Source organism: Cavia porcellus, unplaced genomic scaffold, assembly GCF_034190915.1.
Source record: "Cavia porcellus strain 051 isolate PalLab524CR breed Dunkin Hartley unplaced genomic scaffold, mCavPor4.1 scaffold_6, whole genome shotgun sequence".
NCBI lineage: Eukaryota > Metazoa > Chordata > Mammalia > Rodentia > Caviidae > Cavia > Cavia porcellus.
Window position 1 is genome coordinate 103163099 of NW_026947489.1, and position 254811 is coordinate 103417909.

The 254811-nt window shown below is 43.4% G+C and overlaps 3 protein-coding genes, 2 long non-coding RNA genes and 1 pseudogene across 7 annotated transcripts; 3 read left to right on the forward strand and 3 right to left on the reverse strand.

The window, feature by feature from the left end:
* Positions 1 to 9932: 9932 nt before the first annotated feature.
* Ctr9 (CTR9 homolog, Paf1/RNA polymerase II complex component) lies at positions 9933 to 34573 on the reverse strand. 2 transcript variants are annotated; one of them, XM_003465698.5, is made up of 25 exons: positions 34357 to 34573; positions 33052 to 33150; positions 30591 to 30830; positions 30139 to 30256; positions 29555 to 29644; positions 26858 to 27006; positions 26281 to 26388; positions 25280 to 25387; positions 24930 to 25166; positions 24483 to 24572; positions 24245 to 24373; positions 23946 to 24129; positions 21456 to 21544; positions 20538 to 20723; positions 20204 to 20291; positions 19897 to 20045; positions 18118 to 18234; positions 17820 to 17965; positions 16465 to 16536; positions 15833 to 15968; positions 15560 to 15703; positions 14481 to 14635; positions 13491 to 13587; positions 13220 to 13332; positions 9933 to 11004 (listed from the first exon to the last, which is right to left on the reverse strand). In XM_003465698.5, the coding sequence occupies exons 1-25, from the start codon at positions 34399 to 34401 to the stop codon at positions 10572 to 10574; spliced, it is 3522 nt and encodes a 1173-aa protein (XP_003465746.2). In that variant the 5' UTR covers positions 34402 to 34573; the 3' UTR covers positions 9933 to 10571. The 2 variants fall into 2 exon arrangements, with proteins under 2 accessions (XP_003465746.2, XP_063107980.1); XM_063251910.1 differs by lacking the exon at positions 34357 to 34573 and adding an exon at positions 33795 to 34077.
* Positions 34574 to 34632: 59 nt separating this feature from the next.
* On the forward strand, positions 34633 to 36302 carry LOC134476592 (uncharacterized). The gene is made up of 2 exons (XR_010048426.1): positions 34633 to 34819; positions 35513 to 36302. It is a non-coding gene; the product is annotated as an uncharacterized LOC134476592 (long non-coding RNA).
* Positions 36303 to 97459: 61157 nt separating this feature from the next.
* Positions 97460 to 210018, forward strand: Irag1 (inositol 1,4,5-triphosphate receptor associated 1). Its single transcript, XM_063251918.1, is given in 22 exon segments — positions 97460 to 97583; positions 137629 to 137700; positions 137703 to 137785; positions 152917 to 153014; positions 153988 to 154058; positions 156029 to 156202; positions 158109 to 158186; positions 158791 to 158843; positions 158990 to 159034; positions 160161 to 160778; positions 162718 to 162796; positions 176200 to 176323; positions 179956 to 179986; positions 182129 to 182269; positions 183032 to 183163; positions 184583 to 184721; positions 190220 to 190269; positions 190796 to 190903; positions 192989 to 193053; positions 200093 to 200212; positions 201370 to 201504; positions 206715 to 210018. Coding segments are annotated over 22 exon segments (2727 nt in total). The 5' UTR covers positions 97460 to 97516; the 3' UTR covers positions 206959 to 210018.
* Positions 167434 to 178017, reverse strand: LOC106026723 (uncharacterized). 2 transcript variants are annotated; one of them, XR_010048428.1, is made up of 3 exons: positions 177743 to 178017; positions 172699 to 172815; positions 167434 to 171906 (listed from the first exon to the last, which is right to left on the reverse strand). It is a non-coding gene; the product is annotated as an uncharacterized LOC106026723 (long non-coding RNA). The 2 variants fall into 2 exon arrangements; XR_001200297.3 differs by lacking the exon at positions 172699 to 172815 and having other exon boundaries at positions 167434 to 170165; positions 171535 to 171906; positions 177743 to 178000.
* A 7774-nt stretch (positions 210019 to 217792) lies between the features above and the next one.
* On the forward strand, positions 217793 to 231419 carry Lyve1 (lymphatic vessel endothelial hyaluronan receptor 1). Its single transcript, XM_003465696.5, has 6 exons — positions 217793 to 218065; positions 222233 to 222401; positions 222523 to 222662; positions 228116 to 228412; positions 229118 to 229196; positions 229736 to 231419. The coding sequence occupies exons 1-6, from the start codon at positions 217981 to 217983 to the stop codon at positions 229908 to 229910; spliced, it is 945 nt and encodes a 314-aa protein (XP_003465744.3). The 5' UTR covers positions 217793 to 217980; the 3' UTR covers positions 229911 to 231419.
* Positions 231420 to 245272: 13853 nt separating this feature from the next.
* Positions 245273 to 245773, reverse strand: LOC101787759 (chromobox protein homolog 3-like; annotated as a pseudogene).
* Positions 245774 to 254811: the final 9038 nt, after the last annotated feature.

Below are 254811 nucleotides of genomic sequence, written 5' to 3' on the forward strand. Positions count from 1 at the left end.
CATGACGGCGCACGGGGGAGGGAGAGGCTGGGAGGGCGCATGGGGGAGAGCTGGGAGGTGGCCCAATGCAGCGCGCGAAGCTAGAACTGCTCGAGGGGCGCAAGGATTAGAAAGCTGATTTAGGAACACAGCTGGGTTTTTATTAGCCTCCTGGACCTGTTGTAAAAGTTTGTTATCAAATTGCCTGATATAATTCTGTGGGTCAACAGAGAAGCTACCTAATTTATGAGTAATCTGAGATAGGTCAGAAAGGGAAAAAGGCACATGGATGTTAACAAGTCCCGGGGCCAGCTTGCTCCTGAAGTGGCAGCAGAGGTTGAGGAGAAGACTGAGGAGTAGAGGGCCACTGAGCAGCCATCCATCTGGTAGACTCATGTGAGCAATTATCTGTTGGCTATAGGGCTGCTGCTGATCACCCTGGGACGAAGAAACACAGGCAGATGGCGTCTCACTGTGTGCCTTGCAGTGAGAAAATTGCTGTCAAGAGGAGCCACAAGGGGGCGCCCATTGACCACGAGACCCGTACGAACATGGCGGCACCCTGTTGCCATGTGACCTGTCTGAACATGGTGGCGCCATCACGTGGCAGAGGGTTGCAACATACAACTGTTCCCTGGGCAAGCTGGAACAATCACGCGGTCTGCTGGAAGGACATAGTGACCGAGACCTAGTATGGTGGGCGGGCGGTGAGAATGCTGTAGGGGATAGAGAATTCTCAGGAGAAGAAGAAGTCAGAGATTGCGAGGAAGTGCTAACAGAGGGATTAGAGCTGCTGGGAGAGTTATGGGTCCCGGGAGACAGAGGGGAAGAGGATCGCACAGCGGGAGATAATGGTGAGGAACCATTTTGGGGTAGGGAGGCGGCAGCCAAGAAAACACCAGAGCGCAGGATGGAAAAGTTTGCGGCGTGGTAGAGTTAGCTAAAAGTATCTGAGCTGGGGATTTAGCTCAGTGGCATAAGCGCCTGCCTTGCAAGCAGGCAGTCGTGAGTTTGATCCCTGGTACCGATAAAAAGGAAAAAGACAAAAATAAAATAAAATAAAAGTATCTGAGTGGGAGCACAAGACTTAATGAGAGATGGCCATGTTCTCAGAATAAGAAAAGCCTGAATATAAGGGAGTTCTAATAACTTGTCACCGGCCTGACAGAAATCATACAAGTTCCTGAGAATGCAGGGGTCAAATGTTCCTTCCTTGGGCCAACAATTGCCACTAAGTGGGTAGGTTGGCCAGACCTCCCAGCAGTAAAAAGTTAATTGTTTAGTTTTTATGGTATTTTTAATTTTTCAAGTACATAAATTGGAAATTAGGCATTGTAAAGGCGTCTTTTGGGAGTTAGAAAATACGTTTCCCATGACTGATTCAGGCAAGAAATAAGCCGTGGTCCAGAGAACAAGCTGTCACTCATTTGTGGCACCACACGGCAGCTAAGGTTCCAAAAACTCGTATATTCCAGTCGTCACTGAGAGATTTACGAGTGGAGCCCATGTGGGGTAACAGTTTTGCCCGTGAAAGCACAAGGCTTTAAGGGAAGTGAGGGCCTTTCAGTGTGGGTGGTCCAAAAACCTCTGCTTTGGGCTATCCGAACTCAAAGAACGTGAGAGATTTTAGAGTGTGGACACAGGTTTGCCCAGAAAGAACCCTGCCCTGGGCTGTCCTAAGGACGTGAAAATGCCACAGAACCACACGAACGGGGAGAACAGTCGACTTGGGCTGCCCAGTGCCAAGAGTTCCCCGGGGAGTGCTCACCTGAAATCAATCTGGCCGATGGTGAGTGTAGGTGGCTGGCGACAGGGACGTCTCAGGAGAGGAAAAAGTGCAGAATTAATCCAGGATGTTATCTGGTTTGTGAATCAGCTGGGGACTCAACTGGGTGTGTCCCAGGAGTCAATCGCCTGCCAATCAAGTCACGGCACCAAATGATACGATTATTTCTAAAAGATGAAAAATATTTCCAAAAGATGAGAAGTATAAAACAAAAAGAGGCCTTTATTCTGAGAACACAGAGAGAGATGACCAGCATCCCCCACCGCTGGAGTCCGGCGATCTCTCCATGGAACATGTGAAGTGAGGCACATAAGTAGCCTCGGTTTGGGGTGGAACCTAAAGGGGGGCATTAGGGATGCACAGGTAGCCCATTGGTCCTAGGCTTGGTGCCATAGGTAACTTTCCAGGAGCGGGAAGATGGCATCACAGGTAAATTCCTAGGGGTTGGGGAGATAGGAGCTTCCTGGTTCTGGTTGAGGCTTTCCTGGCTACAGACTCCTGTCTGGGCCAGAACCCTTTCAGAAACAACCATCCAGGATTTGGAAAGTGGCTCAGAAACAAGCCACTGGTAACAGATTTTGTGTTGAATTGGGATGAAATTATTTTACATAATTGATTTATTAAGTGAAATATTTATAGACATTAAAGTATTTCTCCTCCTCCACACAAGTTTAGAAATTGAAGTGAGTTGATCTTTTGGGCAGAGAAAAAGCCTGTGCAGTGCACATGGTGTCATATTGAGGACCCTGTACACTCCGGCATATACGCTATTTGGGTTCGAAGCCCAGTTGTTTTATCTTGGGAAATGCTGAGGTGTGAATCAGACTGAGGTATGCATGTCCTGTGGGACTGTGTTGTCTAACGGTATTACTTTTAAAAAATATATTTTAATTTGAAAAAGTTAAAACAAGGGAAATAAAACAAGAAAACCCATAAAAAATAAACCAGTGTAAGTGATACAGGACTTCAAAACCTTATGAAACCACCAAGAGTTACCATAATCCCTTTTGTTGTCTTCAAAATAGCTACAGATACTTTCAGATATAGTAAATATCAGATTCTGTTAGAATAGAATAGAAACAATAAAGCCAAAACAATGAATGCAGTAAAGGCCTTCAAAACAGACCACTAGTAAATTAAAAAATGCTACCATAATATGTCTTATCTTTCAAATAGCTGCTCCTGCCATCAGATTTAACATAACCAAACAAAATAAAAGAGAATAAAACCCAACCCAACAAAACAATGAAGATGACATGGTTTCACTGTCTGGATCGCTTCCTGTTGAGGCTGGATCTTTCTCCTCCTCCTGCAGACTCTCAGAGAGAGGCTTGAGTGTGGCTGTCCCCACTCGGCAGTAGCCAGCACGTGGACTTGCTTTCCCCATGTTACTTTAAAAAGACACCAATAACAATGTGCTGTGGACAGACAATTTCAATCCTCCCATGTCCTGCTCTGGTGCCACAGTGCAACAGGGCACTGGAGAAGGGCTCACCCAGCCTCCTGTCCCAGGAACAATGCCTCTCCTAACACCTTCCCTTCAGTAAAAAGACCTGCAATGTTGCCAGGGCTGCAGGAGAAAGCATCCCTGACAACCCTTCACGCCACCGCCCAGACACTTCACCCATCTTCCCATCATGGTTTGCTCCTGCCTCAGCCCACCAAAGGCCCAAGAGCCGCATCCACCTGGACCTTGAACTTGTCCACACATGAGCTAAACCTTCCGATTTCTCCAGCCCCGGCCCTCTTGAGACCTCAATCCACCCCTATGGGGACCACAGACCATTGCCATCAGATCTTTCCCTCTGCAGTCTTTTTGCAGCATCCTGGGTGGCCCACATCCGCTTTGCTTTTTACCAGTACCTTCTAGCTACTTCTTTCTTCCAAAGACCAGTTCTTTTGGTGTTCGCACTATCAGAGTTTACTGCCTTCCCCATACTGTTCACTTTCTTCCTCTTGGAAACAACCACTCCATACCTTTCCTTCTTCCCTAAGCCTCCTCTGATTCTTCCTCCCTATTCTTCCTTGCTATCCTTTGAGAGGGTCTCTGTCTCTCCAATCCCCACCTCGAGCTGATAGAATTGCTTTGCCAGGCCTTTAAACCCTGGTGAAAACAGTTTGCATCGGTGTCTCCCAGCATGGGTGGGTTCTAATGCTGCCTAAACTCACAACTCAAGCTGAATCTTTTATGATGTTCATCAGATAAGCAGAATAGTTGGTCTCTCTCCAGTTCCACTGAATCAGAATCCTAGGTGAGCCATGGGCCCGCTAGAATGTTTTTGTTTGTGTTTTTGCCTATTAGAATTTGATGAGTCAACCCAGGCTCCCTTGCCAGCCACCAAAATTATAGTGGTGCCTCGGTGCACAAATTCCTTTGCACCATTATGGTCTTAATGAATTCTGTAACCGGAATCACAGAATTAATGTTCATGGACCAAGAAACGGTACCCAGCCAGGGTGAACTGGGCCTCAGCTGCTACCTCAACTGGGAAGTAAATTCTACCCCCCACCCCCGCATCTGTTTTCCTACCATCTAAGCTACTGCGTGGCCCAACTTTGCATCACTGTGATAAAATATGAGATAATCAAGTTTAGAGGAGGAAAGATTTATTCTGGCTCATGCGGCCCCTTTGCCTCTGGGTCTGTGGGGGAGCAGAACATCATGGAGGAAACTTAAGGTAGCCAGAGCATGGGACAGGAGCAGGGTCCCAACATCCCTTTCAAGGGGACCTCGCTTCCTTCCACCAGGCTCCACCTCCTAAAGGCTGTACCACCTAACCGCACCACAGGCTGGGAACCAATTCTTTGCATGTGACCTTTGGGAGACACTTTGGATTCAAGGCATAACAAATACCACACTGCCAACAACTTCATGGAAGCCTGACTCCCTTCCTATTACATGGACGAGGGGTCCCAGTTCCTCCCAAAGGTCCCTTCTCCTCACACCTGGATTCATTCTCTAGGACCAAAGAACTACAAAGCATCTGTCCCCACATCACAGGGAATCAGGGCTCACTGGCTGCAGCACAACTGTCTTGGCGATCACGTTGCCAGCTCATGTGGAGACAATGAGAACTTCATAGCTGCCCTGAATAGGAGTGGATCAGATCAGCTGTTTGCAATGTGAGATTCTAGAAGGAAGAGAGGAGGATCAAGAGGATAAGAGCTTGAGTTCTGCAGTTTCAGTGAAGCCTGAAGAAGGCTGTGCACAATTCCTTTGCTAGAGAGTGCAGATAAGAGCCAACAAGGAGGCTGCAGGCTGCTGAAGCCGGGCTTTAAGGTCCATTAAACCAGCCCTGGCATTTGTCCCTCACCTGATTGCTCGTGGTCAAGGAATACGAGTGCTCCCTTCTTTCACCTCCCTGCCCCAAGGGTGCTTCTTCCCCTGCCCCACTGCCGGGGCTGCTCCTCCAAGCCGGAAGCAGCAGATGAGACAAGCAAGGGGCACGTCTGCTGGCTCTCCCAGGCCGGGACAATGGCAGCTCAAGGCAGGAATGTGGTCCCCTTCTTTGCAGTTAAGGAAATTGGAGGAGCAGCTCCCATGGGAGAAATCAAGGCAGTATTGTTTCAAAGAGCAGAGCAGTTCAGAAGAGAACAAAGCTTTTGGCATAGACTCCTGTCCGGAGAAGATGGTATCACAGACACTCCCACCCCACTTAATGGGATCCAGCATGTCTAGGACTAAGGACCAATTTACATCTACTAGGATTATGTCCAAAGGAAGGATAGTTGGACCCAAACGAGAGTGGAGTCCGCTGAGCAATGAGAGCTCTAAGATGGTCCGCACCTGCACTCTGTAGCCTCCCGAAGAGGCTGGGGTGCATTTGCCCAGGCTACCACTCTGCCCCATGGAAACACAACTCCAGCAAGCCGAATCTGCTTTGACACGTGGTAGGAGAGAAGGATGAATTACCAGGGATCTCAGAGCCTAGAGGACAATTCTTTTTCATTGCTTTTTTCTTTTCCTTATTTTGGCAGTATCAAATCCAGGCCTTCACCATTAGCTAACATCCCCAGCCCTTTTTTATTTTTCATTTATTTATGTATTCAGGTTTTGTTTTCTTTTTTCCTATTGGGAATCAAACTCAGGACCTCACATTTGCCAGGCAGGCGCTATAGAGCTGAGTTGTATCCAGTTTTATTTATTTTTTATTTTTTTTAAACAGGGTTTCACTATGTAGTTTAAGCTGGCCTTGAATTCATTATGTAGCCCAGGCTGGAATTCAACTCACAGCAATCTTCCTGCTTCAGCCTCCTGTGTGTGCTGGGATTACAGATATGCTGCCACACCCAGCATTTCTCCTTTTTTTTTGAGACAGGGTCTTGCTAAGTCACTAAATTGCGAATGCTGGTCTTCAATTTGCAATCTCCCTGCCTCCGCCTCCCAGAGTGCTGAGATGGCAGGTGTGTGACCACACCCTGCTCCAGCCTCCACTTTTAGATATGAAATTCAATTTTAAGAATGAGATCTAAATGAGCAGCTAGTTTTATGTCTGGTCCTTTGGAACTGCTGGAAAAGGATCACTGTTCTCAAGTTTGCTGTCTGGTGGGGATGCACAAACATCATTTCCATCCACAGGATCAGAGCAAGCAGGGTAGAGCCAGAGCCCAACCACTCGTTTGGGTCCAACTATCCTTCCTTTGGACATAATCCTAGTAGATGTAAATTGGTCCTTAGTCCTAGACATGCTAGATCCCATTAAGTGGGGTGGGAGTGTCTGTGATACCATCTTCTCCGGACAAGAGTCTTTTCAAGGCAGCACAGAACAATGACGATGTCCTAATTATAATGCCACAGCAGCAGGAGAGAGCTGTCTGCAGGTGGGTGTAAATCCTTCACTCAGAAGTACCATGTGAAGGAAAGGAGAACAGTACAACTGAAAAAAAAATAATGGGAAGTCTCTGGTAGGGTGCAGGTATATTATTTGTACCTTTTCTCACACCACGTGTTCTGGCTCTGTGTTAAAAAGTATGATTAAGGTGAGTCTTTGATAATACTGAATGTTTTTTGTTTTTGGTACTGGGACAGAATCCAGGGCCTTTACACTGAGCTATATCCCTGCCTTTTTTAATTTTTTAAAATTTTGTAACAAGGTCTTGTTAAACTGCTAGTTGTCCAGGCTGGATTGAGACTTGAGGGCCTCCTGCAGCTCCCCAGAGTGCCGGGATGACAGGCGTAGCCAATGCTGAGCCTCCCTGCCCGTCCCTCACACACTCAGCTACAGGATACAAATCTCTCTCTTTGTTGAATCAGATTGAAACAGAGGTTCTACAGTTTGTCACCAAAAGCTTTCTACATGCCATAGGGCTATGAAGCATAGTTTCTTCATAATTCATTGGACTACAAACTTCTTTCTCAACGAATGTCATATGGGACTAGAGAGATCTACTTGGAAGATGACAGTGGAAGTGACTAAGTTTTGTGACCCAACAGTCCCACTCTCTAAAGTGTTCTCTTCCCTGTCTAGCTGTGGACTTCACAAACAAGCACATATTTGCCCCGGAATCATACAGAAGTAGCGATCTAGGACTGATCAATTATATTATGGCAAATGCAGAAAAATTTGAGCTAGTTTCTAAAACTCAGTACTTTTTTAAAGGTGACAAAAGTTACTCAAAAAAACAAGAGCCAAATAAATGTTCATTTTATGAGCAATAATAGAATATGTAAGTATTATTAGCAATAATAGAATATATAAGTATCTATGAAAATTTAGGGCTGGCACGGCAGATGTGCTATTCAATCATGTGGAACAACAACAAAAAAAATACCTTGTTATTGATGCAGCCGAGGTACGGACTCACCCTAAATTCTTTGGCAAGGTCCAGGAATGCTAAAAGGATTCCTAACAGCTTTATTTCATAAAGATAGAAATGTGAAGGGTAGAAAGTGAAGTGTTTTGCCACATGGACTCGTCAGTCAGGCTCAAAGACTGGGCAGCCTTCCCATCGCCATGGTCTGACACAAAGCGAGTCTCTGAGGGAGCCACAGTCTCTATTTATTCAACCCCAAATCAGAGGCGCTGTCAGACATCTTGCACTTGGTTTGTCTGAAGCGTCTGCCCTTTGCCATGTCCCCGGTGCTGTGTGTGAAGCATTACCTTGTCTAACACCTACAACCTTTATCAAAAGGTTGTACTGACCACAGGCTCCAAATTCTAGTTTGATGGAATTCTCCTTAAAGAGATCCTTCTTGCCTCTTGGCAACTTAATACTCCCAGACATGGAAACTGTTCATTAGCAGAAACAAAACAAGGGATACTTAAAAACTCCAGGAAAGCTACATTTCCTGAAGATTAAAGATATTTTTTCTTAAAAGGAAGTAGGAAGAAGCATAATAAAAGGGTAACTTATTAAAGCAACACAGGCCCAGTCCCCATTGGTCTAGACAAGCCAAACATGATGAGTAGTGCCCTTCAGAACTGGACGATCATATGTAAGATCTTATTTGAGATGTATAATGTTTTTACTGCTCAGTGTGCCCTCATTCATAATTCTTCAACAATCCTGGGAGTTAGGAATAACCTTTTGGGGCTGGGGATTTAGCTCAGCGGCATAAGCGCCTGCCTTGCAAGCAGGCAGTCGTGAGTTCGATCCCTGGTACCGATACAAACGAAAAAGACAAAAAAAAAAAAAAAAAAAAAAGGAATAGCCTTTTGCTATAGCAATAGTTGTTGGCTTAAATACCTGTTATAAAAATAGTAACATCTAGGGGATGAGGGAGCTAAGGTTTCAGATTCAGGATAAAATGATTTTTTCTTATTAAATTCAATAGCTCTAATTTTATGGTTGTGTTGCTTGGTCTTTGAATTAGCATCAAAGAATTCAAATCACATTCTCTAATTATGACAGGTCCAACAGAAGTTTCCAAAACTTAGTATAGAAGAAATGGCTTGAGCAAAGTGACCTGACTAGGGACAGTCACTTGACCAAGGTCACATAGCTTCACAGCCATCTGAAGCAAGATTCCAACCCAGGACTCATGGAGTCCATTTATCTCTGCTTGTAACCACTTAGTCTACATTGCCTTCCAACACCAGGCTACTGGACAGAAGGCTGAGTTTCAAAGGCGGCAGCAGCAGGCCAGTCCCACCAGGCAGGCTTCCTTTGTCAGAGGGGCTTCTCACCCCAGGTCATTTCTGAAGGAAGCTGCATGTGAAGACACCCCATGGTGCCTTCTGAGGTGGACCATGTGGCCAAGGGAGAATACTGCTTTCTGCTACTCTGGACATGTGTCTGAGACAAACAAAGGCAGGACTGACTCCAAAACTGCAAACAGGACTGTGTATGTACTCAAATGCACCTCAAATGCCAAAGCCTGCAACAGGGAGTCGCTGGAGGAATCTCTAAAGGCCAGCCTGCTGGTGAGCTTTCCCTCTGTGACTGCTTGATATGGAGGCATCAGGTTGGAAAAGCCTTTTAATTTAGGTAGATTCTTCTCACCCTGGGGGTTTCATTTCAAACCCAAGAATGCAGAGAAAAGGGTGCCAGAGACCTGGGTCCTGGCTTGAGCCTCCAATGCCACCTGCACACACATCAGTGCATCTGGCGCTCAGGCTCTCATCCTTTCCCAGTGCAGTGGGCTCTGTTGGTGCTCGGACGCCTCCGGCCTGTGCCTTCTCCTAGCAACGCTCCACTTCCCCAGGCTCCTGCCCTTCAGCAAACCTTACCCTGCCTGCTTCCCCAACTGGGAACTGGGCCAAGGCTGCTGGTCGTCCCCCACCCTGTGCAGACCCAGCACCCTCTTCTCACACCTCAGAGACAAGTTTTTCTTTACTAGGTTTTTGAGGGTAGCAAGACATTTCACCTCTGTATGGTCAATGTCTGCTAGCACATTTATAATAAACAGAAAAAATTACAAACTGTTACATAAAAACATTACTCCTATTTTTTATTCTTTTTGGTGAGTAGCAGGAATCAACCAAACACAGGACCCCACACTTAGCTACGTGGGTGCTGCACACTGAGCTATTCCTGGCCCTTACTCTTAAAAATTGTTAAAATTCGTATTATTAACTTCTTTTATCCTCAAAAACACAAGTCAGAAGACTCACAAGATCCTTAAGGAAACCACTTCTGGCTTAATGTCAGTTCTTCCAAATACCTGCTTAATTTATGCTAAATTTTCACATACAAACGTTGAACAACAAAAAGAGGAGAACACATGAAAGTTGGCGAAACACTTTTACTATGGGGCTTAGTGGAGTTTTTTGCATCCTACTGACAGGAAAAGCATTTTCATACCTTCTTCTCCCTAACGCAGTATATACTTGTGGCTTCATCTGCATGGCTGCAAATTACACTGTGAAGAACACTTTCTTTTCCTATGTCCTTTGGTGCAATTATACATGGACACCTCCTACTCCAGGAAACAAAAATATTCCCAATCTAAACTCAAAGGAGAACAAAGATATCAATACCAAGTTTCTGCACCACTTGGTAAAAAATTGCAGTGAGAATCCGAAAGGCGCGCTGCTTAACATACAAAGAAGGGCCCTCTGCCGCGGTTTCAGTCAAACCTCCGTAGGAATGCTTTAGCATCTGGGTTTATTTTTACTGCGGTTTTCACATATGACAGGTGGAACTGTACCACAATGAACAGTCTCATTTGCACAAGAAATTCAAATATTGGACTCTAGTACGGGAAGTCTCTCAGGCTTTAGTAATATACAAACAGATAGAAAAAAAAAGTTGCCTTAAGAAAAATTTCACAATTGTTTGACTAAACATCTGAAACATTTTGTATCACAGCTTTCATATATTAAAAAATTTCCTCTAGAGATGAAGCTCCTTTATGAAATGAAACCTAGTCGCTATCATCTGAGCCGCGATCGGAGCCGCGATCAGAGCCCTCGTTGTTGGATCCCTCGGCTTCCGACTCGTTTCCAGAGCCCTGGCCCGAGCCCTCGTTGTCAGACCCGCGCTCGGACTCGCGCTCCGACTCGGCGCTCGGGGACGCCGGGCGAGAGTCGTTCTCCGAGGCTGCCGAGGGGCTTCTCCCCGACTGCACCGACTCGTTGTCAGACTGCTCGGAGCCCGAGAGCCTCCTCTTGCGGGCCGGCTGGTCGCTGTCGGAGTCTTCCTCTTCGGACTGCTGCCTGCGGGCCCTCGGGGGGCTGCCGGCCTCGCTGCCGGACTTGTTCTGGTTGTCATCCGAGTCGCTCTCTGAGGAGGCCCGTCTCTTGGACCGTCGCTCATCCTCTTCTGAGTCACTGTTGCTGTTGCTGTGCCTGGGGTGTCTGCGGGAGATGGGGGGTTAGAGCCTCACTGGCTGGGAATGCAGCTTTACAACACAAGGGCACTGTCTGTTCTGTGGCTTGGCCAGGGCAGTGGTTACACAGGTGCTGGGTTATGACAGCTGTGCTCTGTGCTACTCTATAAAAGATTTTCACCATTAAATAAAAGCTACAAGTCAAAATACACACAGGGAAGGAAACTTACAACTAGGTCCTGTCAGGTACCTTCCATCAGAATGAAGCATTTATTAACTCCAAATACAAAACTGTGCAAAGTGAGGGATATCTTTATCTTTGTAAATAAACAGCCACAGACAAGGTAAAACCTAGAATCTCAAATGGCTTTCCAGACTGACAAGTCCCCAGCTGACAGTGGGACACTTCCCTGTCTACGGCCATCTCTACTCTCACACACCGCAGAAAAGTCACTCTTTCTGTCTTGGGATTTGCTACTATGTGAGGCCCCGGGCACCATGAGGAGACTTCCTCTGGACAGAAGCGGGCTTGGGGTCGCCAGCTTGTTTATGGCTGGTCCTGAGCTCCCACCTCACACTTAATACTGAAAGGAATAGGAGTGTGCTTGCTTACGTGGTGCTGAGGGAGCCCTGCCTTCCTGGAGGCCAGAGTGTGCTCTTGACCCCCAGGACAGCTGCTCTGGGCACACACACTGCTGTGGCATTTCCCACAGTTTTGGTGGAATACTCAAGAGAGGAATATATTCCTCAGGAAAGGAATATTCCTATGGATTGAAGAAAAGCTCTTTGGGCATAAATCTGAAAGCTGCTGCCAGATACACATCCCATGAGTCACTCCAGGTCACTCTGCAAGCACATGAGGAAGAGTGACTAAGAAAGGGACACCGTGTATTCACTACAGGCCAGGGGTTCTCTGCGATCCAGTTCACGTCACTCCATCCGGCTAAATGCGCAAACTATGCAAGTGGCTCAAATAAAATTGGCTTTGACCTCGGGCACAGCCCAGGCAGTAGCCCAGCATCACACTGACATTTTTACCTTTATGTTTTGCCTACAGTTTGTGTGTGCGGTGCTGGGGAGTGAACCTAGGGCCTTAAGTCATGCCCCAGCTCCTCTATCTTCATTCACATTTTAACCAGGTTTACTCATTCTCCTGAGCATGCAGGCCTCTAACCTCCACACCAGAGTAATGAGAGGCCAAGGGCAAAACTGCTTTCAGGAAAAGCAATTCGAGTTTGTGGCAGCCAGTCTCTCTGAGCAAAAGACAGCAGCATCTTTATCATGGTTTTCTATAGATCTCCACATTATGGGGCCAGTCCCCCAGGAGCAACCTCAGCCCCTTCTCACCTCTAACCCACCAGGAATCCCCTTTCTTCCTCTAAGACCCAACTCTTTTCTCTCCCCAAAACCATCTTGTTAACAACTTCTGCCATCAACAACTCCACATAAGGTATGCTCGCTAGGGCAATACATGCAATACTTCAGTGTTATCACTTATCTCATGATAATGTGAATTTGGTTGGTTATTCTCCACTGCCTCTAAAAAACAAAACAAACTCCCAGGACATTTTAAGGGTTTCTGTCTTTTTCTCCCTATTCACAGCACTGTACACACTGTGTCACGAATGGACATGATACCACAGAGGAACATGGGATAGTACAGTATTGAGAGTTCTTGTCTAGGAATTCAAATGGGGGCGCAGTGAGCTGGAGGCAAGGCCAGGCTGTGAGCGGAAGGAGAGTGCTCTGTAACAGTCTGGGGTAAGCCCTGCAGGAGAGGGCTGCAGCCAGTCACCCCCGGCCAGCAAAGAAACAAACAGCCACGGAATGCCCGTCTCTACAAGGCCAGGGCCAGTCTCTCACAATACAGTCAGTCAATAGCTGGGCATCAAAGGACAGCAAATCTTCATTTAGGAAGATGTCATTTAGGAAATTTCAACTAAGATCCTTGAAATGAAACTTCAAAGTCAGTTTTCTTTTTTGAGGGAGAAATGTGTAGTAGGACAAAATGACAGGGCTGGAACAAGGTATCTACTAAGGTTTCTCCCAGCTACATAATGTCAAGGTGCTGGAGGGAAAACATTTTGGCACAGTGACCCCTCCTAGTTATTTTCAAGTGTCTGTCTTCCTTCTTATGAAAACAAAAAGATCAGTATATTTTCCTTGTAACAGACAGGCTGATTAGCAATCACTTTTGGTTTACCCACATCATTAGGAGAATTTACCAAGGGAAAGATTCTTACCCTTCATCAGCAATTTTCAGTTTATCCTCATCTGAAGAATCATCACTTGATGATATTATGGCTTTGGATTTTATTTTTCCCTTCATTGAAGGAGGTAGTCGTTCTGGCTTGGGCTAAACAGAATGTCACATTTAACAGATTAGTCAAGACTCTTAGATGAATTAGGACATTTTATAAACTGGGTTTGCATTAGAGATGCAATCATACAGACCCTCATCAAGCTGCAGGGAAGGCCAAATCTGGATTCCAAAAAACAGTATTACAAACTTACAGCCTTTTTCTTCTCTGTCTTCAGTGGACGGCGCTTCTTCAGTTTGGGGCCGTTTTCCGCTTCATCATCATCGGATCCTTCTTCTCCCTTTGGAGGCCTTAAATAATAAACACGAAGGGTTTGTCAAGAGCCACTCATGTCTATGAAGTCTAAGACTACTTTGCCATCAACTTTTCCCCTTCACTATGGTGCAGACCTCAGCCGCACTGGACACTCCTGTGACACGTCTCAGGAGTCTGCAAAGGCCATGCATTTATGCGAGTTCCTGGACTCAAGTCACTGCTGAGCTTCCTCATCCACCTGTGTCTGGATCGTGCCCTGGTGGGGTGACTGCCACTGTGAGGAGAGACTCAGGCAGGAATCTGTGTGTGTCTGAATGAATCCACTGAGTTCTTTCCCATGTACAGCTGGCCAAGGGTTGGGAAAGATGGGTCTGGGTAATACAGCTGAATGGATATTTCTGGACAGGACAGCAACATGAGGCAGGAACAGGACAACCTGGAGGGCACCTACACATGAGAGAAGGGCAGGACACTCTTTCTTTTAAAGCAGATGATGCCAGGTAGTTTTAAGGGCACTTTCAACCATATTCACATTTTTATGACTGGCAAAATCACAAGGCGGGCATCACTACTGCCACTTGTACAGAGAGCCAGGCTCAGAGACTCTGCCAGGACTGCACATGCATAGTGAGTGTGGGTACAATCCAGGTTTCCTTCTAAGTCACACACATTTTCCAAAAACTATGACACTTTTATAAAGACACGAGAAAGGCACAGATGACTAACATGCAGCTCTTAGGAGGAAAGCTGTGCAGACACAGGGGATTTTGTAATGGGGTTTATCTTAGGATTAATGTAACATGTGGGCACAAAAGGTCAGACTGTGATCAAGTGGACTGCAAGTCATCATAAATTCTAAACGTACAGATTCAGAAGGCGAAAGGTCTGTCAATTTTATAAGGCCATTAAAACACTAATGCGGCATTACCTTCTCCTCTTCTTCTTCCTTCTCTCACCGCCCTCCTCATCTTCGCCTTCTGGCTCACTACCACTGCCCTTTCTCCTCTTCTTCTTTTTAGACATCGGTAGGTCATCATCAGTGTCATCATTGACAAATTCATCAAATTCACCTTTCTTAGAGCGCTAAAATGCAAACAAGACCACAGTGAGCTATTTACTGGGCTGGAGTAAGGCAGTGGGCCTCCAGAGGGGAAAGAAGAGGCCATGTAGTATTCTACCAGTCATTTGTAAGTGAAGGATTTCTCAATGAGTCACATGAAAGGGCTTGGCTAGGCCCATATTTCAAAGACTTCTAATGGGAAGAATGGCTCAGCTGGTTAAAGATTGGTTGTATAAAATCATCAACTACTGAAGAGGTCACTACAATGTAAAGGGCACTTAGCTAACCTTGGAATGCATTTCCAAATATATTCAATTCAGGATGAGGCTATGTCCCAATAAATCACACTGCAAGTTAATCAATTTTATACGCTCAAGCCACCAAACATCAAAGTGAACACCACTGTCCACTGCAGAGTACCATGTGTTTACCCTCGTTAGCCTGTGGCTGGACTGGGAGCTCTGGTTCTCTGCTGCTGTCCGGTATACACAAGAGAATATCATGCTGCATATAACTAGCCCAGGAAAAGATGAAAATCATAGAATGGTTTTCGAATGTTTATCATTTTTACACCACTGTTAGGTCAAAAAACTGTACACTGAACCACTGTTACGTGAGCAAACCTCTGAGCTGATATAATTCAGTGGCACAGCGCTCACCTAGCATACACGAGGTCCTGGTTTGATCCCCAACTCTCTCTCTCTCTCTCTCTCTCTCTCTCTCACACACACACACACACACACACGCACACACACACACGCGGTCAGACTGTTTGTCATCTGTACTAGACACCACTAGATGATTCCGTGTTGGAAGACTAGCCCTTCGTAAAGGAGGAAGTTAAGAACTAAAGCTAAGAACCAAAGAGTAAATTTAACCAATGATCTTCATTTCTGAAGGCCACAAACAGGCTGACGTCATCATCGAGAGCAGTAATCAGGTCTCACCCGTCCACCACCGCCTCGTTTCTTCTCTTTTGTTGCTTCAGTCTCTCCAGTAAACATAAGAATGTTTTTGGTCTTTTCCACATACTGGGCTCGCTGTTCCAAAAGTTTCTTTTGCTCTTCCTTTTCTCTGAGGCGTTTCTCTTCCTGTGAAGAAAAAAAGCAGAGAAAAAATTATCATGGCTACATGTGTAAGCAGAGGACTTCTTGCCGTAACGCAGTGTTTGTAGGCACACAATCCCTTCACTGAGCATAACTGAACAATACAGCAGGTACCTGTTCTTTAAGAAGCTTCTGCCTCAGCAGCTCCTTTTCTTGCTCTTGTTTGGCCCGCAGTTCCCGCTCTTCTTCATCCTGCTTGCGCGCCCGGGCCACGTGGTACTGCGCCTGGCTCAGCAAGTCAGAGCACTGCCTAGGAAACAGTCCCAATTTAGAGAAATGTGAACACAGCTAGTAATTTATCCAAAGGCTCAGAGGGTGTTTCCTCACATATGTTTAAACAATCTGAAGCGAGATGACTAGACGGTATGTATGTGAAGTCTTAATCAGCAAAATTAACTTAGTTTATTATAAATCAATACACTGATTCTGCTGTTCCTAAACTGTCAACATCCTCTCAGAGCAGAGCTGCAGATTCCCAACATTATCTTTACATGTGATTCAATGCAGCAATCGTATCTTGATTCTGATGGCAAAGCTGACATCAGTGAAAGAGAAAAGTACTTTATTTGGACCAAACTGATTGTACCAAATTCCCTGAAAGGAAAAGCCCTGGTATAGGGAGACCGTGAGAAGAGGGTGACACTCAGGCCTAGAGGACCAGGAGCCCCTATCCGTGCTGTGACCCTTTCAGGCCACTCCAGTATCACTGCCTCCCTGAAAGCTGCCTCCATGAACAGTACTGTTACCTGGCTTCTGTAGCAGCAAGGGCCAAGTCGAATCTCATTTTATCTCCCACTTTACTCAAGTAACTGAAGGACCTAAATGGAAAGAAAAAAAAAAATTTTTTTTTTTTTTTGGTGCCGGGGATCGAACTCATGACCTCATGCTTGCCAGGCAGGCACGTAAGCCACTGAGCTAAATCCCCAGCCCCCAAAAAAATATTTACTAAAAAAATTCTAATGATATAAGGCCCTTGAGATTTTTTAACTGGTTCTCTAGAATAGTTTAGAAAAAGAAAAAGAATAGCTTGAGAAAAGGCTAACATATTTACTGACTTGTTTGAATATATTTAATGCATGAAAGACTATATATCAATAGGCAAATCATATACAACTTATCTTAGAAAAGATTCATCAAACTCAGTATATTTAATAAAATGAGTTCATCAACAAAGACAAATAATATAAAATATTGTCAGTAAATTCATAAATAAAAATCTGAGCAATGACATTTAATACACTAAATTTACTCAGTATGTCATACATGGGAGTTGGGGGGCTTACTCCATGAAAACACAATGTACCATAAAAGGCAAGAAATGCGAACAAGAATGTAAATACAGCTGGACAAAACCTGAAGCAATGCAAGCTTTAATTTCACGACACACTGAATCACCAAACAAAAACTACAGAGTTAAATAAACTTTGAGCTGAAGGAATCTATTAAGTAATATTTAAGAGGTTATAGCCAGGCATGGTGGCGCACACCTGTAATCCCACCACTCAGGAGACTAAGGCAGGAGGACTGCTGCAAGTTCGAGATCAGCCTGGGCTACAAAGTGAGCTCAAGGCCAGCCTGAACTGCAGAGGGAGACTCTGTCTCAAAAAGAGGGCCCCCACCCCCAAATTATAAGAGGTTAAGATCTAATCCTTGCTCAGTGAAAATCAATAACCTCCCATATGAAGACACACTAGTATAAAATGTAAAATCAACATAAAGGAGTCTAGAAAATTTCACATGTGTAAAAATGCTGGATCCAGGCACTTGAGGGCAAGGTACCCAGTGAGTTCTAGGCCAGGCTACAGGATTCAAATCTGGAAGGATCTTGGTTTGGCACCACCTTGTGGCAGTGCCTTCTTTGGTTTCCATGCTAGAATTCCACAGTGCTAGAATGATCCTAAGGGCTTTTTGCTTTTGTTTTTTAAAACTGTGATCTTAAGGATTGAACTCAAGGCCTCACCCAGGCTATGCAAGTGCTCTACCACTGAGGTACATCTCTAGCCTCTACCAGTTACTTTTTGAAGATAGTGGTTTTCAGGGCTTTTTGAGACAAGTTTTAAAGAAACAAATCATTTCAGGGTCATTTTCACAAAATCTTTACCTGTGTGCAAGTTCCAGTTCTTTCACAGCATTAAGGACTTCCTTCAGATTACTTTTTTCATCTTTTAGGACAGAGGTAGCTAATCTTTGCAAGACCAAGGCCACATTAAACATAAGAACTGTATCACTGGGTGCCACATGTCTGGCCTGAAAACACAAGGCATGTATTTCAGATGATCTAATCATATGAAAAGGATTTGACTGAGTGCTAGTCAGCATGGAAACACACAAACAAAATAACTTAAAAATACAACGCAGAATAGGACTGGAAGGGAAAAACATCAACTTCTCCCTATTACCTTCAGCAAAGTCTGCTTGCATTCCTGTAATTTGCCACACTTGAAGAGGGCCCGAGCCAAATAGAGTACAACTTCAGTATTTTGGTGCTTATAGAACTTTCTGAGGCAGTTTTCATACTACAGAGAAACAAAAAGTTAACTACAAATATAACAGCAATTAGGAGACATTGTCATTTGTAGCAAAATTTCAAGCAATTTTAAAGCTCTGAAAAACAAGTCTACTCTCTGAATGGCTGGTTTCAGAGAATAACTTGGAAATGACTTGACATTCATCAGGATACATTCCTAAAACACAAAAATCCAATCAAAGAAAAACTAGAAACTTAAAACAGTTTCATTTTTTTCTCTCATCTGAAATGTGGTCTAACCCAAAACTCCCCTGTATATGCCCCATCCCCCACCACTCTGCTGGTCATGAAACCTCGGCCTCATGCATGCTAAGCAAGCACTTCATCACTGAGCGACTCCCCAGCTCTGGAAACCCTTTTCCATGTCTTTAGTGATATTGTCTTGAGCACATTAATTGGTCTCGTGTTGGAAGCTTACTTCTGGATGCTTTCAGTTATATTCCCTAACACCTTTCTTTAGGATTTGTGGAACCTACCAGCAATGAGCCTAAGAATCCTTACAGTTAATTCTGTTTGTTAATATGTTACTAATACCAACACACTAACACTGGTGTTCATTTTGACATACATATGGCACCTTCTGAGCACAGAATACATCCTGTCTTAGCTAACTGACAAAATAATTTTACCGAAAATGTTTTATTTTCTCTTGAATATCATTATTGATTAATCTGCATTTATAAAAGGCAATACTGTCCCTTTATAGATCAGGGTGGCTCTTCTCAAATACTACAACCTCTGAGGTTATCATATGAAACTGGGTTCTGGAGTCCCTCTGTTGAGTGGACAACGAACCAGTATTTTTTTTTTTTTGTCTTTTTCATTTTTATCAGTACCAGGGATCAAACTCCCAACCGCACACTGCAAGACAGGCACTTTATGCTGCTGAGCTAAATCCCCTGCCCCGACCCAGTCTTTTTAGAAAAAAAGTAAACCACTCCCCAAGCCTGGCTCTTTTCTTCTACCTCTTCAAGAAGCTTGTTCTTTCTGACCATACTACCTCCCAGCACCCAAGAGCCTCCTTAATATTTATTATGATCTAACCCAAGGAGTGTACTATGATTTCAAGTTCCACCACTCAAGAAATACAAGAAGTGCAACAAAAACTCAACAGGCAGAAAACCATATCATCATGGAGTTTTTCTTTTGAAAAACAGGTAATTTAACCTTAATACAGTGGTTGGTACGTGAAGGTTCAACCACTTGGGAGACTGAGATGGGAGGATCACTTCACCCCACAGACATGAGACCTGCCTGGACAACAGAGAGACCTCATCTCGAAAATTTATAGTTTCAGAAAGTGAGCAATTATTAAATCCTACTTTTTGATAAGTACAAATACGTTAGGCATGTTCATACTAGATCCTCTCAAAATTTTTTTGACATAAAGGTACAATTAACTCCACTTTATAGATAAGGACATTGGGTCAAAGAAGATGTTCTTTGTCCAAGGAATGTAATCAGTGGAGGAACCAGGACTCACATCTGTCTGGACTTCAAAGCCTGGTGTTATCAGTATGTAATTATCTGCTTCTGAAGTGCCACCATATCGGGGGAGATGGCACACAGCTCCGCAGCAGAGCTAGAATGACTGAGAAAGCATTTGTTCAACGAATGTGATGGTAAAGTATCTTGAAAAGCAAGGCATTACCATCTGAACAGCACTGATGTACTGCTTCTGCTCCACGTAGATGTGCGCTAAGTTCAACCATACATCGCTGATATCTGCTGTTGCTTCTCTTACTTGGGCAAATACATCACGAGCTTCACGGAAATATCCTTTGTGGGCCAAAACAGCTCCTGAAATATAAAAAGAGCACATTTAACTGCAGAAAAACAACTAAACACCCAATGTTAAAGTATCTACAATGGCTACATTTGGAGAATGTATCCATAAGCACTGCTCTGAAAGCATGAATTTCACAGATCATTACGGACACCAAATCACCTATAATCACCTATGCCATTAGCAGCATACAGATTCTTCGCATCGTTTCTGAGAACTTGTTTGTAGATGGCCAGGGCACGATCTTGATGACGCTTTTCCTAGAAGAAGAAATAAGTGATGGTTAAAAAATTCAAATAAGAATGTAGACTATCACTTTTGTTTGGAAATACAAAAAGGAAAAAAAAACTAAAAACACAAAAAGAGATTACCTAGGGCTGGGGATTCAGCTCAGTGGCTCAAGCACTTGCCTGGTAAGCACAAGGTCATGAGTTCGATCCCTAGTACCAAAAAAAATAAAACAAAAACAAAAACAAAAAAACCCCAAAACTACAAAAAGAGATTACCTTTTCTCTGTCTCGAGTGGGCTGATGCAAAGTTTGGAGCCACACGTTGCCAAGGGCTAGCATGGAGTAGGTGTCGCTCTGGGTGGATGGCTGCTTCAGTATCCTCTCAAATTTCTTCTGGCCTGGACCCCATTCTTGTTTTGCCAAGTGAAGATTACCAATCAAAGACCAAGCATCTGGATGATCCTGAAATGAAGAATCAACACCTGCAATTAGGACTGAGGGAAACCAATCCCCCTCCCACCATACTGACAGCTGAAGAGGTTTTACAGCCACATTACAACAGCGGTTTTCAAGCTGACAGTTGCAAAATCAATTTAGCATGTAGTTATTGGCACACATACTACAACAGAATAAAGTAAAAACATCAGTATACTCCATGTTGGTAAGAGCAAATAATGATTTACAAAACGGTTTCTTTCAGCTGTTTGCATAAATACACATATATATGTCTACTAGCGTACAGCATAAAACTTTTCTTGCTGTGAGCCACAATCAGAAAGTTTAGATGACCCACATGTTTCTATTCAAATTGCTAGGACACCACATAATTACACAAACTTTTCTCAGGGGCACTGCACTAACTAAATCTCAAGAGAAGAAAACTTGACAAGACATCAATGCACCTATCAGGCCATATTCTGAAGTATGAGTGAAAGGACAGGATGAGAAAAGAGGAGGAGGAACAAGTAGGGGAATATAAGACATTTATATCAAAATATGGTCCCCATTATTACATGGCTAGTAATGCAACCCACTATACTGTTTAGTATTTTAGTAAGTAAATGAGAAAGAAATCAACCGACAATCAAGTAAGAGAGATGCCAGTGTTATTAGAAACTTGAGAGTCATAAGAAGATTAGGGGGTAAAAAAATGAAAATAATTATTTCTTCAACCTAAGAGTGAATACTGCCAACCTGATTAATCTGAAGAGCTTCCTTAAACCAATCTGAAGCCTCATAAAAGTTTCCTTTATCTCTGGCCATGGCTCCTAGCCGCAAATAACCTGAAAACACACAGTGAAAAGTTTTTAATATAATGGAGCGTTATTCAGTCATTGAGAAGAACGAAATTTTGTCATTTGTAGGAAAATGAATGAAACTGGAGATCATCATATTAAGCAAAATAAGCCAGACTGAGAAAGACAAACATTGCATGTTGTCCCCAATATGTGGACTCTAAAAGGATGACAGAAAACTATTAGAAAAGTGGAAGGAAGTAAGAGTGCAGGGGAGGGATACAGGACAGGGCAATGGGATCAAAAGATATGTACTGAAACCTAATATTTCATAAAATCAACAGGCACTAATAAAAATTAAAATTAAAAAGTGTTTAAATTATTAGCCATAATAACTATGTAGCTAGGTTGGCCTTGAACTTGCAAACCTCTTGCCTCTGCTTCAAAAGTACTGTGATTACCAGGAGGCACCACCACACTTAGCTTTAATCATAATTTTCTGTTATGATTAAACTCACAACCTTGCACTTGCCAAGCAGGTGCTTATGCCACTGAGCTAAATCCCCAGCCTTAATCATAATTTTACTCACACTTTTAAAATAGCTGTGCTTTGTTACTACATCCATATAACAAACAGAAAAGCCTCATGGATGAATAAACATCAAACATCAATCTAACAAGTAAAAAGTTACTTTGTCACACTTAAATCTTGCCTTGAAATCTAAGATTGATCTCTTCCATTCCACCTCCTATGCCGGCACCTTGCTCCGGTTCCTGTCTTGAACCAAGTTATTTAAAAAGCTTGGACAAGTCTATTTCCAATTTCTCTCTAAGGTACACTGTCAGTTCCTTTTCCTTAAAAATCTATTTGTTATATGACAAAACAGTGGCAGCATAGTGTGCTAAGGCCCATTAGTTAGAAGAGTGACGATCTAACCACGGCTCTTTCTTTTGAATAACACAGTGTCACACAAATGTAACTCACTGGGACTGTTCCATGCTGCCTGATGGAACAGCTGTATGTGTGCCAGTGGAACAAATGAAAATTGTACAACTTTCATTACAGCACATGACTTTTTTTTGGTCTTTTTTCCTTTTATCGGTACCGGGGATTGAAACTCATGACTGCCTGCTTGCAAGGCAGGCGCTTATGCCGCTGAGCTAAATCCCCAGCCCCCAGCAGCACATGACTTTTTGTTCTTACACTTTTTCACTTTAAAGGAGGCTCTTCATGGCTTTTCATCAGCATATCTGTATTGCCAGCATCAACACTTTTGCACTTTGGGACTATTTATTTTTTAAGTAAAATAAGGTTTATTTGAACACAAACACTGTGTGATATTTGGGGGTGGTGGCACTCGCCTGTAATCCCAGCACTTGGAGGCTTAGGCAGGAAGATCACGGTGAGTTCAAAATCAGCCTGGGCTACATAGTGAATTCAAAGCCAGCTTAACTACACAATGAGACCCTGTCTCAAAACAAACAAGCCCCACATGATACCCAAGAATTGGTCTGATAACAGAAACAATTCCTAAATTACTAACACATAGGTAGTATATATGGTGAAAACATGCTGGACAAAGGGATGATTTACATCCTGGGCTGACCTGAGCAGGACAGTGTGAGACTTCATTATCCTATTCAGAAGGGTGTGCAATTTCCAATGTACTAGCCATTTTTTTCCTAGAATTTTCCATTAATATTTTGGGACCATGGTTCAGCGTGAATAAATGAAAACCGGAGACTGAAACCATGGATAGGGAGGTACTATTGTATGGTACATAAATTTTAAATTTCCAGTGTTTTACAACATATAGATTGTAAGAACTCAAACCAGGACACTTTAGCAATAAGAGTTCAAAGAAAAATTATTTCTCTTAGCATTGTAAACATTGTAAAAATGTTTATATGAAATCCAAACAGGAGTTACCAAGGAACATCCATTATCAAACATGCCACAGAGTGGTTAAATCTTAATAAAGACAGCTGAGCCACTGCATACGCCCACCCACTGAATATGATCCAAGTGGTTTTTATTTTGTCTTTTTCATTTTTATCGGTACCGGGGATCGAACTCACGACTGCCTGCTTGGAAGGCAGGCGCTTATGCCGCTGAGCTAAATCCCCAGACTCCTCAAGTGGTTTTTTAAGAATTTTTTTATTGGTACTGGAGGTCAAACTCATGACCACATGCTTGCAAGACAGGCTCTTATGCTGCTAGCTAAATCCCCAGTCCCTAAGTGGTTTTTGTTACTACTTTTATTTTTATTGCACAAATATAAGCGAACCTGCATGTTTTCAGACTCTATATCTGCCTTGAAGAAAAAGGGACATCAGAATCTTCACAAAATTTTCACTACTGGCACTAAAGATTTTTTCCCAACTGAGTTTTTGCCACTGTGGTGGGAATCCAGGAATTTATTACGTAAGAAAAGTTTCAAATTCTTACAGTCAACATAATTGGGATGTTCTCGTAAGATATTTTTGTACAGTTTTTCTGCTTCGTGGAATTCACACATTGCCTCGTACAGCCTGGCTAAATTGTACGATGTCGTAACAGAAATGGCATTATAGTAATGCTCATCGTGTTCAGCTTCCGCCTTTGCACGATCCAGTGATGCCAAAAAGTATTTCTATGAATAAAGGAAAATAACGCAGTTAAAACACTTAGTAGGTACACCTTAAAAAAAAAAAAACAACACTCAACTTGATCAGGCATAAAAGAAGGCAAGAGGTCCGGTTTCCTACCTTTGCCTCCCCTAGGTTTCCAAGTCTAAAATGGAGAGCACCAACATTATTCAGGATCTCAGGGGGAACGTCAGCTTGTACCTTCTCCTGAAGAATCCGGGTAGCTGTTCCGTAGGCTGAAAGGGCACCCTGTATTTTTACAGTAGACAGAATAAGGTATATGTGGAAATAAAGAGAGGTACTACATCAGGCTTACAAAAACACATTGTACAGGAGATGAAAAGCATGACTACAATACCTGTATATCAGTCTGTTCTAAGATTTGTGCCAGTTCAATCCATGCCTCAACATCATCAGGATACTGTTCTGTGACCTTCTTCAAATGGCCCTGGGAGTGGAAAAAAAAAATCATTAAACTAATGCCATCAAAGTAAAGGAAAAAAAGTGGCTTTTCCTTCCTTTTTTGGCTTTTTGAGACAGAGTTTCACTATGCAGTTCAGACTGGCCTTGAACTCACTTTGCAGCCCAGGCGGGTCTTGAATTTGAAGTGATCCTCCTGTCTCGGCCTCTTGAGTGCTGGAATAGGCATGCACCACCATACCTGGCCTAAAAGGTGGCTATCTTAACTTGTTTACCAAGCCAAATGTTTGTCAGAATAAACTCAGCCTACAAAACTGCTTCAAATGAGGGCTGGCAGGCTTCGGATGGCTAACAGAAACTAGGTAACATTTTTTAAAAAATGTACCTTGGCAATGTCTCTTTTTTCTTGATCTTCTGATGCAGCATAGAGAGAACCAAGAATTTTCATTGTTTCATAATTGTTAGGATAAGCTTTCAAAACCTTCTCAAAGCACTGAGATGCATTCTCTTTGTCACCTCTATAAATATACATTTGTCCCAAACCAAAAAATGGGAGCACAAAAGAGGATGAGGCAAACTGTGTGGCTTGATAGTAGTATTGGAAAGCTTGGTCATAATCTTCCTAAAATACGAAAATAAAACTAGATCAGTATGCATACAAGTGCTAAAGAGACTAGAAAAATGACAAATAAAAGAAAATGATAAAAATGAAAGGCTGTTATAAAAGCATCTTACCTGAACATGGAATGACCGAGCCAGCTGGTAGCAGCTTTCAGCTTGCATGGCCTCCACTTCAGTGTTGTGGAAGGCGTGGAGAGCCAGGTGCTGAACTTTACTGTAGTCCTGCAGAACAAGGATAAGAAAATCAACTGAGTGATGCCCTATGGTCAATCTGGACAGCTGCTTTATAGACAGCAACATTTGATTTACCTGTAAATACATTTTCATCTTCTCCCCAAATAAAAGTTCTTGGTACAATTTAGTATCTGGTTTCATTATAGCAGATTAAACTTTCACATATATTGTACAAAAATTTTGTCAACAAAATCTTGGACTTCATATTTTAAGGAACTGAAAATAGTATTGCTTCCACAGAAGTAGAGGCACATTTAAAAATGTACCACAAGTGACATACAAAAACAACAACAACAACAAAAATGCCAAAGATTCCTTGTTGGCTATGTAAGTGCATCCAAGTTCCAGCACCCCAGGGCCTCACCGCCCCGGAACCAGTGCGCTGCCTGTCGCACCACAAGCTACGCTCCACTGAGCCAACTGCTCAGGTGACTTCAGGGACCCGGCCGTGCCTTTCCCTTTCCCAGCCCGGAGTGCCGGCCTTCTGAAAGCCAGTGTCAGAGCTTTCGCCGTGGTCAAGAAGCCTCCTTTACCGCGCATCACTTCCTCATCTCTCCTCCCTAAGCGGGTGGAGACCTCTATTTTTATACTGACATTTGCTTTCATCTTTGTGTTTTCTGTGAAACTGAGCTTGCCGGGTGCACAAACCACATCTTCATCACCTCTGAATCCTTATCATAGCACTAGGCAGAGCATAAAGGGCCAGCAAGTATTAAGTGATAGAATGAACAAACAGACCTGCACCTGGGTAACTAACACAAACTCTAATTTGGAAAAAAACACTACTTTCTAATTTCTTTCTGAGTTAAAAACAAACATCTAATATTAAGTGCATTCAGGAAAATTCAGGAAAAGATTTAAGAATGAATGGCTTTTATTACCTTTTTGAAGAAAAAGTGATTTGCCAAGTGATTCAATACCATAGGGTTACTGGGATCAATAGTATATGCTCTGGAAAGAAGCTGGACACCATTTTTGATGGAATCGGCCTAAAAGAAAACAATGCAAGAGAGCAGAGTGTAAACATTATTAACTAACACCTTTTCTAAAGTGATTTTTATAATCTCAAGAAACAAGTGTGTACATAACCCTAAGCTCAGACATCAGCACAGTGCCTTAGTTAATATTCACCAATTAAAAAATTTCAATGAGTCACCACACTGTTCGACTCTAGAGGTTTTTTGTTTGCTTGCTTTTTTGAGGTAAGATCTCAATATGCAATTCAGGCTGGCATGGGACTTATGGTGACTTTCCTGCCTCCTCCTTCTGAGTGCTTGGATTACGGATGTGTAATCCAAGACAAGCCACATATTAAGGTATATAAAAAGATGCAAAACACACACATACGTGCATGCACACCCACATGCACGCGCGCGCGCACACACACACACACACACACACACTCAGCTATAAGCCTGATCAATCAGCCTGAAACAATGTAACTTTTCCTTCACATACCTCTTTATTGTTGAGTTCTAAAACAGCCAGTCCAACCAATGCACCTACACATTTGGAATTAAGTTCCAAGGCTCTGCTGAATGCTAGACGAGCTTTCTCCAACTTGTTAAGTTTCACAAAGCAATGACCCATTCCTAAACGAACTTCAGCTAAAAAATAAAAAAACTCATTCAGTAAGTCAAACTGGGCCATTTTTAGGTCTCAGTTATAAGAAGCTTAAATATTCTCCAAGGATGAGTTAGTATAACAACACTACATACTCTCTTGGCCGACCAAAAGCTGGGTTTCACTAGTGGTCACAGCGTACTATGCATCTTGACCTCTTTTCCCTCCAATGGGTACCCTTCCTCCCATGGAACAGAACACCTCTAATACTGGTATTCTTCTTGTAGAACAACACCTCTGCTACATCATACCCTCTTTACTGTACCCAGCTCAGTTTCTAATTTTTAAAAAGCAATACTGAAACAGAGGACAAAAACTCTACGAAGACCTTAGATACTGTGTGTGATTACCTCCACGTGCTGTCTTCCACTTCAGAAGTATGCATCTGCACGCTCCTTACCTCAAGGCCTTGTGACAGTACAAAGGGCCAGCCTCTCCATTGGTCCCTGGATCCCTTCTCACCAATCGGAGGACACAGCTCTAGCAAACCTCCACTGTTTTTCCCACATCATAAAATCTTTCCTCTGCACTGGATCACTCTGATCTATTTGTAAGCATTCTCCTATCTTATAAAAATCCTCTCCTAATGCCATTTCCCTTTCCAGCTGCCAATCTATTTCAGTTCTTCCCCTGACAGCAAAACTCCTTGCCAGATCTAACACCTGCTGCTTCGTTCCTTTCCATTTTCTTTCTCTTGAATTTACTGCAATGAGGGGCTCACTCTCACCATGTGAGTAAGAGTGCTTTTGTGAAGGGCACTCTTGATTTGTACACTGCTAGCTCTGATGATCAGTGATCGTGTCCCTATTTTACTTGGCCCAACAACAGAATGTGACAGTCACCTGTTTCTTCTAGGAACATTTTTATTTGGCTTCAGGGACACTGCACATCCCCTGGTTTCCTCCCACACCTCTGGAGGTCCTTTTGGCTCCTTGCTGATTCGTCCTCATTTTCCTAAGTCCTAAGTGTAGTAGTGCTCCAGGGTGCCATCCCTGAGCCTCTTTTGGTCTACACTCGCTGCACTGGTGTCTTCATGAAGTTGCACAGATCTTACACTATCTATATGCTGACGATTTCCAAATTCACTGCTTCAGCCCTGGTCTCTTTTTGGCCTCTTTACTTGTTTATTTGTTTACTCTAAAAAGATCTCAAATTTTTGATATCTAGAACTAAATCCTCTTTTTTTAAAAAAAATTTCTCTCCTCCCTCTTCTAAAACTAGATCCTCTTAAGTGATTTTCCAAAGGCAGTAAAATGCAACACTACCCTTGCAATTGCTTCCTCAAGGAGTCATCTCTGACTCCTGCTCTCTTTGCCTCACACCCCACCTATCCTCTCGGCTCTTCCTTCAAAGTATATCTAGAACCTGACCACTGGTACCTGATCCACTATTTGCACCCTAGTGTGAGCCACAGTCAGCTGTGACTGGACTGACTGAAACAGTTTGTCCCTAATCTCCGTTTCTGTCCCCACCCTCTTTTCCCACATCTCATTCTGGTCTCAACTCAGAAGCTCAAATGATCCTTTTGAATATAAATCAGATCCAGCAATTCTCCTGCCTACAACCCTCCAATGGCTTTCTACCTGTCAGAGTAAAAGATGAAGTCCTTACAATACTAGGATACTCTACATGAGTACCACCAGGTTGTACCTTTGATTTCATTTCTTAGGACTTATTTCCTCTTGTGCCTCATTCCAGATACACAGACTCCCCACTTATTTCTGAACTTGCTAGACACAATCTTTGTGTTTTCTTCAGTATTTGGGGTTGAACTCTGGGTCTCAAGCATGTTAGGCAAGAACTCCACCACTGGGCTACAATTTCAGCCTGTTTAAATTCTATTTTGAAGCAGAGTCATACTTAAGTTACCCAGGCTACATTGGAACTTGGGGTCCTCCTGCCTCAGCTTCCTTAGCTGCTGGGATTACAGGTGTGCACCACCATGCCCAGCCGGGCACACTCTTTCTCAGGATCTTTGTACTTCCTATGCTGTCTCTTTGTGGGAATGGTATTCTTCCACATATCTGCATGGCTCATAGTCTCTTTAGATCTTTACACAAATGTTATCATCTTTGATGAGTTTTCTTGGTCACTCTAAGCAAATCCTAAGGCTTTTTTTTTTTTTTTTCTCTATTCTTATTCTTGGCTATTGTCAATATTTTACAGGGTACATACTTTTTAATAAATTTAATTTTCTCTACTGGAAGCTGAATTACAGGGAAGTAGGGGTCCCCCAGCCTTTCATTCATTACTGTATTCCCAGTATGAGAACATGCCTGGCACATAATTGGAACTCAACAAAAATAGTCTAAACTAATGGCATTTTGGGGAAAAAGTAATACATAGGGGGAAAAGATTATAAAATGATCTACTATCCAACTTTTAAATAGAACACAACACTTCAGAAAAAAATAATCTTGATTCTGTCATTTCTATACTTTTGACAACTGAATGCATAGATCACTGCCAAATTTTCAATAGTTTAAGTTGAATCATACATAGCTTAGAAATAAAATAAAGTTTTTCTCTTACCTGGACATCCTGGGTTAGTACGCAATGCTTTTTTATAGTAAGCAAGAGCTCCTCTGTAATCCTTCTTGTTGAATGAAATACAAGCTTTACCTGTAATGATTTTAAAAAATAAACATGTACTATCTGATTAAAGAACACAGATCTGCTATACTGTACCATTTATACTGACTTTCCTACATTTAAGATACCTAACAATAAGAAATACTTGAAAATAGTGAACACAATTTCATAGTTGAGCAAGACATACTGATTTATACCTAAAAACACTTTATATTAAATATTATAAAATAACAGCTGAAATAGCTTGTAGTTCTCTAAACAGAAGATGTTTACTGAATCTTTGCACTTGATTTTAGCCAAAATGCCAAAAAGTGATGTTTACTGACTCTTTGGAAGCAAATAATAAGTTATTCTTAACTGGCATATATTTATTCCTGTAATTTCAACAACAATCTGCTTCATATTTAAAAGATAAAGCTCTTCTTTGCATTCTAGTTCAGTTAGTAAGGCACTATTACAAAGAGATACAGTCTGGACATATGTGAACAGCTAGGTTCCCACAAGGACCGCCAGAGAGCACTCACCAAGAAGGGCTGGAATATTATTTGGAGACTGGTTGAGTACAAAATGAAACTGTGCATCAGCCTGATCCATTTTGTCACCTTCAAGTAGACAGAAGCAGGCTCTTCCCAACAAATGGTTCTGTAAAACAATGTAACATCTTAGGGCTTTTCTGTACTAAAGACTAACCACAATTTTCCATGAATGTAAAATTAAAATGAAAACCATATAGAAAAGAGTTAGAACATAATATACATTTCTCTGTCAAGTATAATGTAAGCTTCAAATAAGCAATTCTTAATTACAAAATGAAAAATTACCTTAAAACACAAATCAACCTAACTCTTGATTCCTTCTCTATATCCCAATAATATTATTTTAAGAAAAATTCTTCCAAAAAACTCTATTATCACAATTTTACTTTCATGGTATTTTTTACCCTTTCATAAAGTCAAAGAAATCTGATTTATTTTACCTGATCATACATAATAATTTTATCAGCCATGGTATACAACAAGGTTGCTTGTGTAATAAGATCCTTTTTATTGTCTTTGTTCTTTTCTTTCCGAGCCTGTTGTACATAATAGGCTGCCAGTGTATCCAAGCAAGTCATCTGGTCTTTCTCATGGTCTCTATAATCCAAATTGCCATCTATACGGGCTGCTTCCAACAACTTTACAAACTCTTCTGTTTTTCCTTGCTTGTAGTATTCCAGCTATAAGGCAAAAGATTAACTTAGAATCACTAAAGCACATGTCCATATAAAAACCTATATACAAATGCTTATAGCAGTTCTATTTATAATAGCAAAACACTGAAAACAATGCAAATGATGACTAACAAGTAAATGGATAAACTAGTCTATCCATACAATGGATAATCTGCAATAAGAAGGAGTGAACTAATGATATATGCTACAATATAGAGAAATCTCAATTACACTGAAAGAAGTAAGACAAAAAAGCCCCAGCACATATTGTGTGATTCCATTTATATGAAAGTCTAGAAGATGCACACCAATCTTCAGCAATCAAGAGACCAATAGTGCTTACAGCTGGGGGATGGTTGGGAAAGCATGGATTAGGGTGATATATATATATATATATATATATATATATATATATACACACACACACATATATACAGTAAGCATGTATTCTTGAATGTGGTAAGGGGTCTAAAGTATGTATATATATATATATATATATATATGACAATGTATCAAATGGTACACTTCAAATATCTGCATTTCATTAGAGGTTAATTAGACTTTAATAAAGCAATTAAGAAAATTGGAATCACTTAAAATGATTCCAATCTACTTCTTATCTAGCAACAATTCACTTTAAAATGTTCAAACAAGTATTTCTTGAGAAAGAAAGCAATAATGGATTGGGTCTAGATCTATCCAAAATTATCTATGACTTTAGGCCTGCTGGGTAACTTCCCTGGGTACCTTTGTATGTAAATAGGTCAAGTAATAATCATTGCTAAACAAACAAACAAACAAAAAAACCCCAAAAAACTAAGCCGGGCATGGTGGCTCACGCCTGTAATCCCAGCACTCAGGAGGCTGAGGCAGGAGGATTGTTGAGAGTTCGAGACCAGCCTGGGCTACAAAGTGAGCTCAAGGCCAGCCTGGACTGCATAGTGAGACCCTGTCTCAAAAAGACAAAAAAAAAAAAAAAAAATCATTGCTAAGGCAGTGTGTCACAAATATAAAAGGAATATTCATTTATTTATTAAGTACCTCCTAAGAGATCACATGTCATGCCAAGCACTTCATATATATTTTCTCTAATCTGCAAAACCATCCTACGGAGAGGATCTTAATTCCCTCATATTTTAGATGAGAAAGCAGGCTTAGGATTTAGGTCATATGTAGATGGTCATACAAGTAGCTGGCAGCTGAACTCATACTTGAATGAAGGGTTCTCTAAACCCGAAGACCACACTCTGTCCCTGTAGTAACCTACATCCCACAATGTTTCATCACTTCAGTCTACAGCAGGTGCCATGCTAATCCTTCAACACTCCAAGTTTTGGATACGTGCTTTAAGGCATATGTACTTTTTTAAAAAAACTTATCTGTTCCCTTGTGGTTTAAAGAAATGTGTGACAAGGATCAATAGCTTGGTTGCTATGGGATGGGAAAACTTGACACTTTTAGTTTATAAAAGTATTTCTCTGTACAGCCACATCAAAGAGAAGAAATTTTTGCAGTTGGCTTGAGTACTGGGTGCAAGCCCAATTCCAAACCTACTTCTCCGACCCTTCAAGATAGTATGTATCTTAATCTAAAAGCAACTTGTGACACACTGGCTTAGCAATGATTATTACATGACCTATTCACATACAAAAGAAACATAGTGCCAGGAAACATGGTACATGCGAATGCGTATATAATCATAACTTCTCTTGTTGGATTTTCCTGGGAATTTTTGGTAACAGTCATATTATGGAGGGAATTAAACAAGACATAAAAACATAAGACTGATAAAAACTTCATCCAGAAAGCTTTTGTGGGTTAGCCTGGAACCTAATCACCTTTACAGTACTTTAGGAGAAATATTATACTGTTACAGAAAGCAGTGTTAATGTAGCAATGTTTATACTGTAGCAGTTCCTTCTTTCAGCATTATTTATACAGCAAGTGAACCAGTCTTCCTTGCATAATCACTGCACAATCAAAAATTCAATAAAGAGTACTATTTAATGTAAATGAATGTTGCCTTTACTAATATATACTAATTTACTAGTAGAGTAGCACATGAATTAGGCAAATGCCCTCATTGTTCCAAAATAATGTAATTAAGTTCCATAAAAATGGTATAATTACTTATCATATACCCAAGCTGGCTACTACTATATTGGAAAACATAAACGACATATTTTTCCAGTCAACAAATAGATACATTTGCTATATGAATACTGACCGCCAAAGCAATCCATATGTGCAGTTGTGTATGTTCCTGTTTCAGAATACTAATAACTTCATCCCCCTCCGGCAACTGATCGAAATCAAGTTCAATGACCTAAAACACAAAATTTAGGCTTCAGCTCTTCTTTTTTTCAAATTCACATTTTTCTCTGCTGCTTTTCTTAAATATACACCAATGTGCATATGCAGAGGGTAGGTACTCAGTTTCAATAAGGTCGACCTAATACATGTTAATATTTAGGAAACACAATAGATTATATATATGGCGATATTAAAGTAAAAGCATACAGAAGCAAATAATTCCTGCTGGTTGCCCCACACCACCAGAAATACAAAACATGCTTTGCTCAGTCAAAAGTAACAAAATAAAACTCTCCTTAATCTATAATCCAAGTAAAGTGCTGACAAACCGCCTGGAGACTCTGATGCCATAGTTCTGACACCTTGAGAAGCGAGACCCTAGAGGCCATGCAGATCTGAACACCACTGTACACATAAATCATGGAGGCAGCATTTGTGTCACAGATACTGCTGAATGCGGGCACAAAAACACTAATAGGAAAAATGTTCTGGAATAATAAGAGTTCACAGAACTGTGTGAGTACACAACTTGGCAAATATACCTGGATTTTGTAAGTGAATTGTATTGTATCTCAACACTGTATCTTAGACAAACAAGAAACAAACCGTACGCAATATTCAAGAAGAATGAATATTAAAGCTGAGAACCTTACTCACACAAACCATGCGGAGGGGGGGAAATTCTACCAGCACACAGTAGCTGCTAAGTCTCGGACACCTTGCCCCGCGGACTGAGCACTGTGCTGGCATAATGCAGCACGACACACTCGCGTTTTTAAGCCGGAGGGGCGAGTTCCTGTTCACTCCTAGCGGCAGATACCGAGTCTGGGCACCAGGCAGACCCCGGCGATAGCAGCGCTCATCTCTCCCATCCGCAAGGTGCTTCACAGTTTATTCGGCAAACTCACGCTTCAGCGCTCGCGAATTAGGACAATAACACGGTACTGTCAAAAACGAGCAGGCTGGATGGGAACTTGTGAGAACTCTCGCGGAGCGGCACCTGGCTGCAGGGACGCGGGGCTCACACCTGGGGCGGGTGCAGGGGTGGGGGGTGGGGCGCACGGGCTGGGAAGGAGGTGATCTGGGATTGGGCCAGGGGTTCCCACCTGGGATCCCGCGGGGGAAGGGTGCGCCCTCACTGGAAACGAAGTCAGGGGGCCGGGAGCGGGAGAGTCATTCAAGATCACGTCCCCTACCCCCTCCAAACCCCGACACTTACCTCGTCAGTGTCCCGGAGGGGAATCTCGATGGAGCCCCGCGACATGATGAGATCCAAAGGCGAACGGGCGTGTTGCCCCGCCGCTCAGCAACTGGTAGTCTTCGTTTCTGGCTTGTCCGTGGGCAAGCGACGGCTCTGGATCGGGTCGTGACTGCCGCCCTGCGGCGCCGCCAAAGCTCCGGCTTCTCCTTTCCGTCAGACGCTCAAACAACGAGCAGCGGACGGCGACCGGCCACTTCCGGAGGCCCCGCCCCCTGCCCCGGAAGCACTGCCGGCCAGCGAGCGTGTCGGACGCGGATCCTTCTGTGGCCCTGCTGTGTCCTTCTTTGCTCCTAGGCTGTCGCCGTGTCGGCTTCAGGTGGCCCGAGCATTCGAGGAACTCCGAAACCTGCGGCTTTGGAGCAGTCCAGGGCCGGCGCGGCTTTTAACTAAACCTCGGAAGGCGTGGCCTCTACACCCTACGGTGGGCGGGGTCTCGTTACGTAGCCTTTGTGGGCGGGGCCTGGCAGAGTAAATCCCAAGATCGCTGAATAATCCAGTTCGTTTATCCGTGTTGGGTGGTTGATTCCATCTCGGGCAGCTTTTCTGTGCGAGTCATACCGGTGTTACCTCTATGGCCGCTTTAAGTAGACATGTTACCATTAATTCTGTAGTTATGCAGTCTTTTTTTTTTTTTGTATCAAGAGTCGAACTAGGGACCTTGCCCCAGGCACAGACTTGTGCCTCTGAGCTATATCCTCTCCAATTCTGTAGTTATGATAATATGATAATGTATTTTTTAGTAGTTACTTGAAGCATAAGACCTATTAGATTGAGGACTTTAATAAAATCGTCGAAGAGTTTGTCTAAACTGGTAATCAAAGTTTGATTAAATTATATAATTCAATTAAATGATTATCATTTGAGTTAGATTGTGATCAGAGTTTTGACTGAATTAAAGAATTCCTTGAATAAGCTTTTTGTTGTTTTTTTGTATTTTTGAGACAGAGACTCAGTAAATAGTTTAGGCTGGTCCTGAACTCATGTAGCCCAGGCTGGCCTTGAACTCTCAGCAGTCCTGTCTCAGTCTCCTAAATGCTGTTATTACCGGTGTGAGTCACTGTGCCCTGCAGATTTTTTGAATAGGCTTGTAAATAGCCTCAATTTTACTTTCCAGATGTTTTCCAGATGCACCCTCTTCTTTCATCTCTGCTACCTCAGTTGAATCCAAAGGTTACTCATCATTTACCTGGACTACGGCTTTCTCTTTCTGTTTCACCCAGTATTTCATCTAGCTGGCCACAAACTCCAACCTGGCTTCAGCCATGTTACACACTTCTGTTTAAAGCATTCCAAATTGATTTGTTTATCTTCCCATTATTTAGGTAACTATTTCAGTATTCCTTGTCCACTACAAATACAATGCTGGAAAGTTTTCTAGTATCTGTATTATAAAAAGTAGAAAGCAGATTAAATTAATTTTAATATATTTTATTTAACTCAATATATCTAAAATACTGTCATTTCAAATGATGATATAAAATTTAAGATACTTTACTTTTTATAGTAAGTCTTGAAAATCCAGTATATATTTTACACACTGGATTTAATTGCTTAATTTTAAGTGATTCTGTATTTAGAGTTCCTAAAATTTATAGTTGAAAAAAGATATACTTTAGGGTTTTTTGCTTTGTTTTGTTTTGTGTTTTATTTTTTTCCTTTTTATGAGGGTCTGGCCATGTGGTTCTGTAGGGTATACTTCTGTAGGCCGGGCTACAGTATTTCTGCTTGCCCCTGCAGTGCAGGCTGGAGCTGAACTCTTATTTATGGCAGGCTGGCCTTGAACGCCCAGCAACTCCTGCCTCAGCCTCCTCAGTGCTGGGATTATAGGCAGACACCACCACTCCCAGCTCACATCTTTAGTTTTCTACAACTCAAATTAATTACAAATAAAATTTAAAATTTAATTCTTCAGTTGAATGACTCATTTGTATATGTTCAATAAGCACATGGCTTAGTGGGTATTGTATTGCATAGCACAGCACCTTATTTCTAAGAAATACTGTTGAGTACATTTTAAAGTTCAGAAGGAGAGCAATAAACAAAAGTCTGTGTAGTAGCGATTGTTACTGTCCACGCTGAAAACTCTCCTTTATTAAACTATCATTATGTTTGGTCTTTCAGTTACTGGCAATTAACTAATACAACAGAGCACTATGATTGACTAATAATAGGAACTCAGTTTAAATTGCGATTGGGAGGAAGTAACTTTAAAATTGCAAGTAGGAAAATTGGTAAGATTTGACCAAATGAAGGATATGGGTAAGTAGATATCAGAGAGAGAGGACAGCATGCTAAGGAGCTTTGTAAATAGGAGCACATGTGGCTTAAACATAGAAATGAGGGAAGAATAGATGAGTTGGAGACAAGAAATATTTCAGTAATGCCAGGCTTTATCCATGTAAAGCAAAATGGATATCTTGTTTTGCTTCCAACATAAGTAAGCATAGTTGTCATACCCTACAGTTAGGAAACACTATACTCTGTAGTCTGAAATAAAACAAAAAAAAACAAAACAAAACAGTATTTCACCATTGTCTCCGAAGTAAGTGAAGCAGTCATTATTTCCCATATGTTACTCTCTAACAAAAACAGTTTAATTGCTGACTGGTAAAGTGTGTAAGTCTGAATATGGAATAATTGGGGGCATGTGGCAATTGTATGAGAAAATTGCTTTTTTTCCACTATGAGCCAACTGTAAACCTTATGATTTTGGTGTGTATACATTTGATGAACCAGTCCTCCAAAACCTAAACTTGTTTATAAACTTTTCAAGTATTTTGCTACGTAAGCATTTCCTAACTTCTTTTGTTTCTGAGAATTTCTTTTTAGTTGTTTTTTTTTTTTTTTTTTTTTTTGTTTTTGAGACACAGTCTTACAATGTAATGGAAGCTGGCCTCAAACTCATGGCAACATAAGTAAACATAGTTGTCACACCGTACAGAGTTGTCACCCTAGGAATCCCTGCCTCAGCTTCCCGAGTTCAGGGATTATAGGCATGCATCATCATGCCCAGCTGAGAATTTCTTTTTTTTTTTGGTACCGGTGATCGAACTCACAACCTTGCGCTTGCCAGGCAAGCACTTATACCATTGAGCTAAATCCCTGGCCCAAGAATTCCTTTTGACATAGGATAGACCTGGAGTCTTAAATACAAGGTGACTGACGGTTTTAAATGATGTGTCAACAACAGAGAGAGAATTGACTTTGAGACTTTAAAAAATTATTTTTACTAAATTGTGGAAAATGGATTGGAAAATGTCTTAGAGGATGTGATCATATTGCTAAGCAACTACTATCCCAGAGGCATAATAAATAGCTAGAGTTAGGTGTAAAATAGTGGAGATAGAAAACAGCAAATACTATAAAATATTGCTGGGCTGGGCATGGTGGTGCATGCCTGTAATCCCAGCACTCAGGAGGTTAAGGCAGAAGGATCACTTCAAATTCAAGGATCTTTCTTTCTTTGCTACAAAGATCAAGGCCAGCGTGAATGGCATAGCAAAGCCTGTCTCAAAAAGAAAAAATGAAAAGATTATTGCCACCTATCTATGCATCAATTGATCCATTTGTTGGTTGATTATCGGTATTTAATTACTTTGACTGGATAGTGAGACAATGTCAAGGACTTCCGGTTTCAGGCCTGAGCAGATCAAACTCATGATTTTGCGTTTGCCAAGCAGGCACTTTCGCTGCTGAGCTAAACCCCTGGCCCTGGAGGAACACTTTTGGGTGAAAATGGATTACTAGTTGGGTTTCAGAAGTGTTGTCACCATGTCTCTGAGACAGCCAGGTGCAGATGTCAGACCAGAGCGGGAGGCCAAAAGACAGCTTTGGAGCAGGTGATATAAATCTGACAGCCATAGGCAGGATATGATTTGAAACTATGGGATTAGATGAGGTCAGATTGAGAGAAAGAGAAGCAGACAGACCAACAGACACACACACCCGGGGAGGGGGCAGGGCAGGACAGAGAGACAGAGAGAGAGAGAGAAAGAGAAAGTGAAAGAGAGAGAAAGTAACAAGAAAAGGGCTCAGGACCAAACTCTAGTCTGCAAGGACTCAGTGAGGACTGGTTGGCAGGGAATCATCTATCATGATCCAGGCAACAACTGGAACAAATTACTGCTCCTGACAGGCAGCTAACATCAACCTTCTGCTTTTCCCTACCTGCTGCAGTCGCTGATTAAGTTAGCTGGAATTATTTTATAGCTGTTGATCCTGTTTTGTAGTGGATTTAGAGATTTTATTTCATTGGCATGACTGTGAAATGTCTATTTCACAGTCGAACAAAATGGCCTGTTCGATTTGGGACCTGTGCAGCAGGTCAAGGAAATTAGTGTCAGCAGTAGTGCTGCTATTGCTATTTTCTTTGAGACATGCAGTTCGACTGATCTTGAATGTGCTTATGTAGCCCAGGCTGGCCTCAAACTCATGGCCATTCTCCTGCCTCAGCCTTCCAAATGCTGGGATTACAAGCAGGTGCCACCATGCCTTGCCCAGTATGGTATTTTCTTTCTTTCTTTCATTCATGAAAGTGAATAATTTTCATTTTTCCCTTGTTGTTTTCAGTGTTGGTATATACTGTACACACAGCCAGTCTCAGGAGTAAGCTATTTTACATGTTGGCAAACTATAATAATTATTTAAAAGATATAAAAAGAATATTTGACCTTAAAGAATATATGAGTTCTTCAATGGGATGTCTTTTAAATAGAAGGACACAAATGAAAGTGTTTAAAAAAGTTTGTGTAAATTACTAAGAGAATAAAAACGTATAATTGATTTGCTGGGGTTGGCAATACAAAAGACTGGGTGACTTGAACAACAGAAATGAATTTTCTTACAATTCTGAAGTCTGAGGTCAAGGTGTCGGTGAGTTGGTTTTTATCTGAGGCTTCTTTTCTTGGTTATGTATGGCTGCCTTCCTCGTGTGTGCCCCTCTGTGTCTAAGTTCTAATCACCTCTTCCCACTGAACATCAGTCACATTTGGAGAAGGCTCACTCTAATGACATCTAAACGTAATTATCTCTTTCAAGGTTCTATCTCTAAATACAGCTACATTCTGAAGCACTGAAGGTTAAGATTTCAACATGAGGGGCTGGGGATTTAGCTCAGTGGCATAAGCGCCTGCCTTGCAAGCAGGCAGTCGTGAGTTCGATCCCTGGTACCGATAAAAAGGAAAAAGACAAAAAAAAAAAAAAAAGATTTCAACATGAGATTTGTTCCAATAGATTAGAATACATGAAAAACTTTTTGCTAAAAATGGACTAGATTTAGTAAGACAGAAAACTGTATTCAGTGTGTGTAACCAATCATGTAACATTTGGTCACTTGCTTTGTACCACCCACTTCTAATTCCATATGGACTAAACTCCTTCCTGATTCAGGGCGGTTGCTTGGGAGGAATTACCCTTGCAACAGTCCACCGGTGTAAAAATTAAATGCCCGGCTTCTCATCTCCAAAAAGAAAAAAAGTAACAGCCTCATAAATACATAATGGAGTCGTTAGAATTTACATTTAATGTTCAGAATAGCTATAAGACATGGTAAAATGGTACAGAGCTTGGGCCTGGGCTCAACCTCTGGCAACACACACACACACACACACACACACGTACATGCTCATACACACACATATGCACATGAGGAATAATGAATAAAGTCTTTCTCCTTCTGTTACAGTTTGGATCATGAATGTCTTTCAAAGACCCCTGTGTTCAAAGCTTGGTTTTGGGGTGGCACTGTTGGGAGAAGACAGAACCTTTGAGCAAGGGGACATTTTGGGAGGCTCTTAAGTCACCAGGACATGGCCACAGCGGGATATAGTGGTTCTACCCTTTCCACTCCCTCTTTTCTCCCTGGCTGGTGATGCCAGTGACTTTTCCTCAGCATGTGCTCCCACCACGATGTGCCCAAAGCAATGGAGTCAACTACATATGGTGGACTGGGACCTCTAAAATGTAAGCCCAAATAAACCTACCTCTTTATAAGTTAACTATCTCCAATATTTTGTAATGATGACAGATACGATAACCTATCTTCTTATTCTTCTATAAGAATCATTGCTCTTTATGTATTTCTTATTATTTCCAAAAACAGCGTGAAATGAACTATATTCATTTTGGGGATTTTTTTTTTTTTTTTTTTTTTTTTTTTGGTACCGGGGATCGAACTCATGACCTCACAACCTCATGCTTACCAGCCTGGCGCTTATACCGCTGAGCTAAATCCTCAGCCCCTATATTCACTTTGGAAGAACATTATATATCACAGCATATTTCCTCCTGTCTCTTGAAAATCTGTATAGTGTGTGTGTGTGTGTGTGTGTGTGTGTGTGTGTGTGTGTGTCTGTGTGTGTGTCTGTGTGTCTGTGTGTACAGTCTTTCCTTCTCCCTGCCTTTGACCTTCTGGAAGAGGTGTTTTCTGAATCTTCCCCTCTTTCAGTGGAGGGGAAGTGGAGTACGCTCAGTACATAAACAAACTTTGAATTGGCTTTATAAAAACCACTCTTGGAGGCATGGCCTAAGAATTTTGCTTTCAAAAGCAAATGTACATGTGGAATTTGCATGCTGTTACTTTGTGTAGATGAAGCTTCTGCTGAAGTATTTAAGCAAATATTTTGAAGATATTTTTAGAACCTTGAAAAGGATAGAGAATTCTTCACATTCATGCCTAAAAGTTGTATGAAATATTGCTAATTACAAAAAAAAATAAAAAGAAGATTCTTTGGGCTAAATTATCTTTGACTTTATATATTAAGGTATTTTTGTTTATAAATGGTTTTTAAAAGTATTTTAAAATACTCATTCCTGATTCTTACATTATCCTCATGCACATTACATTACAAACTAAAGTGTTTTACTCCTTGATAGGGCAGAGAAAATAATATGCCCTTCAGTAAGAATTTTTTGCTCCTGGGGTGATTTTTTTGTTTATTTGGTTTTTTTTGTTTGTTTGTTTGGTTCTTTGGTTGGTCTTTGAGACAGGTTCTCGCTATGTAGTTTAGACTGGCCTGGACTCACTATGAGACCAGGCTTGCCTCAAATTCATGGCAATCTTCTTGTCTGAGCCTCCCGAATGCCGGGATTACACGCATGTACTGCCACTCCCCTGGGGTGATTTTATGCCTAAAGAAGCACAAAAATTTTAAAGAAAAATTTTGTCTTTGTGGGACAGGGTCTCACTGTGCAGTTCAGGCTGGTCTTGAGCTCACTTTGTAACCCAGGCTGGCCTTGAACTCACAATGATCCTCCTGCCTCAGCCTGTGGAGTGCTGGGATTACAGGGGTGTGCCACCACAGAAATATAAAAATTTAAGAAAATCTTTCCCAGCAGTATTATAGCCACCACACCTTCAACTAGGGTGGAAAATCAACTTGACTCTGTATGTTAGGGTTGTCTAGATTAGTAGCTTAGTGTACTCAAATTTAGCCAAGTTGTTGATGGGTTTTGGCTGAGGTGGTGTGAAGGCCCGGTCATACCCACTTACCTCCCCCAGAGGGCAGGCTGCTCCCACAGGAGAGACCTTTTGACAGATAATTTTTAAAAAGGTATTAGGATCTAAATTTCAGCACTGTTTTAATTTTAGTTCCTTTTGTTTTATTTGATAACAAGGCTACCAACATTAATAGCACTTTGTTTTATGATGGAATAAAGGGAGAGCTTTTAAAAACTTTGGAAAGATGTTTTTCCTTTTCTGTGTTTCAGAGATAGGACTGTCCCTTGGCACAGCGCATGTCTAAATTTTTGATTTAACAGGGATCAACTAGAGAAGAGATGACACTCAGATTTCTAGACCCCAGCCCCACAGCAGATTCAGTAGGCATGGCCTGGAGAGGAAAATCTGTATTCCTCCGAGTCGCAGGAGATGTTGATGCTGCCCATACTGTTAATGGGGCTGAGGTCTTATCCAAGTTCTTGATATTCTCAGCAAAGAATTAAGCAGGACGCCCACCAGTAGAGGCATATTCCCTGGTGTGGGGCCAGGGCATCCAAACCCAGTCTTCATAGTCAATATCATGGTAATTAGATCCGGGTTGCACCTGGGGACTAGCCACATGTAAGCTAAGTTACCTGGTTACCTTTCCCATTTTATTTCCATCAGGGCATCCTGGTCCTGGGCTAGTGTTTAATTCGAGGTGGGTCAAGCTCCAGAAAATAGGCTCAAAGGTGGGCTCTCTCCAGCTGTTACGGTGGTTACCACATGCCTCAGATCCGGTGCAGAACAAGCTTCAAGGTGGACCCTTCCTTTCTTTCTCCAGGCTTTTCCTTAGCTACTTTCTAGGTCGATACTGCTGTGACACACTGAGTATCACTGCTTAGAGGACTTTGGGTCTGAAGCCTAGAATGGGACCTTCAGAAAAACCATTGCCGACGTCTTGGACACTCAGTGCTGCGCCAGGCAAACTGTGCATGTCCCTTGACACAAAAGAAGCTGAGTTCAAACAACAAACCTACAAGTCGAGAATGACTATTCCTACCTTACAGATCAAGGAACCAATGCTCAATAAGTGGCAGAATCAGAATCTTAACTTGTTTTCTTCTCCAGATCTAAGCTATTTTCATTAAAAAATATGCTTCTTTATCCAGAACAAAGTTCTAATTCCTTTCCCATGCTCAAATGACTTCTCTAACACCCGCCAACCACGGCTTTTGGAATTCCACACCCCTACCCAGAGTCGGGACTCACAGCTTCAGGAAGGGGGCGGATCAGGGAAGACAGCTACAGTAACCAGCCAACTGCTGGTTACAGACGGGGCCACCTGTTGACCCCGTTTGCCCAGGATCAAGCCATTTCCTAGAGTGAGACTTTCAATTTTAAAACCAGGAGAGTCTCAGAAAAACTGGGAATTTTAGTGTGTGTAGTAGTGTCTTAGTTACTTTTCTAGTCGCTGAAACAGTATTACCTGACACCTAAAGCTAAATTAGGTTTATTTCAGCTCATAGTTAGTAGTCCACAATCGGCTGCTCTGACACCAAGTGGCATGGCAGGCAGAGGGACACAGCAGGCAGAGGCAGCCAAACATCAAAGCAGCAAGGCGACAAACCGCAAGACTACAAGTAAGTGACAGCAAGCCTCTTTCTGTCATTAGCACAGTATCCAGGTACCTAACCTTAGGGCAGACAGCACCACCCCCTTAATCCTTGCATTGCATATGAATCAATCACACACTCTAGATCCAGCCACCTCTGAAAAAGCCCCACCTATGACCACCTGGGCTGTAGGGGACATCTAGACACAAACCCTCACAAGTAGAGGCTTGTACATGACACTTCTTCAGAAGGTTGAAGATACTAATCATTCAGAGGCAGGAGAGTAGGGTGTGGCGAAGTGGGCATGGCCTGTCAAGCACAGAGGTTCAGAACACGTGTGCAAAACCGTGTCCAAGCCCTGCACTTGGTACCAGCCAGAGACTTCTATTTCAATTCTTCTGGCACAAGATCACGAGGATTTTGGATAAGGCCCTGGATCTGACAGGGAGGGGGTGGGATACAAAAGACAGCAGCCAGTAACTTCAGGGCCACTGTTAGCTCCCTTTCCCAGTGACCAACTCTGCACTCTATAGAGCGTATTTCTTTCTCTCTCTCTCTTTTTTTTTTTTTTTTTTGAAATCTTAACTGGCTACACTCGCTCTCAGAGCATAATACTTTTCCTACCTTTAATAAATGTGAAACCTCACTACCTTTTGCACTTGTGTTAACCAGTTCTTTGTTCAGGTAAAATGTTTAGCTTTGTTCAGATAAAAATCTAGAAAGGCCCAAAGATGATTCCACCAGTCTCCAGACTGTCTTCACTGCCCTCAGAATTTCTTTCAGCAAAGTCATTTCTGTAGCACCCATTCCAGAAAATTTCCTAAATGCTTTAACGTATATTAACTAATTTTGCTGTCCAAGCATCTTACAAGGCAGGCACTATTATAATTCCCATTTTGTAGATGAGCAAGTAGAGACACAGCTAAGTAGCCTGGCAAAGTTCACAGTTTATCAAAGGTTAATCCAGGATTTTAACCTATAAAATACGGCTCTAAACCCACACTAAATCTCCACGCTTCACTGCTTTCCATTCAATCAACACAGTTTTACTGAGCACCTACTATGTACTGAGTGAGAAAGTATTAAAGAGGTATGATCCTTGTCATACAGAATACATGGCATATGGAAGACACGTTAAGTCCTAATTACGTAAAAGAAATAAAATAATTCCTGGAAATTTAGCTCAGTGGCAAAGCACCTGTCTGGCAAACACAAAGTTCTGAGTTCGATCCCCAGTACCAATAAATAAGTAAATAAATAAAATAATAAAATAATCAACAAATTAGGGTAAGTGCTATGAAATACATAGGCGCTAAGATACAAATTATTGGTGAAATAGTTTTTGTGTGAAAAAATATTAAACGACTTTGACTCCTTCTATTCTCACACTCACTACTAAGTACCTCTGGAAATCAATATGTGTGCACAGTATTTCCAACCAGCAGTTTTGCTGTGGATGGCAGCGTGGTGTTCTGTAATTTAATTCAGTTCTGACACTGTCCACCTGGAGATAGTATCGTGTCCCACAGATTAAGACTTAGCTCCACAAGACTGACGTCATCACCATTTCAGATGCCAACTGCAAGCCACAGGTGGTGATCTTTTGTTATAAGTTAGATCAAGAATGTTCCCAAAAGGCTTCAATCATAGGCTGGGCTTTTTGAAGGTGATTGAATCATGGGGTTGATATAGCTGACTTATGTTGCGGGGTGGTCAGAGGAGGTGGGTAAGTGGGGAACACAACCTGGAAAAGTGAATCTTCTTCCCCAGCTCCTCCATTTTTGATCTGCTTTCTGGCTGTCATTACATGAGTGCCTTTCCTCTGCCCAAGCTTTTCCAACATGCTGCTCTGCCTTAGAACCAGCGGACCCTGGATAGTAACTGTGAGCCAAAATAAGCCTCTCCTCCTTTAAGCTACAGACGCTAATACTGTGTCCCAGCCACAAGAAGGTGACTAAGACAGTCACACCTCTGACCAGCTCACTATAAATTGGGGATATGCATGACCTCCTCCTCTGGTTCCATTAATTGGCTAGAGCAGTTTACATAAATCAGAGAAATGCTTATTCTTGATGCCTAATTATATCAATAAAAGATACGATAAAGGAGGCAGATGAACAGCCAGATGAAGAGATGCAAGACATGGGGTAACTTGAGGTTTCCATACCTTCCTGGACACACCACCTTCCATGTCTTCAGGATTCTCAAAGCCCTCTGAACCCTGTAGGTCAGGGACATTTATGGAGGTTTCATCACCCAAGCATTACCAGCTATGAACTCAATCTCCAGATTTTCTCTACCACTGGGAAGATGAAGGCTGGGGCTAAAAATTCCAAGCTTCTAATTACGGCTTGGCCTTTTGGGGGACCAGCCCCCACAAGCCTACCGGAAATCACAGCATTTGAATAAAAGATGCGTCTATCAGCTGGGAGATCCCAAGAGGGGCCAAAGACCAAATATTAGAACAAATGATACATGTATCAACACAGTTGCTTAGGAAACCAGGAGCTCTAGGCCAGGAACTGGCAAATATCCATATATATTTCTTATTATATCACAGTATCAAAGGGGCACACTGTAAGTTAATGGAAGTTTAATAGAAGGAATTATTGACTGTGATAAAAGAGTAAGTATAAAATGTAAAGAAAATTAATTTGGTACCTTAGGGCTGAGGGGGTTTACCCAAAGAAGCACACACTTGGGAGGAAATCAGATATCATCAGAGCAGGTAAGGTACAGTTACCAGAGTAGATAAATTGTCTGCTTAGGCCAGGGTATAGCTTGTCTGGAACTGCTGGATATACAATAGACCAGACAGTGAGAGGTGCAGGCCACCAGCGACTCAATCTGAGTGATCAGAACAAGGGTTTTGGAAGGAGGACTTCAGATGAGGTGGGACAAAGAAGGGTCTAATTTTCATTGAAGGGTTATGGGTAGGCTAAGGTTGCAAGATTGCAGAGAGGTGTTCTGTGCCTGTGGCTGGTGCAGGGCCACCACATGTCCTATCCTGCTGCTATGCTTTGTGTCTAATGTCCCCCCAATGCCTCATGCAGTCATGGGGGGCAAGCTTTTTTGGAGGTAGCTGAAACTAGAATTTGTGATGGATTCATACTGCAGTTCTGGATTAAGGGTGTTGGAATTAGGGCTGGGTGGTTGCTAGATCACTCTACTGATTAGGTTGGCAGCTCACTAATCCAGGCAGGAAGCAGCTTGTTCCTCCCTTTTGCTCTCCTCTCTTGTTGTATTGTTATCTTCTGGTACCATGAACTGTTGCCCTTTTGCCATCTGCCACCTCGCTTTGGAGCAAGGCAATTATGAACTAAAATCTCTACAAACTGAGTTCAATGTACTTTGCTACCTTGACTTGTGGGAGTTGGAGGTATTTTGCATCAGAGAAAAGTAAATAAGAATGTATTTTTCGTATTGAAAGTGGGGTTGTTGTTGTTGTGACTATACTTGACCATGTGGTTCAGGAGCCCTTGGAAATGGATTGTGGGGAGAGATTAGAATGGTTCTGAGATGTAGGCTGAAAAAATAGCACTAGAATGTCTTAGGCTGCTCTGTATGGGAGATTCTGGTCAGAGCTCAGAAGACTGGAAGGCTGAAAGTAATTCTGCTGTCGACACTAGGCTCAGGAGGTTTTTGGTGGAGAGAAGGACTGCATTAGTTGTTGGACTCCAGCAATGTGTGTTATGGTTTGACAGAAAGTTTGTCTGCATTTTTCTCATGGCCAGAGACTGCCTGAGACTAAGATTAAGGGCAGTGAACTAGTAAATGTTGAAGAATAAATTTCAATACAGTCAAAAGTTGAGGCAGTGGCATAGCTACTGATGGGGGGTTTTAAACCAGATTTATGTTGAGAATCAGAACAAAGAGCCAGTGGAATGATTTAGAAAGTGAGTATGGCTCCAGTAAAGCTGTGGACTGCAAAGACAGAGCTGGGGAGATCTTAATTACTGAGAAGGAACGGAAGAACAGAAAAAGATGGCCTGAGGGCATTATAAGAAGCAGCAGAACTCCATCCTTTGCAGCTTCAAAATTCCAATTTGAAAGACTTTGTTTGAGAAGAAAACCACAGAAGTCCATGTTCCAGAATGGTGACAGCATAGGTAATTCATTCCTCACAGTTGGATTCAGAGTGTTCAGTGATTCAGGCACTTGAACTCTACAACCAAGAGAGACGCAAGCCTAGTTACTGCTTTTTTTTCTTTTAATAGTAATGGGTACTGTACCCATTATCTTCTCATTATCTTCACAATAGTTGTTCAGTCAATTAGGTATAGCAAAATCAAACCAATAACAGAACATTATAAAACCAATTGAAGGAAAATATTAAATAGAGCAAAACTATTAAAACAAAATATAACCGTGAAAATAACCTTTGCTTTCAAACAGAACACAGAAAGAAATCCCCCATATTTGCTATATTGCCTATGGTCAGCCTCTCAGGAGATGCTCAGAACTCTGTCCCCAGGTGCTGGTGGGGGGATGTTTGATTCTCAGCCCGAGTGCTGGTAGGCTCACGGGAACAGCTGACTGGTTCTTCTCCCAGCCCATGCCAAGGACGCTTACCAAAAGTATGGGCACATTGCCTTCTTGTGCAGCTGCCTAAGTCCCACCGTGGCTGGATCTCGGGTAGCCACTTTGGTTTCTGCTTTGGCTGGTTGTGAAACCATCCATCCACATGGCATGCAGAGTGGAAAAGCTATGGGATCAGGAAGGCTTCCACCCACATTTCAGAAGACCTGAGAGGCCCAGCAATGTGTCCCTGAGAGGGCAATGTGTGAAGCTGTGTGAAGCCAAAGGTTCAGTGGAGATCTCAGATGTTCAGAGAAATCAGGAATGTGATCATCTGAGTAAAACTGCAAGGAATGAGCAGAGCAAGCCCAAGATAAAAACTATGGGAGTTATAACCACTGGAAGTGCCATAGAGGCACACCCGCCTGAACCCTTTGAAGTAGCCATCTTGCCACAGATTGCCTTGGATGCTGCACATGAAACTGTAGGACTTAATGTTTGCCTCGCTGAATTTTGGACTTCTTTGGTTCCATCCCTTTGAATCTGCCTGTTTGTAACTTTGGAATGGAAATGTCTATTTTGTGTCTTTGAATGTTGAAAGTGTTTAACTTTCTTTTCATTTGTATGGGAGCTCGCAGCTAAGAATTTGTCTTAAATCTCAGAGGACACTTGAATCTTGGAGTTTTTTGTTTGTTTGTTTGTTTTTTGTCTTTTTTCATTTTTATCGGTACCAGGGATCAAACTCATGACTGCCTGCTTGCAAGGCAAGCTCTTATGCTGCTGAGCTAAATCCCCAGCCCCTAATCTTGGAGTTTTTAAGTAGTGCTAAATCTGTTAGGACCTTGGAAGCTCTTGGAGATGAACTAAATGCCTTTTGCATAAGGAGATGTGCATACATCTTTGGAGCATCAGGGGTATTCCAAAGCCTCATGCCATCATGGGAGGCAGGGTTTTTTTGAAGGCAGCTGAATCTAGAGCTTCTGACTGGTTCATAGTACAATGCTGGGATTAAGGATGCTGGGATTAAGGGTGGGTGATTGCTGGGTCACTCAACTGATTGGATTGGCACTGTCCTAATCCCAGCAGTCTGGATAAGATAAAAGGAGCAGAAAAAGGCTTGTTTTCCCCTTTTGCTCTCCTCTCTTGTTGCTTTTGCTGTCTTTGCCACATGAACTTTTGGCCCTCACCATGCCACTCTGCGTTGGGGCCAGTTGATTATGTACTGAAACCTCTACAAAGTGTGAGCTGAATAAACTTTCTTCCCTTGACTTGTGGGTGTCTCTTCCTCTTGCAAAAAATGTCCCTGCTCTGCCTTTCCCTGAGAAAGCGAAACATCTTGCTTAGCAACACTTATAAGAAGGCCACTATTTAGTACAGAGTTTATATTAAAGAGTTCACACAGAGAGAAAAATAACAAATAGTTAACTAAACACTGAGCACCAAGGTTTTTAAAAATAAGTTAAAAATAATATAAATCCAAAGTAAAAAATTTCAAGACCTTCAACGTTACTTCAGGCACAAAATGAAAAGACAGACTCCTACTCATCCTTTCTCTTCCCATTTTCTCTCCCCAAGAGGTAAAAAGCATATCTTCCAGCTCAAACATGCACTCCCCCACAGAACAGCCACTGTTAGAATTTATACAAAGGGAATCATTTTCCTCTACAACACGCTTTTATTTTTCACTTAAGCTGCTTTGAAGAATCTTCCCACTGTCATCAACACTCTTCAGTACATCCAGATCCACTTTATTATCTTTATTTTTTTATTTTTCCTTTTACTGTGTCAGGAATCAAACTCATGACCTCGTGCTTGCCGGGCAGGTGCTTGTGCTGCTGAGCTAAACCCCTGGCCCCTCCTTTATTATATTTAGGCACTGTACAGTTTCGTGTCAAGATTAGATATGTCATACAGAAAAACAAATTTGAAAACTAGAAACACATGGAAGCAGGGCATGGTAGCACAATTTTATATTTGATTCTTTAATATGCCTTTCTATGAATTTCATTTAAATTAAGAAAAAGAACTCTGATAAATGTTTTAAATGAGGAAGAATAAATATTGTGAAAATGGCCATTCTCCCAAAACTGTTATACAGATTCAATGAAATCCCAATAAAAATACCATCAACATACCTCATAGATCTAGACAAATCACTTCTAAAATTCATCTGGAGTGAGAAGAGACCTAGAATAGCAAAGACAGTTCTAAGCAGCAAAGACAAGACAGGAGACATCACATCCCTGACTTGAAGTTATACTACAAAGCAGCTGTAGTAAAATCAACATGGTACTAAAATCAAAACAGAGCTGAAGATCAATAGAATAGATTAGAAGATACAACCACAACTATCAAAACACTCAACTACCTTATCTTTATAAAGGGGCCAAACATGTCACTGGAAGGAGGACAGTCTCTTTAATAAATGGTGTTGGAAAAACTGGCTCTCCATATGCCAAAAACTAAAACTAGACCCATACCTATCACCATGTACTAAATTAAAATCTAAATGGATCAAAGATCTGAATATTAAAACAGAAAGACTAAATCTATTGGAAGACAAATTGGGTAAAAACCTTGAAGACATAAGGGTAGGTAGGTAATTCTTGAACGGGACTCAAACTGCATGATTCTGGGAAATACTTCCCAGAATCAATAACTGTGATCATGTCTTATTAAAAAGTTTCTGCATGTCAAAAGAAATCTCCAGCATAGTGAAAAGAAAACCCACAAAATGGGAAAAAATCTTAGTGAACTATCCCTCAGACAAAGGACTCGTGTCTAAAACATATGAAGAATTTAAAAAAAAATCAGACCCCCAAAATTCAAAGATCCAATCCAAAAATGGGCATCTGAGATGAATACACACTTCTCGAATGAAGAAATACAAATGGCAAACAAATACATGAAAAAATTTCATCGTCATTACTCATTAGAGAAATGTAAATTAAAACCATACTGAGGACTTCCGGTGTCATGGCTGCCCTGACCACACCGTAGTGCTGAGAATTTCTGTCCCGGCTAGACTGCTTACTGAGACTTCTACGGCCTACAGGCTTCATGGAAGGACTCTTACAGACCGGAAAGACACACAGTGATCTTTTAATATATTATGGAGGATGTCAAAGATGTAAGATCTAGCCAATTGCTCAGTACACACAATTAAGTTGCCATTTGACTCTTCCGGGAGAACATGGCGGACAGATAACAGCAACTACCGGCGGCTCTCTGAAAGACTCGGCTCAGAAGCCAGGAATGGTGCGGACTAAGGAGACATAAGCAGGTGGAGATATGCTCTGCTGACTCAGGAACGAACTGGGCTGAGAGAAGCCAACTTGGAATGCAGTCCTGGTGCTAAAACAGGAACAGAAAAGACTCGGTGTGGAGGCTGGAACCGTGCCATTGTAAGCCGCGATTTGGGTTTCCCGCCGCGCAGCGGCTGGCTGCCTCTACAGCGGCTCGGCAAGGGGAGAGACGTGCAGAAGCTCTGAGAACGGCAATCTGCGAACGGCAGGGAGGCGTGCACTGACTTATGGTGAGGTGAGTGAGAGAAACTGACACTCTACCACAGTTTGACTCCAGCAGAGGACTTTCTGGGCCCGAGCAGTCCTGCGGGAGCAGGGCGCAGTGGCGACTCCAGCCACACATCCCCCTCTCGGGCGGGATTGGTGAAAAGTGCCTGGCCTGCGTGACGCTGCCGGCGGACCTGGTAGACTGTCCCAACCCAGATCCCAGAGCCTGACGGTGGCCAGGAGGGGAGACGCGTAGGCTGCCTGGTCCGTAACTCCCTGGTGCGCAGTGGTGAGCGGGAACACCTAACTGGCGCAATTCGATCAGGCTGTGGCTGACTGGGAGAGAAGCTGGGCCTCTTATATAAGCTTGCATATATAAGGAACAGAGAAGAAGAGGCAGCCTGGGAAGAGGCAGCAACAAGAAAGTCTCCTCGGCCCCCAATTCTGAGAAACAGGCAATAGCAGACACCGCACCAATACACATAAGGCACCATATAGAGAGCCTCATAGACCAATTCAGGAATGAAGTTATCAACGACCTGAAGCTAGAAGTATGCAGAATAGTTAGAGAAATGCTAAGCACCACCCAAGAAAAAACAGGTGATGGAATGGAAGAACAGAAAAAAAGGGGAGAATTGTTTGATGGAGAAAACAGAGAAAGCATAGAATACGTGAAGCAGGTTCAAAGGGACTACCAAGATACTAAGAAGTCTATCCAAGACTGGCATAACAGCTTGAAAGAAACTAAGGACAGACTATTCTGAACTGGAGGGCAGACTTGTAATATGGGAGAATGAAATGAAAAACTTCTTAAAAATAACAAAGAAACAAACAGCAATAATACAAAGACAAGAAGATGATAAGAGGATCCATAACTTAAGGATTAAGAACATAAAAGAAGAAGTAAGGATGCAAACAAGTGAACTACAAAAGCTACTCACAGAAATAATCCAGGAGAATTTTCCTAATTTAGCAAAAGGTAAAGATACTCAGATGTATGAGGCATACAGGACCCCAGCTACCTACAACCCAAACAGAGCAACACCCAGGCATATAATAATAAAAATTCCAGAAATTCAATACAAGAACAGAATATTAAAAGCTGTAAGAGACAAGAAACAGACCACTTACAAGGGAACACCCATCAGAATTACAGCAGATTTCTCTGCACAAACCATCAAATCACGAAGAGCGTGGGGGGAAATAATTCAAGCATTGAAAGATAATAATCTCCAGCCAAGATTGAGATATCCTGCACAACTGTCCCTGGAAATTGATGGAAAAACAAGGTGCTTCCAGGATAAAGAGGAACTGGGGGAATTTGCAACCACCAATTCAACTCTACAGAAAGTATTGCAGGATATTCTAAAAAAAGAAAAATACAAAGAACCCAGAAATAGTGGCGGGGAGGCCACAACAAATGGAGCAGAGAACAAAATGAAGAAGACAAACTGACAGCTACTGACAGAAAAAGAGCTTAACAGAAATGAGGCAGAGAAGATTGGATGATAGGAACAGCTATTTTGGAGAAAATGACATCTTAATAGGTAATACTGATTTAGTATCATCTTATTTTGAAGTCTCATCTAGCTTTTGTCCTTCTGTCTCCAATGGTCTAAATAGGCTGTATCTTATTGGATTTTATTATGTACGATAGTATAAGCAAAAACCTTTTAAAGACAAGGAGATTATACAGAAACCATTGTTCATTTTCTGTTAGTCGATTCTAAATACTCTGTAATGCTGTCATTCTCTTGAATGGTTTTACATTGTTTTGATATACTTAATGCTACAGTATACGAAGTTGTACTCAAGGATTTCAAAGAAAGAAACAATATGGTAACTACTTTTAGGTTAGGATTATCTGGTGGTGAAACACTATTCTGCTTAAATGGTTATGTTTTGATCTGCGCTGTTTCGTTGTTATGCCCTCTTTTATCTCAATCTCCACTCCATTATTTACTTTTTTATCTTTATCCTTTTAATTAAAGGAAAAAAATAGCAGGATATATTATAGTAACCCATTTTGACTTTTCATTACCTTGATTTAAAGCCCTGTATTACTCTCACCATCTGGTTTTTAACTGATGTTCCCCTATTCTGTTTTGCTGGATAGTATCAGGTTCGAAAGTTTAGGCATCAGCTGTGAAGATAATGAGATTCATTATGACGCCCATTCTTGTTGACTTTTAGCTACTTTTGAAGACCTACAATGTCTCCAATGTTTTGGTTTTGTCGGTTTTATTCTTTACTGTTTTGTTCAATTGTATTATAACTAATGATATAGGCAATTCTATTAGAGATAGCGGGAGACATTATGGTAACCATTGTTGATCACCTGTATTATGTTTTTACATTATCTATTATGTCCACCCTTTTGACTTGACCGATTCTGTTCTGTTATGTCACATTTGGTTTTACTCTCTTCCAAAAAAGTAATAAGAACCGTGGGAGCAATGAAACCCAAAATGTGTAATAGTCATGGTACAAAATAGAGGAAAAGAAAGTACTCTAAACTATATAACTGCATGTATATTTAAGTGTATAAGATAGAAAATGATATCACAGAGTTTTATTGGATCAATGAACAGAACTGTTTGCAGTATCATTGATGGAATGTCCACTTTACAAGCTTTAATTTTGTGACTTGAACAATTATTTCTAAGATGACAATATGTAATCCATTAACTAGTGATTTCCTACTGTTCATTTTTTTTCTGTAAATCTGTATAACTTGTACCCTTTCCCTGCTTTTTTTTTCTTTTCTCCTTAAATAAAATAAAAAAATAAAATAAAACCATACTGAGATTCCATCTCACTCCTGAAAGAATGGCCAGGATCAAGAAAACCACCAATAACAGATGCTGGAGAGGCTGTGGGGAAAAAAGAACTCTCCTGCACTGTTGGTGGGAGTGTAGATTGGTGCAGCCATTGTGGAAGTCAGTCTGGAAATTTCTCAGAAAGCTGGGATTGGAAGTCCCATTTGTTCCAGCTATTCCACTTCTTTTTTTTTTTTTTTTTTTAGCTATTCCACTTCTAGGCATATTCCCAGAAGAACTGAAAGCATCATACCACAGTGATATATGTGCACCCATATTTATAGCAGCACAATTTGTAATAGTCAGGTCTTGGAAACAACCTAAGTGTTCATCAACTGAGGAATGGATAAAAAAGTTGTTTTATTTTTATACAATGGAGTACTATTCAGCTATAAAGAATGATCACATTGAGATATTTATAAATAAATGGACACAGCTTGAGACCATACTTATAAATGAAATAAATCAAACTCACAGTGTATAAATACTGAATAGTTTCCCTAGTGTAAGAAATGATAAGAATACATAAAAGTATGTGGTAATCATGATTCCCCATTGTATTGCTTTGAAGCCTTATAATGTTTTCATTCATTAATTGGAATGGTTTTATTCTGGGTTGTTTGATTTTATTGTCTGTGATGGTATGAACAGCTATTTTGAAGAAAACAAGACATCATAATAGCTAGTGCTGATTTAATATCATCTTGCTTTAAAGTCCCATCAAGCTTTTGTTCTTCTGTCTCCATCAGTCTTATCATGTTGTATCTTATTATATGTGATAGTACAAAAACAAAAATTTTTATAGACAAGGAGATAATATAGAAACCATTGTTTGTTTTCTGTTAGTTGGTTCTAAATACCCTGTAATACTTTCATTCTCTTGAATGATTTTACATTGTCTTGCTATATTTGATGCTATAGTATACGAAGTTATACTCAAATATTTCAAGGAAAGAGACACTATGGTAGCTACTGTTATGTTGGGTTATCTTGTGGTGAAACACTATGTTGCTTAAATTGTTCTGTTCTGACCTGTGGTGTTGTGTTGTTATGTCCTCTTTTACCTCAATCTTCTTTCTTTATTTATTTACTTACTTATTATTTTTTAATTAAGGGAAACAAATTAAAAAGCAGGATATATTATTGTAACCATTTTGATTTCCTATTAACTTGATTTGAAGCCCTGTATTGCTCTCACCATCTTGTTTTGACTGATTTTACTCTTTTCTATTTTGCTTAATAGTATCAAGTTTGAGAGTATAGGCAACTACTTCGAAAACAATAAGATTTACTATGATGCCCATTATGGTTTGACTATTATCTTCTTTTGAAGTCCTGTAATGTCTCCAATGTTTCGTTTTTATTGGTTTTGTTTTGTACTATTTTGTTCAATTTTATTATAACTAATGATATAGGCAATTCTTTTTAAGATAGCAAGAGGCATTATGGTAACCATTGTTGATCACCTTGTATTCTGTTTTTACATCATGTACTATGTCCATCCTTTTGATTTGACTGTTTTGTTTTGTCACATTTGATTTTATTCTCTTCAAAAAAAGTAATAAGACCTGTGGGAGTAATAAAACCCAAAATGTGTAATTGTTATTGTAAAAAAGAGAGGAAAAGAAAGTGCTGTAAAGGATATAACTGCATGTATATTTAAGTGTATAAGATAGATAACCATATTACTGAATTTGTTGGATCATTGACAGAACTGTTTGCAGTCTCACTGTTTGAATGCCCACTTTATATGCTTTAATTTTGTAACTTGAACAACTATTTCTAAGATGACAATATGTAACCTATTAACTAGTGATTTTTTTTTTGTCTTTTTCCTTTTTATCGGTATCAGGGATCGAACTCACGACTGCCTGCTTGCAAGGCTTATGCCGCTGAGCTAAATCCCCAGCCCCTAACTAGTGATTTCTTACTGTTTATTTTTTTGAAATTCTGTATTACTTGTACTCTTTTTGTTTCTTTTTTTTCCCTCTTTAAATAAAATTTTAAAAAATGTTTTAAATGTTCTCCCCATCTTTGAAGCTATAAGACAAGCTAGATTGCTACTTTTTTTTTTTTTTGAGGCTGGCTTTTACTTGGAAAAGCCTTTACTTTTCTTAGATTGTTAGTTAACCCATGTTTTAAAGACATTTTATGATTTAATTTTTACACTTGAACATTTGATTTACTCAGAATTGCCCTGGGTGTAGGGAGTGAGATAGCAATGCCATCTTTCTGTCGGCTTAGTGGGCGCCGGCCAGCTGTGTCTTCATTATTTAGTAATTTTTTTTTCTCTCAAGAGACTTGAAGCCTCACTTTTACCATGCGATAAATTCCCTGTACATTCGTGGCTATTTCAGACTTTTCTTTGGTTCCATCACTTTCTTTCCTTAGGTATTGATTGACTGATGTTTCCAAATCTGTTTCAGTGTTAGGATAGACTTGGGATGGAGTGAACAGAGGAGATCTGGCTGATGAAGGGACACTTTGGTGTTTGCAGAGCTGGAAATCACCAGCTGTGAGGAGACGAGGGCAGGAGCATTCCAGGTAGAGGAAGCAGCTGGTGTGAAGCTTGGGAAGCAGAAAATACCTAGACCCATTTTAAGGAATTTTCTTTTTTAAAAAATTATTATTGACTTCCGGGAGAACATGGCAGACAGATAGCAGCAGCTACACAGGCTCTCTCCGAGACCCAGCTTAGAATCCAGGAATGGTGCGGAGTGAGGAATCCTAAGCAAGAGAGGAGATATACCCTGCTGACCCAAGAATGAACTGGGCTGAGAGAAACCAACTGGGAATGCAATCCTGGAGCTATAACAGGAACAGATAAAGCCTCAGTGTGGAAGCTGGAGCCCAAGCCATTGGAAACAGCGATTTGGGTTTCCTGTCGCCACGGCTGTGTCTGAATCAGCTAGGCAGGGAGAGAGACACGCAAAAGCTCTGAGAATGAGAATCCGTGAATGGAGTTGAGAGTGGGACAGGCAGGGAGCCATGCATCGACCTTCGGTGAGTGAAAGAAAGTGGGACTCTCTAGTGATCTAGGAGGCTCCATCAGAGGACATTCTGGGACCCGGCAGACTTGCCGGAACAGGGTGCTGTAGTGACTTCAGTCACATATCCCCCTCTCAAGTGGGATTGGTGAGCAGTGCCTAGCTTATGTGACGCTGCTGGCTGAGACACAGTAGGCTAGCACAGCCCAGGTCCCAGCGCCTGAAGGTGACCTGGAGGGGCGGGCCCCGCATAGGCTGCCTGGTCCGTAACTCCCTGGTGCACTGCAGTGGGTGGGAACACCTAGCCGGCACAATTCAATCAGACTGTGGCGAACAGGGAAGGCAGCTGGGCCTCCTATATATGCTTGCATATATAAGGAACAAAGAATATGGGAAGAGGGAGCAACAAGAAAGGCCCTTTGGCCCCCAATCCTGAGAAACAGGTAATAGCAGACACAGCACCAATAGACATAAAGCGCTATCTTCAGAGCCTCATAGACGAGTTCAGGAATGAAGTTATTAATGACCTGAAGCTAGACATAAGCAGAATAGTCAGAGAAATGCTAAGCACCACCCAAGAAAAAACAGATGGTGGAATGGAAGAACAGAAAAAGAGGGGAGAATTGTTTGATGGAGAAAATAGAGAAAGCATAGAATACGTGAAGCAGGTTCAAAGAGATTACCAGGAAACTAAAAACTCTATCAAAAGCTGGCATAACAGCTTGAAAGAAACTAAGAATAGATTATCTGAACTGGAGGGCAGATTTGTAATATGGGAGCATGAAATGAAAAACTTCTTAAAAATAACAAAGAAACAAACAGCAACAATACAAAGACTAGAAGATGATAAGAAGATCTATAACTTAAGAATTAAGAACATAAAAGAAGAAGTGGGGACACAAACAAATGGACTACAAAAGCTACTCGCAGAAATAATCCAGGAGAATTTTCCTAATTTGGCAAAAGGTAAACATACTCAGATGTATGAGGCATACAGGACCCCAGCCACCTATGACCCAAACAGAGCTACACCCAGGCATATAATAATCAAAATACCAGAAATCCAATATAAGAACAGAATATTAAAAGCCATCAGAGACAAGAAACAGATCACTTACAAGGGATACCCATCAGAATTACAGCAGACTTCTCGGCACAAACCATCAAATCACCAAGAGCATGGGGGGAAATAATTCAAGCTTTGAAAGATAATAACCTCCAGCCAAGATTGATATATCCTGCACAACTATCCCTGGAAATTGATGGAAAAACAAGGTGCTTCCCTGATAAAGAGGAACTAGGAGAATATGCAACCACCAATTCAACTCTACAGAGAATACTGCAGGATATTCTAAAAAAGAAAAATACCAAGAATCCAGAAATAGTGGCAGAGAGGCCACAATGAATGGAGCAGAAAACAAAATGAAGAAGACAAACTGACAACTAATGACAGAAAAAGAGCTCAACAGAAATGAGGCAGAGAAGATTGGATGATAGGAACAGCTATTTTGGAGAAAATGACATCATAATAGGTAATGCTGATTTAGTATCATCTTGTTTTGAAGTCTCATCAAGCTTTTGCTCTTCTGTCTCCATTGGTCTTAGCATGTTGTATCTTATTGGATTTTATTATATGTGATAGTATAAACAAAAACTTTTATAGAGGAGGAGATTATACAGAAACCATTGTTCATTTTCTGTGAGTTTATCCTAAATACCCTGTAATACTGTCATTCTCTTGAATGATTTTACATTGTTTTGATATATTTGATGCTACAGTATACGAAGTTATAAGATTTCAAGGAAAGAGACAGTATGGTAACTACTTTTATGTCAGGACTATCTTGTGGTGAAACATTATTTTGCTTAAATGGTTATGTTTTGATCTGTGCTGTTTTGTTGTTATGCCCTCTTTTATCTCAATCTCCATTTTATTATTTACTTTTTATTTTTATCCTTTTAATTAAGGGAAAAATAAATAAAAAATAGTAAGATATATTATAGTAACCCACTTTGATTTACTATTAACTTGATTTGAAGCCCTGTATTGCTCTCACCATCGTGTTTTGACTGATGTTCCTCAATTCTATTTTGCTTGATAGTACCAGGTTTGAAAGTACAGGCAACAGCTGTGAAGATAGTGGGATTCATTATGACGCCCATTCTGGTTGACTGTTATCTACTTTTGAAAACCTGTAATGTCTCCAATGTTTTGGTTTTGTTGGTTTCATTCTTTACTGTTTTGTTCAATTTTATTATAACTGATGATATAGGCAATTCTATTACAGATAGCGGGAGGCATTATGGTAACCATTGTTGATCACCTTGTATTATGTTTTTACATTATCTATTATGTCCACCCTTTTGATTTGACCAACTCTGGTCTGTTAAGTCACATTTGGTTTTACTCTCTTCCAAAAAAAGTAATAAGAACTGTGGGAGCAATAAAACCCAAAGTGTATAATAGTCATCGTACAAAAGAGAGGAAAAGAAAGTGCTCTAAACGATATTAACTGCATGTATATATAAGTGTATAAGATAGACAATGATATTACTGAGTTTTGTTGGATCATAGAACAGAACTGTTTGGTCTCACTGTTTGAATGTCCACTATATAAGCTTTAATTTTGTAACTTGAGCAAATATTTCTAAGATAACAATATGTAATCCATTAACTAGTGATTTCCTACTGTTTATTTTTTTTCTGAAATTCTGTATAACTTGTACCCTTTTTCTGATTTTTTTCTTTTTCTCCTTCAATAAAATTTTAAATAAATTATTATTTTAAAAAGAAAAAAAAATCAGTGATACAGAATTTCATATCAAAATAATAGGAAATTAACAATCATTAATGTATTGTGTATTATGATCTCCAAAGTGGTTGCTCAGATTACAAGACAAAGATAGGCAAAATTGATCAAACAACATAAGCACAAATCATTCTTTTCAATGAACTATAAGAAATTAATAGTATAATTATCTTAGCTATCATATATATATATTTTTTTTTTCTTTTCCCTTCCTCTTTTCTTCTTTCCCCCGTCCCAGTTGTTCTTTCCTTGTAAGCAGCTTTTTTCCTTTGATGGTATCTATTGTAGATTTAGGATCTTATTTACTTTTTCAGTTGCCTTTTTCTCAAATTCATTTTATTTCAAAAAGAAAAAAGTAAAATTTGAAAGCACATCAATTGGGGGACAACAATGGTACATACATTGCACATTGTCACCCCAAATCACTCAACAAGAGCACAAGACATCTGCATTCAGTTGTCCAAACAATACCAGCACAAATTTTCTCTTCAGTGAATTCAGAGAAACCAATAGTATAGCTATCTTAACTGTTTTTTATGTACATACACATACACATGTTTTTCCTTTCGGTCTCTCCCACTAATGAGACGACATGAAGTTTACACACATGTGTCTTATTTATTGCACAGATGAGTGTGGTCTCAAGTTGCATCCATTTGCCTGTCTAGTTTATCCTTCCTTATGCCAGAGTAGTACTCCACTGTATAAAATACTACATCTTTTTTATCCATTCCTCAGTGGATAGGCATTTAGGCTGTTTCCAAGATCTAGCTATTAGAAATTGTGCTGCTATAAATATGAGTGTATATATATTGCTGTAGTATGATGTTTTTAATTATTTTGGAAAAATACCCAGAAGGGGAATAGCTGGGTCGAATGGGACCTCTAGTCCTAGTTTTTGAGGAATCCCCACACTGATTTCCATAGTGGTTGCAACAGTCTGCATTCCTACCAACAGTAGAGAAGGGTTCCTTTTTCCCCACAGCCTCATCAGCATTTGTTATTACTTGATTTCTTCATAATAGTCATTCTTTCCGGGTGAGATGGAATTTCCATGCTGTTTTAATTTGCATCTCTCTTTTTTGGGGTGGTACTGGGGATCAAACTCATTACCCTGCACTTGCCAGGAAGGTTCTTGTGTTGATGAGCTTAAATCCTGGCCCCAAATTTGCATCTCTTGAATGACTAGTGATGCTGAGCATTTTTTCACATACTCTTTCAGTTTCTTACACTAGGGAGGCAATATGAGGTTTACACACACAAGTCTGATTTATTTCACTTCTGAGTATGGTCTCTAGTTGCATTCATTTACCTACAAAATCCTCAAGTTTATCCTTCTTTATAGCTGAGTAGTACTTCATTGTATAAAATACCACATTTTTTTTTTATCCACTCCTCAATTGCTGGACATTTGGGTTGTTTCCAAGATTAAGGTATTACAAATTGTGCTGCCATAAACATGGGTACATATATGTCATTGTGATACAATGTTTTTAATTCTTCTGGGAAAATACTCTGAAGGGGGACAGTTGTGTTGAATGGGATTTCTAGTCCTAGTTTTTTGAGTAATCTTAGCACTAAGTTCTCACTGGTTGCACCACTCTACACTCCCCCAACAGTGGAGAAGGGTTCCTTTTTCCCCACAGCCCCTCCAGCATTTGTTATTGGTTGATTTCTTGATGATAGCCAGTCTTTCTGCAGTAAAATGGGATCTCTGTGTTGTTTTAATTTGCATCTTTCAAATGACCAATGATGCTGAACCTTTTTTCATACATTTGTTTGTTATTTGTATTTCTTCATCTGAAAAGTGTGTATTCATCTCAGATGCCCATTTTCAGATTGCATCTTGAATTTGGGTGGCCTGATTTTTTTCACTTCTTTTTGTGTTCTAGATAGAAGTTCTTTGTTGGAGAGATGATTAACTAAAAAATCTTCCCCAATCTGTGGATTTTTTTCACCCTGTTGATGATTTCTATGTGCAAAAACTTTTTAATAAGATGAGATACCAGTTTTTGATTTAAAATACCAATGTGGTGAGCTCACTATCAGGGAGGAGAACAAGGCAAGAAATGAGGTTGAAAAATAGGTCAGGTATTGAAGCATCTTGTAGACCCATTAAGGAGCTTGGTTTTGTTTTAAGTTCAAAGGGAGGTACTTGATGAATCTGAAGTGATGAAGTGACATGCTCCAGCTTGCCAGAGTAGAAATCATCAATAGAGGCCAGGTGGGAACAGAGTACACGTAGCCTGGAGGCCATTCAGAGGCTGTGACAGTGCCCAGGCTGGTGGTGCTGTGCTCAGCCCTGGTGTGGACAGAGAAAGGGGAGCAATGGACACAGTGGAGACCCAGCTGGGAGATAAAATCAGCAAGACTCGTGGATAATTGGGTACGAGGTGAGGAATAGAAGAAATCATGACTAGTTCCCAGTTGTCTGTCCTTTTACAGTTCTCCGGATCATGTGAATTTAACATCTTATTTATTTAAAATAGCAAGATGGCAGTGGTTTGGGAGGGCTGCAGGACATTTTTTAAAATAGCATATTCGGGCTTATTTTTATCCATCTATTTGCTGAGCTGGGGAAGTAGGTTTGGGAACGAAGGGGAGTGGGCTGGAGTTCTATCAAGAGCACGAGGGTGACAACGCTATGGTTCTGATATTTGAAAAATCACAAAGCAGAGAGCAAATGGCAGATACTTCCTATGTGGATTTGGAGCTGGAGGGGGAGGGCTGGGTAGAGATACCAACCTATATGTGAGTATTATTTAGAATTATAGCAGTGGACCAGATGACTGAGCAGGAAGAGAGCGTGGCCAGGACCCAGGATGGACCCCTGAGAGACATTAGCGTCTAGAGATGGGCGGAAGAGCGTGGGCCCCGAGGGAGGAGCAGCGGGAAGCCAGGGGGACATCACCTTCCTCCCCGCGCCTCAGCCCTCTGTGCCGCCCTGCTCACTTTGCCTCCGGTCCACTGCCCTGCTGCAGCTCTGCGGGCTCCTCCCCTGGTCTTTTACCTCTAACTTCTTTCCTCGGGAGACCACCCCAAAGCTCTGCCCCCAGACTCACCCTCACCCTCATCCTCCAGCTGTCTGCCTCTCATCCCAGCAGCTCGGCCTCGTTGCCGCTCTCTCTGGTATTTTATTTGTTTCCTTGCCGGTGACTCATTTTACTGTGTACAGGGCAGGATGCTCCAGCAGCGCAGGGATTGTTTCTTCTTGACTCTTATTGTATCCTTAGTTCCAATACAGTGGAGCAAACAGCAGACGTATAGTAAACACATGACTCGCTGGAGAGTAAGCCCTGTTAATCCCACCATGACTCTGTAAAATGGTTTAACCCTTTTCTCCCCTTAAGATCGAGGGAGGAGATGAAAGACAATTTAGGACGGAGACTCAGAAGGAGTAAAATAGTGCTCATGGGTTTAGTATAAGATGTACTGGTGGATGCGTGACTACAGGTGAGCCATGTGCCTGTCCCTAGACCCAGGGAACTGTGGGTGCCTGACCTGTGGGCCAAGACCTGTGACCCACCTTGGCTGGTGAGCCCAGACTGTGAGGGCAATTTCCCAGCAGAGGGCAGCAGAGGGCCGTGTAAAACTGGGACCCAATGTTGGTGGCTTTGGTCTTGCTCTTGGTAGGACTCTGATGTTCACAGAGGCCACATTTTGCCCAAGCATGGAGTCTTCTCAACTAACGCATGCACACTCCACAGAAATACAACTATACAATTTACATACACTTATACAGGCACATGTTCATGCAGGCCCATGGCATGCTTTATGCACACAGTACACACAAGCATACACACCAGCTGACACATCACACTGTACACACTGACACACACAATACAGGGCACCACCACTGACGACAGGGCTTTGTAGTGGAGAGTAACCACTCCAAGCTCCCCATCCCCCTCCCCACTCCTGTGTACAACCACCAGTCTAGGATTAAATCGATTTAGTTTCCAGGGTAGATTCTCACTGGCCTAAGACCATCATTGTAATCCTCGGCATTCTGGTGGCCACTGCAGCTATTTTAGGAGCCAACATCCAGTCATGCTGACCCATCAGCGTGTGGGTGAGGGAGCAGGTGGCCCTGGAAGCTAACCATGGAATCCTGCTATGCCAAGAAAAGTCTAATTTGGAAAAGCTCAACAGAGAGCTGCAGCCATGAGACCTAGAGACAAACAAGAGTTCCAGCCCCCAAACACCCTGGAGTCCCTGAACAGCCCGTGACAGAAATCCACATTGCCTCTAGACTTCAGATTCTGTCAATCAATAAATCTTCACGATTGTTTAATGTGTTGAAGTCCGATTTTCTGTTTCTTATATCTGGAAACCTCGAGGTGGCTCATCTCCCTGCAGAATGCAGAGAAGGCCTCGAGGGGTCAGCCACTGCTTCGATGAGGAGGCTGTGCCTTTCTCCCCTCTTGCCCTCTCAGTCCTCGATGTGATCACGATGCACCTGGCATTTCCTTAGAGCTTTATGTATACAATGGAGAGGAAGAAAATAGTTCTTTTAACCAAGACAAACTGTAACTTTTCTGCTTTATAAGTAAAATGAAACAATTCACATCTTTTGAGGAGTAAATCTCTAAATGGATCTTCTTTCTTGCAGGGATTGGCTTGCAGACTCAAGCCAAGGTTTTTGAATTACCAAGGGCAGTTGACTTTGACTGACCATGTATGTGTATGTGTGTATGTGTCTGTGTATATGCATACTTATACACTTGCTCATTTTGTTCATTTATTCCTTCTTAACTACTTGGAGAAGGGAGCATCATTTACAGATGGTAAGTGAGGTTCAGAGAAAGAGTCACCTGCTCAGATATAAAGCAATGGAGTGCAGCTTCCAGCCTGAGACTCTTTGAGTCTAAATGTTATGGTTGCTATTCCAGGGTAGAATGTCTCCTGTCTCACCCATGGTTACCCCCATATGATATTCTGCCCTAGTGACCTTCCTGGAGAAGGGACAGTAATGAGGAAAGAGAGAAGTTATTCTCATTTGTTTATGCACTTTTTTTTCTGAGAGTGGTAGATGGAATGAGGAGAAAAGAGAACCTCTTGGGAATGGTTGATACATTGTGTCAACCTGAATTTAAAAGTTTAGTGACTCAGGAGGGGGCCAGGGTCCTCACTTTGTAAACATCCTCGTCCTGTGCAAGAGGAAGGGAGGTGAGATGGTGTGAGTACCACCTGAGGGTGGGTATCCTGCTGATAATAGAAGGGAGGAAAAGAAGCTTGCTTTCCCCTCTCCTGTTGCTCTTGCTGCTTTTGCTGTCATCTGCCTCCTTGAACTGTTGCCCCTATGCCATGCCACCCTGCCTTGGAGCCAGCTGATTATGGACTGAAACCTCCACAAACTGTGAGCTAAATAAACCTTTCCTTCCTTCATTTTAAGTGTGGAGTATTTTGTCTCAGCAAGGAGAGGAAAGTAACCAAGACACTTTTACTCCAAATTCTGATCTAGGCAGGAATGAGAAGCAAAAATAATTCTGGAGAATCAACTTCTGCAAGGAAGGCAGTGGAGCACAGAAGCTGAGTATCTAGGATCAGAGGTCACCTAGACTGGGTTCAAGTCTCAGCACCATGACATATTAACTCTGTGACTGCAGACAAGTCAGTAACCTGTCAAGGCTTGAATTTCATCCTTAAAAATGAGAACAGACTCTTAGTATCTTTGTTCAGATTAAACCCAAAACCATAAATATGGCACCTAAGTGCTGGCATTTGCAGTTCCCGGCCTTCCTAAAATGATAACTGGGTTCACACTACGTTAAAACACATGTCTAGCAGGTTCAGAGGTAGCTAAAGTTCCGTTATGATAAAGATCACTATGCTCATATTCTATTTTTTTAACCCATTTTATTTCATGAAGAAAAAGAAAGAAGTAGAAGGAGAAAAAAAAACTAAAACAATTTTTCTTTTTTTCCACCAAACCCATTTTATTTTAAGAATAAAAAGAAAGAAAAAAATTACAACAAAATTTCAAAACATGTCAATCAGGGGCAACAATGGTACATACATTGCATATTGTCATCCCCAAATCATTCACCCAGAGCACAAGACATCTGCATTCAATTGTCCAAACAATACCAGCACAAATCTTTCTCTTCAGGAAACTCTGAGAAATCACTAGGATAACTATCTTCACTATTTTTATGTATATATGTATAAATATATATATATATATATATATATATATATATATATGTTGTTTCTTTCAGCTTCTCACACAGACAATATGATGTTTACACATGTGTCTTATTTATTTCATTTATAAGCACGCTCTCAAATTGTACCCATTTACCCATGAAAGTCTCCAGTTTATCTATTTTTATGGTTGAGTAGTACTGCATCGTATAAAAATACCACAGCTTTTTTATCCATTCCTCAGTTGATGGAATGCTCTTTTTCTATATAACACCATTTTCTTTTTCTTCACACCCTGAGAGTGGGTTGTGGAAAGTGGCATGAGCTGAGCCGTGTGCTGGCGCCACTTGGGAGATCCACACAAACCCAAGGAACACAAGTCTGAATGCTGTGAGAAACTGCGAGGGGAGCTCTGAGGTTGGAACTCAGAGAGTAGTCACATGTACAGCATAGCTGGTAGCTAACCACCAAGCAGACTTCAGATCCAAAGCCCACTCACAAGGGTAAGGTCAACACTGTCACGACAGATAAACAAGGAACAATGATGAGGTTGCCAGGATGACTACGCAGAGGCTGAGGTTGGGTTTGGATTTATGAAGCAGGTTCCAGAGCTGTGATGCTGGTGAAGCAGTAGAAGGCTCCCTGGAAAAGATCATGTGAGAAGCAGGTATGCGCTCTGGGAGGGTGGCAGTGAACATGTCAGCCTTGCAGAGGACACCTGGGTGGGGCTCTAGGCAGAAGCCAGCGGGCGGGGTGGTTCTTGACATGATCAGGGCATCAAAAGAGGAGGAGCTAATACACTGGAAAAAGCTCACAGGGAGATCAACTTTGTATAAACACTTAAAAAGCCCCAAAATCTTAAAAATGCATAATTACAGGAAGTGTGTTGAGCAAATTAAAACAGGATTTTATTTTTTTTAAGAAAAGAGGAGGAGCTTGTGCAGAGAGGACATTGAAGTGGAGACCCTGAGGAGTGTTCAGTGTCCTCAGCTTCTCTGGGGGGTAGAGGGGGGTTCTCTGACCTGTCCTGGGATGCATCCCCCTGATGTGACTTGAAGCAAATAAAATGGCTGCTGTAAACTCTAGTTCTTACACCTTTAATATGGCTATAATACCTGCTTGGAGTATGTAATAGGAGTCAAATAAGTAATAAATTACCTAGTATTTAGTAGGTGACTGCTGAAAAAAGCTTTCTTCTATCTCTTACCTTCTTCCTCCCTTTCAAAATGACATGGTATGCTTTACATATCCACAGTAGACTCTTACTCAACCTTTATTCCATCTTCCTTCTAGTGCACTATCTGAATCACAAAGGCTGGAAAGCTAAAAACTACATTTCCCAGACTTCCATGGGTCTGGGACTCCAGAAGGGGTTCAGATGTACTGTGGGAGGGCTGGACCAGTGTCAGCAGAGACCATCAGCTACTCTAACTCCTTGTACTGGCTTTGCAGTAAAGGGATTGAGTGCTTTTGGGAGCAGAAGCAGACAACTTGGGCTGCTGTCACTAGCCTCATGGACATTGGTAGATGGGGGTCATCTGTTTTTCTGAGATGTGTTGGCAGAAGCAGCCTTGGTCCTAGAGCAAGCAGTTTCCTAGTCAGAGGCAGCCTGCAACTCCTTTGGTGGCCCAGGTCTCCTCTGGGGAGCCTTGCCAAAAACTCAACCTAAAGTCTTTTCTAAATCCCTCCTTGTAGTTCTGTAAGACACTTAATACCCTGTCATAAATCCACTCTCACTGTATCTAGCTACAGTGGGTTTTTTTCCTTTCAGCTAACCAACCCAAGCAGGATGGAGACTTTTATTGCTGGATTCCTCTTAGGAGAATCATTGCATGTGTTTTAGGAGGATGTGCTGATAAGCGCTTAGAGAGACAGATTCTCCTGCCAGCACCCACAGCTCCATTCCTACCCTAGGCCTAGGTGTCAGCTTACTCCAAAGCTTCAGGAACTTTCTGAGTTGCTTCTGAAAAAGAGAAGAAAGAGAATAAAAGTGTAGAGAGAAGAAAGAAAGACTCAGTGGATGGCAGAAAGTGAAGTGCTGTATTATACCATCATTTCCCAGGACCCCCACTCCCCAACACAAATTTTCCACAAAGCCTGGGTAAATGATTGGTATGATCAACTTTTTTTAAAAAAAATCATTGAATCCAAAGGAATGGCTAAATTTTACATTAGGAAAAACATAGTACAGGGACAGGCATGATGCGAGAGAAACTAGAGTTCAGAGAACTAGAAGAGCCAAGAGACAAACCCTTCATCTTCCCAAGGAGCCAGCAGAAATACTGGAGAAGGTGTCTGATTTCTCAGTCCACGGGATTCAGAAAGTCAGAGGCCATCTAATCTAGGTATCAGGAGCAGAGACCTTTGGCAGACACCTGGAGTATGCAAGAAGGCATTTAGGACTGGTTTCTTTGCGCTCTCCTTAGCTCTCACCTTACAACTTGACCAGTCTTCTTGAGCTCTGCAAATATTCAAGTTCCCCAAAGCTTCAAGTGCTAGTCATCCTTTCATCTCTGCTGACATGTGTGCTGTTTATACCTTCTCTGCAAGCCTATCAATTCCTGGAAGGCGGAGTCCTGCCTCTAATTCATCCTTTAGTCTCTGAATGTTTCCCACACAAAGGTTATTTTGTGCATTTGTCTACGGAGAGTACCCAGAACATTTAACCATATTCTCAAAGGAGTCCAGGGCCTAGAAAATGTCTAGAATCTGTATGAGGAAATCTTTTCAGGGAGAGGACTATCTGGACACTGTTTCTTGTGCAAAAAAAAAGTCATCTTTCCAAAGTCAAATCTATCTTATTTGCATGCTCATTTTCTATTGAGCTTGAGTCCCTCAGAGAAATGAAACTCATGGGCTGTGTTGCAAGCACACGCTTGGTCTCTGGGTTTAAGAGTGTTCATTAGGGCCTCAGCCAGGAAGGATGTGTTTATAGCTTCTTCCCCAGGACGCCTCGCCCTGCACCCAGGACGTTTACAAGGCAGGCTGACATGGAGCAAGAACCGTTGTGGGTGGGATCCATGGCTGTTGTGTGCTGTCCAGTCTGCCATCTCTTAAACCGTAAATATTTATCAGGAGAATGTGGGGATGGCTGGTTCTAAAGAGTGTCCAGGAAGGAGTGTGTGTGCAGGAGAGAGCCCCTGGCAGCTGGCATGTGACACTGATGCTTTAAAGATGGAAGATAAGAGCAATAAAAACCCCATCCTTTTTTTTTTTTTTTTTTTTGAGACAGGATTTCACTCTGCAGTTCAGACTGGCCTTGAACTCACTTTGTAACCCAGGCTGGCCTCAAACTCTCAGCAATCCTCCTGCCTCAGCCTCCTGAGTGCTGGGATTACAGGCATGCTCCACCACGCCCAATCAAAAATCCCATGCTTAATTTGTGTCTCCACTTCTCATTCTAACCTGTACAGCTTGATCCAGAAATTACAAATGTCATAAAGCAAAGCTGGGTCCCTGGCAACCTTTGAGCCTGTGAACTTTCTCAAATCCCTGTATTTGTCTGTTCGATTAGCCAATGGCACTTTCATTTGGTTGGATGGCAGCATTACAAGTGAGTGTGTGGGTGGGGGTCAGCGGGGAGGTAAATGAAAGACTAGAGCAGGTTGGATTTTTCTTTTTGGCACTTTGTGACTTTAGTTTGGAGAAGGTGATTGTAAAAGTGGAACAGTTTAACTCTCAGTTACAGCTGAGGCCCCTAAATCCCAGCACCTCCAAGGTCAGAGTACCTGTACATGCTCAAAGAACTGACCTCCCTCCCACCCACTTAAGGTTTTGAGGTAGTCAAGAGTGGACATCTGTCCATGGGCTCCTAGCCCCCCAACCTAACTCCAGATGGAGTTCTGGAAGGCCTAAGCACTGTCTACTCCCAGGAAGCCACCTCTCCATTTGTACAGCTGTCACCATGGAACCAGGCCACCTCTCCACAATATAATGGTGAAAGCATGTCCAGGCTTTCTCTAGACATTCAGGCTAGTGTCTGAACTCAGGGATCACAGCTTCCGGGCTGCAGGAAAACCAGGCAGGTCTGAGACAGAGCTTCCAGAAACAGGAGGAGGGGTGGGAGCTAGGCACCCAGTCCTCTGTGCCTTGTATGTTACTGGCCAAACCTAATCCTGTTGCCTGTTAAGAAGAGTCCAGGAAATGTAGTTCTCTTTTACCAAACTCTGCAGAACAGAAAGGCACATTAGAGCAGATTGGAAAATACTGGTACAATACAATGTTCTCTAATTAGTCCATGTTATGACTTCTGCCTAATGTGGACAAAGAACAGCGCTGCCCAGTGACATTGCCAGGCCTTTTTTTCTTGCAGGAGGGAAATTCTTGTCTGCTGGGGAGGATGTTTTAGACTTTTGCTTCCTCAGCTCTACTCCAGTGCTTGGAACCTCAGCTGAGTGGCCCTTGTTGCTTTCTAGGGGTTGAGGCCCAGTGAGCAGCAGGGAAGGGAGTGGGGGTGCCTGGGCAAGGGTGGAGGCTGGGACTTCCCTGTTTTCATTTGGAGTCTGCTGCCTGATATTCCACAGTATATGTTGGGGATAAAATTGCACCAGGAATAGTCACTTTCGCTGCCTTCTAGGAATCAAGGAAGGAGGAATGCAGTGCTCTTTGTGCAGCTGAGTATGGGGAGTCAGGGAGGGAAAGCGTCTCAGAAGCAGTTGTGGAGAGCTGGATTATCTGAGGAAGCGGACCGGAGGAAGCCAAGGAGCTCCTGAGGCAGTGTCGGGTGGAGAAGAAACAGCAGAAGTGGGAAGCTGCTGACAATATGGATTATGAGTGCTCTGCCAAGTGACCCCTCCCAGGCCCTCGCTTCCAGTGAAAGTTTACTCCATTCACCGATGAACGCAGTCTCTGCCCTTTGAAGTGTGTCCTTAGAGTAACATCACAAAGATGCTATGACTGGGTGGGAGGGTGGCGATATCTCTGTGGCTCTCAAGACACTGCTTGTTAGGTTGTTATCCCAAAGGGTAACTTTAAGAATTATGCCACTCCTTCCAATGTCTCCTTGTGAGGGCGTTTGTAGAATCTGAGACTTGAGGTGATCTTCCTGAAGTCTAAAGATGAACACACTGGATACTTATGTGCCAGTCTCTATGTGTCATTCTAGTGTTAAAAGGGCTGCTACCTCGACCCAGCACCACAGTACTGACTAGATGGGGTTCAGGGCAGGTGGATAGGAAGAAAGCCGCAAGCTTAGAGTTGCAAATGTGTGGCATCTGTGCCCCTCTCTCCACAGCCACACCTTCAGCAAATGTCTTTATGGATCAAGGGGCATCAATCAATGGCCCCTGAGGCCATTTCTGACTTGGGTGCAGCATCCTTGCTGAGGGGCTCCTCTCCCCACCCTACCTTTGAGCCAGCCTTGGGCTGACTCTAACCTTAATTGCAGCTTCCCTGGTCTCCGTGGGTCTGAGAGCCTGCATTTATGCCCGTGTTTAACCTGATTCCTCCCCAGGCACCATTCAGCACAACTGATCATCTCAGGATCCTTCTCTGTGCAACTCTAGGTGACCGTTATCAATTAATCAGATTTGGAAATTGGCTGAAATATATTTATAACACATTTTCCCTCCCTGCTGTGGACGCTTTCCCTCCCTGACTCCCCATACTCAGCTGCACAAAGAACGCTGCATTCCTCCTTCCTCGTTTGTAAAAGGCAGCAAAAGTGACTATTCCTGGTGCAACTTAAAATAGAATTTGGAAACTTTGCCTCTCCTAGATTTTTTTTTCAGTGATATGCATTAGAATGTAGAATTGACACTTAACATACTTACTCGTGTCCCAAGAAAGGTAGATGTGCATATTTGAGTATGTTAAGGTACGTTGGGAAGATGGGTGAATACAGCTCAGGCAGGAAGCAAGTCTCTGCCACCAGCTCCCTGAAGACTGTCATGGTCTCCTCTGCAGAGTCTGTAAGGCCATATCTGAGACTCCAGATACTTAAGGAAAGAAACGGTGACAGCTGATAGTGGGTGGAACCCCTCAGGAATTGGTCAAGGCATGTCTGCTGGGCCTGTTGGTATGTGATCTGGTAGGAAGTCAGTGCCTGGCATGGGAAGATAAATGAAGGGGCACATTTTGCCCAGGAGCTGTTAAAAAGACTTGTGATCACTGGACTTGAACGAGGAACCCCAAATAGAAGCGTGTGGACTGTATGCCTGCAATATGGTCCGTCACTTTGCATAAGATTTCCCCGCTTTGCTTCATTTGTATAAAGGGAGCTTTTCCTCTAGCAGTTACTCAGAAGCCTCTTTTCCTCTCTGCCTTGCTCCTACCAAATTCGGACACCAGAGAATCAGCCCCCGAGGCCATTTCTGACTTTGGTGCAGCATCTTTGCTGAGAGGCTCTTCTCCCCACCCTACCTTTGAGCCAGCCTCGGGCTGACTCTGTCCTCGAATTGCAGCTTCCCTGGTCTCCGTGGGTCTGAGAGCCTGCATTTATGCCCCTGTGTTTAACCTAATTCCTCCCAGGCACCATTCAGCACAATTGATCATCTGTTTTCTGGTTACTCTGAATCTCCATGGGCTTCTGTTGGTGTCCAGTGCCACTCACTTTGCAGGACAGTGACCCTGCTTATCAGGTCAGTGAATCCTGGCCCTCTTTCTAGACTCCTTCTGCTAGCCTGGACTCCCCTGTGATTCCTTACTGGCCTGTTGGCCACTCCAGAGCTGTGTGGCCATCCAGGAGCTGTCATTGCTGTCTGTCCTGAGTGGCATGAGCAGTAAACCCATTTGAGTGTGTCCACATGGACACTGAGACTACAAGGCACAGCTCCTTTGAACCCAGGACTCATGGCAGCATCATTCATAAGAACATCTCTTCCACTCAGGCAGCAGTAGACAGTGCAAACAAAACAATGAGGTCTCCAGAATCGAGCAGTGGAGTTCAAATAATGGCTTAGCAACTTACTACCTCAGGTAAGATTCTTAGCCCTTCAGAGCCTTAGAGTCCTCACTGGACAAGGAGGATAAACAGAAATACCTAACTCACTGAGCTGTTGTTAGGATAACTGAGATAAACAAGTATGACCCAGAGTGAGGGTTTTTGCCTTTATGATTACTCTGTTAAGGTTGCTGTAAGACTGACACGCTCTAGGTGCCCATAAAGAACAGGTATTTATGGTTTCCTGGTTCTAGAGGCTGAATGTTTGAAATTCAGGTGTCCCGGAGCTGGGTGCTTCTGACAGCTGTGAGGAAAGGGCCTGCTGTGGACCTGCCTCCTTGGTTGGAGGCAGGTGGCATCTTTTCTCTGTCTCGTCACAAGGTGCTCTCTGTATGTATGTGTCTCGGTGTCCAAATCTCCTTTTTAACAATAGCCATCTTGGACTGGGGCCCATGCTAATGACTTCATCTTAACCAATGACATCTGCAACAACCTTACCTCCAAATAAGGTCACATTTTCGATAGCAGGGGTTAGGACTTTCATATATGAATTTTGGGATGATGGCAGACAATCCATACCACTAAGTTATCGCAATTTGTCAGAAGCTTTGATAAAGCCCTGGTAACTGATGAGATTTTAGTGGAATAAAGTGGTTGCCAATCCACATCATCAGTGAACTGCACTCTACCTGCCAGCGCCTGCTGGCATTTCAGTTACGGCTGATAGTGGCAGGTCTGTGAGTGACACCATAGGCTCAGGATCATGTGCAGAAGCCAAACACTGAAAAGACTTCTTTTTATTCCCAGTAACATGGCAACAATGGTGATGGTGGCTCCAAGCATCCTGCAGGCCTTGCCTGGGCCAGATGTCTGCTGCACACCTGGGATCTGAGCCACCTCCCTCTCACCTGCTTCTAGCTCCAGTGTCTTTGTCATTTTCTCATCACTGAGACAGAATGCCTGACACCTGCACCTTAAAGGGAGAGAAGTTTATTTCGGCTCACAGTTTCAGAAGTTTTAGTCCAAGGTCTGCTGGCTCAAACACAGAAATGGCATGGTGCAGAGGAAACCTACTTGTGTCATGGCACCAGGAAACAGAAGGGAAGAGACAGGAAGGAAAATACACCTTTCCAGATCACAGAGAGTTAGCTCTTCTGATAAGATCCCACCCCTTAACAGCAAGTCAGCTATAACGGCTCCATAATCCAATCATCTTCCAAATGCATGAGGATTTAGGGGCTCTTTTAAATCCAAACCATAATACCAAGTCACTCTGAAGAAGCTTCATGACCCACAGGAAATTCAATAACTCTGGGAATTCTTTCCCTAAGCAATGTAAGGGAAGGCGTTCTCAAGGGCCCTCTGCTCCCTCCCGGTTTTATAGGGAATATGGTTCTTCAGGAAACATGGATAGAAGCAGTAGCCAGCAAGTGACACTCAGACTTCTGCATGCCACATCCAGAGGTTAGAAAAGTCAAAAGCCAAGGGATATAGGCGTAGGCACAGCAAAACAGATGCCTAAGACTTCTGACACCCTACCCATCTTGACACTGATGGTTGACCCTGCCTGACCCTTGTTGCAAGGGGAGCCACATTCATGAGGACCCCACCCCGAGAGTGAGATGAGAGTGGAAACAGTAAGTGTCTGGGACATTGTGGCTTCATTGCTCAGCATCTCGGCACCCAGGTGATCTGTAGTTTGAACACTTATCACTTCTGGCTCTCACCAGATCAAGGCTCTGTCTCTGAACATTGTAACAATTCCCTAAATTCCCAGATGTGAGACTGGAGACAGCTGAACATTACTAGTGAGTCCTTGGAGGTGACTAGGCCTGGATATGCTAAGACTTCCCCTTAGGCTTTGTCCTTGAGGGTGTGCAGATTTTGTGGAGGACACAGGACCAGACTCTCCCTTCTGTGAACCACTGTGGAACATCCTTTCTAATTTCATCTTCTAGTTAGCACACATTCAGCAGACATTTACTGGCTATCCATATCATGTTAGCAATTAAAGCCGAATAGTAACATATGACCCTGATTTCAAAGAACTGTGTTCACATGAGGCTAAAAAAAAAGACATGGAGAAAATTCACTGAAGAATAGGTAGAGTGACAAAGATGACTAAGGTACATGAAAGCAAATACTAAGAGACAGAGAAAAGCGTGGTTCCTTCCAACTGAGACATCTGAAAGATTTCAAGGAAGAGGCGGTATTTTCTTGACAAATGGATGAGTACAGAGAGGAAGGAATGAAAAGAACAGACTGAGCAGAGGAAAAAGTTGGAGCATGCAGTGCAATGTGGACTAGCAGGTATTTAGCCGTGGTGGAAGCATGGGGCTGCAGCAGTATCCATGTGGGGACCAGGTTGGACATGAAATTAGAAGGTTGTGTCTGGATCGCTTGAGATCTTGGATGTCTCTTTGAGGGATTTAGATGTTATCTGGTAAGCAATGAGGTTGGCATTGAAGGAGTTTAGACTATGTTGATAACCTGGTCAGAGCGTCCTTTCTGGGCACTTTAGAAGATCAGTCAGGTGTCTTTCTGGGCAATGAATCGGTCAGTGGAATGAAGGCTGGAGCCAGGAAGCCAAACAAGGTGTCTGCAGTTGTCTGGGAGAGAAAGGAGCTGGGCAGTGGAGTTCATCGGGGGATGGATGCTCCTACTTAGCACAGGAAGAGTAGTGGCACCGGGGACCAGGCTTGGACCCTCCTAGCTGAGTAAGTCTAGTAGGTGTGATCCAGTGGCAGGCCACACAGAATTCTGCCTGGAATAAGCAGTGGCTGAGTTCTAAGTAGCATCATTCACTAGCATGGTGTCAAGAAATGACAGGTGTTCTCCAGTGGTGAGCAAGGGAACGGGAACCCAAGTCAGCAGCAGCTGGGGCTCGGGGCTGGGACCCTGGAGCTGGAAGTTCTGCCTAGTCATGCAGTTCTCTCAGTGCTTCTCCAATTTGCTCATACTCAGGGCTCTTGGTCAGACCCACAAGGGTGCTTGGCTAGCTTCCAGGGTTGCCCTCACTCGTATGCTAGAGTCCAAGAAGCATCAATCTGGTCCTTCAGCCTAATCTCTAAGTTCAGAATGGCTTCCCCAAAATAGTCCATATTTTTCATAGCCTACAACTCAGTTTTAGGAAACACAGGAAAACCCCAGTGGCTCTTGTCCCCTTTGTGGGCCCTCTGTCATCTCTGAAGAGGTTTCTTGGCTCCTTCCTAAGAGTTCTGTTGCTTTTCCCATGAAACAGCAGGAATCGGGAATGGTGGGCAGGATGGGCCAGCCTTGGCAGACCCATTGTTACATCACAGGTGCAAAGAGCAGCAGATGGTGTGCTTCCAACTAGCAGGGCCTGGATGGGAGGACAATGACCAATTGCTCCTTCCAGAGCCGGGGCAGCTGGCCCACACTGTCCCATGCTTCTTGGCTCCCCCCCACTCCAGCTACTCTACGTTTTCAATGCTAGGCACTGGATCAGGTCTCCTTTTTTTTCTTTTTCTCCTTCATTGTCTCAGATTTTTGTATTCCTACTGATGAACTGCAGTCTAGAGAGGTCTTGATCAAGCTTTTGGACTTCTGTTCAAACACAGTGACAAGTTTGCCCCTGGAATACATTTGTCACGTGGGGCCTCTTGAGCTTGGGAAAAGACTGTTTTTGGTCTTTGAATGCCTCCACAGTCCAGGGAGGCTCAAGTACGCCCCAAGCTCATTATGAATTCTCAGGGTGCTACTTTCCTGGGCTCTTGCATGTGTGTAAACTGTTTCTGACTCAAATGTCCCATGATAACCTGTCTATGTGGTCTATCTCTTTGCTGGAGGCCACAAGAAATCCGCTCAGAGTGAGAATCCATGAGCTTAGCAGAGGGAGACGGGTTACTCCATTGGCTTCATGTCCTATTCCTATTAGGTCTTCCTCCAGACCATTCTAGAGTCACCTTCCTCCTTTACAATCCAGGGGAGTCCCACATATGAAAATTATTTTCCAGATAGCACCCAGATCTCTGAAGCCCCACTTTCCTTCTTGAATAATTCTAAAAATATTTTTCCCCAGCAAAGCCTTCCTCTTCCTAGAAGAAACTCTACTGTCAGCTTTTATAATAGGAAAATTTCTTTCTCTGATTTCCTATTTATCAGACAAGCCTGGGGATTTTAAGAAGTCCCCAATAGCAATTAGAATGCTTTGGGTGCAAATTAATAAGAACCTAACTCAAAATGGTCTGAATGAAAAGGCAATTGTTATCTCACAAAATTAGAAGCCCAGAAGATTGGCTCCAGATTCCAGGACCCTGGCTCTGTCTGTTGGTTCTACTCCAGGCTCAGTCTCAGACTTGTAGCACTATGGTTGTTACATGTCTATCTTGACCCTACAATGTGCCAAGCAAAAAGATACTGTCCCTCCCCATACCCCTTCCTTTGTAAGGAAGAGCGATTTCCCAAACACTTCTCCGCAAGTTCTCCTAGTCTCATCCTGTTCATTGGCCAGCTTTGGTCATATGCCTAAACCTGTGGCCAGGAAGAGACCAGGATCTGTGACTAGCACAAATTAAGCAGGAACAGTCCCTGGCTGATGAGTGTGTGAGTATCCACTGTACCACATGTATATGGAACCCCAACAAAATTGGGGTTCCCCTCTGTACTCCTGCCACCCAGCCACAAAGCCAATCAGATGGCTGGTCACTAGTTCCTCCGCCAGCCCCAGTCTGTTTTCACAGCTTCCATGAGAGAGGCCCCTTCCAAGGCCTGAACATCTCTGCCCTTGCAGCGTTCCTCCTTCCCACGTCTGCACCATGGGCAAGCCATCTCCTTCCTGGAATCAGTTATTCTTACATTTTGAAGAATTACTGTTCTTATCTTTGCTTTCTTGTTTAGAAAATACTAGCAATCGTTTGTAAGTAATTGCATGGGATATTTTTAAAGAAAAATAATAGGCCTTTGAAGGACTCCAAAACTTACATTTCACATGAGCTCACTAGAGTCTTTATTTATTTTAAAATTTTCTTTGCTTTTCACTAATTAGGACAATGGTTCTCAAATTTCAGTGTGACTATTCAAGCAAGCTTGTTAGAAAAGATGGAATTCTATGCTTGCTTCCCCTATGACTGAAGTCTGAAGTAGAATGTTGGTCTGCATAATCAAAGAATGATCAAACGTGATCACAGGTTGAGACACATTCATTACTTCACGGGTAGACATCCAGATCCTACCTTGCACTGACAAATCAGTTTTGTGGTTTTATGAAGTTTCATGAACTTTATCACAATTCTGGTTTCATGAAGTTTCAGTTTTGTTTACAGAGATTTGCTGAATGCAAAACTAAATGTAATACGAATTTTAGATTATCAGGAGATTTCCCCTGTAAGTGCAGTTAGAACTCAAAAAAAAAAAAAAAAAAAAAAACTTCTCTCAATCAGCAGTCTTTTTAAAAAATGAACTATAAGATGCCATTTGTTCAGACGAAGTAATCATTGTTAAAGTTCCAAATGCTAAGTGTTGGGCTGCTTAAGACCTTGACCAATCTGGGTCTGTAAAGGAAAGACATGGATGCTGAGTATTCTCAGTGCTTTTACCACAGGGCCATAATTCATATTTTATTGCCACATGGTTCCAAAACACCGGTAGTGCACCCGTCAGGCGGCATGGGACAGTCCCTTTGTTTGGACAGAAGCCTCCAATGGGATAGTAGTGGAGCATGTGTCCCCCATGGTTCAAGCTGACGAGAATGTGTTAAAGTCGCTGAGTTGTACTTCACTGCATAGATTTGCTTCTAGCAGTGGGGCCTTGTCTTGATGTGTGAGTCAAGTTAGTGTTACTTCACAGACTGCTTCTGGAGCTCTGCTCCTCTTACATTCTCTTCTAGCTGAGCTGGAAGCTCCTCATGCGTGAGGATCTGCAGCCAGAGACGAACTCAGGCTCAGAAGGTAGCTGTTCGATGCAGCGAAGAGAGACACCAAGCCAAGGGCACTCAGGAGTGTCCTTGACCTTTGGAGCAGGAACTGGGCAGCTGGAAATTCTAGCTTTTAGGAGTGGAGATGGGGAATGGCAGATCCTTTTGCCCTTTGGAGAAACCTCCTGACTTTGCAGCACCTATGAGGAAAATAGACAAAGACACACAAGGGAAAATGTTAAGGGCTGAGTCCTTTTGTCACTGGCATTTGGTCACCTTGGCCAGAGGACTGAAGCATGAGAGGTATTTTAGAAGTCAGTTTCTGGCTGCTGTGAAGAGTCTGGGTTGAACAAAAGCAAGTGACAAGGAGAATGTTTAGGAAGAAAAAGGGAAAAACACATATTTAGGGAGTAAACTGATTAATTAATATTAAGCTCTAATATTAACTTGTAGCTTTAGGCTCCTTCTCTAGCCAAAGACCATTTTCTACATCTTGTCTCACGTTCTCTGAGAGCTGTGCAGGGTCTTCAGACTTCTGGAAGAGTAAAACCCTTCTTTCCAGTCTCCTCATCTGACCTTTCAGACCCCATTCTTTCCTTTCCAGGATGACCCTTCAGCAGTGTCCCTGAACTCTTATGCTGTTTGTTTGTTTTTGTGCTTCCTAATGATTTTGAAGCTCAGCTGTAAGTTGGCATGAAGTCTAACTCTGCGCTCTGGTGAATTTTACTTCTTCATCACTTGTAGTTCATCAGTCTTTTGCGTAATAGCAAACTCTATGTTTTTTTATACCTGTCTGGTTCATACCATTAAGCACACCAGAATCCCCACCCTCACACCCCACATCCACATCCAAAGCACAAGCAGCTGATCCCTGGGCCTAGTATGGCAGCTCCCATGTGCAGCTACAATGGCCACTGAAGCCTGTGGGCCCTGGTGAGGGGTAACCTATCCCGCCTGGTCCCTGCTGCTCTCTGGGGCTCTCCCTTGTTGTTTCTCAATCTCAGCATGCTGTTAACACTCAGGAAAACAGGACAGGTGCCCTTTCCACGAGAGAGAGAGAGAGAGAGAGAGAGAGAGAGAGAGACAGACAGACAGAGACAGAGAGAGACAGAGAAAGAGAAAGAGAGAGAGAGAAACAGACAGACAGACAGAGACAGAGAGAGAAAGAGAGAGAGAGAGAGAGAGAGAGAGAGAGAGAGAGCATTCCCTGGTACCTCTCATTACCAGCTATGGGAGAATCCAAAAAGAGGCTTAGATGCTTCAAGATTTTATTTGCTTTTATTTCAGAAGAATGAAGGAAGATCACAAAGGAAGGCTCAGTACATTGCTTAGTAGATTTTAAATGTGAAAGCTCAAAGTTATAAGAGAAACTATTTGGATGAGGCATTTGCGAATTCTAAAGCGGATGACATTTCTGCACATTTGGAGGATTTGTTCAGATATATCTGTCTGTGCAAATTTTTATTATTATTGAAATAAGGGAAATAGTGAGGCTGCAGAATACTGAAACATGATGAATGAAAAATATGTCACCATTCAGGGTCTAGAATCCTAAAGAGAGGAAGGAGAAAAAACACAGCCTTGGTTGATATTACCCTCATATGGACCCAGAACACCTGGTTGAAATATCTTATTTCTGAAGTATCAGACCATTAGTTGGATGGATTTACTGGATGCATGCGGTAAATTAGTCAGGTAATCTGCTATGAAGAAGCAGAAGTGATATTCCTGTCTTTCCTCCATTCTCTATTTGACTTTGTTAAAAATCTCTTTTTATGAGTTTGGCTTTAAATTGCATTAATTTGGCCCAGCAGCTTTTAAAAATAGGACTGAATTCTGCTTCAGCGACTGAGTAGAATGACAGAACATGGGACTTAGGGTATTCAGAGAGAGTTCTGCCATGTACAGGTGTATCATCTCGATAAGGTCTTTTATAAGCTTCATTGTCTTAACTGGAAGATGGAGACGGTGGGTGCACTTTGGGGAAGATGTTTTGAGAATCAGCGATGTAGGCTACTTTGAAAATCTTTGACACCTGGTGGTTTGTTGTCTTTTTGCCTCTTCTTCTTGCCGCATCTCTCTTTTCAACTTTTTAACATATTTCTACATGGTTATTATCCTTAGATCTGGGTTCAAATCTTGGCCTTCAGCACCTATGATATCTTGGAATCTCAGCTGATTCATTTGGGGAATGTGAATTGTAACACCATTTAGGAGACACTCAATAAATTCCTTCAGTCAGTCAAAAAATATTTACTGGGTGTTCACTCTTATGTTAGGCATGTTGCAGACACCAATACCTGTCAAAACAAAGTTCCTGCTTTCACATTTTTTTGAGGCAGGATACAGACAATAGATGATCAAATATACACTATTGGATAGTGGTAAGTGTTAGAAAGGAAACAAAGACCAAGACAGAGAATCACAAGTGAGAAGATGATGCTTTAAATTGGGTGGTCATAGAAGTATCCTTGAATGAGGTGGCATTTGAAAAGAGATTCAAGGACACAGAGGAAGTAGCCCAGAAGATGACAACTGAGAAAGAATTTTCCAGGCATAAGAACAGTAAGCTCAAAAGCAGAGAGCTGGGAGTGAATTTGGAGGAATGGTGAGGCCAGGAGACTGGGGCAAGGTCTAAGAGACCAGGATCTGATCATGTAGAGTCTCTCAGACTGTGGAAAGGATGTTGGCTACTCGTAGTGAGTATGTGGAAGCCATTGGAAGGTTATGAGTGGAAGAGTGACATGATCTGACATATTTGAGAAGAATTCCTCTTCCTGCTTTTTGGGGACAGAGCTGATGGTGGCCTAGACCAGATTTGTGGTAGTGAGGTGGTAAGAACTGGTCAGAACCAACAGAATTTTTTGATAGGCTCTCTAAGGGGTGTGTGGGAAACAAGGGAGACTCATGAAGTACGCTTGCTTTAGGCTCAAACAACTTGAAGGATGGATTTGCATTTGCAGGAGTGGAGAAGACTGTTGGAAGAGTGGGTATCAGAAGACTGGACGTGTAAAGCTGGAGATGTCCATAAAACACCTAAGAAGAGGGGCAAAGTGGAGTTGGAGAATTCCATGCTGGACATAAACACTGGAGAATCTTCAGAGGTGAGGTGAGGTTTAAAACCATGAGACTGAGTAAGATACTCTCAGGGGTCAGTATGCATAGAAAAGAGCCCAGGTCTGAGGATTAGGCCCTGGAGCAATTCAGTGGTTACACTTCAGGGAGATGAGGAGGAATAAATGCATTCTGCTTCCAGCTCTCTTTTCTTTTTCTACTTTTATCCCGTGAAAACCAACTCCTCTATTTAATTTACTTAGCCTTAACTTGAGCAAAGCTGCTTAGGAAACTTCTTTAGAGTTTTCTCTTAAAAAGTACGATGTGCTTTCTGCAACTTCAAAGGCTTTTTAAGAAGAAAAAGCACACTGTGGTCTGGGGAGGGAGCCCTCGTGGTGCAGGCAGTGAACCGGCAAGGCCAGAGCATCCTTTCGGGATTAGTGAAATCCAGCTTTTGTTAGCATTCATCTATGGGTGGAATGTCAACTTGAAAACCTCAAAAATCCTCTTCTGCTTCACATCCCTTTCCTTTTTTCATCCAATGGAAAAATGATGTGAAGACAGAAGAGAGAATCCGAGACAGGCTTAACCGGTGAGATGAACAACCTGTTGTGTGATGGCCTCAGTTTAGACAACCTAGGATGGAAGAACAGGCTGAGACTAGCATGTTACTCAGGATAGTTTACTGGGGGACAACGTGGAGACAGCTCAGTATCTGCGATAAAGATCTGAGGGTCTCAGTGGACCAGGGGTTTTCTATGAGCCAACCAATGATACGGCTGTTTTAAAAGCCAACATAATCAAAGAGGTCTTATGTTCTCATCAGAAGAAATAAGAATCTTCTGAACAAAGATCCTGCTTGGTGGATGACACCAGCTGTCTGTCCCTATGCTATTCTGGGCACTGCGTTGTGAGAGGCACTTTAGCAAAGTGTGTAGTGTTCAGTGGAGAGAGACTAGCGTTGGACAAGGGTTTAAACAAACAGCAGGATCTTGACCTTGGCTGGAGCTGTGGGTGTACTATAGTCATGCCTGAAGATATTTGCAGCACTGCCAGGAGATAAGGGAGATATTGGTTTTACATTTCTCCATGGGGAGGACTAAAGGAGGGAAACTGACGTAGGACTTTTGTTGCTACAATGGGCTACCCTATGAAGTGATGAACCTTCTTTCTCCCTCAATGAATTCAAATAGGGGATAAATGACCAATCATTTTGAATGTGTAGAGTGAAGGGGCCAGTGGGTAAGCTATAAATCCCCTGAAAGTACATGCCAAATTGTATGGGCAAGTGTGGAGAGGAGGGGAGGGAATCCAGAGTTTTTTTCTTAGAGTCATGGAACCCCATGTTTAGGAACCCTAAATGTTTAGGAAAGTGTGCCCATCTAAGCTGTGAGACTGTTTTACTTCTGTGGCCTGCTTAGATTAGGCCCAGTGGTTTCCACTTGCTGGAACACCTCCAATCCCATAACATTCCAATTTCCAATTCCCAGGCAAAGTCTGTCCATGGAAAACATGGTGACTTTTAGTTGGGTAAGCTTCAATTTAGATCCTATGTCAACTGCTTTCTAACTTGGAGAGATGGCTAGTTGTTTAACTTCTCTTAACCTCAGTTTCTTCACTGGTAAAATAGGAATAACAAAATCTCTACCACCGGCCTTCAGATATACAATGCAGGTCACTAGTGTGGTATTACGCTCATGGCAAGTGTTTGATATGTGTGAGGTCCTTTCTTTTCTGCTTTTCTGTGATGTCTTTGATTGCCTGTCCCTTCAACATCCCCTGAAAAGGGCCACTCTATTTATTACAAGCCTCAGCTGTGACTATGTGATCAGACACCAATATCTAACCCAATGGTAGCTAATTATTTATAATACCTGGTTCAGTAGGCAAAGAGACAGATCAAGTGTTTCTGAGAATCTGAAACAAGAAATGGTCTTCAGGTGGTTGAGGGAAGGAGAGGAGAAGAGCTGCAGACTGTGTGTGGCCAGAGCAAGATGCATGTGCAGAATAAGCAAGAGTAAAGAGAACAGGAAAAGGAGGAGGAAAAGAAGGAGGAGGGCAGGAGGAAGATGAGAAGGAGGAGAAAGAGGAGGAGGAAGAGGAGGAGGAGCAGGAGGAGTAAAAAGAACAAGAGGAAGCATATGCAGACAGAAGAGTGTGAGGGTGGTCCCATGGTCTGTGGGAGAGGAGAGAAAAGCTCTTGGTTCCTGACAGTTCTCTACTCCCTTGGGGTCCGTGCATTTCCTCTCTTGTCCTTGGGTTCTGGAGGGATTCAGCTGTTTTTGGCACAAATTCCCTTTTCACTTGAGCCAGAGTTTGTTTCTGTTCTTTGCAGGTCCGAGAGGCCTGCCCTTTGGCCCTCCATTTTGGCCATAAGACCCAGCACACTGTGTTCCCCACAGCAGGCCCCACCCACATTGTGCACCTGGGGCTCTCACCTTACTTAGCAAGAATTTGATTCACATTCTGGATTCCCAGGTGACTGAGTTCCCAGTCCCCTCCTTCCTCCTCCTCCCTCCACTTCCCTATCCCACTAGCACTGGGGTCCAGCTGAAGCTCCCGTCTCCCCTATAGATCGCTTCCTGGGTTCCCAAGTCCTAAAGGCCTCCATTTCCTCAGAGCTTCTCCAGCTTTCCCATTTTCCCACAGGCAGGCCAGGCAGGTTGTCCACATGGTAACAGAGGTGATGGCTCTTTCCACCTTGTGTGGCTGGGCCTGGTCTTGGAACCAAAAAGAACCCAGCAGGCAAATGTTTGTTGGCTCTATTCCCTCAGCCATCAACATTGTGCACCTGGGGCTCTCGTCTTACTTAGCAAGAACATAACATTCTGGTTTCCCAGGTGACTCTGAATTCCCAGTCTCCTTGCTGTTTCTGCTGTTCTTTAGGGTCCTTCATATCCAGTTTGTCTCCTGTGGACTCATTGCCCTTCCCACAGCCATCCCTAGAACTTGTCTCCACATAACTATAATGAGCTCATTCCTCCCATTCTAATACAGCAGATATTTTTGGAATGCCTAGCATGTATTAGGCATTAAACCGGGTACTAGGGCAATTGCATAAGGAGGCAGGGTGATGTTGGTTTTTGATGTTGTTTCTGTAGTTTGATTGAATTAAAATTTGAGCTTGCTTTGACAGCTAGTAACATTGATTGAGTTACTTAACACCCACAAAATTTAGTTTCCTATCCTAAGAATGAATTGATATTAACAAAAGTGACATGTCCACCACATGGAGCTTAAGCAGAGATTGAACAAGATTATCCATACGAGAGGCTTGGCATAGTGCCTGACACATTATTATTAATAGATAAACACATCACTGTCTCATTTTGTCATTTCTATTATTGGGATGCATTGCATATTATTGAGGAGCACTATTGAGATTCACCTACCTTTGAGAACTTCATAATGAAGTAGGGGAGGAAGAAAAGTCCCAACACCAAGTAGAAGGTGTCTGTTACCCAGTTTTTCTTTGACGAACTCCAGCATTCTCATGGCCTATGAGTGGGGTACAGTTAGACTGAGATATGAATCTTCCTCGGTTCTTTGAATGAGTTGGTAGAGCCTGGGGCCACTGGGATCCCCATTCAACCCCTCACACGCATGAGCAGTCTTGTCCACTAAACCTCACATGCAGGCTTTATGCTAACAGAAAATAGCTCTTTACATGCACTCTGTGCCTAAGTTCTTCCCTTCACACTCTTTTTCCTTCAAATTCTCGCTCTAATCAGTTTGCAAAGACCTCTCACTTAAAGTCGCCCAAGAGACCAATGCTTCTGAAAGCAATGTTAGCACCCCCATCCCTGCATTTCTAACCATCTGCTGGGCATCTCCCTCTGGACATCCTACCAGTACTCCAGGTCAGATTCCTCTCTTCCGTAACACAGGCACTCTCCTTGACTTCCTTTGGCATTGATATTCTCTGTACTTATCTAGAGACCGAAACTTTGAAGACCTCTGATCTCCTCTCTTCATCCCCCGTGGGCAGTCCAGTTGGAAGTGTGCGGGGGTTCTCTCATCGGCCCACTTCATCATGCTGTTACCATTTCTCTGCAGAGCTTCATACATTCAACCGGCTGTGTGTCTCCTCTACTGTCTGCAATGGAACTCTTGAGTCCACTGCTCCTGTGTAACCACTTGCTTTCTCCAGGCTTTCTCATCTCAATGAATGTCACTCTGTACACTCAGTTGGTCATCCCTGACATCTACTCTCTTGGGAGTTATATCTGTATGGGATATTTCAGTAGGACCCAGACCAAGGGCCATATATTGGTCAACTATTGAGGTGCTTTCCTTCCAGATGGTAAATAGCTGGTTCTCTGAGATCTCTGACTACTTCCCAACCATCTCAGGTACTCTGGCATTTTGATAGAATACCCTGGACCATCCCAGGATTTGGCAACTGAAGTGTTAATGCTTATACTGGAAGGGGACCTTAAGGACCCAGCTCTAGCTGGAAACCTACTGAATATCAGTCTAGCTGGCCAGTACTTGGATTATAATAATTGTTAACTGGTATGAAGGCAATCCCCACAGTTCTTCTTTCTGGCACTAAAAAGTTAATTTTTCTCCCCACAGTTCCTTGGCCTCTGTCTGATGCCTAAGTTCACAGTCTTTTTTTTTTTTCAGTACTTGGAATCAAACTCACAACCTCATGTTTGCCAGGCAGGCATTTATACTGCTGAGTTAAATCCCCAGCCAAGTTCACAGTCTTTGCAAGGCATCTCCTCACTGGTCCCCTTGCCCTAGGGCAATCCCCAGTGCCCAGCTGTCATCACTTCACCTGCTTAGGACTTCCTGGGCTCCTAGATCACATGGAAATGAATACAAACCTTTAACTTGTGATCCAAGGATCTTTTATAATCTGACCTATTAACCAGTCCCAGGACAGAACCCCTGACATTGCGTTTCTGCATGCTTTGTCACACTGAGACCAGCACCACTCTTCCTCTAGGACGCCCTCCCTGACCCACTCCATCTTTTGAAACTTTGACCTGTCTGACTTCCTCAAATAACTCCTCCAGGAAGTCAAACTTCCTACTGTTCCTCTACTTCTTCCTTGGGTTCCCTGCAGCAGTGTCTGGTTCAAGAGGAAAGGAAACTGATTTTTTGTCTTTTTAAAAACCTGACTATTGTGAAATTTGCCTTATAAACTTCAACTTCCTCTTCTTGGCTATGATCTCTTTTACAGTGGAATTCCAAGAATACTATAAATACTTTCTGGATAGTCTCCACCCAGATCCCCACATACTGATTGGTTTTCATCACTCTGATACTCTGCCCTATAGGTATATCTGTTTGTCTGCCTTTTTCATTACAGACCTCATTTAGATTTTGCCACGTGTCCCAGTAATATTCTTTAGAGCAAAAGAAAATCCCAGATCATTGTTCCATTCATTCCTCATGCCTATTTGTCCTTGTTTATGTAGAGTAAAATGATGATATTGATATTGTTGAAGAATATAGATAGCTTTCTGGTTGGATTGGGATTTGTCCTTCTGATTAGACAGATTCAAGTTATACATCCTTGACAGAAATATCACAGGAAATATGCTGTGTTCTCATTTCATCCGATTGGAAGGTACATTATGTTAATTCCTGCCATTAGTATGATGTTAATCTTATTTACTTGGTTATGATAGTATCTGCCAGATTTCTTCATGTAAATACCTTGTTTTCTCTTTTTACTATTAATTTATATGTTATGGAGGAAATAAAGTTTGAGAGTACATAACTATTCAGTTATTCCTTAGATTTTCAATTGGGAATTTTTTGGCATTCACTGGTGATTTTTTTTCCCAAAGTAGTGATTAATATGGTGATTGTCAAATTGTGAGTGAGTCACACCTTCTTGTCCCTGGGATGAAAATACCCAACACCAACAATTTGAAGGAGGAGAGATTTACATTGGCTCATGCTTTCAGTCCATGATTGGTTGGCTCCAAAGCAGAAATGGCACTGTAGAAAGTCATGGCAGGATTGACTGCACTGAGCCGAGCCAGGAAGCAGCGAGAGAAGGGAGAAGCTCAGAAAAAGAATACACCCTTCCAGGTCACACCCCAGTGACTGAGCTCCACCCAGGCCCCACCTCCGAACAGTACACTCAGCTACTGAACTCATCAATGGATGAGTCCACTGATGAGCATGGCAGGCTCATAATCCAGTCACCTTTCAAATATATGAGATTCTTTGGGACATCACGGGTCTAAGCCATAACAGTGATTTTCTAATTATATCGTTCTTCTACATTTATTAAAGGTTGCACTCTATTATAAAGTAGAGCTTTCTTTGCTCCTTTTTTGTATATTAGCATGGACTATTCTCCATCAATGAATTATAACTGTTTGATATAATTATTTTTTTATTTTAAAGAGAATAAAACAAAAGAGAACACCACAAAGCAAATCAGAACAAAACAATGCAAGCAACACAGGACTTCACAACATGACAACTGGATATCAACAGTATCTACCATAATGTCTCTTTTCTTTGACATAGTTGAGCATATCTTCACACACAATAATATCAAACATAACAAAATACTATAAAAGCATTACAGGACTTCAAAACCAAATAACAGGAAATGGACAATGGCTACTGTAATATCTCATTTTCCTAAAAAAATTTGTTTATACCATCTCTCATAATAAAATCAAATAAACCACAACAGGATAGAACCAATCAAGAATGAAGAACAAAAACATGGTAGGACTTCAACATATGATGATAATAAATCAGCAGTGGCTGCCATAATGTCTTTTTTTCTTCAAAATAGCTGTTCATACCATCACACATAATAAAATCAGAATAAAACCCATCAAACCAATGAATGAAAGCATTGTAAGACTTCAAAGCAATATAATAGGAAACCACGATTACCATAAAATATCCCATTATGTCCAAAATAGCTGCCCCTACCATCTGAGAGCATAAAATCTAACAAAATAAGACAGAATCAGGCCAGACCTTAACAAAATTGTGTTAACAATGCAAGAGACAATAAAAAGACAATAAAAAATTGACAGTAGTTTCCACCTTTCCCTCCCAGGTGTCTCCTCTCCTTTGTTCTTATATTAACTATTTTGCTTTTGGATCCCAGTAACTCCTTCTGTTTCTTATGCTAGGGTTCATGAGTATGAGTTCAAACTGTTTCGGCCATGAACATGATCTCCATTTGCATCTATTTACTTACAGGAGCCTTGAGATTATTCTATTTTATAGCTGGGTAGCTTTCCACTGCCTGAGAATACCATATCTTTCTTGTCCATTCTGCAGTTGATGGGCAAGTTACTCTTGTTTTTTTTTTTTGTTTATTTGTTTTGTTTTGTTTTGTTTGTTTGTTTTTGGTCCCCTGTCACATGGAACAATTGTTTTCTCTCCTTTGATTTTGTCTAAAAATTTCCTTTCCAGTTAGATGTGTTTTTTGTATATAGCATATCAGTGGGTCTTGTTTCTTGATCCACTCTCCATGTGTTTCTTTTTATTGCTGACCTGAGGCCATCTACATTATGGTTACAACCAGCATACATTGGTTTGTCTCTGCCCTGCTATCTTCCTGCTGTTGGCCCTCCACTTTTCCCCTTCATTCAATTGCCTGTCTTGTTTGGGGAATCCTCCTCTGCTGCTGTTCCTGGAACCATGGTCATCTTTATCTCTCTCTAGAATATTCTTTAGCATTCTCTGTAGGGTTGGTTTGGTAGTCATGAATTCTTTCAGTTGTTCTTTATCATGGAAGTGCCTTTTTTTCCCATCAATTTTGAAAGATAGTTTTTCTGGGTAGATCAATCTGGGTTGGAAATTGTTTTCTTTCAGGATTTGAAACACTTTATTCCAAACTCTTCTTGACTTACTGATTTGTGTTGATAAGTCTGCTGTGATTCTGATTGATTTTCTTTTATAGGTGATCTGTCTCTTTACTTTGACAGCTTTTAATATTCTGTTCTTGTGCTGAATTTCTGGGATCTTAATTATTATATGTCTGGGTGTAGATTTACTTTGGTTATGGCTAGTTGGAGTCCTATATGCCTCACTTATCTGTATGCCAGATCCATTTCCCACGTTTGGGAAGTTTTCTTCTATTACTTCTGTGAATATCCTTTTAATTTCATTTGTGTTGACCCCTGCTTCTTCACTTACACCTATCACTCTTAGATTATGCTTCTTTGCCTCATCTTGCAGCCATTGAGTTGTTATTTCCTGATTCTGTGTTATTTTTAAGAGATCTTTCTTTTCATGATCACTAGCTGTCATCATGTCTTCAAGGTTTGAAAGTCTATCTTCAGTTTCTTTTCTTTCTTTCTTTCTTTTTTTTTTTTTTTTTTTTTTTTTTTTTTTGAGACAGGGTCTCTCTATGCAGTTCAGGCTGGCCTTGAGCTCACTTTGTAGCCCAGGCTGGTCTCGAACTTCCAACAATCCTCCTGCCTCAGCCTCCCGAGTGCTGGGATTACAGGCATGAGCCACCATGCCTAGCTTATCTTCAGTTTCTTTCAAGTGGTGTTGCCAGCTTTTGAATGAATTTCTAATTTTCTGCATCTTTCTTTGAATCTGTTTCATACATTATTATTCCTTTCTACATTCATTCAAGGTTTCCATCATTTTCCTATGTTCTTCTTTATTGTCTATGTCTTCTTTAGACCTGCTGAACAATCCTTTCAGTATTTTTGTGATTTCTTCTTTTACTTGAGACATTCTGTCTGATTTGACTGCTTTTACAATCTCATGAAGTTGTTTCCTTACTTCAGTTGCTGTCCTCTCAGAGATGTCAGGTGTGTGACTTCCGTTTTCTTCCATGACTGTGTCTCCCAGACTTACTGTGTGTGGGCTAAAGGTCTGAGTTTGCCTTTTGCTCCTTTTTCTTGACATTCCCCTGGGTTCCTCCTAACAAGCTGGTTGTGGAGTTCCAGGCACTTCCCACATTGGCTGCCCTTAGGCAGTGTAGGGGGATGGGACAGGCATGTGGGTTCCTCTAATACCAGATTTACAGAGATAGCAGGACATGAAGCAGGCTTCTCCAGACCTATGTAGCTACACTGGGGCTTTGCTGATGATTAGGGGCACATGTAGGTAGGGCTGCTTCTCTTAGCCTGTGTGTCTACACTAGGACTCCTGCAATGGTGGCAGGCACACAGGGATGTGTTTGTCTGATTCTGCTAGTGGATGAAGGCTGTCTGAGGGCCTCAAATGGTGGCCTATGGATGCACACGGAGTACCTGGCTGTGTGTCCCTGCTCCTGATGGCTGCCTGCAGGAAGGAACCTTCCTGTGGCAGCTCCCTGAAGGTGAAGGCAGATCTGTTCTGCCCACACTGGCCCCTGTCGGATGTGGCCTTTAGGTGGCGGTGCACAGTGAGAAGAGGTGGATGGATCTGTCTGTCTGTCTCCTTCAGCCTGTGCTGGGCGTGGGGAGAAAAGCGCCTTCCAGCGGTGGCGCCTGGCAGGCAGGGATGGGCTTCCTCCTGGTTCTCTCTCTGCTATCATTATTTTAATGCCTACATCAGGTTTGGCCAACAGGACCTTTCCCAAGTGGCCCTGTGTCCTTCCCTCCCATCTTCATAATGCTTACTGTACAGCAAAATAAGATGTTCCAGGTTCATCTTCTACTTTCTACTACTTTATAGGTCTGGAATCACCTGTTTCTTTGAAAACTCCAGTTCCTCTTTACCAGAAAATGGCATTTTAGAGCCAAAATCTGATGAAAAGTAAGTTCATTGCTATTGAGGAATCATTATTATTTTATGTACTCTTAGTACATTAGTACATTTCCAGAGCTGGAAAAACAGATGTACGTTTATATATATGCTTGCATGTATGTATATGAGTACATACACAGAGAGTACCTGACTTATGATGGTTCAGCTTAACAGTTTTGGACTTTATGACCAGTGATACGAATGCAGAATGCTTTCGTAAAATCATAGTTGAATTTTACGTTTTGATCTTTTCTCAGGCTGTCAATATGCAGTGTAATACTCTCATGATACTGGGAAGTCAATAGCAAGCGGCAGCTTCCACCTAATCACACACACCAGAATAAAGCAATGTATACAATGTACTGTACTGTCAGTGTTTTTGGTTACAAGTATTCAGTAAATTATATCAGTTCACATTTTATGATAAAATGATGCGTTTGATGATTTATTCCAACTCTAGGTTAATGTAAGTGTTTTGAGCTCTAAGCTATGCTGTGTATGTTTGCTGTACTAAATGAATTTTCTATTCATATTTTCAACTTACAATGATTTATTGGGATGTAATTCCATTGCAAGTCGAAGAGCATCTGCATATATTTATATATAATATCCATACACACATACATGTCTCTTTATCACATATCTATCCATCTAATATATCTATTTATCCCAATACCTACAATGTAGCACAACACTGCATGATTTGTTGTCTCCTCTCCTTTTCATATTTAACATTAAAAATTTTGATTCTCCTTTTCCACACTATATTTGCAAATTTGCACCATCCCTGAGTGTACTGAAAGTATTTTAAGTCCATATGTTTATGAATAAGAAATCCACTCCATATTTGTAGATCTTTCTTCACTTTACCTTTGTGTGTCTAGTCTAAATCTAGTACAAAGACAACTTGGATTAATTCCTTTTCTGCTGCTTCTATCCATAAACTGTTAATTACCTTTCTTTGTTTGCTTCCGTATCTCACTCCTGTTTGTTCAAAACTAGAGCCTCTTGGGAATCTCGGAGTTCCCTTCCCGGCTCTGGTCCTTCGCTGTATGTTGTCTAAGGCACCATCTCCCTGTCCCTGCCTCATGGCCTCCACTCCACTCTCTTCCCAGTGTCCAGAAATGTTCACACCTGCCTCTCCTGCCATTCTCTTTGAGAGTGAAGATTTACTTCTTTTTAAGGAGTCTTATGCTATCATTTTAATGAGACCGCAAAAGCAGAGGGAGAGGGGGATGGAAAACCCCATGCACTGCCTCAAACTCAACCCCCTGAGTCCTTGGAGTCAGAAAGATTGGGGTTCACAAGTTGTGACCTGGAAAGCTCCTTGAGCTCTCCAAGCTTAGTTTCATCATCTAGGAAATGGGGGTGAAAAGCCCCCCATCACACGGATTTGGCACTGCTGGCATTAAACCAGGTATATGAAGCGACCAGCGTGAAGCTTGACACCACAAAGACGCTGCTGGGATGCCATTCCTGCTGACTTTGCCTCTCATTTGCTCAGAGTCACTCAGGGCCCAATGAGTGCTGAGAAAATGACAGAGTTCCTAAGTATAGAAGGGGCAGGCAAGGCAAAACTCCCAGTGAGGCCATCCCAGGAACCAAGCCCAGAGTTGGCTATGTTCCTGGCAAGAAGCTGCGTCTCTTCCCTTGGTTTGTCTCAGTCCCAAGATGTGCTCTTTGCCTGGAATTTTAGAACTTCTTCCCTGGCTCCCGGTCAGATGGCCAATCAAGAGCCTGCCAGAGCAATGTGCCAGTGCGCCTCTGCTGGCCCACTCCTTTGATGCTGAGGACACATGATTATCCCTGATGGCTGAGTGATGAGCTGGAGATTTTGGTAGAGCGAGGCCAAATCCCTGTGTGGCTCCAGGAACAAGGATAAATATAGCCAGAATAATTGTTCATGCTCTTTTAAGGATTAAAAGTCAGCTTTTGGGCAAGCTGTGAAGCTCCATGAGCAGGACATCAAGGGACACAGTGCCATTTTTAGAGCTGTGGTTAGCGCTGCTTGTGCACTGCTGGATCCTGCGCCTCCACAGTACTGCTCCCTCTTGAGTAATAGGGTCACCCTCATTGGTTCACATACTGAGAGAACAAGGACAGGGCTGCTTCCATATTTCACCAGCCAGCCCCATATGGTTAAATAAAGGATTCAACAAACCATTTTAAATGAATGATCTGTGGGAAGAGTAGGTTTTAAAATACCTTTTAGAATAACATTTATGGACCAATTGACAGTAACAGCCTAATGTCAATTTCCTGGTTTTGACATATACTGTATAGTACCAGTACAAGATACCACCAGTGCGGGAAGTCGAGTTCAGGGTATGTGGGACTCTGTACTATTTTTATAACTTCCTGTGCCTGTAATTATTTCAAAATAAAAGGCTAAAAAAAACCCACCAATAACCTTTAGTCAAGATCATCCAACACTCTTGACATTTGGAAGAACCAGTGCTGGAAAATGAATCAGTGGAAGCAAACTTCATTCACATCAGTGTTTTTGTTTTATTACTACTCTTGAATATGAACACATGACTTATTCATATGGTCCAAGACTTTTAATACATAAATAAGATATACAGTGGATAATTCTTGCTCTAACAACTTGGTTCTCTTCCCTCTGAGTAACCAGTGTTAATGATATTCATTTTTATGCTAATTTTAGTGCGACTATATGCACACACATGTAAGCACTTGTGAGTGTGTATGTGTGGATGTAAGTATACTAGTATATATGGATGAGTATGTATGCTCAATGTTATGATTTGTGTCTGGATGTCCCCTCAGAGCCTCATGTGATCATGGGGGACAGGCTTTCTGGAGATGGCTGAATCTAGAGTTTGTTATTGGCTCATTGTCTTGTGCTGGGATTGGTGGTATGAAAGGTGTATCTACCCTAGGTGGGAGCCTTCATACAATCTAAAGGAGGGAAAGAGGCTTGCTCCTCCCTTTTTGCCTCTTTTGCTCTTACTGCTTTTGTTGCCTTTTGAAACCACAAACTGTTGCCCCTGCTATGTGCCACCCCCCTTGGAGCCAGCTGATTATGGTTAGCTCCACAAACTGAGCTGAATAAATCTTTTCCTCCTTAACTCTGGGCATCAGGTACTTCGTTCCAGAAATGAAAAAAGTAGCTAAGATGTTCATGCATTGATTGGTACCATTTACCAGACACTATTATTTATCTTACTTTTCCCATGTGATAGTGCACCTTGGAGGCTTTTCACATCAGCACCTCAAAAGCTTCCTTTTCTTTTGTTGTGGCTGCACCCTGTCTTCTTTTATGACCCCCAGTTAGTGGACAGTTATGTTGCTTCTAATTCTCTGCTTTTATAAACAATGCTGCAGTGAATAATTATGTTCATCTGTCATTTCCCAAGTGTGGGAGTGTGTTTGCAGAATAAATTACTAGAAGTAGAATCCAGTCAAAAGGTATGAGCCTTACAGTCTTGATAGCACTAAATCCTCCTCTACAGAGCTTATTCCATTTACATGCCCACCAGTAATGTGTTTTATCAGATGCTTGGACAAATGTAATGCATTAAAGAAGTTATTTGGTGACCCCCTTGTGAATTGGGTTAAATGCTACAGGACTTTAACCAAGAAAAACGCGGATTGCACAATGTTTTGTGTACAATTTTGGTGAGCCTAGAGATCCAAAAAAAGGCCTCTTTGAACCCTACTTCAAGAAACTTGCTGAAGGGACAGCTATATATTAAAAAAGAAAGAATTTTAGGACAAACTACTAAATTCGCATTTAAGTCTTCAACACTCATGTCTGTGGAACACTGGAGAAAGTTATCCTACTTCTTTGAGCTTTGGCTTTTTTTTTTTTTGAAGGGAAGTATAATAATTATACTTCACAGACACTTGCGAGATACACACACCCCTTTATGGAAAGCATCTCATATAGCACGAGGAATATAGTAGTTTAATGTATGGTTTTGTGCACATACATACGTGTGCACACGCTCACTCGCATGCACATAAAGCCTTGGATTTTATTTCAACCGCTGGCTCCTGATGTCCCTATAGTCACTGCTACCAGATTCCCAAGATAACCTATGGAGCAGCATTCTGCAAAGCAGCACCCTTGGGCCAACTGTACAAGAAGCACTTGAAGATTTTAATTCAAAGGCAGTTGCCTGGGCCCCACTTCAGTCCATGGAATTAGAATTTCTGGAAGAGAAATTCAAGGAGCTTCACACTTGGGAATTCTAAAGCATGCTGATGTTGGCAAAGCAGCACTAAAGCATTTAGTGAGCTCTTTCTACGCCCTAGATTTCAAGTCTAGTAGATCCTACCATGTGTATTTTCTAGTGGGATCAGCCGCCAGACAAGTGTAGACACCTGAAATAAAGTCTAGCTAGTATCCAGGGCAGCCTCCCTTAGTGTCATTGACAAAAATGGCCTTTATTCATAAGGGAAATGGATAGCATGCCTGCATCTCCACCAGAGATCTCTTTAAATGCGTGGGAGGAGAGACAAGCCAGGAGCACATGCGGAGGAAGGCACCTGTGGGACAGGCTCTGTGGAGAAAGCTTGCCACAGCGCTGGTAACTGACTGTGCCCAAGTCCCAGGCCTGGGGACTGTGCAGGTCTCAGCAGTCGTCACCTGATGGGCTTGAGCTCCAACGCTTCTGCTCACGCCTGGTGAATGTTCTCTGGAGTGGCAAGTGATGGCCAGGGTGAGGGCTCCTAGATTTTGTGAACAAAAATACAAGATGTCCAATTAAATTTGAACTCCAGATGAATGTCACACAATCATTAGAACAGCACACCTCATGTAATATTTGGGTCAACTGCAGTAATTACATGGGATTTTTAAAATTTGAAATTTAAATGTAAGTGGGTTTTCTGTAATTATCTAGCGTTCCTATACAGGGCTTCTTTGTGCTGTCTCTAATCCCAGAAGACTTGGAGGTGCCACATAGATGTCCTAGCGTGGTGCTTCATTGTCTTGTCCTTGGATGGGAACTGTACCCTAGGGAAGTACAGAGTGAGTGTGGACAGGATGTGGACTTCCAAGAGAGAGACAGCCCTTCCTCATCCGGGCAGGCCATAGGCAGGAAGCCCACACACGCTGATCCAGCACTTAGGAGACGCTGGCACTGTGTACTGGCGTGTGGATAACATCTTATATCATTTCCCTATGGACCCAGGGAGTTAGGTATTATCATTGTTATCCCCTCCCACATACATACACACTTTACAGATGAGGAGACTGAGGTTCCACAATGCTGACACCATAGAGCTATTAAGCAGGGGAGCAGGGATTGATTGTTGGGGCTGATGCTGGGTCTGGAATTAGACAAATCTCCCAGGCCCTTTTCTCTGGTAATCCCAAGGGTTCAAAGTGGGAGGAGCCCCAACCCCCAAATCCTCAGCACAGGAAACATTCCCCGTCTCTCCTGGCACTGGGCCAGGGTCTTATCCAGGCTCACATGCTTGCCGGGGACTCCAGCATCACAGGTGGGTCTACAGAGTCCTTGCATCGCCATCTGGCCAGGGTGGTGTCCAGCTGCACGAGCCACCCACGGGTGCTGCCATCTGTTGTGTGGGTACTATGGGAGGGGCCCAGGGCGAGTGGCTGCCTCACAGGTCCAGGTTCCCCTGAGGCCCGAGGCTGGCCGGTGAGTCCCCTGCCCTCAGCCCCAGAGCTAGGCTGTAGGGGGCTCCTGGAGGAGCTATGGCTCCAAGTTCCAGCCCCTCTTGGAGGAGGCGGGCAGTTGAGGCTCTTGCAGCCAGAGGCCTCTCAGCTTGGAGCTCCCGAGCCAGATGTAACATTGACCTTAAATGGTAAAAGCTCCCCAGAGTGAAGAGAGGCTGGCCAGAGGAGGAAAAGGGAATAACTCAGTTTTAGGTAAGTCATCGCTATATCCTAGAATAACCTGCCTCTTCAGCCGGGAGGGAAGCAGTGGGAACCCTTCTCCTCCTTAAAGGTACAGGGTGCTGGGATGGGGGGTTCACTTAACTTAAACTTTCCGGGGGAGTTGGTTTTGTTGGGTAGTATTTCAGCCAAGCATCTTTATTGTTGCTGTTTTAAGTAAGAAGTGAATCTTGCTGGTCCTAACTTGATTCTGTTGTTCTTTTTTTGCTGGCTGTTGGAAAGCATACACACACCTTGGGTGAAGTGTGACTTCTCACTGGAAGACACCCCCCAGCTTTCATGGGGGGCCCCTTTGTAGCAGTAGAGGGATTATGCAAGCTCTGCAGGCTGGGACTTCTCCTTTCTGTGTCTCCCCTTCTGTCCCTTGTGCCCCTGTGTGTGTGAACCCCATTCCGGCCTAGCCTATCTCCACTCTTGACCCTGCCCCTATCTGTCCCTGTCCCTCCTGTCCTGTGCTCTGGCCACAGCCCATTTTATCTCTCTCCCAATCTTTCCTCTGGTCTCCAGCTTCCCTACTTCCTGTACCCCTGCCTGGCCCCTCCAGGGCTCGTTGTTCTGTGTCTCTGCTGGGCCTAGCCCTGCTCCTCTCCAGGGGCCCTGACTTGAAGCTATTCCTGGAGTGAGCTGTGGCCAGACTGGCTTTCTCCACCGGGAAGGCCAGTGACAGCCAGGGGCCAGCTGCCTTGTTCCCTCCTGCACAGTACACAGTCGTAAAAGCTGGAGAGGCTCTGCACTTGGTGTAAACAGCCTCACAGCTGAGACCCCGGCCAGCACTCCAGCGCCTGGAGTGGCAGCTGCTGTTCTCCTAGACCTCAGGCAGCTCTCAGGGCAGGCTCAGGGTGCCATAGCTGGGCCTGCTGCAGGGAAAAACAAAATCTGCCCAGGCTGCAATGCTGGGGCACCAGCAGGTGGGGACATACCGGTGAGGGAGGTAGAGTTGCCCGCCTTCCCCCTAACACTGTCATGAAGGGGAAACTCAGGTAAGAGACTTGCCTAGGGTCACGGCACTGAGAAGGAGCAGAGCTGGGACTTGAACCCAGGTCTGCGTGACTCTAACTCCAGGGCTCCTGCCCCTCAACACAACTGTGTGTGCCAGTGGTGTTTTGCGATTTTTGACCTAAATGACAAAACAGTTGGCATTGCCATGTTTATTTGCCCTATGATTCAGAGGTATGTGTGTGCATGCGTGTGTGTGTGTGTGTTCCCACATTGTGTTGGGGGTGATCATATTCACAGCTAATTATCCCTCTATGCTCAGTGGTAAGCAAGGCTTCCCTGCACACCTTCACAGGTCATCAGGGAAGGAATCTATATGCTGCTTGTTGTTGCATGATCAGTCAGCCCATACGTGTATTTTTGGTGGGAGGAGAAGCAAACACGGTCCTCACCAGACACTGAGTACGGTTTGAAGCCTTTGCTGCACCGTAACTCACTGCTAGCACAGCCCTACACAGCAGGGACTATCATCACCATCCGCATCTGTTAGCACCAAGAGTCACACGACTGGCATTTGACTCTAGACAGCTGTCTCTGGAGACTGATCAGGGCCACCGTGTCCTGTTCACCCCTCGTTGGTCCCATCTCAGAAGAGAGTGAGAGAAGCACCAATTCTCTTCCAACACACTGTATCTGGGCTGTCATACGTGGTAGCATGAGCCCCTTTCAGCAATGTCAGGAGCTATGTATCATTAACCTCAGTTTTATGGGTGAGGACAGTGGGGTAAGAGGGGTTAAAGGACTTGTACAAGCTCGGCCAGCCACCAAGAGGCAGAGCAGAGATTTAAGTAGCATTTTAGGTCATTGTTGTTAGGACCTTGTGGCACCTTCCACGAAAACTAAATTCTGCACTGGCCCAGCAAGCTCATTGTGCTGGGGTGAGGGGTTTGTGCGTCCATGAGAGAAAGCCAGGACACATACCTGATGGGGTGAGCTGCCCAGAATAGGTTCTCAGCTTCCCTGACAGCCGTTTTCCTCTACAGCCTGTGTAATGAAGGTGGCCAGATGCCCCCCCACACACACACACCTCTAGCAGGAGTAGCGACTGCATCCAGTTTCCCACTGTGTACCCAGCACCCAGAATGATGCCAGGAGCATGCCAACTACTCAAGATCAGTTATCTTTGGGCAAATTAATGGATAGAATGCATATTACGAAGTGTTAAACAGGGCCCTTGGCTTATTATGAACGTATTGCTGATGCCCAGCTTCTTCTAGTCTGGCTTCAAAAGATGCAAGAGGAGGTCTTCACCATCCAGCCCACTTGCTGATAGCCCTAAAGCAGCCTTACTGTGGTTTGACAGTCACCAGAGCCAGGTGGATAGAGAGAGGGAGCCTGGAGCCCTCGGATTCTGCCCCTGCCCCTGTGCCTTGGGGAACTTCTGATTCAGGGGAGGGAGATGGAGAAAGGAGATGTCATACAAAAGGAAATAGGGGGAAGAAACTGGTATTAATTGATATTGTTTAACTGAAATCTCACTTTGTGCGGATAACTTAATTTAACCCTGTGTTTGAGATGAGCACACCGTGGCTCTGTGAGGGCCCCAGCTGCTGGTGGTGAGCAGGGATTCCAGCTCAGGTCACCTCCGTCTAAGTTGGGCACTTTCTGCATTAGATGTCTCTTTGCCTCTCGTTAGCTCAGGGGCAGCTGTCGAGTGTCACAGCCCAGGTCACAGGAGAAGCCAGAAGACAGGGAAGGAATGTCATGCTTGCCCTGTGACCTTGGAGGCCAGACTCTGAGTTCAGGTCACAGCCCAGGGCAGTCTTGCCTGAGGACCTTCAGACCTTGCAGGGCCTTGCAGAGGTGACACCTGCCCATGATGGACTGTGGAGAAGGCCTGCCTTCTCTCTAGAGCTCTCACTGTAGGAGACAGAAAACGGGTGGCAGGCAGGCGGCAGAAACCCTTCTTCCCAGCCAAAAAAGGATGTAAAGAAACAACAAAACAAAACACAATGAAAACACATTTCCATGTTGGGCTTAGCTCTGGTTACTTTCTTCTACTCCTTAAAAATGTATAATTTTTATTTATTTTTTCTGGTATATGTTCATTGTTCAATTTCCTTAGGCAATATGAAAATAAGAATAAATAAGAAATCTAAAAATAAGTATAAAGATTTAAGAACCCTCCAGAATCTCATCCTTTAGTGATAAGTACTGTTACTATTATGGTAGGCTTATTTTTTTATGTTTATACTTCAGAAAACTAAGCTCTTATTGGAAATGTGATTTTGCGGTCTTCTTTATTTAACTGAAAATTCCATTGTAATGGAATTCCATTTTCTTGCCCCATTAAATATTGTTTAAAACAGTTTTCAATGACTGGCTCACATACAGTCATTGTAGCTGTACAACAGTTTGTTCACCCTTGCTGTCACTGGTGTTTACAGTGTGGGTTTCCTTCGTCACTATCTTAGTGACACATATGACGTGCCTGTTTCCTTAAGTTTGTGGCATTTGGGGATCCAGCTCTTAGTGGTGGGCTTGTGTTGTGTGGCCTGTGGTATGGCCCTGCTCTGTAGGAGGATGCTCTGCAGGCTCCCGACCCAAAGTCCTACGCACACTGCGAGAAATCACTTCCTTTTCAGTTCTTCCCTGTCCTCCACGTTAATGAGGGGTCCTCTGAAGTTCGGTGACCAGATGTCTGTGTTTGTCTGGGGACAGATTGGGAAGCCAGTCACCCTCAATGGAACCCAGTGCTTCGACATATTTCTGACACTTGTTTATCTCTCTTCTTGACAAAATGATGGGAGGTTTCAGGCAAGGAGCTCTTGGTATACATCAGCAAGCATTCAATAACTGTTTCCCTTATATTTATTTTTACCATATGGTAAGTGGCACAGATTTCCCCAATTAGCATACGGACATAAAGTTCCTCTTTAAATAACCATAATGATGGTGGTAGCTAGCAATTTCCAGTACTTGCTGTGTGTTAGGTTTATTTTAATGCTTTGCATGTGATGGCATTAGAATGGCTCAACAACTCCTGGAAGTAGTTACTGTCATTATCTTCAGTATACAGATAAGGAAACTGAGGCACAAAGAGAGTAAGGAAATTGCCCAAAAATAATAAATGGCAGAGCTGGGATTTCAATCTTGCCTTTTTGGCTTGTGATTATTGAAATGAAATGATATTGTATAAATAAAGGTATAGATGAAATACAAGACATGAATAGAAAAAAAAAAGCTGAGTAGTGTGCAAAGGACTCACGTGGCTTGATGAAGTTAGGAATCGTGTGTGCAGGGTGCAGGCGACACTGAGCCTTCCTATAAAACTAATGGAGAGGCCAGGAGAGGCTGACCACACCCTGCTCGCGGTCTGGCTATAGGGGTGGGATGTCTCCCAGAGTGGCCTCCCTGGGGAGGGACATGCAGAGGCCAGAGAGTTCTGCTGCTGACCCACCATCCCAGAGGATGTTTCCAGAAAGCCCAAGGTGCTGGTCATCAGAAGGAAAAAGCATAAAGACCCTCTCAACTTTGCTCATGCCAGTGTTGTCCCAGGCTCACTGGCCCTGACTGGGAAATCGGGCTCAGCACCAATCAGTTCTTCCCTTGTCATCACAGTAGGGCAATGGTGCCTCATGTCGGAAGCATCACGGTTCCCTGGTGGGAAATGTGGACCGTGGATTGGCCACTGGGCCCTGTCACAGCCAGCTGTATGTTTCAAGCAGCAGCAATCTCTCTGAGCCTCAGTTTCCACTTCTGCAGTAATGACGGTGTCCACTTTGCAGGGGTAAGTCTCTTTGTTCAGCGTCTATTCCTGGCACCTGGTATGCATCAGCTATTATTATTTCTAGCATCCATCTGTTCCCCTCTGGGGATTCCACCAACAAGATTGCTATACTGGGCCTGAGGCTCTGAACATCCATAATCCAGGGTCACATTCTTACTTCTACATAACCCTGTCTCCCCTGACACAGGAGAGTGCCAGATTTCTTCTCTAGAATGTTAGACTTTGGTACCTGGAGCAGTCTTTAAGGAGGCCCAATAAATAACACCTTTTCCCTTCCCTAAGTTTGAAGGACTGCTGACATTCCGAAACCAGTGTCCACCATGTGACTGATAAAGCTGGCACTGGAGAACGTGGATTATGTGGGCAGGCAAGCAGGTTTTCTGGCAGTGCATTAGACAGACTAAGCGCAGCCCTCTGCAGTGGCCTGCAGGGGAGACAGATTCCTCCGCTAACCTTGGAGCCTAGAGGAGCTGGGCAGAAAGTGCATGCCCTGTATGCTGCTCATTCCTTTGGGAAGTAGCAGAGGAAAGGATTGAGCTGCTGCCGCTGCTGCAGCTCCTCGGGACTTGCCGCTGTCAGAGCAGTTTCCCTGGGTAGAGAAGGGCTGACACACTCTCCGGTAGCTCCGTGAGTGCCTGGCCAAGCCCAGTGGCAGGTGACTCGTGCCTCCTGAGTCTTGTGCTATGCCCTCATAAGAGACAGAGAGGGCTGAGGCTACAGGAGCCACTGTATGGTTCCATGAGGATGGGCTCCCAGCCCCTGCCTTTTCTGCTGGATGGAGCTTCATCCTTTTCCCTCTGAAGATGCCTACAAGGGGTCTTGTTTGGTGTGGGGCTTCCCTGGAGAAGATAGGCATCTAACCAGAAGCATCTGGAAGTACTTCTTTTTTTTTCCACAGAAGTTCCATTTAGGCAACCGGACAGGAAGCAAATGATCTCTTGACTCCTTCCATCTCTGGGTTCCTTCATATATTGAGGTTGGGAGACTGGATTCGCCTTTCTTTGAGCATAAGGTGCATGCCAAGATATTTTAGATATGATATCTTACGGAATCCATTTGTTAGCCATCTAAGGGTGATGTTTATGAGAATGAAGTTAGGTCCTTTATTCAACACTATGAACTACTAGCTAGTAAGTAAAGGTGAGCAGTTAAACCAAAAAACCATTAGATTCCCAGCCCCCAGCCCTTTGCATCTATCTCTCTGTGGCTTGCATGCTGGTTCACAGAGCAAGGGGTTGGGGAGTCCCCTTCTTTGTTGCTGCTCCTACAAGAACCAAGCTCACGAGGCCCTGGCATTGTTACCCAGAGCAGAGGTCCTGAGCCTTGGGGCAGGAGCCTTGGGGATGCTCTCTTTTGTCTTCTTCCAATATGTGACAAACTTTATCAGATCTCATAACCTCTTCCATGAACCCTTCTTTTTTCTTCCTTTCTTCAACTTAAAAGGAAAACATCTATTCAAAATCGTGAGCTTTCTATTAGCAAGAAATGCTTGACTCTATTCTGTGAGTCTTGGATCACTGTGGTTCTCCAGAGTTTGTACCCTAAGTTCATAGACACTGCCACAGTCACTACAGGCAGTGAAGAATAGTGGTAGACTTGATTTAAGATTCTGGCTCTATAACTTATTATGTGACCTTGAACAAATGACCTGACCTTTCTGTCTTACTCTCCTTATCTGATGCTCAGATGCTCAGAAGGGGTGATGCTCCAGGACTTGTCATGAAGATGAAATGGCTTGCTGTACCTAACGTACAGCCTGCATAAGTATTCAAAAATAATAATATTGTGGGCTCAGATTACCATCAGGGGTATGGACCCCAGATCTTCAGGCTGTCTTGTCTTGGTATTTTCAACCTGTATGAGGATTGGATCTCAGGTAGCAAGACCATTACATCTTCCTTGGAAAGACATTTTATCTTCTACCCAAGATACTATTCTCCTTTCCCAGCTGAGGTCTGGTTGGCTTCTGAGTGGGTTCTCTAGGACTACTAACATCCCAAGGGACTTCTAGAGTCCTACGCCTGTTCCTAGCTTGCTTATTGACTTGGAGAGATACACATAGACTGACTCGCAATAATCAAGCTTTACAAGCCCAAGATATACAAGTCTGAATGGTTATGTGCTAATATATCATGGAAGACAATGCTGTCTATGACCAAAATGGTGTGGAACATAGGCAAGCAGGCTCCCCCAGAGCTCAGGAGGGGTGTCCCTCCTCTAGGATGTGTAGATGAGCCTTTTTTGTTGTTGTTATAGAAAAGTGCTTTATAAATGATGGTTTTGTTCAATAATAGCCTGTCTCCAGGATTTGGTTAGCATATATCAGAAACCTATGTCATACAACTTAAGAGAAAGTTTTGATTTAACGGAAGGTATTTTGGAGCCTTACAAAGAGACATGGAAGCCAGAGCTCAGGACCTGGCGTGGCTCTGGGGGCTGCCACGTGAAGATGCCAGCCTGTGCTCCCAAGTGGCAGCCTTTAAGGTTTTTTTTTTTTTAACAGTATAAAAGTACATAGTATATCTTACTATTAAACTTTTCTGAGCATGTACCTCTATCTTATGTAGATTTTTAAAATGTAAATTGTTTTCATAAACTATTGCACTAATAGATTAAATATGTTATAAAACATAAAAACAAAACTTCTTAAAGAACGACAAATTAAATATGAGCATTGCACTCTTTAAAGAGTATGGTGCTCTGACCAAGTTGCTGTAGCATAAAGATAAAATTGATAACAAAAATATAAGGTGTAAAACTGTAAACCTTTTCTTAATAGCTTCGTTGCTTCCACGTGGCAGTAGAAGAGAGTGTTCTGATGTTATAGAACTTGCTGAGATGAAATTCAGTAGGTTTTGGGACCAGTGTTTGTGTGGCTTGCTTTAACCAGCAGGTATTATGTTATTACTTGGGAGTTAATTAGAATAAAATGCTTTTCTTCCAAAAAATAAAAACAGTACCAAAATCCCTTCTCCCTCCCCAGGTTTTTTAGGAAGAGATACATGATTGATTATGTTTTATTATTTTTGAAAATCTGGGTTTGGCACTTTGGATAACCCATGACTTCCATGATCGTTGTGGCTAAAAGAGACGTTTTACAAATCAGCCTCCTAGCAAGGAACCAAATCCAAGTCAGATGGCTCAAGGCACTTGAACAAACTGTATACAGCCCAGTTGCCAATAAGGGCTGCTGGTGGGTGGTATAGGAACTAGCAACAACAGAAAGTCATTGCCAGCCCTGGCCAGGAAGTGCAAGAGAAGGAAGCAGTGTTGTCAGAAGCCCATGAGCTCTAGAGCCAGGGAAGAGGAAACTTCCAGAATGTGCTGTAGTTAGGGAGGGATGCTGTCCCTGCCAGGGATGCAGTGCTGAAGCAGAGAGGGAACAAAGAGATGAAGAAGCCCCAATCTTTCTCTCCTCCCATCTCCTACTGGTTCATCAGCCAAACAGCCATCAAGAAGACCAAGCAATGCACTCCATCCTGAGAGTCCTCCTGGAGCATAGAGCAGAGGACGGCTCCAGACAGGGCAAAAGGCATGGGAGGGAGGGAAGATAATTCTGGAAAACCAGCTCACACACGGAGCAAACCATCCTTACTTTATGGATGAGATGCTAAGTTTTGTTTTGTTTTGTTTTATCTTTTTGAGACAGGGTTTCACTATGCAGTTCAGACTGGCCTTGAATTCACTTTGTAGCCCAGGCTGGCCTCAAACTCAGAGTGATCTTCCTGCCTCAACTTCCCAAGTGCTGGGATTACAGGCATGCGCCACCACACCTGGCCAAAATTTCCAATCTTATCCACCAGTTTGCGTAAAATTTTTAAGTTGCTTGTAAATTGCTACCAGCAGTAGTATTTTTCATTCCACGGTTATTGCAGGAAGCTCACATTTCTTTTTTATGATAGACAGTTTGGCTGAAATTATGAAATATATTTCATGAATCCACTTGGTCACATGCACATCATTCATGCCATCCTTCACTGAAAGCAGATGAATAAATACATAGGTGGTACATCGGTGTCTCAGCATTGTGGAATTTCCCCCAGCCCTTAGGATGTCTCACAAGCTGGACCTGACAGTGATTTTTCACTATATGGACTGAGGAAGGGCACCACTGTCAATGTGCTTGTTGACTATTAGAGAGGTTTACTTTTTTCCTACTTTTTAATAAAAATAGCAGTTTCTCATTTTCCTCCTATATTCCACTGGATCATATTTTATTCCCTGGCCCTTGTAAACTCCATGTGAAGACGGCTGCTCTGGGGCTATGGCCAGCTTGACCAGATTGCAATGACTCCTAGTCTCTGTCTTAGTTCTCTAGAGAAAGATCTTAACAGATTCATCTGGGGATCAGTATCCATGGTCATCAGTCAGGACCGTGGGACCCAGCTATGACCATGGGGAGCCATCTTTTGTACATAGGGGCTCCTCCTAAGAGAGGAAACTGCTAACTACAAAAGTGTCTTCAAAGAATGTTGTCACCTACTGTTTTGTAATGGCCTTTCTATCCTCTTTTCTGGAAATCTTAGTCTGTCAAGCTGCCCATCTCCTATGTATCAGATAGAGAATTTCATCATATCCATTGCATAAGAGGTTTTCACCTGTCACGCTGGCACTGCTCAGTGCCATTTCCTTGCCATGTCCCTGTTCATGGCTGACATTCCCAAGTGGCCTGGGGTTCACAGGATTCTCCCCAACTTCAAGGCAAATTGTTTCTCCTGGATCCGGTGGAGAAAAATTGGTGTGGTTGGTGATGAACCTCATAGGTCTGGAGCTTTAGACCAGGAAACACCTGCAAGTGGTTGCTTTATCATAATTCCTACAGATTAGAAAGCACAGCATTTGCTTAGGCTCATAAATAAGAAAAGCCTAACTTTTAGAGTCTTTCATTTGCTGAGATCTATAAGAACTTGTTTCATATGACAATGATAAGAGTATTAATATCAAAACAGCTATTGTTTATTGAGTACCAGCTAAATACTGTATTAAGTGCTTTACATATATTATCTCACATTTTCAACATTCTACAAGATAAATAATAACATTGTCTTCACTTTACTGATGGAAAACCTAGGCCTTGTAAGGTTGAGTAGCTTACAATTACACCACTGGAAGGTACCAGAGCCAAGGCATAATGGCACGGTGTGTGCACCTCATCAGCAGGTAGAAATTCACACTAGGGACTTCCAGGCCAAAGGGAGAAGAGACCTGGCCAGTAAGATTTTAAAAGGTTAACTCACTTAAGCTCACAGAGAAGTCTGAGGGCATGCTACTGCGTGGCAAGTCTGCAGCAGTTCTCGATAGATGAATGAAAGTGGAAATCTTGCAGCACCAACCCCTGGTGTACTTCCTGAGCTGAGATGAAAGGAGGTTATACGCAGCGGCCCCATGTGCCAGGCCTGGCTTGGGCCTCCAACTAGCCCTGTGCCCTGGAGCAATTCAGTGCCCCTTTCTGAGGCCTCAGTTTCCCCCCCCCCATGGTCACATGACTGAGGTCACCTCACAGTAACCGCTTCCAGACACTGTTTGTGGCAAGTGCATCAAGACCACAGTGCATCAGAAGAGCCGGCTGTTAGTGTTTATTCTTCAGAGGTCCCAGTGGCATTTCTGGGGACAGTTGGGATGGGCACCAGATCCAAAGTAAATGGAAGTCTATGTTTTTAAGAAAATATTTATAGCTGAAAGGAACGACTACTGTCTTTCTTGTTAACAAGGTACTTGACTCATGCTTTAGACATTTACTGCTCAGATCAGAACCAATGGTCATGCTTTTGTCAATACCAAAGGCAGCTGCTGGAACGTGATCCTCCTCCTCTCATGGTATAGGACCATCTGCCCTGCACACTCCAGCTCTGGGAGCAGGTGGGTGTCCTTCGGAGGCATCAGCAGGGATAATGTCACTGAAGGATAGAAGGGATGAACCTCAGAGGTTCCAGCAGGCCTTCGGTACCCGTCAGGGCTCCTTCAGTGGAGAGTGAGTGTACTTGAGGTGATTCAAGAGTCTGTTCAAACAGCTACATCCTCACAGCAGCCGCTCTGACTGCTCTCATAGATCCTCCCCAAGGACCATGGAGCCTGCTATCTGAATTATCCAGGTCGTGCAGTTTTATGCAGTATAGCTAGCAAAATTATGCCCACTCTCTATTGCCCCACCCCAGCTCTCCATTAACATTTTTTGCAGCCCCTAGGTACTGTTGCATTCATGGGTTCCTTTCTCCAATGAAAATATTAAAAATTATATTTAGGATTCCTCTGGTGGAAAGATGAACTATACTAATGATACGTATTAAAGGATTTTCTTTGACCTAAGCATTTATTCTTTCTTTTTCTTTTGGAATTGAAGCATTTTCATGGGGCCTTAGCTCTGTTCCTACTGCACCTAGCAGTGAGTCAGCCCTGGCCCTGCTGCCCTACTCGTCAAAGTGCCACCAGCATCTGAGACACATCAGCCGTGCACGATTCTGAGAGCTGCCTCAGAACCACTGCATTGCATTCTGCACCCTAACAAAACTTCCCCTGACCTGCAAATGTCAGCCTGAGGTCCACTCTCCCCTGGTATACTGGGAGAAGCTGGATCACAGGGCACACACTGTTCCCCAGGTTACAGGAAGCAATTTCACAGCAAAATGTCCTATACGAGAGATACACCCAGCATTACTGGATAAGCACTCAGAAGCCTTACATGGCCTTTTATGCCAAGTCCTCTCCATTATCTAACTGCTTCTGTTTGCCCTAGTGGAACAGTAAGACCTGCACCACTAGGGCAGTAGTTTCTGAGTCAACTCTCCCAGCTTTCCCATAAGGCATTGCCTCTGAAAGGAGGAGAGAGATAACAGAGCTGTCTGCTCTTAGTGCTTCAATCCAGGGGTGACAGGACCTAGTGACCAGAGCCAGTCACATGGCTCCAAGCTCCTACTCTTAAGCACTGTGCTTTCTCATGTCCAGACCCCTCTAAGGGTGTAGGGTCTTTCAAGCTAGTGTTCTGCAGATGACACTTTTGAGATATTCTTTGGAAAACATTGCCTTATCAAATAAGGTTAGAAAATGTGTCCTTTTTCTCCTCCTTAGTGACTTACGTTGCACACTTTCTTCCTAAATTCCTGGTATCCTGCAGGACTGAAAGCCATCTCGTGCTGGTATCCCCAAATGCAGTGGTACACAAAGACTTTATTTTCAGAGGCCCTAACAGCATCACCCGGAAGCATGGTGTGTAGAACATGAGTTGGGAAAGCTAGATAGGGGCACAGATGCTTGAGTAGATGTTGGTTGGCTCTCACATTATCTAGAGTCCTTGATCCTTGCAGAACTGCCAACGAGGGTTCCAAGTGGGCTGGGTCATCCCTGAAGGCTCTCCCTAGGGAAGGTGAGGGAAGCATTAGTTCCGATGGTTTCCAGCCCCAGTGTGGCCACGCACCAGCTCTGTCACTTTGGAAGACTCACAGTTCCTCCCTGAGCCTCAATTTCCTTATCTGCAAAATATCATCTCCCCCCTAGGAAATTGAGGGGATTGAGTGAGTAAGGGCCTCTCAAGCATCAGGCACATGATATGCTTTTGAAGAACAAGGAATGTTGTCTCTTGTCCTTTTCTTTATAGTGTGCTGGTTCCATATAGATATAGGATAGCAGGATTGGAAACCTCCACTGAGGACACAACTCCAAGCGGGCACAACTCCTCCAGGTTGGGCTGGAGGTCACTGTGCCTCTCTTCTGCTCCAAAAAGGTGGGGGGCTCCACAATCCAAGAAACTATTTCCTCCTAAGAAGGAAAAGGGATAACTCAGGGAGATGAACATAAGAAGAGGGGGAAAAGTCAGAAGATGAGGTTGAACTCAGGGGTTCACTGAGATTTGCTTTCATAGGCACATCCACAGGGAACATTAACTCAGGATTCCAGAAGGCGACAGAGACCTATAAAAGGTAAAAGCTGTCTCTTTGCCAAGTCACCTCACCCAACTCTCAGCCTCTGCATCTGAAAAGCAGGCATAATAGGATCTGCCTTGCACTATTGCTGTGGAATAAATTAAATTGTGGGTATGAAATAGCTTAGGCAACAGAAGGCACTAAACAGCAAGAAGTTGGTATTAAAAATCAGGAATATCCTGTAAGGCTTAAAGTCAAGAGATGGCAATCAGATGGAACTGCTCCCTCTCAAGTCGCTTGGACTGTCCCGGGGTGGGGGTGGGGGTCAGCTAGGCAGCACCAGTGCATCTGTGAGGACGAGAGACAGCATCAACAGGCAGCGTCTCGGTAAACATGGGGTTTCCGTAAGCCTGGCAGCTGCACTCCTAGGCACATACCCCAAAGATTGAAAGCAATTGTTCAAACCAAACCGCATGTAATTTGTACAGCAGCGCTGTTCACAGTAGCTAAAGAACAGAGACAACTCGAATGTCTATCAACTGAGGAACAATAAACAAAATGTGGTATCTCCATACAGTGCTACATTATTCAGCTACAAAAAAGAATAAAGTTCTGATGCATGCTATGATGAGGATGGACCTCTAAACCTGTATCTAAGTGAAAGACGCCAGACACAAAAGTCGCATATTGTACAATTTTGATCATATGAACCACCCGACAGAGGTAAGTTTATAGAGAGAGAGAGCAGATGAGGAATCACGGGAAGAGGGGAGAGGGAGGGACGGGAAGTGGCCACATCATGTAGGTGTTTCCCTTTGGGGTGATGTAAAAGTCCTGGAACTAGATATGGTGATAGGGACACCACACTGTGAATGTGCCTAGTGCTGCTGAATCATACACATTAAATTATAAATGTTATCATGCTTGTTGCATATTAATTGAAAAACAGACAACCCCCAAAAAACAACAATGAAAAATTTAGGGAAAACATGGCCCAAAGCTTAGGCTACCTCCCCTAGAGGAGGGCAGAGGAAGCTGGGTGGAGAGTGCAGAGCTGGTTGGGCAGAAACTAAGGTCTGTGTCAACAAATTCAACAAGGGCCTGTGGCCATCAGGGGAACTGGAAATGAATAAGACAATCCCCCTGTTCTTAACATGTGTATAAGCACCTGTGGTTTAAGACAGACTGAGAACACCATGTATGGGGAGGAGGAAGCTCAGGGCAGGGAGATATTTCCTCAGTCAGGGGCCATTTGCAAACGCTTCCTAGGTGACAAGAGAGTGGGTGGGCTCTGGGCAGGTGGTGAGAAGGAAGTAGGTTTCCTGGGGGAAGGTCTTGAGATGGGAGAGGGGGAGAGTGGGTCAGAGTGGGAGCAGACTGGTGTGACTGGGCTCCAGACCCACTGAGCAAGTGGAGCTGGTCATGACAGATGAGCTCACAGGGCGATTGGGACCAGATCGGGGAAGGCTTTGGAGGTGGAGAGGAAGAAGTCAGGCCTTGATCTCTAGGTGGTGAGAAGCCAAGGCGTCTTCTAAAGGCCAGGCTTGAGAGTGGTAGAAAGTGGGCTGGAAGGCAACAGATAGGACAGGGAGAAGAGTTACAGCAACGTCTCTGAGGGGACCAAGGGGGGGCCCAGCAGAGCAGGGTCAGTGGAAAGGGGGCAGGAAAAGAAACTCTGTACAGCTTCACGTTGAGCAGGATCCTTGCTTGCATGGACTAGAAATTGATTCAAATCGTATTAGGAAATTATCAGAATTTTCTAGATTATATACTTGAAAGTATTTCTTTTTTTTTTCTTTTGATATGATAATTGAACTCAGGACTTTTACTTGCCAGGCAGTTACCATGCTACTGAGCTATACCCCAGCCCTGTTGATCATATAAATGAGAAATGTAGGGCAGTTTTGGATATGGCTGGCTCATTCTGTCTCTGTCTCTGTCGCCTCACTCTCTGTCTGTCTTTGCCCTTCTCTGCCTGTCTGTTTGTCTCGGTCTCTGCCTCTGTCTCTCTCTGTCTCTTACCTACCATTGGTATTAAATGCCTTTACCCTCTTCCTCATGGTGGCTAGACACGCCCAAACTGCCTTTACATCAGAGAGCCAGCCCATGCAGTGCTCTTAGATCCTGACTGCTTAGTTGTTAGAAGCTTGAAAGTCAGTCTCCAGGAGGCAGGAGGACTCTCATTCTTCCCATCTCTCCTGCTCTATGGAGCAAGGCAGCAGGGAATTATGGTCCATGGTGAGAGGAGAGAGGAGCATGAATCTCTGGCACAGGAGTGTGAGCCGGACAAAGGTGGCCACTCAAAAGCATTCACAGCAAACTTTATGAGCACCTCAGTTGAGGTGAGGGGCACCAATCAGTTAGAGAGGAGGGAAGAAACGTCATTCTATGCACAAAGCTCAGTATATACAAAGGCCCTGAGGTAAACATGGACAGATAAGTCATAATAAAATTTCCAGGGATGTCAGAATAATCTTACCAAAGAAAGACCAGCCCTGTGGAAATGGCTTCTTTTGGCATCAACAACCTGACTCCTCCAGGTGCTTTTTATCCCCTCCTTTTCATTTGTAGGAATTAAGTTCCAACTCAGTGACAAAGACCCATCCAGGCTACTTCTCCAATAGACCAGTTCTGCCCTTTCACCCATGTGCCGAGTTAAAGGCCTCCAGCTTGGTAACAGCAGCAGGCAGGCATAAATCTCAAGCACGTCTTATTTGGAAAGCACTGAGCGGGATGCAGAGCAGAGAGACTGGACAGGAGTGAACAGGCGGGGCCAGGAGCACTCCATTGTGCTCCAGACCAAAGTTGGAGTCTCACACCAGGCATGCATGGGGACATGGGCATTTTAGAAATGCGACACTCCCGGGGGACTGGCTCAGTCCAGGATGGAAGGCAATTTTTAGATGCTCTGACTACTATTTCTGGAGCCAGAGGCACATTAATTCACTATTGCTCCAATTGTGGGCAGCCAGGGAGACGTTCAGGACCCCAAGGGCTGCTTCCCAGCCCAGTCACGGAGTGACCTGCCGAGAACCTGCAGGCCAGTGTCCATGCCCTCCCTGCCCCAGGTGGCTGGACACTTCCTATTTGTAAGCTGATACTAGTGCCCAAAGCACCCCTACTTCTCCAAGGAGGATTCTTCAGGGACTAATTCTGAGGGATGAATCTCCATCCTAGGATGTGGCTGAAGGTTATTTCAGGAATACTACACGGCTAAGTCCAGATTTAAGAGAAGAGGGACCAAAGCATGAAATATCCAGAAACTTCCCTGGCCTTTCTATTCAGAATGGTTGGGAAGCAGAGGAACTACTTTTCCTCCTGGCCTGAAATTCCCTTTCATGTGTCCATTAGTAGCATGGAAGCCACAAGACAAGGGAGAGAAGAAACATGTGATGCCCTCACCAAGGCCCATCTGGAGGGGCATACTGTGCTCTGGGAAGTTTCAGCCGGATGTCAGAGGAGCAGTGCCGGTGTGCTTGGAATAGGTCACATTCCTCCCTGTTTCCACAGTCGGCAGCCCTGACGAAGGGGAGGAGGATGCGGAATCTCTGGGATGTGGGCTGAATCCCGTCCTGGAACCTGATTTCACAGAGATGTCGAGTGAGAACTACACACATGCCATGCCTCAGTGCCCGTACGTGTAAAAACACATATATTTGAATGTCTTTTCTGGGAAAACTCTAATGGGTACACCATTCAAAAACGATTCTACTTCTGGGGCTGCTGCATGTGTGTTGCAGGTTGTATGTACTGCACATATACACGTATGCACCTTTGCTGTTTGGCATTTGATCTGCTGCCTCCTAGTTCCCATTGTCCATGCTTGTACTTGCCTGTCCACGGTTGCCTCTTACTTCTGAGCTGAGTCATGCACTGCCATGGCTACAGCTGTACACAGAACGTGGCATTTGGAAATGGCCTGTAAATATTTGCTGAATGGAAGAATGGGTGGGTGATGTGCACCTTCATGTGGATGACTTTTGTCTTTTTTCCCCAGCAGTGTGTTGTCTCCCTGCATCTGTGGCTGTCTCTCTGGGTCCATGTCCCTTGTTCCTTCTGCTCTCGTAATTTCTTTTAGCTTTTATATGTCTCCTGGTCCTTCACTTCTCCACTCATGATGCCATCCTATGCACCTGTCTCTCTTTTCCTCATTTTTTTGGGGTACTCTGTACCTTCAGAGATTTTAGAGGTGGGGGAAGCTTAGACATCTTCTAGCTTCATTTTTTGCCTTTTGTGTTTGAGAAAACCATGGTCACAAAAGTTACTGTGTGGTAGGGAGCAAAGTTAGCTTCGTGGCTTCTTCTCTTTGCTTCTTTCCTCTCCCCTCTGCCTTCCCCTCCTGTCACTTCTCTTTTCCTCTTTTCTCCCTTTCCTTTTTTTTTTTTTTTTTCTTTTTTGGTACTAGGGATTGAACTCATGACCTCACACTTGCCAGGCAGGCTCTTATACCACTGAGCTAAATCCCAGACCCTTCCTCTTTTTCTTTTCTACCCACCTTTCCTCTCCTCTCTTCTGCTAGATTACCTCTGGTGACAGTTTTATTTTTCATTTTAAAATAGCTTGTTAAGTTATAGTTCATATACCATATCATTCATCTATGTAAAGTGTAGAATTTACTGGGTTTTAGTACATCCAGAGAATTATGCAACCATCATCACTATCTAATTCTAGAACATTTTTGTCCCCCCAAAAGAAGCCCATACTTCTCAACAGCAGTCTTCATTCTTCGGGTCCCACCTTGTCAGCACTGAGCAACTGATAATTTGCTTTCCATTCCTATGCATTTCTCTATTCTGGATGTTTTACATAATGAATTTAACTAACACGTGGATTTTTGTGATTGAATTAAAGGATGAGCCTTGAAAGCATAATGTTCAAGGCTCATCTTTTAATTCATTCCAGGTTTCAGTTGTCAGTATGTATCAGTACTCCGTTCCTTTTCATGACCAATAGCCCACTATGACTAGGCCACATTGGGTTCATCCATTAATTACTTGGTGGACATTTAGTTTGCATCTTTCTTGTACTCGTACAAAATGTTGCACTTATACACTGTATATGTGTTTCTATGAACATAAATTTTCAGTTTTCTTGGGTATATATCTAGGAGACTTGGCAGCTGACATTAATTGACTATAAATATACGGATTTATTTATGGACTCTCAGTTCTGTTGGATGGATCTATATATCTCTCTGTATTACTATATCATTGCAGTTTTCTAGTAAGTTTGATCAATTTTGCATGTCTATATCTGGTAATCTGAGCAATCCAACTCTTTTCAAGATAACAATATGCAATATAAAAACCATTGTTAAATTCCTATCATCTTGTCTTGAAATCCTATATCACTATTGGGGTTTTTTTTTGTTGTTTTGTTTTGGTCTTTTGATTGTTTGTTTCTGGGATTTTTTTCTCTTTAAATTACAAAAAAAAAAAGAAACAAAAAATGTCAGTCTTCCATTATTTCCTTCTTTTCCTAAAACTAATTAGGCGCCGTTTGTCTTTGGTCACCAGGAGATAGGGAGGCCAGTCCTCTACTCAGTGCACTCAGGGGAGTCCAAGTCTGTTGTTGTTTTTGGTTCTTTCTACATCTATATGAAATTAAAAATTTCTAGTTGTCAGTTTTTTTTTTCAAGAAAAACAAAATGTTGATTTTTGCACAAAAAATGCAGCTAGGATTTTGAGAGGAATTTTGCCAAATTTGTAGATCAGTTTGGAGCATCTTCTAGCTTAACAATATTAGTCCATCTGATACAGAAATGTGGGGTGGCATCCCTTCCACTTAGGTCTTTTTTAATTTCTTCCAACAATGTTTTCATAGCTTTCATTGCATATTTTTTATATTTTGTAGAATATTATTTTGTTTTGTGTTTCTACTTTAAATGGATTTTCTTAATTTTATTTACAGATTGTTTATTGCTAGTGTGTATAGAATTTAATGTTTTATATATATTAATCTTATATCCTGAAACCTTACTGAACTTATTTGTTAGTTGCAATAGCTTTTCAGTGGGTTCTTCAGGATTTTTAGATACATATCAGATCATCTGCCAATACAGATAGTTTTGCTTCTTAAAAGGTAGCCCGCCTGGGATTTGGTTCAGAGCCTGGTTATTTCATTGGCAATGTCCTAGAAAGAGCTTTGTGGTTGGTCTGGACAAACACTAAAACAATTACTCTCCAAAATTTATTGATCTCAATTTCCAAGATTCAGTTTTTGAAACACCTAATTAAATCTTTTGAGGCATTGCCAAGTTGTTTTCCAAAGAGGCTGCATCATTTCTTTCTGTTTTCAATTTCATTGAACTTAAATCTGATACACCTGAAAGAATCCATCAGTAGCTATGTTTGCTCGTTAGGGCTTCTGTAGCAAAATACCACAGACCAGTGGTCTTAAAAAACAGCACTTTCTTTTCGAACAATTGTAAAGAAGTCCAAGATCCAACTGTCAGCAGGTTTGTTTTCTTCTGAGGTTCTCTCTTTGTGTGGTAGAGGCCACCTTCACGCTATGTCCTTAGCTGGTTTTTCTTTTGCTTCCATGTATCCCTGGTGTCTCAGAAGTCCAAATGTCCTCTTCTTACAAGGACAGCAATCAGATAGACCTAGAACCCGCTCTAATGACCTCATTTTAACTTAACCACCTCTTTACAGTGATACTCTGCAGTACTGGAGGTTAGCATTTCAAAATAAGAATTTGAGAGGCAGCACAATTCAGTCCATAGCAACAGTCTTCATGGTTTTCCTCTGAGAGACCTTATCTTTGCTTAGTTGCAGAATTTGCAGCCAGAAGTAAAATATAGTTTGATTTCACATTTTTTTCTGGAACTCACGGTACTCAGTTTAAGGCCACAGCAGGGAGGATCATTGGCCACCCACCAGACTTAGACATGCACATAACATCGAGAATCTCTATTTACGTTGCCTGTTTTCAAAACCACAGCAAAAGTACTCACAGGTTGTCCTGTGTAAACAGCTGGGTGACAGGCTCACATGAGGAGCCCTTGTATGAAGTGAATTGAAAGTTCTAAAATGTAAAGAACGCCCCCTCAGTCAGCTCAAACTGTAGTTCCCTGTGGCTCTGTGGTTCTTTTTTTTTTTTTTTTTTTTTTTTTTTTTTTTTTTTTTTTTTTTATTTAAGAGGAAAAAGAGAAAGACACAAAACAAAACAAAGCAGTGTAAGGTTACATATAATACAGAACTACAAAAAAAAGCATAACAGATTCTTGAAGTAGCCCCAAGCAGGATGCTACTGACCTAGTTTCAGTAGCCGCTAAGATCAAGACTTCTCTCTAGGACCTAGAGCCGAAGAGTCATCTCACCTCAGCATGAGTTATCTCCTTTCCTCTGCTGCCCTTTGTAGCCATTATTTTTACTCTCTTGGCCTCTCTGTGTTTTTATTGACATTTGGCCACAAGTTCATTTAGGAAGCAGGCAGTTATAAATCACCCAGGGGGAAGTCAATTAAAGCCAGTAAGACTGATTTGCCCCCCAGATAACTGGGGTCCTGCGGGCTCAGGAGAAGCTTGCAGGAGAGCGGAGGGAAGGAAGGTGCTGCTTGTGCAAAGGGAGAGAGCTGCCTGCTCCAGAGGCTCCACAGAAAGGCGGACCTGGCTTCCCTCCATCCATGGCTTCTCATCCGGCCTCAGGGGAGAGCTGTGTTTCCATTTCACCCAGCTCCGAGTTTTCCACTTCAGTGCTTTTCTTATCTTCTGAGGATCTGCTTCAGGGCTAAAATATCCTCTTGAAATCTCAGGAAAGGTCAGTAAGAAGAAACAGCCGCGCTTGCTGAGGAGGTTGACAGTGGGTGAACCATAGTGCACAGGCGCCGTTTGCCTTTGGTCACCAGGAGGTAGGGAGGCCAGTCCTCTACTCAGTGCACTCCGGGGAGTCCAAGTCTGAAAAGTACTGTCAGAAGCTGAAAGCCAACCCCAGAAAGGGCCATGACTGGCCAAGGTCATAGAGTGGTTTCGTAACCAGTTTGCAAAGAAACAATCGCCCTGCTTTGAAATCCTTGCTCTCTTCCCACAAGGAACTGTGCTCAGAAACTGTGAACTCATGGGTAGCTGACACAAATGTAAGCCTGCAGAGAAAAACTATCAATAAGTTCATTTATTAAAAATGGGTCAACCCAGTTGCCCCTTGTAAGCATTATAGAGGTCACTGAACCATTTGGAGCATCCACACATGCCCTCTTGGATAGTGGGAGTAGCCGACCTCTGAAAAGATAATTTCCTAGAAGGAGTTTCCCCTCTTTTCCATCAGGGAAAATGTTCTACTTTAAAGCCTAGTTCTAGGTTTGGGTAGGAGGAGGTAAAGAGACTCTGGCCCACTGCGGAACCAGGTAGGGGAGAGGCTCAGAACAGGGCCAGCTGGGAACACCTCAGATACACAGATGCTTCCTTTTCCCATCTGTCCCTAGCTTTCCCAAATTCCTTACCCCCGATCCTCCAGGAAGGCTTGCCTAATATTCCCATAGGGGCTTTCTGAAGATTTGTGTATTTAAACTGACTTGAAGTTTCCACCAGAATTAAAAGGCAATTATTTTGTTCCTGAGCCAAAGGATCCTCAGTATAGTTTCGAGTGCGTTTTCCTGGAGCTCACCGTAGTCAGGGTCTGTTCTAAGGCCACCTCAGCGAGGGTTAGTGACCAGCCATCAGACTCAGACATGGATGTAACACCTAAACATCTAGAATTCAGTACTTGCTGAGCCATAACTATACATCAAGCATTAAGGATGACAAGATGACAAGTGCTGGTTTTTAAAGGATGAGAAGCAGTTTGCCATGAAGAACCTTGAGTTGCTGTCAGCCAAACAGTGGAGACTAAACTGAAAACAAATAACTGCAATTACATCAGAGCAGGGCTGGCCAACTTTTCTGAAAACAACAGTAAATACTTTGGTTTTCGTGTTAGACTGTGTGCCTCAACTACTCAGCTGGCCCAATAGCATGAAAACTGCCACAGGCAACACACAAATGAGTAGTCATGGCTGTTTTCCAATAAAGATTTATTTACAAAACGGTAGGTCATATTTGAACCCCAAGCCATGATTATTTGTACTCCATGTTAGAGGAATGGCATAAGAGTATAGGACTAGGAATAATAAAAGCTATCTTTCTGATAGTTACTACATGCTGGACTCTCTACCAGGCACTTAACATATAATTTATATATATTTACATCCTTATTTTTGTTAACATTGTGCAAGGATACTGACATTTGAAAGCCAAAGTCTAGGCTTTGGTCTAGGAAGTGGTAAACACAGGTTAAAGGTTATGTTCCCAACTAACCAACTTAAAATGCCAAAAGGAAGTGGGGCAGAAAGGGTTCATCTGGTGAGGATTATGAAGTGGTCCCTGAAGGATGAGTAGAGTCTTCCCTGGAGACAGGTTGGGGAGATGGCCTTCTCGGCAGGAATGGCACTAGAGCCTGACAGCACGTGAACTATTCTGGAAATGGAAGCATTAGAGAACACCGAGCCATGGAATCCTTTGGAGCTATGGAGAATAAATGAGAGGCTGGCAAGCTCAGAGTAGGGGGTATTTTGTGCATGCCAGCAAACCTGGACTTCATCAGCAGACCAAGGTTTTTGCAGCTCTGAGCTTCAGTTTTCTGTATCAGCCTCCTGAGTGCTATCAGCCGACAGATTCCTGGGACTCCTTCCTGTATTCTGATTCAGCAGATCAGGGAAGTGCCTGGGAATCTGCATTAACCCTAACCCTAACCCTAACCCTAACCCTAACCCTATTGAGAATACAGCAGATTCTAATGAGCACCAGATTTAAGAGTCAATGTTTAAGAAGTTACTGAAATATGACTACAGTTTTTTTTTTTTTTGCATAGCATATGTGTTTGATACTTCATAATCATATGCATCTTGGGGAATTGGTACATGAACATGGCTGAAAGGCCACTTCGCCTGTCTGGGAGACTGATTACTTAGTCGGGAGAACCTACCCTCCCAGGGTCCTATTTCTGGTTAATGGTCAGCTCCTCTTTTCAGAGGCAGAGGCCTCAGGATGGCTGGATTTTGATGAGAGAATCAGGGTATAATTGAGGCAGGAAAAGGGTATTAGAAAGGCCCTTGGCAGAGGCCCACCACCACCTGTGCTGCCCTGGCCTCCTGTCCTTCAAGTCCAGACCCCAGCTTGCCTCAGCCTCCAGACCTGCCAGCTCTACCCTGGCAGGCACTTCTGCCCCAGGGCTCTGCAGGGCTTTTGCTTTCCCAGCCCTGCTAACACTAGGGAAAGGACCTGCCTAGGGGCTCCAGAAGGAGGGGTCAGAGGCAAAGCCAAGAAGGCCAAGTCCTAGGTCTGGGATCCAAAGTGACCCCAAATTTGGTATCATTTTGCAAACTATTGTTTTATAACCTGTCCCTTGTTGTACTACAAATATTTACATTTTCTCCAAATTTAACATATCTTTAATGAAAAAAATAGCATTTGGTGATTATGAAAGGTCAAGTGAGTATAGAGAAGACAGCAGCCTGTGCAGGTATAAGGACCCTGTGGGCACCTGGGACAAGTGCTTCCCTGAGTGCGGGAGCCACTAAGTCTGCCTACTGAGACATGGGGGTGTCGCTGGAGTGATCCAATAAAACCCTGTGCAGCGCCCATGATTTCTTGTGCCTGAAACCCAGCCTGTAGGGGTCTCCCCTCTGCCTACCACTGTGCAGCAGGATGGCCCATGCAGAACTGTAGAGGAACCTCCTCCCCACTCTGGCCCTCATCATCACCTTATCTTGGGGCTCTCATAACTCAGACTTTATAGAGACAAGCAAAGCTTCATGAGGATGACTCAGCTTAACCCCAGCATGAACTCCATGCTGTTTACCAAACAGTTAGCTTAAGGAGAGGCTATGGCAAGCTGCAATTGACAGACAGAACAAATGTGGCTTGAATTGTTGAGGACAGGACCTTTTACATGATGAACCAATGAAGCCTTAGGCAGAGAACCCTCTCCTGGTTTAGTGTCACTGTCTTTGTTGATGGTGGTTATGGTCAAAGTTGGTGACTGCTGCTGCTGTTTGGTGCTGAATGGCCCTGAAAGCCTCAGTGTGGGCTCTTGTGCAGAGCACAGGACTTGGAGACAGACTGCTCTGAGCTTGAATCCTGTTTACAGGGCACATCTAGCGCTCGTCATGCCTTGAGTAGATTTCTTTACTTTCTGAGTTGCACTTTTCTTTCTGGAAATTACAATACCACACAGGGCTATTGAAGGACTAGATAAGACAGAGGATGTAGAGTCTGTAGAGTGCCTCATCCAATAAATATCACTTCTCTCCAGCTGAGGCCTTGGAAACTTCAGCCTTTCCACTGTGAATAAAAAGCTTCTCTAGAAAGAATCTCTGTGGTTCCCACCTATCTTATGCCATAACTCAGCCCCAGTTGCATGTGCCTATTTACAGTAACAGGATGCTGAGATGTGTTATAGTAATGGTTTAAATTTTGAAAATCTATTACAGTAAAAGACATATTAACATTAATTCCCCTCAAAATGTTTCATCTTGCTTGGAACACATCCCATCCTTCTGGGCACCTTCTGAAGCACTGCTGGAAGGAGTCCTCCTTCATGAGTGTCTTTATGAGGTGCAATCACAAATATAGTAAATGCTACTGCCAAGTGCCATCCAATGGCAGGGCAGCAATGGAGGGGCATCCAATGGAAGGGCAGGCATGTAAAAACATTGTAATGTGTCCTCATCCATCTTATTCATCAGATATGGCACTGTGCAACTGTTGGCTGTTCTCCAAAGTCTAAATGACCATGAAAGGGAAAGTTTTTTAATCTATTCAGGACCTCAAGGCAGTCATGACAGTGCAATTAAAGACTCTGAGGAAAGAGGACCTCCACAAGTGCTTTGGAAAGTAGCAAAATTGCTGGGCTAAGGGTGGGGGTACTTTTTGAGGAGAATTAATTACCATGGGTCTTGTACTGTAATACATTTTTAAAATTTAAGCATTCACTGTATCTTTAGATCACACCATGTGCATGCCTCAGGCTCTTGGAGTTTGCTGTTGAGAGAGCCTTTTCCAAGCTCCTCCTTTCATCCCCCTCAGCCCCACCCTCCCCTGATGGCTCTGGTTTACCGCATTCTGTGTTCTTGTGTCCACAAACTCAGATCCTGTAGCATTTTGCATGGATCTGGATAACCAGGGGGACAGCTCAGTCTTACATGAATATCTGGTTTTCATGCACACAGAAGTGCTAATCCGTGGGTCCATCTAGGGGTTTTATTGGAGAAGAAAAGACAGTAACCGAGGTCCACAGTTGCTCCCACCCCACAGCTAGCCTCAGTGGGTGAGGTGTGAGCTTTCCTCATGCCCTGCCAGGGAGTTCTCACTCCAAACTCTGGGACAGGGGTCACAACCAGGGGCCTCAAGCAGAGGGCTCTATTCCCACAGCTGATTGTTGCCTGGGTCTTGTCTTGGGGTCTACTCTTCTGCAGAAGGTGAGAATCAGAGCCCTTGTCATACAAGCAGAGGTGAGCGAAGGCTTTGATGCTAACAAAAACGCTGTGGGGGCTGGGGATTTAGCTCAGCGGCCTGCCTTGCAAGCACATGGTCATGAGTTCGATCCCCGGTACCGATAAAACAAACAAACAAACTCTGTGGAGCCAGTTTTGTAAAGGTTAGGCTGTTTGTACCAGTTGGAATTCTTTAGTGCAAGTGCCAAAAAAGCCTAGGAAGCAGAGAGATAGACATTTTTCAAGTGGCAAAAGAATCAAGATATTGAGAGAGGGGGAAGGGATAGAGAGAAAGGGAATGAAAAAAGAACTTAGATATGTACAGGTAACTTCTCACAATGAATGTAATCATTATGTAATGCAAATATACACTAAAAAATAAAAATTGAAAAAGGGGATATTGATTCCTGGTATCAAAAAATAAAACAAAGACCAGAGATGTGGCTCAGTGGCACAGTGCCTGCCCGGCAAGCATGAGGTCGAGAGTTCAACTCCTGATAATCCCCTCCCCCCAAATTAGAAAACAAAACAAAAAGCCAGGGATACTAGGCACCGCTTGATCAAGATCTTTGAGGCTAGCCCCCAAATCTTGTCAACTCTTAGCTGTGCTATATTTCACATTGATTTTATTCTTAGACAAGTTCTTCATCATCACAAGTGAGATCCTGTTTTCACCCTCTTAAATTCATCACCTGCAGTTAAAAGTAAGAATCCATTTCCCAGGATTCCCAGCAAAGTTTTGTTGCATCTCACTGGTTGTGGCCAAGTCGCATGATCACCCTCTAGCCAATCACTGTGACCTGGGGTGTGTGATGCAAAAAGTCCCAAAGGCTACCTCCCACCCTGCTGCTGCTGTCTGGGCTCACTTCTGGATTGCTCTCAACAGATAACAGGGGGACTCCAAACTTGTGGACTAGAAATGATGCAAAGCCTGGCAACTTAGTCTAAGCCAATATTACAGAGATGGGGAGACCGAGGCCTGAATGGTGAAGAGCTCATTCCCATGGTGGTTAGCATCACAGTGCTTTTTATTCCCTGAAAGGTTCCTCCCCAGTGCTGCCTTTGATTTCCTGAAGTGTGGATCCGATGAGTCTGCCTATAGCCCAGCCCCAGCTCCTGGGCCTGTTTCTGTGACTTTCTTGAGCTGGGTCTCCAGTGTGGAAAGGAACAGGGATGACTCTGGCACTGGGGGTACTCCATCCTCCCCCAGAAGAGCTCTACTCCTTGGATGATTCCAGTTGTTTCCTCTTGAGCCCAGGAAACACCATAAGGACCTAACCTGTCCTGCTTAGCTCTGAGTTAGAGCTGTGACCTGGGACCATTGCTATCCCTGTCAAGAAACATCTGACACCTTCATCTCTTATTGCTAAGGTTAGAGAGGATGGAATGAGCCCTCTCTAGGAATGGGCCAAAGACCCCATTCTGGACATGGGACACCCACTTTTAATCCTGTTGCCTGTGTGACTAGAGCAGGTCACTTTGCCTTTCTGAGGCTTGGTATCCTCAACATAAAATGAAGATACAAATCTTCCTGAAAGAGCTGAGAATGGTCAAGAGTGAATTATCTACAGATGCTGGCAGTGTAGCAGGCCATATGAAAGTCAAGGTTTGATCCCATGAGTCCATACTTTTACAAGGAAGGACCAACTAGGGTAGAGCTCTGTTCCCATAGCACAGGTCCTGAAGAAAGCTCCCTGGCCTCAGGCTTGGAAGATGAATGTGCAGGAAGCAGAAATCACTGCACGGCAAACTGGGGCACCCCCAGGTGCCATCACAGACCAACAGCCCAAGCATTGGCAGAGAGGTCAAGGAACACTTCCTGGAGGAGGCAGCCTTGAGAGACTTTTGCCAAAGCTCCAGGGCTCAGCACAGTGTCTGATACATGAAAGGAACTCACTGACCGTTTTTTGAGTGAATAGCTGAGTTACACACTAAGGAGGCACCATGCAGATCATTTTTTCTTCTGATTTTCCCAAACCAGTTCCCAAATAAAGACCCGATGCACATTTTCCAGAACAAAATTGGGATGGAAAGGGGAGGTGGGAGGGAGGAACTGGCAAACAGAGGCACACTGGGAACTGGATTGGTTTTGTTTGTTTGTTTGGGGTTGGGAGTGTTGCTGAGTCATAAGAGTTTTATTTTTATTTGAAACAAACTTTGTAAAGATCTTAAGGCATGAAGATGTTTCTCGAGCTTTCTAGACAAGCTGCTCCTAGTGGTCTCGGTGGCCCTGACAGGTCTCATGTGGACAGGGCCTTCATGTCATTCTCCACCCTCACCTGTGCCTCATTCTCCCCTCACTGTCACCAAGCTAGCATGATGCCTCCCACCTTCTTCCTGTAATGAGGGCCAATGGTTCTGAAGGCCTACCTTGCCGGAATGGATGACATCAGGTGCCAGATTTCCAGGAGCTCTAATATTAGAATCTGTCCTTATTAGAGACTGTCCTTATGCAGCAGGAGCTGGGCCATGCATGGGGTTTGGATTCAGAGGCTCCACACCTTGCAAACCTCTATAGCTCCACTCTGTTAGGAAGGAGCTGGTTCTGAGAACTAGGGCAGAGGACACCAGGCCACTGCATCCGTTGAACGCATACTACCAGCTTTTGGGGTACTGTGTCTTGCTCCCCAGCTTGAGCTGGAAAAGCCAGTGAGGCTGCTCTGTGGCCTCCTGTTGGTTTAGGTTACAGCTGGAAGTTCTGCTGGGACATTGATCCTAAAAGTCACTTGGCAGAGGACTCCTGGATGGTAGAACAGAGGCATGGAGGCGGCAGAGCAGGAGGAGGCCCTGCTGTTGTGAGGTTTGAGTTTGTCAGATCCTGAGGGAAAATGTGCAGTCTGTGTGACAGAGAAGACAGGAAACCCCGAGGAGACAGACTCTGAGAGGAGAATTAGGTTTTGGGGAAGCTCGGTGGGAAGGGGCCCACAAGGCCTCTCACCTGTGTATACAGCACAGGGTGCTGTGGTGTGTTCACCTCACTCCAAAAAGAAGGGAAACAGAGGGTCATGTCTTTTATCACATGAGGCCTCGATGGAGTCTCAAGCAAAGCCAGCCCTAGAGGGGTCACTTTGCTTCCAAAGCTTTCTCAAAAACCAGGGTTTATGATTTTTTTCAAAGAAAAAGTCAGTCTTTATATTCTTAATCTTTTGGTTTAGTTGAGAATGTGACATTGTTGTTTTAATTCAGTCATTTGTCAGTCTGTGCCAAGAATCCTCAGAGGTGAGGAACACCTGGGCCTGCCGCCCCATTGAGGCCACAAACTCGCTTATGTAGCCCAAGCTGACCTTGAACTCACATTGATCCTCTTGTCTCAGCCTCCCAAGGGCTGGGATTGCAGGTGTGTAATGACAACTTTCTATCAATGAACAGAGGTCCCTGGGGTGGTGTGAAGTGTGACTAGTCCTCCAGTTAGTGCTGAGAGCCCTCCTGGGGCACACGCTCCCTCTTCCCCCTTCTCCTTCTCCACCCTGCTTCATTTCAGACTCGAAGCCTAGGCGGGTTCATGGCCAGTGTGCACTCCATAGTGAGATTCTGTCTCAAAAACAAAAACAACAAAAAATTGTTATATACCTTAGTAGAAAAAATAGTATTGAGAGCCACATATCCAGAAAACAAAGATTATACAATAAAGTGATGGAGGAGAGGGGGAACTAGAAACTACAGAGCCCGAGGAGGAGCTGGCTGCACCAGAGAAGGCCAGGGCAGCCTTGCCAATGCAAGAGAACTTTGAGGTAAACACCAAAGCATGAGGGCCGGGGATTTAGCTCGGCGGCTCTAGCTCTTGCCTGGTGTATGTGAAGTCATGAGTTCAATCCCCGGTACCAAGTGGCGGGGGACACATGAGCAAGAGGTGGTCAGGGAGCTCCAACAAGGAGTTTCTGGAAAAGCTCAACCACGCAACCTGCAAAATCACTGATGCACTAAAGGAATACAATTTTTCAGACACCAAAGAGACTACCTTCTTTTTTATTCCTTTAATAATTTCATTACATATTCAGTAGGCACAAAAGTGATGCCCATTGTGAGGAAATGGGAAAATATAGATACGTTACAGTGAGTTTATTCATGATTTTCCTGGATGATAACCACTTTTAACATTTGGACTTTGATCTTATCTTTCCTCTCTCCTAAACCCCCATGAACACAAACATACACACATGTACACACACACACACACACACACACACACACTTCACATGCCATGCGTACGCTTAAAATAAAGACATGATTTTCAAATGAAAATACAATCTTATCAATCAAGGTCCCTTCCCCTTCAAATACATTGTAAACAGAAACAACTACAGTGGTAATTTGACACTTAATTTTGATTGGTTCTGGGAGAAACAATGAGTACTCAAAATGATAAAAACCAAAGAAACTGCTCTGGTTGGAAAGGGTATCAAGTCGCAGGGCAATGGACATCAAAAGTTCTAGCTTGTACACTGAGTACCAAATAAACGATGAATGTTGAGACAAAGTTTTTGCATAAAAACACATCAAGTGCCAAATTCAACAAGTATGAGGGGGTGGGGTGCCAAGGTGTGGCTGTTTGTCTGGAGCCTCAGAACGCTGCACCACTGGGTGCCGGCCATGCCCCAGGAAAGCCTGGAGGCTGACAGGGCCAGAAGGAGCAGCGCCCCTGCACCGAGTGGGCCAGAGCCTGTGCAGAGCTGACCACTCCGCTGTCTTCAGAGTGTTGCTGCTTCATTCTCCATGGTCATTTGTTCCTTTTTGCTGCTTTTCTTCTGTTAGGGGTTAGAAATCCAGAAGCCAAACCTGCAAGGTACATGGAGAGGAGCACAGATAGGTTGTTACCTAAGTCTCTTGTTGCATGAAGCAAGGGAACATCACCAATAGTGTCGTCCTCAGCGTGGTAAAGGATGACATCTTACGTGTCTGCCCTCTACTGCAGTTGTTGCTTGCTTTATCTTAATTTAATCTCATAAAGATCCTTTGAAAGAAGTTTCCGAACCCCATTTATAAAGAGAAGCTGAGCACCACGAAGTCCACTGCTCTGTTAAGGACTGCTGGGCTGTGAAGGGCAGATCTGGGATGGAGCCTGGTCTATTTTGCTCCCCAATCTCTGCCATCCTCACAGTCCTCTTGGGCTGGGTGTGGATTGATGACATTTCCAGAGGTCACTGAACTGGAGAGGCCCTGCTCATGGAGCAAGGTTTGGCCTCCCGTGGAGCATGGCAGACACGGGGGAAGGGAGGTCTCCCCTGCCCCTTTCCCCGGAGAACAGGAGTTGGGAGTGGGAGGTGGACTCATCAGTCTCCAGCAGGCTGTCTCTAGCTCCCTGGCATTCCCAGAGAGGACTTTTTGTTGGCACTGTGTGTTAGACCCAGATGAAATTAGATTAATTAGCAAGTCAGGCTCAGTGGAACATTTCTTAGGGTATAAATCAGAGGTGGCAACTGATGGCTGCCGCATGAATTCCCCAAGGGATGTGTGTGCTTGGCCTTCGTGGTTTCTCTGAATTTTTGTATTAGCTTTAACATTTCTATATCGGGTGGTTTTATTTTCAGTGTCTAGGATTTTGGCTTTTCTTGGAAAATTGGCAGGTCTTGCCAACAAATGTAATATTTCTTCATGACCCCAAACTGAATATGGTCGTAGCTGCATCGTTTAGCTGCCTCTCTACTCTCTGGGCAGCCAGTGGCCCCATGGCTCCTTGGTGGCATGGTCATTCTCACCTGCTTTGGTTCTATTTTCATGGAAACTGGTTGCCAGTTAAAATAGATGCTTTCATCTGTTAATTAGAGATATGGTTTTGTCCTTGTATTTAGTCGACAAACATTTGAATGGCTATTGAATAGTGAATGAGCCTGTACTGGACATAGGTCATAAAAATATAAATATTTATAAAAATATTCTTTAGAATATAAATCAGGTATAGTCAAGGTGTTGAAGTTATAGCAGAGTTGAATTCTGTACAGAGTGCTCTGGGAGGATTATGGCCTCCCATGGAGTAAATAACTCAGGCTGAATAACCTCCCCACCCCCACCCTCACCCTGGAACCTGTGATATGTTACTTTAAATGGAAAAAGGGCATTTGCAAATATAATTAAGCAGAGGCTGTTGAGATGGGAGTCTATCCAGGATTATCGAGGAAGGTCCAGTGCAATTGTGAGCCAGATGAAAGCTCAAAGTGAGAGGTGAAGGAAGTGTGAAGGATCAGAGGTCAAAGAGGAGGAGAGACCATGCCAGCTGCCTTGCTGGCTCAGGAGAGGAGAGGAAAAGGGTCGCCAGCCAGCCACGTGGCAGCCTCCAGCAGCTGGGAAAGGTAAGGAGGTGGATTCTCTCCTTCAGTCTCTGGGAGGACCCCACCCCCGCTGATACTTAGATTTTCACTCACTGAGCCTGCATTTGGACTTCTGACCTAAGGTAATAAATGTATGCTGTTTAAGTCTCTAGCTTTGTGGTAGTTTGTGATAGTGGCAGTAAGAAAAGAATACAGGCAGGGGATAACTTTCTGGTGTTAAGAAGAAGACTGGGTGGATGAAGAAGGGGATGGTTAAACCAAGTCTTGAAAGATGAACAGGGATTCAATCAGTACATAAAGTGGCAGAAGGCCGCCCAGGCATAGGGAAGAGGATCTGTCCAAAGAGTGTAAAAAGAGGCGATATTTGGAGGCCAGCTGGTGGCCTATTGTGGTTAGAATATGAGGTGAATAATGGCTGAAAGAGGAGACCAGAGAAAATGTTCTGGAAGCTTGTTCAGAATTGGCTCCATGGAAAAATGGAAAGATTCACAGATTTAAACAGGAGGAAAGTCGTCAGATTGATGTCCGAGAAAGATGGTCCTGGGATCATGATGGGGGTGGTTGGAAGGGTCAGACCGGAGGCGAGGAGGCCACTGAGACTCTGCGTCACACAGAACCATGGCAGGGGCAGAGGGATGGGAGAAGGGGCAATGGCAGAAGACTTTCCTGACCTAGGATTGCAGGGCTCGGAGCCTAACTGCATGTGGAGGGTTAGAGAGGTGGAGGAGTGATGATGCCTTGGGATTTCTACTTGGATACCATCCACTGGGGCACCAGAAATGGACAGAGCAGGGGACAAAGTGATGGACTCTGTCTGAGATGGTGAGTGTGAGGGGCCCCTGGTACACTTTGAGGAGTATTCCAAAGGCTAGTGACAATCCCATCTCCATCACTACGTCATGACAGAGTGATAGTTAAGTCATTTACACACCCCTCTGCATCCTGGCAGAGGACCAGGGACTGGCCAGCCCTGCCATGTGCGAGTAAATGCTTAACAGCTAGCTGTCAAGGGCACTGAGGGGCCCTCTCATGTAGTATTTGCTCCTTTCTGTTGATAGATGTTCCCAGCAGGACCAGTCTCTAGCCACTAAGTGGGCCCAACTGACAGCAGTTTCAAGAAGCAGTGGGCAGTAGGGGGGTCATTAGAGTCTCCACGCTACACAAGTGTGTCATTCAGGGACGCAGACCATAGTAAAGTCTAGTAAAATAATTAGGAAGGGGTTATCTTGAATATTTACTTTATTTTTAATGTAGTTCATTTAATTGTAAATTTATGTGAGTTAATTTTGAATAATTTGGGGGTTGGGGATTTAGCTCAGTGGCACAAGTGCCTGCCTGGCAAGCCCAAGTCATGAGTTTAATCCCCAGTACCCCCCCCCCCAAAATTTGAATAATTTGGACAAAATCCTTGAAAACTTTACCTTGTATCTTCAAGTGTTGTCCAAGCAGGCTCACACACCCCACTGGAGTGACTTTCCCAAAGCACAAAGTAGAAGTCTATATCATGCTCAATGACCTGGGCAGCTCCTGACCCTATATCTCTTCCTGGTGACCCCTCACGGTCCGGCTCTTGAAAAGGTCTTCCAGACCCATGAATACCGTGTGGCCATTGACCCCAGAGATGATGACTCATGTCACCCTGCAGTGAGTGACTCAGGGAAGAGGCCACTGGCCAGCCTGGAACAAAGCAAACTGAGCAAGATTTATTTCTGCTTGGAGCTAAATGAGAGATTCGGATACTTTTCTGCTGTTCCCGGAGCCTTTGAACTGCCTCTGATTGAGCAATTGCACATATTTCTAAGAAAAAAAAAACCCTGTTTTTAAGTGGACTTATTTTTAAAAAGAATTGCTGAAGTGAACAAGCTGGAAAGGAAACCTTGGGAAGATGTTTTGGCTACTTCCTGTCATGGTCAGCAGGAGAGTGGAGAGTGGGGAGGTCTGGCCTTGGCTTGATCGTCTTTCAAGGAGTGAAGAATCTGGAGCTCACATATTTCAGGATTTTCTAACTCACCTCCTCTTCCTTTGGAATAGTTTTAAGTTCCAAGGGCTAGGATGACAGAGAAAAGACAGTGCCCTCTGCTCTATGTCTTGCATCCTGACTAGCATATGATGGCAGTCTGTCAAACTTCCCATAGAGCTTTGGTTCCTAAGTCATCATTGAATCCTCCTTCTCAAGGGACCTTTAGGACTAGCAATTCTGTGCTTCTAGAGTGCAGAAATCACTGTACTGTCCCCTGCTTCTGGGATGTGAGAGCTCCCACGCAGATGTCTAAAGGCCTGGCTGATCCAGACATACCAAATACCCACTTTCTCTCTTTGGGGACTTCTCAAGGTTCTTCATGGGGAATGAAGCCCAAGACTTCTATGCTCTCAGACTTGGGGGTTTCCCTTGCCACAGGGAACCCTCTAGTAGCTGTACTGTCATTGGTTCCCCACTCTGTCTCCTTCTCCCCATAACCCTGAATTAGGCTAGGGGAAGGAAGACTTTAGTCTTACGTGGGATGTTTCCTCCCCAATTTTGTTTTCTGCCTTGATCCGTTTCCATACCTCTTTGAGATTTCCAAGGCAGGGCTGCTTCTATCTCTCCCGGGGCAGGGAGAACAGTGCTGACCCCGGTGGCCTGAGGAAGAGCCACAGGGCAAAAGCAGGTGCAGGGCAGCGAGGGGCCTCAGTGGCAATGTCACCTATCTTAGTGCTCCCTCCCCACTCCCGGGGCACCCCAGCCCGCAAAGCCCACAGAGATCCGTGGGAGTGGACAGCGTGACCAGAGACCCTGGGCCTTGAGAAGGCATCGCAGACAGGGACAGGTCCTGGAGAGCTGGGGTGCTGAGCATGGCCTCCCCCAGTGCTCAGTTAGGCCACTTTTCTGTACTCCCAGCCAGGGGGCTGCAGGGGTGATGCTGAGGGCACAGGTTTTGGGCAAAGCGTCTTCCTCTCTCTGTTGCCCATGAGGCTTCCCCACTCATCTCCACTTCTCTAACTGTCCCTGTGACCCACTCTGCCCTGCAGTCCAATGCTGCATGCTTTGAGGAGGGACTCTAGGGCTCCCCTGAACAGCTAGGTATGGCTGTTTCTTGATGCTTTTCGGGTACTGTTCTATGCCACCATTCATCCATCCACTTGCTCAGAGCAGCCCAAGCATTGTGTGGATGGGCACTGTGCCTGACCTCTTCCAGGAGGGCCCATGTCTGTCGCTTGTGGGTGGACAGCTCTGTCCTTTGGGCTCACTTACCATAACCACAGGGGTGGCAGAGAGAACCTGGGGCTTAAAATTAGACAGACTTGGTGCTGAACATAGCCCTGATTTAGAGCCATGGCTGACCACAGCACAGGCACGGGACTACCAGACGATAGATCTGGGACTGACCACTAGCACAACATGGACTTGGGACTGACCAGAGGACTGGTCAAGGACTGACCACAGCATGGACCAGGGCTGACCACTGGATAGATCCAGGACTGTCATAATACAGACCTCCAGCTGACCACAGCGCTGTCCTGGGACACAGCTCAGAACGGCCCTGAGATGACTGCTGCCCTGACCTGGACAGCACTGCACCCCCTAGCTCAACCCAATAACATTTACAGAGTAACTTACAACCCACTTCCTATAGGCCCTGGCCGCCCACTAGAAGGATAAATGTCAGTGTCACCAGGGCTCAGTAATGTCTGATGATGTTTCATCTGCTTGCTGGAGAAGGCCTGTGTGGGGGATAAGGTGTCACTTTGTAGGCCCAACCCCCTCTAACCTGCAATTTACAATAGCCGCCCTGGTATGCGAGAAGGAGGTAGAACGGGAATGCCCGTTCTCAGTGAGCCCTCACCCTCTGGAATCCATACTGTGAGCTGGCTTTGTTTTGCAGAAGTCTTGAGGAAGTGGCTGGCCACCCTTTGTGACACTAACAGCAGACAAATTAACAACATTCTTGAGCTAATGAATTTCTTCCTGGGCTAGAGAAGTTGTGAGAACTGGTTGTGATTATTTACTTCACTTAGATAGTTTTAGAATAAACATTGTAGTCTGTCACGTTGTAGCTTGCCACAAAGAATGCCTTTTCACTACTTAATTATCTGGGCTCTGTGAATTGATCGGGTTTACTATATATGAATCCTAAAATAAAGATTGTGCGTACAGTGCAGTGCAGTGCAGTGTAACGCGGTGCAGACAACAAAGGTGTCTCTCCTGTCTTTCTTTTCCAAGCGCTGTACCCCCCGTGTCCCGACAAGGCGTGCGTGTTTACCTTGCCCGGAGTTCAGAGTGCTCTAGACACTCACGACAGGCCTGGCCAGGGCAGGACTGTATCTCCTTGACCAGGCTGGGTTTCTGAGCCCCAAGGATGTATAACAAAATACCTGGGTCATGGCTGGGTTTTGATGCTAAAGCTAAGTCAGCTGCCTATTGCAACCATAAAGAGGACTTAAGGAGTTCCCTCTGCATGCCAGAACTTTTCAGGTACTTCCTAATTTAATCCTTATAACAACTTGAAAATGTAGGTGCTATTACTTCCATTTTACACATGAGGAAGCCGAGGCCAGAGGAGACCAATCCATCAAGGACGAGGGAGAGGAAGTTTTGCAATTGCACCTGCTGAGCTCTCAGCCTGCCTGCAGCATTCCAAGGGGGTACTCCCACAGTAATCGCCCTTAGGGCTACTTGTGGGGTGCAGCACCCCCTTCTGCAGTTGGCCAGGCCCAGGGATCCATAGACACTTCTTGCAACATCTTGAGCTCATCTCCGATTCCCAGAGAGCTCCCCCAAGGTGGCCATGGGTGAGTTTGAGAAGCCTCGCTCTCGGGGCACTGACACATTTACTTATTCTGTGCTGTGGGCAGGATCTCCAAAATAGGACACCGGAAGCTGCTAGGTGCCATGGGGCCTGGGGCCCAGGCATCAAGGGCTTTCTCTGTGGCAGCCTCCTCCCAGTGTGGTCTTGATTGGGTCCCTGGCCTTATCTGGGCCTTAGCTCTGGTCCAAAAAGTGGGGTGGCAGTGGCTCTCCCTGGGCTCTGCAGATTTGCAGAGCAGCTGAGAGCGATGTGTGTGCAGTCACCCCGAGCAATTCCTGTCTTCATCCTTCATCCAGAGAGAGGCTGGGCCAGGTATTAATAGCAGCCTAATCACTCTCACATTTTTTTGGTGGCTAAATGAAAGCAAAAATCCCAAGCTGGAAGAACAAAGCCTCCTTTCTGAGAAGACTGAGTCACTCCACAAAGGTCAGTGGGGCAGGCTTAACCCCTTGTTTCCCAGAAGGGCCTCTTGGCCCTCTTGGTTTACCAGAGCCTCACAGCACGCAGGCTGTGCTCCTGGGACCCTGTGGTTTCGGAGAGGGATTTGATCTCCACTGGGCAGGTCGCAGGGCTCTGGGAGAGGCCACTGCCTGCCAAGAACACCACCCACAGCCAGCGGGCTCAGCCTGGCTAGGAGCCTGAGAGTCACACAGATATGGGTAGACCCCAGGCACCACCATTCACAGGTAGTAATCTCAGGCAGTCTTCATGCTTCTGTTTCCTCATCCCTACAATGGCCTACTCCAAATGGTACTAAAGGGCAATGGTACTTGCCCACCACCTCCAGCAGCAGACAGCACTGGGGGTGCCGTTATAAACACCGTTTCCTCGGCCCGATGATAGTCACGGGTTTGCTGGGCAGGGCGAGGCCTTGGAACTTGCAAAGCAGCCTGGGCTCTCTAGTGCCACTGTGGCGGGCGGCATGAAGGTGTGTGCTTGTTGTGGCTGGGCTGTGTGACCACTCTCAGCCCCCAGGACATGGCCTGTGCTTCCAGCCCAAGCACAGACTTGCCAAGATGAATCCTGAATGAGTAAATCCATGACAGGGGTATGAAAAGAAGAATGAGGTGAGGGGCGAGGGCATGGGCTGGCACTCCAGGAGCAGGTGGTGGATGGAGGCATCTGCCTCTGCACAGTGAGAGTGACGCAACTTCTAACTGCAGTCCCACCCTTTGCCTTCAGAAGACCTGGCCTGACAACCGAAGAGACAGTGTTTCTTCCTCTGCCCTGCGCCGCCTCACCCTTAGCCTTGCTGGGAGATCACAGTCCAGTGCTCCCCGGGGGACAAATGTCCCACCCCGGGTTCATCAGCAACATCCTAGCAGAAGAAAGAGGGGAAAGATGACGGACTTGGGGCCCCAACTAGCCTGAATTATGACTCAGACCTGTTTATTACTAGCCGTGTGATTTTGAGCAAGTTACTGAGACAGACGCTCTCCCACATCCGGTAGAAACCTAGAGGTATCTGATGTAGAAAACATGAACACAAATATATTTGTTTATGTATATTTCATGAGCAGGGAAAAGATAAAACGAGTAGTTTAGATTTGGGTTCTAGCTTCTCCAGTGAAACAAATGATTGGACAGTTACTACAGGAGAGGCACTCGGGTACTTTGTACCAGGTACAAAGGTAACTGGACCCAATCAAGTTGTTTCACTTTTCTGTGCCTCGGTTTCTCTTTCTATAAAATGTGCGAGTTCCTACTTTAGTACTGGCTGGTGGCAGAGTGGGCGGAGCCAAAGACATGATGGGCTTCTGGTGTCTTCCCACTGACTGCTTTCCTGATCAGGCTGGCGAGGCAGCCTGGAGGACTGGGGAGTGGGGAAAAGAAGGACCAACCAGGAGACCAAGCATTACTGTTTTCTCCTTTTACGGGATGTGAGCTCCACTTCCTGGAGGTTGTATTCCAAACTTTGCTGTGATAGATGTGAAGACTGCGTGCCCACGAGCTCCTGCGGAACCCAGACGTCACCCCTGGGGGAGGAACTCGCTTCTACCTTGCTATTTTAAGCAGCGAGTTTATAATAATGGATGGGAGGGAGAGCAAACAAGGCAGGAGCAGCGTGGGAATGGCCCGGCAGGGCTGATCTCCCCTCCCGGAAGAGCTGAGGGCTCCATGTTGGCACTGGTGGCACCTCAGCCAGCATCCACTCTGCTCTGATCCTGAAGCAGCTGACACCTTGGTGTTTGTCTGGCTTCATTCATTACTGTTTTATTTTCTCCCTCAGGACTAGCTAAAGGTCTTTCTTGAAGAGAAGGTGGTGGAGTAAAGGAAGCCAAGGTTTGGGAAATGGGATATTTCTGCTGTAACTTGGGAACATCGAGATGCCAGAGTTCTGGGAAGGGAGTGTAGGGTCCTTGTGGTTTGTTGTGAGTAGGAAGAGCTGAGGATTGGGAAGGATCCCTACTGCGGTTAGGAACTCTGTGACCCTTATCCTAGCCTTTGCTGAACCTCTCTCAGGAACAGGGAGCTCACTACCTAAAGAATGTCCCGTTTCATCTCCGGGTGAGCCAGCCACTAGGTTTCTTTTGCCTCTCTTCATCTGACCTTTCAGTCATCGATTACAAACCTGTCCTTCAGGGATGGCAGGACCGTGTGATACCTTTCAAATACCTAGGAAAACACTGTATTTCCTTTCTATACCTTCTCTTGTCCAGACAAGGTCTCTAGTTATTTAAGCACAACTTCTTGGCCTCCAGGTGTCCTCCTTCCCTTTTCTAAACAGCCCTCAAGTCATCCAAATCCTTCTTAACCTGCAGAGCACAGTATGCACTGTGCAGTAAGGCAGAAAGCCAGAGTGGAATGGTTGTCTCCTGTGTTTTGGAAACCATATTCCTTTTAAGACATCCTGGACTCCCACACATCACACTTGTTAAGAGGGCTCCTGATAGGTCTGGCAAAATTACGGTTCATAGGTAGTCTTGCTACCTTCAACCCCCGTTACTACTGTACCCAGCACCATTGACATTATCATCGCCAAAGTCTAACTAAAGGTGATAGAAGTTAATCATGGAGCTCACCCTTGGGTGTTCAGTTTATTAATACCATACTCACTTAGCATGGGCGACACGACACTGCAACTCTCATTCCCAAGAGCCAGATTGTGAAAGTGTGTGCATTGGCTTTGTGGCCTCTGTCTCAGCCATGCCAGGTGCCAGGTGCCAGCCTGCCTTGTAGCACTCTGGCTCTCAGGCCCTTCCTATGCCTTTCTGTTGAACAAGAAGGCACCTAATGTCATGGGAGACGGTAGTGGTTTCTGGCTCTTCCACCTGTGGCCTCCACCAGTCACTCACCTTGGACCTGGGACACAGTAGGTACTCAGTAAAAGCTGTTTCCTTCTTATTCCCTAAGATTCCCCTTGGGAAAGTCAGGAAATACAGTAGAGAAAGGCTGTATGAAGTTGTGAAAAAGAGCCCTGGTCTGAGGTCAGGAAGCCCTGGTGCAAAATCTTGGTTCTTTGTGTAATTTGGGGCAATTGGCTTCCTCTCTGATCCCTGGCCTACAGAATGGGACTATTAATGCTTACATCAGAGGTCATCATAAGAAGTCAATTAGACGATGGTAGTCATGCTTTTAGGATAGCAGCTGCCACCCAGAGGTGCCCAGTGAATGATGCACAAATGCCAACCTAATCCCAACTGAGTATCCCCCATTAGCTATGGCTCTGAGAAGTTTGAAGCACTCCTCTCCCTTCTGAGATAGCTGTGTTTACAGTAAGGACCAAATTAGACGTAAAAGGTCACCTCTGACTTTGTAAACAAGCCAGAGAGCAGAAGGAAATGCAATTCTGAATGCCCGCTCCTAGCCTAGTTTGACCTCCAGTGTTGATGTAAACTCAAGCAGGCTCTCTCCGAACCCAGCTTGGGACAGGGATGGGAAGCGATTTGACTTGTCCTTTTGGCGTCTCCCCAGCCTGTGGAGCCCAGGCCTCTTGGAGCATCTTGGGGGCTGACGCAGCGGAGGTTCCGGGCACTCGCAGCCACTCGGCCAGGAGGTTGCCATGCCCCACATTCCCGAGGACGAGGAGCCTCCCGGAGAGCCACAGGCAGCCCAGAGCCCCGCCAGCCAAGTAAGTGCCGCCTCCCTGCCCATGGCTAGCCTGGCTGGGGGCCAAGCCAAGTGTCCTGGGCTGAGGCCACAGCTCTCCAGCTGGCCAGAGGGTTTGCAGACGGCTTGTGAAGGCTGTAGCGGGCCCCCGGGGAAGGTGTGTGGCTTTCACACACAGCAATACCTGGAGTGTGGATCCATCTAGGCTGTCTCTGACAGAGGCCTCCTGGTATCAAACCATCCTAATCCCACTGATTTCCTCCTGAACTGGGGAAAAATTCAGAAAAGAATTGCCCCTCTCAGAAAGCCCAGTCATGTCAGGGTAGCTGGGCACCAGCTAAAAACCACTAGAATGCAGATCAAAAACTTCATAGTAAAAAGTGAACGAAGCTTTCACTGCAATTTTATCGAAAAAGAGAAAATGATGAAAATATCATTGAGATTTAATTGTGCAAATGAAATTATGAGAGCAAGTTATTTTTTAGCTATACACAGTATAGGTTAATATGCTACTTTTTTATTGAATGAAGAATGAGTCAAGGATTGGTGCTGATATACTTACTGTTTTATACCAATTAACTGTGTTCACATAACACCGCATTCCTCAGATTTTCCTTTACAGCACGATCATTATTCCAAGGATCTCTTTAAAGCTGTTAATCATTCCCCTTTGAAGGATTTATTTTTCTAGCATCCTCATGTTTTTCATTTGCTAGCAGATGCTGTTCTATCTGATCCTACTGGTTGAAGACTTTGTATATGAAGTTCTCTGGCGTGGTTTTCTTTGCCTCCATGGACTGTACAGTCGGTTTGCAGTGAGCTTGTTATCTAACTGCCATCCAAACTGACCCAAGCCAGATGGGAGACACTTGCTAAGTGAGGGGAGAATGAGTGAGCATTATTTTTCCAAATGGGCAGATTCCTGCTGAATATTTTCATGTTATGATGATGTTTGTTTTCTTACACATCGTGACTGTGGGAACTTAGACAGCAAATACTTAGAAAAGAATGGCCCTTCTTGTCCCAATCTCACGGGACTGAAATTATGCAAAATTATGCAAGGCTGAATTATGCAGCCTTGAGGGGATTGCCCTTTTCATGAATGCATAAATGACAGTAGGTCGAACCACCATCTCTGCCCACAGACTGAAGTTTAAGGTTTTACTGAGCACCCCATACTCACTCTGGACATGTTGGGACACTGTGGGTGCTGGTTATCAGTAATCCTCAAAGCCGTCAAGTTCTAGGAGTTCACTGGCTGAAGCAGGAAAAGGCAACACCAAGCAGAACACTCATACTAGACTCAAATGTGCCTGCTTCCAACTCCTCAGGTCATGACTTTCCTGATCCCCATCTCACTCGCTAGGCTGGACTTCTCTTGCAGTGGCCACCACTGACCCTTCCCACTTAACCAACAATGACAGTGCCCTACAGCCAGATTCTCATGCAAACTCTAGCTGCCCAATCCTGGGCAGCTTCCTCAACTGCTTCAAGAAGATAAGCATCCATAAATAACAGTAATAATTAATAATAATAATAATCAGGTCAGGCAAGATGCAACTCCATCATCAGTGAAGACTAGCTTCTATATTGAGTTCTTTCTGATTCCACACTTCTTTAACTAAAAAGCCTTTTAACCTCGGTTCTCAAGAGATACAAAACTAGACCCCAGAAAGACCTGCTGGTCCTTCCTATCCACGTGGCTTCAAGCCACACGTAGGTGCAGATCCATCAGGATACAGTGAAGATGAGTTTCTAGAGGTGGCCCAGCAGGGGGAGGAACTCACTAGCTGACGACACATTGAGGGTCACAGACCCTTATTTGGCTGGTCAGGGCTCCAGATTTTAGTTTCCCACAAGCTCAGTGGCCTGTAAGCTTAAGCTAGAACCAGATTTTTACAAAATGATGATGTCTGAAGGCACTTCTATCTCTGTGCTTGTGGGAAATCAAGACACATATTAAGTTTGTAGGTACTGATGGCTTTTACATTGCTGGACCCCAGCAGAAGGACCTGTGAGATATTCAAGTGGGTTAGGGGCCAGGTAGCCCAGGTCCTATCAGGGAAGACATAGCACAGGATTTAAGGGTATGGGCTTTGCAGTGAGACCCAACAGGCCTGAATCCCAGCTCCTCACATGCTGGTCCAGAGACCATAAAACAGAGTCTGTTAATTTAGTCATCCCTGTGCCTCCTCCTGTGTTACCCAAACCACTGTTAGCTGTTGTCTCCTAGAGTCTGCCTGTTCATCTCGGCCCTAAGGCACACACAGAGCAGGGGCAGCTGGACCCTCGGAGTAAAGGCCCACATGAGATGAAACTATCTGCCAGGCTCTGGGCCTCCTTGAGTTCTCCAAAAGCCAGCAGGGCATGATCACTTAAGAGCTTCTCCCCCTCTTACATCCATGAACAACCCACATTGGGCTTCATAGGCATTCGTGGCCTCAGGGGAAGGTCATGCCTCCTAAGCCCAGCAGGAGCCTCCAGGAGCTGAAGTCTATATCCTTGGGAGTGGTGGAAGCCAGACAGCCAAAGAAGCAGGCTGGCCAGGAAGGCTCATCCGGAAGTCCCAGCACTGTGTGAATTCCCACTTCATGAAGCAGGCAAAGAACAGAGAGCATCCTTCTGAGTTTACAGTTCCCTGGGGTCCAGTCCTAGTTATTGCTCCGGTCACGGTTCCTATTTCCCATCCCTCTCCTGAGTGCTAGCTGAGGCCTTTTCACATGAAAACACAGAAGCTGTAGGACTAGGTTCTGTTTGTGCTCCTGCATGTTCTCTCTCTCTCTCCCTAATCTGAAGCTGTAATCAAATTCCACAGGAAAACAGAGCCTCTCACAGTGCGCTAGCCAAGGCTGTGTTCTAAGCAGTGTGTGCTGCAGGGTTGGCTGTGAGCAGGATGGGACTTAAAGGGGCTCTGCAGTTCAGGGGCTCTGGCAGGAACAGAAGCTGTCAGCCTGGAACCTTGAGGGTCTACAAGATGTCAAACAATTAGAGCTAGAGGGATTCCAGACTGTGTCCAAGTTTCTCCTAGAAACACAATGCTCTCAATAAATTGAGCTCCAAACCAGTCACCTAAGAAACTTGTCAAACCCCAGATATCTGAGCTAAGCTGGACCTACTGAACTGGAGTTCTGGAATATTTCCATGCTCAGGAGCTCACCATCTCACCAGAAAGCTGGGCTGTGCCTGGCCACCTCTGTCCTGGGCAAGCCGGGATCCTCCTCCCCAACATGCTCCCTTGGTTCTGCCTCTACACGGCCTGCAGTGGGCGCCCTGAAGGGAGGGTGCCTGGATCTCCTCTGGTTCTTCAGTCTTTGGTCCCATGACAGTTTCCAGAGCTCCCCTACTCACCCACCTCAAGACACACGGCAGCTGTGCCCCTTCACTATCCAGGCCCAGGTCCCAAAGGCACTTTGAACAAGACATCAGAGGTTTCCTGGCCTTTGACTAGCAGCTTCATTATGAATCAAATTCATTGAGACAGCGCAATATCCTCAGAGGTGCCTTGCAAGCCTGGAGTACCCGGATGTTCATGTTAGTTGTGACAGCCCAGTTTGCACCAGCTCCGGCTTCCATCTGAACAAACTTGGTTCTTCTCCAAGTGTTTCTGGCAGCCCCAAGGGAGGTCCTTGTGAGCTCACAGGCCATCATTACCTCCGTATCATCCGCTCCAGTGTTCCTCACCTTCCCCGTCCTCCCAATGCCACAGAGACACTTAACAATGACAGCTGATCAGGTGCCAGGTAGTATTCTACTGTACTAACCAACTTAACTTCCAATCAGCCTTATAAGGTAGGTGTCATAATCCCCATTTCCAAGCTGAAAAGTGAGGCACAGAGAAATAATTAACTATCTTCCTCCAACGTTACAGAACTCACAGGTGGCAGGGCCAGCCTGGCCCCAAATTCATGTTCTTGCTCTGTGCTCCACATTGAGCACTGGTGCCTTTGTGGCTGGATCATCTCTGAGAACACTGGGAACACAAGCCATGGGGCCCAGGAACAAGCGCCAGGTCACACAGTGTATGGAGACACAGTGCTGTCCTTGTGACTGGCTCACTCCCTTTGGCCAGATGATGTGGGGCACAGTGAGCCCTGGAACACAGATCCTCAGCTATTGCCTGGCTTACGGGTCTCCCCAAGCAAATACTCTTCCGATGCCCTAGGCACACACTGATGCCTGTCTATGATGGTGTCTGGTGGTTTAAATCTGTGCACCACTCAGCTGACCAGTAGCATCCACTCTCTCCCCTCCCCTCCCATTTTAAGAACTGAGAAGACGTTGCAGAGTGCTCTCGAGAAGCTGCCCTCTTTGTGTGGCCCTAGGACCTCCAGCCACAGCAACTCCTCCTCTTTGAGCTCAGAACTGGAGAAGAGCCGCCAGAGCAGTCAGCTCCATGTGCCTGGCGCTCGGCTATCCTCGTTGTGTACATTATCTCACTTAATCCTCACAACGCGCTTGTGAGGAAGATACTGCTATTATTTCCATTTATAGATGAAGAATCTAAGAACAGAAAAAAGAAAAGTAATGACTGCTAGATAACTCAGCTAAGTAAGTGGTTGAAGCTAAATTCAAATCCAGGCATCTTGACCTCCATTACCAGAGTTTTATGTAACCGCACCAGTAAAATACTAAACAAGGCACTCAGTTTATAGGAGGTGCTTCAGCCCTAATGCAACACAAGTTTTGCAGTAAGTTGCACATGTGTCAGTGCAATTGATCCTCCAATACAGTGAAGCAGCGTGGGTGAAGATCATCTCCCCAGGAGAACGGGAGCTCAGAGCAGGGGCATCTTATCGAGTAAGAGGGAAGAAACTAACATGTCACCTCTTTACACTCATGATCTCGGTTAACTTAGATCTATGACCATGCTCATTTACAGGACAGGAAGCTAAGGCTTGGAAAGGTTAAGCTAGTTTTCTAAAGGCACGTCAAAAGGAAGTTGCAAACCTTGTGTTCCAGAATCTCAGCTGTAAGCCACAGAAAAGGGGCTATGGTTTTTTGTTTTCCTTCTTTCTAGTCCAAAATATACCCCATTATCCTGCAGTAGGGTTTGAGCACACAGGAAGTGGGTGACTTCTCACTCCTGCATGATAGGCGCCCCACAAATAGAGAAATAAGGCACATGTACTCAATAAATGTCTGTTGGATTTGTTCAGTAAATGTTTGCTGAGCATTAACCAAGCCCTGTTCTTGGGGAGCTCATACCCTGATGGATTTACAACCAAACGTCCAGTCTGTTCAGATTTGCTCTGTGACCCTCGTAACCTTCTCTAATCAGGAAACAGAAGATTCTTGCTCTCTGCTCCCCTGAGATGCCTAGAGCTCAACAACAGACTTCACTGCTTAAGCAGAAGCCCAGCTTCACTTTCCACCTCATGCACCCTGGCTGCTCAGTCAGTGTCTTCCCTAGTACCTATCTAGGTGCTGTCTAGATTTTTTGCAGAGACTTCTTATGAAGCACACACTCTGCACTGAAAGAAAAAAGGCTTATGACCCAAAGAACCAGTCCTCTGTTAGAAATAAGATGATGAAATCCATACTGCATGTAAAACACTGAGAACCCAGTAAGGACTAGAGAAACTGCAGACATGAGAGTAAGAACATTTCATTCCTGCTTCCTGCAGCAAGCCTGGCACTTCTCTAAGCACTTAACACACAATAACTGCACAATAAATGTCAGGAAGTAGATACCATTAGTAACCCATTTCACAGATGAGAAAACTGAGGCACTCTAATTGCCAGAAACCAAGGAGGAAGTGCTTGAGTGCTACCATCTAGGATTTTGAATTCTTTCTCCTTGAGGTCATCTCCACTTATCTTACCACAATTTTTGTAAAAACAGCCTCAGTTAAGATCTACAGTGAAATAACTTCGGATAAGTTATCAACACAGACTTAGAATCTGACCTATGAGATTTTGGAGACATCTGTTAGGCCCTTGCTGTGTGCTCTCCTCCCTCCAAGGCAGATATCTCTGTTTCATGGGAGAAGACACCAAGTCCGAGAGGCGGTATAATTGTCAAAGATCACCCGGTTGTGTTGCAATTGAGTGAAGATTCAAACCTAAGTTTCCCATAGGGTGTTCCTGCCAGCCCTGCCTCCCTCTGATGCTACCCAACAGGAAAGTGAGGGTCTGGGGAACCAGAGGCCCCAGACATTGGGAGCAGGTATGTAATGCCCCATCCTCTGTGAAGAGAACAGAGTGAGAGCCTGAGACTGAAGCTGGGGGGTGAGGTGGAGCCCAGATCAGCGAGGAACGTTTTAGAGTTTCCATGATACGAACAGCCCGCTGCAGCACGCCTGCCGTAGGTTCATCGCCTCTGGGCAGACGGTGTGTAGAAAGTGCTTGTGTTAGTTCCTATTTTGAACAGTGGAGTAGCTTGTCACTCCCTGTTTTCTGTCTCCCCGGCAAACCACGTGTAAACTACACCTATCACACGCTCATCTGTACGTCTGCATAGCCCTGGCATACGGCAGGAGCCCAGGGGAGGCTGAGTCTGATGGGCTGCCTGGTACGACAGGCTGAGGGATCACAGCCCTGCTGGATGGCTGAATAGCGAGGCTGATGGGAAGATGAAGAGGGAGAAGGAATGGCACTAGGAGAAGAGACAGGATGATGCTGGAAGCACGGCTGGCTGAGGGACTCCATGGAAACAGGATGACATGCCATGGTGGGCACTCTCTACTCCTGCGGTCTGGTGGCAGGAGAGTAAAAACAGAAACGATGAAAGCAGGAGAGTCTGGTGACAACTGATCACCAGCGTCTAGGAACAGGGTGAACAATGGCAAGAGGGATGACCTGGGACAGGCAGGCTGCGGGCACCCGAGGGACACTCAGGGTGGACACGGAGGAGTCTGTGAGGAGCCAGGGGACCATCCGCGGTGCTTGGTGGGAAGGAGCCAGCCTCAGCAAAGGCACTTGCACTTCTTCCCATGCTTTTAGGACTTGCTGCTAGAATAAACACTTTTCTAGCAGCACCCCTGAGAAATCCTCATATCCTGTAGGAGCAAAACTCCCCTTTGGGGCTGAGGATTGGTGCCTTGCTTAGTACGTTATACATAAAACTCTGATCTTGACTGAGGTCAAGATGCCTGGGTTTGCATTAACATTGAGGCTTCTCCCGAGGCTCTTTGCTGACCTTCCAGACTCCAAGAGAGGAAACGAGGGATACACTACAAACTGAATAGGCTCACCACCCCCACCATTATGACCATGGTAGGATTGCTTTATCTCTGTTTATCTTTGAAACAAGCCTGGGAAATGGAGGTTACTGGCTCCATCCAATGTTTGAGAACATGGAAGTCGCATAAGTGACATGCAGGAGGTCACCGAGGCGGGACTCCAGTTTGGGGCTGCGGGCTCCTCACTAACTCTTACTGACTGTCACTCCAGCCTAGGAAGGAGCGAATCCCTCATGCCCACCTGAGCTGGGGCTGCGGCTGCTCTTTACGGTGTATGGCCCAGGCCTCCTCACATGATATCACGTGGGGGAATCACAGCTACCATTCCCATCTGTGACACTCAACTTGATTTGTCCCTTTGCTCAGGCACTTAGGAAATGATTTATGAGTGAAATAAGCATTTAAATGTTTCTATAAGATTTATTTAAGGGGAACAAAATGTGACCCTCTGGCCTATTGCTGGGTGAGCTTGCTGGGAGACGTCCAGCCCTGCAGTGTTGGGCTGACTCCAAGAGGAAAATGTGCCACTAGGGAGGCCAGGCCCCAGGCCAGGGAGGGGGCAGCCTTTCCTCTTGCTGTGTATCCAGCCTTGTTCAGGCTCAGGGGTCCCTGGAGGAAGAGGCATCTTCCCCTAGAGGTGTGGTTTGGAAGAATGACAGGAGTGTCAGAGGTATGCAGGATGCCGGGAAGCAGGGCAGATGAGACCAGGGCAGGGAGGAGCAGGGTGGCAGCGGGAGGTCACACCCACATTTAGTCACCTTCACTGTTTGCAAGCTGTACAGCCATGGGACAGGTTAGGGATCAAAACAGGGGGAAAGTGGGGGCTGGGGATTTAGCTCAGCGGCATAAGTGCCTGCCTTGCAAGTGCGTGGTTGTGAGTTTGATCCCTGGTACCGGTAAGAAAAAAGGGGGGGCGGGGAGAGGGAGAGAAATGTATCAGCAGCCAGTTTCACTTGAAACCTAGCTTTTATCTTCTCATTTCACCATAATGGATCTATGAACTTGGGAGGTTTTATCACCCCTGATTTGTAAGTGGCTGTCTTGAGGTTCATTTGCAGGATTAAGTGAGAAACATGAGGGGTATGTGGGCTGAGCCCAGAACACAGCGGATTTCAGGAGCTGTCCCTCCCTGCTGCTCATACTCACATCTTTGCTGCCCCTGCCTGCAAACCACACGGTCCGTGATCTACACCAGGCATCCATTCCCTGAGAAGCAGCAGGTGGGGGGGGGCAGGTACAGGTGGCTTCCTGGGACTCATGAGCTCACGTGGCCAGCTGCCCCCCGCAGATGCTGCTTGGTTGCCTGACCGGAAGGATGAATTTACTCCTACTTACCTCCTACGTTAGCTTGAGATAGTGGCTTTGACCCTCGACCAAGAGCAAGTTTCCTGGAAGTCAAATTCCAAAGCAATTAACTCAGTTGCAAAGATGGTAGTGGACTCTAATACCCAACACTCATGGGGCACTTACTAAGTGCCAGGTTCCCTCCACACAGCTTTCCGTCCAATGTCACCAGGTTTGATGAATGAAAACATACTTGGATCCATGCAAAACAGGGATATACTTGTACTAAAAAAATTATTCATTGTTTGATTGACTTGCAAATATAGTTAGGCAGGTTGTATTTTATCTGGTTTTGTACTTTTGTGTCAACCTGTTTAATTCTACCCTGTGAGATAGCTATTTTATAGATGAAGTAACCAAGGCTCAGAGAGGCAAGGTGACTTGCTCAGGTTTACACAGTTAATAAGAAGAAAGCTGGATTACAGTAGTGCGGCTCCTGAGCCTGAGGACCTGGGAGTCCCAAAGTGAGTGACCTGCCCAGCAGACTCCAATTTCGGTTTCAAGCATTGCTGAACAAGAGCCTGCCTTCTGCTAGCTCAGGGTGGGAGCAGGGATGAGTCTTTGCGTTAAAACCCCGCAGCATTAGCCCCAAGAGGACCCCTGGAATCTTTCCACATTACTCTCTTCCAGTCCCTGCTAAAGTCAAAAGCAGCCACACAGGTACAGTTTTGTAGAAAACTAGAGTTGTCATTGTTTGCCAAGCAATCTGCGAGCTCATTAGGGAAAGAACACTTCGATGGTCTTGCTCGTGTATTTTGCACACACTGAAGGAGTGAAGAGCCTTCCTGGATATTTCATCAGGGGTAGAAGCGTCTCCCTTTGATTTCTTTGAGCTCACTGGTTTGTGAGCACTTGGAACTGTGTGCATCTGTGATTACGTGTGTGGCACTCACCTCCCCTGGTTGGTTCCTCTGTCTGGGTGCACACCTCTCCTCTGTTTTCCTCAAAGCGAGGATGCCTGCCATGCGAGAGTGACACCACAGAGCTTTGCTGTGAATGGTTTTTAGCCAGAAGGCAGGGAAACCTCCTACCAGGAAGCAGCTCCCTCCATGGGCCGTTTACCTTGTGGAAGCCAATGCTGAGGGCCTTACCCAGTGAGGGGGGCCGTCCTTCCACTGCTCATCCCTCCCACTGGGCTGAGGAGAAGCACTGCTGAGGTCTGCCTTCTTCACCTGCCTCCCGACCTGGTACAGACCCTGGATATGAGACATTTCACAAGTGGACAAAATAAAGAGTAGATGATACCATGGAAGTGCTCACAGATCTCAACAGTTTCCTGGCGTCCAAAGAGAATCCTACCACTGGCAGCACCGTGTCTGTTCCTTCTGAGAGCAGATCCTTCCTCAATAAAATGTGAAAAATTGTTGATTCAATCATAAAAAAAAAGATGTTAGGATAATCTGCACCACCAATAAGTGGAGGGAGCTTCAAAAGTAAAAGATGGAGAGAGAGACAGAAAAAGAGATGAATGCAGCAAGATGGATGGATGGATGATGGATGATGGATGGATGATGGATGGATGGGTAGGTAGGTAGATGAGTGAATGAATAGCTGGATGATAGAGAGATAGGCAGGGAGGATTTAAGCAAGAAGAGTAAACAAAGGAAGAGTCGTCAGAGTTAGAAAAGTGCAGGAAATTTTGAAGGGGAGAGAAGTGAGGATAGAGGTTAGGATTTGTCCTCTTTCCATGTCCTTTGAGAAGTGAGAGAGGAATGAAGGGCCTTTTCTGCTGGGTTTTGGCCTGTGGAACAGTTCTCCGGCACAGTGCTCCTCGGAGCTCGACCATGTGAATCAGTTTCACTGGGTTTTAGGCCCAAAGTTTAATCTCAGAGCCAGATCAGAGATGAGCAGAAGAGGCAAGTGTTTCTCTTTGCTGTGGATATTTTGTTATGTTGCCCCTATCTTTATAGTCTTGTGTTTTTCTATCTTATACTCTACTGTTGGTTGTTCCAAGTAGACCTGGGAAGTAGGGAATATGTCAATAAATGAAAATAAAATTTTATATTCTTTTTACTTAAAAGTATGCTTACTGGTATATTAAGTACTCGGAAATGGATATACACCTTCCACTACCACCATAATTACTTTTTGAAATGGAACATGAAGTTAGATCATGGTTGACCCATGTCAACCATCAAATAGATGCAGCCCATTTACATCTGGGCACATAGAGAATTATGCAGGACCCTCTTTAGGAACGACAGAAATCATATGATACTGTGTCTATGCAAATGTGTAAGCCTATATATATAAACATTTTTTTTCTTGTTCATCAGAGGACTCAGAAGAAAGATATGGCCAACACCAAAAAAGGCAGTTTTTATGTTTTTGGTGTTTTCTTTTTAATTGGGAATCGAACTCATGACCTCGCACTTGCCAGGCAGGTGCTATGCCACTGGGCTTTATCACCGGGCCAAAAAAAGTAATTTTTAAAGCTTATTCACAGTCAGGCTACAATCCACTCATGGAAGGAGCCCCACACATACTGGGAGCACAGCAGAGACTTGCTTGGTGCTCCCATGGCAAGTCACACATGAGTCACCAAGATGACAAGAATGAGGGGAGTTTAAGCACAAACCCACTGTGTGCCCCCAAACCAGCCCAGGATAAGAATCACTTAACACGGGGCCTGTAACTCAGATGCCTCAGGGTCAGGGCCCCTAAATGACTGAAGCAGACTGATTTAGAATAAATCAAACCACGGGTTACTCTGCAGAAATGTGGACCAAGACTGCTTGATATTTCAGTTTCAAGAAAAGCAGGGCATCTAGACCCATGTGAAAATTCTTCCAGTTACGAAATGTTCGTAATTAAAATTCATAAACACTGCTCCTAGACAAAAGGCCTCTGGATTTGTAGTTGGCACCTTTGAGCCCCACGCGTGCGTCGGATGGTGCACATTTGTTTTCTGACCTCGGAGAGAGCACTCCAGTCACAGAATCTTTTTAACGATGTGCAGAGACTACTAGAAAACTTCAGCCCTTCCCGCTCACCAAAGTCCATACAGTAGAAACCCTACTCTTCCCTCTTGTCTGGCTCTCATTCAGCTTGATGCCATCCTGGCCCCGTCTGCCATCGCCTCATCCCAACAGCCGCCATGTTGACACATGGCTTCCCCTTCTGGACCAGGCCTCTTCCTGCGTGTCGTCAGTCCCTCAATCATGAGCCTCAGTCTTCCTGCATCCCTGCTGGTCCCTGGGGAGTCCCTCAGCATCCCTGCTGCTCAGTGGCCTCTTACAGAGGAGCCCAGTGGACAAGAGATGAAAGGACTGATTCAGTAGAAACACTATTTAGTTTTGCTTTGCTTTTCTTTCTAAAATAGTGAGCATTTGTGGGCCAGTTGACACTTATGCAAGCGTGTGTATACTTTCTTTCATTCTGTCTAAACTCTGTAGCAATCAAAATCCTTTAAAAACTGAACCTCTTATTCAAGTGTCACTTTTGCCCCATCCCTAGGATCTCCTAGCTCACACACTGTCTAATCTATGTTCCGCTCCTAACACCTAATTCCCAGTTATGCCTTTTGATAATACTATTTTCTTCATCCCAAGCCTCTCCCTACTTGGTCTCACAAACCTCTGCTCATTCTTCAAGACTTATAGTTCAAATAGCCTTCCCCAAACAGAGCCTTCTCCAGTTTCCCTGACTAGAGTTTTCTTTTCTTTCTTCTGAGCCTACCCAGGATGAGGTCCACTCTTTGTCTCTTTATGATGATTGGTACTATGTTGCTTTTCTGTATTCCTATGAGTCCTTCAGGTCTTCTCTTTATATCTATCTGCTCCCGGGACACAGTGGCAACTAAAATGCGTTTGTTGGATGACAAATAGAGAATTTGACAACAAAATAGTCATTTATTGAAAGTAGCGATAAAGAGATGAAGTGCTTTATGGACATTGTTTTAATATTCATGCCAACCTTGTGAATTAAACTTTACGATCATAGGACCAGTAACTTGCCCAAGGATGCACAGTTTATAGGTGATAAGCAGGAACTTAAGCCTGACTTGTTGCTCTTCCAATAGTCAATGCTGGTTTCTACCCCTCCTGCCAGCCAACTCTCTGCCCAAAATCCCCAAAAATTTCATTTCATATCCTGGAGGCAAATTCTGAACACCTCTGCTTTTCCAGACACTGCAGTTCCCTGTACTCACAAGGTCCTGGATAAAGATCCTGAGGCCAAGCCAAGACTTCTCAAGGATCTGGCTTTGAGCTTCCAGATAAAAGCATCTTTTCAGGGGGCTGGGGATTTAGCTCAGAGCATAAGCACCTGCCTGGCAAGCATGAGGTCATGAGTTTGATTTCTGGTACCGGTGTGGGGAGGAAGTATATTTTCTGCAAAGGGGACATGATGTTCCTGGGTGGATTTTTAGTATCTCTCATCATCTTATATTTGAGGCAGGGAAGTGAAAGTGAGAAGATCTGGCTTTCCTGCAGCTATGATATTTAAGAATTTAAAAAGAACTGTTCTGGACCCACATAATAATAAGAAAGTATACTGTGGGAAGGAAACATGTTCCTCCACCTTGCAGAGAACTAACACCTATGCCCCAGTTGCTCAGAACTATAGTCCAATTCTGCTCTGCAGCCAGCAACCCTCAGGCCATGGCTGCAGAGGGGTCATTGGAAATAAGAACACTCAGTGTCCAGTCTCTCTAGCAGGAAGAGAGATGATGGGTTGCCTGACACCCGGTCTTCTGACAGTGTAGGAGGAGGCAGCCCCAGCAGTGAGGAGGTGGTAGGGACAAGCCTGGAGCATTAGGACGCAAGCCCGTGGCATGGGCAGGAAGAGGGTGTTCCTGAGGGGCCTGGCAGCACACACCAGTCAAGGAGGCAGGAAGGAGAAGGAAAGAGGAAAGCATCATCTCTAAGCACTTTAAGAGGATGAAGGAACAATGCAGGGAACACCCGGAGAGTCTCCCAGACAAACTGGGGATAATTCTGAGAAGAAAATATTGCAATAGCAGGTAGCAAAAGAACAAGACAGACACTGTGTATGGCCGCTCGTGTGGCCCTGTGTTTACCCCAGTGCGCTCAGGCCTGGGAGGACTGCGCTGTGGTGCTTCTTTACGGATCTTTCTGTAGGTTCCGCATTGCTTGGGTTTCCTCAAGTCACTTATGCACTCTGCGAATATCTCTTATGCCCTTGACATGGTTTTACACTTTGAGCAACCGTCAGCAGCACACGAATGTACAAATGCACAGACCTGGGGTGTGAGAATTTTCTTTCTTTTATTTACTTAGCACTTGTGAAATATTACCTCAAAACACCAAGGCGTAGCCAATAACTTTGTTCTAGTTTTGGAAATACACACCTGTGCACATAAACATTTATACAAAGTAAGAAAAATTAAACTACTCACTGCACAAATCACCTTTACCAAAATGTCAACATTAGCAAAAGCAAAACAGTTGCTGGATACCAGGAACACGTGGGGGCTGCCTGCTTCCGAGGCTTTCAGTCTTTCTGGCCAGGCTGGCCACAGCTGAGGGCTCTGAACCATTCTTTCCATGTGTTGCTTTTGAGACTAACAAGGCACGGCGTGTGGTGGCCCAGTCTTAGTGCGTGGTGGCCTGTGCCAAGCTTGGGCAAATGCCTGCTGGGTAAGAAAGTATCTGCTGCCCATTTTTTTCTTTTTGGATTAATCCAAATAAACTGCACTCATGTGTTATTCGTGGGAACCAAGATATGGAAGCAACCTAAATGTCCAGTGATGAATGTTCAAAGAAACCCTGAAAAATGCATATATGCACATGCCCAGTAGAATATTATTCAGTTTTTTTAAAGGATGAAATCCTCTCATATGCAACCACAGGAATAAACCTAAAGGACATTGTACTGAGTGAAATAAGCCAGACACAAAGAGATAAATAGTACATGATCTCATATGTGGAATCTTAAAAGGTTGAATTTGTGGAAACAGACTAGAATGAGGGTTACCAGGAGTCAGAAAGTAGAGGAAATAGGGAGAAGTTAGCCAATGAGTACAAGCTTTCAACTCTAAGAATAAGTTCTGGGCCAGGGATTTAGCTCAGTGGCATAAGCACCTGCCTGGCAAGCGCGAGGTCGTGAGTTTGATCTCCGGTACCACAAATATTCTGGAGATCTAAGGTACAGCAGAGTGACTACGTTAATACTGAAGTTCCTCTATACTTGAAATTCACTAAGCTTTTTTTTTTTTTCCTACTGGGAATTGTACTCAACTCATGACCTTGCGCCTGCCTGCCAGGCACTTGTGCCACTGAGATAAACTTCCAGCCTCATTAAGTATTCTTACCACATACACAGTTAATGGAGGTGGTATGTATGTTAATTAGCTTAATCATGATAGTCATTTTAAATTATGCCTATCAAAATGTCACATCAGGGGCCAGGGACATAGCTCAGTGGTACAGCACCCGCCTGCTAAGGGCGTTAGATCCCCAGTCAAAAAAAAAAAAAAAGGTCACATCCTCCAACTTGGATACATACAATTTTATTTTATCAATTGTACCTTAATAGAGGTGACACAAGCAAACGCACTCTTGGTCCCTGTGACCGAGACAGCTCTGAGCATCATGGAGCTGGGATGATCGCGGCAGCTCGCTCTAGTACAAGCCTAACCTGTTTGCTTTTTGCTCTAAACCCCTAGGACCCTCCTTCAGCAGGAATATTCCACAGCCCACCTGCAATCATCCTGACAGGGGATGCTGGTTCCCCAGGAGAGACCGACAAGTCCCTGGCCAACAGGTACGCAGCCCAGGTGCCTGAGCCTTGCGCCATGATGGACAGTCTTCCCTAGAACCAGGCACTCAGAAGAAAGCTCTATTTTTAATAAATCTTTTCTTCTTTGTTGCACCATTCTATCAATGAAATACTATCAAGTAGTTTTTCAAAATGGGAGAGACAGCTTAAGATTTTTCCAAAATATATTTTCTTCTCCTGAATTTGGTGTTAGCCTTTAAGAAAGCACCAACCACAGCAGGGAGTTTTCGCACAAGACTCACCCAGATATTTTTAGACAAATCTAGAAGCTGTGAGTCCTAGGCTACAGAACCTGTCCCTGGCCAGTGTATGGAAGGTGGGTCTTGCAAGGTGACACTGGCTCACAGGGTCACTGACCGTCTCACTCTGCACTGGCCCATGCTTTGGTCTAGCTGGAATTAGATTGTCTAATTGCAATTTTCAGAAAGCTCTCATGTAGTGAGCGCATGTCACAGATTTCACTTCACTCATTAACAAGGGAAGCAGCAGGGTAACAAAGAGGGTCCCAATGAGGGGAGAGCAAACAGGTATATAATCAGTGGGGAGCAAAATGATGCTGGAATAAAGTCGCTAAGTTAGATATAAAATAGCTTAATGTCCTGCAGGGCAACAACATCATATTTTTAGCTCTTCTATTTTATGAAGTTTCCACTCTCAGATCTTAGAGTCTGGGCCCTAAAGAACAGTAAATACTGTCGTCAGTCAAAATTGCACCCCTTGCAGCCTGGGTTGGCAAACTTGAGTGTGCATGGAAACCACCAGAGCGACCTGGGCCCAGACTGCAGGGTGTCTGATCCAGGAGCTGTGAGGTGGGGCCTGAGAATCTGCTTTTCCAACAAGTCCCCAGTGGAAAAGTCAGAGGACTCCCCAGATATGCTTGTGAGACTGGCTCTGGGGTGACTGACAGATGAAAGAGGACACATCAAATGGTTTCCTGACGCGACGACTGTTCTTTCAGAGCTCACAGTCCCCACAGGAGGCTTTCTCACCGACACCTGAGGGTCTCCACCGCGTCGCTGACGTCTGTGGGTAAGGGTTGGGCCTGCGGGAGGGTGTGGTTGAGAGGAAGACTGAGGTCCCGTGGCGTGGCCAGACCTAGCTCCTTCCCCTTCCCCTCCCCAGCAAAGCAGAGCAGATCAGCCCGTCAGTGTTTGAGTCTAGAAGATGCACAGTTCCTACTTTCAGTCTCTTCTGGAAAAAAGCCAAATCCAGCATAAAGAAGTGAGAAAGCCAGAGGCAGAGCAGCCGGGTGAAGCTGATTTCTGGGGCTCGCGAGGCAGAGTCCTTCAGCCCTGCCAGAAAGACAGAGTGAGCCCGTGCAGGTTGAGTGCACCTGAGCAGAAGGCTGGCAGCATCAGTGCCCCTGCCTGTTCCTCCAAGTTTCTCCCAGCCTTCTCTGGGTTTCTGGGTGTTGCTGTGACACTGACTTGGTCCCTCCCCTGAGAAGCCAAAAGATGTAATCAGGACACTCCTTCCCAGAAGAGTTGGGGAAACCAAGGCAAGGAAGGGCCTCGTCCTTTCTGGAGAGAGGAATTTTGGGTAGGTGTTCAGAGGGAATGGTGTTAGAGTTGCCCTCGAGAGAGGTAGGAGAGTCATTGCAGGTGAGAGAAGAGGTATCGCAGGCAGCAGGAACCCACAGAGCTCTGGTGGCGGCTCTGAATGCTCTGCGGTGTATATTAGCCAGGACTCTTTTGGATGAGAGAAAGTCAGTTCCCACTAGCTCACCCCAAACAGTAACAGAAGAATAATAGGCAGAGCTTGTGGTTTCAGGTAGTGCTGGATCCAGGTGCAGTACTCAACTTGGGTTATTGATTGTTGTCCCGTTTTTCCTTTCAAGACTCCTTTTTTATGTGCTAGTTTCCTTCTTGGGCAGGAACTTCATGGTAACAAACGGCTACTAGCAACTCCAAGCTTTTGTCCCATGATTGGAAAGAGAGTTTTTCTTCTCCATACCCCACACCATTCTCAAGACTGCTTCACATGGCCACCCCCCAAGCCAATACCTGCCACTAGGACTGAGCTCACTGATTGGCCAACACTGGTACATGTTTCCACATGTGGCACTTGTGGTGGGTCGTGAGTGAGGGTGGTTAGTTCCCTTCTAACTAATGTGATACAGAAACCAAAGGTAGAGTTTCACCCAGTGAAATGAAGTAGGAATAGAGGCTGGAAAGCAAGATGGGAGCTGGCGGAACCTCAGTATAGAGAGGCTGGTGTTGAGGGGTCCCAGAGAGAGTACATCAGGCCTGCAAAATTGGCTGAGCCCAGGTTAGAGTTTGGATGTCACCCTGAGGACCATGTGGAGTCCCCGTGGGGTAAGGTAGGAGAAGGCATAGTTGCTGTCTTAGCAGCGGAGGATGGTACTGAGGGCGTGGCCTGAAGGCAGGGACCCTTTAGGTAGCTGATGTCACCACCTGGAGAGCAGCTGAAGTGCAGGAGTAGAGAGGAGGGGGGGTTCAGTAGGTAAGTGCAGAATCGGATCAGGGGTTGGAAGTGAGATTCAAGGAAGCAGGAGCAGCTGTGTGCAGCGACTCCCATGTTTTTGAACCACTGTGTGAGAGCGGGAGCCATTCACCCAGCTCACCAGATGTGCAGCTGGGGAAGGGAGAGTTTGGGAAAGGATTGGGTAGAGCATGAGAATGGAGGAAAGAAGGGAGAAGGTGGCCACAGGATTGCATCAAAAGAAAGAACACAGAAGGCAGAGCAGAAAGCATGGAATTGGGGCTCCCCAATGGCCTGCTTTCAAAGCAGAGTGTAGGGCAGAGCTGGGATCCCTAGGTGGTTACATGACCATTTGTGACACAGCACTTGCTACAGCCATGAGTTGTAAGGCTAATGAACTAGGCATGCAAGGAAGCCACCATGTGTCCCCATGCGACCCTCCCCACAGACCAGCACCCTACTGAGGCTCCCCTGGCCCAGTCAGCTCCAGGCAGCAACCCTAGGCCAAGGAGTAGAGTGGCAGGAGCTCTCACTCTGAGCTCACCCTCCCTCCACAGACCCTGCGGGGCACGTCATTGACCTGGTAAATGACCAGTTGCCGGACATCAGCATCTCAGAAGAGGACAAGAAGAAAAACCTGGCTCTTTTGGAAGAAGCCAAGTTAGTAAGTGAACGATTCCTGACTCGACGTGGGAGGAAGTCCAGGAGCAGCCCCGGAGACTCCCCATCAGGTGCGGCAGGGTCAGGAGGTCCAGGGTGCTACCTGGGGCCTACAGGGTGGGTGGAGGAGAAGGCCCAGGCCTCGTTACAGTGAGAGCTTTGCTTCCTAGAGGAACGGATTTTTTTTTCAATGCTAGCTGACCTCAGTGTCATTGCACTGAGCTACCTTCCCAGCCCTTTTCAGTTTCAGCTTTGAGTCAGAGTCTTGCTAAGTGGCTAGGTTGTCCAAGCTGAGCTCAAACTTGTGGTCCTCCTGGCTCAGCATCCTTGGACTCAGTCGCTCCTCTGTGTCTCGGTGGCAGAAGACTGAGCCTGATTGATACAAGGTCTTACTCAGTTTTGGAGGCTCTAAAATGCTTGGCCAACTCTAACCCAAAGACTCTCCTGTTGTTTGGCCTCCATGTGAGTACCATGGCTTCCTGTTGTGCCGATACGGTCAGCCTATGTGGTATCTAACTCAGGCTCCCCCACTCCTCTCCCTCCCGTAATCCTGCAGAGAGGAATCCTCTGTGTGCTGCCCCTACACACAGAGCCCTGGGTTTCCCTGTGTGAACGGAGCCAGTGTGGCTGCTCTGTGGGCTCTTCCATGGCAAAGATCAGAGGACCATGTTCCGGGCCCTTGCCCCTTACCCCTTACCCCTGTTGTTCCTAGGGAGGACACAGGCACACAGAGGAAGGGAGGCAATCTTCAGAGAATTTAAATGTTAGAAGAAAGGTTTCCCTGGGCCCTTCTATAGTCCCCTCCTTTCTGAGCAAAAAGCTGAGGTCCAAGGACTTAAGAACAAGGAGAACATTTGAATTTAGGGCCATCCTGAGACATCTAGGAAGTATAGTTATTAGCAAAGTTTCAGACAAAAGCCCAGCACCATCAGTCCCAAGAGACCAGGCTTGACCACCTGTCCCTCGACCCTAGTCAAAGAGATGAGCAGTGAAGGGAGGAAAAGGGGTTTTAATCACCATGGCCACACTGGAAACACAGAAAAAGAGTTCAAGATCTGTCTCCCAGGGGCTGACAGAAACTTTAGAGTTTGACAGGAAAAGGGAAGAAAGGTAAAGATTGGGAGTTTGTGTAGCTGGCAGGAGAGGTAATCCCGGTCTGGTTGACTGGTATCTCAGGACTGGTTCTCTAAGGTCCTGGGAAAGCATCATCTCTTAAGGGGGAAATTTGTTTCACACCATGAAATGCTTGCTCTTGCTTATGAATGTGACTTTGGTTCCCACTATGAAGGGATTGTTCCCTTTCAGGACATGACCTCATGTGGAGTGGATTTTGAAGCTCTGCTTTTCCTAGAATCCAAAATGCCACAGATTTTAGGAAATGACTAGAGACTTCTAAGCATTGTTCTGAAACTGGAAAAGCTGGCAATTATTGCAAATTATTTCAGTTGCTCTTAAATTGATGTCCTTAGTTTTAAAGGAGAATGAGATAGCCTAAGCAAATTTAAGACTAGTAAACCTTGTATTACAACTTCTTTATATAATTAACATGCTTACATGCAGAGCTGAGCAGAAATCTGACCCAAAATTTTGAGTTAACGAGGGAAACACAAACAAAAATGAAGCCGGAGATGCTAAGCTTTGTCCTGCTTTGTTATCTAGTGGGCATTTCAGGCCTTGCCTTAAGATCCTTGTTAAACAGCCTTTAGGATTTTACTTGCCAAGCCAGACCAGGTCCTCAGTTTCTGGAAGGTGCTCTGAGGTCAGGCACAGTAGGCTGAGGAGGGTGATGCTGCCCCGTCATGACCCCAAGGGCTTCCTGTTGGGCTGGGAGCAGAGTGGTGTTGGGCTATAAAAGATGTCTAGCGTGACAGCACAAGACAAATCCAGTTCCAGGGGCAAGAAGCCCCTGAAAAGCTGTTTCTGTGATAATGTCCTGATCCCTCATCAATTACAGCCAGTTTGTGTCTGTCTCCACAGCTGTCCCCCAGAACAGCAGCCCCGGAGCTTCTCCTTTGCCCTCCAGGAGCAGCCCGGTGACAGTCCCCACTCCGCCAGGTGAGGCCAAGTCACCCGGAGATGCTTCCTATCTTGTAGCTTTCTCGTTCAGGACTCTTGCTGCGTCTCACCCCAGGGGATTCCCAGTTGGCCCTGGCGGGGCCACCCCCGAGAAGGAAGGCACATGTGTTGGCGCCTGGGGCTGATGCAGGAGGCAGCTGTACCCTGGAGGACATGGGCAAGGTCTTGGGAAGGGGACTGTGATAGGCTGTGTTTGCCCAGTGAGGGCTCAGGGAGAAGTCCTCACAGGGCACATTTGGGAAGGCCCCTGTTGGGGCCACTGTCTGCATTTTATGGCTTCTCTCTCAGAGCCACACCCTCAGTCCAGAAAGCGAAATGGGCTCAGTGCTATGAGACAAGCTTGGCTAGAGTCGGCAGCCTGGGTTCTCATCTCAGCACTGCCACTTCCTGCCCAAGTGACCTCACGGTCCCTCAGTTTCCTCATACAGTTGCTGGGAGAGATCAACAAAGGCAGGTGTGAGGCACTCTACAAACAGTGACATTTCTGGCCCCCAGGCCTAAGGTTGCTAAGAAATGATGTTCCGGGGAGGGATGTGGTGGGATAGCTGAGGGTCCCCACTCACCAGTGTTGGGGCCATTCCAGGTCTGGATGTGTGCAGTGGCCCACAGTCCCCGTCACCAAGATCACCACCGCAGGTAACTTGCACTGTTGTTCCTGAGCCAGCAGTCTCTCCCCTGTCCTCTAACACCCGGGAGGGACCTTGAGGGTGCTGGGTGGCAAGCTAGGCCTCCTGAAGGTCTCTCCTCGTGGTTGGCTCACCTGTGCTTACTTCCTCCAGCAGAAGGGAGATGAGGCGGACTTCTCCTCACCTCGCCTTGGCGAGCCTGTGAGTTGGCACTTTGCTCACTTTGGGTGATCTGGATGTGGAGGACCCTGTCTCACAGAGGCCTCGCCTGGGCCTGTGTGTGAACATGTGTGTGAATGGAAGCTCTAAGCTGGGGAAACCAGCAGATCCCTCTGCCCTCCATGACTGGGTAGGGCAGAGTGGGGAGGCAGGATTTAGAGGTGTGATCTCCACAGAGGTCATGCCCATTCCTTTGCAGTCTCAGTCAGGCTGCTGGTCAGAATTGGGGACCTCTGGACCCAGCAGCAAACTGGCAAGTGGTCTTGTCACTTCCAGTGAAACTGCAAGAAAGCTCCAGCCCCAGCTGGAGTTGTGCTGGAGGCACCTGAAGGAATCTCATCTTTGTTGATGAGCCACAAAAGGGCCCTACCTTACCCACGGCAAGGAGCCCAAGTGCTCCAAGTGGCACGGAAGGCAGCCTTAAAATACAAGCTCACCTGGGTCCAGGAGAGCGATCTCAGGAAGAACATGAGCACGTACACGTGATAGCACCGAGGCTTAGACACATAAGGGTGTGTGCCTCACAAGGTGGGCTTCCTGTGGGGAGTAAGGGAACAGAATTTGGGATCTTCCAAGCAGTGACAAACTACCTTTGCAGAAACTGCCCCATCCAGTGATCCTATCCTCTCTTGCATCATGGAAGTCTGAAAATCTGCTGAAAGATAAAATCTCTTCCCAGAGAAAAACAGTTCTCAAAAGCTAGTGATTCTTTTCCTCCTATTCCCCACTAATAGCCAAAAACAGACATGCAAGTTTGCTTGCAGTTTCAGAGGATTCACAGACCTGGTGGGAAATGTGAGTCTTTCAGAGCTGAGAGCCCTGCCAGGCAGAACTGGAACTAGAAAGTGGGTACGTGAGGGAGCCAGAACTGCTTTGTATTGCACCTAGCTCTTGGGTAGTCCTTGGCTGGTTGTGAGTTGCAGGTGTCCCTGTTCTCTCTGTTTAACAAACTCCAATCTTATTTATGGGTCCCCTTTGCAGGCTTAGACCTGGCTGAGGGGCTGGTCACCCAGTACCACGCACACATACAAACATGGGCTGCCTGGCAGGGGCTGTGTCTCCTCCCAGGCCAACCACCATGGTGCCAACTCTACCTTATCTTTTTCAGAATGTCCCCAAAGGGTTAGCTGACCGGAAGCAGAATGACCAAAGGAAAGTGTCTCAGGGCAGGCTGGGTGTTCGCTCTTCCCCTGTTGAAAAGTCCAAAGAACTTGCAATAGAACAAAAGGAAAACTTCGATCCCCTCCAACACCCTGAGACCACACCCAAAGGCCCAGCTTCTGGCACAAATAGCATTGGGAAAATGGCCCTAAACAGCCCCCAATCTGTCCCTGCTGAAAGTGAGCTGGGGAGGCAGCTCACGAAGACAGCCAGAGAGGGCAACCCTCTGCCAAGAAGTCCAGCCCAGAGCTCGGGAGGAGTGACCCCACCAGCCCCCCAGGGAAAAATCTCCCCTGGAGAGCCCCCAGCATCCAAGGTTAGCCCCAAAGTCGAACAGCGGCCCCCTGTGTCCCGGCCACCCCTGATCCGGGGGGTCTCCTGGGACAGTGGCCCTGAAGAGCCAGGTTCCCGGCTACAGAAGGTGCTTTCCAAGCTGCCAGTGGCAGAAGAGGAGAAGCGCTTCCCAGGCAAAGCCAGTGGCAAGCTGGCCAAAGTGCCAGAGCTTAAAGACTTCCAGATACAAGTGCAGCCTGTGCGGATGCAGAAACTGACCAAGCTCCGTGAGGTGAGTTCCTAAGGGCTGGCTGGGCAGGGTGTGCCTGCTCGGTTCTGATTGGTTGAAGACTCTGGGCTAAGGTTGGGCGCAGGGGCAGGTGGCTCTGGCCTCGGTAGGAGCCTACACTTGCACACTTGGGTAGCCAGGGAGGCTTGTGTGACAGCTCCTCTCACTACTCTCAGGTAAGTTTTACAGCTGTTAGTAGACAGAGACCATTTGGCTAGAGTTGCTGTGGAAAGCCAGCTGTCAGGGAAAGGTGGATGTGTAGAGGGGCGTGTATGCCCTCAACTCTGGGTCATTTTACTCCTCCAGAGAGAGCTCACAATCAGGACCTCGACAGAATGCCTGGTCATGTCTAGAACAGGGCCAGGCCAGGACAAACTCGGGTTCCCATGCAGTGGCCTCTAGCCTTTCTTCCTGGTGCCTGTTGACCTCAGACCAATGTAAAACTATGACGATGACTGCAAGGTCCCTCTATGGTGAATTTTTTCTGACGCCCATGGTGTCTCTAGTCTCCTTCAGTTATCAAATGGGGCACAGTGGTCACTCATGTGGCTGCCATGCTATGCAAGCCATATCCAGAGATGCATGGTAGAATTACAAGGGTGTATGAGTGAGAAGAATTAACAAAACAAAAAATAGGCAACTGGGGTCCCATTGGGTGAGGCCTGGAGCTGGACAAAGCCCTGCTGTCTCCTACAGAGGGAGCTGCAGTGCAGAAAAGGAACCCACTCCAGTGTAAGTGAGGGTAATTCTGTGCTACCAGGGACACCATCATACGTTGGCCACTGACCTACTGATAATATTCCGTGATGTTCTAAGTTGGAGGCTCAGGGGATCTGAGACCTGGCTGCTGATCTGAACTCTACACAGAAAGCCCTACCTAGTCACAAAGACTAAAGTAACTATCGCTAGTCAGAACAGGATCTGAGGGAGCTACCGTGGGAGGGCCCAGTGCTACATCTGGGAAAAGGAGGGGCCAAAGGAGCTGGACAGCCAGGGATTTGACTTCATGGACCCCCAGGTCTAGGCAACAAGCTATCTCCACACTCCACAATCCCACACCCTTGCAGATTTTCCTCACTCAGCACAAAAAGTCCCAAAGACCCTGGAGGCCCCATATCTTTACCCTCTAGCCATGACCCTGGTAGCTTGAGCACCCAGCCAGCAGCCCATCCCAGTATGCCAAGAACCCATGAGCTGTGGGGTTTTGGCCTGCCAGGGTGAAGAGCCTAGTTGTGACTTTCATTTGGATCATGAGCACCCTCTGCTGGTCCCTTCCTTTCCTTCTTTACCCAATGGCCTTTGCCACCCAGGAGCCTGAAAATCCACTGGCAGCACAAACCACCCAGGGTGAGGAGCACCACACGTTCCACGGTGCTAACCAGTGTGGAGCAGGGGTGGACCTGCCTGTACCACATACCTGCAGTCCACAGCCCACCTCTCCCCAACTCTGCTTGCTGAGTCCCCAGGGCAGCAGTTCTCAGGCTTCATCTGCCTGGAGGTGCCATATAAGCCATTGAGGAACTGAGAGGTGGGGGAAGTCACAACTCCTGGAAGTGGGTCCTCCCTGCCCAGATTGGCAGGGCAGGAAGCTTCAGTCAGGCAAGAGATAGCTGCTCGCCAAAGATTATTCCCAGGAACAGCCACATGTACACCCCAGGGACCTGCCTGTCCTCAGAGCTCTTTGTTCCCCAGCTCTCTATGGCTGAGCAGTTCATTTTCTCCGAGGCCCGTGGATTTCTTTAAATGACACCTATGGTGGGCGCGGGATAGACTGAGAAAGGAGCTGATGCTCCCCAACTTGGCCAGTCATCCCCCCACCCACCTTTGCTGCTGGCCCTGTGTTTCCCACTTAAGGCTGAGTGGCACAGAACCAGAGGAAACCAAGAGAAGTGCCCAGCCTGGTGCTGTCGTCTGAACTGTTGTCTGTCTCTTTCGTACAAAGGAGCACATTCTGATGAGAAACCAGAACCTTGTGGGTCTGAAGCTTCCCGAACTGAGTGAAGCAGCCGAGCAGGAGAAAGGTAGGCGGGCGGGCGGGCAGGTGGGGAGGGGAGTGTGCCCAAGGTCTCAGAGGGCAGATGCATGGGCAGTGGGCTTCCTGCCCATGACCTGAGTCCATCCCAGGGTGGCATGGGCTGAATACAGAGCAGCCCCTCATGCAGTATTCACAGATGAATGAGCAAAGCCCATCAGGCTTCCCATCCATGGTCATGCACAGCACCCCCAACCCATCTCCTCCTGCCAGCGCCCACACCCCAGGCCTTGTTCAAAACAGTGAGTCTGGAAAGTGCCCCAGGCTTGAACTTTTGACACTGCCTTTCCCCTCACACCCAGGAAGCCACCCAAATAGACCAGTTCCTTTTTTTTCTGGGCACCAGAGCCATCTCTTACATCCCAATGTGCTGTCACGACAAAGTCCATATCCCAGCCCCACCCTGCCCGATGACTCTTAAATCCCTTTCTCTGGGCCTTTTGCTCTCCACTGACCCCCTCCAATCTGTAAATAACCCCCATCCCTGGCTGCCTGGAGAGAGACTGGCTGATGGATTCAGCCCTTCTCCCAGTGCTGCCCACCCTGCCCAGCTTAGACCCAGCCTCTGCCACTTACCAGCCATGGGGTCTCTCATAAGCTACCATACATAGAATGAGACTCATGCCAGTTAGAGCTCAAGGTTACCAGGAACATAAGAGGATTAAATAAGCTGTGTTTGGAAAGTGCCTGGTACATAGTGAGTGCGGTCTAGGTACCCGCTGTTGGCAACCCCAGAAGAGAGGCCAACAAGGGCCAGTATCTTGGTTGGGGCCTGTGTATGCGTGTGTGGCAGTATGTGTAGCTTTATTACTAAGTGCTTGCAACAACAGTGCCTGGCACTATGAGATCCTGAGTAACTATCTACAAAATGAGTGGATGAGACTGTATAAGGGCTGTTTAGGTACATAACAAATCTACAACTATATCCAGTGTCACAGTGGACAAAGGGGAATGAGGGACCTCTCCAACCTCCCTCCAAAGGCTGCTCACCTCTTGCTTCTAGGCCTGTGTCCACACCATGTCCTCCCCTTGACCTGCCATCCCCAGCCTCTCGGACTTGTCATACCTGTCCCTTAAAGCAGTGAGTCTCACCTTGTCTGAAACCTCCTTTCTTTCTGTTTTTGCATTTCACTGTCTATATCTTATTTTTACTTATTTTTTTCTCATGGTAGATACGTATGTATATCATAAAATGTACTATTTTAATCATTTCAAGCATGCAGTTTAGCAACACTAAGCATATTCACACTTGTTCAGCCGTCACATCATGCATCCGCAGCCGTTTGCATCTCCCGCACACTGAAACTCTGCACCCGTTCACTGAACACGAGCTCCCCTTTCTGCCCCTAACTCGAGCCCTGGAAACCCTCATTCCACTTTCTGTCTCTCTGCCACTCATATAAAGGAAGCACTCAACTCCTTTTAATGCAATCATAGTAAATAAAGCACCTATAGCATTTTTTTCTTCCTTCTTTTTTCACTTATACCATTTCGCAGAGTAGAAATCCTCTTGCATCCTGGAGTTTAGTTACTCCCATTGAACAGAGGCAGGGATTCAAGCTTTTACCTTGGCGTGTGAGGCCACATAGCTCCTGACTCCAAGTCCCAAGGTTTTGCCACCCTATGGAGGGTTGTTGAGCTATTTTTCAGCTGCTGACCTTTCAGACAAGCTCATCCAGCACTGGGGGAGGGGTCGGCAGGGCTGCTGGGGGTTTGAGGCACCTTCAAAGCGCTGGGTCATTCCCCTGTGGCACCGAGGCCCCCAGCGGACCCCGGGCTCCACAGACCCGCCTTTCAAATCCTTGGCCCACTCACGCTGCCCTACTTCACGTGGCTGTGTTGGGGTAGAAGCCTACTGCTTGCGATTGCCTTGCCGCATGGAAGGCTCCTGGGTGAAGTCACCAGTGAGCAGGAAGCCCTGGTGTAGAATATGCTAACACCCCACGTCCCCCATTCAGTATGAATGAGAGGCTTCCCAGCAGCAGAATTGCTGACATTTTTCTTAAAAGAACTAAAATAAAAAAAAGTAGTTTGCCAGGCAAGCACTTACGCCTCTGAGCTACATCCTGTCCCAAAAGTAGTCATCTTTAAATGAATTTTTTAAAAGTTGTTTATATACTTTTATTTTTAAAATGTATTCATTAAAGCAGGTTTAAGCATTTAGAGGAAAAACTTATCTTAAAATGTCACTTACAATCTCATACATTCTGCAAAAGCAACAATTTTTATTCTTTGCAATTTTTATCCATGTTTATGATTTTTCACAAGTTGATTGGCTGGCATAGATATAACTTCCTTTTCTCCACCCCTTTTTGTTTATTTCATAACTAATTCCAGGTATTTTGATTGTGCTCATATAAATGGGCATGTGGATGCCTCTATTGTTGTATATTTCAGATGTCTACACTTCTATGATGAATGATCCAACTGTAAACATTTTATACTGTGATTTTTTTTCTTTCTTCCTTTAATTTATTCCCTTGAGATAAGTTCTCAGCCTTTATTCCTGGATCAAAGCACAGAAATATTTGTGTTACTTTTGTCTTCTAAGCAGGATCTGCATTTTGCTTTGTTTCTGGCCCTGAATAACCAGACTACTGTAGAGTACAAACCAGATAACCAATAATAAGAACAGTAATTACAACATATCATTGTTACTGTGAAATGCCACTTTATGATTATTTCAATTAATCTATTATCAAGTGCAAGCTTAACATTTTAACACATCTATGTACTTTTGTTTTCTTTTTGGGTAAATGAGCTATTCATTTCTTGCCCATGTATATCTGGGTCCTAGACTTTTTTTTAAAGCAATATATGTAAATTCTATATATGACAGATATTATTCCTTTATTGGCTGCCTTTTCTCAATATATTTATTGTCATTTTTTGCTTTTTCACTAGTTATATATTATTTTGGAGAAATTATAAAGTTTTATTATAATCATTATTGCCTGTTTTTTCTTTATGAAATCCTTCATTATTCCAATTGGTATAAAAATAATGCTTCTCAAAAAATAAATAAAAAATAATGCTTCTTCCTGATGGGAAAATAGATCTATTTTCTACTAGTTCATCTGCAGTTTGATTTATTCATATTTATTTTTGCTAATACCTCTGAACTTTATTTGACAATGTAGGTATTTTAAGATATAAGATCTTATTACTGCAATAATATTTAGTAATGTTTATATTTGCTTTGTGACTTAGTCATGTGTTACATTCATATATATATATACTATATATATATATATACCAAAATATATATACCAAAGACAAGTCCTAGACTCTTAATTTTTTGGATTTTTATTCTGAAAAATATGGCACCATTTTGATCACTGTTTTAATGATGTGCCGTGGAGCTAGTTTTACCCTTACTGCTATTTTCAGAATATTTGTTAATAGTATAGGAATAGAGATTCACGGTAAAGTAAGGGAGAGGGCAACTGGACAAGAAGTCAGCTGTTTTGAGTTTATGTCCCAGCCTAGAAACCAATTAATGGATCTTTAAATTTAGTCCTCAATCTCTGAGCCTTCACTGACATTTGAATTTATTCTATTTGTACAGAACTTTAACTGTGGATTCAGAAGAACCGCCCACTTTGTTTTACATTTCATAGACCTCTACTTAATTTGCAGACATTTAACTCTCCTTCAGGCACATGATTGTTCTCTCATCACTTTAGTATTCCTTTCTTTAACCTCAGGAAGATTTAAGGTCTTTATACTATATCTCTCATATCTTTTACGGAGGCACATTCTATGTAATTTATAGTTTTGCTTGCTTATTTATGAAAAAAAATTTTCAGCTGATAATTAGTGGCATATATGCATCTGCTCTATATTATATGTTTCTTGTCTAGTAAATATTAGTATTAGCAAGTGATAGTGTGATTCCTGTAATAACTAGTATGATTATTACACTGAGAATGATTACTGCACTCTAGATCCTGTCCAAGCATTTGACAACATTTGACTTAGTGTTGGGAAGTGGCCACATTATACTCACTCTAAGAGGAATTTGAGCTTAAGTAGGTTCGAGTCATGTGATTATTAATTGCTGAAGCCAGGATTTAAATCCAAATGTGTCCAATTCAGAGGCTCTTGACCACACTGCAAATACCTTTCTCTTTCAAATTTATAAACAAACCATCTCTGCTTTTTATTTTGTCTTTTTTTTTTTTTTTTGGTCTTTTTCTTTTTTATCGGTAACGGGGATCGAACTCACGACCACACAGTTGCAAGGCAGATGCTTATGCCGCTGAGCTAAACCTCCAAGCCTTATTTGTCTTAATTGTATGTCTCTGTGTTTACATGTACATGCATTTCTCTGTGTGGATCTATATATAAATAGTTTATTACTCTGACAATATTCTGCAATTCAACAACGGTGATAAGGAGAACACATGCTTTATTTTTTTTTAATTGAATTGCCGTGGTTTTTGTTCCAGAAATATATATCTTATTAAATAAATACATTATTTAAAGTTGTATTATTTAATATTTCTATTGCTTTATAGTATAAAATATGCAATAAGCTATAAAATCTATAAAATATAAATATATGGTATTATTTTATATATCATATATTTTACATATTTTTCAAAGAAATAACTTTCTCTTCCAAGTTTTAAAATGTGTGTTGACATTTATCAAATGTGCTTTAAATATCTACTGAAAAAAGTGTGCTATGTCATTTAATTAATTTATTAGAGACAGAGTCTCACTATGTAATTCAGGCTGTCCTTTATCTTACTTTTTAGCTCAGGCTGGTCTCAAACTCTCAACAATCCTTCTGCCCCAGCCTCCTGAGTGTTGGGATTACAGGCATGTGCCACCACGCCCGGACTATTCAGTAATTTTTCATATGTGGAAATAAGCTCTTTATTCTGGCTCCCTTATTTCTGGATGCTGGAATAAACTCATTTTGTCACAGCTTCTTTTTTTTTTTTTTTTTTTTTTTTTTATTTAAGAGGAAAAAGAGAAAAACACAAAACAAACCAAAGTGGTGTAAGGGTACACGTAATACAGAACTACAAAAAAAAAAAAAACAAACAAACAAACAAAAAAAAAACATAACAGTAAGAAATCACCTGTTAGTAGATTACATATTATCATCTTGAAAATAGTTGCTCAAATCACAGTATCAAAGAATACAAGGTGGACATTCAAACAGGGAGACTGCAAACAGCTGTGTTCAATGATCCAAAAACATTGATATAGTCAGCTATTTAACACCCCTAAACTCACTTGCTGTTATATCCGTTAGAGCTCTTTTTCTTTTTTTTTTTTTTCCCTCTCTTTTTTACAACAAAATTTACACATTTTGGATTTTATTACTCCTTAGTGCTTATTACTTTTTTTGGGGGGGGGGGGAAGAATACAGTCAAATATGGCAAAACAAAGCTTGTCACAGCTTCTTTCTTTATATGTACTACCAAATTCTATATATCAGTACCTCTTTTAAAAGTATTCCGTAGCTTTCTTACATTAGGTAAGATAAAATCTAAATTGTTGTGACATAGAGTACACGAATACAATAGCATATTAATAGTAATGAGAGGGAAGCCTGTATCATTCTTGAGTAATAATTCAAAAGCGAGCCGGTCAAACACTGGCCAACTCTGCTGCATGCAAGTATTCAGGGACCCTGATTCCTTCCCTGTTATCTTTTTGCCATGCCTTAAGGTGTTAGATTTGCTCCAGGGTCAAAGCTGGCTGGCGGGCAGATGTGGGTCCCTGCTGGAGGTAGTGGGGGTGCAGAGTATACATTCTTTAAGCTCAAATTGCATGGATGCTGGCATGTTCCCATGGCCATAACCAGTAGCAAGGGAAGCTGGGAAACACAGCTGCTCTGGACAGCTGACCATACGCTCAGATTAAAGTCTATTCCCAAGGGCAGATTTGGTTGCATGATTAGGTGTCTATCATGTTGCCATTTCTACCTAACAATTCTCTTGTTTATATTATATTATTTTCACTTTTTCTCTATTATAAACAGTGAAATAATGAATATTTTCATTCGTGTATCTTTATAGAATTGTATATCTTTCCATGAGATACTGTCCTATAAGTACAATTGATTAAAAAGTCTTCCCATTTAAATGTATATACACACTACAAACTTAGCTTACAAAATTTTACTTGCAGCAAAACCTCACTGTCCAGTACAAATAGGGAATGAGCTGAATCTTAGAAGCAAAATTAGCGGATAAATGAATTTGGCTTCTATGAGCACCAAATTAAAAAAAAAAATAAAAGAAAGAAAAAGAGAACAAAATTAACTATGGTACGTGTTTCCCAACTCCACACTCCTTCCCAGTTGCTCTCAGCTCTAGGAAGTAGATTCTTGAATTCAGAGCCCAAGCGTCATCATTTACTGCTGCATAACCTTGAGCCAGTTTCTTACACTCTTGGCACCCCACTTTGCTCATCTATAAAATAGAGCCAGCCAGGCAACAGCCTCATGACTATAACCCCAGCTGCTTACTAGAGAGACTGAGGCAAAAGGATGGAAAATTTAAACTCAGCCAGGGCAACTAGTGAGACCCTGTCTCAAAATAGGACAAAATCTTTTCAAGGGGCTGGAGTTGTAACTCGGGTAGAGCACCACTGGATTCCACTCCCAGTACAACAAAAAAGAGAGGGGGACAGTCATGGGAACTATTTCACTCATTTTCACTCCAGCAGGAATCTGACATTCCTGTCGATTTTTGTCACTGAGGTTATGAGACTGTCTTGGCAGCCTTCTTGTATTGTGTGCTGCATGGTGCACTGCACAGAGCTGGAGATTTGAGGTGGACAGCGGTTACATCGCTGTCTGCAGAGTGGTAACTCTCTTCTCTTACTTCCTGGGAGCTCCTCTGCTTCCAGGGCTCAGTGCAAAGGCTTTGGGAGCACTGTGAGCGCTGTCCAGAAAGCACTCCAAATTCAAAAGCACATATGAGCTCATGAGGAAAGCTCGAGTCTCTTCTGAGGCTTCTTGGCTGTTCCTTTGGGAGATGGGGAAGATTCTTATCAGAACTTTGTGGAGACTTGAGCACTTTGGCTGTCCTTCAGGTTCTGAGGACTGGGAGGCCCTTTCTTCCCTGCTGTATCTGATCTTTCCAACAAGCCAAAAGGTCGCCTTTTTAGGGACCATTTTGTACCATGTTTTGCTCTTTGATCATTTGCAGGTTATTTCTAGGCAATGACTTGAGCTGGTGTGGGCCAGTTCCTGAGTTGCATGCTGTGGCTGACTTACATGAAAAAGGTTCGAATCCAGGCATGGGGGAGAGACCCTCGACCAGCTCCCTCAGCAGCCTCCAAACCAGTCTCTCACCCAGTTTACATCTCCACCAACACAGCAGCCAGAGAATCTGAAATGCAAATCTGCAACTGTGTCATCAGGGACTTCATTCTGCTCTTGGAGTGAGCACTTGAATCTTTATGAGACCCTGGGTCCCACCCACCTCCCCTGCCTCTTCTGGGGCTGCTCCTCCTCACTGTGAACACTGACTTTCCTTCACAGCGCATTCCTCCCCCTTTTGAGGCTTGGCAATGCTATTCCTACATGGAATGCTCTTCCTCTTTACCTAATGACCTCTGGTTTAATCAGAAGCTGTCTCTGGTCAAATGTCACTTTGCTAAGGAAGGCTTCCTTGGCACCTCCAAACTACTTCTTCTTTGTAAATCTATCACAGTTTGAAATGGAATGTTTGAATTTTTCTCTGAATAATTTCTGTCCCCTCTGATAATAAGCTCCCAGATGATGGTGACATGCTAATTTCACCAGCATTGTATCCTTAGCTCCGAGCCCATTGCCTGGAACATAGTGTGTATGCAGTAAATATTCACTGAAGGCATGAATGAATGAGCTCACCTTCGCTGTCTAGGAAGAAATGCAGGGCAGGAAAAGTCACTGCCACACATTGTGATAAGACTTTCACAGAACATGAAGCAATTAGGAACAAAGAGAAGACTGCAGACTGCTCAGGGTGGGCAAGTCAGGGAAGGTTTGGGAAGAAGCAGCTTTTACCTGAGAAAGAGAAAGGCACCCCATTTGAGACAAGGAAATAGGAGGGGCAAAGTCGTGTGGGTATCTTCTAGAGCCTGAGTGTCTCAGGAACAGAGGGAATTCCGTGTGTAGGCAGCAAAGCAGGAGCTCTGGGCTATCACTAGAGAGGATGAACTCTTCGAGGGCCGATTTATGAGTTTAAATTTCACTCACGACACTTTGCAGACCAGGTTAGGAAGCCCCAGAACCAGTGCTGTGTTTTAATATAATTCTCCTGGACAAAAGCCGGCCTGTGAGAGGAGAGGCTGGAGAAAGGAAGGCACGGGATAGAAGAGATAAGCAGGGGGAAGATTTTAGGGCCATTTGGAGGCGAGGTTGGCAGGACCTGGGGAGGGGAGGACCTAGAGGCCACTAGGTCTGGGTTTGGCTGTGCTGCGACCGTGACCTTCATCAGGACTGGACTCACAGGAAAGGATGACCACATCTTTGGTTTGGACACACTGGATGCTCATGGGAAGCAGCTGGGATGCAATAGTCTGACTGACCTGCTTTGGTTTCCTGACTCTACACTGAGGAATTAACCCCTGAAATCTGTTTAACTTCAGAAAATTAGCTTAGCAGTATTTACTTGGGAGGACTCCTGTAAGGAGTAAACAAGATAGAGTATCTAATGTGCACTTGATGTTCCACAAGCAGTGGCCATTGAAATGATTTTTATTCTCCTTACTTACGTGGTCATGCCTAAGAGCTGGACCTGGACTCTGAGAGATGCGAACTGAAGCAGAGAAGTACATCAATTGGGCAGTCCTTCCAGACACCCCGAGTCCGGCCTCAGAGCCTTGGGGCTCACAGAAGGAAGAGACCTTCCTGAGAAGGCAGATGTAAAAAAAAGTGAACCCCAGCCAGTAGCTTTGATCTTTGGGGTCGTCTTGTCCTCAGAGCATCTTTAACCAGAGTCCCAAAAGTTATTTATCCATATCTCTGCGATGGTCAGAAACAAATATTTTCATTGGAATGACCTAGTACAGGCAGATATTTTGAAAATTATTTTGTTGCTTTTGTGAAAACCAGTTCATATTCATTATTGAAAGTTGCAAGCAATGCTGAAAAATATAAAGAAGAAAGAAAAAAATTAGAAAGCTTATATCAGACCTCTTTCTGACCAATACAGAAGAAAGGAAGGAGGAAAGAGATTACATTAGATGTACTTTTTCAAAATAAAAAGGATTATAATTTAATTGAGCTTGAAAAAAAGGGAAATGAAACTGTAAGACTTGTTGAATTTTGGTAATTTCTTCCTCCCAAGGAGGGAAATTAGTTTCTAAAAGTTTTGAAAACATTATGAAGTGCATTAAGGGCCTGGCGTCATTGTGATAGTTTGGGGTTTTTGTTTTGTTTTGCATGTGTTAAAATTTAGATGGTTTTCCCAACTTTGTACCCAGCATTTGTTTTAAGCAGGTGTGGTAAGATACACATGCAAATATAATTATCATGAAGGAACAAGTTTACGTTAAAAAATCCCTAAGGAAAACGTTCAGCACATCATGCACAGCCACTTGGAGAAGGACCTGGGGCTGTCAGGAGGCAAAGAGAGAAGGGAGAATGGACCATGTTCTGGGCCTTGCAAGAGAAAGAATCAGCAAAACAGGGCAGATACCCTGAAAAAGCTCAGGAAGAGAGTTTAAACAATTTTGGCAGACTTTGTTCCAGAAGGGAAGTGCCTAGTTTTAGATACCTGGCCCTCGGTGATTTAGGGCAGGGAAAATATTAGCTTGGTGTGCGGTACTTTGATAAAGGAGCTAGTTGGTGGTGTAGGTTCTGAACTGGTTACGGTGTTTGGTTGATGAGTTAGTTTTTTTGTGTGTTTGTGTTTGCTTTGGGAGTCAGGGTCTTACTTTGGAGTGCAGGCTGGTCTTGAACTCACTACATAGCCCAGGCTGGCCTTGAGCTCCCAGCAATCGTCCTGCCTCAGCCTCCTGAGCACTGGAATCACAGTCGTGTGACCCCCACACCTGGAATTGGACAGGTTGGTTTGTACAATGAGAGTACACTTGAAGGAGAGTTGTTTGCTATTTGCAGGTATTAGCTAGCTTTGGAAGGAACAGTCTCTAGTATTAAAACCACAAATACCAGACCATCAAGAATACAGAAAACTGGAATATTTTGTTACTACAATAATATCTACTGACTTCTTGGGATAAGAAAAATGGTGGTATTTCTTTCCTCACTTCATATTCTTCTTATCATTCTGCCTCTGCCTATATAGTTGCTGAATTCTTTGTATATCTTCAAGGTTGTAACATTTACACCCTGTTCTGAAACCATGGTTCCTACAGTTGTTTAAGTCTTATATGTAAAATGAAGTCATGTTCACCCCTAGTCCCTTCACCATGGCTCACCATTCCCAAATTTACTGTGTCGACTTACGTCTCATTTAGCAGGGTTTCATTATTCAACTTTCATTATTCTAGTTTTCCTAGAGAGATCAGTGTTATGTTCCCTGAGCTCTAACGTGTTTGATAACGTCCTCTTATTCTTACAGGACAGCTTGCATGGCTATGTAAATCCACAGATGTTGCTCTGCTGTACTTAATGTTGTAGAAAGCTCTGACACGAGCTGGTTTCTTGCACCATTTAAGTCTCACACTGTAGGTGTTTTCTTTTTTCTGTGAAGGTAGTGAAAGAATTTCTTTACCTATCTTCTGTTTTGTTTTTTTTAAATGATATATTTACTCAACTCTAAGTTCAGCATTCCCCTTCAACTGAAAAGGTTTTTCTTCTGTTATGTCTTTGAATACATTCTTTGTTGAATGTGTCTGCTTCACTGTCACAGAGGTAACGTAATCCTCAGAGTGGTGAACAGCATTTTGACTCCAGGTCCATATATTCTATCTCCATATACTTGAATCTTTCTTTCCTTCTTTGTATTTTTTATGAACATTCATCCTCTTCCACCCTCTTTACTAATTTAATTTGAAGCTATACTCCTTCATTTTCCAACATTTTGGCTAGTTCCATATTTTCTAATTTCTTGATTAGTTCTGCTATTATGGGCTTTTATTTATTTCCTTAAATAGAAACCTTCCGTCTCTGTATGATCCTCCCTGCTGCTGATTTCTTCTTTTCCTTTTTTTTTTTTTTCAAGTTCTAATTTCTCCTAGAGTCCAAGCACTTGTGGTATGTATTTTGCACAGAGTTGCACTTTTGCAGTTTTTGACGTGTTTCTTGCAGCTCCGTTTCCACCCAGACATCTGCCTGCTACGTGTTTCCCTTTTTCCTTCCTTTCTACCTTCCTTCCTTCTTTCCTTCCTCTTTTGGCTCTTTTGGCATTTTTGTATAGTTGCCATGCCGTTTGTTTTCACTTTATGTCTTTTCAACCTGAAAGTTTCTACTGCATTTTCTCTTTATATCTGCGCAGTGTGGTTAACTTTCCTTGACTCCGGCCTGTCTCCTCTGAGACCTGTCCCTTTAGCACGTTAGCTGAAGACTGCGTTTCTGTGTTTGCTTTGCTACTACTGGAATGGTGGGGAGGGGAGGAAGTTCAGATAGAGCTGTGAGTGGTGAGGGTTAGTTCCTGCTCTTTTGTGTAATTGTTCATAGCCCAAAACTTGAGTTTATTAAATCAAATCGGGGGAGTATCTTTACCCTTCGGTGCAGAGTGGTGAGTTCCAGACTGTTTCACCAACTGAGGGTAGATTTATAGAGAAAACCTGCCCAGGTATTTATTTTCCAGACCTAACCTAAACCTTCCAAGGAGCCATTCACTCCTCTGCCAGACAAAAGATGGAAAACATAAACGGAATCCCAGGAATTTGGCCACTGTGCAATTTTTGAGACGTGGGGAGTGTGAGTGGTGGTAACTTCAGATGGGGTTTTCCATGTGTACCCTGCCACTCACCCCATCAGATGAGTCTGTTCTACTTGTTTAATTTTTATTTAATTTCCTTACTGGTAAATCCCTCCAATTGTTCAAGGTAAGCATCTCTGATAGAATATTGTGCAATTGTTCTGCCTTTCCTCTCCTTTACTCCCCAGTATAAAAACGTAATGGCAACACGGGCGGTTTACTTTCTGTCCTTTTCTTCTCTTTTGATATGTTATTAAGGAGGAATGGAGAACTTCTGCTTTAAAGAAAGTTTCTGAATCTCCTCCACAGGCTGCCTTTTCACACCCTCTAGTCACCTGCCTTCCCACTGTGCAGTCAAAATTTTTCACATCTGCATTTCAAAGTTCATTCTTTGCAGTTGAAAGTGCTGGCACTTTCCACCCAGCATTCTTAAGAGGCTGTGGTAGGAGGATCAAAAATTCGAACTCAGCCTGGGCAACTTAGCAACTTAGGGAGACCCTGTCTCAAAATGAAACACTCAAAAAGGGAGGGGGTGTAGCTCAGTGCATAGGCTTTACTTAACTATAAATAAACTGTGAACGAACAACAAAGCACAATGAGTCTATTCTGTACAAATAACAGATGTCAATGCCAAAGAGGTTTGCTAGCGACATCCTAGGCTGAACTTGTGAAAGAGCGTGGCTAGGCCTGTAGGCAGCAGCATACCTGAGTGTGTGCAGGCACAGAACAATATCTAGAGGCCACGGATCATAGCTGGAGATGTGCAGCTGGGAAATGTGGCAGGCATCTGGAGAAGGAAAGCTTTGGAGGAACTATCTTCAAAAAAAAAAAAAAATGGGAAAATGATACTTTGTTTGTTCTTTCTGTTATCAGAACACAGCTCCAGCACGGTTTCAGGAAAAAACAAAATCAATCTTTTGTTTGGCTCTGATTATTAGTAGGAGGCATCCATACTTGAGATCTGTAAAAGGTCAAATGACCCGAAGCTTTGTCCTGGAAATATCCCTGTTTCTATTCCTACCCATAAGGCTATAGAACTAGATGCTGATTTCTAGGTAGACGCTGAGAGATGCAACTCTTTAATATATTTGAGGAAGAACAACCAGGCAAGAGACATCCTGAGAAGTCTACCAAATAAAGGTCTTCCCACCACCACCCCAAACACTATAGTCAAATGCCCAACCAGCTTGTAGTTACCGAAACCAATATCTGATTCCAAACACAAGATCTTGTTTAGTGCTATGAGGAGCCACAGGAAAGAAAGAATTTGGAGCAGATAGACCATGGTTTGAAGCTTTGCTATGCCATTTATTAGGTCTGTAATTTTGCAAGTTGCTTAACTTTATGGAGCCTGGGATTACCTAAAATGGAACAATTTTGTTCTAATTCTTTGGATCATTGTGATAAATTAAGGTGACAATTATAAATTTCCTAGCCTATAACTAGGTGTTTATAAGTGTTAAAGTTCTTCCAGGCACCCTGAGGCTCATCAATAGTACTATTGTTGTTTGAAACAGATATGAGAGGAGGAAGCACTTTTGTTTTTCAGGAGTCCCTTCTGAACTCTCTCCAACTACCGAGGATGAAGAGTCAAAGAGTGGCTTGGATGTCATGCCCAATATTTCTGACGTGCTGCTGCGAAAACTGCGGGTCCACAAGTCTCTCTCAGGAAGGTAAAATTATAACATGGCTTGCAAAAGACCCTGTTTTGGGTGGCCTTGTGTTAGATAGATGCTGGATGGAACATTGAAGAGAATCTTGGGGTCTTAACCCTAGAAAAGCCCAAGTCCAGTGGTCCAAGCAGAGAAAATACATCTAAAACAAAAAGAGTGAGGGTCAGGCTTCAAATTCAAAGACCAGGTGGGCTTCAGGGGTGGCATTGCCCTTGAGGTCACCAGAGACTCATGGCAATAGAAGGTGGTGAGTTTTGTGCCAGAAGATGGAGGTTTCAGTCCAGATACACCATTTACCTGTAACTGGGAGAGTCAAGGTCTGAAATTTGTAGAGACAGAGATGTACAGTATTCAGAAGCTCATGCAGAAAGGTCGTTTGGAAAACCTACCAAATTTATTCCACTCATGTAGAGAAAGTGCCTTTGCTGTGTGAGCCTCAGCCTCTTCACCTGTACAGTAGAGGTCATGAGCACTCCGTCACGGATGCGCGGGGACTTAGGACTGTTCGCATATAACAGGTACTTGATAACTGATTGAAAAGTAAACAGCTTGCAGATTTGAGGTAGTGAAGTTGCTAGGAAGACCGGGCAGTAGAGACATGGGAGTGAAACACTGGTGGGGGTGTCAAGAAAGCCCCGTACGATAAGGTAATAAGCAATCTGATACACAACTGAAGAGAGGAAGCCATCCACACAAAGATTTTGGTAAATCATAATTGCAACAAATGATACTGAGACAGTTTGATAGGCAAATGAAAAAGACTGACATTACAACCTTACCTCACACAAAAATTAACTCAGAATGGGCTGCATATCTAAATATAAGAGCTAACACCTTAAATCTCTTAGAAAAGGACATAGGAGTGGGCTTTTACGATCCTGGATTAGTTCATGGTTTTTCAGATATGACACCAAAAGCACAAGCAACAAGATTTGTAAAATAGATGAAGTTCTTCATTAAAAAAACTGCTATGCTGCCATCAAGATAGTGAAAGGCAATTCACAGAATGGGAGAAATACTTACAAGTCATTTATCTGACAAGAGACTTGTTTCTGGAACATATAAAGGATTCTTATAGCTCAATAAAAAGACAAATGATTGCTAAAAATGGATGAAGGATTTAAATAGCCATTCCTTCAAAGAAGAGATCTAAGTGGTCACATGAAAAAGATACTCTCTCTCCTTGGAGGCCCACAGCCCTGGCTCCCGGCTACCAACGCCAGTTTGCAAGACATAGTTCTGCCCCAGCACTGGGCAGTTACATGGATTCCTTGCCTAAACTGCACCCGTGTGAGCCCTAGTGGTTTTCAATATATATATATAATAAAAAAACTGGTTGTTCTCTGTAGCAAAACAGTAGGATGTCAGTCACTAGAGTACAAAGATAAGTTTGGCTAGTTATGAAAGTGTCCAACTTACGCGATATCTGAAGAAACGCACGAATCTGAGGCACATTCGGTGGGGTTTGATAAACCACTGAGACAGTGTGTGTTTGCTGGACATGATGGTAAAGAGTGGATGCTCAGAGGAGAGGGCCCTCTGGGTGTGGCTGTGACAGGAACTGTAGGCAGTGGCCCTCTCTGTGACTGTTTATCGCATGTTCTGTTCCCTGCTGGCTTCGTAGCAATGTGGTCTTGTTGCCTTATCCTGACAGGAAGGTTCTCACAGTCCCTCATGGGGGTGAGAGCCAGCCCCTTACAGAGATGGCTGACCCCACCTTTGCTCTCAAGGTCCCTCTGCACCCGTGAAAGGGAGGAAGCCGTGTTTCCTGAGAAGCTTGTTGATGGCATGCTCCCTGTGACGCTGGTTGGACCCCTCCCAGTCTTCCCACCCAGCACAGGAAAGAGCTTGTGTGTTATTTACATTATCTGGGGCCAGTTTTAGTTTCTAGCAAGAGCAGTGGCGGTGGCAGGCACCCTAAGCCAGCCTGCAGATAAAGGGACTGCTTGCTGGGGACAGCTGTGGGGACTGCACATAATGTGGAGCCCCTCAGAAGGACACCAGGTGGAATACCTATACCAGTCTGCTGCCAGCCCCTGGGGGTCTCTCTGTGGAAAAGAGCTCCAGCCAACTCTCCTAGGTTCTGTTCTCTGACCCACACAGACCTTAGTCACAGCCTTTGGGCAGAGGAAGGTCAGCCACTTCCATAATCCCAGAAAACCTGAAATGGCAACTCACATGCGTAGAAGGTCTGTAAATTACAAATGCATGCCATTTTCTTACTAATTTCTCACAGCATGTGGAAAAATAATAATAATAATAGCCAGTATTCCCTGCCAGGTATTCATGAGGAATTGGGTCCAGGATCGACCCCTGTATGTGGGCACCAAAATCCTCCAATGCTTAAGTTCCCTGAATAAAGTGGCATAATATGCTCATAATCTGTACATACCTTCCTGTGTACTTTAAATCTTCTCTAGATGACTTGTAATGCCTAATATAAATAGGAGTTCCATTGTATTTAGAGCATATTGCCCTCACCGAAGTCTATACATGTTCAGTATAAGCACCAATTATTTTAATGTTTTTAATTTGCTATTGGTTGAATTCAGGAAAGTGGAACCCACAGATATGGAGGTCAGATTGCATTTATACACATGCATATTCATATATATGTGGTTTGGAGCAAAAATACACTGAATGTTTAAATAAATAAAATGTATTACAGTAAAAGACATTGTCATTAGGCCCCCTAAATATGCTCCCTCTCTTTCAGACATACCTTATCTGGTTTTGTTTTGTTTTTTGTTGTTTTGAGACAAGGTTTCACTGTGCAGTTTAAGCTGGCCTTGAACTCATTTTGTAGCCAAGGGCTGATCTCAAACTTGCAGCGATTCTCCTGCCTCAGCCTCCTGAGAGCTGGGATCACAGGCGTGCACCACCACACTCCGCTAACATACCCTGTCTTTCTTGCCACTTTCTGAAGCCCTTCTGGAAGTCCTCTTTTGTATCATGAGTTGTGTTGTGGCTGCTCAGTGTCCTGAATCAATTCAACTTATGTATCTTTTCCTTGACCTTGAGGAAGATCCAAAAGTCACATGGTGCCAGGTCTGGTGGATAAGGTCATGTTTTCAGGAGCCTCCTTTCAGTTGGATGGCACTCAGCAGAAGCATTGATGGTATTTTCAAAAACTACATATCGTGCCTCACCAAGGCATAATGGAGGACTTTCAGAAATGCTTCAGAAAGTGGTAAGAATGATCAGATAGCGTGTTTAAAGTGAGGAAGGTATTTGGGGGGAGATTAATGACAGTGTGGCATTTACCATAATATTTTTTATGTAAACAGTTGAGCTATATTTCCATCATATGTTCACATATTCCTTGTAAGATTTCTACAAGGTAGATGATATAATTCCCATTTTACAGATGAGAAAACTGAGGCTTAGGTTAAATAACTTTTCTAAAGTCAGAGACAGAAGTGACACTGCCGCAGTGCTGACACCAGGATCCAGTGTTTCTTCCCATGCTACCTCTGGAAGGGGCAGTACCTCACAGATGACAGGACATGCAAAGGGGACTCTTTACTATTTCTGTCTCACCAACTCCATTCCTGGAAACGTGGTCTGCGGATCAGTTGGTTTATTTAACAGGTTGGATAATGTTCATTTGTGCATTTTTTTCTCTTCCACAGTGCGCCTCCACTCACTGAAAAGGAAGTTGAGGTAAGTGGCTTGAGAGCTTATGAAATCTAATGTCTGCTTGACTGGGTTTACAAAACATTCCTTCCTCCAGATTCTGGACCTGACATCTTTACACAAAAATGAGAACAAGAGATTGTGGAATAACTTGTACGTTCGTGCCCAGCCCTACTGAGCCACTGAGATTCCCACTCCCACCTCAGTTAGGTCAGATATGAGAAGGTAGCTGGAAATTCCATGCTCTTTCAAGGGTTATCTGTGTTCTTTAAATGTATAAATTCAATACATAAACTCAGTTGGGAGGCTGCAGTACTGTACCAAATTTATTTCAAAATTATTGAAAGATGGTCAGATTTCAAGTTTCCGTCTTTGGTCGAGAGGGCAGAGGTGTTTGTTTGCCTTCTGAGGCTTTAAGCTGCAGAAAGCTAGCTCATTCGATGGCTGGATTGTCAACAGCACAGCCTTCCCTGATGTGGCCATTATGCTTTGGGGCTCCCTTGTCCCAGTGGGGCTAGTGAGTGAGCAGAGAGGAATTTGTTTTCACTGTGGCAAAAGTGTTGATGGACAAAGAGAACTTACCAGAGACAAGACAGTGAAACATGATGTGGTCATTGTCCAAGGAAGATGGACATTATGAATGTCCACCACCGCTACAGCAACAACCGTGCACTAGATATTATATTTATGATTGCAATATTTTCCCCTCCTGTCAGCTGGTCCTCCCACCAGCTCTGAAAAGCAGGTAGATCAGGTGTTAAAACAGGAGAAAAGTGAGTGTTCAAATAACTTAAGGAAGTCTCAGGTCCACTACTTACCAAAATGTGTTCTCAGTGAATTTGGGAGGGAGTCTCTGTGTTAAGATGACCCAGATATAGGGAACTGAGCATTACACATTGTTCATAGACTTGACTGGTGCTGGATGGAACAGAGCATCCTTATCGCTGAACTATGAGCACAAAGCCCATTTTGACATTTGTGAACATGGGCTTGTGGGTGGTTTATTTAAAGGCCAGATCCTTCCTCAGATGTAAATTGACATGATCAGCTCCCAGTGTACTGACATAAAACAGGCTTTGCGGTCAGATAGTCCAAAGGGAAGTCCTGGTTTCCACTATTGTCTGTCATCTTGAATCATCTCTCTGGCCTCGGTTTCTTTGCCCATAAAATAGGTATAACAGTTTTCACCCCATAGGTTGTTGTGTAATTAAATGAGGTAAAGTTTATAAAATCTATAGCCATGCTGGTAAGCAGTAGGTGATTGATAAGAAGTAAGTTTCATATTGTTGTCATCATTGTGATGGGATCTGTTCAGTGCCCTCAGTTCTCTGTCTGGAGATGTCTGTCCACAGTGGGCCATAATACATGGACTTCAGGAGCTCAAGCAGAGCAAGTGACCTCAGAGTATAAATCTGCTACCACTGGACTCAGGCGCAGGAGATAAAGGCCATATAATTTAAGGCCCTTCCTCCTTCCTTCCTGTATGGAGTCCATCTGTCTATTTCTCCTTTCCAGTAGTTTCCTATTATTCCAGAAATCCCATGTTTGGTCAATACCTTTTAAAAATTCCCTCATGAATGACACACTACATTTGTTGAGATGGAATATTTATTCTAGAAAGCTTAGCCTAATCATTGCTGGTCTTATTCAATCCTGGACAGCTACTTAAAGCTGCTATGAATGCAGGATTTGAAATACTCAGGCTAGGTGCTACTTGAAGTTCACTTGAAGTCAGCGAGGCTTAACTACCACATAGGGTTTATTTAAAGACAAAGGCTTCATGCAAAATCTCCAAAATCCCCCATGCAATAAAATCTCATCATTAATCCCAATGGCTTATACAATCAACTCTACTTCCCTGAGTTTTAATACAAATACAGATGTAATTTTCTCAAAATCTGGGGGAGAGCAGAGTGTAATTCTCTCATTATGTTGTGGTAAAATGCATCTGGTCTTCTGGGCTTCGGGAGGACCCAGCACAGACCTCAGGTCACTGTGCACCCACCCCCTGCTTCTTCTGCGTGCTTCACTGTGGAGTGACTTTCACCTGCATGCGGCAGCCTTGGTGACTGGGGCTCTTGTGAAATGTTGAACCAGGAAGCAGGCTAGCTGCCTTGTCCCCTTCGGTAACTCCTCCTAGCACTTCTCCCACACTCTTGTTCCCAACAGAACGTGTTTGTACAACTGTCCTTGGCCTTTAGAAATGACAGCTACACCCTGGAATCTAGAATTAACCAGGCTGAAAGAGAACGCAACCTGACGGAGGAGGACACCGAGAAGGAACTGGAAAATTTCAAAGCTTCCATTACGGTAACTGGGGAGGCTGACTCTGGAGTCCTTGTGGGAGGGACTGTTCCAAGAGCCCTGCCAAAAGTCGTGCTCCTCTCGGTACCACATAGAGTCTCTGAAACTGACAGAGTTCTCCTCAGACAGCTGGGAGGAGCTGAGGTAGCCATTCTGAAAGCTGGTTACCCCAGAGCTGCAGGCAAGACCTCTGAGCCCTTGCAAGGGAGCTTCTGGGAGGGGGCTGGGTGGCCCACATGTGACTTCTGCATTCAGGCTGGCCAGCTGTGATGTGTCCACACTGAGCTCCCCAGTCCCAAGAAGATGCTGTGACCCAGGCCCTGCAGAGGCCCCATCTCTCAGCCAGGATGAGGTCTAGGACCATCTCATGAAAGCCAGGTCCAGACTTGGTTGTGTCTTAGTTAGCTCGGGCTGCTATCATAAAGCGTCATGGACTGGATGGGTTAAGCAACAAATGTTTATTTCTCATGGTCTGGAGACTGGAAACCCAAGGTGAGGGTGCCAGGATGGTCAGGTTCAAGTGAGTGCCCTCTGTAGGCTTGCAGATTGCCAACTTCTCATTATACCCCAACATGGCAGAAAGAGGGCAAGACAACTCTGGGAGCCCCTTGTGGAATCCCATTCCCAGAGTCCCACTTTCAGGACCTAATCGAACGCTGGAGTCTTCAGGCAACTCTCACATTAGGGGTTGGGAGCTCAGCACATGCATCTCGAGGGGTCCACAGCACTATATAAGGGCCCCAGGTGATGCTCCTTCTTGCTGTTCAGTCCTCAGCATCGCTGTGGAACCACTGTGAGCACCGTGAGACCTACCAGAAGCTGCTGGAGGACATTGCGGTCCTGCACCGCCTGGCCGCCCGCCTCTCCAGCCGGGCCGAGGTGGTTGGGGCCGTCCGTCAGGTGAGCCCTGCCACCCCCAGCCTTGCTGACCGACTCTGCTCCCATCTGACTAGCATGGTGAGATAAGCACAGACAACTGCAGGTGCCACCCGGAGATGGCTGGCTCTAGGCCAGAAGTCTTGTGTAGCTTATTGGGGTATCATTCCGAGTACTTTGGTGGCCCACTAAACCTCTGAGGCACTTCTGTGCAAAGGCGTTCTGGGAATGCATAAGTGTGAGGGGGCTCTGTGTCTTCCTGTCTTGGCAATTTCTAAGCGTGTAGGCTTTAGAGTGCTGTAAGAAAGAAGCCTGCTTAGCTTTTGCCTATGTGTTTCCTAAACGCATCTGGCTACAGGACGGACCCCTTCCTCTTTCTTTCTCTTCTATCTTTTCTTTCTCTCTCTCTTTCTTTCTTCCTTCCTTCCTTCCTTTCTTCCTTTTTCCTTTCTTTCTTCCTTTATCATTTCTTTCTAAAATACCTATTCTCTTTCCATGGAACTACTATTAGCTAAAATGTACTTTAGAGAAATAGCTTTCTTTCACTAAATCTACCTAGTAATCTTATAAAGTAACTATCTTTTTCTCCCAGGTGAAGATGTAAAATCCCAGAATGGTACAGATTGAGCATTCCTAATCTGAAATCCTAAATATTCCACATTTTTTGATGCTACAAGCAGAAATTTCCACAGCTGACTTCATGTGGCAAGTCAGTCAAAATTTAGTTGCACTAAAAATACTGTAGAATTGTCTTCATCCTATGAGTACATAGAGAACAAAAATTAGTTTCATGTTTGGACTTGGGTCTTATCCCCAAAATATCTCATTATGTATACGCAAAAATTCTCAAATCTGAAAAATAATCCCAAATGCAAAACATTTCTAGTCCCAAGAATTTTGGATAAGGAACACAGATGCTGTAATAGCACTGACGAGTGGCAAAGCTGGGCTGCAGGCCCATGTCACACCCTCTCTCGGCCCCTTCCAAGTCCTGAAGTGCAGAGCTCCAGGAGGTGCTGGTCAAACTACCGAGTTCCCAACCTGGCTCCACCCGCCCCAGTGCTGGGTGACCTTGGGCCAGTTGACCCTTGGCTGTAAAATGAAGATAATTGAGGTGTCCGTGTAGGGTGTTAAAATACTTACATAACACTTAACATCATGATTAATATTGCTGCTATCACGGGCCCGTGTCCTGCTATGCTAGTTGCATGAGAAGATGTTCCTAGGGTATAGTCCTGAGTGTTGCCTACAAAATAAAAGGACAAGCCCCTAGGTCAGCCCATCTCCGTGTGCTTCCAGGGAAAGGGCTTCTGACTCAGCAGTGTGGCCCAGGAAGCCCCCCTGGAGGAGGTGTTCACAGCCATACGGGGCTGAGTAGCAGTGTGCGGTCAGGGACCTTTTACTGCAGTTACCCCCACACACTCAGGCTGTCTTTCCCTGCAGGAAAAACGCATGTCAAAAGCAACAGAAGTGATGATGCAGTATGTGGAGAATCTGAAGAGGACATACGAGAAGGACCACGCAGAGCTCATGGAGTTTAAGAAACTTGCAAATCAGAATTCAAGCCGTAGTTGCCCCTCTGGTAAGGAACTTGGCTTTGGCCTCCCTCCATCTTGGTCTAGCATGCAGGTTACCCTGGGACCTGTTCTGGATTGAGTAATCTCCCCTGCCTCTACCCAGTGCAACCCACAGGGCCCTCACAAGAGCTGTTCCAGTGAGCCTTGGGGTCTGACACCAGGAATTATGAGATTCCCAGCACAGTTAACCAGTGACTGACCACAGACCCGAAGCCCACAACATGGAAGAGCTCCCTCTACATTGTGAGAGGAACCTCAGGTCCCACAAATCTTTGTGCTTTGGGAACCCCACCTCACTTTAGGCAGCACATGGTAATGAATTTGAGCTGTATTCTGGAAAGTCTTAGGTATCCAACCAAGGAAAGGGCATGATCATGTAGTTTAACAGTTCCCTCCAGCTGCAGTGGTCAGTTACATTACCAGAACAGACCAAAGCCAGAGAGCCCCACGGAGAAGCTATTGCAACTACCCGGGTGAGGAGGGTAACATCTGGGGAGAGGGAAGTGAGGGCCTGGGTAAAGGGACCTTATTGAGATAAACAGCAGACCTGCAGTTTAAGTTCTACACAAATTGCTCCAGGACCACAGAGGAAGGTTTGTTTTATTCTGCATGGAGTCAAGGAAGGCTTCACGGAGAAATGGCACTTGGCTATCCACTATTTTTACAGTAAAAACAGTAATGCTACAGCCAAAAGGAGAAGACTCTTCCCCAGTAGAAGAAACAGCATGGACAAAGCATAGAGATCGAGTCAGGGAAGAAGATGAAATAGCCCAATGTCGCTGCAGTTCGGCAGTGTGATGGGCTGAAGATGAGATTCAGTGGACCAAGGCTACCTGCCAGACTATGCTAACAATGCAGGGCTTTGTGCTCCAGCACAAGGGAGTGACTGGTGTGCTATATCACATGACATGACCAGATTTTATTTTTAGAAGATTACTCTGACCTTAGTGTGCACAGTGTGTTAAAGGAGTGTGCAAGATGAAGCAGGGGAAGGCAAGTAAGGAGGCTTTTGCTCAGCCCAGGAGCAAGATGACAGCGCCTTGGGCCAGAATCTCTCCTTGGACGTTGCCAGGAGTTGGACCCTTGTCAGTGAGAGTAGCTCACCAAGAAAACGGGCCTTTTTACATCAGGAACCTCTGTGGATTGCAAACATCTGTGTTACCAAGAGCAGGAAGAGAGACAGTATAACAGATGGAGAAGCCTTTATAAACAGGAGGTTTCACAAGTTTCCTGGGGAATATCAGTGACACTTCCAAGAGTCCAAAGGCACTGCACACATGCTCCAGGTTGTCTGCCTTGGATCTCAGCAGTGAGACTCCCAACCACAGGCTTGTGGGCTTCTAATGAACTGCTCTTGGCCAGCATTGGACTTGACCTGAAGTTGTCACCAAGGAAAATCTAGTTCATGGATTCTCACATTACTGCCCTGCAAGATTCAAGATTTCTAGGGAACAACCTTTCCCAAGATTTACAGATGAGCAGTTACATATGAGTCTCATTCATTCATTCTTTAGACACTTACTGAACATTTTTGGTATGCTGCACATGATACTGGGGTATGGAGTCGCAAGGCACGTGTCCCAAACACCAAGGAGCTCCCAGTCTGAGGCAGATCAGGGCGGTGCAGGCAGTGCTGTGGCATAAGCGTGAGTGAATGGTGCAGAGTCCCATGGTGCTTCTGGGAGGGTAAAAAATGCATACAACAGGAAAGGACATGACATCTGAGTCTCAACTGATGACAAAATGGTTTTTGGATATTTGGTTCCCCTTCTGCCATTTTCCCCAAGCTGTATTTCCACATAGGCTGGTAGAGAGGGGGCAGTTAAGACCCAGAGGGTAGGTCCATGGGAAATGCTATGATCATTTCCTAACCATGTTTGCTTTTAAAGCCTTTATATGACTTCTGGCAATCTTTGTCTATCTTGAGACTTGGAAAGCTACTAAAATATTCCTGATTTCAAAAAGTAAGATGTATCTTTTTTAAAAAACCCTTTTTCCCCTGCTTGCTACTTTCCTACCTTCTGCCAAGCCACCCTACCTTGGAGCCTGCCGATTATCGACTGACACTTTTAAAACTGCGAGCTAAATAAATCTTTCCTCCTTAAAAAACAAGAACAAAAACAAAACAAAAAATAACCCTTTTTTGACATATGCTTATTATCTACATTTTGGATTATTTCCTTAAGGTGGATTTCTAGAAGTATAAATACTAGCTCAGAGAGAGCATGTCAGACTCTTAAAGCAAAAATATTTTCAAATAATGTATTTGTATTTTCATTTATTGAGTTACAATGTGCTAAATTCTTTGAGCTATTGATGCGATTGTCATTTTTTCTTTTAAAAACTTTTATGAATTTAAAAGTCAAAAATTGTTTTATCTCATAGTTTTAATTTTTATTTGTCTTTCTAAATATTTATTAAGCATTTATCTCTACTTTTATAAATTCTCTAATTATGACCTCTGGCCCCTTGTAGTACTGGTACTTTGTTAAATTGTTTGAACTCTTCACTATAAAAATTATTTTCTGGTTTTGCTATTTTGGCTGACTGGAGAACTTGAAACCACTTTGACCATAAATACTTAGAAATTTTTGTTGGGTAAAACAAAGCAAGCACTCTCAAAGGACAGCTGCGTCCGCAAGAAAAGAGATCGAAGACACAAGGAAGAAAAAGAGAACTGAAACCAAGCCGATCCTACAGCTTCCTTGGAGACAAAGTCTATTATCCAGGCTCAGCACTTGCGTTACCTGGGCCTGGGCATTTGCATTTGGTGCACCTGAGACAAGGCCTTGGACACTTGCAATAGAGCGGACCCTAAGGTTCACACAGAAAGCCAGCCACCTTCCAAGGATGATATCTTTAAACAGCATCTGGACAACATACAGTCACCAACCAGATGAGAAACAAGGAAGTTGTCTTTTGTGGCCCTGCACTCTAACAGGAAAAAAATACTTTCTCCTTCCCCATAGGAAAAGTATATGCCCCAAATGACAGCCAGGATGGTGCAATGTGCAGAGAATCTGAAAGGACAGCAGGATGGTGCCTTTAGGATGTGGTCAGCTACCCCGGAGAGACACACCCTGCACCCCTGACAAAAAGCCTTGTGGAGATATTAAATTATAAAACACATGAAACAGTCTCCATGCGCATCCATCCCTGGATCTATTAAAGAGTAGAAATGTGTCATACAAATGTCCCCCAAACCTGAATTTTTTAAAAAAAGATATATTAAAATTATTGGAGGCATAAAAGAATGGATAGAAAACATGAAAGGAAAAAGAATACAGTTATCAAAATAAGATAACATGGAATTTGTCTAAACGAGGAATAAAGTCACAGGCATGGAAAACTCACTCGTGCAGCTGTGGTAGTTGTGTAGATGAGGCAGTTCCTCAATATTCCAGGTCTTCCCCTCTGGACATGCTTCTCCATCTTCTTGGCTGGAGGCTAGGCCGTGTGGCAGGCTTTGGTGAGTGAGATATGCCACATCTGAGCTGAGGTCCTTAGGAAGTGGTGTGCAGTTTGCTGTTTCTCCTGACCTTCAGAACACTAGAAAATCCATTTGGCCAGAAGATAGATTTGAGATAGTTACCCAAAATGCAGTTCCCAGGGATACGGTGATTAAAAAATAAGATAAGTGTCATTAGACATGTGATATGGAGTATGGAATGAAAAAATCTGCCATCCATTTATTAGTCTATAAGGAGAAAAGTAAAGACAGAAAATATTTAAAGAAAGAATAGCTGAGGATTTTCCAGGAACAAAAAAAGACCTAAATCACTGAACTTATAGCCTCATGAGAAACAAAAACACATGAAAGAACTTCAGAACAGCCAAGACAAGAAGATCTTAAAAGTAACTAGAGGTGGTAACTTACAAAGTGACGACAATTCTCAATTGCCATGATAATATCAGAGCACAATGGAATAAGCTTTTCAAAGAACTAAGAGAAAACAATCACCTACAAGTAAAACCTAACCATACACTATTTGTGAGGTTGAGGGATAAGTAAAAACATTTTGAGACAACTAATGAGAAAGTACTCTTCTCCCAGTCCTTGTTACATGGACAAAAGAAGCCAGGCATAGTGAGATCTCAGTACCCAGGAGGCTGAGGCAGGAGGATCACAAGTTTGCAGGTAGCCTGAGCTACCTAGTGAGTTCAAGGCCTACCTGGAGCACACTGTGAAACCCGTCTCAAAAAACAAGCCAACAAGGGCAACTAGAGGATTACTTAAGGAAGAATAAGTTTGAGCTCAAAAGAAAGTAAGGAAGCAAGAAAGAACAATGATCAGAAACATGGGTAGAGCCAAATGAGCATCCATCGGAAAGCAACAATCATAATCAATACTTTGGGAGTATAAAATAAGGTAAAATAAAAATAGCAAAAAACAATATAATGAAGACTGGAGGGGATTGTTACTGTTTTAAGACCTATTCAGGAAAACAATAGAGAACTTGACTAATTTTAAAGTCAAATGATATGTCCGAAATGAAAGGAATTCATGAAAGAACAGAATTAGAGGAAGACAGACTAGAAAAAGATCAGCAAATAGAAAATGGAAAATAAAAAATAAAATGGTATAAATAAATACAAATACATCAACAAGCATAAGAAATATAAGTAGTGTAAACATGTTGAGTAAGAGAACCTCTATCGTGGTAGTGATATTAAGAAAAAATATATATGGCTGGGCACCGTGGCACACACCTGAGGCCGAGGATTCCTTGAGCCCTAGAAGTTGGAAACTAGCCTGGGTGACATGGAGGGAAGGAGAAAAAGAGAAAAGGAAAAGGAGGAGGCAGGAAAGAAAGAGAAAAAGCACCTATGTAGTTTTCAAGACACATACCTACAATATATGGATATTTTTGAAGGACAGATAGATATACAGGCTACATGACGATTGAATTAAACTGAATTGACCTTAAAAATACATTCATTTTCATATACTTGAATGTGGTGTGATGCTAAACATTTGACCTAAATTGTATCACTGAATGTACACACTAAGGAGAAGCAAATCCTGAGAACGTAGCTTCCTCTGTTCTGAGTTACTGTGCAGGTGATGCACTGAAACTACTTCTGTTAGCAAGTTTTCATTCTTACCAGCACCACCCCTTCCGCGCTCCCATTTTGTGCCTCCTTTGAAAATGACTCTGTAAGCCTTGGTGTGGCTCTAAGTAGTTTCCACGCCCTGCCCAAAGTGATAGCTAGAGCCCATGTAGTGGCATAAAATGAAGACCACAGGTCCAAGATTAGGTTTTTATGTTCCAGTGGACCTAGGATAAAGGTTTTATATTGGGGTCCCCACTGTGCGGTTGATCATCTCAAAGCTGAAGTGCCGCGCTCAGGTCCCCAACACCTACACCTGGACCCCTGGGCCATCCTTTGAAGGCCAGTTCTGCCCCATCAACCACTGCGGGTAGTATTCGCCTTCCTGTTTCTTGCTGGGGCCTAGTATGAAACTTACATGAGTTCTCTTCTCTGTTTCCTCCTGCTGTAGAAGATGGGGTCCCTCGCACGGCACGGTCCATGTCCCTCACGATGGGAAAGGTATGCATGTTCAAGGACTACTAGCACTTCCAAGGGGAGTAGAAAGAAGTTTGCATGGTCACCCAAGCAATCGTTCATCTTGGATCCACAGGTTCTAAAAACCCTCTGCAGAGTTTCTGCTCAGGTTCCACATTCACCAGCTTAGCCACGGACATCCCGCCTTGCTTGCTCATGTGTTTCCCTAACTACACAACCCTTAAATGAGCTTGAAATTGTCTGTACCTTGGCATTGCTGTAGGCAGTGTTTGTAACTGTCTAGGATTTTACTTGGAGACAAACCACTTCCGTTCTCTTTCTCCCAGATTTTATAATCTATAATTGGAACAATGTGAAGGATCACTTACCACCCACAGAAAATCTGGTTCAACTTCTGTCTCCTCTCTCCATAGCAGTACCTAACACTCTCAGTACCTCAGAAGCAAATTTTCCAGTGAATGTCATTACAGCTTTAGGAACCACAGGCCTTTTCCAGGCCCTTCAGACTATTGCTGTCTCTCTAAGAAAGTGTTCACTTCTCTTCCCACAGAACATGCCCCGCCGGAGGGTCAGCGTGGCTGTGGTTCCCAAGTTTAATGCCCTGAACCTGCCTGGCCAGTCTCCCAGCTCATCACCCGTCCCTTCCCTACCAGTCCTGGTGCGTATGAAGACACCTGACTTCCGGCCCTTTCTCCACTGTCCCTCACACCATGCTAGGGGAAGCAGGGCAGATACAGTCAGAGGCAACAAGGACACGAAACTCCCAGCACAAAATTTGAATGGTGGGCACTAAAAAGCTCAGTGTAGAGGAGGCCACATGTGTTCCACCACTCTGAGAAGAGCTCTGAGTGTCCTTAGCAAGGGGAAGGCGGCTCAGAATGTATTCCTTACCCATGGTAACTCAGGCTTAAACACAGTTCTCCAAGGCATCTGATTCTTTCACACTCTGCAGTAGCTTTAGGAAGTCAAAGGCTGCACCACAAAGTGAGCGAGATGTAAAGCTGAACTTGAACCCAGAGCCTGAGTTCTTAAACCCAGCGTTGCTGCCTTTTGTAACTGGGAAGCACTGGCAATAACCCAATGTCTGTGGATGTGTGACTGGTAAACAGATAAAGAGTGTCTATAGAATTATTGCCCATAATTTACTCCGAATAGGTAGCAATTTAAGATATCCTCAAAAACTAGTGTACATGTAGTATAATTCCACTTTGTATTTTTAAAAATTTCTTTCTATGCATAGACATAGAAAATTCTAAAAAAGATATATGTAAAACTGTTAATAGTTATCTCTGGGCAATGGTAAGATAGGTAAATTTTTTTCTTGGTGCCTTTTTATATTTCTGCAGTAAGAAATATAGGTAATCAGAAAAAAAAAATCCATTTCAATTTTGTTTTTTTTTTTTTTTTGTACCAGAGATCAAACTCATGACCTTGTGCTTGCCAGGGAGGCGCTTATGCCACTGAGCTAAATCCCCAGCCCCATTTCAATGTCTTTAAACCAAGGCAGTTTCCTTATTTATAAGAATATATTTTCTACATCCCAAGCTTTTGTGTATCTGGTCAATCCTATCTAAAACTCTTTCAAGTCTTTCCCCAGTGGTTCCTCTATTCTTTGTCCACAACTAGCATTACTCTATAAGTTTTTTACCTCTTCCCATCTTACTCAATTCAGTCATCTATGAGATGATCCTAAACTCCCAAGTCACTGTCATATCATTGCTTTTAGAGATTTGGGAGTGATTCCTGAAAACCAGAGGGAAAAACATTCAGAACAACTGGAAGGGCTGCTTGCTGTGTTTTAATGGCCCTATTTTCCATGCTCTACCTACATGTGTAAGATATGGTTTCCAAATACAGTGATGCCTCAGTTTACAAACTTAATTTGTTTTACAATTTGGGGGAAGATGGCTGCATTTGTAATTGTGTGGGGAAAATGGTTGTGATTGTATTGTCACCTGATGCAGAGTTTATCAATAGAAGCAAAATTTTGCTGAGTGATTTTGTTTGTGAACCAAATTGCTTACCAACAGAGGTGTCTGTGAACTGAGGTTTTATGGTGTATGTTTATTTAGAACAGGAGTTTTATGCCCAGGCCCTACCCCCAAGACTCTGGGATTAATCATTCCTTTTAAAAAAATCTTCAATGTTCAGCCAGAGTTGAGAAGATGTTTAAATCTTGAGAAGATGTTTAAAACATACCCACTGCAGCAAGACATGCTGGGAGTCCCAGGGAGTTGACTGTGCAGAAATTCCTGCTGCCTGGAGCATGCAGTAAAGGCAGGATCTGCTAAGAGCTGTTCTGGTGGTGGGATGGCTCCTGTGAGCTCATCCCAGGGAACACAGGACGCCTGCACACACACACACACACACACACACACACACACACTCCTTGGGTAGGCGGCCCAGGAGTGTGAAGTCACAGCCAGGGAATGGGACAGAAAACACTGATGGCTCCCCAACTAGAAAGGAAACTTAAATTATAAACTCTGTTCTTCACTCAGCAAAAGAAGAAAAGCTAAAGGAGCAAGTCATAGATGCTTTACGGGAGGGAACACTGAGACAAGGAGCAAGAAAGCCATGAGGGAAAGGATGGTGCCTGCACCTGGGCTCAGGCGCAGATTCGAAAAGTGGGAGGAGAAGGGGAAGAACACAGGAGGGGCAGCCTTCCTCAGCAAATCCAAGGCCTCATGGCCCTCGCTTCTCCTTGTTTCTCATCCTCATTTCTATCTCATTTCCTATGCAGTCAGAATCACCCAACGGGAAAGGCAACCTACCTGTCACCCCAGCACTGCCCGCACTTTTGGAAAAGTAAGTTTGCCAATTTTCCTCCTACTGTTGAAAATCTCTAGGGAAAGTTTTCCCAACTCATGCCCTTTCTTTCAACCTCAACCCCACAATATGATGGAAAGGAAAAGCCAAGTTCTAGGCGGAGTGAATGGGGAGGGGCTGTGAGAATCACAAGGATTTTAGGCAAACTTTGCAATGTTCTCAGACCAGAAGACAGTATGGCTCAAGCCCAGTGCACCCGATCTAAGAAGAGCTCAGAGGAGATGGATATATCCCTGTTGGTTGATTTTTTTGGGTGGCTACAGATAGAAGAAAACCTTAACTCAAAGGGACTGACGTGAATCCAGAGGTCAGGGGATTCCAGATGTGGCACAGAAGGACTCCAGCTCAGTCTCAACAATGTCCTTGCCTTGGCACTTTGTGTGTTGACCTTTTCTTTAGGCTTGTGACAAATGGCTGCTAGCTGCAGGAATTTCATCCAGAATGGACAGTATCTAGAGGAAGATGAGTACTGTCCATCCTTCCCCTAGTTCTTCCTAGGAATGAACCCAGGTTTCCACCATCTTCCTCCTTATTCACTGGCAAATTGGAAACACCGTCCCTTTCTAAACCAACCATAAGCTTTGGGAAGTGGGTAATCATTATGGGCTGCAGTTATCCTCTCCAGGTGGCGTGAGGATAGCATCCCTTGAAGCACAGTGCCTCTGCGAACAAGAACAAATTCCTGTACGAAATCATGTTGCTCTTAGGTAGGAGGAAGGAAGATTAGCAGCCAACAGTGTGTTTCGCCCAACTTTTCTTGGCATCTATGCGATTTGTGAGTCTTTTCATCCTCGGCCAGAGTAAGACAGCCTGTTTCTATGTCCTTGAAAGAATTTATAACTTACTTTTCAAATTCTCGCATTTGCTTGATTTAAAACATCTGGATTGCAGCTGCTGCGTCTCAGAACTTTCCCCTTACATCTTTGTTTGCTTGGGGAACGTCTACCTGATTCTCCCTTCTTCCTTGCCTCAAGACAGCTTTAGTCCTTCATATGCCTTTGCTGCTAGAAAAGTTTTACTTGACCTGGAAGGAATGTGCTCCTTGGGCCCCCTGTCAGTACAGATGAACTCCCAAGTCGACTCAGCCTGTTTTCCTCACGTCTAGGTAGTCTAAAGGTTTGTCCAGATTTTCTTTCCTTTCCACCTCAATACTGTTATGCAGTATTCATCCCCTTTCTCTACCCCTCCTCATCCCATCACTGCAGGGAAATTAGAAAGGTGTGACACCTTAGCCACATGTAAAAGTAACTAAGGCCACAGAACCTTACCAATCCCTAGAGTGCAGCCCTCCCTTTGGGAGCACCAGTGCCACTCCACAAGCTTCCAGCAAGGCCGCATTCCCCACTCTAGGCCTACAAAGCAACCAAGGCAGAAGACTGAGGTCCCTACTGCTCATCGTGGTGGAGCAAGCCTAGATCTCTGAAGACCAATGCTTAGGCCGGCTGAGAGCATCCATTCAGTGTGGTAGGATCATCAAGAACACGAGCTGTCCTTGGTAGGAGAAACAGCGGTATAAAGTTGGGAAAAAGAGGCAGCAGTACCAAATTTAGAGTGGCAAGTGAGAATCAGTGGTGGTGTTACTTTTAAGCATTTAGAATCAGGGAGAAGTGAGAATCAAGGCCTGTCCAGCAAGAGGTTCTCAGAAAGGTGTCTACGTCTCCTCCTAGGGCTGACCAGAGAGATCACCAGTAGCCATGAGTGACATGGGCTGATTCACCTGTTGAGAGTACAGCCATATAAGGATGCATGCGAAGAGGGGAGGGAAGAGTCAAAAGAGAAGAGACTTAGACAAGGAGCAGCTTCTCCCTCTGCATTTATAAACCTGTTAAGTGGTTCCTATTTGAACTCATGAAACCGGAAACTTTTAATGGATTCCCAAGTGGCTAGCAATAAGGAAATTTGTAAGTGAAAACGGACTCCACAGATACAGTCAAGTCTAACTACCCTATCTATACTGTTAAAGACAATCTACGTGTTCTAATTTAATAGACATTTCTGTCTAGTTTGTTGTATTTCACTTTGTGTTAAAATGATTTCCCAAGGGCTCAGTAACTAAGCAAGAAGGGAACAGGCTAAGTATATGATAGGAAGACCAAGTAGCCCTTGACTGGCTCACGAATAGCTGATGGCTCTTCCCACAGTGTGACTGCAGAGAATTCTTGGCCTTGCTCCTGTAGGTCATTGCATAACAAACTGCTCTTTACTCATCATACACAAAGAGAGTGATGTTTAACATTAAAGACTGTAGCAGAACAAAGTTCAAGAGCCATTCAGCACACATAGGAAGACCTGTATGCCTGCAGTGTCTCACTCCTCATTCTTTTGGCAATTACTCAACAAGGGAGGGGCAACAGAATGCACTCAAGGAGTTTCAGACTTGTGGGAAAGACAGACGGGAAGCAGCCTGCTATTTGACAGTGGGATGTGTGTTACTTTAAGGAAGTACAGGTTGCTAAAGGAGCAATATACAAGAAAATAAGCATCTAACCCAGTTAGGGTGTAGGCTCAGGGAAAAGGAGGCTCAGAAAGTGCTTCCCTCTCAAAACTTATTTTTCAAGTGAAATCTAAAGGTTATATAATTAAATAGGTGAACAGGAGGTTAACAGCACTCTGGGCTCAAAGGCCAGAAGGAATGGAATGTTCAGAGAATGATGATGATGATGGTGGTGGTGGCGATTATTATTTACTGCATACTCACCGTTCACCAAATGCTTTCCTAATTTCTTTGCACTAAGAATCTCATTTGATGTTTACAATAATCCCATGAGGTTAGGTACCCTGTTTTATAGACAGGAAAACTGCTGCCCGAGACATGGTCACTTCCCCCAGCTTCCACAGCTAGTAGATAGCACGGTTTATGACCTTAACCTCTTACTACAGGAACAAAAGAAGTCCAGAGTGAGCACAGAGAAGAGGGTGCGTTGAAGAGCTCTTTCTGGAAGAGCCTGGTGACTGCATGAACATGTGGAGAGGGTAGAGCAGGGTGGGAGCACGCAGAGCCCTCAGCTGAGGGGTGAGCAAAGCTGGGGTGTGGATGAACACCCAGTAGTTTTTAAGAAGGCCTGTTATGCTGATGCCTCGCAGTACAATTTTAACTCCCTATCTTGTATACGTTGGAAAAATTAGGATAAATTGCTTAAAGAATTTATATGACATTAAATTTGTACAATAAGCAGCACCCACCCAACAGTATTCTGGAGTGAATTACTCCCCAATAAACTTATGTGATCCCAGCAATCTGGGGTTAACAGGGAGGGAGAAAGATCTTCTAGCTCAGATCCTTTGGAATGGGTTTGTCAGGGGAGCTGCAACAGTGGGGATGACTTAGAAACATTGCTGGGCCCAAGAGGTAAGGTCTGTTCACTGGAAAGGACTGTAGTCACTTTAAAATGCTGTTTGCTATATGTAAAACATTACATCTAATATGCCTGCCTATCCAACAACACGCTCTGACTAAACAGCCCCTCACGTTACTAGGAGCGGAGCACAATGACAAACACTTGTGACTGGTGAACATGCAAGAATAGCGAGCTTCATTTTAATCAGTCATCCTAAAGAAAAAGGCATGTAAGATTTCAGGCTGGGGACAGATGCCAAGATCAGTGAATGTTTGGCCCAGAAATCCCTGGGGTGGGCACAGACTGTGCTGAGCCCTCATTTACAAACAAATTCCTTGAGCCCAACATAAACACTGGGTTCTCAGGAAGTACAGAGAGGCCTTGCCCATTTTGCAATGTTCCAACTGGGTAAGTCAGTGAGGTTGGTGCCACTCAGCAAGCATTTAAAGACACCTGTGTGCCAAGTGTCGTTCTGATTGAAACACAGTCCTGACCCCTGTGGTCACAGTCATGAAACTGAAATAGGCAGGTGTATAAAAAATGCTTTCTGAATGAATCACATAGTGATGGAGGTGTGGTGAGAGGAGAAGGAAAGAAAATAGAATTTACCCAGACTGTGGGAGAGGGAAGATCACTAATAAAGTTCTACGGAGGAGAAGACTTTCACCCAAGTCTTAAAGATGCCTTCAGAGAAACTTTGAGGTAGTGAGAGAAACTATTCGGGAACGACAAGTTCAGGCTAGAAGACAGAAAACAGTGTACATCCTCTGTTTCCCCCACCACCAGTCCTACCCGCCCCCCTGCCGTGTATGAAACAAGGTCCTCCCAACCATCTCACAACCAGTACCCAGGTCCCGCCTGCAGGAGGCAATGACTTTACTCAGCAGGAGCCTTGAGCTGCCCACATAATTCAGGGCTTCACGAAAAGACTTCTGTGGGAAATCCCAGCGATTTCGGTTACGGTTGTTCAGTCAGCAAAACTGTAAGGCGCGTGAGTGTTACCACACACAGTGGACATACACTTGAGAAATTTATTAAAGCAGCTTTATGTAAATTTCTCCACATTTAAAATTAGCTCACTTTTAGAGCTTTTCTGACTCTGAAATGTCAAACTAATTGATACCAAGTTCTCCTTTAAAGATATAAACAATTTCTTAGTAATTAATCAGCTTAGATTTCTTTTTATAGATCATGTTTAGAGGAACCTCAGGTTATTCTGAACATTTACCAATATGTTTGCTTTATATAACAGTAACAATAATAATAACAATATCATTCCAGAAAGTTTCCTTGTATTTCTTCAGTAACTCTTATTAACACAGCATATGCAATAACCCCATTGAAGCTTAGGAAAGTTAGGTCTTTTGCATGTTTTGGAACCACATTTGAACCCAGGTCTGCCTCAAGCAAATTCTTTTCCTCTTTATCATGTTGTCCTCTCTCATACTTGTTTGACATTAAGGGACTTTTAAAACCAAAAACTGTAGAGAAAAGAAATTAAAAGCATGATGCCGGTATTTCACTTCTAATGCATAAGTACATTCCATGAAAGAATTACTGTCCTTTCCCTTGGCTGGGGCCGTGTTTGTCTTCTCTCACTCCAGTCATTTGCACAAATAGGAAACTGCACATTAGGGAAGGTCACATGGAAGAGAATGACTAATGTAATTTGCAAAGGGAGAAATGTTATGAATAGCTGGTATTTTTAGAGTGTTATCTTTCTTGTTCACAATGGGTTGAGGTTTCCAGCCTGATGAAATGTAAATTTTCAAGGTCTGAGGGAAAGCTAAGAGATGGGAAACTGATGCCAAGAGAAAGGAGAACATAGAAGGTTTACTCATAAACCCCGCTTGAGAGATCAGCAGAGAGAGCAGCTGCGCTGTCTCAGAGTCTCAGCCGGACAGCTCTGCACAAAGTTTCGCCTCATTTGAGGGCTTCTCCAAGGCAACTTTACCCCATTGGGATTCTGGTCACCTTGGCGGGCTGCAGGGAAATTGCCTTAAAACGTGTGGTCCCATCCATACCTTAAATGGGTTCCCACAACTGCCCAGCCATCCCGCTGTAACTGTCTAGTGTGTTTATTTTCCTACTTTCCCACGTGACTCTCATACCTTCTACTCTCTCCTGAAGCCTTCTTAGGCCCCTGGACAGCTCACTTTCAACAGATGATCTTGTCTTCTTCTTTATAGAGAAAATTTAAGCTGTCCACCAGATAAGAACCCTCTCCTCTTCCTTCACCAGATGCCCAACCCACTGTTGTCTTCCTCTTCTCCTGGTTAGAACCAAGGAGAGGTTTCTCCACCTTTCTAAGGTCTTTGTTCCTTCAGTCAAAGACTTTGCTCTTTGGTTATCTCTGTTCTCTCACCCCATTTCTGATAGCATATATGTTCAAATGTGGTTCAGCCCTAATCCAGTTCTTCAGCCAAGTGCTTCCTCTCTCCTTGAATCCCTTTCCTAGTGAATGACTGCACCTGTGTCTCAACACTTCTTTTTAACCTTCCACTCTTTATTAAGCCTATTCCATCTGCCTTGGCTCCCACCATTACCTCAAGGCTCCTCTTGACTTCTGCATTTTCATTTAATAGGCACTTTGTCCCCATTTGACTGAGATTCTCAGAGGAGGTGGGAATTCTCCCTCCCTGACACACTCTGTTCTCCTGACTCCCAAGCTTCTGTACTTTCCTGGCTTCCTCCTCCCTTTCTGTTACTTCTTATCCTTCTCTGTGGGCTCTTCCTTTTCCATCTGAGCTAAGTGCAGGACAGCCAGGGATTGTTCCTGGATCATCTTCTCTTTCTTCACTCTGTCCCTTAGACGACAGGTCGTTTCCTGAACTTTAATGAGTGTCCCTTAGCAGAGCTCCTCTCGGCCTCACTTTGGCACATCCAGCTTTTCACTGGACACCTGCTTGGACACCTCATGCGCATCATCCAAAAATCAGTCCCTGCCACCTTGACTCTTTTCAGCTCCTCAGACTTCTCAGTGATTTTTGTGTCTTGAGTTTTAATGTGTCATGCGTGCGTCCTCTAGCCGGGGTGGTTTTGTGTGCCCTGGCTATGGCTGACCCCTCATCTTTCAAGCTTGTGCTTCAGAGTCAGCATGTCAGAGAGGCTTGTGTGACCTCTCACCCTGAACACATTCTCTCGTTATTTGCTGTCACTGAATAGTTCTCTCATAAATGTTATAATCTATAATTAATGACATTTTTCCCTCTCGTGGGGGGGCATTCCCTTCTGCTAAGTTCCACACTGCCCCTTGATGTGTCCCCAGTACATCATAAAGTGCTGACTTGACTAAACTCAGTAGCTATTTGACAGACTGAGTGGCATTCTGAGGTGTAAGACAGGCTGGGAGAAGAGGACCCCGAGTGCCTTAGGCTGTCCTCATTTGCCTTTTCTCAGCTCCTAGTACTTATTCACTCACAGCACCCCCAGGAATAAGAGTAAGAGTAGATTTGGGGGCATGAGGAGAAAGGACACTATATTGTGGTCTAGGAAGGATTCATAAAACAGAGGTTTCATAAAATTTTGTCTTGGGCTGGAAAAGTTTTTAAAAATCTAGAAACTACAGAAAGAACATGGATTTCCTCACTTCTGATCAGGAATCAGGCAAAAGATGGTTTTGTTTGCAGTTACTCAGCTTCTCTCTGAACTTAAGCCCATTGCTTCCTTCTTCTCCCTAGTGGAAAGACCAATGGGGAGCCAGAATGTGAAACCCCTGCTCCTGTGCGGCCTCCAGGCTGCCGGGAGGAAGTCAGCCAAGAGACCAAGAGCAGGATGGAGGAAGAAGCCTACAACAAGGGGTGAGTCAGACCCCCGCCACTCGAAAGCGCTCAGTAGGTTTCAGAAGACACTGTCCCACGCCCTTTCCTGTTTCTTGAAGCTTTAGAGCAACAATCAGTGGCCCTGGGGCCTCCTTGTGTCAGGAAAGAGCTACAGAGGAAACAGTGAGACTGTTCCACAGGAAGGACAGAAGGAAGCAGGGTCAGAGGTTATGGTTAGACTGTAATTAGACTACTCTCGTTTAGGCTGCAAAACCTCAAGAACACAACTACCCAGAATGGTCTGGAAATCAGAGACCAGGAGTAGCTTCCTCTTGGCAGAGCCTGAGGCTTCTTCACATATGCAGTGTGGTCACATTGCTGCCAACAGTGCCCATAGGCAGCTGTAAAGCTGCTTCCTAGAACTGCCCTGGGCACCCCTTCTTCCTGTAAACCAGTGTCCCTTTGTCTAATTGAACTTCGGTAGCATCTAAGGGTCAGCTGTCAGTCGTCAGGGACCCAGCCACAGGCCTCAAGGTACAGTATTACCTCCCACCTTTTGTGGCAATGGCTGCTGAGAGAGATGCAGCTTCCTGTTAGTCAGAACCTGGGGGGGCTTCTTTGTGACAGTCAACCTCAGTGATGGAGTTGGTCCAACCAAAGTGCTAGAATTAAACATCCAGCTGTAGGTCAAACAAATAGAGTGCATTTAGAGTAAAACTAATCCAGAAAGAAGGAGATAGAAGGGCCTCTCTTGGAAAGCCTATCTTTTCACCCACAGGTGTTCTCTGCCCAGAATGCATGGAGGTCAAACTCCTCCACTGAGTACCTTTCTAGCTTGAGCTCCGGCACTTCCAAAAAATATCCCAGTGCTTGAAGTTATACAGAAACTAAATGCAGTCTTACCTCTACTGAATGTTTTGTAGACTAACTCAATCAAGAGACCCTGTCTCCCATTTTTCCCCTGTCAGTGTGTCACCTATCACATAAACAGGAAGGATGACCTGGGAGTGTGGGGAAATTGTACTGACATGGGCCATGTAGGAGTTCAACAGAGTTCCCCAGCTTTTTCCTGTTGTGTGGAACCACAGGAATTGCGTCATCCTTGGAAGTACTCAAGTCCCCTCCTCTAGGAATTCAGGAACAGATGCTCCACAGTCAGCCCTTTCAGACACATATTTTCCTTTTTTGCCTTCCAGATATCAGGAAGGTTTAAAAAAGACCAAAGAACTTCAAGATCTGAAGGAAGAGGAGGAAGAACCAAAGAGTGAAAGTCCTGAGGAACCTGAAGAGATAGAAGAAACTGAAGAAGAGGAAAAGGACCAGAAAAGCAGGTGGGAAACCTGCATTTGGAGCTCTTTACATTGCTGAAAATGAATTAAAATTTATACAATTATTAAACTTCACAAAATGTCTTAAAATGCTGACCCAGGAAAGCAGTGAGTCTTAGGCCCAAATAATGGCCAGGAGAAACTAAAAAGACCCACGTGCGAGAGGAGGTAGAGAAAGTCGAGAACCAAAAGAGTTAACAATGGGATGTTTGCAAGAGGTGGGGGTCAGATGTGGTCCTAGGCAGGGCAGGCAGCAATCAAGATGCTAAGGAGCTGAGGAAGAGTGAAGGAGAGTGGGCCCCTTCCAGCCCAGCTATGGTCAGCTCATTTTCCAGAGCCTCGTGGAAGAGCCAAGACCTGCTGCTGGCCTGAAACTCCAGAGAGCATTTCTTACAAAAGTAAGATTAGGGGCCGAGGAAACACATGGGGCTGGAGTAAACTATGCTCAGTGGCAAAGGTGAGCCTCCAGCAGGCCCCTTCCACGCTGGCCAAACAAGCTTGGAAATCTGCAGAGTAGCTTCACTTCAGACTGAAAATATTTGTAGTATTTCTTTTTAAAAAATACTATTTCAAGAGTATTTTTCTTTAATTCAAGGGAGGAAATATTGTAATCCCAAATATCAGGTGCAGTCATCCAAGTATTGTAATCCCTTTTGTAGTCTTCCTCACAGTCCAAAAAGTTATGTTTGTAATTCCATTGAGACCTTATTGGAATCCCAGCAAGTTAATTCCAATCTACCACCTCCAATGCAACCCATGGTGAGAGTAACTTGGACATATTCCAAGTTAAGGGCAGCCAGCAAGTCCTAAGTCCCATCCTTGTGAGGACTTGCAGACAAAGGCCCTGATCCAAGGCCTCTGCCAGAATTTATTATCTTGTGAAGAAGGGGGTAGCTCGAGGATAAATGACAGTGAGGATGGCGGGAACTATGTGAGTAACCTGAGCTGGCGGGGCCAGGTAGGGAGAAAAACATCTCTGCAAAATGCAGAGGTAAGGTGATACAGAAGGATCAATTTGCATAATTTAAATAGGGTAGCAACGAATTGTTTTGGGAGGCTGTTGCTTCCGTTTCTGATGTGTACACTTTTGTGCCCCGGGAAGTCATAGCCTCTTTATCTCGGGACTCATAACCAGTTGACATTCATGGAGCTGACTGCCCACCATCCTCCCACCGTGCTTATATATTTTAGAGAGAGCACTATTCCAGGAAACAGGAGACTGTCTGATGGCTTTAGAGATTACACACCAGTACCTGGATAGCCTTATTTGCAATGCTTAGAGCCAATTAAAGAAAGAAGAAAATACCATAGTCAGCTCTGTACATATCAGTGTAAGGAAATAAGTCTCCATATAATCAAAGTTGCAGCAATTGTTCTGCATTCAAGGGAAGTCACTCAAGTTGTTTCCTATAGGAAATACAATGTGTGGGCACAGCTGGTACACCCCCCCCCCCATCTTGTCCCATTTGTAGTCCCACCTAGCCTTTAGCACACAAAATAGTAGAAATAACCTCATTTGGTTCCAGGATGTTCCACGTAATGAGGTCTCAGCCCCAGTAGGCCAGGATTATGCCATAGAAGTATGTGCTTGGGGACGGAATGCACTGGGCCCTTAGAAGAGCTATACTCTGCCCTAATAGATGTCACATCAGCACCCTGGTTTCTCAGGACAGCCTAATTTCATATATTCTTTTCTGTTGTCTGTATCTGTACATTTAAACCACAAATTTGATTTTAAAAGTGTAGCTATAGCAACCTTGGAACACTTCATTAAAATCTGTTTTAGGTCCCCAGGCTATCTTGGGGTACACAGCAGATCTGGGCAAAATGATTCATTATCTATTCAGCTGCTGAACATGGAAAAGGGTATGTGACTGTGCACCCTTGCTGGCAAATGGTGGAAATCAGCCACGTACAATGAATAAAGTAATAAACTGAAGACCAAAAGCAAGATGGCTATGGCACAAAATATGCAGAAGCCATCCACAGAGCCCACTTGTGGAAAACTCAACCAGTAAGCAGTCTCAACCTGCCTAGGTCAACCCCACTACGTAAGGGCAGAGCCATCAGGGAGGAGTGGGGAAATGTATCCCCGCTGAGAATAAGACTTGCTGGGGTACACTACCTCCCCGAATGGGAGAACCTCAAGTTTAGTGATGGAAGCACAGCTCCTACCCAAGCAGCTGGATCTTATGCTCCTTACATTTCTCCTCCACCTCAGGGCCCTCAGCTCTTGTTTCTCAGGCCACCATGCACTCTCCCTCCCCTTAATCTCATCATTCCCAAGCCTGGACAGAAGTCCTTCGCTTGGCACCCTGAATGTGGCTAAGACAGGCTGGAAGTTCTAACTAACACTTCCAAACACAGAGAAAGAACAAAAGAGAAATAAACAGAATAAGAGAGTACATGAAATATAAGCAGCCTGGTTTAAAAAGCACAGGCCTTATCTTGCCAATTCAGTCTCAGGCCATTGGCAGTCCCTCCTCTCGTGAAACCTCAAAATGAGACTTTGGCTGGGTCCCTTGCTCCCCAGCTGGTCATCAGCACTTGAGAATGGCTGCTTGTAACAGTATCACTCAAGAGAGTCTTTTTTTTTTTTTTTTCTGTCTTTTTCCTTTTTTATCGGTACCAGGGATCGAACTCACAACTGCCTGCTTGCAAGGCAGGAGCTTATGCCGCTGAGCTAAATCCCCAGCCCACTCAAGGGAGTCTTATTGGTCCTACTGATTCTGGGAGCTTTGCTTTGTCTCACATTTTTTGCTTCCTCCCACATTTACTTTTGATGTTGGGAATATACCTGTTCCTCAGGGGACAGCAGGCTTGAGCAGAACCCTCAGAAGTGTCTTCATCCTTCTGCAAGGGGTGTGATCTCACCTTTTTAGGCTCAGCAGTATGGAATCATCATCTCTTTAAAGGTTGACAGTGCAGTCATAGAAACTTCCCACTGATGGTCATAATGACCTCACGTGCAGCCAGTCTGGGTCAGAAGCTGTCACCTTCAGTGGCTTGTGGTCCTTATCCACTTTAATCCCTTAGGCCAGAGTGGCCAGCAAGCACCTTACTCAAACATGAGTCCTTGTGAAAGTTTGGCACCTTGATAACAAAGTCCACAATTACCAAATGTTCCATGTCCTACTTAGTGTATCCTAAAAACTGTGCTAAGCCCAACACCTGGCCCTTATTTAAGAGATTCAACATCAAACATCTTTGATCTAAGTTTTTTCTCTATAATATGGAAGAATATAATCTGTTATGAATCTGTTATAAATATTTCACTCTGGAACCTTCAGTTTAAAGGAATTTTGGGTGAATCAACCCAATATTTTAACAATGTTAAAATAGTTAACAGTCTTCTGAAATTCATGTAATAACTGAACAACTGGGACTCATATGTGCAACATAACAGTTTGTATTCTCTCCCACCACCTGTTCAAACTGGCTCTACAGAGATGAAATGATATTTAGGCAAGACCCTTCATTTTTCCAATAATTCTTAAAAAACAGACGTTCACTCAACAACCAAATATTTAATTCTATTTCTAACCTCTCTTATAAGCTAGAAATGGGTGATCAAGTAAGGATCACAAAGCCAGGTTTTGGCTTCCTCTTTTGTAGTCTCACTTAAAGAGTAGATTTAGAGAGAGATTCTCCCCACCCTGGAAGTCTGTTTTGAGCATGGAAATGCAGCTCCATGCTCCATCAAGGCATGATTCCATTTTGGCATTCAATTAAAGAGAATCGGGCTGGGGATTTAGCTCAGCGGCATAAGCGCCTGCCTTGCAAGCAGGCAGTCGTGAGTTCGATCCCTGGTACCGATAAAAAATGAAAAAGACAAAAAAAAAGAAAAAATTAAAGAGAATCTAAAGACTCTAAATGGAACTGAAAGAAAATAAGCTTGCATTTCTAAGCTCTCCCTAACAGTTGTGAAAATAGCTAATGATTTTCACATCAGATCATGTTCTTTTGCTTTGCTCAATTGCGAAAATGACCTGATTAGGTTCCCACATAGCTAAGAAACCCATCACTGTTCCTGTAGCATTAGCCTCTGAGGCAAGCACTCTGGGCATCCTTTCTAAGGAAGGTATTTGTTAGGGTTCCAGTCCATGGCAAGCCATCAGTTCTGCTGGCTCTGTGTTGGTGCTCCCTGCTTCTCAGCAGCTGGCCTGTGTAGTGCTTCGGGTGTATGAGCCCCAGGGTCTGCAAGGAGACCTTCTGACTTGTTCCCAACTCTTTGGTTTGGGAAACTTTAATATTCTCATTGTTCATAACTTTAAAAGCCTGGCATTAAAAACAGGAGGAAATTCTAGCTTGATAAAGTGTCCAGGGCTTCTGCAGAGAGATACGGAGCCTTAACTGAATGTCTTCTTACTAGGCCACATGCAAAGAGGATAGGTGGGAAAGCAGCTGGGAAGAAGCAATAGAAAAAAGGAGCGAAATTGAAGAGGGAAAGAAGCACAAAGCAGAGAGAAATGAAAGGCAAGAAAGGGAGAAAGAGAAGAGAGCAAAGAAAAAAAGGGGGGGAAGAAATTACAGGATGAATAGAATGAGGATGCGAAAACATCTCAAATGAGCCACCCAGAAGTTAACAGTCTCCTGGCTGCCCTTGGGGTGTTTGAAGGCAGCTCTTGAGGTTGATCCAATCCTTTGTCTTTTGTCGCCAGAAATCAGTTTGCTTCTGAGAGTTGAGCACATTTTTTCTACTGTGGATGCAATTGGAGGTAGAACTGAGAACAAGTATGCCTTAGTATCAAGCCAAGAGACAATTTCAAACTTGGAACTGATCACTAATACAGCCAAATGCAGAGAAGATATGGTCTTGTCTGGATCCATGAGAATATGAATCAGCCAACCTAGTACCATAGTTTCAGGACAGTGCAGATATTAATAGTCATGTCATGAGGAAATCAGTGAATGGATGCGTGATCAAGCAAGTCAGAATGTTCTGGACCACTTGCTCCAACCATCAAGGGTAGGGACTGGGTGGCATCAAAATCACCAAGGCAACTTGACTATAGATTCTTAGATCATAATTTTGGAGATTATCATTTTGAAAGCCTAGAGTATTTCAATTTGCTGCCTGATTCTATGCAATGCTGGGTTTAAGAACTGTTGCTCTAGAAAGCACAGAAGATAACCCCAGGAAGAGAGGAATAGGCTCAGGAATTATATATGTAAGCACACTAAAATCCTCCACCTATTTTTTTCATTGACAGCAAACTTGAACAATTGGTCCATTTCTTGCAAGTCATGTATCCCAAACTGTGTCGGCACTGGCAAGTGATCTGGATGATGGCTGCAGTGATGCTGATCTTGACTATCGTGCTGGGGCTCTACAATTCCTATAACTCTTGTGCGGAGCAAGCCGATGGGCCCCTTGAAAGGTCCACTTGCTCGGCAACCCAGAGGGACTCCTGGTGGAGCTCAGGACTCCAACACGAGCAGCCTACAGAGCAATAGGAAACTTGATTCCTAGTCAATGCCATGATCCAGTGTATTCAGCCCCCAAGTATAATGAATGTATCAGGCCCAAGTGTGACACCACCCCCTCATCAGGGAACAAGGAGGCCTTCTTTTCATACTTGGCACCTCTGGGGAGCTATTCATACACAGTAACATGATGTTCCTGGAGGATCAACAAAACTGCCCTGGGAAAGCCTCCTATGGACAAAGAAGTGACCTACACCGAGGAGCTCTAGCCAAGGAGATGGTCTCTTGTCCCTAGCTCAGATGGCAGGGGAGAACTGAAACACCTTCCATGAGGAGGATGATAAGAAGCTCACTCTACCCCTTTTCCTTTCTGCAGTTGGTTATCAGGAAGAATTGTGCTTAGCAGCTAGTACTGACACTAAGGATCAGACCTGGAATTTGGAGTCCCAGCATGAATATCTTCCCACGTCCCATCTCATTTTCCATGGCTATCCTTTGGCCTCTCCTTCCCTCCTTGGGAATCAGTTTCTTTTCACAGAGTAGGAAAGTTTTCTGGGAAAAATGTATAGCTTAGTGCTTGAAATGAAATGGGAAAATGTGAATTAATATATACGAGTCTGTACACATGCAGACAAGACAGACACACTAGATGCATGCATGTGCATGAAGTCAACAACCCCCTGAATGTGTGTTCTGGGTATGTGCTATGGGCAAGAAAGATGTGTGTCAAACCTACTCAGCGATTTTCACTGTGTGGGGAAGTGACCAGGCACTGTACAGTGAGCTCTCTGCACGGACTGAAGGTGTTTGGAAAACACAAAACCCTATGGTTGTAATGGCAAACTTGCTGGTTTCCACGCCAAATGCCAAGTCTAAACTGCTGTACAGTGCGATCTATTTCCTACTTTTTCTCTCCCTGTGAAAGCAGTTGTCTCAGTTGTTGCACACTGAGTTCAGCCCTCTCATTCTGTGTGGTGTTCACCTGCACAGGCAGCTGCACCTTAGGGCTTCCATTCAGATGGGATTCCCCGCCCAAGGGTGTGCTTCAGAATATGCCCAGCTAGTCAGTATTGAATGAAGAAGCTCATCCCATCTCCAGTTTTATGTCTGTCCCCAATCTTTTCAGCCACTGTCTTCAGTCTGTCCTCATCAGTTGGGGGGAACAGGGGATGTTGGTTTTCGGATGGCTTCTGTTGTGATTGTTTTTGTTATTGTTTGCTTCTGCTGCTAACACTCATATAGAACTTACTATGATCCAAGCACTATTCTCAGTGTTCTGTGTGTATTAATTCACTTCCACCGTAAGAAAATTCCTCTGTGTAGATATTTTCTTGTCGTGTTTTCAGATAAAGACGCTGAAACACAACAAAAAGATGTGCGAACACACAGCTAGTAAATCATGAAGCTGGCTGCAGGGGCCGCATTCCTCGGCCTGCACTAAATAACTGCTCCTTCCAGGGTCTCCTAGCTGGATGCCTTACATTTCAGGTTCCATTTACCAGCTGGCCCCTCAGCCCTCCTAACCACCTCTGGTTCTCAAACTAAACTGTTTTTCTCCCACCTCTGTACTTTTATTCTGAATTTTTCTCTTCTAGTCACTCGTGGGGACCAAGTATAAAAATTACCATTCCTTACAGACTTTCATGAGATCCCACCACACTCCCCACAAAATGGGTCACACCCTCCTCTGTGCTTTCTGGGACTTGTCAAGTATTTTTGGCATTGACTTGTACCTACAATCTATCACCATAACTTATTTATGTATCTGTCTCTCTGAGCATTCTTGCTCAAAGACAAGAACCATGTTTTACCCATCTCTTGGGTAGGTGCCTAACATGGTGGCTGATGCTTGGGAGAGTGTCTTTAAATGTTGGTCAAAAGAACAAGCAAACATTCCAAGTGGTGGAGAGCACTGTGGGACAGCTAGTATTTTGTGATTTTCCCAATATTGGCACCATCCTCACTCCATCTCCATGAGAAAAGATAGTTTTCTTGCTCTAAGATTACTCTAGTATTCCTTAGTCTACTCTGAGAGAATAAGAATGAAACCAGGCTAGCAGCAACACCATTACCAAGCTCAAAGACTGGGCTCAATGCAATCACTCCCTTCAGGGAGACCCCATAGACTAGGTCCCACTTTAAAACCACATGTTTACGGAGGGGGGGGGTGCATAAATTACCAGTGGCTGGAGAATGGCTGAGTGAAATAGCAGGCTTGACCAAGGATGTGCCGTTAAGGTCAAGAGTTGCAGATTAAGGCAGAGAGACTTTGGAGACATAAGTAGATTTACCTAGCCTCTTCCAGAGGGCCATGTACAACTGAAGGACCTTTAGCTTCATGAGCCCCCTGAGACAGGATATGAATGGAGATCCAGAGACAGTGGCCCTGAGGTGGACTCTAAGTAGCCAATCTTGACCTCTCTGAAAGAACAACTAGGCTGAGCTGGCCCTTTGTCCACTTGGCCCAGGTTTCCCAACCCCATTTCCAAGTGAGACAAGGCAAGAACAGGGTCAGAGAGCTCCTGCATTTCCAGTAATCTCCCAGGAAAGCCTGAGAGAGCCCTGGGCAGAGGCCTTTACCTCACTGCTCCATTAGAATGAGAGAAGTCTGGGAAAAGGGCATTTCTGAGAGGTAGCATGAGTAGCCATACTTACAAGGACTGAAAGCAAAAATCAACCTGATGCAGTTGCAGCTGCTGCCAAAGCAATTACAAAACGGGAACAGGCCCTGTATTTCCAAAGTGACATCAATCTGAAATAAAGTTCCCCTCAAACTGCCTCTGAAATCTGACATTTCTGCTTAGCCCAAGAAGTCTGGTTGCCTACCTGCAATTGCAAAGAGATACTATATGTTGTTTGCACCATTGTTGATGTCACTTCCTAAAAGGACCTTCACTTTCGGACCACGACAAAGCCATATATGTATTGCTCCTCGTGCGCAACCTGACAGAGTAAATGAAGGAGATGCTGGGTTTGCATATCACTGGCTGTCAGTTCCTAATGTTGTTAAACCTCACACGGGTGTGCTAGCATCAACTGTAGAGTGTCACATACCTGAGTTTGAAAATAAAAGCACATTTCCAAACCTTGTACAGCAGCCAAATGCCTCTTCATTTCATGGAGCTGAGCCACAATCTTACTCCAACCTTGAATCAGACCCCTTTGAATATTTTATGCCTTCCAGAACAAAGCAGAGGTACCCAGGCACTGGATCATTGTACTATAGCTACCAGCAGAAGCTGGTCAGGCCCTCTTGTTTATTCCTTGCCCATTGCTAGTCCTAGTTTCCTGTGATTTCCTGGCCTATGATTTTCTAAAATATACTTTGCTATAATAAAGACTACTAAAATTCAAATAACCACATTTCCACAGCTTGCCTATATTTTTTATCTTTCTTGTAGCCAGGTACAGGGGAATGTGGACCTTTGTGATCTAGTTTCCTAAAACAAAATATCCTGCCCAGTACTACACATCCTTTTCTTTTTTTGTGTGTACCAAAATGAGCATTATGTTGAGATCTATGAAACTTGATAAGATGCTAGAACCACAGGATAGAGCAGGGTCTTTGATGAATACCACATCAAATTGTGACATAGCAAGAAGTAAAATACAAGCCTGTTGAGTGACTGAGATTCAGCAATGTTTGTGATAGCAACTAACCTACCTTGGCTAAGGTGTATTTTTGAACTCAAAATGTGCTTTTATAAAATTCCAAAATTCCAAAAGCTAGTGACTGTGATGGTTAAACTTCGTTGTGTCAGTGTGAATGTTTTGGGAGCTGTCCAGGGGATTGGTGACGGAAATTTCTGTTTGTGTCTGAATGGGTCATGGAGACACGTCTTTGGGTACCATGTATGGTCTCTGGCCCCTTGCCCTCTGGCACTGTCCTTCTGTTCTGGTTCCTAGCCACCGTAAACCAAGCATCTTTGCTCCCCACACACTTCTACCACGATATTTCTGCCTCAGAGACAGTCTAAAACCACTGAATCCCCTAAAACTGTGAGCCAAGTTAAACTTCCCTACTTTAAGTGATGGATGTTAGGTATTAAGTCCCAGCAATGTGAAAACTGGCTGGCTAAACAGTAGCTTAGTATCAGAAACAATCTAACATCGAGGGCTGGAAATATGGTGAACCATGTAGTGATTAAAACAAAAATCCTTGATAAGGTCTTACCTACAATAAGTTGAAAAGCAGCCCATTGGTAGCCCATCACTGGAAGTGTGGTTGGAAGGAATGAAGTGTTGGAGTTTGTAATCCTCTACTGGCCATATGTATTGCTCCTTGTATGCAACCTGACAGAGTGAATGAAGGAGATGCTGGGTTTGCATGTCACTGGGGTGTGCTAGCATCAACTGTAGAGTGTCACATTCCTGAGTTTGAAAATAAAAGCAACTTGAGCAACAGCCAGATGCCTCTGCATTCTGTGGGATGCAGCTACAATCTTACTCAAGATATTATAAGAGAAAGAAGCACTTAGGAAAAAATTGGATAGAAGAAAACTGAAAAATAATACAGAGAATTCAGGACTTTGAAGGATTAAAGAATTAGAGTCCTTACAAATCCCAAACAGACTGATAAGAGCTTTGAGGAAAAGAACTGAGAAAATTTCTCATTTGAAGAGATCAACTTAGTCTTGGCAAAGAATAGATTTAGGATGTGACCTTTCCATTTGGTGTTCTCAGTGGATTTTGTGTGGTCACCATTAAGGCAAAGAGAGAGAATGACTGAGAAAGAGAGAGAGAGAAAGAGAGAGAGAGAAAGAGAGGAAAACAAAGAAATACATTATAGAATAATGACTAGAGAGGATTTGGAATATGATTATTGGTGCATGGAAGCAAATACATCAGACAACTAAGTTTGTAAGAAAATCACATTTACAGAGAAACACAAACCAGGATTAAAATCTCCTTCAGTTGTTGCTCAAGCTATAAGACAATTTTGGGGATTCTCTACTTACACCAGCAGGAAGCAGGCTGCAAAAGCCATGCTTTCTATGAGGAGAGCATATTCCTTAATACCTGTTTCAAGCATGTCCAAGGACAATTACGCATAATGAAAGGCTTCCCAGAGGGAAGGCAAGGGCCATAGAGAACAGAAACAGAATCAGGAACTAATCAAGGACAAGTGACTCCACTAGGTAGAATTTCTGAAGTGACTCCCCAAAGCTATGCCACCTCAATCCATGGAGCCTTTGAATATGGGATGTAACTCCTACTTTTATGTTCCATTAGATGGTACAGTTGGCCTTATGGTAAGGAGGTTATCCATGTGGGTCCACATTTTAAGACAGAGAGCTTGCTCTGGTACTTCATGATAGAAGTAGAAGTCAGAGAGTAGAGAATGAGGAGGACTCTGTATCATGCTGCTTGGAACATGGAGGGGAACAGGGACATCATTTCTACAACCTCTGATAAATGAATTCTGCCATCAAGTGAGTGAGTCTGGAAAAGATTCTTCCCCAAAGCCTCCAGGCAAGAACCTAGCCCTGGTGTCACCTTGATTTCAGCCTGTATGCTTCAATAGGAGATGTCCTTTCCTAGAGAGGACCTACCAGGAATCCCCAGCAACCATAAAATAATAAATGGGTATTGTTTTAAGCCACTAAGTCCATGGTAATTTGTTATGCAGCAATAGAAAACTGATCCAATGGCTGTATTATTCAGTTTTTCATCACTATAACAAAGTACCTGACCCAGAATACTTATGAAGAAGAAGGGGTTTATTTAGCTCACTGTGTTAGAGGTTCAAGAGCATGGTACCTGTATCAGGTCAGCTCTGGCAAGGACCTCATGGTGAATGGTGAAGGCAATGGATATACTTTGTGTTGGAGTTGGCAGTTACATGTCAAGCTAAGAAGCACAGAAAAAGAAGATTAATCAGACTTACTCTTTGTATAACCCCCTGTGAAATCTACTAAAGGCTTCACATAAGAGATACCTCATACTCCTCAATGACCTATGGGCATCACACTGGTCCTGTTTCAAGGTTCTACTACTGCCACACATTGCCACCCTGGAGACAAGCCACTGATCACAATAGACCCTTGGGGGATGCTCAACCCACAGCCAGTCCACAGTAGTGTCTCTTCATTGGTATTCCAGAACTACTATGACCAGATGATTTGTGTGGTTCCGGACCTTTTACACATGGAAAATTTTATTGAGGCTATCAAGGTTCTGCTTCACCATTGTGTTTGTGTGTGGGGAGGGGGGGTGCATTTTTTTTTAGTTTATAGGTCACCAGATTATAAAGTGCCATAAACTTGATAAAGAAGACTGAGACTAACTTGGAGAGTGTGGATTTGAGCTGGACAGAACCTTCAACTGCTTCCCTTGAAAACAAAGAACAGGGGGCTGGGGATTTAGCTCAGCGGCATAAGCTCCTGCCTTGCAAGCAGGCAGTCGTGAGTTCAATCCCTGGTACCAATAAAAAGGAAAAAGACCAAAAAAAAAAAGAAGAAAAGAAAACAAAGAATGGTACCACTGTATCAAGTCCTGACCTAGATCCTCGATCTTCCAAATTAATGTACAATGGAGGTTAAATAAAAAAAGACAAACTGTAGGATTTTTAGGACTCCAGGAGGGTCAAACCCCTTTAGTTGAGCTCATGACTCCAAGGGCTATGACGAAGCATTTCCTGGATTAGCCCACTTTTATTAGGACTAAGACAAAAGGCAGGGAAACTGAGGAAAGCACAGGAAATGAGCAGGATCTCTGGGGGTCACTTCCAAGATTTCCCCAAGTAGTAAGTTAAGCCAAATTAGGACAACCATCTTATCTCCAAGATAACATTTATGGTGGGATTGAGACTGCAGCAGCGAGATGCCTGCAGCTTACTTAATTAGTGTTGGAGCCAAGGCATATTCAGCTGTGGCCTTCTCTTGCCCTTTGAGGTATCTCTGGCCTCACAGGCTGCTGTAGGTCTCAGCCAGGACCAGTGATTCATAGAGGTTCACTTACTATGAGTCAGCTCCCATCACCAGGCAAGGGGCCGAGGCCCAGGACAGACTCATAGATAAACACAGAAAGCCAATTGGTAAAATTTAAATCCTGCTCAGAGCTGCTGGGTAGTGGTCCCCAACACCACTGTACTATTTTCTACCTGTGGGAGGAACAGTGATCCCAATAGTGGGTGATCAGAAGGGTAAATTGTGTGTCTGTGTTCACTAAATTATTTTTCCCTTTACTCATGGCATACAACTAGATTATGATTCCTTTGCAGTTAGACAGAAATACGATACGAAGTCCTGACTGATGAACTATTGGTGGAAGTGATGTATCCCCAGCCGGGCCCCTAAAAGTCTCCAGCTTCAGCCTCCTCTTCACTCCTCTTCACTCCTTCTTTGGTGGCTGACTCCAAGTGAGGACCTTGCAGAGAGTCAAAGGCACTAGGTGATAGTGGAATAATGTGGAGAGTGATGGAATGAGGCTCTGTCCCTGAACTAGCTGCAGCAGTCAAATCTCCCCATTACACATACACCCCACTATTACCACCAGCACCAGCACCACTTGCCAACCACTGGATTGTGACATGAATACACTTTTAGTTTACTGAGCCTTTGAGATTTGGGGTGACTTGTTACAGCAGCTAGGCAACACTGACTATTACATTTGCCCACCTATACATACTTTTAAAAACAATCCTTGTAGATTCATCAAATCATCTTGTTCAGATGGCTCAGGATTGTATTTCTTTTGCTCACCCTGTGCTCTTGGACTCTGTAGTGTTTCTATAATTATATAGGAAGAACAGTGTTGCACTGTAACCTATCATGTAGAGCTGTATTATGGGAACTTTTGATCAGTTTTTTAAGAGATGTGTCCTATTTGCAAAGGCACAACAAAGTTGCATCTTAGAACCTATAAGCAATAAACTTTATTTAACACAAACCATATTCATATTCTCTGTTCATCTCATTTTGGAAAAAGTCTAGCATATCTAGTAGTTTCAGGTATTTCATTTGAAAAATTCTGATATATTTAATTTATAAATTTAATTTATATATCTAATTTATAAATTTCAGACTGATATAATAGAGTTTTGGAAAAGTATAAGATGCTTTGTTAATGTATATATTCCTATGTAAAACACATGGATTCTCCTGTGTATATTTTTAAAAGTTAATTGTATGTTTAAAAAGCAAAAAAGGGCTGGGGATTTAGTTCAACGGCATAAGCACCTGCCTGGCAAGTGTGATGTTATGAGTTCAATCCCTGGTACCAATAAATAAATAAACAAGTAGCAAAAGATAATAAAAATAATAACCCTTGCACTATGAGATATCATAGCATGATATTGCTATGTTATTTTTAAGTTCATTTAATTTGGTTAACTTCTTTAATAGATGACAAAACTGAGTCCCAGAGCAGTTCACTGACTTGCTCAAGATGACACAAATTATTAGATATTAAAATTGATACCACCCTCAATTCAGGACTGTGGATTGTACCTTATTTCCTTCTTTCATGCTGCATTTCAAAATGTCTACCATACTGTCTCAGTTACTTTTCTTATTGCTGAGACAAAACTCCCAACACCCAAAGTCAAAGGAGGACAGGTTTATTTTGGCTCACAATTTGTATAGGTTTCAGTCCATGGTCAGCTGGTTCCAAGACAAGGAGGGAAGCACAGCAGGAAGAAATCACAATGAAGAAACCGCTCATGGGTGTGGACGGCAGGAAGTAGCCAGCAGCTGTAAAGGGGAACATCTAGATACGAGGAATAAGGTGCATCTGTATGTGTAATTGTATACGTCAGGTTAAATGAGCAGTGTAACATTTCATCAAGCTCAAAATCCATGACTTCTAAGTTAAGTTCAGTCTTTCATATCAGGTTTGGTGATTTATGGACTTTTATTCTAATTCTCCATAACCAGGTTATAACAAAATTGGCCTGGATATGACACACTTCCTGCTCTCCCTTGAAGTTTGATTATTGTTCTCCTCATTTACCTTTAATTTGATGAATTTCTAGTTGTACAACTTTCTTCCTTAGTTATTGGTTATCCTCGATGACAGTCTGAGCAGTTATAAAGAAAAGGACAGAAACGTGTCTTTTTTTATTCCTAGCCTGAACATTCTGCCTCTGAGTGCTGGGGAGAGATTGTCTGGCAATGCTTTTAAATAGCTCTCCAGCTCTTAGTTCCGGACATCAAATTCTCCTGAAACCCACCGTGCTTAACAGCCTACAGTGACAGCAAACCTTTTAGAGCTTTCAATGATACAAACAGCCCGCTGTGGCATGGGTGCCACAGGGTCACCACCACTGGCCTAGAAGCTGAGTGAGAAGGTATTTTCACTTAACAAGAGAAGCAGCTAGTTCCAATCAGGAATCTCCAATCACTTTCCAAAGGCAGTGCAGCTTTTCTCAGTGGGGATATAAAAAATAAAACTGTTCCTACTTCCAGAAACTCATAAAGCATCAGTGCAATCATGCAGATTTCCTTTCTCCAACAGTTTCCCTCCTGGCCATGTGTTCCCAAAATCAAATATCTTCTCTCATGCCTTGTTGCCCATGATTCATTTTTTCTTCCTCTTTTCTTTCTGTACTGACAAATTTTGGAAAACTAGCTTTCTTTCATGGTGCTAGGTGAGCAGCAGGACAACAATGAAGAAGACACAATTCCAGCTCTCTGCCTGGTACAATGGTGACAGAGTCACAGATGTTTTCTGAGGTCCTAGAGCCTGTGGCTCCAAACAGTAATGAGTCTGTTGGGAGATATTTAGGGACTCTTTCCTGATATCTGGATGTTTCCTGTGTTTGTGCAGAAGACATTTTCTTTTTGTTGTTTTCTGTACTATTTTCTGCACAGATATATATAACTTTGTGATATTACTTCCATAGAAAAAAACCCTAGTTTTTAATATACTACTTCTATCAATGATACTCATTTTGCATAAAACTCTGCTGTAGGCATTGCTTGCAAGCTAGAGCTCCGTCCTTAACTATGAGAGCCAACCCTGAAAACTCTTCTGGGAAATCAGTATGCATTCTGCTTGTGCATGGTGAAGATATCCTCGCATTCCTCAGGTGAGAAAGTTGGAGTCTACACTCACTCTAATCCCTCGAAATACAATGGTAATTACTAAAGAAAAAGTTATATGAAGAGCTCCTATGGTGACTACTATGGTAAAGTCAAAATTCTTTTGTAAGTCAGGTGTGGTGGCACATTCCTGCAATTCCAGCACTCTGGAGGCTGAGGCAGGAAGATCCTTGCAAATTCAAGACCAGCCTGGGCTACAAAGTGAGCCCAAGGCCAGCCTAAATGGCATAGTGAGACCCTGCCTCAAAAAGACAAAATGAAAATGAAAATCTGTTAAAGCTAAAGTTAAGATGATTAATTTTGTAAACCGTACCCTTATGTTTTGTAAATATGAACTGTTATATGTGTCTGGTTTATTTGAAAAAGGATCCCCTGTGGTGATACTGAGAAAGCCAGTGTATAATAAACACACACACACACACACACACACACACACGTCCCAAAGGAAGGAATGGGATTTAAGTGGGCATTTACTTTTATGAGCCTCAAAATCATTTTCCTGTGTTCTACAAGTAATGCAACTGAGGGGGAAACTCACTGATTGTGAGAGGGAGACAAGCACAAGCCACGCTCAGTCTTTTCAGAGACGGACATTTCCAGGAATAAATGAATGAAAGGGCTCCATAGGCAGTAACAAAGCACAGGGGAGCACTGAGCCCCGGAGCAGGCCAGGGACCTGGAATATGGGAACTGAGAAAACTTGCAGCAGCTTGCTCTGCTATCTGCCTTCCTCACTTGGATGTTTTCTGAGTCAGCACTAACTAAATTTTCCAGAAAGCCAACCACAAAGTACAGCCTGGGCATTCTAGGGACATCACTCATTTTCCCCAGTGACCTTGACAAGTGACAGCTTGAAAGAGGGAAATCCGGATGTCTCCGTTATGAAGTAGAGCAGTGGGAGCTTCCACATATTTCCAGGACTCTCCACCCAGCCTGGTGATTGAACACCCGCCTGCCTTACTGCGTGTGGCCATCTGCAGTGCCCCCGTGGCTCTCAGGACTTGGCACAATGACCAAGTACTTCAACCTGGTGTTGCTTCTTGCCTCCGTATGGACCACTAGGCTTCTGGTCCAAGGCTCTGTCCGAGTACAAGGTAGGTTTCTTACCAGATCTGCAAGCTGAGGCAAAGCAAGGTCTTGGAAACTGTCCTCTGCCCACTACAATTGTAACTACGGGCTTCTGGGAGCAGGGACAACCTTCAAGGTCAACAGAAGTTCTACTTGGTAGTATTATTTAGCCAGGAATGTTAAGTTTCAACTTCATCAAAACGATTTAGGCTTTACTTTTATATCATTGTGACTTTTATTTTTTGTTTTGGAGTATTTTTTTTCCATTTTAACACTTTTTTATTGGCGGCTCTAAGAATTGAATCCATTGCATTTTTAATTAATTAAGTTTATTGGTACATTTTAAGTATACATAATGATCACATGTGTCATAGGGAATTTGTACCTGTACATGATATAACTTTGACTTTCTTCTTTTTAGTTTAATGCTCATATTTTAAAATAAAACATCAAGAAGAAATATTTTAAAGATGTCTCATTTAAGAAACAAACTATGATTGTGAAAAATTTAAAACAATGGTCTAAGCCTTAGAAAAAAATGGGTAACTTCCAGTAAATATCAACTTAATTTTATTGTTTTAGAATTGTCTACATAATTATTTTAATTTCAAGTTCACTATCTGTAAATGGGATGCAGAGTTTTTAATATGCAGTAAATAAACTGAAAAAAATTATGAACATACAGTATAGGTTCTGAAAATTTGCCATCAGCTCCCTACCAGAGGAATGACCTACAGGAATTTCTGAGCTTTGGAGATGCCTAAATGGAAAACTTACTCTGCACTGTAGGAAAAAAATATGTAACCACAAATCACTTATTATAGCTTTGGGCAGATGAAAATCTGAGCACTTTTATTAAAGGGAAGATTGTTTGCTCCTCTGCTGGGAAGATGCCCTTAGAAATAAATTATGTCAGGAACAGACATTCAGTGTTGATTTATAGATTGTACTTTAATTTTACAAGACAGGCTTGAGTTACAGGATTGAGATTTTTTCCAAATACCAGAACTGTTGCTTTTAAATAAACCTGGTCCTCTTTGAAATCCCCCTGGAGGAGCTAGTACCTTTTCTCCACAACTACTAAAACTATTTTGGAAATTGTTCCTTGAAAATGACTGCATCATACTCCTTACACCATTCCTTTTTAATTTTTTTATTTTATAGAGTAAAACAGAAAAAAAAGGATAGAAATGATACAGAATTTCAAAAAAGAAAAAAGTAGGGAATTAACAGTAGTTAATATGTTGCACATTTTTATCTCAGAACTAGTTGTTCGGTTGCAAAATCTAGATACAAAAGTGATCAATCAAACATTGACAGCACTAACTGTTCTTTTTGAAGAACTAAGAGAGATTACACCATTCTTGATGGCAAAAATTTCCTAACAGTTAAACTTTTAGAAGGAGTTTCAAGTTATCATAAGCATGACTATAGAAGCAGGCGCCGATAAAGGTGAACAGAAGGAGATAGAACTTTTTGAAGGTCTATTATGCAGAGAGACAGATACATAGATATTGATAGAGAAGTAGATATAGTTTCATTTAATTCTCTCAAGAAAACATTTTACAGATGCAAAAACAGTCTGTGCAGCCAAGTAATTTACCCAGTGTCATGCAGGTGGTAAGCACTTTGGAATTGAATTCGGCTCTAAGTGTATACTATTCCCACTATACTTGCTGTTTTCTAAGAAATCTTGAGGAAGTGGTCAATTTGCAGCTCTCTATTCTTATCTTTAAATGAAATAGAAAAGCATAATTGATTAATGTTTTTTGAATACCTTCTATGGATCTAGCCTCTGCTAGGTACAAGTTATCTCATTTAATTCCAAATAAAAATCCTGGAAAGATATAATCATTCCCACTTTACAGATGACAATACTGATTTTCCCAACGTCCTCAAAATAGCCAATTAACAAAGTATCTAAAGCTAACTATATTCATCCAGAATACCTCTATCATTACTTTATATGATGATTAGAGTAAAGATTAGTTGTAACTTTGTGGTGTTTAATTTTACAAGAATGTACAGTCAGTTTCCAAAGAAGCCACCATACAGGGTCGGAGCAATAATAATCTTCTGAGATAAAGGAGTCAAATTCCAGAACAAGTGGGTAATTGTGTGTATGTGCCTGTCTGCCTATCTGTCTGTCTGTCTTTCTGTGGTACCTGGAAAACAGAACAACATCATAATTAACTTGGGTATTTCTTTTTTCTTTTTGAAACAGGATCTCCCTGTGTAGTTCAGGCTGGCCTTGAGCTCACTAGGTAGCCCAGGCTGGTCTCAAACTCACAGTGATTCTCCTGCTTAAGTCTCCCAAATGCTGGGATTACAGGTGTGCACCACCACACCCAGCAACCTGGGTTTTCGGAGTCAGGCAAAAATGGGTTTATGCTCCCAATCTTCCACCAAATTCCTATACATCTTTGATCTTAGAAAAGTTAATCTCTCTGAGCTTCAATTTTTCTCTTAAGAAAGGCAAGTTGGGGCTGGGGATTTAGCACAGCAAAGCATAAGTGCCTGCTCTGCAAGCATGAGGTCGTGAGTTTAATCCCCAGTACAAAAAAAAGCAAAATTTGCTTGCAGAGTAAGACCAACAGAAGACAGGTGTCAGAATCACTATGGTGTTGCTATCAGTATTAATGTCAGTGCTGCTATATGGGTACCAGCATTAGTACACACAGTCATACACAGTTGTTCTAATACCCTAGTCATGTTGGGCGTTGGCTCTGCTCTCTCTTGAGGGAAGTTCGGATTGTAAACAGAGCCATTCACAAATACTGAACATCATATGCACATCCCTTTCTTCTGAACAAAGCAAGGTCGTATGGACAGAGAAATAAGAGAGGTTCAATGTTCCTAGCCTCAAAATACTAACCTCAGAAGTGATCAAGGCATTTAGGCATCCACTGCACAGAGCTCAGCACAAGCAATTACTTGGACAATTAGAATGTCCTTTTAGGAATTTTCATAGATAAAGCTCAACAGGAATAACGTCCTTGTATATAATGCAATATGACAGTTTCATACAGATCTACACATCCCAGAACCCAAAAGGGTCAAAAGAGCTCCCAAGTCCATTCGATTTTTTTTTTTTTTTTTTATCGGTACCGGGGATTGAACTCACGACCACCTGCTTGCAAGGCAGGTGCTTATGCCGCTGAGCTAAATCCTCAGCCCCAGTCCATTCGATTTTGAGTGATAATATCATTAACATCCTAACAGTTCAACTATTTCAGCTTCCCTAGAAAGACCAGTCATCACCAGGCTACAACCAAAACACTTTGAAAATAAGATAAAGGTCACCTGTTATCTATGATTACCTATGTATACCTACCATGCGGTAGGCACCGTGTTAATCATTTTTATGCTAAGCATTCATTTAACTTTTATTATCTTATGTAGTAGATAGTGTTATTCTCTAAATTATAAATAAGAAAACAGAGGCTCAAAGTGGGAAAGTAACTAACCCAGGTAACAGAGCTAGCGCCAGCAGAGGCTAGATCCAAGCATAGTCTGACTGCAAAACTCCATTTCCTTTATTTAGTTTCTCTGTCTTGCAAAATGTATTGCCCAGCTTCCCCAGGAACTTCTGAGAAAGCCTGCCCCCCAATGGTCAGTGAAGACCTGGAGCCTAGAGAGTTTACTTTCTGCTACAAGTGCAACATTTTCAGCACTTTTCAGAAATAGTGCACCCAACCACATTGGTTTAGAGCAGTAATGACAAACTTTTAGAGTTTTCAGTGACACAAACAGCCCCCTGCAGCATGCATGACCACCACTTGTTTATAGTATTGCTAGTACTGCTAGCTTTTATTAACCAGAGCTCTGAATTGTGTCCTTCTCAAAGTCTTAGATGCTTCATTTTAGACTCCAAAAAGGTGGGCAGTGACTATATCACCTACACCTCACCTCAAGAACCAGTAGTTAAAACCCTCATATGATAAATCAGGAACCTTCGTGAACAGGAATAGGATGGGCTTTCATCTGGTGAGATTTACATCTTAGACCAGAGCAAACATCCATCAGTCCATCTCTTCTGAGAAATCACTGGTCTGCATCCTGTTATTTCTAAATTCAGTCCCAGCCACACAGACCTCACTGCTGCATCCAGACAGTATTTCTCCACAAGCAAGAGCAACCCGAGGCCTGGGAACAAAGAGCAGCAAGATAAGGACCTAACGATTTCTTTACAGAGCTCGTTGCAATGTCATGCAGAATTATGGGGGTCGCCCTTGTGCAGAAAAAGATAGAACCACAGCTGAATTTCACAGAAGCCAAGGAAGCCTGTAAGCTGCTCGGACTAAGTTTGGCCAGCAAAATCCAAGTCGAAACAGCATTGCTATCTGGCTTCGAAACTTGCAGGTAAGAAACATCTGAGATCACTAATGCTGCCAGAGTTCCTTTGTCTCTGTGTCCTTGTTCAGCAATAGACATGGTGCCTTTCAATCATTAGTCCATTCAACTAGTGTGTATTCTTTTACAGTTATGGATGGGTTGCAGAACAATACCCTGTCATCCCTCGGATTAACCAGAACCCCAAGTGTGGGAAGAATGGGAAAGGCATCCTGATTTGGAAAGCTAAAGCTCACCAAAAGTTCAGGGCCTATTGTCACAACTCATCTGGTGAGTCAGAATCTCTCCATTCCGGCATGTCTTCTCAGGGTATCAGCAGCTCTGGGGTCTGTCTGGGAAGAGTAACCCTGAGCAGCAGCAGAAGCAATCATGGAAGTGGTCATCTAGGTCTCCCAAGACCATCTCTCAGACCAGAAGAGGCAGTACATCCCTCAGAGGGAAAAGTTAAGGGAAATATAACAGAATGCAGCCTAACAGCAGATACCCCAGAAGGCTCATTTACCCCTACTTTCTGTAAGACAAACCAGAAGAAAGGAGAAAACCAAAGATTCAGAGGCACATGATGGGTTAGTTATCTTATTGAATTGTTACAGCTTCCCTCTGGGTATGCTTTATCATCCCAGTTTACAGATAAAGAAATTTAGCTCCGGGGATATAAACACACTTCCGAAAGTCTCTGTATAAGTCTATTTTCCATTGCTATAACAAAATATCTAAGACTAGGTACTTTATAAAGAAAGGAGGCTTATTTAGCTCACAGTTCCATAGCTTCAAGGGCATGGCAGTAGTGACAGTTTGGCTCTGGGGAAGATTTCATGGTGCGCGGTACCTTGATGGCAAGAACACATGCAATGGGAAGAAAGCACATGGTAAGACAAGAAGCCAGAGCATGACCTAAGATAATAACACTCTGGAGAATACTTAGAATCGCTTAAGAACGGCATCAGTTCTTCCCTTGAGGGCTGCACCCTCAGTGACCTCCCAGTAGTTTCCGTGTCTTCAAGGACCTACCACCTATTAATACTGCCACACAGAGAGCTGAGCTTCCGATGCATGAATATCTGGGGACACACTCAGACAATGTCCAAACCGTAGCAGCCTCATTACTATAAAGATACCGATTTTTCCTTCCTAAATACTTGTTTCGGTTTGTGATAAAAACTCTTGTCTGATTCATTACTCTTAACATGCGCTCATACATCTAATCTTCTTAAGGTTAGGTGCTGAGTGGTCATACACAAGATAGATTTCAAAATCATTCTCTTGGTTCATGGTTCATTGAAAAGAAAGGTTTGTTCTATTATCATTTGGAGAATTTTTATGCCAATATCTTGCACTCTGAGTGACTAGTTTGAGGATAACAATATGCAATGTATTAACTATTATTATTCTCTTATTATTATGAAATCTTATTTTTTCCATAAAATAAAAGAAGACAACATAATTTCCTAAGACCCAAGAGATCCATTAGCAAAAACTAACCCAGGAAGACAAAGTAGGAGCCAACAGTTCTCTGATCCAGGGGATTTTACATAGGAAAAACCCTTACAGATTTCTACCTTGTCCGATTATCTCACTTGACAATGAAACCTTTATAGTTAACAATAGAGATTTAACTTGTACAAGCCCTCGAATGAGTTAGTGACAGAGTCAAGACTAGATCACACCGTCTCTTCCTTGAGTTCTTGCCATCCTCCTTCTCTTCCCTGCCTTTAAGCTTGTCATCTTTAGCTGGGGGCTGGTGACTCACATGTCTGCTTACCTCACAACCAGCTCCTGCCTGCCAAATGTCCTTCCTCTTAATTGCCTACCCTTCTGGCCAGTTGTCAGTGTGATGATAGGATGCCAGCCCTCTGGATCAAACAAAAAAGAGGAAGAAGACTTGAACTTGTCTGTTTCCTCTTGGTTTTAACTTGTACTCTCAACTCTTGTATTTCCTATATACTGAAATTTAGGCCAAGTGGCTAAGTCAATATTTGTGGCAAAAATATTTTGCAGAGGATATTGAATGCTTTGGGTCACATCACAACAAAAGACACTGTTGCTATGTCCCATTGTTAATTATGCTAACTTTAGTCACTTGACTAAGGCAGTGATTGCCAAATCTCTCTAATAAAATTACAGTGAGATGGCTGCCCCTTTGCAGTTAGTATATAAGCTATAATGTGAGCACCATGCAAATATCCTGATGCCAAATTACCTCTACCAAATAGTTTAAGTGACCATCAGTGATCCTTGTTAGGATCAGTTGTTTTGTAAGGGTTGCAAAATGATAAGATTTTTTGGTAAATTTATCCTTTTTTTATATGTAAAAGACCACCTGGATGACTTCCCGTGAGTAAAGAGCACTTAGCTCCACTTTGGTTAAACCTAGCCCTAGCTTTGTGCACTGTTATGTACAGAGCTAACTAAGCTATTTCCTTTTCCCTTCAGTTGGCTCTAAGCCATGTAAATAGGATTGGCTGAGGTGCTGATGTGTAATCTCGGAAGCGAGGCGACAGTTGCTGTTTCCCTGCCCCAGTGTCTCCCTAAACATAGTTGAGCCTGGCAGGATGCAGAGCCTCAAGATAAGAGGCTATAGCTTCCCAGGGCAGAAAAATTTTGCACACTGGAACTGAAGCACTTTATGCTAATATTTCCAGCTCAAATTTTACAATTATTTTTTCTTAATTTACTTTGTTTATATTTGCATCTATTTTCTCCCATGCTGAAAGTCTTAGCTCTCCGTATATATTATGTTTTCTTGTCTGACCAACAAAAGCAACATCATTGGGAACAACAAACCAAAGGAGAGAAGTTTAAGACTTCTTTGTGAATGTTTTGGTTCTTAGAAGATAACTTTGCAAGGATGTATGGTCAGGGAATTGAATGCAAAAGTGAGATAAAAAATTGCTACTATATGTGGTTGAATTATTTTAAATAAGTGGTGTTCATTTGTTTCTGTTTGTCACTTTTATTCAATTTTTAGGTAGTTTTGGGGAGGAGAGTTGTTTTGTTTTGTTTTTGTATAGGCAAAATATTTATACGGTTCCATGGTCCAAAATATACTTTTAAAAAATATAGTCAGAGGGGCAAAGGATTTAGTTCAGTGGCATAAGCATCTGCCTGGCAAGTGTGAAGTCATGAGTCTGATCCCTGTTACCAAAAAAAAAAAATGTGTGTGTGTGTGTGTGTGTGTGTGTGTGTGTGTGTGTGTAGAGAGGGAAAGAGAGGGCGAGTCAGAGAAGTTTTACTCCTAACATTTCCACCATTTCTATTTACCATGATTATTTATTGCTGCTCTCATCATTTTTATTTCTGCTTTTGTATATAAAGGAAAGCACATATATGTGTGTATTGATTTATTTCTTATGCAAAATTAGCATATCACGTACACTACTTTTTCCATTTAAGTCCTAGAAATTTCTACATATCGGTATGTAGAAATAGTTCTCATTTTTAATGGTACCCCACTGAATGGCCTTCATAGTCTTATCAGCTTCTAGGGATGATTTTTGGAGTGTTTTCAGTTTTTCTAAGATCTAGGTTTTAGATTCCAGATACCACTGGGTTTTCCTATCTCTGTGCCATGGTGTAACTTCTTTTGCTCCTGGACTGTACCCTCTCCCAATGCTTTGCGTCCTCTACACACCTCAACTAGTAATTATGTTACTCCTCCGCTTCACAGACCTGAATGGCTTCCCGCTGGAGAATACTTGTGAATTGTGAGGTCTCTGGGACATAAGAGCAGACATACATGAGAACTGCTGCATGTTATTTAGGAGGCGTGCACACCCCAGTTGAAAGTTCCCTCTCCCACAAATAAATTGCAGACTCTTTAACACGGCAGTTAGGAATCTTGCTCTGACCTATCTTCCCACCTCATCTTCTGCTGTGTCTTTCACATTCCCAGTCACACACACACACACACACACACACACACACACACACACCATACACTCTACCAACTGTTCTCCTTGTCATTTTCCCAGCACAGTTATACTTTCCAACTTCTCAAGTCTTGGATCATGTTGTTCCTGCTGACTGGAATATCCTGTTTCCTCTTTTATTCTGTGTGAGCCTCTGCTCTGTTTCAGCCATATTGGTTTTCTTACTCATCACCTGGGCCAAGTCCATTCAGCGTCTGGCTCTTGTAGTTCCTATTCTCTCTACTTGGAGCATTTCTGTCCTAGATCTTCAGTGACTGGCTACTTTTCATCATTCAAGTCTCAGTTTAAGCATCACCTCCCCCAAGAGACCTTCTCCTCACCCTACCCAAGTGTCTATCTGCATCTCTGACCTTTATTAGCTTAATCGACCTTGTGATTAGATTTCTTTTCATTTATGAACTTCTGAAATTTCTGGATTGTTTGCTTAATTGTTTTTCAACTATTTCTATTTTTCCAATATCATAGAAGCCCCTTAAGTACAGAGACTTTCTCTTACTTGCATTGTGTCCTGAGCACCTAGAACAGTACCCAGTGCAGAATTGGTGCTACATAAATATTTGTTGAATACATATATTATCCCTCCATACTCCATCAAAAGGCCTTCTCATCTGAATCCCCAGTAAGTTCCTCCAAACTTTATCAGAATGCTTCCCTGTCCTGGAAAGGGGAACCTACCTTATTTGTCTGAAGTTTTAGTATACAACATCGTCTATTGAGTTTACTGTGCCTTTTTGCTCTGATATTGAAAAATGTCCACTGTGTGAAGGAAGAGCCTCAAAAGGGCTCAAGAATAAGAGAGATGTGATTAAAAGTTCAGGGCAGAGAAACATCAAGGATGTTTTTCCATTGGAACCAAAATATTTTCAAAGCAAAATAAATAGTAAAGAACAATGTACTTAATGCATATGTTGTTGTTTTATTAATATTAATGACTTTAGCTGGTAATTCATTTAATTTTCAAAAGTAAATCTACTTAGTGAAATGACTTTTACTTTATAGCTATCATTCCGGCTGATATCACGCACTGACACAGGGATTTAAAATCATGCAAATTCATATCATAACTAGCTTGGTAAAATTGGCAAGTGAGATACCAGTTTAGGTACCTCGTGACATGGTTGACTCAAAATAAGACACTAATAAATTTTGGTTTCCTCTACCATAGCCAAAAGGTTGGAAAACAAATGCACACCCTTACCCTTGTCCCCTACCTTTTCATTTTTAAAAGTAAGTACAGAGAAATTTTGGCTTCAGCAGATGTCTTAGAGTGGCGTCACCTGTCTCTATTGTGTCCCCCCATCTACTCCTGCCTTTCCAGTTTTCCTGTTCTCACCTCTCTTTATTAAATATTTACTGAGCACATACTATGTGTCAGATGTGGTGGACATACCTACATGGCCAGGAGAGATAAGTTTCTTGCTTCCATGGAGTTCACAAGCCAGGGAGGAACAGTGTGACAAGAGAAATACACGGAGGTACAAGAAGATATGCCCAAGGATCAATCTGTTCAACAAGTCTGCCGAGAAAGATGTGGTCATTTGGCCCCTGAATCAGATGCCTAGGCAGGAGTTAGCTAAGTAAAAGGCAGGAGCGCTGTGGGGAAGGTGCGGATGGGGAAGAAAGGAACTGGAGGAATTTCAGTGTGGCAGGAGCAATGAGTCTCACATCAACAGGACCAGATCATGGAAAGCCCTGTAAACCAGACAGACACTGTAACAGGCTGGAGAAAAAGTTAGAGAAGTAGCAGGCTGTTACAATATTTATTTCTTGCTTCATTTTTCCTTCTCCTGACAGATATTTGGGTCAACTCATGCGTTCCAGAAATTATCACCACCCCTGAGCCCTTATCTGACTTTGAAACCGAAACCTACAGTGTAGAGTTTACTGCCAGTGACAGCACCTTCTCAGCATCAGCCCCGTACTCTACAACCCCTGCTCCTGCCACCACTCCTGCTCGGGCTGCCACTTCTCGGAGGAAAAAATTGATTTGTATCACAGAAGTTTTTACAGAAACTAGTTCCGTGCCTACAGAAACAGAGTCATCCTTTGAAAATGGGGCAATGTTCAAAAATGAAGCTCCTGGGTTTGGAGGTAAATATTTTCTGTATCTGTGTTATGCAAAACACTCTGTACATAGCATTCTATGTGTCTCCAGATTGGCCACTTAGCACCTGCTAGGTACAAATAAAAGCTTAACGCAAAGTCAGATTTAATGAAGTCATAGAACTTGAGAGTTGTAAAGAACCTTAATGATCAGGCTACAACACTGTTAAGTGTAAAAGGACTTCACATTTGAAAACTTGTGACCCTTGTTATCATATATATAAAGAAATATACCTTAAGTGCCTGTAGCTTTATTCCAGGCCACTGTCCCTCAGGCCAACTAAACTAGATTAAACCTCAAGGCCACAGGAAATGAACTGTATTTTTCGTGTTGCAGTTATGTAGACTAGAGCTCCAGGGGAATAAACAAGAAAGAAAGAAGCTGCTGAGAGCCCAACATTGTAAATGGTCAGAGAACCAGGCGTGTTAGAGCACGCCTGTAATCCCAGCACTCAGGAAGCTGAGGCAGGAGGATCAAGTTCGAGACCAGCCTGGGCTACAAAGTGAGCTCAAGGCCAGCCTGAACTGCATAGTGAGATCCTGTCTCAAAAAAAGACAAAAAAAAAAAAAAAAAGTCAGAGAAAGGCTTTTCTCCTGAATTGTCTGTTGTCTCCATGACTGTACAGATGAGTCCTAAATGCACAGACACACAGCACATAAGTGAAGGACCAACAGAGCTGTCTTTTTCCACAGGCGTCCCCACGACTCTGCTCGTGCTTGCTCTGCTCTTCTTCAGTGCTGCAGCTGGTCTGGCAGTCTGTTACGTCAAAAGGTGGGATTGTTGGCACATGGCTAGTCTTGTCATCTTTGGCACGTCCCTGTCTCATGTTTTTCTAGTGTTGTTGGCCTTTTGTGGATCAAAATGGAGATGCACTCTTCCCAGACTGTAACATTATTCGCTCACTCCAACTCTCCTCCCATCTTGTCAATATGAATGTTATCCAGGGTGTCCATATCGGTCAGTGGGTAGCCCTTTGAAAGTGAAGGGCTTAAAAAGAAAAGTTGTCATGTACAGGAAAGTTTTGTGTTATATTTGATGTGTGGTTCTGGGTTTTAAAAGAAAGAGTCGTGAGGGGGCCAGCCTAAGTTGGGCCTGTGAATGAATTGATTCAGATGGGGATGTGTTAGTATATTGGAGCAAGCATGTTAGTCTTGCTCTGCAATAAAGCAACTGTACTACGATGAGCCATTTCTGCCGCAGTGTGTTACACAGATGTGTCTCCCTTTAATTTTCTGGGGGCTTTTTTCTTGATGAACGTGCATACATTTATTTAAAAATGTGGGTTCATGATTTTATGTTTCTGTTTACAGGTATGTGAAGGCCTTCCCTTTTACAAACAAAAATCAGCAGAAGGAAATGATTGAAACCAAAGTAGTAAAGGAAGACAAGGCTGATGACGAAGAATCGAAGAAAACTGATAATAACCCAGAAGAGCCCAAGACGCCACCCAAAACTACAGTGCGATGCCTAGAAGCTGAAGTTTAGACAAGAAGCAAGAGGAACACCTGAGGCTGGTTGCTTTCCTGATCCATAGCCGGGCTCCAGGTGGGGAAACAGAGAGCCAAAGAACCACAGAAGAAAATTCGCCATCAGTTCCTAACAAGGATCAGCTGGGGCTTTCTTTGGACGATGGAGTTCTCCAAAGGAAGCTCTCTTCTCCCTTTACTCCTTTCTGGATCCTATGCTCCTACTCCAAATCCTCCCATAGCCTTTCTAGCCTGGCTGTGTCCTAACATCCCAGAGGGAGAGAGGAGCTTTTAAAGCCCAAGAGCCTACAACAGCTCATCAGCGCACATCTGTAAACGGGTCTCCAGGTTGCCTGAGAGGGGGTGGTGGTGTGGGCAGCAGAGTAACTGAGACCGAGCTAGACCCATGGCCCACAGTCTTTTTCGGGTCTAAAAAGGAAACACCTGTACCACCTGGCCATGTCCTTCAAAACCAGGGGCAAGTAAAAGAAGGTAGAACAAGCCACTGAAATTCCCATGACTTGAGACCTAATCTCTGCAAACACTCAATAAACAGAGCACTAGGAGGAGGCTGTTACTAACACCACCGTAGCCAGCAGGGACTATCAGCAGACGGGGCCAGGTATTAGAGCAGGACTAAAAGCAGACAGGTATTCTTCTCTGAGTCAGTTGAGTTGCAATCACTTTTTAGAACATACATACACTTTCTTTTCTTTCTGTTGCTGCTATTTTCTCTAAAATAAACATCTATAAGAAACAAAAAAATACTCCTAGAAATTTCTAGTTTTACCTGAGCTATAGAAACTATTACTAAGGAAAATTACTGTGTTAAAAGAAAAGTAATAAAATTCAACAATATCTGCTACAGGTCTAGTATCTTTATTCTAAAATGTTTGGATTCAGAGTATTTTCAGATTTTGGTTCTTTTTAGATTTAGAAATAGTTGCACATAGGTAAAGAGATACCTTGGGGATTAGCTCTGACGCTAAACATGAAATTCATTTATGTTTCATAGCTACCTTATAGGTTGAAAGAAACTTTATGCAATATTTTTAACTGTTTTATGATTGAAGTTAAGTATCATGGTAAAGAGTTTTCCACTTGGAAGTGTCATATTGATGCTCAAATTTTGGAGCTTTTTGGATTTTTGGATTAAGGATGCTCAACCTGTGTATGTCAGGTGCTCTGCAAGATATATACTCTGTAATTCAATATTAGTCATCCAAACTTGAGCATAGCAGAGGGCTGTCTAAAATTAAATTGTCCAACTTTGATATTTCTAGCTTATCTACTTTCCACCTAATTTTTAAACTGAGACTAATCTATTCATTTTCTCTAATATGACAATCATTATAACTTTAATTGATTATTAACATGCCTAAGAAGTACATTACCTCTATACATCAGAGCACATTTCTAAAATGCCATTAACAAATGTATCACTAGCTCTATTTTTTTCTAGCAAGAAGAGTCAGAGGTGCAGAAATATTTGTGCCCCAAAATAATTAAATAAATTCTTTAGATAATTTCTTTGTTCTCTTATTTACGTTGATGCATTATACTTTTCATGCAAAATTAAAGTCAGCACAAAATTGAAATCCGTAGTTGATAAAAATAAAAGGGAAAACTTTAAAATTCAGACCTGTAGGCCAAGTCATATATATATTGTAATGAGAAATTGTCCTTGTTTCAAGTGGCCTTATTTTAAGTTGCTCAGGTACATGTACATTATTTCTGTACTTGACACTCAGGCCATACATCCCAATCCATTTCAGAGTGCATGAGATTCAGGATGACCCGTCTGTCCAGGTCCTCTAGCTTTCTCTTTCTCTCTCCCTACTCTCGCCGCAGTGCCAACCCCAAGTTACAGACTGCTAATTGTCTTCCCTCCCCACAGTCCTTTTTGCCCAGAGATCATAACATTTTGGGTAGTCTTTTAAGGTTAGCCCTCAATTAAATTCAGTATAATTGTCAATAATTGAAAATTAAGACATCTCATATACTTCTGTTCTAGGTTCTCTTGGAAATATAGTAGTTCTGAAGACAGAGTCCGTAGTCCTGAGAGCAATCCCCTCTTGAGGCCAAGGAGGGCTGTGCCTGTTAGGTGGAATACTCTCTTTCGAGTCCCTGCATTCCTCTCCACTCTATGGCACCCTTGTGCCAAGGGAAAGCGCCATCCCTGTGGCTTCGCTACCTTCGCCTTTTTGCATACCAGTCCTCATCACTCATTTACATTACCTGCCCAGCTCTGTAGGATTGTCAATTTGAAACTCTGCTTTGTAAGTCTTTAATCTTTATCAGCTTCATCCAGTTCTCAGGAACAAAGACGAAAAAAGGGAAAAAAAATTAAAAGATTGGGCTTTCCTCTGTCTGTATCAGTTAAAAAATAATCAGAAATTCCACACATCTCCCATCTGTGGTCATCAACTTTATATTAGGATGCGGTCATCTTCTGCTACTTTAGGCAGGCATGTGCCCTATCCAGCAGGAAGAAGTGGGGGAGAAAAACTTATCACTGATCCACATTGGTCCACATTGGTCCCCCATATCTTCAGGTTTCACTTCCACAGATCCAAACATATGGGATCAAAAATACTCAGAGAGAAAAATTATGTTCATGCAAAACATGTTCAGAATTATTTCTTGTCATCATTCCCCACAAAAATATAGAATAACAACTATTTTCATAGCATTTACTATGCATCGATATTACAAATACTATAGAGATGTCTTAACGTACATGGGAGGATATTCATAGATTGTGTACAAATACTGTGTCGTTTTATATAAGGGATTATGTGTGGATTTTTTACCCAAGGGAGGTTGTAGATTCAATCCCCTAAAGGCAAGGGACAACTATAATAACTTAATAATCCAAAAGCCAAGGGCAAATACACTGATACAAATACATCTTCCATCATTATCCAAGGCAGCAAAGGAAAGGAGGAGAAAGGAAATAAATTAATGTTTATTGAGCACCGCATGTCATCCAGTTTCATCTCCACACCTCCCCTGACAGGTAAGGATTCCTACTGCTATTTTAGTAATTGGAAAATGGAATTGGAGGTGTTAAGCACTTTCTAAGGTCATGGGTACAGTTAAATGGTAAGGTAGGATTTGACCTCAGGACAAGATTAATTTCAAAGTCCACGATCCTGTCCCTATACCACACTGCAATACATACATCTCTCCCAAATGACAATATTGGGATAGCCAGAAACTATTCTAAAATGCAAGTGAAATAGGTCACTTGCCAAAAACAAATGAGCTGAAATAAGGACAACTCAGGACTCCTGTGTCAACTTAAGGGACACTCTTAAACCCATTGGCCATAGTAAGGGAAAGAGAGAACCTTGGGAGAACTCAGAACTGACACCTTATTGATTCAGACACCAAACTCAGCAAAGACCTACCTGACCCAGCTCAGTGGTGAGAAAAGAGAAGCCTCAGAAGGATCCAAGGTCAGCTTCTTTTCATTCTTTTTTCAGAGTAAAAAATAAGAAGCCCAATGTCTCAAGTAACAAGTAGCAGAGCACTGCCTGTAAGTCTCCCTTCTCTTTACTGAAAATCTCTTTATTCACCACTGAACAAGAAGAAACTAGAACACAAGGAACCACTCTAGTGCAGAGCCACAATTCAGCCCACCAAAGCCATCTTCAGAGAGGCAGGTGGAGCGCCATCGCATTTTCAGAGGGCATAAAAGATCTGCCCCATAAATGACCCTTTTCACACCTGACTCCTCGGCTCAGACATAAGAGATCCATTCCTTGGGCCAGAGATCTTCTTTCCCAAGGAATGACTTATAAAGATGCATGTTTTTATAAAGGTCAGACCATTATTGAATATTAATGTGTCAAGAAGGGACCATAAAGACAAGTTGATTTTCAGGACAGAAAACTGGAGTAAAGCAGAAGACTGAAGGCCTGGCACAGTGTTTGCATACAGCTGGAGCTTGTAAATGTCCATTGGCTTGAACAGAATTTAGTAATATTGCTTTCCAGACCAACAAATCCTACATTTTGTTGACCCTAGACCTTCAGCAAGTACCCAAAGCAAAATCATTTGCTTACAGAAAAATAGATTCCTAAGGACAGTACTAATGACACACAGGTAAATAATTCTTACTGAGGAATGAGTCATTCACACCAAAAAGAATGCTCTGGCTTCCAAACATGAAGAAAAACAATCATTTTCCAGTTCACTTTTTTTTTTTTTTTTTTTTTTTTTTTTTTTGGTACTGAGAATTGAACTCAGAACGTTGTACTTGCCATGCAGGCACTTGTGCCACTGAGCTATAGCCCCATTTGCCAGGTCAGACTTCAAGTTAATGGTAAGCAAAACTTGGTTGCTTATCATCATAACAGTTTATATACAGGCTAAGGACGGACCAAAGGGCATTTTAATAATGCTAAAATCAGATTACTTTCACCTCCATATGTTCCCCAGGAAAAAGGCCAAATTTCCAAACGGTGCCAATGTGACTGAAGATGTGCCCTTTTAATATCTAAAGACAATTTGCTTTTTTAAAAATACACTTTTAAAATTTCAGAATTTATATTTACATTCAGCTTTATAAATTTATATTCAGCTTTATATTTACAAAAGAAATCATGAAGATAGTACAGAGTTTCTATATTACACCTAAAGCCCTTGACAACATCTTCTGTTAATATGTTACATTTGTCACCAATACTTGTTTGTTTGTTTTTTGAGGCAGGATTATGCAATATAGTTCAGGCTGGCCTTGAACTCACTGTGTAGCCCCAGGCTGGCCTTGAACTCACAGCAATTCTCCTGCCTCAGCCTCCCAAGTACTGTGATTGTAGGCAAGAGATGTCAATATTGATACATTGTTATTAACTGAAATCCACACTTTATTCTGATTTCCTTCATTTTTATCTGGTGTCCTTTGATGGTTCCAGAGTTTCAGCCAAGACACCACAGCACATTTAGTCATTCATTTACATTTGGACTTTCCTTGCTCTTGATAATTTTACCAGTTTGAGGAGTAGGTCAGGGATTGTGCAGTATGTCCCCCTGTGATGTTTTCTCATGACTGCTCTGAGATTATCTGTTTGGATGAGGAAGAACATAGAAGTAAAGTGCCTTTTCCATCCCATCGCATCAAGGGTGTGCACTACCATTGCGGACGTTATCCTGGAGCACATGGGATTTGTCGGTTTTGTCCACTCTAGAGTCATTCATTCTTTCTTCTTACACCATTTTCTTTGGATAGCCGTCACCATGCATGGCCCCTACTTCAATAGAGGAAAGTCATGCCCTGCCTCATGCAGGTGCCACATCTATATAAATTTGCAGTTAGATAAATCTAGATAAATTTGCAGATCTAGATAAATTTGCAGAATGTACAACATATTTATCTATTCTTCCTCATTACTTATTCAATTATTTGTAACAATATGGACTTTAAAATATTTATTTTCTACTTTAGGTATACTACTTGACTATTTAATTTTTGCTCAGTTTGTTCCATCGCTGACAATGGGGAGCTCTCTCCGTTTGCTGCTGTGGCCCTGTGACGCCCACCCGCCCCCAGGTTTTTGTCAGGCACTTCCCTACACTCCTAAACTATCAGATGCTCCAGGCTTGTGCTCATCTTTTACATTTTGTGTCTTGATTCTAGAATGAGCTCTTTTTCTCAGGAATCTTGTTTTTTTTTTTTAGAAAAAGAGCATCAGAAGTCAATATCTGGGCACTAGGTATTCTTTTCTCTTGCAGTGCCACTGTTTCTAGGGCTATTTCCAATAAGTCAGTCAATAGCAATCCCAAGGATTTTCAATTTCATAGATAACTGATTCTTTTTTTAAAAAATTTAGGGACCAACACAGGCTTCTAGCTTTTAAATATTATTCAAGGAAAGACATCAAAAAATTATACTATTATCTAACATCACTTTCATTTTATGAAAACTAGCAAAGAGGAAGGATATGAAATTAGAATAAAGGGAAGTTAGTAAACAAGTCCAGTTTTGTGAAAAGCTCATGCAGACTGATTTTTCTCATTTTTCTCTGGGCTCATGAAGCCTTATTCATTGATAAGTATCAATCAACATTAGCACTTCCCAACCCAATAGAAAAAACCAACTCTCTGTGCTGAAATTAAGACAAAGTTTTAGAATAATAGGACTTCCGGTGTCATGGCTGCCCTGACCACAACGTAGTGCTGAGAATTTCTGTCCCGGCTAGACTGCTTACTGAGACTTCTACGGCCTACAGGCCTCATGGAAGGACTCTTACAGACCGGAAAGACACACAGTGGTGATGCTGTGGGACGGGAGCCGGGGAAGGGATGGGGTCGGGCTGAGGTCTGAGAGGAGGCGGCAGAGCGAGCTCTGGGAGCTGCAGCCTCCCGCCCAGCTCCAGACCCCGAGGTCCTCATGGCTTTTCCCTCGGCGGGGTCAGGTCGCCTGTTAATGTTACTGCGGGTGCCTCAGGGTCTTAGGTCTCCAGACGCGCCCACATTGGGCTTGTCTATCTCTAACGTAGAAAAGAGGAAGACCAGCACTAAGAAACACTGTATTGCAGGAGAACATGGCGGACAGATAACAGCAACTACCGGCGGCTCTCTGAAAGACTCGGCTCAGAAGCCAGGAATGGTGCGGACTAAGGAGACATAAGCAGGTGGAGATATGCTCTGCTGACTCAGGAACGAACTGGGCTGAGAGAAGCCAACTTGGAATGCAGTCCTGGTGCTAAAACAGGAACAGAAAAGACTCGGTGTGGAGGCTGGAACCGTGCCATTGTAAGCCGCGATTTGGGTTTCCCGCCGCGCAGCGGCTGGCTGCCTCTACAGCGGCTCGGCAAGGGGAGAGACGTGCAGAAGCTCTGAGAACGGCAATCTGCGAACGGCAGGGAGGCGTGCACTGACTTATGGTGAGGTGAGTGAGAGAAACTGACACTCTACCACAGTTTGACTCCAGCAGAGGACTTTCTGGGCCCGAGCAGTCCTGCGGGAGCAGGGCGCGGTGGCGACTCCAGCCACACATCCCCCTCTCGGGCGGGATTGGTGAAAAGTGCCTGGCCTGCGTGACGCTGCCGGCGGACCTGGTAGACTGTCCCAACCCAGATCCCAGAGCCTGACGGTGGCCGGGAGGGGAGACGCGTAGGCTGCCTGGTCCGTAACTCCCTGGTGCGCAGCGGTGAGCGGGAACACCTAACTGGCGCAATTCGATCAGGCTGTGGCTGACTGGGAGAGAAGCTGGGCCTCTTATATAAGCTTGCATATATAAGGAACAGAGAAGAAGAGGCAGCATGGGAAGAGGCAGCAACAAGAAAGTCTCCTCGGCCCCCAATTCTGAGAAACAGGCAATAGCAGACACCGCACCAATACACATAAGGCACCATATAGAGAGCCTCATAGACCAATTCAGGAATGAAGTTATCAACGACCTGAAGCTAGAAGTATGCAGAATAGTTAGAGAAATGCTAAGCACCACCCAAGAAAAAACAGGTGATGGAATGGAAGAACAGAAAAAAAGGGGAGAATTGTTTGATGGAAAAAACAGAGAAAGCATAGAATATGTGAAGCAGGTTCAAAGGGACTACCAAGATACTAAGAAGTCTATCGAAGACTGGCATAACAGCTTGAAAGAAACTAAGGACAGACTATCTGAACTGGAGGGCAGACTTGTAATATGGGAGAATGAAATGAAAAACTTCTTAAAAATAACAAAGAAACAAACAGCAATAATACAAAGACAAGAAGATGATAAGAGGATCCATAACTTAAGGATTAAGAACATAAAAGAAGAAGTAGGGATGCAAACAAGTGAACTACAAAAGCTACTCACAGAAATAATCCAGGAGAATTTTCCTAATTTAGCAAAAGGTAAAGATACTCAGATGTATGAGGCATACAGGACCCCAGCTACCTACAACCCAAACAGAGCAACACCCAGGCATATAATAATAAAAATTCCAGAAATTCAATACAAGAACAGAATATTAAAAGCTGTAAGAGACAAGAAACAGACCACTTACAAGGGAACACCCATCAGAATTACAGCAGATTTCTCTGCACAAACCATCAAATCACGAAGAGCGTGGGGGGAAATAATTCAAGCATTGAAAGATAATAATCTCCAGCCAAGATTGAGATATCCTGCACAACTGTCCCTGGAAATTGATGGAAAAACAAGGTGCTTCCAGGATAAAGAGGAACTGGGGGAATTTGCAACCACCAATTCAACTCTACAGAAAGTATTGCAGGATATTCTAAAAAAAGAAAAATACAAAGAACCCAGAAATAGTGGCGGGGAGGCCACAACAAATGGAGCAGAGAACAAAATGAAGAAGACAAACTGACAGCTACTGACAGAAAAAGAGCTTAACAGAAATGAGGCAGAGAGGATTGGATGATAGGAACAGCTATTTTGGAGAAAATGACATCTTAATAGGTAATACTGATTTAGTATCATCTTGTTTTGAAGTCTCATCTAGCTTTTGTCCTTCTGTCTCCAATGGTCTAAATAGGCTGTATCTTATTGGATTTTATTATGTACGATAGTATAAGCAAAAACCTTTTAAAGACAAGGAGATTATACAGAAACCATTGTTCATTTTCTGTTAGTCGATTCTAAATACTCTGTAATGCTGTCATTCTCTTGAATGGTTTTACATTGTTTTGATATACTTAATGCTACAGTATACGAAGTTGTACTCAAGGATTTCAAAGAAAGAAACAATATGGTAACTACTTTTAGGTTAGGATTATCTGGTGGTGAAACACTATTCTGCTTAAATGGTTATGTTTTGATCTGCGCTGTTTCGTTGTTATGCCCTCTTTTATCTCAATCTCCACTCCATTATTTACTTTTTTATCTTTATCCTTTTAATTAAAGGAAAAAAATAGCAGGATATATTATAGTAACCCATTTTGACTTTTCGTTACCTTGATTCAAAGCCCTGTATTACTCTCACCATCTGGTTTTTAACTGATGTTCCCCTATTCTGTTTTGCTGGATAGTATCAGGTTCGAAAGTTTAGGCATCAGCTGTGAAGATAATGAGATTCATTATGACGCCCATTCTTGTTGACTTTTAGCTACTTTTGAAGACCTACAATGTCTCCAATGTTTTGGTTTTGTCGGTTTTATTCTTTACTGTTTTGTTCAATTGTATTATAACTAATGATATAGGCAATTCTATTAGAGATAGCGGGAGACATTATGGTAACCATTGTTGATCACCTGTATTATGTTTTTACATTATCTATTATGTCCACCCTTTTGACTTGACCGATTCTGTTCTGTTATGTCACATTTGGTTTTACTCTCTTCCAAAAAAGTAATAAGAACCGTGGGAGCAATGAAACCCAAAATGTGTAATAGTCATGGTACAAAAGAGAGGAAAAGAAAGTACTCTAAACTATATAACTGCATGTATATTTAAGTGTATAAGATAGAAAATGATATCACAGAGTTTTATTGGATCAATGAACAGAACTGTTTGCAGTATCATTGATGGAATGTCCACTTTACAAGCTTTAATTTTGTGACTTGAACAATTATTTCTAAGATGACAATATGTAATCCATTAACTAGTGATTTCCTACTGTTCATTTTTTTTCTGTAAATCTGTATAACTTGTACCCTTTCCCTGCTTTTTTTTTCTTTTCTCCTTAAATAAAATTAAAAAAAAAAGTTTTAGAATAATAGACACGTTGACAGCAAACACAAACAAGTCCTGTAACTGGCATCCAACTCCTCTGCCTCCCCAATGGTCTCTCCCTGCACATTCCTCCATCCCACCCTACTTTTGTGCACAATATACTCAGACCACCGCCATTAAGCAAAGAGTTAGTACCTAGAAGAGAGGAGAAATGGTTTACAACTCATAGTAATTGAAACCTAACAGTAAGAAGTGCTAAAAGCACAGACTACGCAAACTCAGAGGGAAAAATACTTCAGCCTTATTTTGTCTGGAGAACCATCATGAAGATGTTGGTTTTTGACTTAGGTTTTCAAGCATGTGTGAGATTTCCACAGGAAAATAGGCAATGGTAATCTGAGCCTTTGAGTCCTGCAAAGCTACAAGGATGTGAAAGGAGATGCTTTTCTTTCTAATGATTTTTTTTTTTTTTTTGGTATCAGGGATCGAACTCAGGACTGCACATGCAAGGCAGGACTTATGCCACTGAGCTAAATCCCCAACCCCTAAGGAGAAAGAAGCTTTTTAAACTACTAAATGATGGAGCGATCCCTGGGTATACATCTGAAGAAAGTAAAATCAGTATATCAAAGAGATATCTGCACTCCCATCTTTATTGCATTGTTATTCATAACAGCCAGGAAATGGAACTCCAGGCAGGAGATCGGAGACACGCTGCAAGGGTCTCTAATAACTGGTGCCCATCATGGCCTCAAACCACCGAGTTCTCACCTGTCTGGTAGATTTATTAGGGTTGTTTTTCAAAGGTGTTTGATTCTTGGAGACTTCGGGATACAGAGCCATAAAATAAGCACTTTTAACTGAAGTAATAATTTCACTGGGATTGAAACAAAGAGTAACCTTTTTCAAATCTCTTTCTTTAAAATCTCTTTAAAGAACACTAAATATGCCGGGGATTTAGTTCAAAGGCATAAGCACCTGCCTGGCAAGCTCGAGGTCATGAGTTCCATCCCTGGCACAAAAAACAAAACAAAACACTAAGTACACAGGGCCAGCTAGCAGTATCACTGAAATATTCCAGGAAATAAGTACAATCCTTGGTTCCTGCCTGTGGGAACGTTAGACATTTAAATTGGGACAAGGTAAAATAAATAAATAAAAATAAGAAATAAAGAGAGCTCAAAAAAAAAAAAAAAAGAAAGAAAAAGAGCTCACAGCAGAAAAGACACTGTTAAGACCTTCTCAGTTTAGAATGTGGTAAAATATTTTACATCCCTTAAACACTGGTTCTCCCCAAGTTTCTATTTTAGAACAGGTCAATGTCTCCTGGGGACACTGAGAGCTGGGTGAGACTTTTGTTGATATATTTGTTTGTTTTGGTACCAGGAATCAAGACCTCACATTTGCAGGAAGATACTGTACCACTGAGCTATACACCCGGCCACCAGGTGAGACTTAAAAAAACTCCACCATCCACACCTCCGCAGTCTTCACCTCCAAATTCTTTAGACACTGCCACCCCACCTGCAGACTGTGGTCTGTGGTGTGGTCTTCTTCAAGGGTGACGATGACAGAGACAGTGATGGTAGTGGTGTCACAGGACTTTGCGGAGAGAAATAAAGCAGCCACAGCAAGCCAGCAACAGAGCCTATAACAGAAAACCGGCTTCCCCTTCCCAGCTTCCCTCTGCCGAACTGGACGCAGCTCCACAGCCTATAGTCCCAGCTAGCGTAGAGATGCTTAAGTATAGGGCTCTGTTAACAGAGAGGGATCCCAACAATGCCGATGGAAGACCAGGAGGGTCTGAGTAGGTGATAGAGGGTATGGAGATGGCAGCCAGAGGTCAGTGAGGGAACGGCACGGAGATGCCAAAACTCTTTTTTTTTTTTTTTTCGTCTTTTTGAAACAGGGTCTTACTATGCAATTCAGGCCTGGTTGTGGGCTCACTTTGTAGCCCACACTGGTCTCCAACTTGCAATGATCCTCCTGCCTCAGCCTCTTGAGTGCTGGGATTATAGGTATATGCCACCACGCCCAGCTGCCAAAACTCTTAAAATGAAATAAATGCTAATAAAGATAATAGACAGAGCCGGACAGGGTGGTGCATGCTTGTAGTCCCTGCACTGTGAGTTCAAGGCCAACCTGGACTACAAAGTGAGTTGAAGTCCAGCCTGGACTGTCTCAAAAAGACCAAAAAAAAAAAAAAAACCCTCAAAAACAAAAAACCACTTAATGCTAAAAAGCTACTGTCAGTTTGCAGCACTTGTTACAGAGATGTAATGTTATGCTTAAATCAAACATTGACTTCTAATGAGAGATGATGGTACAGATTTTTTTCTTTTTTTTTTATTTAAGGAGAAAAAAAAACCAGAAAAACGGTACAAGTTATACAGAATTTCAGAAAAAATAAACAATAGGAAATCACTAGTTAATAGATTACATATTGTTATCTTAGAAATAGTTGTTCAAGGGGTTGGGGATTTAGCTCAGTGGCATAAGCGCCTGCCTTGCAAGCAGGTAGTCGTGAGTTTGATCTCTGGTAGCGATAAAAATGAAAAAAACAACAAAAAAAGTAATAGTTGTTCAAGTTACAAAATTAAAGCACACAAAGTGGACTTTCAAACAGTCAGACTGCAAACAGTTTTGTTCAATGATCCAACAAAACCCGGTAATATGGTTATCTATCTTATACACTTAAATATATATCCAGTTTTTTCCTTTCTTTTGTACAATGACAATTACTCATTTTGGGTTTTATTACTCCCACAGTTCTTATTACTTTTTTTTGAAGAGAGTAAAACCAAATGTGACATAACAGAACAGAGTCAGTCAAAAGGATGGACATAATAAATAATGTAAAAACAAAATACAAGGTGATCAACAATGGTTACCATACTGCCTCTTGCTATCTTAAAAAGAATTGCTTATATCATTAGTTATAATAAAATTTAACAAAACAGTAAAGAATAAAACCAATACATTAGAGACATTACGGGACTTTAAAAGAAGATAATAGTCAACCAGAATGGGTGTCATAATGAACCTTATTGTCTTCACAGTTGTTGCCTATACTTTCGAACTTGGTACTATCAAGCAAAGCAGAATAGCGAAGAATCAGTCAAAGCAAGATGGTGAGGGCTATACAGGGTTTCAAATCAAGTTAATAGGAAATCAAAGTGAGTTACTATACTGTATCCTGCTATTTTTAAATTTTCCCTTAATTAAAAAGTAAATAATTTTAAAAAAAGAGACTGAGATAAAAGAGGGCATAACAACAAAACAGTGCAGGTCAAAACATAACCATTTAAGCAAAATAGTGTTTCACCACAAGATGTCCTGACATAAAAGTAGTTACCATAGTGTCTCTTTCCTTGAAATCTTTGAGTATAACTTTGTATACTGTAGCACCAAACATATCAAGACAATGTAAAACCATTCAAGAGAATGACAGTATTACAGGGCATTTAGAACCAATTATCAGAAAATCTGAATAATGGTTTCTTTATAATCTCCTTGTCTATAAAAGTTTTTGCTTATATTATCACATATAATAAAATCCAGTAAGATACAATCTGTTAAGACCCATGGAGACAGAAGAATAAAAGCTTGATGGGACTTCAAAACAAGACGATACTAAATCAGCACTAGCTATTATGATGTCTTGTTTCCTCCAAAATAGCTGTTCCTACCATCCAATCTTCTCTGCCTCATTTCTGTTGAGCTCTTTTTCTGTCTTTTGTTGTCAGTTTGTCTTCTTCATTTCTCTTTCTGCTCCATTCATTGTGGCCTCTCTGCCACTGTTTCTGAAGTCTTGGTATTTTCCTTTTTTAGAATATCCTGCAGTATTCTCTGTAGAGTTGAACTGGTGGTTGCAAATTCCCCTAGTTCCTCTCTATCAGGGAAGCACCTTGTTTTTCCATCAATTTCCAGGGACAGTTGTGCAGGATATATCAATCTTGGCTGGAGGTTATTATCTTTCAAACCTTGAATTGTTTCCCCCCACGCTCTTGGTGATTTGATGGTTATGTCGAGAAGTCTGGTGTAATTCTGATGGGTGTTCCCTTGTAAGTGATCTGTTTCTTGTCTCTGATGGCTTTTAGTATTCTGTTCTTATATTGGATTTCTGGAATTTTGATTATTATATGCCTGTGTGTAGCTCTGTTTGGGTTGTAGGTGGCTGGGGTCCTCTATGCCTCATACATCTGAGTATCTTTACCTTTGGCTAAATTAGGGAAATTCTCTTGGATTATTTCTGTGAATAGCTTTTGTAGTCCATTTGTTTGTATCCCTACTTCTTCTTTTACATCCTTAATTCTTAAGTTATAGATCCTCTTATCATCTTCTAGCCTTTGTATTATTGCTATTTGTTTTCTTGTTATTTTTAAGAAGTTTTTCATTTCATGCTCCCACATTACAAATCTGCCCTCCAATTCAGATAATCTGTTTCTTTCAATCTGTTATGCCAGCTTTCGATAGAGTTTTTAGTTTCCTGGTAATCTCTTTGAACCTGCTTCACGTATTCTATGTTTTCTCTATTTTCTCCATCAAACAATTCTCCCCTTTTGTTCTGTTCTTCCATTCCACCATCTGTTTTTTCTTGGGCGGTGCTTAGCATTTCTCTAACTATTCTACTTATATCTTGCTTTATTTTGTTAAATACTTCATTTTTAAACTCGTCTTTGAGGCTCTGGAGATAGCGCTTTATGTCTATTGGTGCCGTGTCTGATATTGCATGTTTTCTGTCTTCCTTTGCGTTTCCCTTTCCGGGATCAGTGTTCTCAGGATTGGGGACTGAGGACCCTTTCTTGTTGCTTCCTCTTCCCATATTTTTTGTTTCTTCCATACAAGCGAATGTAGGAGGCCCAATTTTTTTCTCTTTTTCGGTTACAGTTTGTTTGAATTGTGCTGGCTAGGTGTTCCCGCCCACTGCAGTGTACTAGGGAGACACAGACCTGGGCAGCCTCTGCTGGGCCCACCCTTCCAGGTCAACCTACTGAAAGCTTCACTGCTAGGGTGCACCTCCAGGCTCTGGGACCTGGTTTGAGCTAGCCTACTGGGTCTTAGTCAGTGACCTCACACAAGCCAGGCACTCCCCACCAATCCCGCTTGAGAGGGGAATATGCGACTAATGTCACTGCAGTGTCTTGTTCTGGCAAGTCTGCCTGGTCCCAGTATGTCCTTTGCTGGAGCCTCCTACTCTATGAAAGGGTCCCCGTTCCGCTCACTCACTGCAAGTTGATGTAGGGCTCCCTGCTAGTCCCACTCTCAACTCCGTTTGCAGATTCCTGCTCTCAGAGCTTTCTCAAGTCTCTCTCCCTGCCCTGTAGATTTGGACACAGCAGTGACAGCAGGAAATTCTAATCGAGGCTTCCAGTGGCCCAGGTTCTAGCTTCCACACTGAGATTTTATCTGTTCCTGTTATAGCACCAGGATTGGATTTCCAGTTGATTTCTCTTAGCTTAGTTCATTCCTGGGTCAGCAGGGTGTATCTCCCCTTGCTTAGGACTCCTCATACTGCACCATTCCTGTAATTTAAGCAGGGTATCTCAGAGAGCCTCCGTAGCTGCTGCTATCTGTCCACCATGTTCTTCCAGAAGCTCCCAGATTTTTTAATATAAAACTATTTATTGACCACTGCTCAACATTATTTACAATAAAGTAAACAATATATCATAGGATAACATTCTGACTACTACAAAGTTGTTTTCTTGGCTTTTGCTAAAAACAGTAATCTGAATATTAAAAAGATTTTTTCAAAAAGCAATTACAGTTTGACAAGATGTCATAGTTGCATCTTTTGCCAGCACCAAGTCAGCCTCATCTAAACCTTCGCATTTTGTGAGAAACATCAGCTCTGCACTCCTCTGTGTGTACCAATTACTCGTTCAGGATCAAGACCTCTAGCAAAGCCTTTAGGTTTGTCAGCAGCATCTTTTTTTCTTTGATTTGCTATCATGAGATTCGCTGTCAGATAAAAATTTTCTTTTTGTGCCATCTCTTTCTTTGCTAGTTTTTTGAGAATTAAGAAATGCTTCCGTTAACTATGGACAGTCTGTTTTCTTTGGGTTCCCATGTATTGTCAGCATCTGCAAATCCCCTCCACTGCAGAGAAGACTCCACTTCCCATTTACTACACATCGGTCCAATACTTTTTCTACCACAAATTGTTCAAGCTTCCTCAATCTTTTTACTTTTTGCATTTTGTTTCTTTCCCCTCCTTTTTTTTTTTGCAGTGTAGTTTTATTGGATGCCATTTTTTTATTGCAGAATTGAAGAGCTATTTCATTCACCTCCTCAGATGCTTGGTCATAGGTCTGCAGCTCCACTCACATCCAAGTGCCCAGGTGCAGATTTTAATCAGTGAATTTCTCAAGTATATTACAGATACACAGGGATACACATTTTCAGAATAGCTTTAAATAGAACCTAGTCAGCATTGCAGTAAAAGATACTTACCTAGAAAATCCAAAATGTCAACTTCTGGGAGAACATGGCAGATAGGTAGCAGCAGCTATGGAGGCTCTCTGAGATACCCCACTTAAAATCCAGGAATGGTGCAGGGTGAGAAGTCCTAAGTAAGCGGAGATGTACCCTGCTGACCCAGAAATGAACTAAATTAAGAGAAACCAACTGGAAATGCAATCCTGGTGCTATAACAGGAACAGATAAGGTCTCAGCACAGAAGCTGGAGCCCACGCCACTAGAAGCTGCAATTTGAATTTCCTGCAGCCTCTGCTGCATGCCAATCAGCATGGCAAGGAAAGAGGCACAAAAGCTCTGAGAGTGGGAAGCACGAATGGAGTTGAGAGCAGGACTGGCCGGGAGCCCTGCATCAACCTGCGGTGAGTGAGCAGATCAGGGATCCTTTCATAGAGTAGGAGGCTTCAGCAAAGGACATACTGGGACTGGGCAGACTAGCCGGAACAGGACGCTGCAGTTTCCTTAGTCACATATTCCCCTCTCAAGCAGGATTGGTGGGGAGTGCCTGGCCTGGGTGTTGCTGCTGACTTAAGACCCAGTAGGCTAGCCCAAACCAGGTCCCAGAGCCTGGAGGTGCACCCTAGCAGTGAAGCCTTTGGTAGGTTGAACTGGAGGGGCGGGCCAAGCATTGGCTGCCCAGGTCTGTGTCTCCCTAGTACACTGCACTGGGCGGGAACATGTAGCCGGCACAATTCAAACAAACTGTAACTGACAAAGAAAGAAACTGGGTCTCCTATATACACTTGTATAAAAGGAACAAAAAATATGGAAAGAGGGAACAACAAGAAAGGGTCCTTGGCTCCCAATCCTGAGAAACATGCAACATCAGACAAGACACCAACAGACATAAAGCAATATCTCCAGAGCCTCATAGACCAGTTCAAAAATGAAGTTATTAATGACCTAAAGCAAGATATAAGTAGAATAGTTAGAGAAATGCTAAACACCACCCAAGAAAAAAACAGATGGTAGAATGGAAGCACAGAACAAAAGGGGAGAATTGTTTGATGGAGAAAATAGAGAAAACATAGAATATGTGAAGCAGGTTCAAAGAGATTACCAGGAAACTAAAAACTCTATCGAAAGCTGGCATAACAGCTTGAAAGAAACTAAGGATAGATGATCTGAACTGGAGGGCAGATTTGTAATGTGGGAGCATGAAATGAAAAACTTCTTAAAAATAACAAGAAAACAAATAGCAATAATACAAAGGCTAGAAGATGATAAGAGGATCTATAACTTAAGAATTAAGGATGTAAAAGAAGAAGTAGGGACACAAACAAATGGACTACAAAAGCTATTCACAGAAATAATCCAAGAGAATTTCCCTAATTTAGCAAAAGGTAAAGATATTCAGATGTATGAGGCATACAGGACCCCAGCCACCTACAACCCAAACAGAGCTACACACAGGCATATAATAATCAAAATTCCAGAAATCCAATATAAGAACAGAATACTAAAAGCCATCAGAGACAAGAAACAGATCACTTACAAGGGAACACCCATCAGAATTACAGCAGACTTCTCGACACAAACCATCAAATCACGAAGAGCGTGGGGGGAAACAATTCAAGGTTTGAAAGATAATAACCTCCAGCCAAGATTGATATATCCTGCACAACTGTCCCTGGAAATTGATGGAAAAACAAGGTGCTTCCCTGATAGAGAGGAACTAGAGGAATTTGCAACCACCAGTTCAACTCTACAGAGAATACTGCAGGATATTTTAAAAAAGGAAAATACCAAGACTTCAGAAACAGTGGCAGAGAGGCCACAATGAATGGAGCAGAAAGAGAAATGAAGAAGACAAACTGACAACAAAAGACAGAAAAAGAGCTCAACAGAAATGAGGCAGAGAAGATTGGATGGTAGGAACAGCTATTTTGGAGGAAACAAGACATCATAATAGCTAGTGCTGATTTAGTATCGTCTTGTTTTGAAGTCCCATCAAGCTTTTATTCTTCTGTCTCCATGGGTCTTAACAGATTGTATCTTACTGGATTTTATTATATGTGATAATATAAGCAAAAACTTTTATAGACAAGGAGATTATACAGAAACCCATGTTCATTTTCTGTTTGTTGTCTCTGAAGGTCTTATAATGTCTCCAGTGTTTTGGTTTTATTCTTTACTGTTTTGTTCAATTTTATTATAACTGATAATATAGGCAATTCTTCTTACAATAGCAAGAGGCAGTATGGTAACCATTGTTGACCACCTTGTATTTTGTTTTTACATTATCTATTATGTCCATCCTTTGATTTCACTGACTCTTCTGATATGTCGCATTTGGTTTTACTCTCTTCAAAAAAAGTAATAAGAACTGTGGGAGTAATAAAGCCCAAAATGTGTAATTGTCATTGTACAAAAGAAAAGAAAAGAAAAGAAAAGAAAGTACTCTAAAGGTTATAACTGCTTATATGTTTAAGTGTATAAGACAGATAACCATATTACTGGATTTTGTTGGATCATTGAACAAAACTGTTTGCAGTCTCACTGTTTGAAGTCTACTTTATATATAGCTTTAATTTTGTAACTTTAACAAGTATTTCTAAGATGAGAATATGTAGTCTATTAACTAGTGATTTCTTACTGTTTATTTTTTAAATTTTGTATTATTTGTACCCTTTTTCTGTTTTTTTCTTTTTCTCAAATAAAATTTTAAAAAAATGAAAATCCAAAATGTCTCAAAGATTTCTTTGTCCTACAGCCCATTTTATAAACTCTCTTTACTTTCTCAGATATAGAGATTTAAATCCTTCTGATTCTTATTATAAGAGATCTCTATTAATTGATCTACAAAGCTGGGCATGGTAGCATACTCCTGTAATGCTGGCGCTCAGGAGGCTGAGGCAGAAGGATCACTGTGAGTTCGAGACCAGCCTGCTACAAAGTGAGCCCAAGGCCAGACTGAACTGCGTAGTAAGACCCTGTCTCAAAAAGACAAATAATAACAATAATTAATTAATTAAGTGACCTACAAAAAGTTCTGACTAGTCCATTCATCGTTTCAAACTTAAAAAATTTAAAAAATTCTTATATTCAATTTGGTCAAGTATATCCAAAAACATTCTAGTTTTATAGGTAAATTATTTTATATGCATTTATACCATATCTACCGCTGTTTTGTTTGAGCTAGACAATTTTTCTTTTTTGTGCCTTTTAGAATTTTGAAACACTTTTCTATAACTTAAGTTGGCTTGTAGATAAATTTTGTCAAAGTGGAGGACATGCTTCCACACAAGTTGCAAACCGGTCAAAATGATGTTAAAATTTGTTTTATAAATATAGTACACATTTTTTTTTTGTCTTTTTTCATTTTTATCGGTACCGGGGATCGAACTCACGACCGCCTGCTTGCAAGGCAGGTGCTTATGCCGCTGAGCTAAACCCCCAGCCCCTATAGTACACATTTTTGTCTGTATAATAGGTATGTTTATATTGGTCATTCTCAAAAGGTTAAGTGCTCTATAAATAAAATAAGGTCTCATTAAAAGATGTTCTTGGTACAAAACTAAATTTAAAAAACTTTCCATTGGGCTGGGGGTTTTAGCTCAGCAGCACAAACGCCTGCCCAATAAGCGTGAGGTCATGAGTTCAATCCCCAGTGCCAATAAAACCCACTTTCCATTTAGCTATGACAATTTATTATTGCTAATCTCATAGTGTATTAAATGTATCCATGCCTTCCAGATGCACAGGCATCTAAAATGTTAAACTGGAGTTATTTATAGTAACAAGGCTTTTCTTTTAGACTCAGCTAACTGCCTTTCTCTTGTGCTCCAGCTACTTATAAGAAATACATGTTAACTCAACATGAGATTAACAATCAAATAATAGCCTTTAAATATATATATGGTTGGCGGGCATGGTGGCTCATGCCTGTAATCCCAGTACTTGGGAGGCTGAGGCAGGAGGATCGTTGCAAGTTCAAGACCAGCCTGGACTACAAAGTGAGCTCAAGGTCAGCCTGAACTGCATAGCGAGACCCTGTCTCAAAAAGACAAATATATATATGGTATATACGTTATATAAGTCACTTTGTTCTATCCTAAGATGGACATTGAAGTGTGTTAAAAAATAATGTCATCATGCCAAAATATTATGTATGGCTTTTGATCTTGAATTTTCTTTATAAATTATAACTGTTGGCTGTTAACAGTCTACTGAAATTCAGCTACTAAAACAACCACAATCAGTATGCAATAACAGTCCTCTGGTTATACTTTATATTTCTATGTACTCGATATTCAGATAAAATTATAATAGTTAAAATCATTGTTCCTGCTATGACACGGTTTCTGTGACTACAAAGGACACAAAGGGCCATCATATACAATGACATTGTTTATCAGTCATTGACTAAGGTCATAAAAATAGATAATTGACCTGCTTATATTAGCAAATCCACTCAACAATTTTTTTCAGCTTTGGGGAATTAAGCATATAACTGAAATCCTCTACAATCATTGGGATAAGCAATTATTAAAAGATCTCATTTAACCTTAAAACAATAGTTAATAAAACTAAAAGGGGGACTCCAGATGTCCTCCCCCCCCCAAAAAAAATGCAACTAGATTTGGTAACTTATATTCTTTAAAAATTTTTAAACCCAGCTCCTGGCCATGCTTCATTGGCAATGTTCTTTTTCCTTTTTAGCTGAAGGCAGTAAGCTCCTAAGTCCTGCAGTGCACTTTTCAGACAGGTCAATAGAATGGCCTTACCATGCTGATATCACAGGGGCAAGGGTTTGCTTGTATTTCCATAGATAATAAAGTAACACTGTCTCCATACGCACAACCATGGAATACACATGCAGAGACCGCAGCAATGCCCCACATCCCGTGCTGGCAGAAGACAGAGATATATCAATGCTCTGTGTCAGACACTGGTGGGACAACACTCTCCCCAGACAGTCAGCTGGAGAGCCCTAGAGGAGATGATGGATGGAGTACCTGCTTGACTTTCCATCAGGGTACAGACTTTAATCCTCCTTACCCCAGAAACCCTCCTGGTTTCCATGATTGCCATCACGGCTGCTGCAGTAGGTATACCCTTCGCCCAGGCAATGGAATGCTGGACTTGGGTGCCTAATCCTCCTCTTTTGAGATCAGTTATCTGAAAGGATCGACACCCAGAGGTTTTCCATTTGCGAGTTAGGACCCTCCCAGAGGTGACAGTTTTTCTCAGGCCTCAAATTCACTTCCCATTTTGTCCATCCACTCCTATTTTGTCTCTTGGTTTTTTTTCTTTCCCTCTGTATGCCAAAACCTGGGCAGGAGGTTGGGGGCTCACTGCAGGCATCCTTTATAACTGGTGCTGTGAAAAGTGTACTAGCACCCAACATGGGGTGCCAGTTTTTGAAGACCCTTGCAATGAATGAGTCCCCAATCTCTCACCTAGAGTTATGGCTTATGAAGGGAAGAAAGAGCAAGAGACAAAACAGACGTACAGGCAGGGATTTGGGATGCCAACAAAAGGCATGAATTAGCCCAAACCTTGATATTCATTACATCCGGGTCAAGGACCACGGGTGAGGGGCAGTGGGGAACAGTAAAGGCAGCTAAAGTGGGTTAGTAAGAAGAAAAAAACATTTTTCAAAGACGAGGAGAGGGAGTCAATGAAGAAACTAGTTTCCCCAGATGCTTATCCTCTTCAGGTTTTATCTTGCCCTACAAGCTCCATAGAAGTCATTGGCCCTGGAGCTTTCAACTGAGACCAGAAAAGAGTGAGGAGTATCCGGTTTCAATCTGGCTCAAGGGCAGGACATATAGTTCACAATCCCCCACTTTACTAGGCACATCAACCAATTCTGCTTTTCTTTTCTATCTTCTACCAAGCTCAGTGAATATTTCCACTAGGTATCTCCAAGGTCTACTAAGCCCTGCTTCTATACCCTTTGGGCACTGTCATGCCCACAGACACTGCTGATTTTGCTAGACTCCATGGCTGCTTCCCTGGTAATATCTTAGGTGGCATTGCTGCTTCTCCAGACAATACCTGTCCGAGACTGCTGCACTTTCCTCCAGCAGCCACAAAAGTCTTTCTTCACCTGCTGCCAGCTCTGCGGTTGCTGTGGTTGTCATGCAAACAGATGCCCTGCAATCCTGAGGCCACTCTTAAGGAAAATGGTGAGTTCTGGTGCTCTTGGTATATTTGTTCCTTTGGGAGCTATGCTACATAAATATGAAAATACAGGATTACAATACCAACGAAAGATCACAGTTGAAAATGTGAACTAGAAAATCATCCAAATACACATGATAACAAAAGTCATGGATGTATAAGCCCCTCGAATATTTAAAAATCAAAAGAGAACTGAAGACAAAGCTTGAATAGAAGCAGCCAGAAAGGAAGGATGGATGAGACATAAAAACCTCCAAGTACAGCATCCTAGAGGATGAAGCTTTAATCTTAACTGTGGGTGATGAGTTGTTCCTCTATATTCTACAGTGATATAATTAGAACAGTAATGTATTGTGAGGAAAAGTCCTCTAGACTACAGGTGAGGAAATCTAGACTCTACCCCAATTTAGCAAAGCTGCTCTGTAGTCCTTAGATGAATCAGTTCCCATCTTTGGATTTCAGTTTCCTCATCAAAAAGAAGTTTGGACCAGATAATTCAGTCCTTTCAACTTTATCATTTTATGAATTACATACAGGAAGTTAAAATGTTTACAGTTCATAACCACTCACACTTTCCCTCCAGTATTCCCACAGTCCTGTCACAGATGTTTAGTGACCTTACAAAAAGTAGGAGATACTGGAAATGGACATGCCTTCCTAGAAAAAATCTACTACTTCAAAATTTCCTGGTTTTTACTACTGTACTGTGTTTACTATAATTTTACAGAAGCCTGAACATCTTTGTTATCTGGAAAATACTAATATGAACTATGAAAATCTGGTATCTGTAATAAATTACAAGATTCATTACAAAAGTATCCCTTTCATAAAGTTCTGAAGTTCCCTTTCATAGAGTTCTAAAGTAATCTTTAGAACTCTTAATCATTATATATATGATTTACTACAATTTTTTTTTCTTTTTGAAACAGAGTCTCACTATGCAGTTCAGGCTGGCCTTGAGCTCACTTTGCAGCCCAGGCTGGTCTCGAGCTCACAACAATCCTTCTGCCTCAGCCTCACAAGTGCTAGGATTATAGGCATGCACCACCATGCCTGGCTTTATTTTTCCCTTTTATATGTAAGAAAAATGAAGATTTCTGTATCCTGCTACTAAATAACTTCATAATTACTATTTCGTAGAGTTTTTACAATCTCACATCTTTAGATAATACTATATTACTGTTTTGAATTTTAATCCAGTCATTTTGTTTGTGCAAGTGTTACCATGTAATGGGGAGGTATAGGCCAGGCTCTCATGTACAATGAGCAAATTACCCAGTGTATACCCAGCAGCATGTGACAAGCAGCTGCATTCATTGAAGATCACAGAAAGTTGTGCTCAGGGCAAATCTGTGTCCACAAAAGATGTGGCACAGACAGAAAAATGATGAAGGAATGACAGAAAAGCAAAAGCACCGCATATAGGTCATAACACATTGAAGTAACAATAGCAGCCCCCAATAAATCAGCCTTTTTGGAACATAAAGGATATGCAGGTCAGCCCAGTGCTTTCCCATGAATCTCTAGGTGTGATTGACAGGAATGATTGACAGGGTACTATGCCATCTCAGGGGCTCTCAGCACACATGCTTGTCCCAGAATTCACTCTGATCTTAATTATGTTCATGAGAGGTAGTTCATGAGAGGTAGAGGTGACTGAAGGGTCAGCCTAAGAGATTAAAGAAGCCTGTACTCTCATCTAGAGGATCACAAATGTCCTAAGTTTCTGTTACTTTATTATCTACCTCTCTTAGGACAATGGAAGGAGGAATGGCTGTCTGGTTCCATTTAAAATTAAGTGGATGGAAGGGAGTGACCTCCTCAGATCCACTGTTTCTAACAATATTACAAGGGGAGGAAATAAGCGGATATGCCAAGAAGGAAAAAAATCTAGCACTGTTAGGAATAATACTAAGTTAATACTAATTTTAAAATATCTTACTATTGTAGTGTTGGGACACAGTTATAATGTAGAAATGCATTAATGAGATGGTAAATTTATAGGTGTTTCTAGAGGACTCTGACCAGGTTGCTATTCTGCTGTCTCTGGTAAATTCAGCTGACCCTGACAACATCAGAGCATTTGCCTATACCTTAAGGCACCTTGGGCTGACCTGTGCTCATTCAGTAAAAGCTCACTCTCCCAAACATTCCTTTATTATGGTAATATCCTTAAGTATACTTTTGTAATAAATTCAACTCACATGCATAAACACCGAATAGTTTCCCTAGTATAAGAAATGGTAAGTATACTTTTGTAATGGCCTCTCCCCTGGTTCCTGGAATGTTTCTATTGTGTCTGTCAATATCAATGTATGTAACCAATCCTGTAATGTTTGGTCACTTGCTTTGTACCTCCCACTTCTAATTCTATATAGACTAAACTCCTTTGTGATTCAGGGCGGTTGCTTGGGAGGAATTACCCCTGCAACAGTCCACTAATATAAAGATTAAATGTTGCCTTATCTCGTCAGTGCAAAGAATCTTCCTTTTGGTTTGGTTTGGTTTGGTTTGGTTTGGGAAATTTCCCACAACAGTAGTCTCCCCTTTTGGACCAATCCTTGTTGTATTTACCACAAAAAGGAGGATTGGTCCCATTGTATGAAATCGAAGGCAATTTTCACAGAGTGATCGTCCTTACCACCAAGCTTAGATTGGGCTGAAATACAAAGCTAGCTTGAGA

Coding starts and splice junctions, on each gene's coding strand:
- Ctr9 (XM_063251910.1), bottom strand. CDS start 33,887: ATGCCAGCACAGTGCTCAGTCCGCGGGGCAAGGTGTCCGAGACTTAGC. Junction 20,292..20,537: donor CCACTCGAGACAGAGAAAAG/GTAATCTCTTTT, acceptor TTCTTCTTCTAG/GAAAAGCGTCATCAAGATCG. Junction 18,235..19,896: donor ACATCAGTGCTGTTCAGATG/GTAATGCCTTGC, acceptor GTTTCTCTGTAG/TATGAAAACTGCCTCAGAAA.
- Lyve1 (XM_003465696.5), top strand. CDS start 217,981: ATGACCAAGTACTTCAACCTGGTGTTGCTTCTTGCCTCCGTATGGACC. Junction 222,402..222,522: donor TCTGGCTTCGAAACTTGCAG/GTAAGAAACATC, acceptor ATTCTTTTACAG/TTATGGATGGGTTGCAGAAC. Junction 228,413..229,117: donor TGAAGCTCCTGGGTTTGGAG/GTAAATATTTTC, acceptor CTTTTTCCACAG/GCGTCCCCACGACTCTGCTC.